The sequence below is a fragment of the Mustela lutreola genome, chromosome 5 (assembly GCF_030435805.1).
Source record: "Mustela lutreola isolate mMusLut2 chromosome 5, mMusLut2.pri, whole genome shotgun sequence".
Lineage (NCBI taxonomy): Eukaryota > Metazoa > Chordata > Mammalia > Carnivora > Mustelidae > Mustela > Mustela lutreola.
In genome coordinates, this window is record NC_081294.1 from 48241342 (window position 1) to 48490000 (window position 248659).

General features: G+C 45.8%; 5 protein-coding genes and 1 non-coding gene across 8 annotated transcripts in view; 4 read left to right on the forward strand and 2 right to left on the reverse strand.

Moving 5' to 3' along the window:
• Positions 1 to 681: 681 nt before the first annotated feature.
• Positions 682 to 71774, forward strand: ITK (IL2 inducible T cell kinase). Its single transcript, XM_059174149.1, has 17 exons — positions 682 to 998; positions 22363 to 22467; positions 24497 to 24578; positions 26491 to 26619; positions 29842 to 29882; positions 32655 to 32806; positions 37276 to 37341; positions 41923 to 41977; positions 51770 to 51852; positions 53589 to 53722; positions 54115 to 54189; positions 56307 to 56478; positions 56805 to 57021; positions 58175 to 58239; positions 58332 to 58450; positions 62175 to 62332; positions 65973 to 71774. Exons 1-17 carry the CDS (start codon positions 861 to 863, stop codon positions 66042 to 66044), a joined length of 1863 nt encoding a protein of 620 aa, XP_059030132.1. The 5' UTR covers positions 682 to 860; the 3' UTR covers positions 66045 to 71774.
• A 4868-nt stretch (positions 71775 to 76642) lies between these two features.
• On the forward strand, positions 76643 to 202122 carry CYFIP2 (cytoplasmic FMR1 interacting protein 2). 3 transcript variants are annotated; one of them, XM_059174150.1, is made up of 32 exons: positions 76643 to 76755; positions 97174 to 97373; positions 98854 to 98943; positions 103781 to 103858; positions 105383 to 105484; positions 108916 to 109097; positions 110811 to 110907; positions 112218 to 112346; positions 114865 to 114969; positions 116982 to 117073; positions 118856 to 118973; positions 121315 to 121434; positions 121963 to 122088; positions 125498 to 125664; positions 126376 to 126523; positions 128663 to 128737; positions 129629 to 129782; positions 130678 to 130834; positions 131380 to 131476; positions 135194 to 135270; positions 137783 to 137891; positions 139994 to 140113; positions 145682 to 145881; positions 147386 to 147473; positions 162477 to 162620; positions 164004 to 164094; positions 165200 to 165330; positions 189329 to 189401; positions 189869 to 189963; positions 195308 to 195546; positions 196450 to 196597; positions 199205 to 202122. In XM_059174150.1, the coding sequence occupies exons 2-32, from the start codon at positions 97257 to 97259 to the stop codon at positions 199370 to 199372; spliced, it is 3837 nt and encodes a 1278-aa protein (XP_059030133.1). In that variant the 5' UTR covers positions 76643 to 76755; positions 97174 to 97256; the 3' UTR covers positions 199373 to 202122. The 3 variants fall into 3 exon arrangements, with proteins under 3 accessions (XP_059030133.1, XP_059030135.1, XP_059030134.1); XM_059174151.1 differs by lacking the exon at positions 76643 to 76755 and adding an exon at positions 77027 to 77198; XM_059174152.1 differs by lacking the exon at positions 128663 to 128737.
• LOC131832889 (U6 spliceosomal RNA) lies at positions 123055 to 123158 on the forward strand. The gene has a single exon (XR_009354238.1). It is a non-coding gene; the product is annotated as a U6 spliceosomal RNA (small nuclear RNA).
• Positions 147574 to 152391, reverse strand: FNDC9 (fibronectin type III domain containing 9). Its single transcript, XM_059174154.1, has 2 exons — positions 152125 to 152391; positions 147574 to 150163 (listed from the first exon to the last, which is right to left on the reverse strand). The coding sequence occupies exons 1-2, from the start codon at positions 152292 to 152294 to the stop codon at positions 149437 to 149439; spliced, it is 897 nt and encodes a 298-aa protein (XP_059030137.1). The 5' UTR covers positions 152295 to 152391; the 3' UTR covers positions 147574 to 149436.
• Positions 202123 to 222707: 20585 nt separating the features above from the next.
• NIPAL4 (NIPA like domain containing 4) lies at positions 222708 to 235594 on the forward strand. Its single transcript, XM_059174158.1, has 6 exons — positions 222708 to 222863; positions 226283 to 226522; positions 229193 to 229249; positions 230394 to 230484; positions 232706 to 232866; positions 233692 to 235594. Exons 1-6 carry the CDS (start codon positions 222827 to 222829, stop codon positions 234318 to 234320), a joined length of 1215 nt encoding a protein of 404 aa, XP_059030141.1. The 5' UTR covers positions 222708 to 222826; the 3' UTR covers positions 234321 to 235594.
• Positions 235595 to 238177: 2583 nt separating this feature from the next.
• Positions 238178 to 248659, reverse strand: part of ADAM19 (ADAM metallopeptidase domain 19) — a 79303-nt gene continuing 68821 nt past the window's right edge. Inside the window, exons 19-23 of the mRNA XM_059174155.1 lie at positions 248313 to 248457; positions 247359 to 247443; positions 246815 to 247039; positions 242067 to 242219; positions 238178 to 241361 (exon numbers count right to left, since the gene is read on the reverse strand). Of these exons, the coding sequence (XP_059030138.1) occupies positions 241308 to 241361; positions 242067 to 242219; positions 246815 to 247039; positions 247359 to 247443; positions 248313 to 248457 (662 nt within the window). The 3' untranslated portion in view covers positions 238178 to 241307. The remainder of the gene's footprint in view (positions 241362 to 242066; positions 242220 to 246814; positions 247040 to 247358; positions 247444 to 248312; positions 248458 to 248659) is intronic.

The window sequence follows — 248659 nt, forward strand, 5'->3', positions numbered from 1 at the left end:
ACCTGTGAATGTGTTAGGTTACATGGCAAAGAGGAATTAAGGTAGAAGATGGAATTAAGGTTGCAGCAAACTGACCTTAAAATAGGGTGATTATTTTAGATCATCTTGGCAGACCCAGGGGTAAGCACCAGGATCCTTACATTTGGAAGAGGGAGACAGAATTGCTTAGGGTGGTATAAGGTGAGAGAACTTGACCAGTCATTGTTGGCTTTGGAGATGGAGGAAGAGATCCACGAGCCAAGGAATACGGGTGGTCCTAGAAGCGGAAGGGGCAAGGAAACAAATTCTACCCTAAAGATCCTCCAGAAAGGATCGCAGGCCTGCTGAAACCTGGATTTTAGCCTGATGAGACTCATTTTGGACTTCTGAACTACAGAACTGTAAGATAATACATTGTGAACCACTGAATTTGTGATCATTTGTTACAGCAGCAGAAGGAAGCTACCACACAGCCTATCCCCATTGGCTTCACAGCCCACCCCGCCTGCAAGAATGCCTTAACCGTCAGCCGGGCTAAACCAAGGACTGTAAAGCTTAAACTCAAATGCTTCCTACCACTTTGAGTCTAAGATTCTTCAAATATCATTTCCAAACCGTACAGCAAAGGGTGTGTATAGTTTTTACATATGCCTTTTAGTTTTGTGAATTTTGAAAGGATGTGGTTATAGCCTTTGACATCAGAGGAGAAGCTCCACAGTGTTGACTGAACACTGATGAAAAGATAACACTGGAGGCAAGGGGCCTTTCACAGCTCTCGGAAAATCAACCGCCTCCCCAGCGCGTTCCTCGTGCCGGAGCCGTTTCCACTGGAGGTGCCACGGGGTGATGCCCATGGTGCCTCCCTTCCAAAGACTTGGATCATGAACAACTTTATCCTCCTGGAAGAACAGCTCATCAAGAAATCACAACAAAAGAGAAGAACTTCTCCCTCAAACTTTAAAGTCCGTTTCTTTGTTTTAACCAAAACCAGCCTGGCATACTTTGAGAATCGTCAAGGGGTATGTGAGCACTTGTCTTGTCTTTTTTTAAATAGTTATTTTTTTTTTTTAAATTTAGAGTGGGCTGAATTATGAAGATATACGTGGAATAAAATCAAGCCAAAGGGGCCACAGACATGCTTGCTAAATAACAGCCTAAAAAGTACAGTAAGAGTCATCAGAAGAGAAGGTGGAAAAATGTCCAGAGGTGGGGGGGGGGGGGGTTATATTAAGGTGACTTTAGTTCTAACATCTGCAAAAGAATAAGTTTAATATTCATTGGTGGTTTTTTCCTGCAGGTTTAATTATAAGATTATAATATTTTATGTGACAAATGTTATGATTGGATATAATTTGAATTTCACCTGAAGTATACTAGATTTTATGGGACATAGATTAGTAAAATATTAGCATTTAATGGGACCTAAGGGATGATCTCGCTCAGCTTCCTTAATTTAAAGTTGAGGAAACTGATACTTGCAATGGTTAAGTGATAAGTTTAGTGTAATGTTTTTATTAATTTAATTCTATTTGTTCCAATGGTCATTACTCACTTACTATATTGGAATAATATTCCCCAGGCATTTAATTATCTAACATTTACAAGGTCCAATGGTAAATTTTTTTATCCCTTGGAAAACTTCACAGGAGACAGGGGCTGTCACGATATTGTGCAGTATAGACCATTGGTTCTTAGTCAGAAGATTATAGCTACTTAGCATCTTTATATGCCTAGAGATATTCTTATATTCCACATTAGTGATATTGTTATGATTGCTCGTGTTGCTTTGTTATCACTGATGATAATACTGTTATTAGACCAAACTCTACTCTCTAGGTGACTGAGCCTGAGCAAATAAATGCCTGCATCTTTTTGCACCAGATTCTTTCTTTCCAACATGAAAGATCTGAAAATACTACCTATAAGTTCTTTGTTCTTTAAACATTCTAGCACCTGTTAAGTCCTTCTCAGCCAGTTTTCAAAGCATGTGTGTGACTTTTAACTCTATCATTGTATTATTTTTTCCCCATCATTAGGGAGGGAAGGCAGCATTTTCACTGATATTTTCCTGCAGGGGAAATAACATTAGGGGCTTGGTGGAGACTTAGAGACAAAGGCATCCCCATTCCTTGCTGGGATCTGATTTCATAGGTATAGACATGAATTTGGAATCTTTTGAGAGCCAGGCTTGGACGTGTGCAGTGAAATGGAGCCTCGAAGGACGCCAGACTGGGTAAGGAACCTATGGATGCCACAGCTGAAATCAGACTGCTGCTTCTATAGAGGCTCAGGCACGCTCATCTTCAGCATTGGTAACGGTCAATAATCAATCGGAAGGCATGTGGGATTACTTACGGACAGGGCCCCCTTGCTAGATACTCAGTACATATTTATTGACTAAGTTAACATTGGGCTAACAGTCAACTCGAAGGATTCATTATACACAACTGAAAAACCACATGGCATCGGTCAGTTTTCTCTCTTACTGTGACATTAGAACTTCTTGTTTCATACTGAAAGAGCAGTCATTTCTTTTAATTATTTTTCCAGAGCCCATTTTTCAGCTTTCTCCAATTTGTTTTCCTGACATTTGTTTTCCAGGCATCGTCAGCTTTGGTTAGTGCTGATTATTTTTGAGCAGCGTTGCTGTTTGTGGGCTGTTTGGTGGTGAATTCAGTACAATATTATTTGCAAATAATCACACAACCAAATGGTCTTGATTCTGAATTTTGTTGGTTATAATTTGCATATAGGCAATGGTGTAAAATCACTGCCTTATTCATTTATATTTTTAAGATTTTATTTATTAGAGAGAGAGAGAGAGAAAGAAAGTGCACAAGCAGGGGGAGGGGCAGAGGGAGACTCCCCACTGAGCAGGGAGCCCTATATGGGCTCAATCCCAGGACACTGGGATCATGACCTGAGTCAAAGGCAGACACTTAACTAGACTGAGCCACCCAGGTGCCCTTCACTTATTCTTTAGTTATTATAAAAAAAATTCCAGAGCACTTAATTCTGGGGAACCATAAGCTATAGTTCCTAACATTTCCATATGGGATATAACAGATATATCATGTACAAACATCAATTTTTTTTGTTTTCTAATGCCTATGGTTTATATTCATATACAACATTGATAAAAGCATTTCTTCAAATATTATAAAAATCCATTAGAAATTTTTCCAAGGTCATTGAGAAAGTCAGGTATGTGAGCTATTACTATTCATGCTCTATGTATGTTCCGTTGTTTAGGGCCATTGATTTGCACACAAGTGTGCACCCATACAAAACAATAGCATAGCACTTGTGGGAAGAAACTATTTTAAAAAGATTAAAGCCATAGTCCTAGCATCTGTAAAGTAGGTGTGATAATAGTATTCACTTCGTGAGAATATGGTAAAGATTACCAGATAGAATGCATTTAGACTGAACTACTTGAAATGACTACTCAGTAGATCAAAAAAGGAGAGAGATTAGCAGTTTCATAGAGTTCAACTTAATAGATGAAGTACTTAGCATAAGCCCAGCTACTTAGTAAAAATTAGCCATTATTTGTATCATCATCGTGTCTCCGAAGGAGCAAGCAGCATGGCATAACACATTCACTTTCAAATGAAGGAAAACATCAAAGTAGTCTTCAAAGTCAGGCTAACATCGGGGGCCTGGATTCTTTCTACTCCGTGACTAAACGCAAGTCTGCGGGGAGAGATATGTATGCACGATGAAATGCAGGATGCCGAGCCAACTATCGGCCCTCTCGAGGTCACCGCTTCTTTTTCACTCTTCTTATCTGTAAAATGCTGTTCCTTGCAGTTTAAAAATAATCCCACCTTTTCAGAAAAAAGAAGTCTGTCATTCTGCAAATGCAGTAAGTCTTTTTCCAACTCTAAATACCATTTTCTAACCTGAAATATCCATGTTCATACTGATGGAGCCTCTTACTTTAACACAGATTTGGGTCCGGGTAGTAAAATGTGCGGGTGTCCTCAGTGGAGCCAGGAAGGGCCTTTGCCCTGATGCAGGGGGCCAGAAGGAAGCCTGGAGTTGGCAGGTCATGGCTCACTGGCCCGTGTGCTTGCAGACAGCTCCCCGTGCCTGCCAATTTCCCTGCAGAGTGGCCTGTGATACCTGGCATTCTTTAGCAGAGGACAGTGAGATCGGGGCCCCGTGGTGTGTGGGTAGAGGTTTAAAACTGCTGTGCTGGCCATGGCAGTGGGGAGCCTCAGGGAGCCCCCATCCATAGTGTTGGCGGATTTCTCGTCAATACTCACGTCATGGCCCATTTCAAACTGCCGTTGTGATGTCTCCTGGCTCCCAGAATTCCTCAAAATTTAACCATCAGCCCCCACGGGCCACAGCAAGCCAACTCCAACACACCACTGGGCCGCTTTACAAACAATGTCAGAGAGGGGGTCGCTAGCTGGGCAACGTGCCTGGCTGCACATGAGTGAGAACAGACCCTTTCCAGGCGTCAGAGAGAAATGGAGGGCCTTGGGTCCTTCCAGTAAGTGCAGAATGGAGGGGGCAGCATAGATGGAGACAAGCAGCAACTGGTGAGGCCAGTAGAGCCAGCTAGCACTGGGTTCAAATTCTGGCTCTATCAGCTTCTGGATGTGGCTCTCGGGCAAGGTATTTAGCCTCTTTAAGCCTCTGTTCACTCTTTGTGAAGTGAGGACCCCAATTCTACCTACCTCAGGTGATGCTGAGTATTTCATGAGAAAGGCACGTGAGAAGCTGGGCCCTATGGGTAGCACCTCCATCTTCGGAAGGACTCTCAGGAGAACTGCAAAGGTTTCCCTGTTTTAATGTCTCTGCACCTTCAAGATTAAGCCTGTGCTGCTCACAAGCATGTGGGAACCATTCCATGTATGTGGGGCAGGATACACAGTCAAGGCCACCGTGCTAGTGAGTGTCTGGTCATGGGTCTCCACTCCGCACAGGCTCTTCCCGTGAGCCTGCAGTCCGATCTAGCAGTAGAAACATCTCCAGGAACATGCATCTTTCTTAAAGATCGTCCCCTTCCCTTGCTTTTTCCTTGCTTTCCTTGCATGTCAAAAACATATTTTCTGGTGTCACGTAATACTGGGTCAAAGACTTCCCCACTTATAAGCCACAGTTTTGAGTAAGTTGCTTAAGGCTGCATGACTCTGCGTAAAGCTATTTACATTTTTTGTAATGATTAAACATTTCGTCTTCATCTTGTTTCTTTTAGTGAGAAGGAGGTTACCATTATTTCAATAATCATAGTAGCTAATATTTACTGAACACTTACTAGGTGTCAGTCACTGTGCGAAATGTGGATTATTTCATCTAACCCTTACCACCATCCTCTAAATTTGGAAGTAGTAGTATCTTAATTTACAGAGCAGATAACCGAGGCAAAGAAAATTTCAATAACTTGTGCTGAAAGAATTTAAATAACTGCCACATGTCTCTAAGGTCTACACAGCCCCCCGCCCTCTGTAAATGGTACTTATTACTATTAGTAGTAGTGACCCAGGGCAGTTGGGACCTCCTCCGGGTCACTGCAGCACGCACAATGCCTTCTTGCTCTGAAGTCCTCAGTGGAGAGGGCAGTCCAGAAGATCAGCAAGCCAGGGCAAGGGATTTCTGCAGTAAAGCATGTCGTCAGCTCTATCATTTCCACCCATACTTCAAGACAAATCTTTGTCTTCATTGCTTCAGGGAGCCCCACTATGTGTTCAAAAAGAAATGAGAGCCATGGCCAGCTTTGTCTCCTAAAGTTCCTCTAGAATCTTCTCTCCATTTTCTATGGTCACTTTCCCCATGAAAGCTGCTAGCTGCTCTCACCTGGGACTGCTACCACCTCCCAATGGTCTCCCTGTGCCCACTCTGCCCCAGGCCCCCACAACCCTATGCCCCACACAGCAGCCAGCATGGCACATGGTGACTGTGATCATGGCCTGATGATTCTTACTAGAAGTGGACATGTCCCTGTAGCGCTTCTCCCCTTAGACCTAGAGCAGACACCAGAATCTATCACAGGCCGTCCTCCGTAACATCTCATGTCTCCTTTTCTTCCATCTATCTGGGGTCCAACTACATTAGATTTCCTCCAATGTTAAGGCCCGCATTTTGAATGTCATTTGCTTGGGAAGCCTTCCCTGATTTCTCTGGACTAGGTCATCTGCTCCTGTTATCCTATGCTTAGCCATACCTATCCTCTCTTCAGAACATGTCCAGAATTGCAATTACCCATTTATTAAAGTGATAATTGTGCTAATGTCATTCCCCCACCCTCCTGTAGATTATAAGCATTACGAGGGCCAGCACCCAGTTTGGTAAAGAGGGCTTCACCAGGGTCTATAACAGTGCCTAGCAAATATTACTCATCATTCATTATTCGTGGAAGGAAGAAAAGGAGAGAAAGGGCAAGGACAGGAGGGGTAGATACCATGGGAGAGGTTAGAGTTACACAAATGAACCCCTAGAAGAATAAGGTTCAATTCCAAAAAGCAGAGAACAAAGTAAGTTATCTAGGACTTCAAAGGGAAGAGTTCTGGCGTAGGAGTAAGTAAACAAGGCTCCCTGGAGGTAGAAGTTCATGGCCCAGCTTTGAAAGAGGAAGAAGAGGCTTCAGGAGGTTGGAATATTAAGAGTTGGGTCAGAGAGGCACCTGTAGGAACCAGCAGGTGGGCCAGCCCTCCTCCCCTACCTCTTTTTAGGAGAACAAAGCATTCTGTTCTCTTTGGTCCTCCTCACTCTCTTACCCTTCCTTCCCCTCTACAGCTAAACCCTTTGCTGATAATATTCTTAAAGCTACCTGAGCATTTTTGTTTGCAGCTTTCATCAGCCACAGTCTCTCCCGCTCATTCCTATGTGACTGAGTTGCCTTCTGGCTGGGACTTTGCTGACACTTGAGGCTCCGTACAATTTATTATCCATGCAATATCTACAATGAACTTTTAAAGTGACAAATCAGGACTTACTCCAGATTTTAAAGCCTCCCATGGCTGCTTAGAGTATTTAAGTAAATCTTCAGCTATAGCCTACAAGACTCTTCATCCAGGGGTCCCTACATGCCTTTCCAATTTCATTTCACACCACACTCTCTTGATCCACCAGGCTTCTACCACATCTGCCTTCTTTCTGAGCCTTGGACACTCCAAGTTCATGCTCCCCTTAGGGCCTTTGGACACGGCCAGAACTAGGGTAAGGCAAGTGGGGGGTACACCTGGGGAGCTCAGTCTGTGGGGTATGCAAGTGCAGGGTTTTGCATTCATTTTTCCTGTGGTCAGGAGCACCCCCAGGCTTTTGGCAGGGCTGGTGCTTGATTCTTTCTGTTTAAATATTTTCTTTTGTTTTGTTTCTTTTCTAAGTACACAGATACTTCAATACATCAGCATCTCCATATAGTAATTGTTTATTGATGTGCTTCCCTGTTTATTTTCTGTCTGTGTATCCCCTGGAGAACCTTACTCATCACAGCATCACCAACACCTAGAACAGTGCAGGGCGCACAGAAAGGGGCCAGTAAACACCCAGGGAGTGAACAAAGGTTACAAAAGTAAAATTGGATTCAGAAGAGCATCTGGGAGCTAAGAAAAAAATGGGGGCCTTGTTCATTGAGGCCAAGGGAAGTAAGGATCCAAAGCAAAGTACTTTGTAAGTCAGGCCACTCAAGGCCGAAAACGTGTGCAGTTTCAGCATCTGCCTTAATGGATCTTCTTTGTGAACTGATTTTTTTTTTTTTTTTTTTTTTTGAGGAGACAGAGATCACAAGTAGGCAGAGAGGCAGGCAGAGAGAGAGGAGGAAGCAGGCTCCCTGCGGAGCAGAGAGCCCGATGTGGGGCTCGATCCCAGGACCCTGGGATCATGACCTGAGCTGAAGGCAGAGGCTTTAACCCACTGAGCCACCCAGGCGCCCCCTTTGTGAACTGATTTTGCCTTTGTGACATGATGTTGATTTTTAAGGAGAAAGCCAGTACATAGAGAGTTTTTGTTTTGGATGCAAATACTCCCACATTAAAATTAAATTTGATTCCTACTGCTCAGGGACTGGTGTATCTGTCAACCAGTCTTTGCAGTAAAAATAGGCCATGGAGCAATACTATAAGTGTCTGGAATGTCAGTCTGGAAGAAAGGTTTAACCAGAAAGCCCAAGAGCTCAGTTTCTTGAGGTATGAGGTCCACGTAAAACAGGATGTCTTCATTTCAAACTCAGAAATGGACCCCAGAGAAAACCATTTTAAATCTCTTCTTAAGTTTTCATATATCAAAGATTAAATCTTCATCTCTCCATTTTCTTTACCAACTAGTAATAAATTCTTATACTTCATGTGGTATTAGGCCGACTGAAAAAGTAGATCTTCCAGGATCTACTTTGTCAGTATTTTAGTTAAATAAGAACCTGATCCAAAGTCTTACATCGTCAGATAATTCCTACTAATATAAAGGTATTTGTAAGCAAGCTTCTCATTATATTTTCCTTTTTTTTTCATATTTAAAAAGTCACAGAAATTATACCTCTTATTATAGAAAATTCATACAGGACTTCCTCCTCCAAACTACATCTATTTGTATCAACGTTATTATTATTATTATTAAACTTAACACTTAATCAAGGAAACATTTCTTTTTTGGTATATAAACACTCATTCATTTGTTCAGCAAACATTTCTTAGCATCTGGGCTAGGTGCTAGGAGTAGAGTGGGAAATGACAGAGGAAAGGTGTCTGCCCTCACCAGCTTGCATGCTAGTGGAGAAGGCAAACAACAAGCAAGTGTATAAATACATGGGACGTATAGAGACAGTGGTAGGTTCTATGGAAAGACTAAGGTGGCCAGGGAAAGAATTTATACCCAGGCTGAGGCCTGAAGGGTGAGAAAGATCCTCTGACATGAAGAAATGGGGGAAAGCATTTCAGGCAGAGGATACTGACTGTAAAGAATCTGAGGTAGGAAAAGGCTTTTCCTATTTGAGGAATAGAGACTTAAACATACAGAGTTCAAGACAGGACTTCTTGATGACCTCTTATAGCATCCCTCTTCTGGGGATACTTTGTCTGGAGTCATCCTACTCCATGTTTTGGTGGAAAGGTGCTTGATGTACCAACACGGAGGACCTCAGGACCTGCACTGAGCTCAAGCTGCCATTAGCAGCAAAGACTGAGGACAGGTTAGAATCAGGTTCGGTCCACGTTGATTAATCACAAGAGGCACAGCAGCAAATGTTCAGATCCCCACACTATTTTTAAAAATTAATAAAATTACACTCAAGAGTTTTATGTGATTCTTTTGTCTAAAGACATCAATTTACAGTCTCTGTGGAAATGAGCATTGCTCTTGTGAGGACATCAATTTTAAGTTATAATCATAATGCATGACAATTTTGTATTGTACTTTCTTCATTTGTTCTTTTATAGAGACATTTCTACATATCTATGTAGTCTCCAAAGTAATCATTTCCTCACATGTATGATTTTTGTCGTGATCAAATTAGTTCACTTTGGAGATATATTTATCTATTCCATACACCTGAATAAATTGATGAACTTATCCTCTATTCTTTGACATTCAGGTTGTTTCGAGGTATGGTGAGAATACTAAAAAATAGTATTGAATCTAAAATAAAACTTTCTCCTTTTTAAAATAAGCTCCTCATTATCTAGTACTGTGTCTGGGATAACTGTGTCATAGGGTAAGATATTTTATGGCCTCTATTGTTTGCTGCTATATCATCTTACAGAAATTAAAGCAATGCATGGGGCCACAAGAAGTTACCAGAACTGTTAGAGAAGACTATGCTTCTAAGAAGGAACCCACGAAAATGAAAGAATCCCATTGTTGTGGTGATTTTCAAGTGCACTATTTTTATAGGCTTTGAATGTGATGGTGAGAGAGAGGGAAGATACATAATTTTTTTTAAAGATTTTATTTATTTATTTGACAGACAGAGATCACAAGTAGGCAGAGAGAGAGAGAGAGGAGGAAGCAGGCTCCCTGCCAAGCAGAGAGCCCAATGTGGGACTCGATCCCAGGACCCTGAGATCATGACCTGAGCTGAAGGCAGAGGCTTAACCCACTGAGCCACCCTGTTGCCCCCATAATATTTTATACATGGATAAGATGATTTGATTTAAAGTTCATCTTACATATATGTAGATAAACCCACCCACCTGTGGAGCAGAATTTAAGGAGTGTCAAAAAGCTTCCTCCTCTGCCAAAGATCCCCATTTTGTTGATGAGAAAGGAGAGGCTTAGAGAGGCTATGTTTTCTTAGGCCACACAACTGGGACAAATATTGAAAGCTGTATTAAATGTTCATCAGTGGGTATTTTCAAATCTAAGCTTGTCTGGACTTAGACATCGTGTAATAGAAACCATGGCGTCTGAGAAGAGAGAGCTGGGGCAAAGATTTCACTGGTGAGTTTCCACCTCTGTGTAATGGAGGTTCTGAGCGGGGACCCCCGGGCTTACCTGAAGGACAGCACAGCATTATCACCACCAACAGTAACCTGCATCACCGCAAGCAGAGGACTGAACAAATTCCTACGACTTTCCTCTAGTAATCCTCACAATTCCCTGAAGAAGATGAAAGTAATATTCTGTCTTAGAGAGAAAGCAACTGAGACACAGAGAAGTTAAGAAATTCACCCAAGGTCACAGTTGTGGTAATAAGTGTAAAAGCAGCCTCTCGCCTTGGGCTAGCGTAATTCCCTCTGCTCTGCCCCCACTAACATGTGCTCTTCTTCTTCTTCTTTTTTTTTTTTTTTTTTTAAGATTTTATTTATTTATTTGACAGAAAGAGATCACAAGTAAGCAGAGAAGCAGGCAGAGAGAGAGAGAGGAGGAAGCAGGCTCCCTGCTGAGCAGAGAGCCCGTTGCAGGGCTCGATCCCAGGACCCTGAGATCATGACCTGAGCCGAAGGCAGAGGCTTAACCCACTGAGCCACCCAGGCACCCCAACACATGCTCTTATGATACCACTTTGGTCACCCAAGTGGAATCTCCTTCTGTGAGAATTCTCTGCAAAACTGATGCAAGCATCTTGGCCATTCTATTTCTCACCGTGAGTCTGTGAAGTCGCCAGTCTTCTGTGAATTTGCAGAGTGTGCTTCGGTGGTCCTGGCCTCTGCGGGCTGACCGGAACACACTCACGAACTTGTAAACCGGATGCTCTGCTCCCGGGGTGACCTCTGCCAGGGAAAGGTGCCATATCAGCCTCAGCACTATTGAGTTTACCAGACTAGCTAATCACCATAATGGCTACCACTTATTGGGCACTTTCTTTGGATAACATTCTGGGACTGCATACCCAGAGTGGTAATAGAAAAAGGACCAACAAATAGGGGTACAAGCCAGCGGCCCAAAAAGCCAGACTGAAGGCCCTCACACCAAATGCAACCCCTCTTCACAGCTTGTACTATGGCCAAGTGCATGTACAGCGATCCAATTACATGTTTCCCAAAGTGGGGTACCATGAGGTGCACATTAGATGGTACATGAACAAACCTGATTTTGACTTCGTTTTTTTTTTTTTTTTAAGATTTTATTTATTTATTTGACAGAGAGATTGCAAGTAGGCAGAGAGGCAGGCAGAGAGTTGGGGGGGCGGGGAGCAGGCTGTCCGCTGAGCAGAAAGCCCAATGTGCGGCTCGATCCCAGGACCCTGAGACCATGACCCAAGCTGAAGGCAGAGGCTTTAACCCACTGAGCCATCCAGGCGCCCCGACATAGTTTTAATAGTTATATATTTATTACAATTTACTTTAGAAAAGAGTATTTTTGTATGTATGGTGGTGCTTTAAAAATTCCTTTTAGAATAAATTTGTTGAGGTGAAAAATCAGTCCATTTAAATAACAGCACTAAGTATATGGGACCATTTGGTGGAACCACATAATGGTGGAGATTTCGTGGGTACGTTGTAAACTGAAGACTGGACACTGAATCCGTGGAGTAGCAACATGAATCATCTTTCAAGATTCTTTGCTTTTAAGTAACAGACACTTAGTCTGCTCAGAGAGGGAAGTGTGACATCCCCCTGGACATGGAAAGACACAGATGTGCATCCCTAGAGGCCAGGGCACTTGGAAAGCTGAGCATGGAAAAGATCTTCTCAGTCCCCCCCCGCCCCCCCCTGCTTTACCTAGAAAGCCGTGAGTTGGGGGCAAGGGAGCCTGCTGCCACAAATGTCTGACCCCCAAATTTCTCTGAATTCAAGAGAAAGCTGGTAGAATTCTTGAGAGAAGTCCATTATAAATCTCAGTGAGATTAGGTCACTGCTATTCATGTTGCTTTCCTCTGTGTTGCAAATTGAAATTAGTTCACAAAACAGAACGGTCAGTGGGATGAACTCTTGCCCCCTTGCCTCTATGCCTATTGGATTTCAGGTCTCTGTATGAATAGCCCTTTTATTAGACCGTCTTCTGCAAAATATAGACTAATTTTTTTTTTATAAATTCTTGAATAGATAATACATTCACATAAATTTTGTTTTGTTTTGTTTTTTATTTCTTTTTAGCGCTCCAGAATTCATTGTTTATGCACCACACCCAATGCTCCATGCAATACATGCCCTCCTTAATAGCCACCACCAGGCTCACATAAATGTTTTAAAACCAGTTACAAAATGTTAGGCAAGGGCTCACTCCCAACCTTGTCCTAAGCTGTAGCACTTCATGGCCTAAAAGCAACCAGTATAATCAATTTCTTATCAATTCTTTCAATGATGCTTTATGCACCTATATGTAAATACAGATAAATATTCTCCTTTTCCTCCTTTTTATACAATGATGGCATACTCTACACACACTTCTTAGCCTTTCTTTTGGTTTGTTAGCAATACCTCTTAAAGATCAAGCCATACCTATATACAAAGAGCTTCTTCATTCTTTTTTGTGGTGGCATAATATTTCGTTGAATGGTTAAAAAGTTATCTTAATGATGGACATAGTCTGTTTTCCAATTTTTTGGTCAATGTGAATAACAAGGAACGAATGACTTTATCTGTATGTCACTTTCTATATCAATATGTCCGTAATGGGTGATTTTGCCCATCATTGGCAATGTCTGGAAAACTTTTTTAGTTGTCTTGACTGGGAAGGAGAGTGCTACTGACGTTTCTGGGCAGAGCCCAAGGTGCTGGTAAGCGTCCTACAAGGCACAGGACAAACTCACAACAAAGAATTATCCAGCTGAATGTTAATAGGGCCATCGAGAAGCCTTGGTTTATAGAAAACGTTTTCTTGAAGTGAATTGTTGTAAAAGGATATTTGCATCTATTGTTTTATTGAACATGACCAAATTATTCTCCAAGAAGTTGTGCCAGTGAACATTCCCCAGGTCCACATGTGAGATGCATGCTTTGTTAAAACCTCACCATTACCATATGTTTTGATCTTTGCAAGTCTGACAGGTTTAAAAAACAATATCTCAGTATAATTTATTTGCATTTCTGCTTTTGTAGTAAGTTTGAGCATTTTTTTTCATCTATTTTAGAGCAATTTCTATTCCTTTTGCCTGTTTTTCTATAATCCTAGTATTTTCCTTAGTAATTTGTAGAACTCTTTCTTGGCTCAATCTTTTGTGCAGACTAGTTTCAAACTACATTTTCATTGTTGAGGTATTGGTATCCACCTGCCAGTCATTCTGGAAATCTTTTCAAATCATTTCTTTTTTTTTTTTTTAAGATTTTATTTATTTATTTGACAGAGATCACAAGTAGGCAGAGAGGCAGAGAGAGAGGAAGGGAAGCAGGCTCCCCGCTGAGCAGAGAGCCCTATGCGGGGCTTGATTCCACGACCCCAGGATCTTGACCGGAGCCAAAAGACAGAGGCTTTAACTCACTGACCCACCCAGGTGCCCCTCAAATCATTTCTATTAAAACTTTATCATATGGTTCATATTCATCACTTCCTGCTGCACACTCAGCCTTACCTGCTGTTCCTTCAATCAACCAATTAACAAATATTGATGGAGCATCACCTCTATGCTAGGGTTATTTTCTGAAATGCAGTGAAGTTATTAATTGATATGCTTTGACTACTAACTCTCCAGTGTTTGAAAGATATATGAAAAATATACTCTTTCAAACTCCTTAAAAATCCACATAGCCTATTCTGGAAAGAAGGAAGGTTTTGAAAGAGCAATCACAGAGCAGAGACAAAATGTGCAGGACGACTGAAGAATCTGCTTCCCCCGGCACGTAGCACTCGCTTCTTGTACTAGGTTTCTACATATCTTCTTTTCTCTCTGCTCCCTTTTGAAATCAAACCTAAGCAAACAGGCTTTTTTTTTTCTTTTCTTTTCTTTTCTTTTTTAAGGCAATGATCACTAATACCTTTAACTAACATGAATGAGGCCAGGAAATTATCCTGAATTATTGCTTCACCTCTAAGATAAATATACCCACATAAAAGTACAGAGTTGCCTTTTTAGAATCTATGGAGAAAATGGCTATCATTCAAGAAGAAGGCAAGAGGACCCACCCGCCATGAACTTGAATCTCCATGGATATAGAAGAGCAGGTGACAGGTGCTTCCTCACTGCCACTTAGGACTAATGGGGTCAGGAAGCCACAAGGGCAAAAAGCTAGATCATTTTGCACACCCAGCATTTGACGTGTACCCCTCACCCCTCTCCCATACTCATCTGCTAAGATTGTTGTAGAGTGTTTTGTTTTTAAATCTATGACTGCTTTAGAATATTAATTTCATTTTTCTGTTGAGTACATTTACATGAGCACTGCAAAAGCTTCAAATATTGCAGAAATATATAATGTACACAGGCAGGTCTACCATAATGCCACCCACAAGAGAGAGCCAGAGTTAGCAGAGTTCCTTTTGCATTATTTCTTTGAGTTTTGTACATACTATTATATATTTTATTTCTTTTCCTCCAATGAGGTGATGCTCCATCTATGGCTCTAAACTTTTTTCAGTTAATGTATACATTTTTGTTCCTCTATATAAATTAATTTCTCTTTTGGCTACAAAGTAGTCACACGACAGTTGAACCATAAGTAATTTAACCGTTTGTCTATTGGTGAATATTTACATTTCTATAGATTTTTAGTGAAATAAATAATGCTGTTATGAAACCCTTTCCCCTACATCTTTATATATTTTAAACAAATGTTTCTATCAGATAAATCTGATAAGGGAAATCTTTTGTTCCTTCCCCTTTCTTTCTTTCTTTCTTTTAACTGTTTTTAAATACAATAAAAAATATATATGTTCACGATAAAATAGTGAAACAGTATAGAAGGATATAAGATTAAGAGCAAAGCTCTCTACTTCCTCCTCCCAAATGCAAGAACCATTTCCACAAGTGTCTGCACTTAATAGCGTCTTGTGAGAAAATACATTCATAATTTTAAGAAAGGATCCCATGGAGTGCCTGGGTGGCTCAGTCATTAAGCATCTGCCTGCAGTTCGGGTCATGATTCCAGTGTCCTGGGATCAAGCCCGCATTGGGCTCCCTGCTTGGTGGGAAGCCTGCTTCTCTCTCTCCCACTCTCTCTACTTGTATTCCCTCTCTCACTCTCTTTCTTTGTGTGTGTGTGTGTGTGTGTGTGTGCCAAGTAAATAAATAAATGAATAAATCCTGGGGAAAAAAATGATCCCCAGCTTCCCACTGAAAACTATATGAGAATATAGTCCATTATCTTTTCTTTTTCTTCTTTTTCTTTCTTTCTCTTCTTTTTTTGAGTAAAATCCTCACTTTTTCCTCTTGGGTAGTTAGGGTGTTACTACTGACAAGATGGCTGACTTTAAGGGAGTGTTTTCCCCATAACACCACTAGCCTCATCAAAAACCACACTGTGAAAAGCTAAGGTGAGGAAAGCCAGTTGATTGTGGTTTAGCTATGACTAAAAGAAAAGAGGAAAGAAAAGAAGGCAGGTGTGGGATGGATCATAGTTTCCTGACTTTAAGTCAGCCAAGGAGCCTCAAAATCTGTCCCCTTAGCTCCAGATTCTCCCAGAACAGCAAAGTTTTGTGGACAAAGGACCAGGTGAAGATGGATTGGGGGAAGAGAGGAGCCAGCAATAGCTAATCTCACATCGCCCCAGTGTTTTAGAAGACGCTACATTTTCCATTGAGGTAGTAATGATCACATCTTTATTATTATTATTATTATTTTATGTTAGTCACCATACAGCACCCCATTAGTTTCTGATGTAGTGATTGCATCTTTATTGATTATCAGGCAACCTACTGGGTGCCTTTCCGTAGCTCAGGTCACAGTGACTCTGCACGGCAGCTGTCAGCAATCCTATTACTCTTCACAAACTAAAAGAATGAAGAAGAGTGAAGAGAACTAAACACAAAGAACTGAGATGACTAGCCCTGTGCTACTTGTCACCACAGAGATTCAAATCATGTTTTTTGCGAGTTCTGAATCTCTGCTTCCCCCACCCTCCGGCACCATGAGGTCCCCTCAGTCATCAAAGTCTTCTGTTGAGTTGGGAGACTGGGAGCGAATCTGTGGGCTACATTGAGCATGTTTTGCAGAGAGGATGAAATTAAAATCCAGGAAGAGCCCTAAGACCCATCTTAGAACTGGCATTCTGCTTTGTGTATTGGGGGGATGACCCCCCAAATCAGTCACTTAAGTTTCATTTTGCAAGATATCTGTTTTAATTTCAATTGTGTCATTGTGTGATTTCAGATTTGTACAATGTACTAAAGGCCAGAAGAGGCATTGAGCAAAATATTTGAAATGCTCTTGTTTAAAAGTATCACCAGAAAGATTTTCCAGTCACAAAGAAACTCTGATAAAGGCAGTTTGTGGCTGCTTTTATGGTGTGATCTGGGAAAATCTGAAATGTATCACTCAGCTTTGAAAAATACTCTCTCAGCTAATGCCTGAAATTCCATTATCGAAGCTCCTTCTTGACTACAGTCTCTAATATCTGTCCTAATCCAAACTGCTCTGAAACAAGCCAAGCTTGACTCTATCAGTAAGTTAAACCCTTGGTGAATAACTATTTGGGGAAGGTTTTGACAGGCAAGTGGGAGGAAAAGCAGAAAGCAAAAGCCCTCTGAGAGCAAATGTAATACAGTTGGGAAGACCAAGAAATAGGCCCCTTCTGGGGTTTTGGTCAGATTTTACAAATAATTTGGAAATTAAACAAATGACTCTGAAATGTCAAAATCACCAGTATCGCCAGTTAAAAATTAACATTGTGCCTCCCAAATGGTGGTTCCTGGTTACATATTTGCCCACAAGAAAATCACCCCCCAAAATGTGGACACATAAAGGCAAGAGAACAAGGTCTTATTTTATGTACAGCATTTGGAGAAGGAAAGGAAGTAATGCTCGAGTGATTGGTTTATCGTTTGAATGAGTTTATTTTGTGAGTAGGCTTATGTGATTTTTTAAAGTCCTCTAAATTAGCTCAATGATTCAAGGACTATGATCATTCTCACTTAAATAAAAAGGCAAGGCAACTGAGAAGTTGAGACACTTGCCTCAGATTGCACAACTGGTTGGGCAAATGCAGGTCCACCTGACCTGAAAGCCCCAATCCTCTCCCACTCTGCCTTTCCAAAGCAGAGAGCTGAAATTTGGCTGTTTTTCAGAGGGGTGGAGATACCCTCTTTCATAGGTATCAGATACCTAACTTCTCACTGGCACATCTGTTGGACTAGCCAAAGAGCCAAGGAGCCAATGTTAACACCATTCTGAGGAAGCAGAGAACTTGCTCGCCCTTTCAAATCCAGCATAAGCATTGCATGACCAAATAGAGCACAGACACATGTCTGCCAGACCACAGCTTATGGTATAGAGTATGCAACTGATTGTTCAGTGTGGAGTCTGAAGAAAGAAAATCTCCTGTGGAAAGTCGGGGCAAATGCAAGAGCCATGAAACATAGTTGTTAAGCACTCAGCCTCTAGAGTCATAGACTTGAGCTTGTACCCTGCCATTCCACTTATTAAGAGACTTGGTCTCTCTGAACTTCAAGGTCCTCACTTGCAAGATGGGACAATAATACTTTGCAGGATCATACAACAAATGGGCACTGAAGAGTGCCTGAAGCATAAGACATGCTAAAAAATACAAATCATCCTTTATCTTGGTTTTGTTCCCTGCCTTTCTCTTTGAAACTAACAGTCCAAAATTCTATTTTATATAATATATTAACATAAAAAAAGAAGGGATACTTAAGCTGTGTGCACAAGCGTAGACACCAACATCTTTTTGGGTTGTGTTTGACACATGCCAGGTTACCACGGGAAAGCTACACTGAAGACAGTGTAGCTTTAAACATGGCTGAGAGAAAAGACAAAGACCAAGTGAGGTTTTGTGACTTGTACCCAAGTGATGCAGATGGAATGACAAGTAAGAATGAGAGCAGGTTTTACTGGTGTCTCTCTTTTCTTGGTGGCTCTTGTGTGGTTTCCTTGGAAGGTTTACCCTGGCATTTTTCAAAAATAGCACAGTTGTTTGGGATGATTACAGGCAATCACCATTTCTCAGACATGGAACTGTGTATAGCTCACTGACCGGCTACTCCCCAGTCCCCAGCTGGGGGGGAGATGCACAGCTGGTCTCTTGTTGACCACGTATTAGATCTTATGAAATTCAAAGACAACCCAGTTTAGGGAACTCATTTAAGGAAAAGAGTGGGTTTTGATGGTAGAACATGGAATCCATTCCAACAGAAACACAAACCTCATAGCCAGCTCACCCGACAGGCTGTTAACACAGTGTCTCTTAAAATCCATGTTTGAAATCAATGACTATTAAGAGATTAACAGAGATAATCTGAGGTTAGAGGAGAAGCCCTCCTTGGATATCTTGAAGCTGCACCATCCAATAATGGGGCCACAGCTATGTGTGATCTCTGAGTGCTTGAAATATGGCAGGTTCAAATGGAGATATGTTCTACAATACATGATTTCAAGGACTTAGTAAGAACAAATCATATATCTCATTAATTTTTTATGTTGATTACACATTGAAATAGTACTTTAGATATAATAGGGTAAACAAATACATTCTTTTTTTTTTTTTTAAGATTTTATTTATTTATTTATTTTACAGAGAGAAATCACAAGTAGACAGAGAGGCAGGCAGAGAGAGAGAGAGGGAAGCAGGCTCCCAGCTGAGCAGAGAGCCCGACGCTGGCCTCCATCCCAGGACCCTGAGATCATGACCTGAGCTGAAGGCAGCGGCCCAACCCACTGAGCCACCCAGTCGCCCAACAAATACATTCTTAAAATTAATTTTATTGTTTCTTTTTCATTCCTTCTGGTGTGGCTACAAGAAATCTTTAAGTCACATATATGATTCCCATTCTGCTATTCTTGGACAGCACAGCTTTAGAATATCACACAGAATCTTTATCCACAACTCTGGTTAATACTTACCTCCATTTTATATCCTGATTATGATGCTCCTCGGCTATTAACAACCAATATGTATTCAGAACTTTACTACCCTAAGGCTTTGCTCTTGCTGTGAACTCTATGCAAGATGTTTACCCACCCCCACACTCCCAGACTTCATGTCTGGCACCTTTTTCAACTCCTTGATCTTTTCTCAAAGGCCCTTTCCCTAGACAGGCCTGTGCTGTCCTCAGGGTGGTCACATCAACCTCTTCTATTCTCTTTATGGCACTCGTTTCTACTGTCTGCCTTCTCAACAAGACTAACATCTCCATGAAAAGATCTACCGTGTTCATCTCTCTATTTTCTGCTCTCAGAACAGCACTTAGCTTATAGCTGGTCCCCAGTAAATAGTTCCTGAAGAGCTAACTGCATTAACCTTAAATCTGAGTGAGATTCTTTAAACTGTATTTCAACATGGTGCCCTTCGTTCATCTCATTCTGACTGAGCACCTGCTGTCAGCCTGTCACTATGCCTTAGGGGTATGGTGATAGAAGTCCTAGTCTCATTCTCAAGGAGAGTAGGACTTAGTGGGTTCCAAGCATAAACATGTCTTACAAACACAGTTGTCCTATTACTGTCATGAGCCTTTTGTTGCATGCTACTAGGTATACTACTAAGGAAATAATGCAACAGAGGTCAAAAAAACAGGATAACCTCAAAGCTCAGACTCCATGTTTACCCACAGTGGGGTAAGGTTGTTGAAAAGGCGGCTCCCTTGTGCTCTTCTGTTTTCAAAAACCAGATTAACCATCTTAAAGAACTATGATTATGGGAAGAAACCAGGCATGTATTTCTAGCTGTGGAAGACTCTAAATGAGAAGATATTTTGAGCTCAAAGGATAAATGTTTTCAGAGGTTTTTAAGGGAAAACTGACCTTTTAATACATCCTCAGATTACAAAAGCAAGCTGTAGACCATTGTGTGGAGCAGATGCTTGTTTGTGTGTGTGTGTGTGTGTGTGTGTGTGTATCTCCTATAAATGTGTGTGGCAAAGACAAATGCATTCCAAATGGTTAACCTTGGCTACCTCATGGTTGTGGAGGAGGGTAGAATGATATGACACTATAAATATCTTCTTAACATACTTCCATATTATTTTATTTGTTACAATGAACATGGATAAATTCTGTACTTTCAAAAATGAATAAAACATTTTTAAAAGAGACACTATAAAGCATCGCTGTATTTGATAGGGATACGTTTCACATCTTGAATTGTTTTCATCTCAGTTCTGGCCTCAACAAAGGCCAACAGCCAGGTTGGATTTCAAAAAAATAGAAAGTACAGACTGAGCTCACTTCTGAAGAATTTTATGATGTCATGGCTCTCTTACCATAGTTAGGACTGCATTAACCTTTTAATTGGGATGGTACTCTTTATTGAGAGCACCTGTTATAAGCCCATTAATTTGTTTACATATGCTCATTTTATTCTCTAAATAACCTTTCAAAGGTAGGCATTAAATATATCCTCACTTAGTGGATATAAAAATTAAAGTTCAGGGAAGTGAGATGACTTGCCCAAGGTCACAGAGGTTAGTTAGAGGTTGAGCCAACTTTGCAGAGGAGAACTACAAAAACAACTAGAAAACAAGTAACAAGATGGCAATCAATAAATACACACCTATCAGTAATTGCTTAAACGTAAATAGTCTAAACGCTCCAATCAAAAGACATAGGGGGACAGAATGGATGAAAAAAAACCACACATGAACACAAGACTCATCTACATGCTGTCTGCAAGAGACTCACTGCAGACGCAAAGGTACAGATTGAAAGTGAAGGGATAAAAAAAGATATTCTATGCAAATGTACACACACACACAAATCCAGAGTAGCAATACTTATATCTGTCAAAATGAGACTTTAAAACAAAAATGGTCACAAAAGACAAAGAAGGACACTACATAATGATAAAGGGACCAATACAACAAGAGGTTATAACAATTGTAAATATCTATGCAACCAACATTGGAGGACCTAAATACATAAAGCAGAAATTAACAGACATAAAGGGAGAGATTGATAGTAAATAATAATAGTAGATGACTTGAACACCTCACTTGTATCAGTGGACAGATCAGACAGACAGAAAATCAATAAGGAAACAGAACCCAACTTTGAACCTTGCCCTTTTCAACCTTTTGTCCAATTCACCACCATTTGCTCCTCTTTCTAAAAGATAAGGTGCAATACAGTATTTTGCATCTGGTTCCACAGCTGAACTCAATTCTGTTCTCAGTGGAAGCCTAATTGTAGGGACTTCTGAAAGGCTTCTGTTCCACAAAATCTTTTCACTAACTAGCCTCGGAGACTGATAGTTAATAGTAGAATCTATCCCATTAGGTGACATCCCCTAGGATCCACTTTCCAATTACAAGTACCCTTAGAATTGAGTAACATGTAAAATCATTATAAATCATAACTGTCAATGACCATAATGTAAAATAATTACCAAGGAAATAAATCTAACAGATCTCCAAGGAAATGAGACATGAAGCCTGTAGGATGATGGGAGTGTGAAGAAGAGATAGTTACAGAGCAGAATTAGCAACGTCCTACAAGGGTGTCATTGTGGGATTGTTGATAAATATAAGGGACCTAGAGGAACCAGATTTCAAAAAGAAAGGTGCCAATAAAGGTATGTACCACCATCCAGGTCACACAATGGATTGGCACAAAACAGAGAGAACGGGCACATGAGTTGGTTTCCATACTGTTCTCCGCACCCCAACTACAATGCTGCTGTTTGTTAAAAGGTCACTGAGATACAAGATGCCATGAGTAAATGATGTAAAAATCAATCATCCCATCAAGAGACAATTCACAGGGTATGTTCTTCCAGGAAACCGCTCAGAGTGTCTCTCTGAGGTACAGAAGGACAAGAAGTAGCTTCTGGATACACAAGGGGGTTAGTTTACAAAACTAATGGATCCTACCTAGTACTGGATTTCTATAAGCAGCCTGGACAGAAATGCTGTCTGCTCTATTCTTAAATAGAATATGCTTTTTTCCCTCCACAGAAAAAGCGCACATTGAAGGGCTCCATTGAACTCTCCCGAATCAAATGTGTTGAGATTGTGAAAAGTGACATTAGTATCCCATGCCACTATAAATATCCATTTCAGGTAAGTCCACTACGCCTGCGGGAACTAGTCTCTCATTCCTTGGACAATGGTTGAAATCCTGTCATTGTAATAGAAGGTGGGACACCAATGACTCTGACCTATACTTAGATCTTCTACTAAGTCCAAAAGAAAGCTGCTGTGTTCTTTCTTTCTTTCTTTCATTTATTCATTCTATTCAACAAAGCATAAAACCTTGAAAACATTTTCGTTCCTCTTTTCTTCTTCTCTCATATCTTCCCTACCTCAACAAAAATCCGAACTCTCTGCTCCTAGGCGAGGGAATATAAACTATCAATGGCCCAAACCTAATATTCTTTAAGTACAATTTACTCATGTTTTGAGGCAACTGTTGATTATAAATTGTTTGGAGGTTCTGGGACAAAAAGTCTCGAATTTTATAATGTCAGAACTATCTAGAGTTGTGTTGTGCAATACAGTAGCCACTAGCCACATGTGATGTTTAATATTTAAATTAAACAATATTAAAAATTCCTGAGTCACACTAAGCCATACTGAGTGAATAAACATTTCACATGTTCAGTAGTTATGTGTTGGACAGAACAGATTATAAAACATTTCCACCATTACAGAAAGTCCTACTGGACAGAGCTGGTGGAGGTTATCATTAGTCTTTAGGTTATGATATCATCTAAAACATGTCATCACTCTCTGCATCTATGACTCCAAAGCAGCAGATATCTCCTTGCACATTCTAGAATACTGTTCCTCTTTGCCAATTTGAGAGGTAAATATTGCAATTTTAATGTGACATAGAAAAGGATTCTTTTCTACCAGAAAGTTGACCTCCATGAGTTGAAATTTTTAGTAATAAAAGTAAAATGAATAGCATATATTTTCCTATCATTAAAATCCTAATTAATGGGATGCCTGGGTAGCTCAGTCGGTTAAGCCACTGCCTTCAGCTCAGGTCATGATCCCCGGGTCCTGGGATCGAGTCCCGCATCAGGCTCCTTGTCCAGCAGGGAGACTGCTTTCTCTCTCTGCCTCTGCCTGCGACTCTACCTGCTTGTGCTCTCTCTCTGACAATAAATAAATAACAATTCTTTTTTAAAAAATCTTAATTAATAATGAATGTGAGAGGGGCCCCTGGGTGACTCAGTCAGTTAAATGTCTGCTTTCAGCTCAGGTCATGATCCCAGGGTCCTAGGATGAAGCCCCACATTGGGCTCCCCTTGCTCAATGAGGAGTCTGCTTGTCCCTCTCCCTCTGCACCCCCCACTCATTCTTGCTCTCTAATTCTCTCTGTCTCTATCAAATAAATAAATAAAATCTTTTTAAAAATGAGTACATTAAAGGGGAACCTGGATGGCTCAGTTGGTTAAGTGTTCCACTCTTGATCTCAGCTCAGGTTATAAGTTCAAGCCCTGCGCTGGGTTCAACACTGGGCATGAAGCCTACTTAAAGAAAAAAAAAAAAAAAGTACATAAAAAAAAAAAAAACTGGTAAAATTCAAAGATCTGTTCTTTAGTCAGTAGTGTTAGACCAATGTTTCCTCGTTTTGAAACTGTACTATGGTTATGTAATAAGATATTATCATTTAGGAGAGGTAGGTGAAAAGAACACAGGAAATCTGTACTATTTATGGAACCACTGGGGTGTCTTACATTATTCCAAAATAAGAAATTTTTAAAATCTCGATTATGCATTTTTCATCTACTTTTTTACTCTTTCATATGCCAGAAAGTTTTTTTAATCACTTAAAAGTTAATATGAGAAATAAATGTTCTGTCACATGGAGACATTTTTGTCCTGCTGTTTTAATTTAGCAATGGCTTACTAGTAACATGTCATCTCAGACAAGTAGTCTGAGATGTGGAAATTCACCCTGTGTCTGCACAGCATTCAGATATCTGGATAAAAAGGACACCAGTCTCCTAATCACCTGGTAGTTTGCCTTTAAGTGACAGACACCTGAGGCCCAATCTTGGCCCCGTATGCTAGGTGGGCCTACTGTCAATCATTCATCTTTGGGTGCACCACTCACCTTGGACTTTGCCTATATCCTCAGGTTGTGCATGACAACTACCTTCTGTATGTGTTTGCTCCAGACCGTGAGAGCCGGCAGCGCTGGGTTCTGGCCCTTAAAGAAGGTAATTACTGGGGTGCCTGGGTGGCTCAGTTGGTTGGGCGACTGCCTTCAGCTCAGGTCATGATCCTGGAGTTCAGGGATCAAGTCCCGCATCAGGCTCCCAGCTCCATGGGGAGTCTGCTTCTCCCTCTGACCTCTTCCCCTCTCATGCTCTCTCTCACTCTCTCTCAAATAAATAAATAAAATATTTAAAAAAAAAAAAAAAAAAGAAGGTAATTACTCTCCTACACCAATGGCTCCAAGATCCCTTGATGCTCTAGCAGGCTTGGGTTCTGCAGTTAGACAAAGGGCAGCGGATGGTCAAATATTTCTCACTTTTGGTGTTGGTGTTGCGTTCCAACTTTTCACCCTGGGCCCAAGAGGCAACGATCAGTACAGTGTAGGGTCAGTCAGATCCAGCCTACCACCTGTTTTTGTAAGGCTCTGAGCTAAGGATGGTTTTCGTATTTTTAAATGGCCCCATTTTAAAGGAATAGAGGAGTACCTCCATCTCATATTGATTTTGCCTGCTGGTGAACAAAACCTAAAATATTTACTACCTGGCCATTGCAGAGTTTGCCGACTCCTGGTCTAGTATGAAGAATAAGAGGACAGAGCCTTGAGTTAGATGACCTGAATTCGAATCCCGACTCTGCTACTTACTAGCCACGTGTGGGTGGGCAACATCCTCATCAGCTCTGTCTTCAGTCTCCCCATCTATAAAAAAGGAAAGAAGGAGGGAGTGATAATAATAGTTCCTGCCCCTGGAACTGCTACGGGTAAAGTCTCTGGAACTATCCTGGCCCAGAGTCAACACCCAATAAATGTTAGCTGGCTTTCAAAGTTTTCAGATCAGCACAAAGGGTATTTCTTAAGGTTCGCCTTCCTCATGGCATCATTAGAACCCGCACAGAGCTTGGGTACACTTGAGAGGTGCGGCCAGACCGCTAAGGTAAAAATCCCCAGTCTGTCAGTTATTAGTATGTGACAATTCCTCGACCTTCCAGCGTCTCCATTTTCTCAGCTATAAATTCTGACTAGTAACAATTGGTCACACGTTTATTGTGAGAATTAAATGTGTTAAGACGTGTCAAACACTTAGATCAATACCCAAAGAAAGCACTCAATCAGTAGCACTGTTTTTTCGCCTGGATCCCTGGGTTTACAGGGGAACTGGGTTCAGGTATTTGTCTGTCTCTAAGTACCAATAAGGACAAAAAGTAAGCAAGCCATTGGAATCTTGGAAGCCATAATACCTCTATCCGAAAAATGAGACTAAAAATACAGTTATCCTTTTCCAAGTTCATTGTCTCAAATGGGGTATGAAAGAGCAGGACTGGGTAAGCGGAAAATGCTTTCAAGTCATAGGGCTCAGTAGAAACATTTAAATGGTAAGTTATCAGAAGGGCCCTAACTATGTCTATTGGCTGTTCTCCCACTGTGTAGGGCTTTACTCACAGGATGTTAGAGCTGGAAAGAACATTTGAGATGGCCTGTCTACATCTCCATTTCTCATGCTTTTCTTCAGCAGGAGTACCTCTTTTTTTTCCCCCCCCCTACCAAAATCTCACTTTAAAGCTGCAAATATAGAATGGATAAAACAAAACTCCTGTGGTTGAAGGTGGGAGAGATGAAGGGGTGGGAATCCCTCCCACTCAGACTTCCCAGTGGCCCTTGGACACCTTTGTTGGGCCCACTGGTCCAGGCTAACACTCTCATTGCATAGAGGGGACGCTGAGCTGAATGAGGGTGTTGTCCAACCTGGGACATACAATTAACACAAGGCCAGACAAGACCCAGACTCAATAATGCCTAAATCCAACATGTACTGTTCACTCCAACTTATAGCAGGGTCCAATCTCGGGGAGTCTCGTTGGTAGCCCTTGATAGACAGACCTATAAATAACTCTTCTACTGGTGCCAATCTCTTTCAGAAACAAGGAATAATAACAGTTTGGTACCCATGTATCATCCGAATTTCTGGATGGATGGGAGGTGGAGGTGCTGTGCTCAGCAGGAGAAGCTCGCAGTGGGCTGTGCCCAGTACGACCCAACCAAGAATGGTAAGAGACTAGGAATTCCCTTTTCTTCTTTGCAAAATGACTGACCTCTCTAGTCTTAGGAGGTAAAAGCTCTCAGCTTCCCATCATCAGGGGTGTCAGGGGTTGAATACAAAATTTTGCATTTTCAGAACTTTCAGAGGGAAATTATCTGCCTCTACCACTAGTCTGTTGATGTCTCTCATCTCAAACCTTATGTCTTTGTGGTTCCTTGCTACTAAAGTGTCATCCTTGGATCTGCCGTGTCAACATCACCTGTGAGCCAGTTAGAAATGTAAATTCTCTGGCCCCATTCCAGGTCTGCTGCTAGATCAAAATTTGTATTTTAACAAATTTCCTGGAGATTTGTGAGCATGGTAAACTTTGGAAAACATGACCATAACCCTCAAGTTAGAAAATGTGATCGGCATGGTCGACTTAAATCTTAAGTTGTAGAGACAGACTTAGAGGCCCATAACATCATTTATTTATTACAGTGGTGTCACATCACACATGCGTTTAAATTCCACCAGTTCAACTTTATAGTCTTGGAGGGAAAGAAAGCAAAACCAAGAACTACTAATTGTACGCTGTGGCTTCTCTCTGCCTCCCCTTCAAACTCACTGTTGATCTCTATAATCTCGGAGAAAAGGAGACCACAGTCCAAATGTAAAATGAAAACAAAAGACATTGTTTCTGGTCTGTGGAGGTCAAAAGCCCTGGAATGTGGGAGTGGGGTGCTATCCGATCTACCCTTCTGTGATGGCTCTGGGACCAGAACCTTCAATGAAGTGCAACTTCACTTGCATGCACTTTGACACATGGTATGCTCCCATTCCCCACAGTCATCTGGAGGAGATGATGTGAGGTCACAGAAGCTGTAGACCTTGAGCAGTTGGGTATGTTCAAGGTCACACAGTGAGGAAGTGCTCTGCAAAGCCATTGTTGAATAGGAATGATGGATAGTGTGAATTGTTTTGCTTCCATTCCCCTCTCCTCTCAACCTCTCTTACCCTACCACCTTGTCTCATCTGTCAGTTTCTCTTTTGCGCGAAAACTAAATACCTCACATTGACAACCCAAGACGGATGTGCAAAATCTAACACATGGCTGGGTTTTCCGTGGCTTCCTGAGTCACAGCCCATTTTAGTACCACGTTAACAACCACCAATTCTGAACCTCAACCTTGGGAAAGAAAGTTTAAGGTTACCAGTCCCCTAGCCCAGAAGAACAATATATACCTGGTTTTAGATGCGAATGATCTTCTACATTACCCATGGACCATATTCAACAAAGGCTAGTGTTTCATACAAAAGAAACAGAATGTTTTATATGGGTGAAATCCACCCATATAAAACAAGACAGCAGGGGATTTCCCCAATGTGAGAAATCCCTTTTCAAAGCCAGAGGTCTAGTCTCCAAATTCTTGCCAACACCTTTGCCTGTGGGCCCTTGGACTTAGGGCCCTGATCTCTCCAGTGTTAGGGGAACTTTTAGGTGTCCTACGATGAAACAATCTCCCAAGCCCCTTTCCAGTTCTGGAATCCCTTGAGTCTGTGTTTCCATTTTGCAGTTTTCACTATGCATGTTGCAGCTGATAGGGGCACATAGTACTTCCCTGTGCTGAGTGCTAGACACACGACTGAGGGTGATGACCGTCTGAATGACTCACTGTCATGACACTTGGAGACAGCTGCTCATGCTGAACTCCTCACCCCATAAACCCAGGGCTTAACTACAGTCACTCTCTGAGAGGTCCTACATTCATGTTTGCAAAAATGAGCTCGTGGAAAGCTTTTAGCACAACCGCTAGCACTTACTGAGCTCTCAACAAATGGTATTTGTGCGTGCTAGTCTTTCTTATTTGTGGACAGAAGAATCTGAAGCTGAGATACAGCAGTGTGTGTGTGTATGTCTGGAAAGCAGCAGAAATGGCTGGGTAAAAATGGACCTGCTCTACCAAACCAACAGCAACACTCATTTCTGCAAGCAGAACTGGCTCTGATGTCATACAATCTAGTATCATCCAGTGGGAGAAGAAAGGAGGGAAGAGTAAGGCTGGAGGAAGAGCTATGCATCGCAGAATATTCAGGGTTAGGAGGGGCCCAAGGCCACACATCTCATTCCCAGCAGAGCTGGGGTGAGAACCCCAGTCTCCTGGTGCTCTGAGTTGTGTGCCGAATAGGAACCGTGCTTCCAGTTATGTTTTTTTGCTGCTTCTCTGCTAATCACAAACCCAAGTCAACACCCCATTCTGCCCTTTCTTAAAGAGTTAGTACATGGGCTGGGTTCCCATGTCACTGTGTGGGTCTCCTTTTACCTCATTCCTGAGAAGTGCTGTCCCAGTCAGGCAGGGATCAACCTCATGGGTTGGTCAACCTCATGCAGAGATGAGGAGCTCACCACCTCCTCATGGAGCCTATCCCCATACTATCTCTCATTATTATATCATGGTCTGAACTGAGCAGAAGCTTATGTCCACACTGACTCCCAGACATTCAACTTTGGTCTACTGACTCCGGGCCTGACCTTCCCAGGGCCTCAGCAGAGAAATACCAGGAGACAGAGAGGAAGAGATGAAAGGAGGGAGAAAAAAGAAGAGAGGAGGGAAGAAGGCCTAAAGTAGAGGTGAAGAGAGGGAGCTGTGGAGACACAAACAGATAAACAGAGAGAGAGGTGCTGAGGGTGTTGTTTGGAGGAGGGAGCAGGAATACATGCTCAGGAACAGAAGCATTAAGGTAACTAAAAGTAATTTCCAGCCCTCGCCCCGAAAAACACCATAACCCTTCACGTCCCCACCTCCTCTCCAAGCCCACGGCTACCTCAGGAAGCCAATGAGTCACTGTTACCCTGAATCACCAGTTCCCACTCCGGGGTATGGCAGGTGGTAGGTGTGTTGGTAGGTGTGTTTGTGGAGGTCTCCCAGCCCACAGGGAAGGACATAATCCTAATGTCGCTGAAGGAACTTTTGGATTAGGCTTTAACTGGGAGTACAGAATATTGACTTCTAGAAGTTTCTGGTGTCTTCTAGAAAATAAAATGGGGAACCAACATGCTAAAAGATATAAAACATGGGTGCTACAAGGGCAATTTTTGTTTCTCTGTGTCTCATCATCTTCTTCTGGCCCTTTTCTTCTGTTGTTTACCTAAGGGCCCCTTTTCTCTGAAAAGCCCCCTGGCAGCTCACCTCCGGTTGGGTACATTCGGTTTCATGTTCATTTTCTTTTTCTGTTTTTCTCATTTCAGCTTCAAAGAAGCCTCTTCCTCCTACTCCTGAAGACAATAGGGTAAGTAAGGGCTCCAACTCTGGGCACAGTGGGCGCCCATCACTGCAGCTGCCTGACTGGCATGTCCCCTTTGCACTTTCCCCATCTGCCCAGATTTCTCAAATCCTGGGTAAATGCAGCAGCTTGTAGTAATTTCAGATGAAATGAACCCACTGGATTTCTTGGACCCGAACTGTCTCATGGGTCTGTTTACATAAAATGATTGCTCAGCTGCTAAATCCTCAGTTTACTTTATTCACTAAACAAAAACTTACTGATATCAAACTGCGTATCCAGCCACCTGACCACTTTGAGGTGGTCAAATGACAGCTATTTATATAAAATGGTGTACTGGGGCACCTGGGTGGCTTAGATGATTAAGCATCTCTTCAGCTCAGGTTATGAACTCTGAGTCCTGGGACAAGCCCCAAGTTGGGTTCCCTGCTCAGTGGGGTGTCTGTTTGTTCCTCTCCTTCTGTCCACTCATGCTCTCTCTCTCTCTATCAAATAAATAAATAAAATCTTTTAAAAAATAAAATTGTGTATTTAGTCCACACCTTACTTTTGATAATACTTTATATTTTTCAAAGTATTACCATGCTTCTACTATTTTCCATGCTTTATATATATATATATCTTTATATAAAAAGTATATACATATATATGTATATACATATATGTACATATATGTATATATAGGTATATGAGCCTCCTTTCCTCACTGTCTATTCCAGTCACTTCAGAGGGTTATAGTTTTATTCACATTTTAAAGCTTGGGAAATCAAGTCCCAAGAGAGGTTTTGAGATTTTTTCCCAAGGCCATTCAACAATTTAATAGTCAAGCTAGTAGACAGCTGAACTCCTGAGAGTTGATCTTTAACTCAAGGGGTGGTTCTGAAAGTGTGATCCCTAGACCAGCAGTATCAGCATCACCTGGGATCTTTTTAGAAATGCAATATAAATTCTCAGGCCCCAACCCAGACCTACTGTATTCATGATTCTGGAAGAGGGTCCCAGCAATCTGCATTTTCATAGACCTCCAGATGATTCTGGAGCACAATGAAGTAGGGAAAAACACTCATCTAATATACTGACTTAAAAGATTTAGGTGATACCAAGCCAACTCTGGGGAAGCCAACTCTGGCTTCCAAATGGTTTCCCCCATAGTCCCACCTATATAGGGTAGAGGTAGGATCTAGACTTAGAGTATTACTATACATTATTATTATTATAAGCAGGTTTCTCACCACATGAATGTCTAACAGGACATTCAAAAGTTGTACAGAATGTGGGATACTCCAGATATTTTTGCATTCTTTGCCATTTCCCATTAAATGCTAGCAGCACACTTAAATCTTCGTGACATTCAAAACATCCCCATAATTGTGGAAGATGCTACCTATAGAGAGGTACCACCATGGTTAGAGAACCTTGCTCTTAGCTTTCTTTTCATAGGGATTGATCAATTAGTTGGGCCTATAATGGGATGAATACCATGATGTCATAACCCTCCTTAATCTTCAGGGACCCTTGTATACAACTCCTTCCTCCATTAGCTCTTGGGGTGAAAGCCTCAGTCCCATTGGCTCTTATCTGCAGTACTCCAATACACTACCTCATGAGCTCCATCAATATCTAGACTTCAGGGGCGCCTGGGTGGCTCAGTGGGTTAAGCCGCTGCCTTCGGCTCAGGTCATGATCTCAGGGTCCTGGGATCGAGTCCCGCATCGGGCTCTCTGCTCAGCAGGGAGCCTGCTTCCTTCTCTCTCTCTCTCTCTCTGCCTGCCTCTCAGTGTACTTGTGATTTCTCTCTGTCAAATAAATAAATAAAATCTTAAAAAAAAAAAAAAAAAAAAAAAATATCTAGACTTCAAATCCTAATCTGGGTCAGCTGGGACGACATACTACATCAGTAGGACAAGCTTTTTCTTTCTAGATCTCCAGGATTTTTATACCACCAACTGCTTCGATGTGCTCATAGAAATTTTGGCTTCTCAACACCAAACCTCATCCCCACTAGTAATCTTAATCTCTTCCATATTTCCTGTCTCAAAAATCTGCCAACCTGTATCAAGTGTGCCCTTCCTGAACTCCCACAATTGTTTGCTTTATCATCTCTTCTTCATGTCTTTAACATGTCATCCTTAAAAAGGTACTGAGAAGTAGAGACTTAGGCAAGAGAGCCCCTAAGAGGAAGAAGGAATTTCATGTGCTATCATAGAGAGAACATTAAGACTAATTCCAGGGCTAAGCTTAGCTATACCCATTTTCCCATCTGGGCCTCTGTTTCCCCACTCTAAACAAAAGGATGGATTGAATGACCTCTCAGAGGCATTCTAGCTCCAATAGTCTATGATCCTATGGATCTGGACAGACCCACAAGTCAAAGCAGAAAAGCATGTACTGAGTAACTTAGCACTGATGACATCACTTAAATTAAGAATATGATGCTTCCAGCAGAGAGGTTGCAACATGTGACCAATAGACTTTTATGAAAAGCATGTGACTGCTTGGAATTCACTGTGGTCAAAATTCAGCACACAGAATTAGAGGGGCAAGGAATTCCAGGTACTGGTTGTCTTTATGTCATATTCAGCGCTACAATCCTAAGTCAAAAGAAAGCCAACTAGAGAAGGCAGATGGTTTCAGTGACTACCCAATGGATTGCAGGAACTGGTGTGTTGACCTTGCATAGAATCAGGAACAAGTTATAATTTAGGGACTTGTTGACCTTGTTCTGCAGTTTACCTCCTTTCTATGTCATCACTTGTTTTTGTTTTCTACCTCCCCCAGCGATCACTTCAGGAACCTGAAGAAACCATTGTCATTGCTTTGTATGACTACCAAACAAATGATCCACAGGAACTCATGCTACAGCGCAATGAGGAGTACTACCTACTGGACAGTTCTGAGATTCACTGGTGGAGAGTGCAGGACAGGAATGGGTAAGGATCTTTTTGCTGTCCCAGGACTTGAGGGGAGGTGGCAATGGAGAAAACACTGGAATGATTTGTTCTGCCTCCATCAGCATGACCCTGAGTTAGGAGAGGAGGGCAAAGGTAGAAGAAAGAGGAAGGCAGAAGTGGTTGAGGAGACCTTTCCACTTTTCAGAAGTGGTGGAGGCAGTCACTTGCTACGCTCTCCCCCCATTAAGTATTCCCAGCTCCCACACCCATCTAAAAATTCCCCAGGGTTTTTTCACTAACATCGACAAAGTAGGAGATTGGCAGCTTGTTCTACAAGGAAGAACTATTGTTCTTGAATGTTTAGATGAGACCGAAGGCACATCCCATTGTGAAATGTCTAATTGCAGTGAAAAGAAAAAGCATGTAGAAATGGTAATGATTAGTGGTTATATTAAGAAGCATCAAGAAGGAAAAAAAAAAAAAAAAGAAGAAGCATCAGGAAGAAAATACTGATGACTTAGCTATACTACCAGTCTTAGAACTAGCCATCTACATGATTCAGGGAGAAAGTTGTGCTAATACCAATTGCCCACTATGGGAGTTCTGAATGAAAAAAAATATATATATATATATATTATGAGCCTTTCTCTGATCTGAAATACAATAAAATTACTTTTGTTAATCTTCAGAGTGCTCTGGGATATATATGACTTAGATACCAGTACTTAGTTTTAAGGCATCGGATTCATGCTGCTTTATAAGGCTTTAGTTTTTCCTTTTAAAATATATCAGAGGTATTTAACCAAGCTTTGGAATATTCTCCAGAATATTACTTCAATGATAGCAATAACTCCAACACAGAAGTGTACCATAATTTAGCAATTCACTTGCTGGGCGCTCAGGTTATTTCCAGTATCTTGCAGATATTAATAGCACTGCAATGAACATCCTTATATATTAATATTACATATTATTATATATTACATATATTAATATTAATATAGTTTTAAAGCATGAGGTTATTAGTTATTTTAAAATATACAAAAGAAAAACACTCCATCACTGCAATGTTTTGATGGCCTTCATCCATGTTTTATTTAAAAAAAAAAAAGATCCATTTGTCACCATATCAGTTCCAAAAGTAATCACAACTAGCACTTTCTTGTGTATCCCAAACAAAAAAGTTACACATACACAAATGCATCCTTTCTTTGTGTATTTGGGTTTTTTTCATTCACACAAAGGTGATTTATTCTGCTTTTCACCTTGCTTTTGACCTTTAGTAATATATCTTGGAGATCTTTCCATATCTGCAGATACAAATATTTTAAAAATAATTGCATATTTTTGGAAGGTGTGCTTGTATTATAAATATTTGAATGATTTTAAATGATAGGATGTTTAGTTTCCAAGTTACTTGTTTTCTTTGTTATTTTAAACAAGGGCACGATGAAGATCTTGTATTGCTCATGCTCATGTTTCTGGGCAATTTTTTGAAAAAAAATTTGCAACATATATATTTTTGAAAATATATTTTTCTTTTGAAAAAATGTTTATCTCACATTTCTAACTATGGAACTGTTGAATCAGAACCTGTCTCAATTTTGGTAGATGATTCCCTCAAAAAGACTGCCAAATTTACATCCCCACTACCCACCAACAGTGCGTGGGAGTGTCAACACTGGGTATCACTAACCTTTAGGGGGGAAAAAAAAAGCTAATCTGATGAACAAAAAAAGAGGCACACAAATATCTTTAGGGTTAAGACTTTACTTTTCACATACACCAAAACTTGCTTTTTCAAAGCACTTTCTCTTTAAGTAACCTTATTCACGCCACTACAGGGGGAGTGGGGGAAGGGTGTAAAATATGGTTCTTTAAAGAACTGTGATCCAGGAAACAGGGTTGCTGGCTAGCTGGGAATAGACCCCAAAGCACTTCATGTGGAATCTCCCTCCCTCTCTAGCTGACTTGTGAAGGCAAGTGAGGCCTGTCACATGCCCCTCTCTTTGCCTATTATAAGGTGTCCCATATCAGAAACAGGTTTAAGACTGCCCGGTTCTACAAACACCAGAACTTACTCAGAAATTCACACCTCCACTCAACTGACATTTATCTTTTATTTTTTTAATTTGACACAGAGAGAGAGATCACAAGTAGGCAGAGAGGCAGGCAGAGAGAGAGGGGAAAGCAGACTCCCTGCTGAGCAGAGAGCCTGATGCGGAGCTCCATCCCAGGACCCTGAGATCACGACCTGAGCCGAAGTCAGAGGCTTAACCCACTGAGCCACCCAGGTGCCCCTCAACTGACATTTATTTAGCATACCTAATGTGCCAGGAAATGTCTTCTCCTAGAGTGAAACCTAGGAGTTCACCGTTTGTTCAGTGGCCTGTGGAAATGATCAGCTCTGCACTTCAAAGGCCATCAAAGAGGACACCCGAGAATCTAATTGGTGTTTTGGGAATTTCCCCAGTGTGCTTTGTAATAATGCAATATAGTGGAAAATACAGAAGATGAGGAGATAGAAGACTTTCATTTTAATATCCACTGCTCTTGCTGTAGGTCTTTGGAAAAGTCACTTAAACTTTGGGCATCCATTTTCCTTATCTATGAAATGCAGATGATAATATCAGCTCTGTCTATGTCACAAGGTTGAGGAAATTAATGAAATGCTAAAAGTGAAACGAGCTTTGTAAATTCTACATCCACATACAAATAAAGAGAATCACAATTTGTGATAATCATATTATCACATAATGTTATGTGGTTGGCATATTAGAACACAGTTATCTATTTGAAAGTAAAAATAGTATTTGATCTATTATTAGAATTGTAAACATATGGTGTGGCAAAACCAGACATAATCAAGTGGATTCCAAAAGACAGATAAAAAAGAAATAGCAAATTTTAGAACAACTTGACTTCTATCATTTGGAGCAGACTGCCTTGAACACCATAATAGGGATGATTCTGAAGCCGAGTGTTCAGTTCTCCAAGGGAAGCATGTCACTATCGACTCAGCCACGGGCCCAGGATATGAGACAGTCGTCCCATATTTGGCATCCCCATTCCTGATATCCCTACTCCTCAAAACAATGACGAATGGATAAGGAAGATGTGGTCCATATACACTATGGAGTATTATGCCTCCATCAGAAAGGACGAATACCCAATTTTTGTAGCAACATGGATGGGACTGGAAGAGATTATCCTGAGTGAAATAAGTCAAGCAGAGAGAGTCAATTATCATATGGTTTCACTTATTTGTGGAGCATAACAAATAACATGAAGGACAAGGGTTGTTAGAGAGGAGAAGGGAGTTGGGGTAAATTGGAAGGGGAGGTGAATCATGAGAGACTATGGACTCTGAAAAACAATCTGAGGGTTTTGAAGGGGTGGGGGTGGGAGGTTGGGGTACCAGGTGGTGGGTATTATAGAGGACACGGATTGCATGGAGCACTGGGTGTGGTGCAAAAATAATGAATACTGTTATGCTGAAAATAAATTAATTAATTAAAAAAAAACTTAAAAAAAATTCTGTGAGACAGATTATGCATTCCTCCCTAAACATCGTCACCAGATTTAAAAAATGGCTTTATTATATAAAAATTGAAATATGTTTTATAAAGTAAAGAGCAAGAAACTCTCTGGCATCTTTTTATAGACTGGCAGAGCTGGGAGGAATTCTATGCGGAATCTCGTGTAGATTTTACAGAGAAGGAGCCAGAGGCCCAGAGAGTAGAAGGGACATTGTTTTCACCTTGTAATATTAATTGCAGTAATGAATGTGAACTTGCTTTGAAAAATACAAGACCATACATAAATGTAAAGTATTTTGATGCGTCGATTAGTCTCTTCCATATGTCTTTGTTTATGCCCAGTTATGTATTCCTGCTCAGAAGAAACTCCCATCTCCAAATCCCGAGTGACTCTATTCTTTTTCTCCTGTTTTACCATTTACATCTGAAGGAGTTCAATTAACAACAACAACAAAATATTAGGGAGGCCCTGCATTAAAAGTTTATAATGCTGACTGGCAGTATCTTTTGGAACCTGTGGGTGGAAAGTGATTTTTTATATTATTTTGGTTTCCTGGCTATGAAATGGTAGCATGAAGTGGAAAAAATATTGATTTTCACACCCCAAAGAAAATGTTTCCTTATATAAAATAGAGACCGAACATTAATCTTTTTTCCACGAGAGGAAATTTCACGATGAGGAGAGCAACAAACAAAGCTTTTTAAGTGAAGTAGCCGCTTCTTATTTATTATGGTTCATATTTTAGTGGTGAAATCTACCTCTTTTAACAGATGGCAGATTTTCATTCTTTTTAGCTTTTATCCTATTTTAACTTTTATTCTGAAACTTTAAAATGTCTTATCATGAATGCCAAATAATGTGAGACTCCCCCATTTTCAAATGACTTTTTAGCAGATTGAACCACTTCTAAAACGGAGATGTGAAAATTTATCCTGTAATAGTCTAAACATGAATTTCCCTTTTAACAGGCACGAAGGATATGTACCAAGCAGTTATTTGGTGGAAAAATCTCCAAACAGCCTGGAAACCTATGAGTAAGAAATTTTCCTTGTTTTCTAAAAATATGGCATTACGGTCCTCCTTAGATTAGGAATAAATTATTGGTTGGGCATCTTTTTTCTTCTTGTACATTGATCCCTAAGTGAAGAGTAGAGGAACACTTTAAATAGGAGAAGGGGGCCGATGTATGTACCCACCTCGCCTTTTATCAAAGAGATGACTCTAAGATACCCACGTAGATTGGGTAAAAGGAAAAAGTTTCTTCTGGGAATCTTGTCTCACTTGAGAAGGAAAAAAGCAGTTGGAACACTGGATCAAATGCAAACTCACTTAAAACATGCTTTAAGGCAATACTTCTAATACCAAAATAGCAGACAAATAGGAATTAAATATCTGCTTAGCTTGTATGGTCTATTTCAAGTTGTCATGTATAGAAGAGTTCATATGGATATAATTTTAATGGAACTACTTAGTATTTAATAAAATCCAATTGTAATGGACAATGTACTCACCATGTATATATGCTCCCTAGCTCCGCGGCTGGAGGTCTTGATGCAATAGCATCAAGAGAACACAGAGAAGCCTCTGTGTTCACAGATCTTCCTTTCTAAATAGCACTTCCCACTGAAATAGAGTTCTTGAAGAAATGGCTTGGGGATTCAGAGTCAAGGCAGGGAAAGTACAGAATGAACTTGGAACACCTTGCACCAGAAAGTAAAGAACTACTGCCCATCTCCCAAAATATTTTAATGATGTGGACTTGTGGAATGGGCAACGAATTCAGCTTAAAATTGTTCCTTCTGGCCAAATATACAACAGTTTGAGTGTTAAAATAAGTAACAAGGGTAATGGACTACAATCCATACAATAAAATAAGAATCGATAACAAACAGATAATTTGACAGGTAAGTAAGCAAATACAAGAATAAACAAGAAAGTTCTTTCTTACCATAGACTGCCAGCTAATGAATGTAGAAGGAATGATCATGGTTAAAAGTCACCATTTGGAGGGGCGCCTGGGTGGCTCAGTGGGTTAAAGCCTCTGCCTTTGGCTCAGGTCATGATTCCAGAATCCTGGGATCGAGCTCCGCGTCAGGCTCCCTCCTCCACAGGAAGCCTGCTTCCTCCCCTCTCTCTCTCTGCCTGCCTCTCTGCCTACTTGTGATTCCACTCTCTCCGTCAAATAAATAAAATCTTTTTAAAAAGTTTCTTTAAAAAGTCACCATTTGGGGACACCTGGGTGGCTCAGTCGGTTAAGCATCCGCCTTTGGCTCAGGTCATCATCCTAGGGTCCTGGGATCCAGCCCTGCATCGGGGTCTCTGCTCAGTGGAGAGCCTGCTTCTCCTTCTCCCTCTGCTGCTCCCCCTGCTTGTGTGTGGTGTCTCTCTCTCTCTCACTGTCTCTGTCAAATAAATAAATAGATAAAATTTATTTAAACATAAATAAATAAATAAAAATCATCATTTGTAACTCAAAGCATCAACTAATTCAGGCAAGACACTTCAATGAAAATTTCACAACAAGGGAGGTGAAAGTTTGATATTTACCTAGTTTCAAAGTATCTTCTCAGAAATCACTTACTAGTAATAGAGTGGAAATATCTGGTAGACCTCCATTTTAACCAAGTTATCCAAGCTCACAACAATAACAGGACAAGACCATCCAGGCCTCCAGATATGACACACTGAGAAGGACACAACATTATTTCTGTGCTATTCCTGCCCAAACACACATAATCTGAGCTTCATTGTGAGGAAATAATAGGGAAATCCATATTCTACAAAATAACTGGTCTGTGCTCTTCAAAAATGTTAATATCATAAAAGACTCAAAAGGCTGAAAAATTGGTCTACATTGAAGGAGCCTAAGGATATGAATGTTGATTAAAGAGACTTGTAATCCTGAATTGGATCTTAAGCCATTAAAAAAAAAAAACAAAGTAGGGGCACCTGGGTGGCTCAGTCGGTTAAGTGCCCAGCTCTTGATTTCAGCTCAGGTCATGATCTCAGAGTTGTGAGATCAAGCCACATGTTGGGCTCCATGCTAGGCATAGAGCCTGCTTAAAATTCTCTCTCTCCCCCTCTCCTTCTGCCTCTTCCCCCCACCTTGCTCTCTCTCTTCCTCCCTTCCCCCCACCCCCCAAAAATTGTCAAAACACATTATTGGGATAATGGATATATTTGAATAAAGTCTGAAATCAGATTACAGTATTGCACCAATGTTAAATTTCCTGATTTTGGTAATGATACTGTATTTATATAAGTATATATTATATTTCTTAGAAATACATTCTGAAGTACTTAGGAGTAAAAGTCTATTCTCAAATGGTTTGGAAAACATATATATGCATTTGTCTATTCAGAGGGAATGGTAAAGCAAACACGTAAAATGTCAGAAATTAGTTCATCTGGGTCAAGTGTATATAGGTGTTCTTTTATAGTATTTTATAACATTTCTATACATTTGAAAATTTTTAAGATGAAAAATGTTCAAGTCCTCACCAAATGTAAGATGCCAGGGTTGAAGAATATTACCTGATGAAGACTTCCATTAACTTATTTGAGCTCTTCTTAGTTCAAAGGTGGTCAAGTTATTCTTTGCTGAAATTCTAACAGACTCTGTAATGAAGAGCCATCATTTTCTGGAGAGTCTCTCAATCAGAAAGTAGCTTTGATCAAGTATGTGTGAGTAGCCCCTCCCTCTGCTAACGGCAGAGTCATTGGTTCCAAGAATACTTGAGCACCAATGAAACGTGTAGGAAATAGAATAAAATTCTTTCCTTTTTTTTTTTTTTATAGTCAATGCATTTAGAAAAAAAATAGGCATTTATTTAAAATGATCACTAAGTTGGGAAGTTTTGTTTGCTTTTGCTTTTAATCAGACTCTCATCATTTATAATGGAGGGGGCAAACTCATAATTCTAGCAGAGTATAAATTACTAGAGAGGGGTGGAGCCTGGGGCAAATAAAAAAAGATATTCCTTCTCCCAAAGGTATTTTAGGTCATAAACAAAAGAAAACAAAACACTGGACCATAGAAGCAAAACTGTCTGTGAGCCCTATTTATTCTATACACTGTTGGTTTGCATTTTTCAGATTATGGGATCACCACTAGAGAATAATATGACTCACAAGCAAACATCGAGACATTTAGAACTCTGTGTGTGTGTGTGTGTGTGTGTGTGTGTATGATACCCAATATGATGATTTTTTTTTTAATCCGTGAACTTAATATTGTCTAGTTTCAAGTGACATCTGCATAAGAACTCAAAAAGGTACCATCTGGGAGCATAATCATGCTTTGGTATATCCATTGATTGGCTTCAGGTCTCCTGCCCTGATTTGGGGGCATAACCTCGGGCAAGTTTCCTCACGAGGCTGGATCTTAGATCTCTTTCCTTTAAAATGAAGGGTCAGGGACGCCTGGGTGGCTCAGTTGGTTAAGCGGCTGCCTTCGGCTCAGGTCATGATCCCAGCGTCCTGGGATCGAGTCCCGCATCGGGCTCCTTGCTTGGCGGGGAGCCTGCTTCTCCCTCTGCCTCTGCCTGCCACTCTGTCTGCCTGTGCTTGCTCTCACTTCTCTCTCTATGACAAATAAATAAAATTAAAAAAAAATTCTTTAAAATGAAGGGTCAGACAAGATGAAGGAGGCACCTAACTGGCATTCCCTCCCCCTCCTGAGCTCAGGGTAGACATCACTCTTAGTGACACACGTACCCACTGAGCTCAGGTGTGCAGCTTTAGACAGCTATGACTAATTGTTCAGAGCATGCACATGAGATGAAGCGTATTTGCCATCCCTCAGCTGGATAAGTTACAAGAGCCCCCCGAGGTATAAAGTACCATTCAGTTGCGTGATGTTCTAAAGCTCAGGCACATCCACTAATTCCCTAATTTGTAGCTGCTTTCTAGTAGCCACACAAGTTTGATAAGTAATGTTCCTTCCCCACCCAGAACTTCTCTCCTCTGGGGTTTATACTTTCCTGAAACTGATTGTTAACTGATGATCTTTCTATCCCCTCTTATCTAATCAGTAGCTAAGGAAGCCAGGTGGTGGCTCAAGCATTATCAGCAACATTCAAAAACTTCACCTCTAAAAATCCCTCATAGTCTTCTTACCATTTTGTAGTTTTTTTTTTTATCAGACCTCAAAATTGTAAAAATAATATAATTACTTTGCAGAAGATCTTGAAAACCAGTCTAAAAGAGGAAAATCCCACAATTGCCTTACAAGACTAAACTTTCAAATTTGTGCTCAGTTTTTATAGCTGTCCTAGCATCATCCTACTTATAACCACCCACTGACTTACAGAATGGAAAAGGTGAAGGTTTTCTAAAGTTTTATTACGGAAAATTTCCAAATGCACAAAAGTAAGGAGAATACATAATGAACCTCCATATACCCAAAACCCAAATTCAAAAATTATTGATACTTTACCAATTCTGATTCATTTGTTCCCCTCCAATTAGACATTTTATTACCTGCCTTTGTTTTTGAGTTGGAAAGCACTGGCACAGAGAGAAAAGAACCATGTCATTTTCTAGCATTATCTTTTACAAGTAAATAATAAAAAAAATTCAACTGTCATTGACATATGACTTTTTCCTGCTTTTAGGTGGTACAATAAGAGTATCAGCCGAGACAAAGCTGAAAAACTTCTTTTGGACACAGTAAGTCTCCTTAACCTATCTTTTGACTTAAGATAAAATGAACTGTGCTCTTTTTTCCAGCCACGCTGTCGTTTATGCCAGTGCGGTAAGCTGACATACTGGGTTACAGTGGTTTTCGTGTCCAGAGGAAATATTCTGGGGATTTTTAGAAACTAGCATATAATAGGATAAGAAACTTGGGGAGCATCCAAGGTCTTGGCATTGACATGCAACTGTGACAACAGGTAGGGTGGCCTTTCCAGCCACGATGCCTGACCCCAGGGAGTCCTGGGGCTAGCTTGCCTTGCCTGCTTCCCTGGTGAGGTCAGGGGTGAGTGTGACTTAGATACTACTTGGTTGGGTTGTGTGTCCAGAAGAAATACATCCCTTGTTTCAACTTTTTTTTAATGCACCAGTTCTTAAGAACCATGCAGTATAAGTAGTAGGACTGGTCTTGCCCAGCGATGTCAGAATAAAAGGAGAGAGGGACGAGAAAAGAGAAAGCAGGATGCGGTGGGGAAAGTACAGGTCCCAGTACTCTCTCACCAACACAGTGGGTGATCTGGGGGATGTTTCTTCTTCCTGGACCTTAGTTTCTCAATGAGTACAGGACAAGTGTTGGATTAAGTCAGTGATGACAGTTACCCAGTACTCATGCTGTTACCCTTTGCTCCTGATCTTATATGACACCATTGCTCATGGTGTATGGCTTTGGAATCCTTCACAACATGGGGTTCCAGGCAGCTGCCATCATGTGACCGGCACCCAAGGCAAGCCTTCTCTGCCTGGACCAGAAGGCCATTTGTTATTCCAGGACAGCGCCTCTCCAATATCTGTGTTGATGGCTCGCTTTTTTGTGGTCGGTTTTCAATTTCTAATTTGTCACGCACTTATATTTTATAAAAGAAATGAAAATGAACTACTAGAAAAAATAAAGAAGCAAAGACACAAAAAATGCAAGTTCAGTTTTAGATTAGTCTTAGATTCATTAGACATAAAATTACTCTGATTACTATGAAAAAAATTTCTAAATGCCTACTCTCAATTTCTCTTTTTGTGTGGTGGCAGACCAGCAACAGTGTGCCAACTGGCACCCATCCGCAGACCGCACTTTGAGCAGCACTGAAAATTGCATATTTATGCCTCTTTCAGAGAAACCAAATGCATGGAGTTATTGAGAAAAGGTCTTCCACAGAGCAGTCAATGAATTTACCAGCATATGTGACTAGAGCAGTTGTTCTCAGGATTGTTTGCACATTAGAATCCCCTGGGAAACATGTTTTTAAAATACCAATGCCCAAGCCCCACCCCAGATTAATTAAATCAGAATATCTAGTTGGTAGGATCTAGGCATTAGCAATTCAGAGAAAAATCTCTCCAGATGAGTCTGATATTCAGACGATGCTAATGACTTGTGCCCACCACTAGCCTCACTGGTGACACCAGTACAGTATGTACGAGTTAATGAAAGCATTAGTCTCTCTGTGCCAAAATGTCAACCCTATTCCTGCCATTTCACCATATAACATTTTCCAGTTTGGATCTTAAGGTTTTCCTATCTTTAGGGATTATATTTTATTTTTATTTTTATTAGAGCTTTTATTTATTTATTTAAATAAATTTATTTACTTACTTAAATAAATAAATAAAATCTCTAATAAAGAGGGAGAGTGAGCAGGAGAGAGAGAGAGAGAACGAGCAGGGGGAGCAGCAGGCAGAGGGAGAGAGAGAAGCAAGTTCCTCACTGAGCAAGGGGACCAATACAGGGCTCCATCCCAGAACCCTGGAACCATGACCTGAGCTGAAGAAAGACGCTTAACGGACTGAGCCACCCAGACACCCTATCTTTTTTTTTTTTTTTAAAAACATTTTATTTATTTATTTGACACACAGAGATCACAAGTAGGCAGAGAGGCAGGCAGAGAGAGAAGAGGAAGCAGGCTCCCTACAGAGCAGAGAGCCCGACATGGGACTCGATCCCAGGACGCTGGGATCATGACCTGAGCTGAAGACAGAGGCTTTTAACCACTGAGCCACCCAGGCGCCCACCCTATCTTAAAGAATTTTAAATTAAATTGCTGATCTTTCCTGCACAGAATACAGGTTGGGTGACCAACTCATCTTGGTCAGCCTGGGTCCCAGCTGAGAGTCCTGTGTCCAGGAATCCCTTACCCTGCTCAGTCCTGCGCAAACTAGGACAGCTGGTCACCCAACCCAATAGCCACTATTTGCACAGTGGTTAAGGATGAGCCACAAAGAAGGGGACCCAGGACCATGCCAGGGAGGGAATGAAAGGCTGTGATGGGAAGGTGGAGGGGTGATGAATGTTATCAAAGAATAATTTAAAGGCACACAGTTAATTATTATCATGCTATGTACTTTTGTAGAAAGGGAAACTGGTAACAGATTGATTCATCCTATCAAAGGCAAAAATAGAATTTCTAAAAGAGGAAAGGTGGTGAGGAGAAGGAAAACCCACAATCATACCGGTAGCAATGAACCCCATCTTCTTTGATTAAGTTGTCGATTAGCAAGCAGCGAGCCTAGAGGACAAGGTGAGATGTTCTGCCCTTCGGCAACTTGTTCTCATAAAGACAGGAAGCTCAGTTGTTTATGGACTTCCCAAAGGACTCTGTGCTTACCAGGGAGTGAGGCACAAGAGGCCGCCCGTGTTCTGGCCGCCGCTGTCTGTGTCTCTGTTAGCGGCCACCTCACCTACGCTGTGTGCACACCATTTCCTTCATTACGATCGCTGGCTATAAACTCGAATACTTTACCATTTTGCTGAGCGCAAGATGAAGCCCTTAGGGGTACTTGAGACAGGATCTTTGGGTCTCAGTAAGCTTTAAACTCTGCTGGGAAACAAGACAAACTAGAGAGTTAGAGGACAATCCAAGGTAAACTATGAGTGTGAGGCAGGCTTTCAGTGACCTTGGAGCTCAGACGAGATTCCAAGGAGTCACATCTCATGGGAGGGGAGAATAATTGAGCTGAGTCATGGATGGATTCTGGTTTCTCCTTGGTTCCACATCAGCTCAGCACTTAAGATTACATCCTGTGATCCCCAGGAGGTCATGCATTAGAATCAACCGGAAACTCTTTAAAATCCAGAATCCGAGTGGGCCCTGCCCCAGAGCTAGAATCAGAATCTCCAGAGTTAGTCCCTGGGCATCTGTATTTTTTTCCAAGTCAAACTTGTGATGCCTGGGCAGCCGGCTCAGCTCTGAGCTCCCCAGCCTGTGTTATCGGATAACACAGTAAAGCCTGACCAATGAGAACTAACTGAGAGGATTGCAGAATTAATTAAAACCTTGAATTATAATGTTTGAGCGAGTGCAGTTGTGTTATTTTCAATCACACGTTGGTTCATGAAGTGTTACCCCTGAAGCACTTGAAACAACCCACATGAATGACAAGTGGAAGAGGTTTTCTGTTTTATAGCAGTACTTTGGAGACACTTAAACACATTTTGCTTGCTGGAGCACTTGAAACATTCCTCCCTGCTCCTATTCCGAATACTTCACCTCCTTGGGTAATATAAGGGCAAACTTCAGTGAGTCCCTGTATTGTCTACTGCTTGAAACAAAAGCAGAATTGTTTCCTGAGTGTGCTTAGTATCTGTATGACAAGCATAGGACCCTGAAGAGGTGGACTCATATATTTTTATTAACTAGACCTCCTGACATACGGCCCCATCCATAGTGCTCCACTAGGATGTAAAGGCTTTATCTTCCTGCTGCACCTGGAAAACCAAACTGGATTTATGACAAAGCAGTTGCTCAATAAATAGTTATTGAATGAAAGAATACATCAAATGCTTCACAAGGGTTTTTCCATTAACAACATACTTAGGGGTGCCTGGGTAGCTGGGTTAAGCCTCTGTCTTCAGCTCAGGTCATGATCTCAGGGTCCTGGGATCAAGCCCCACATCAGGCTCTCTGCTCAGCAGGGAGCCTGCTTCCTCCTCTCTCTCTACCTGCCTCTATCTCTACTTGTGATCTCTGTCTGTCAAATAAATAAAATCATTAAACAGAACAAAACAAAACAAAAACAACCATGCTTAAAGAGAATCTGGCTGATTGGGAGCATCACTGGGGGATCTTTTTAAAAATACAAATTCCAAACTCCAGCCCTCACCAGGAAGAAGCTCTGGACGTGGCCCCCAGGCAGTTCTCCTGGGACTTACCCCAGTTGGGAACCACAGAAAGGCATCTCTTATACCATCCAATCAACTTCTCAGATAATACCACCTCTAAGAAGCCTCTCATGCTTTCCCTCTCCCTGGCCATGGAATGTGGTGGCCTGGCCTTGGAACCCTTATGGTGCAATGTCATTATTTCTCCAGTGGTACTGTTCTCACTCTGCCTTGGGTCTCAGGAATTTCTCTTCTGTCTTAACCCATTTAGGTAGAGGGTAAATTCCTTGGGAGCAGGTATTCCATACCTTACAGCCTCACACACAATGGGTGACCTGAATTACAGGCAGTAGCCTAATTCCAAGGCATTGGTTTATCTTATTTCAAAGATGTCATTAAAGATGCGATATTGATTTAATAATGGATTTATTTCAGGAGAAGAAAACAACCAGCTCCGGAATGTGTCAGTGACATTCTCCTAAGTGTAATGCCACACGACAGGCTATGAATTATCAGTCTGGCTTGTGCAGTAACCTACCCTGTGTGTTGAGATTACCTTCTGTAAACTCACCTCTAAATCATATGGGCAGAACGAAGGCAACAGACTCCTAATAAGTCAACATATCTCAGATAAAGGCAAACAGTAGAATTAATACTTCCAACAGATGGTGTAACATAGCATGTGACAATAATAACAATAGCCCTAACAGTCCTTATTCTGGCAGATTCCAGGAAATCTTCTATGTGCTTTAATTCTCCCAACAACTGTACATTTTATAGATGAGGAAACCAAAGCTCATATATTTAATCAGGAAATACCTGGAATTCACAGAATTACAGGCTGGTAAAGTAAGAATTCCATTTAAAGAACATTTGTGTTACCGAAGAGTGAACTGAGGCCAAGTTCGGAGTGTGAGTCGGTGGCATGGTTCTGGACTAGAGGGTGGGTACGTGCACACACAAACCCACAGATGGGCGTGCACGCATGCGCGCACGCGCACGCGCGCGCGCACACACACACGCGGTAGTAAGGAAATATATGAGTTAACTTGTATTCTCCCATCCCCATAATTCCCATCAAATATATTTCACCACCTCCATGACATTTTTCCCTATTGTTGCCTCTTTATTTTTCTAGGTAAATTAGTATAAGGTAAACTGAGAACTTGAAAGTGTCCCAAGGGAATGAGGGCCCCCCTTCGGCTGTATTGTACAAGTCAGTGCCCCTTTGCATGGTGGCAATGTGAGCAAATACCCTTTAAGCTCCAGTGTTCTTGGTGGTTGTGACTTCCTCTGAGCGAGCCCCTTACAGGAAGTAGGTGGTAAAGCACATTCTAGATGCCTCGCTTTCCTCAGAACTCTAGACTGCCTCAGCCACAGACCAGAGTTTCCTGTCACCTCACTGAATGTTACTTAGAGCAGCGACGACGGGGGAAGGGCTCTGAGCCTCCCATGCTCAGCTGAGCTGACTGCAAACCTCACCTCCCCTTTTTCTCACATCTGTGGATTACTCTTGTTAACAGTTGGACCCCACTCTGATCACAGTTTTATAAAATAGTAATAATGGCTTCTTTGGAGGAATTAGAACAACAATAAAACATTCCTAATTAAATAGATGTTTGCACTCCCCTCTTTATAGACACTTGATAAACATCTGCATTTGTTTTATTGTTGTTGTGAGGCTTGTTTTTTTGTTGGTTTGTTTATTTCTTCCCATTTTAGAATAACTTAGATTTGTAGACAGAATCTTCCTCTGCTAAAGTTTGGTTTCTTCCTGCCTTAAGATGAACCCATCACATTCCACTTAGGCAAGAGAAAAAGCTGCAGTATTCGGCAAAGGGGGAAATCTCTGAAGACAAACTCTGCTACATGTAGCGCAGGGATGACTATCACAAACGTGATATCAAGCAAAAGAAGCCAGATGTGGATTCACTTTTCACAGTAGCCGCAAGGTGGGAACAGCCCAATGTCTGTCCCTTGATGAACGGATAAACAAAATGTGGTATGGTCATATGATGGAAGGTTATTCAGCCATAAAAAGGAACAAAGTACTGATACACACTACAACTTGGATAAATCTTGTAAACAACATGTCAAGTGAAAGGAGCCCAGTGCAAAAGACCACCTATTATATTATTTCATTTACATGAAATGTCTAGAATAGGCAAATCTATAGAGATAGATAGAAAGCATATTAGTGTGGCAGGGGTGCCAAAAAACAGAGGTATATTTGGGGAGTAATGGAAATGTTCTAAAATTAGATTAAATGGCACAACTCTATCAGTTTACTAAAAATTATTGGATTGTATGTTTGAACTGGGAGCATTTCATAGTATGTAAATTATGCTTCAAAAGCTATTTTATTTTTTTAAGGATTTTATTTATTTATCTGACATAGAGAGAGAGAAGAGATCACAAGTAGACAATGAGGCAGGCAGAGAGAGAGAGGGGAGGCAGGCTCCCTGCTGAGCAGAGAGCCCGATGTGGGGCTCGATGCCAGGACCCTGGGACTGTGACCACAGCCGAAGGCAAGGGCTTAACATACTGAGCCATCCAGGGGCCCCTCAAAAGCTATTTTAAAATCAAATGAGCTAATCTGGGATTTTTGATGTCATATAGATCGCCTTTATTTTAGAAATCAAATAAGCTACCAACCCTAAAGGGGAAAAAATTCAAATGCTTGGAAAATCAAGTTTTGGGTTTTTTTTTGTTTTAGAAAAAAAAAAAACTTTTTTAAAGATTTTATTTATTTACTTGAGAGAGAATGAGTGAGAGAGAGCATGAGAGAGGAGAAGGTCAGAGGGAGAAGCAGACTCCCCAAGGAGCTGGGATCCTGATGTGGGACTCGATCCTGGAAGTCTGGGATCCTGACCTGAGCCGAAGGCAGTCGCTCAACCAACTGAGCCACCCAGGTACCTGAAAAATCAAGTTTTTAAAGGAGGATTTGTAAGCAAATGTTAAAAGGGTCTTTAAAATTTCACTGGATAAATGGTTTACATTTATATCTGAGAAACGGAAAATAAGAATCTGTTTAGCACTCATCTGCTCTCACCATGTCCAAGATTCTGCACAGAACACATTGTGGGTAATGTAGGATGCTAACTACAGGCTCAAGATCTTATATTCCTCCAGGAAGATTATAATGGATTTTCTTAGATTTAAAAAAGAAATCATGAAATAAAAATGATTAAAATAAATTCTATGTGAACAAAGAATATTAGGACTGTTTTAGGATGTCTTAGAAAAAAGAAATCCAGTAGCTTTCTGCATTTTCCTCAATTCTTGCCCTGTTTTCAGGCAGCAGTCAGAGGAACCCAAATTTACAACCTTAGGATAGGGAGACCACAGCTAAGCAAGAAGGACCTGAAGATTCAGGTCTCAGCTTCAAATTTCTTTTTTCTCCCACAGTTTTAATAGAGATATGACTGATAAATATGTATGTATATATTTATACATATATACATATATGTATATTTATACATATGTATATATACATATATGTATATATACACATCCACATCTTTATATGTATATATACACATATATGTGTATATATACTTATGTATATACATATATACATACATGCATATGTATATATACATATATGTATATTTATCTGTATATATGTATATAAATATATAGATATATGTATATTTATCAGTATATATATACATATGTGTGTAATGAGTTTAAGGTGTACAATGTAATAATTTGATATCTATATATAGCAAAATGATTAATATAATAAGTTTCATTAATATCCATGACTACACATAGTTACAGATTGTTTTCTCCTGTGATGAGAATGTTTAAGATCTGTTCTCCTAGCAACTTTCAAATAGAAAGTACAATACTGTTAGCTATTGTCATCAGTCTGGACCTCGCTTTCCAGGTCTTATTTACCTTATAACTGGAGGTTTATACCTTTTGGCCCCCTTCATCCAATTCCCCCACCTTCCATCCCCCCTCTGATTTTCAAAATAGATTCTTGAAATCCCAGAAGAGATAAGAAGAGTTTTGGGAGTTTCACATTTATGTGGTAAATTATAGGTTTGACAAGAATGCACAATGATATAAGGGCCAGTTGTCTCCAGCCCCCTCCCCCACCAACTCCCCTGCTCCCAACACACACACCCCTGTAGGTTTAGGGCCAAGTTAGAGGTAGCAGGTTATATTTCTGGATGAGCTTTCTAACTTTTAATGCTATTTTGAGAGTGAGAGACTACTCGTCGGGTCTATTGTAAGTAAGAGCTACATGTCCAGTTGAGTCAATGGCAACCAAAGCTGGATGTCTATAAGAATCACATGTTGAGCTTCTAGAAAGTTCAGGAACCAGGGTGCCAGTCCTAGAGATTCTAAGTGTGTAGGTAAGGGGTGAAACATGGTTCACTGTCTGTTGTTGTTTTGGTGTTTGTCTTGTTCTATGTCTCAGTTTCTTCAGATGACAGTGATAATCAACAAAGTGTGGGACACAGGGGTATAGAGAATTAAGCCAGAGCCATAGTCCTCAACTGGGATGATTTTGTCCCCCAAGGAACACTTGGCAGGGTCTGACATCCAGTTGCTAGAGGCCAGGGATGTTGTTAGACATCTTAAAATGCTGGGATTCTAGGAGTCAAACAATTAGCATGGCCATCTGTGTATCTTGCTTTTATTGTGTGTAGACAATCCACTTTGGAGCTTGGGGAAACAACTCACATTGTTCTAAATTGCATGTGCTTTGCTCTGTGTGCTACCAGTATGTGTGGCACACACATGAGCCTCATGTGTTTCGCTGGCCTTCACCTGAGGCCCTCACCATGTTGAAGCTGAGTAGATCATAATAACAGTTTTTGCAAAAATTACCAGCACAGATTTACAGTTGGATAGGAACAGAGCATTAGACATGAAGTACTCCAGACAGAGTTCATATTTAAAGTTCCCACCAGGAATGAACACATTGGCATATGCATTTGCTTGTACTTTTTCCATCAGCACTGGCAAAACTGTTGGGGGTGGCGGGGGTGAAGAGTATATTCTTGGAGCCTTCCCTTCTCTCTGCTTCCCTCATTAGACGAGGAACTTCACGGTGCCACAGCAAAATCAGCACTCGAGAAAGGAGCTAATACACACTTTCCCATTAAGGAACTGATGAAGCTTCAAGATCAGAAAGCTTTGTGCCCTTGGAGAGAAATGGAGAAGTGGCTTCTAACATGTGTTGAGGGGCGGTATTATGGAACCGTGTAAGGAACATGAGCTTTGCTCACTGGCCACATTCAAGGTTCGAAGCCCAGGTCTGCCAACTGCTAGCTATGGACTATGAGAAAGCCACCTCAGCCCTGTGGCACTCAGTGTCCTCATCAGTAAACTGAGGATATAAAATCTAGATTGCATGTTGTAGTGAGGGGTGGGTAACATCTGTACAAGCCTGGTATGTGGGGAGCCCCAAAAGAACAGAGCTCCATTTATCTGTCTTCATTCCCTGCTTACGTCATCACTAGAAGTCTCTGATCCACGATAGGACCCTCAGGAAATACCTGTTCAATGAAAAATGAAATGGTAGCCAGTATTGCTGAAAGTGTGCTCTGTGTGAAGCTGACATATTGTCTTTTGTCCTTTCACAGACAAGCCAGTGGAGCTGGAAGCATGCGGCTGGTTTCCTGGGATCACTAACCCTCTGTATTTTCTAACCATTCTAGGGCAAAGAAGGAGCCTTCATGGTACGAGATTCCAGGACCCCGGGAACATACACCGTGTCTGTTTTCACCAAAGCCATTGTAAGGTATGGTGCCAAGTCAGCTCACTAGAAATGGTGTGCTTTCCCTGATCCCTCTGAGAAAGCCGAGGTCAGGGAGGCGAAGGACAGAGCTGAAGTCGTTTCGCTAGAAAGTAACAGAACTGGGTCCAGACCCCAGGTTCTCTTCTCAGTTAGCACTCCTGAGTGCAGAGCTCTAAAGAAATAAAGTATTTGAGCTGCAGATGATGAGTTTATAATATAACCCACAGCTAACAGAGAAGATACTTTCAGACAGAAGTGAGAAGATCGGGTATTAGTTCTGGCGTGGCTAATAAAGCTCCCTACCATTTACTGAGTCCTTACCATGTGCCAGAATGTTATTGTTTCTGATCCTAACAAGTTCCGAAGGCAGGCATTACTATGATCCTTCCATAATAGGAAAGAACAAGGCTCAAAGAGCAGATGGCAACTCACGTGGCCAGGCCAGCGTCATGCTCCAGCCGGCTGACTCAAGACCCTACTTGTCTCCCCTCTCTGTACCTCAGTTTCCTGCTTGGTAAAACAAATGTCCAAGAGCCTCTCCAGGTCTCAAATTCTCTTCTAATTAAAAAATAAGTAAGAAAAAAGAAGTTTGTCAATGCGTAAGGTCCAGTAAGAATTAAGGGAAAAGAGAAAAAATAAGGCATCCCTTCTTGGAGAAGAAGGGCATAAGCAAGAAACTTGGAGCAAGAGCAGGGCCCGGTGGAAAAGAAGGTTGCTGCCCAGGGATGGAAAAGCAGACAATGCACGTCACAGAGGGGCTGTGCCTCTGCCATGGCTGTGGACAATGGGGACAGTCACCTGCAGCTCCATGAGATAGGATGGAGAAGGAATGAGAAAGAAAGTCTATGCTGAGGGTGTCCAAGACCATGTCCAGGTTCAGTGATCCACTGCAAAGACTCATGGGACTCAGTATATAGTCAGTCATACTCAAGGCTAAGATTTATTATAGCAGAAGAAGACAAAACAAAAGCAGCAAAGGGAGAAGACACATGGGGCAAAATCCAGAAGGAGGCAAACATGAGCTTCCAAGAGTCCTCTCCCTGCGGAGTCACACAGGACATGCTTTATGCCTCCTGCAACAAGCTTTGACAAGGGTAAAATGGGGTCTACCAGGGAAGTTCATGAGAGACTCAGAGCTCAAGGTTTTCAATGGGGACTGGTCACCTAGGCACCTTCTGCCTAGCACATAGCAAAATTCCATTATCTCAGAAGCAAAGCAGGCATGGAACATAAACCACAGCAATTTAGGAACAGCCATCCTTATCAGTTAGACAGTGGTAAGAGCCCTTCCTAAATCCCAGTTCTCAAGTGCCAGCCACGGGGCAACCTTGCAAGCAGGCCTTTCTAAAGAGAGCATTCAGAGCTGTTCAGTTAACTCTTTGCTCTGTAAAGTCACATAAGTGCTAAGGGTCCAGAATGTTCCCTTCTCGTCTGCTCCACACAGCAGAGGAGGCAAGCATGTAGCGCACACGAGAACGTTCCCCACTTCATGGCTATAGAGGAAGCATCACCAGCCCATCATGGCACTGACTCTAATTGGGACTAGATGCAGCCTCCGAGTCCTTCTTACCCCAGCACCCAGGGCCATCCTGTCAAAACGAACACACAAGTTAAAATACACCTGCCATCCTTCTGAGAGGGTAAAAAATAAATTTAATAGGGGTCTGATACTGGTAGACATGTTTGTGCCTAAATATTGCTTATTAATAACCACTGCATTTATGTTTCTTCTGTTTCAGTGAGAACAACCCCTGTATAAAGCACTATCACATCAAAGAAACAAATGACAACCCCAAGCGTTACTATGTGGCTGAGAAGTATGTGTTTGACTCCATCCCTCTCCTCATCAATTATCACCAGCATAATGGAGGAGGTGAGTGCTAAAGGATGAGGCTGGGGGGATCCCTCGTAGGGAAACTTGGAGAAAAAAATGACAAACACCCCACCAGGTTTCTTCATCTCAGACAAGCTGACCATAAATAAAAACCAAATCTCCAAATAAAAAAGGATGCCAAATATTTGATCATACTATGTATTTTCCATTATCAAATTCTGTTGTTAGACTCATGGGATTTTGCCACCTGCCCAGCTGTATTTATCCCTCTTGTCGGACAGGATGTAGTGTCAGTGACTAGGCTTTGGGATTTGTTTTCCAGAATAAAAATAGCTTTTGCATTAGATTATATTTTTGCTGGTGATTTAACTTGAACAGTTGCTACAGCCAAGCTCTAACTACTACTGCCCTTCACATTTTACTCAACCCAGGTCTGGTCACCAGACTCCGGTACCCAGTTTGTTCCTGGAGACAGAAAGCACCGGTCACAGCAGGACTTAGATACGGTGAGCCATGCATTCCGTGATGTTAAGTATTTGCACTAACTCACATCCCTAAAGATCAAATTCTGAATGGACTTTCCACCTACATAATTCTTCCCCAGACTTAAAATAACCATTACAATAGGTACACTGTATATCCGGAGATGGTCTGCACAAAGGAATATTTATAAAGTGTGTAAGAGAGATGTCTATATGAGCACACTTACCGAGGTCAAATCAATGTCCATTGGTTCTTACTGAAGAGTTCATCAATGAAGTGTTTACTGAGCACCTACTTCGTACAGAGCACTCTATCTACTAAATGCTATTAGGAAAAAATATTAGATAACGATGCTTTAGGACCGTTATTACCACCACCCATCTTCTAGAACTTCTGTATCATCTAGTTTGCTCGGCATGGTCCATTGCAAGGGCTGAAAGTTAGAAGCGTTCAGAAGTGTTTGTCTGCATAACATGGTGTTAATTTTTTTTCCAATGCCTTTAGGCAAAGCTTGCATCTCCAGTGCCATAAGCCTTCTTATTCCCTCTTATCCTTTGGAACTGCTTCTCCCATTTTTTTTATTATCTACTTGGCGCCTAAAGGCATTTAAGTTTGCATCCTCTGGTCTTAACTGTTGTGGTCGAGGAGAAGGCTCGAGTAATTTTCATTTTGGGTCTCCTAGATGGGTGGTTCTCAGACTCCAGTGTACATCTAAGTCATCTGGGATGCTTATTAGTAATGCTGGCTCCTGGGGCGCCTGGGTGGACCAGTGGGTTAAAGCCTCTGCCTTCGGCTCAGGACATGATCCCAGCATCCTGGGATTGAGCCCCACATCGGTCTCTCTGCTCAGCGGGGAGCCTGCTTCCCCCTCCCTCTCTGCCTGCCTCTCTGCTTACTTGTGCTCTCTGTTTGTCAAATAAATAAATAAAATCTTAAAAAAATAATAATAATGTTGGCTCCTAGGGGCACCTAGGTGGTGCCCTCAGTTAAGCATCCGACTCTTGGTTTTGTTTCAGGTTGTGATTTCAGGATCGTGAGATCAAACCCCACATCAGGCTCTGTGCTCAGCGCAGAGTCTGCCTAAGTTTCTCCCTTACCCCTTTCCCTTCTAAAAATAAATAAGTAAATCTCAAAAAAAAAAAAAAAAAAGAAGAATGTTGGCTCCTGGACAGTACCTAACACTTATCAAAACACAATCCCTGATCATGAAATCCTTAAGTCTGCATTTTAAACAAATGCTCTAGTTGATTTTGACACAGGTGATTAGAGATTCAGACTTTGAGAAACACTGCTATGGGCTCTCCATCACTAACTAGCACCATATCTGGTACACAGCGGGAACTCAGCACTATTTTCTGTTGAATCTGCCTCAAAGAGGTAGAAATTGAGCTGTTTATAGTATTAGGCCAAGTGCCAGGAAAGGGTAATGTCTCTGTAGCCTCGTTATGAAAATACGGTAATTCTAATAACTGTAGATTCTTAATGTATCCATGTTGGATGGAATCTCAGAGATTATTTTATGAACCCACTCATTTTGTCAATGTAAAAATTGAGAATTGGATTCCTTTTATTCATTTACCGAACATTTTTTGAGAGCCTACCATGTGCCAGATTGTGCTAAGTGGTACCTCTGTATGAGACCCCTTGGGATGCTTATTCCCAACCCCTGCTATGGCAGAACAGAGTGCTGTGGATGCACTTGGTGGATAAATGAATGAATGAATAAGTGAATGAATGAATGAATGAATGATCAGCTCAAATGAAATCGCTCTATGTGAAAAATGGCAATAAACATTTTTAATCAGGTATAGAAAATAGTTGAGATATTATAAGAACTCTTTCATTTATTCTCTTTGATACCTTGATTAATGTCACTTTCCTTCCTCCTTTCATGTAATCTCCCCCCACAGACATTTTTCATGGTTTTAAGTGCATATCCTACGTTATGATTTGGGCGACAAAGATAATAATTTTACCTATCTATGATAGTTCTATGTGTAAAGCTTACACTATTTGCCATCTTTGGGTGATATTAACAATAAGGTAACATGCTACGTAGGGCTACAGATAGTCTCTTTGTAGCCCTATACCTCATATCTACTGCTTGCCATTCCTGGAAAAACCTCTCTCTCTTTTCCAGGGAAATGGGTGATCCATCCCTCCGAGCTCACTTTTGTGCAGGAGATTGGCAGTGGGCAGTTTGGGTTGGTGCATCTTGGCTACTGGCTCAACAAGGACAAGGTGGCCATCAAAACCATTCAAGAGGGGGCTATGTCTGAAGAGGACTTCATAGAGGAGGCTGAAGTCATGATGTGAGTGGCCAAAACGAGCGTATGCAAAGATGTCTTGGGGAGGATATTTGACGCCATGTCATGCCACCTTGCGGCTCAAATCTCCCAATGGTTTCCAGTGGCATGGAAAATAAAATCAAAATCCTCACCGTGGCCTAGAAGGCCCGTCATGGTCTTGCCCTTCCCCCCACTTACCAGTCTCGTCCCCCAGGCACACTGGCCTCCATTCACCGTCACCCATGCCATCTGACTCTTCACCATCCCTCAGGTTGTTTTTGTTTGGGGGAGGGAATGCATTTTGGGGAGACTGAGTTTAGACCATCTCACCCCTGACCTTTTTCCTTCAGGAAACTCTCTCACCCCAAACTGGTCCAGCTGTATGGGGTGTGCCTAGAGCAGGCCCCCATCTGCCTGGTGTTTGAGTTCATGGAGCATGGCTGCCTGTCAGATTACCTGCGCAGCCAGCGGGGTCTCTTTGCTGCAGAAACCCTGCTGGGCATGTGCCTGGACGTGTGCGAGGGCATGGCGTACCTGGAGGAGGCATGTGTTATCCACAGAGACCTGGTAAGGGGATGCAGGGCCAACATCTGTAGGTCTGGGATGGAGGGCTATGTCCCACAGAAATGTGCGCTCCCCAGACTGGGAATACACTGATAAATAACAGGTCACAGACCACCTCCCCTCCACTCTCCACTTCTTCCTTCTTCCACCCACTAGGCGATGTCCCAGTAGGACTCAGATCTGGGTTCCAATCCCAGCCTTTTTTCTGACTTGTACCCTCTGAGTCTGAGTTTACATTTTTCCAAAATGAGGCTTATAGCTTCTCCTTAACCTCCCTGGGCCTCGGCTTCCTCTTAATAAAGTGACGGAAATGGACAAGTACAGTTTTTTCTCAAACTGTTACCCAAGAACCTACCACAATCACATTGGGGTGATGCTCAAACCATCCTCAGAATCTCCAGAGGTCAGGGCTCAGGATATCCATTTTAACATACCCCCTTGGGATTTGTAGATACATTGCAACTGTGAGAAAAAAGTGGGGTCTTTTCTCACTTAGGGTTCTTCCAGTGCAGTTCTGTGATACTAAGTCGGGACTAGTACTCTTCCTATTGAGGAACAGTTTTAAGAGAATTAGTAACCTCAAAACATTCTTATTTTAGTCAAATGGGTGACAGTTTCTTCGTATCATCCCTAATGTTAACACTGCCTATTTCATCAGGTTGTGTTAGAGCACATCGTTGGTTAGACAGCACCAGATTTCTCTTCTAATTAGGATCTCAAGAATGAAGCTACAAGACCAAACTTACTCATCTTAATAAAGGATCTTACAGGGGCGCCTGGGTGGCTCAGTGGGTTAAGCCTCTGCCTTCGGCTCAGGTCATGATCCCAGGGTCCAGGGATCGAGCCCCGCATCGGGCTCTCTGCTCAGCGGGGAACCTGCTTCCTCCTCTCTCTCTCTCTCTGCCTGCCTCTCTGCCTACTTGTGATCTCTGTCAAGTAAGTAAATAAAATCTATTTAAAATAAAATAAAATAAAGTATCTTACCCATTTAACTTTTTAGCTCACTTCTGGGCACTAGTGAAGCTTAATTAACATCTGTAAAACCCTTGTACGGCAGCACATAGAAAAACAAAAGCCTGAGATTATAGGAGATTCCTTGCATTGATTATCCACCAACAGTTTTCCTTTTCCTTTTGTTTGCCTGTCCCTACTCCAGGCTGCCAGAAATTGCCTCGTGGGAGAAAACCAAGTCATCAAGGTGTCTGACTTTGGGATGACAAGGTAATATGGACGTGTGGCGCCAGGAATGTCTCAGGAATGGAACACGGGCCCCCAGAACATTCAGACACATTCTTTCTCCACTCTCTACCCAGGTTCGTCCTTGATGATCAATACACCAGTTCCACAGGCACCAAGTTCCCAGTGAAGTGGGCATCCCCGGAAGTCTTCTCCTTCAGTCGCTATAGTAGCAAGTCGGATGTGTGGTCATTTGGTGAGTGTCATCCTGGCCCCACACCTGCATGATAGAGGACTGCCAGCCACCTGTCTTATTTCCACCTGTCTTATTTGTCAAACCTAGGCAGTTCTCCCTGCCCAGGACTGGGTGGTGAGGGCATCCCACTGATAGTCTGTGTGTGGTAACTGCTCTGAAAAGTTTGAAGAGGCCCTCATTATTGCATTTGTTCTTGGAGATCTTTCAAGTGGGGGTTAAAATGAGGATGGAGACAGATTCAGGTGACAGCTTCTGTAAGATCAAAAGCTGGAGGAGTCAGGAGATTAGAATATGAGTTCCTCAAGGACCAGGAGCATATTTTGTTCAACACTTAACCCTCAATAAATATTTTACTCATTTATTCAGCAGCAATTTATTGAGCACCTACTATAAGCCAGGGCTAATCTAGGTGCTTACAATGCAGTGATGCGTAGGATAAGAAAGATTCCTATTCTCTTGGAGGCAAATTTTAGGGGAAGACAGACAACAATCATATAAACAAACTAATAGGTAGGTACATGAGACAAAGTCACATAGTGGTAAGTAAGTGCTATGAATAAAATAAAACAGTAATGGGATAGAAAATGACTGGGATGGAAGGTCTGTTTTAAATAGCATAGTCTGGTCTCTCCAAGGAGGTGATCATTGAGCATAGATCTGAATGATGAGAGAGTCATCCTCACTTGAAGATTCAGGGAATGGTGTCCCTGACCAAAAAACCCAGCAAGTATAAAAATTTGGTGTGTCCAAAGAAAAGAAGGATACTACTGTCTTAGTGAGAGACAATGAAGTTGGCAGCCCATGATAAGGAATTAGACTTTCTGATAAGCACAAATGGGCATGAATGAAAGGCAGAGTAATTGATGCTGGTGTGGCAGAAAGAAAGCTGGATTTGTCCTATCCTCCTAAGCCACAGTTTGTTTGTCCAACATACTGGACAAACTCTTTGATTTGGATTATAAGAAGGGTTATACTTTGGAAAGGAATGAGTTGGAGTTTGATTTTTGCCAAGTGTATTGACTTAAGAGTAGAAGCCAGGGAAAGCTAATTGAATCTCTTCAGAGAACTAGTTATGAAGTTTTCCCCCAGTATTTTAGAGTAGCCAACTTCCGACAACAAAGTGGTTGGGAGAAGAAGAGGAGAAGTGAGTTGGGGGGCAGTCAGAGGGGGAGACAAACCATGAGAGACTATGGACTCTGAGAAACAAACTGAGGGTTTTGGAGGGTAGTGGAGTGGGGGGGCTGGGTGAGCCAGGTGGTGGGTATTAAGGAAGGCACATATTACATGCAGCATTGGGTGTGGTGCATAAACAATGAATACTGGAACACTGAAAAGAAATAAAATGAAGAAAAATCTCTAGTTCTTCTGAACCCTATTTGACAGACCCAGCTAAGATTTTGTTATTCAAATTTAAGTTAAAGAATGGACTTGGAAGAAATAAAACTGCACCAGAGCAATCTCAGAAGGTTACAAGTACGGGTCGTAATGGCTAAAATCAACAAATCAGGAAACAACAGGTGTTGGAGAAGATGCAGAGAAAAGGGAACACTCCTACACTGTTGATTGGAGTGCAAGCTGGTGCAGCCACTCTGGAAAACAGTATGGAGGTTCCTCAAAAAGTTGAAAATAGAGCTACCCTATGACCCAGCAACTGCACTCCTGGGTATTGACCCTGAAGATACAAATGTAGTGATCCAAAGGGGCACGTGCACCCGAATGTTTATAATGGCAATGTCCACCAACAGCCAAACTATGTAAAGAGCCTAGATGTCCATCAACAGAAGAATAGATAAAAAAGATGTGACATATATACATATATACACATATATATGTATATATATATATACATATATATGCAATGGAATATTGGGCAGCCATCAAAAAAATGAAATCTTGCCATTTGCAAAGATATGGATAGAACTAGAGGCTATTATTCTAAAGAAAATAAGTCAATCAGAGAAAGACAATCATTATATGATCTCACTGATAATGTGGAATTTAAGAAACAAGACAGAGGATCATATGGAGAAAGGAGGGAAAAATGAAACAAGATGAAACCAGAGAGGGAGACAAACCATAAGAGACTCCTAATCTCAGGAAACAAACTGAGGTTTGCTGGAGGGGGGGCGGTGAGAGGGTTGGGGTGGCTGGTTGATGGACCTTGGGGAGGGTATGTGCTATGGTGAGGCTGTGAATTGTGTAGGACTGAGGAATCACAGACCTGTACCCCTGAAACAAATAATACATTACATGTTAAGAAAAAAAGATTTTAAAAAAGAGAGACCAAAGTGGGAGTGGGGTGGGGGGAGAAAGGTATGGCCGATGGGTGGCCATCTCTATGGGTGATGTAGCTGGTCACAGTGCACCAAGCCCACTGTCCCATGGCCACTGTCACATTCACCTGCTTACTCTGCATGAAGCTTACTCTGCCACAGGTTTTCAGCCTGGGAATTTTTGTGTTGCATCATAAAATTAGAGGGTTGAGCTGTAGTCCATCACTGCCTAGGATGTGCCCCCTGAAGTGTCCGAAAATGAGACTGACCAATGGAAGCAGGGTAGAGAGGGCGAGATAACAGCAGGGGCAAGCCTGAGAAACAGAAACCCTGATGATGAGAGCTTGATGCCTGCTTCTAAGACGTTGAGCTTTGTCATGCATTTTAAGGTTTTTGCCCTAATCAACTGTGCTATTTCAAGCAAGGCAAGTAAGCTTTCTGCGCCTCACTCAGTTTCCAATCAATGCATTACAAGCTTTGCATGAAAGCAATTGTTTTCAAAAGAGCTTTGAACAGCAGGCTTCAATTTTCCAAAGAAATCTCACTAGAAATTCTGGCAACTTGGGGAGCTAAACAGTCTTATTTACAGATAGATTCCAAATTCCCAAAACTTCAGAGGCACCTCTGAGAATCCCTTAGAAATCCTAGTCTGAGGGGTAGGCCAAGGCCCGGGAGCTGCCATTTGAACAAACTTCTGAGGTGATTTTTGTTCAGTTGCTTTGGGAATTATACTTTGGAAATATCCAAAATATGCTTTGAAAACCACTGAAATAGGTGATCGGCAAGCTCTCTTCCCACACTGACATCCTATACATACATTAGTACATAATAAAATTGGGTGTGACATTTCTGCTAAAGATAGAAGAGGAAAGGGGATTAAATCACAGGTCAAAAATAGACAACACAGAGACATGTTTTGCTCTGTCTACACAGTATTTTTAAAAATCAAATTGAATTTCTATTTCTAAACTCTCAATTTTTGAGTTCTTTAAAAAAAAAAAATCAGAAAATGTGGCAATCCCAAACCCTCATCCCCATATGCCCTATGGTGGCTGGAGCTAAATCACAGCTGTTCTCTGAAAACAGAACTAGACTCCCGGTTCTCCGCAGTCCTCCCTAATCTCCATTACGGCACATCTCATCCATTCCATCCATTTACATGATGTGTAGACATTTGAGTTCATATCCCCTGCAACTTTTAGTAGTAGCATTTGAGTTAGATATATAAAAGGGCTGAACTTGAAATTTCCCCACCCGTAGGAAGCCTGGGAAATCTCTGTTCTTAAGAAATAGTCCAGGCTTAAGAAGCCTCAGATAGTTTTATATCCTCTTTCCTGAAGGTAAGGACTTGAATCTGAATGGCAAGGAATCTGCCTTTTTTGATGTAGGCTTATTTGTCTGCTAGTTGTGAACTTCATCATTCACTGTGCTGGACTCACCATTTCTTGTAGGTGTGCTGATGTGGGAAGTCTTCAGTGAAGGCAAAATCCCGTATGAAAACCGAAGCAACTCAGAAGTGGTAGAAGACATCACTACTGGATTTCGCTTGTACAAGCCCCGGCTGGCCTCTGCGAATATCTACCAGATTATGAATCATTGCTGGAAAGAGGTCAGTAAAGGAAGTGGTTTCCCCCTGCACTGTAATCTACAACTTTAGGGTCTGCCCCCTTCCCTAGAGAAAGAAACCCTCTTAGAGAATGAGGAAGTAGATATACTGAAGTAGATTAGCAAGAAAGTGCCTTTGAGTGCCTGCTAAGGAAAGAGGTTGCCCATCCCTAAAAGAGCTGGCAGCAACCTTAAATATTATTTGATCTGTAATAGAATGTCACAAGCCATCAACACACTGTTAGAGAGGAAGAGAGGGTAAGATACCAGTATAATATCATACAGAAGTTTCACTGCCCTAAAATCCACTGTGTTTCACCTATTTACAATTCCATCATTGTCCCCAAAATCCTGACTGGAACATCACAAAACCATTAAGTGTACGTGAAGGTAGTGCTAGAAGTTGATGAGCAGAAGTTCACTTGTGCTGTTGAAAATATTAAAAAGACTTAATTCAAATTCATTTTATTTGTTCAACAATTCAGAATGAGAAGCCAATTATTCTGCACCCTCCCCAGTGTTCCAGTTATCCCATGCTTGGGGGGCAGGCTGTAGCTTCAGCCACATCAGCAGAAGTGTTGATGTCCTTTGGTGAATTAGAAAATTTTGAAGTTCAACCACAACTGAAAGTTGCTGAATAGGGCGCCTGGGTGGCTCAGTTGGTTAAGCAACTGCCTTCAGCTTGGTCATGATCCTGGAGTCCCAGGATCCAGTCCCACATCGGGCTCCCAGCTCCACAGGGAGTCTGCTTCTCTCTCTCTGACCTTCTCCTGGCTTATGCTCTCTCTCACAGTCTCTCTTTCAAATAAATTTTTAAAAAATCTTTTTAAAAAAAGAAAAAGAAAGTTGCTGAATAGAGAATAAACACAAATTCAGATTTTTAAAGGGGAACAAGGTGGAATGGAAAAAGTATAGGGTACTTAGGCTTTGTCTCTGCTTTAGCATTTCTTAAGCATTAATTTCGGACAATTCTCTGAACCTCCTTTTTCTTACTGATAAGAGAATGAAATAATGATTGCTCTATAAGTTCATAGAGCCCACGTACTCAGACACAAACAAATGAAGCTATAAAGAAGGGCACAAAAAAATCCAGTCCACTTCACAAGCCCACATACTATGATAATTAGGAAAGCTGAATTTACTTAGCCCTTTTTCCTTTTTTAAACTTTTTTTATTTTTAAGTTAATAGGCTTTATTGTTTAGAACTCTTAGATATACAGAAAAATGACCAAATAGTGCAGAGAGTTCCCATATACCCTCTTTCCCTATTAATAATATTTTACATTAGTGTGGTACTTTATTACAATTAATCAACCACTATGATATATTATTTTTAACGAAAGACTATGGTTTACATTAAGGTTCACTCTTTGTACTGTACAGTTCTGTGAGTTTTGACAAATACATAATATTGTGTATATACCATTATAGTATCATACAGAATAGTTTTGTTGCCCCACTATTCACTGAGCCTCACCTATTTACGTTTCCCTCCTTCTCCTAAAACCCTGACAACTATTGATCTTCTTTTTTTTTCTTAAGATTTTATTTACTTATTTGACAGAGAAAGGGAGAGATCACAAGTAGGCAGAGCAGCAAGCAGAGAGAGGGGAGAAGCAGGCTCCCTGCTGAGCAGAGAGCCTGATGCGTGGCTCAATTCCAGAACCCTGAGATCATGACCCAAGCTGAAGGCAGAGGCTTAACCCACTGAGCCACCCAGGTGCCCCGCAACTATTGATCTTCTTAGTGTTCAAGTTTTCCCTTTCTTAGAGTGTCATATCGTTAGAATCTTATGGTATGTAGCGTTTTCAGATTGGCTTCTTTCATTTAGCACTATGCATTTAATTATGCATTTAAGATTCTTCCATGTCCTTTCATGGCTCCATAGCTCATTTCTTTTTATCACTGAATAATATTCCATTGTATGGCTGTACCACAGTTTGGCTATCCCTTCACCTACTGAAGGACATCTTGATCACTTCCAGTTTATGGCAATTGTAAATAAAACTCCTATAAATATCTGTGTGGAGGTTTTTGTATGAACATAAATTCTCAGCTCGACTAGGAGTGTGATTGCTGGATCATATGATAGCACTACATTAGCTTTGTAAGAAACCGCCAGACTCTTCTGAAGAGGGCTGTACCATTTTGCATTCCCACCAGCAATGAGAATTCCTGTTGCTCCATATCCTCACGAGCATTTGATGTTATCAAGTGTTTTGTATTTTAACCATTCTAATAGGTATATAGTGTAGCTTATTGTTTTCATTTGAAGTTCCCTAATGACATATGATATGGAGCATCTTCTCATATGTTTATTTGCCATTTGTGTATCTTCTTTAATGAGGTGTCTGTTGAGATCTTTTGCCCATTTTTTAATTGGACTATTTGTTTTCTTGCTTTTGAGTTTGAAGACGTCTTTGTATATTTTGGATACAAGTCCTTTATCAGATATGTGTTTTGAAAATATTTTCTCCCAGCCTGTGGTTTGTCTTTTCTTTCTCTTAGTGTCTTGTATAGAAGAGACATTTTTGATTTTACAAAGCTCAACATCAATTTTTTCTTTTATGAATCATGCTTTTGGTGTTGTATCAAAAAACCTATTACTGAACCCATGGTCACCCAGATTTCCTGCTATGTTATCTTCTAGAGTTTTCTAAGTTTTGCATTTTACATGAAGGTTTCTGATCCATTTTGAATTAGTTTTTGTGAGGGTTACTACAGTCTGTGTCTGGAGTCATTATACTGCACGTGAATGTCCAATGGTTCCAGCACTGTTGGTGAAAAGACTACCCTTTCTCCATTGAATGGAGCCTTTGCTGTGTTTTCAAAGATCAGTTGACTGTGAGTCTATTTCCAGGCTCTCAACTCGGTCCTAGAGATCTGTTTGTTAATTCTTTCACCAATACCACATTTTCCTCATTATTGTAGCTTGATAGTGAGTCTTGAAATTGGGTTCTCCAATTCTCCAAATTTGTTCTTCTTCCTCAGTACTGTGTTGGCTATTCTGAGTCTTTTCCCTTTCCATGGAAACTTCAGCCTCAGTTTGTCAATATCTAAAAAATAACTTTCTGGGAATCTGATTGTGATTATGTTGAATCTATAGATCGAGTTGAGAAGAAATGACATTTTAAGAATATAGAGTCTTCCCATATTTGAATATGAAATGTCTCCATTTATTTAGATCTTTGGTTTCTTTCTTTAAAATTTTATATTTTTCCTCATATAGGTCCTATACATATTTTGTGAGATTTATACCTAAGGATTTTCTTTTTTGATGTTATTTAGCACTTATTTTATGATGAATTTTTAATACATGATTTTATTTAATTCTCACAACCATCTTATGAGAGCGATACTACTATTATCCCCATTTTACAGACAACAAAACTGAGGTTCAAACAAGTTAAGTCACCTGCTCAAAGTCACACCGCTAAGGAAAGGAAAAGCTTAGTTAGATTCAAAATCAGTTCATCTGATTCCAGAATCCTTGCAGTTAACAACTGAGACACTATGGCCTTCAGCAGTACATATGGAAGCATATTTAACCATCAGCAGAGGGCTATTGAATTCCGGGTTGCTTTGGAATTAACTATGACACACAAGTACAAGGAACTCACAGAGTCCTTCTCTTCCCTCTCCAGAAACCAGAAGACCGGCCACCTTTCTGCAGACTCTTGAGTCAACTGGCTGAAATTGCAGAATCGGGACTTTAGCAGAGACTCAGCACCAGGCCTGGGGCTGCAGATCCTCACGGGGGAGAGCCAGTTCTCCCTTCACAGAGCATTAAAATCTGCCACCAGCCCAGCATTCCCCAGAGGCAACTGGCCTGTGGCGCCAGTCCCTGAGCCTCATGGCGCAGGCAGCACCCTGACGGAGGCGGGAGGCTCAGGGCCCTGAACTGGGAGGGAGGCCCGAGCAGCAGCGAGGTCTCTCCCTTCCTTCCAGCCTCTTATCTCGTCTGGTCCTCAATCCTCAACCTGACAGCTTTCAGGCACCATTTCTTGCACTTCTTAGAGAAGAGGAGGGATATGGTAGGGCTGTGGATTATTATTTTTATTATTATTTCAGTCATGGATCTGAAGGGTATGGTCAAGGGTTTTTTACTTGACCTGGCAACACAGAATCCCAGGATGGTGGGGCAAGAGAAATGAGGAGTGTGACTCTTTTTCAAGGAGACCTGGTGAGTTAGTTAAGGTCAGGAAGTGCCAGCTCAGCTGCTGTGATCCTGTCAGCTGCAGCTTCCTGCTGTCCTCAGGAACACCTGCTCCCATCTGAGGCCAGGTAGGCTGAGAAGCAGTTTTAGGAGGTTTAATTCATCGAACATACTGCCACCTCCCTCCTTGAAGGGACATGATGGACTGGGGTGAACAGTTCCAACCGCGTGGTTGGAGATGGCATCAGGACAGAAGGAGCACTTCAGATGGTGGGGAACTGGCTGGAACAGAGAGGGACCTTAGGTTGTTACCACTCCAATGCCTACCTTTAGTACCAAGCCAGGCAGGGGACTGTGCCTCGCCTCTGCACAGAATGCTTCCACGGGCATCCTGGGAGAAGATGCTTGCTTCGCCTTGCTGGCTCTGACTGAGGACTCCGCCATCAGTTTGGCTTCTGGGGTTAGTCCCCTCTCTGCGCTCTTCCAACCCTCATCAGCAGAGGGCAGCAGGGTGTCGGGCGGTGGCCTCGCAGAGACCTGGAAGCTTATTTAGGCCCTAGAGGTTTCCATCTTGAAGGCTGAGGCTTCAAGTCTCCTGAAAAACTAGGAGAGGAACGAGAGGTCTGTTCTCACTCAAACCATCTGGATGGAAAGTGAGTCAAGCTCTGAGTGGGGTGCTTCCAAGAGGCACAAGACAGCCTACTGTTGATGGAGCACTGAAATATGCCAAGTGAATATGTACTGAGCTACAGGCCTTATCTGCACAATTTCACTTCGTCCTGCGTTCCCACCAACCCCATGAGAATGTATTCTTATTCCCATTTTACAGATGATGGAACTGAGGCTTTAAAAAGCCAAGAGAGCTTGCCAGAATGACAGAGCCAGGAGATTTAGAGCCCACATCTCTCTGCTGCCAATGCCCTTTCTTTATTTCTGTTCAACGCTGCCTTCTACTGAGGATGAACGGGATTGCAGAGGAGTTAAATAAGCTGGGGGACAAGACAGAGAAAGCCAATAAAGAAGTCAACCACCAAGGGCTCTTTCTCCCACAGAGGCCACTATGGTTGGCCGTGTAGCCCTCCAACTTGGAATAGGATCTTCTTGTTCTCATCTGTCTTCTCACCTTTGTTAGAGTTAATGACTTTGGAGTCACTCAGTTAATTAACCCTTTGACTCACCCACCCCTCCAGAGTCATGTTGCATGAAGCCATTTATGGGTGAGCTTCAAAGCAGTTTTGAAAGGTCCGCCTGCAGGTATATAAATGCTTCCTTTAATCATCATTTCGACTTCGAGACAGCTGCAGTGCTCTTCCACACTTAGTGGGGAAGGGTATTCCCTGATGTAAGAGAGATTTCATTTTCCTGCAGCATTCCGATAAAACTTTCAGAGAGATTATTAGATGGTGTTGCAATTAGCTCTTTCTAAACCGTGTGATATTTTGACCAGCTGGAGATTCAGATGCATAACTTGTAACTATAATTATTGTGAAACTGGTTGCCTCCAGATAAAACTCTATCATTCAGAAGATGATCTTACTCAACATATCCAAAATCATCCCTGTTTACTTTCTGGCATTTTGTACATTCTCTTGTGGAACCCTTAATTAGAGATAATTTCCGGAACATCCAGCCTGAAGGAAAACATCAAAATTGACTGATTTCTCTGGTCTGGTTTCAGAAATTGCCCCTTGTATGGTGTTATCGTGTTCAAGCTCAGATTCACTGGGGCCTTAACTGAATATGTTAACTCCCCAGTGTCCTATCTTGCAAAATGGGCTTCCTGCCTGATTTTTTGCTCCCCCTCTCACATTTTGATAATGGTATCATGCATTCACAGGGAATTCCTTTATCCAAGGTTTTGGCTCTAGGTGCATTTTTTAGATTTTGAATTTTGTACCTCTTGAGGCTATTTATATTTGGATGTTTTGAAAATTTATTAGTGTACAGTGATTGCTAGGATTCACAATGAAAGTGTTATAAATATCTCTAACCATTTATAAATCACACATAGTTAAAGGTTTGTTCTAGCAAATAAAACTGTATGTCTTAATAAATCAATATATATGGCCTGGGTTCAGTATTTGCCTAAATGTCAAACAACCAAAAATTTTCCTTAAATAAAAATAATTACGTGGCTTCATGTTCCACAAAAAAAAAAAAAAAAAATGGACTACATATCATTCAACATTTGTTCAACAAGTAAACACCAAATTCTTCCTGTGTTCCTATGATATACTCTGCTGAGAGCTATGGAAACAAAGATGAAAAAAGCAGTCTTTACTTTTTAGAAACCCCAGGTAACTCATTTTTTTAAAAAGGCAGTAAAATTATAATCCATCATTTAGGGAAAGAACAGAAATTGGTCAAGGGGGAGAAGAGCTCAGAAAAAGTGATGGAATCCCTCAGGGGAAGGGGGACATCAGGAAAAACTTTCTAGAACCTTGCTACTCCAAGTGTGGTCCCTGGACCATCAATAGCAATATGACCAGCTTATGAGAAATCTGAATTCTCTGACTCTACCCTGAGATTCACTGAATGAGAATCTGCGTTTTCACAAGATCCACAGGTGACCATAAGCTCGTTAAAGTTTGAGAAGTACCATCATAGAGGATATAATGTCCAACTCAGTTCTGAAGATGAATTATGGTTTTTTTTTAGGAAGTAAGTGGGCAGAAATAAGAGAAATGCTTTCCAGGTAGGGTTAGAGGAAACTGAATGTGTGCGGAAGCTATTATCAGTTTATCTCGCTGGAGCGTAAGTTATGGGGGTGGGCGCGAGGTGTTGACAAAGGTAAGGATGATGGAAGGAGTTATGCAAATTGAAACAGAAGCTATAAATCTAGATAAAGACCATATTTTGAAAGACAAGAAATGTGGGAACTCTACCAATAGATAGGAAAGATGTCACGGAGCAAGGAGAGAAGGTCAAATCTGTGTTTAAAAGTGCATTTGGGCAGCAGCATAGTCAGTGGATTTGAGAGAGCAACGCTGATGGAAAAGAAGCCAATGGGAAGATGATTTTTTGCCTTGTTCCGAGCACCAGAGTATGGTTCATACTCATTCACTGTCATCTGCTGTCTGAGTGACACATGGAAATTGTAATTCGGAGTTCTTCAGTCACAGCTGGGCAGCAAAAAGTACCTGTACCTGCCTCTTAAAATCCCAGTGAAATAAAAGCTGGCTTGTATTTTCAATCCACTGAGCTCTCCCTGTACCTTCTAGTTTGCCAAATGCCCACGACTATGGCAGGAGCCTGTTCATGCACCAGAGGACCATTCGGCACGAGGGAAAATGTCTGTGGTTTCTACACAGTCCTTTGGGCTTGCCTTCCACTGGGAAACGACCCGGATATGAAACTCCTGAAGCAGTTGGATGAGCATATCTGCTTCTCAGAGCATTTATCTGGCAGACCCAACTTTCTCTGGAATCTCCCAAGACACACATCCACCACTCTGAGGCAGAGACGGAACATAATCCATTCAGCAAGATGGGCCCTGTGTATTTGTGTATTTCGTTTGTGTGTGTGTGTGTGTCTTCAATGACTTTGAGACTCTCTGCAAGTCATGATGTGTAGTTGGCTTGTGGGATCACAGAGTCACAAAGTAACTGTCAGAAGGAGTTTTAGAGATCATTACTTCATAAATAATAGTTACCGATTCACCTGACATTGCCTGGTACTGTCAGGTGTATAAGGTGAATAGGATATCTTATCAGTTACACACCAAACACTTCACACTCAAATTAAGATACATCAAGGAGGACTTATTTATGAAAGGGAAATGATTATTTAAAAGAGTGTGGGTCAGGTTTAGGAGAACCACAGAAAGTAGTACAGAGGAAAGTAAGCCAAGGAGCAGTTGCTACCTGGAGGCCTGAAGAGACAGGAGGAAGAAGTGCTCATTTGAATGTGAAAGCAGACAGTCCCCTGGAGGAGGTTGCCTTGAGAAGAAAAGACCTTTAGTTAGCAAGGCAATGTCCATCACAAAGAGGAGCCCAGGGGAATAAATACACGGACCCTTTCATCAACTGATCTATACATAATCTTACACACTCTCCTCTCTTACCGCATCAACTGCTGGGACTTCCTGTTGGCTACCTAGTACAGACACCAGCCTTCACATAAGAAGTCCTCATGCTACTTAAAAGAAAGTCCAACACATAAACAAATACAGTTGACGCTCGTTATTTACAGCTTCTATACGTGCAGATTGTCTGCCCGCTGGCATTTATATGTAACTCCCAAATCAGTCCTCTCATAGTCATCCATGGCATGCCCAGGCCAGCGCCATGAAAACCGTGAGCTGCACGCACATCCCCAGCTGAGGTGAGGCAAGGAGGTGCTCAGCCTTCTCGTCTCAGCTCTCGTTCTGTAAACAAGTATCCTTTTCGAGGTCTATTTAGTGCCATGTTTTGCACTTGGGTACTTTTTGTTGGTCATTTTGCTGTTTTAAATGGTCCTTAAGCACAGAGCTGAAGTGCCGTGTAGTGTTCCTAAGAGCAAGAAGGCTGTGACATTTCTTTCAAAGAAAGTGTGTGTCAGATAAGTTTCATTCAGGCATGAGTTATAATGCTGTTAACTGTGAGTTTAATGTTAATGAACCCACAGGTATATTAAATAAAGTGTTTTTTTTAATACAAATATGGGTAAAACAGGATCATGTATAGATCCGTTGATGAAAATGTAACCAGAGGCTCACAGGAACCTATCCCTATACTTCCGCTAGGAGCAATGGTTCAGTATTCACCCCTTCAGTGTCCATGGCAACTTTATAAAACATACGTACCAAATAATGAGAATCACCTGTGATTGCAAAGGGCTGTTGTAGGTTATGGGATGAAGCAGTGATCACAATATGAGAGCACAGAGGGTGAAAGCACCTAAGGGATCAAGGAGGGCTTCCCAGAGGAAGTAATGTTTGAGCTGTGCTGAAGGCTAAATAGAAGCTCGCAAGGAAGAAAGAGTCTGGAAGGACATTTCAGGGAGAGGAACTGGAATAAAACAAAACAAACAAACAAATAATACATCTTATTCCACCTTCTTCCTTTGCATTATTTTTTAGTTAGGACTGGGAACCTTGAGGACAAAGGCAATAGGTGCTAGCTAACATGGTCACAGGACAATCAGTCGAAGGAGCTGAGTGCACTGTGACTCCTCACCATCCAGGTCTACCTCTACCCACACCCATCGACACCCATCTACAGCGGTGAAGGAGTTTCTGGTCCCTTTCCAGCTTCTCAGAATGACTTGGAGTACAAGTGCCTATATGGTGAAATAAACGATACAAACATTTCATTTGCTTTTCTCTTTTGTATATCTCAAAGCACTTTCCCATCTAAGATGATGTTTGATCTCTCGGCACCTTTGGGATGAAAGTGGGAGTGCATGGGTCTCACCTTACAGAAAAGGAAGTGATAGAGAACATGCCAGAGGTTGTAGAGCTATTTAAAAAGGTGACATTAGAACTCAGATCTCGGGGCACCTGGGTGGCTCAGGGGATTAAGCCTCTGCCTTTGGCTCAGGTCATGATCTCAGGGTCCTGGGATCAAGCCCCATGTCGGGCTCTCTGCTCTGCAGGAGCCTGCTTCCCTCTCTCTGCCTCTCTGTCTACTTGTGATCTCTGTCTGTCAAATAAATAAATAAACTCTTAAAAAAAAAAAAAAAAAAGAACTCAGATCTCCTTCCAAGTCCTGCATTCTTCCTAGAGGTCACACCAAAACTCCAACCATGTTAATAACAATAATAACAATAAAAGCTTCTGTTTTTGAGCACTTATGATGACTCTGCTTAGCATGTTACATTTATTATTTCATTTAATCTTCTAAGAGCCCAAGGGGTAGGTAGGTACAATTACAATTGTTTGAATTTTACAGATGAGAATGGGTCTCTGTACATTAGAGAAACACTTCATGGTCCCACAATTAATGAGTGACAGAATGGGGGCTTGAAGCCAGACCTGTCTGTCCCCAAATGCCATGCTCCCATCCCTTCTGTGGGGCTGACTGGGGGGTTACCTTTGCTAGCCTCTGACAGTACAGCAGCACGTGGCCATGTGCCTGTTATATTGCTGCATTCCAAATTCTGTTCAGAATATGCTCTACCCTCCTTAACAGTTCTTATCTACAATTACTATGTATACAATTTGCTTAAATGAAGATAAAAGGTTCTTTGCTGTGAATTTATGTGCAAACAATCTGACCTTCAAGGGAGACCAGGTCCATAGAAGTTGTGAGAAATGAGCAAAGTGAGAGAAAGGCAGCATGAAGGGAGGACATGCATTTCCAAATGGCCCAGTTTGGAGCTGCAGTCTTTCAGCAGCACACCAGCTGTCAATAATTCATTTATAAAATAATGGGGCTAGTTCTTAGGATTTCATGAGGATGAAATGAGCCAATTCATATATAGTACTTAGCACAGAGGCTGGCCCCCAAAAGACATTTAATAAATATCAGTTAAAACATACATGTTTTAGGGGCACCTGGGTAGTTCAGTGGGTTAAAGCCTCTGCCTTCAGCTCAGGTCATGATCCCAGGGTCCGGGGAATGAGCCCTGCATTGGGCTTTTTGCTCAGCAGGGACTCTGCTTCCCCTCCTTTCTCTCTGCCTGCCTCTCTGCTTGCTTGTGATCTCTGTCAAATAAATAAATAAATTCTTTAAAAAGCATATGCTTTAACAAATTATTCAGATTCAAAGAAGGAAATAGGCAACCCAGTTTCCTATGGAAAGACCTGTGTCTGGGTCCAGCCACTGTTGGGCAACCCTTCCTCTTTCTGGGCCCCAGTTCTTTCATCTGTAAAATGAAGCAATTTTGAGCAAGTGCTCAGGTTTTATCTAATGGACAAGGTAAATTGCATAACTGACCATCAAGTTTCTCTTTTCCTGCTAACAACATGCACCAAGTGTGTGAACCTACTGTATGGAGCAAACCCATTGCACTTAGAAACTTGTTTTGTATTATTCACAGTTTCTCACCATCTCACACCCTTTTCCTTCTTTCTTTTAAAAATTTATCATTGAGTGGCACTTGGGTGGCTCAGTTGATTGAGCTTCCGACTCTTGATTTCGATTCAGGTTGATTTCAGGGTTGTGAGATCAAGCCTTGAGTTTAGCTTCGAGCTCAGCCTGCTTGGGATTCTCTTTGTCCTTCTGCCCCTCCCCCCACTTGCACTCATGTGCTCATTCTCATTCTCTGCCTCAAATAAATAAATAAATAAATAAAATCTTTTTAAAAATGTATTTGTGATTCTAGGGGCACCTGGGAGGCTCAGTCAGTTAGGTGCCCAACTCTTGATTTCAGCTCAGGTCTTGATCTCAGGGCCGTGAGTTCAAGCCCCGCATGGGGCCCCATACTGGGCATGGAGCCTACTTTAAAAAAAAAAAAATATATATATATATATATATGGATTCTAAAACATTTTAGCCATTATTGTTAATATTAGTATTTATGTTTTCTCTCTCCAGAACCAATTCTTATACTTGTTTCAGATTCTCCGCTATTGGTTTCTATGAAGCTGGATCTGTGAATTTTAAACAGAGACTTAGATGTCCTAAGTGACCCGAGACTCTTCTAAAAACAAGGCAATGTTGCCACACATGGAACCACAGTGCGTGGGCCACAGCTTAGCAAGTGGCAAAGCAATTTTTGCCTGATAGCTTCGATTCTCTCATTGCTGATGGTGCAGCCGGGGGTTGGACATGAAACATATCTGGAGGCAGTAGACAGATGGCTACACATTTCACTGGCAACATGTAAGCTAAGACTTTACTTTTGATTATTCATTCAACTCATATTTACTGAACTCCTATTAGGTACTAGTCTCCGAGGAAATGTTGAGAAGCAAGAAAGACACATCCCTTCTCTCTTTGATTTTATGCTCTAATGATGGTGTGTAGGAAATTATGTCAGCAATCACCACACAGAACACCAAGGGGGGATGACAGAGGAAGTCGAGGGGGCTCTGGGTGCATGAATGACTAACCCTAGCCTAATGCAGACAAGAAGGGAGCTTGAAGGAACAGACAGGTAAATGGATCCCAGAAGAATGAATAGAAGTTAGGCAGCAAACTGGGGGCAAGTGCACAAGTGGGAGGGAAAGGAGGATAGACCATTCTAAGCAAAAGCCCAGCTTACACAAAGGCCTAACACAGCAGATTTGGGAACCTAAAAGATTGCTTTTAGCTAAAAGCAAAGAGCTTGCTCACAACAGAAAAGACTGGAGAGAGGTAGATGCTAGATCATGAAGAAAGACTCCTGTGGGCCATTGGTTAAGGAGTTTGGGCTCCACACTGAGAACAATGGGGAGCTAGTGAAGTCCTTTAAGCAGGGCAGGAGCACGTCTTTTATTTTAACTTATGTGATTTTCTACATGCAGAAGGATTTTGGAATATATCCGTCTTACTTCACCGTATAGAGGAGGAAACAGGTGAAGTGACTTGCCTACAGTCACTTAGTTGCAAAACTGGGACCAAAAGGCAAGCCTCTGGATTTCCAACATAGTGGTTTGCTTCCCCTTATAAGCAAATGGAAATCAGGGGTCAGGGAATTATTTTTGCCTAAGATCTCAACAAGTATATATGTAATGGTCTCTTTGTTTCTTTTAAGCAACTTGTTCTTGAAAGGTGAAAAGACAGGAAAGGAACAACAGGGAGAAATATGTCTTCCAGAAATCTACAATATCCAAAATAGTTGTCCCTTTAGAATGAAAATCCAATCTCTCTTGTTATACAATTGTAATCACTGACACTCAAAATCCTAAGGATCACAGTAGAAAATGGAAAATTAAAAAAGAAAGGGAGAAATGAAAAGGAAGGGAGGAAGGAGGGGAGGAGAAAGAAAGGAAGGAAGGAAAAGAAAGAAACCAGTTCAGTTTTTAAAGCCATCCTCCACAAACACCTCCACAGCTTTCTCACAGGGACAGAAATGTGTGTGTGTGCATATATAGATAAGTCATCCTTTCTGAAATAGCAATTTAAATTAGAATGAGTGATGTAACATCAAACCATAAAGGATCATGAATTCTGAGTGTCTGGGAAATGGTATGAGATCAGTGAGGGCAAAGACTTCGCAAGTCCTTTGCTAGAGACTCGGGTAATACGGCTCCTCTATAAATAGCCCCTAACAGGAACAGCTAAGTGATTAAGTATAAATTTGTGGGCCATACACAAACATTTCAGAAAGCTTCCCTTATAACAGGACTTTATCTTTTATATCTACACACACATTCAAATGTCTCAAATGCTTTCCAGTGTGTCTACCTGTGAGGTAAGAAGGGCAATTATTATTCCTCACTTTCTAGTTACGGAGGCTTCTCAGGAACAAGACTGTTGAAGTGACTTGAGCAAGGGGTCTGGAGGTTGGATCCGCAGGTCCACCAGGCTGCAGCTCAGGGAGAACCGTTTCTTTGGCCAGCCCTGAATGGCAGATAAGCCTTGAAGAGAAAGGTGCCTGCCTGTCCTTTCAGGTTCCTCCTGCCACCGTGTGTGTTCCTTTTTGTCCATTAGGCAATTCTTGAATGAAGTTGAGGCAGGTCCCTGCTTAAGAGACGGCAGCTTCAGGGATTTGACTCCAAGGAACTGAGAAGGTATTCCTGAGCAGAGGCGCAGCACTGGGGACCAGACTCAGTTGGTGGGAGTCCCCTCTCCCCAAACCTCAGCTCTATTTTCCATCATTTCACCCTATTTCTTTCCTTCGCAGAACTTCTTCCAGCTGTAACTGCACAGTACTAGGTTAATTTACGCCCTGCCTCTCCTGGTAGATGACAGGCTCCAAAAGGGCAGTACACCAGTGCATACTCAGCTTCTGGCACGGGGCTCGGAACAAAATAGCTGCTCAATAAATATTAGGTAGATAAATGAACACTTGGAAATAACGTGAGATCGATGAGACCCGGACCGAGCCCAGAGCTTCCGCCCTCCCACTGCCGCAGGTGTGGCTCCCAGGCATGCGAGACCTGGCGGCAGGTCCTCTCTCCCTTCCCCATCCCGAGGGCCGCGCGGCTGGCTGTCCTGGGGCAGCAGCCGGGGTGCAGGTCGGGGATGCGCCGGCGGTGCGCCCCTCGCCGCAGCCATTTCCTGCTCTTTGTGTGACAGCCGCGGCGGCAGAGGGGCCGGCACGGCGCGCTGGGAGGAGCCGCGGCGGGCAGGGGGGCGGGGCCGAGGGCGGGGCCGAGCGCCGCGGCCGGCCGAGCCGAGCCCAGCCGGGCAGAGCATCCTGCGCCCCGGCGCGGGGCCCCGCCGTAGCCTTGGGCTGCTCCCCTGGACCTGCCGCAGACCCAGGTAAGCGGCGCTCTCAGGCCTCGGGGCCGGCATGGGGACCGGGATGCTGCGGGGGACGTCGATGCGGCCGTGAGGATGCGCAAGGGGCCGGCGCCCCTTCTCCCAGCCCGAGGGGGGCGCTCGGCGCGGCGCTCAGGCTAGCGCGGCCTCCCTCCCCCACCAAGCCCCTGGAGGCTGGACTCCAGGCCCTGCGCGGCCCCCTTAGCCCTCCAGCCCACCCTGGGCCCCGGGGCGCGGACCCCCTGCGAGGAGGCGCGGACACTCAACGCAGCTCGGGCGGAGCTCGGGCGCGGCGGCGGCAGTGGCAGCGGCAGCGGCAGCAGCAGCAGCAGGTGCGCGGCCTGGGCGGGAGCCGCGGGCCGGAGAGGAAGCGGCGCTAATCCCGAGCACGGGAGACACCTGCCTCAGCCGCGAGCCCGGCGGCTTGACATCCCCGAGCCCAGGTATTGCAGAGCGCCGGCCGCCGCCTCTGCCGCCGAGGCCACCATCACCTGCTCCAGGGCCAGCGAGAGCCGCGTGGGCCTGCTTGGCAGACGCCTGGGGCACACAGCGCCCTGCGGTGAACGAGAGATGGGTGGGGCGAAGGTCGGAGCGCCAGTGTTCGGGGGTGGGGGATTTAATGAGGGAGAAGGCAAGTCTGACCCGCTTTGAAGCCTCCTGGCCTACACTGGCATCACTCCCCCAGCCGGTTGGCTGTGGGCGGGGGAGGACAGGGGGAAGGGGATGAGTGGGCTGACTCCTGGGGAAAAGGTTGGATTTTCTTGAGCTCTGGAGAACCGGAAAGATTGCCTACCTGTCTGTTGTAGCTTCTGCTTTTCAGGACAGCTCTCCCCCTCGATGGGTGGGTGAAAAGGAAGAAAAGGGGGTGCTCTCTGTTTAGGGGTGGGGGTGGGGGCAGGAAGCATGGTCCGACAGGAGTATGGTTCTCTGTGCTGAGGAGAACATGGCAGGAAAGAACACTGGCACTGCTCTGGCCCTTCCCAGCCCAGGGAATCTGACTTTGACCTCTGCTTCCCTAGTGTCTCCAGCTCAGCAGAAACACTCACCTAGGGCTGATGGGCCATCTGCTCCCCTTCCAGCCAGGACAAAAAGGTGGCAAGGATCTTTTCCTGTTAGCTCCCAAGTGCTTGTGCCTTCCTGGCGTGGATGAGGAGACTGGGGCTGTCCTGCAGACATGAGGAACGAATTAGGGGAGTGCTCGTTCTCATACTCCACTTTTCTACCTTTTACCTATGTCTCCCTTAGGGCATTGTGTCTTACCTTACTTACTTTTGGGCACAGGCCCTGTTGGGAGCCATGCTGCTAACCCCGGAGATTACAGATGTTAGAGTGCAAATTTCTAGGTCCATATCCCTGAGCAAGATTGCAAAAGCCATGAAGTCTGTTTCAGCATCATAAGACCTTCTCTGTGATGCTCCCTGAGGTCTCCCACCTCCACCTCCGTGTTCTGTGCTTCCCCCATTCTCCTGTGTCAAAAATTATTTTCAAGAAAGGAGCCAGTGAACATGTTTATCTTTTAAGAGCTAAATACAAAAGAATTTGCCATTCGATGCAGAGCAGGTCCTTTAGAAGTCATTTAACTGGAAAGGAAACAGAGGCCAGGAGGCATTTGAATGGAAAACAAAGCTTTAAGTCAACATATTTGATATCTCTAGCGGTGGAATTTCAGGCAGTGGGCTGCGAGTAGGAACGGGGAACTGGGTAGCAATTTGGGGAACAGCTCACTGAAATGGCAGTAATTAGTGGTGGTCAGCTCTGTTTGCTGATGGGGCAGAAGTACTATAGGAGCATGTGTATGTGTCACTGGCCAGGGGTTACTGTCACTGGAAGGTATGTGTGGAGCACCCAGTATCCACTTGGGGGGGGGGAGGGTAAAACTTCCTTATAGAGAGTTACTCACTGGCACTGGCTGCCATCTGCCCGGGCAGTTACGAGGCCACAAGAAGAGTGTGTTGTTGCTTACAAAGCTAGTACTTCTGCCTAGTTCTGAACACTGAGCCTCTGGCTGTGGGCATTAGCTCTCTGCTCACTAAGGTTCTTTATTATATTTCCTGGCCAGTTCTCACCAGTTCTGGAGGCACCCAAGACTGCCTTGTTCTGTCCCTGCTGAAAGTGGAAAAGGAAATACTTGTTTTAGGGCATTAGGCCAAGAATGGGGTATATGATCCAGTAGGGTTGGAGAGTTTTTCTCAAATCAAATCGGAGGCTGGCCCAGAAAAGGTAGACATGAATTTAAAATCTGGAAAAGCGCCCCAGGAGAAAACTCCACGTCCCCTCTGATAAATTGTGCCCTCTTGGGAGTTCCGTGGGCCTCCACTGCTGTCATTGACCAGCAAGCTGAATGAGGTGATGAATAAGCAACAAGCTAATTAGCATTGGAAACAGCACTCCTGGAAAACAGCACAGGCTCTCTGGTCCCTACATTTGAGGATTGGCCTATACTCTCAATTCAGAGAGGTTTCTTTTGGCTGCTTTTGGCCTCAGGGATCCACCAAGAACTTCACAAAATGGTCTTTTGTAGCCTCCGTGTGGCCACCATAACAATGAGTCTATTTCTTTACTAGCAAGTATTAATTATTCACTTGTACTTGATGAAACCAGACATCGGTCACTTCATTGGAGCCTTTGTAACAGGCCTTCGGTCTTGTCGTTCCGAGGAGCACACCCGTGCCTAGGTTCTAGAGGATAGATCTGTTTTGGTAGTGAAGCATGCTGGGCAGTGACTGGGAAGCCAGCAGAGGTGGGGAAGGAGCTGGTCCTTCACTGGGTGCTCTTTTTAAGTGAGGGACACACGAACATGTTGAGTAGAGTGTCTAGCACATAGTGAAGTGCTATTCCATTTATGTATTTATTGGTTATTTTGAAGATTTTATTTTATTTGAGATATGGAGAGTGAGAGAGAGAAAGACAGATAGAGCACTAGCAGGGTGTAGAGGCAGAGGGGGAGGGACAGGAAGACTCCCCATGAGCAGGGAGCCCGATGTGGGACTTAATCCCAGGAGCCTGGGATCATGACCTGAGCCGAAGGCAGACACTTAACCAACTGAGCCACCCAGGTGCCCATGTATTTATTATTTTAATGTACTAATTACATAATCCTTAAGAATATGGTTCATGTGTGTAGTCAATCCATAGCTCTTCCCACTCCTCTACCTCCAGGGCCTTCCTGGATTTTGCTTTTCCAACGGGGAGTTGGCTAGCCCCAGCAGGGTTACCTGCAAAAGGTAGCCATGAGAGTGATAGGATGCGCTATCAGTAAGGCCTTCAGGTAGGAAGTGCTCTTGAGCAGCTCACTGACGGTGCATATAACTTGAGTAGGCAGAAAGAAGGGGAGGGAGTACACTGAGCCCAAGCCCAGAGGTAGTTCTCACATTTCAACACACAAAGAGAGGTCAGGAAGGAAATTTCCTTCTGTGTGCATTTAGCATTTTGCAATCAGCCAAAAATGTTAAGGGCATGCTTCACTTCCCAGGCAGACAGAGCAGTGCCGTGGCCGTCGGACACAGGAGTTATCCTCGACTTGCTGTGTGCCTTTAAATCCTGCACTGCCTCTCTCTGACTTTCCGAATTGGCCACGGGAAAGCAGCGTGCCCAGCCTGTTACCTACCTGTTGCCACAGGAGCCTGCAGATGAGATAATGTCTATAAATCCCAGTCCTAGAAGAAAAGGCCATGGAAACAGAAGAGAAAGAGGTTTCTGAATGTGTGGCTCTTTGGGAGGACTGCCCTTTATTCCTAGAGGAACAAGTTATTAATTATATATTGTGTGTCAACTTAAGAAGACAAATCTGTGGCCTCTCTGTAACAGCAAGCCAAGGGGACACTGAAAGGCACTGTGTGATTCACAGATTCTGTCACGGCCCCTGGACGGCCTTGTCTGTACAAAGACATTTCAGATTTCAGTCAGTGGGGGTGGGGCGCCTCCCAGGATGCAGAGTTTGGATACTGGCTTCCTATCCTTGGCCGTTATGCCAAGGGCTCTGTGTGGTGTGCCTCAAAGGAAGACCATTCAAGCTGTACTTCTTGGGCCCTGGCAGTAGAGGAGGAAACCAGTTCAGTGCAAGATCCTTGAAAGAGATTGCTCTGAGAAGGTAGAGCTGAAGTTCAGGCAGAATTTCTTGCAGGTACCCTTCTGGCTGAGTGGCATATGGCTAGACTTACAGCAACTCAGAAGTAGTGCAAGGAGAGAGGGAAGTAAATGTGACCTTCTGGAGAGATACCAGAGAAGGACCCAGTGATGACTTCATCAATAGGCCTTTTGATTGTGTGTTCGCATCATCATTAGGTCATCTTAGAGCTGTGGTTCTCAGATTTTAATCTCTTCATGGGATAGAAGGATGTTTAGTATGTCCATGTTGTATGGTCTCTGTCTTCTAAATAAGGGAGGAGATGATGTCCTCTGCAGAAAGTAAAGGTGGCAGACTGGTTAGGAAAGTTCAGGAGACTTCCGGAGGTTTGGAACAGCTGCCTCTGTGGGTGGAATAAGAAATCAGCTGGGGATAATGAGAGGATTGTCTTACTTTCTGAGACCAGAGAATCTGCAGAGCTGACCCTCACAGAAGATACTCAGTAACCCAGTATTAAGTGAAGGGATACCTGAGAAAGATAGCCAATTTGTGTTTTTAAATCGTGACGTCTTAAGACTGATTTGGCAAGTTATGAAGGGTGAGAAAAGAATTCAGGACTAGGGGTTGTCCGTCATCCTTCAAGTATGTTATACTGTCACATGGGAAAGAAAAATAAGGACCTGTGTCTTACGGGTTAAGGTGAGATCGGTATGCTCTAAAGAAGTCCCCTCAGAGTCTTCTAGCAATAAGGCTGACTTAGATGTGATATCATAGAGGACTATAATGTTACCGGAAGACACAAATTTGGGCCACTTGCCAATGTAGTCAACAAGTTGTTCCTGTAGTGCTTATTAAGTAAATAATGTGTAGAATGTGCCCTGATCTGTACTAGGGCTATGGGTGGAACTAAAAAAAAAAACAAAAAAAAGACTATTCCTGGTTTTGGTGATCCAAAGAATAGTGAACACATAAAGCAATTTATAATGCAGTAGGAAGTTGTGAACGCTGAGACTGAGCACTTTAAGAATCCAGAGAAATGGAAGTTTAGTGGAGTTTGGCTGTTCAGAACTTCATGGAGGCCTATCTTGAATTGGGCCTTGACAGTGGTCAAGGGTAGGATTCCAGAAGGGGAGAGAACAGTCTATTGGAGAGTGGAGAGAGTTGGAGCAAAGGCAAGAATGCTCATGGGCAGGTTCATGACCTCTCATACATCTTGGCCAGAGTGGGTGTCCATGTTAGAGAACCGTGGTCTTGAAGGAAGCCCTTGGCATGGAGGGTCCGTCGGCTGCCAATGTCACTTTTGTTTTTCGAGTTGGACGTGGACAATATTGACATGCTCAGCCCACCACAGCCACAGCCAGCCCCTCCCCAATGCACCCCCACTCAGGGAAAGAGATATACCTGCCAGCAGGGGTAACATGGGAGCCCTTGGAGCTCTCCCAAGCATGTAATAAAAAGTACCTTGTTTGCAAACCTCATACTTAAACTGTCACTAGGTAAAAGTTGCCCATAAGAATCTTGACAAGGGACTTTTTTGGCATCACAGTAGAGAACCACCGCCCGACCAACCTTCCTGTCTCACCGGCAAGGAAATGACCTTTGTAGAGGGAGTGAAGATGCAATTCCAGGGCCTAAGTCGGTCTTCAGTTGGAGCCATAGTCGAGCTGCAGCCTCGTGAAACAGGCCTGCACCGTCTGCTCTTGTGGCTGAACTTGCCGTTTCGCTCTTTGTTTCCAGGGCAGACTCAGGGTGACTGGCTTCTCTTCCTGAGTTTGAGCAGGTGCTGCTGAGACGCAGCTCCTCTCCCCAGACAGAGGTCACGTTGGCACCCCTCACGTGGTGGATTGTCCCAGGAGGCCCCACTGGGAGCAGATCAGCAAGCTGGCAAGCTGCTCTCAGAGACATGACTGCCCACCCCACCCCACCCCCGCCTCCCGCCCCGCCAGAGGATGGGATCTGCCCTGCCCTGTTGGGTTATCAACGGAAAGGCCCCCTCAACCCTCAACACTGACAACACAGGAAGCAGCTGGGTAAAACGGCCGGCAGGAGGTGGGGTGGCAATGTCTCTAACCCAGCCAGAGTCTTTCTCTTCGCTGTAAGCAACCAGGAGGGTAGGCCTTCTCCAGAGGCCCAAGGCGTGGACTTCTCTGCTCTGTCCTCCTGTCCCTTGTGTGGAGAGAAGCTGCTGGGGATGGGGGTCTCTGTCCCAGAAAACCTGCAGTGAGGGAGTCCAGGAGGGAAGGCTGCCTGAAGACAGTGCTAGCGACTGGCCAGATGGTATCAGAGATGCTAGGAAGGAGGCCTTGGGTTGTTGTCTTTAAATTTAAAAATTTTGATCAAAGCAATACATGCTTTCAAAATAGTGGGGTGCTTGGGTGGCTCAGTTGTTAAGCAGCTGCCTCCAGCTCAGGTCATGATCCCAGGATCCTGGGATGGAGCCCCACATCGGGCTCCCTGCTTGGCAGGAAGCCTGCTTCTCCCTCTCTCACTGTTTCTATCTCTGTCAAATCAATAAATGAAATCTTTAAAAAGCAAAAACAAAAGATCAAATAGTGTGCAAAGACGCATAATGAAAATAGCCATCCAGTGCCCACCTCCCCGGAGAGGCTGTCACTTCTAACTCACTGTTTCTCCCAGCTCGTGCTTCCAGATCTCTTAGGAATATGCTTACGCTGCCATTTTTTGATTTATCTGCTCTATGCATTGTCTGTTTACTTCCTGCGTGATAGATGAAGACTTCGCTTTCTTATACCATTCACCTCCCTCCCCTGTCCCCATCTCCCAATATAGTGAGAGCTCTGGCTTTTTTTTTTTTTTTTTAAGATTTTATTTATTTATTTGATAGAGATCACAAGTAGGCAGAGAGGCAGATGGGGGGTGGGGCTTGCGGGGAGACAGGCTCCCTGCTGAGCAGAGAGCCTGATGTGGGGCTGGATCCCAGGACTGTGAGATCATGACCTTTGCTGAAGGCAGAGGCTTAACCCACTGAGCCACCCAGGTGCCACTGCGAGAGCTCTGTTTCAACCTAAATCATGTCTGAAGCATCTATATTATTAAGACATGTAAATGATGATCACTAAAAAGATAGGTAATGTCCTTTGATTTATCTCTTTTCCTACATAGCTTTTTTGTTTTATTGCAGAGTTAGAATTTTCTCCCTTCCCCTTCCTTCCTTCCTATTTAATACCACTTTTTTTTTTTTTTTTTTTTTTTTTTTTTTTTTTTTTTTTTTAACAGCTCTGTCCTATCTGTTAGTGTATCAGATCCTCCTATCTTCCGGGGAAGTTACTGTGTTAACCCCAGCTCCGCCCCTAACTAGCTAAGTGACCTTGCACTGGTCTGTCTAATCTCTCAGCCTCAGTGCCCACCCCCCCCCCACACACACACACTCCCAGCAGAAAGAAGGAAGGAGGAGGACTACAAACTGGTCTTTTTCTCATTCTAAACCTCAAAGCCCATTCCCCCATCTCAGAGGCTGTTGCTGTCTGAGCAGTCTCTTCCCCAGGGTGGGGCAGCCCCCCACCCCCTCAACAGATGGCAGTGCAACCAACCTGAGGGGTTTGGGGTGCTGGTTTGGGCCCTGCCCCACGGTGGTCCAGCTTGTCCTTCGGTCTAGGGGCTGCCCCATGGGGTCCTTTGGATGGGTGTGTCTGTTGCTCTCTGGTTCTGTCCCACTTCCTCTGGTGATTTTTATTCAGTGGAATCTGTGCTTGTCGGAAGGCAGCATCGTGGTTCCCAAACTTGCCAAGCTCCTACTCCAGCTCCCTCTCTTTGTACCACTCCTGCATATGTAATACCCAAACTGTCCCCAAGTACTCACGCACATAAGAACATTTTTTGGTACTGACGCTTCAGTTCACCACTTAAAGCATATGGTTCAGTAATTTTCAGTATATTCACAGAGTTGTGCAACAGTCATCGTGATTGATTTTATAACATTTTCATCACCCCAGAAAGAAGAACCTTCATGCCCATTAGCAGCAGCATCTATTTCCTCCAGTTTCCACCCCAAGCCTATGGACCCACAAATTACTTAATGTTTCTTTTGATTTGCTCACCCTGGGCATTTCCTTTAAAAAGCACACTATGTTTCTTTCCCTTATCAGATTTTTGAAGTGCATGTTGTGGCGTGTGTCTCTACCTCATTCTTTTTTATGGCTGAATAATATTCCGTAACAGGGATATACCATATTTTATTTACCCATTCCTCAGCTGATGGACATTTGAGTCATTTCCAGGTTTTGGCCATCACAAACGGTGGTGCTGTGAACATTTATGTACCGGTTTTTATGTGGACATATATTTTCAGTTCTTTTGGGATTAGACACAGGAGTTGCAACGTTGTATTTGGTAACATTGTGTTTGAAACTTGGAGGGACTGCCAAACTGTTTCCCAAAGTTGCTGCACCATTTTACCTTCCTTTTAGCAGGGTATGGGGGTTCCAGTTTCACATCCTCACCAACATTTGTTGTTACTTGTCTTTTTGAGAATAGCTGTTCTAATGGATATGAAATGATAACTCACTGTGATTTTGATTTGCATTGCCCCAATGGCTAAAAATATTAATAATTTTTATGTGCTTATTGCCCATTTGTATATCTTCTTCAGAGCAAGGTCTGTTCCTATCGTTTGCCCATTTTAAAGATTGGGTTGCCTTTCTGTTACTGAATTTTAAGAATTCTTTGTATAGTCTATGTAAATAGCAGACGACGTCCGGGTGGTCTCTTCCATCCTGTGGATTGTTTTTTCACTTTCTTGTTGATGTTTTCTGAGGTACCAAAGTTTTAAGTTTAATTTTGATGCTATTAATAGACAGCTAATAAAATCAAAGATACCTAACCTACTTTTTATTGCACTGCTTGTACTTTTGATGTCATTACATATTCCCAAGTCACAAAGATGTACTCTGGTGTTTTCTTCTAAGAGTTTTACTGTTTTGGCTGTTATAGGTCTTTGATCCATTCTGAGTTGATTTGTTGTGTGGTGTCGGGTAGAAGTCTGGCTTCATTCTTTCACATGTGGATATCCAGGTGTCCCAACACCATTTGTTGAAAAGAATATCCTTTTCCCACTGAATTGTCTTGGTACCCTTGTCAAAAATCAATTGACCATAAATATGAGGGTTTATTTTTAGAATTTCAGTTCTGTTTTATATCTTTATACCAATACCACACTTTCTTTTTCCACACTGTTTTGATTACTTTAGGTTTGGACTAAGTTTTGAAATTGGGAAGTGGGTGTCCTCCAGTTTTGTTCTTTTGGGAGATCGTTTTGAATTTCTGTGTGAATTTTAGGATTAGCTTGTCAATTTCCTTACAGACGCCATCTGGGATTTTGATGGGGATCACCCTGGATCTGTATCAGTTTGTGGAATACTGCCATCTTAACAATATTAAGTCTTCCAATCTATGAAAATGGGATATCTTCCATTTATTTATATCTTCTTCAATTTTTTGACAATGTTTTATAGTTTTCAGAGTGTACATTTTATGCTCTTTTTTTGGGCAAACTTATTCCTAAGTATTGTATTATTTGTGATGCTGTTATAAATAGAATATTTTCGTGATTTCATTTTTTGACCATACATTGTTAGTATAGAGAGATACAATTGACATCTGTGTGTTGACCTTGTATCCTGTAACCTTACTGAACATGGTTGTTCATTTTAATAGTTTTTAGTGGATTTCATAAGGATTTTCTATGTATAAGATTAAGTGTCTGCAGATAGAGATAATTTTACTCCTTCCTTTCTAATGTGGATACCGTTTATTTTTTTTCTTTCCTAAATACACTGGCTAGAACCTCCAATATAATGTGGAATAGAAATGGAGAGAGCAGACATCCTTGTCTTCTTCCTAATTTTGGGAAAGCATTCAGTCTTTTACCATTAAGTCTGAAGTTGGCTGTAGATTTTGTTTTGTTTTAGCTGCCCATTATCAGGTTGAGGAAGTTCCCTTCTGTTCCTAGTTTGCTGAGTGTTTTTGTCATGAAGGAGTATGACTTCATCCATTTTTCTTTCTGCATATACTGAGATGACCCTGTGGGATTTGTCCTTTATTCTATGATATGGCTTATTACATTAATTGATTTTTGGATGTTAATGTTAAACCCATCATACATTTCTGGGATAGATCTCACTTTGTCATGATGTATAATCCCTTTTATACAATGCTGGATTTGGTTTTGTTGGGCAGATTTTATTGAGCACTCTCTACCAAGCAAGCTGTTTACATGAATTAACTCATTCAGTTTTCAAAGCCTACAAGGTTGGAACTGTTATTTTTCCTCCTATCAGAGACAAGGAAGCTGGGGCTCAGAAGCATAATGCCATCTTCCCAAGGTCACAGAGCCAGCAGTGGCAGTCAGGATTCGAGCTAGTTCTTCATCTCACTCTCACCAGATAAACCACCTCTCATGAACATATCAAGAGTGATGTGAGGTGATTTTCAGATGATACCCATTGTTTTCATTGTTTTTATATTTTATAGTTTCCCTTTGTTTATGGCCAAGTGATACTAGTTCTCTGTTAGTGATTGTAATCTGAGCTTCCTTTTAAAATGTATTTATAAAACCAAACATAAAAATTCTTTATAGACAAAAATATTAAGTAAGTAATTGTATAGACAGTTTATGGGTATGATTGCATATTTCATATTGATTTAAGTTATCTGTGCTGTCAGTAGTGAAGGAGAAGGAATGGAAAAACTAGAAATGAAGACATGGCCTATTCAGGTCATCTCATTTCTCCTGTGTCGTCAGGGGATTCAGATGTGTTCATGCATTCATCTGCTACTTCCTCAGTGCCTAATCTGTTTTCAGAGCTCTGTTAAGGTCACTGAGGTTTTCAGTGACGGCTAAGAAATGGCCTGTCACCTCATGGAGCCTACACACGCATACCTCATTCTACACATCTGTGTTTTCTTTCACGGGCAAACGCAGATCGATGTCCGGTGGCCACCTGGACCTCTGTATTTCACGAGGAGGGTTCTGAGGCTGCCTGGGGACTCACTGAGAAATAAAGCCATTATCAATTAGTAACGGTGGCCCGGACTTGGAAAGAGGAAGTATCAGTACTCGCCACCCTTCCCAGGCAGCACGTGTCAGCAGAGAGGTACTGCTGGTGGACCTAGGAGTGCCATTGCTGTGTCACAAGGTCACTCTCTGTTCTAAAATTTGAGGAACTGCTACAGTTTCCCACTGTTTTACTTTTCCTACTGGCCATGTCTGAGGCTTCCTATTTCACAGCCTCACCAACACTGGAAGGGAGCAATTACATCCTAGCATGAGTGACCTTGAAGGATGAGTGAAATCAGGTCATACCGTGAGAGAAAGGAGAGAGTTTATTTCAGACATAACTGTATACAAAACATTGAAGCTTTTCGCTTTAAGTGTTCGCATGTTAACTATTTGAACCATTTTGAAGGAGTTCTTTCTAAAATATAAACAGGTTTTTTGCTATTTATATTCCTTTTCCTCCATTCCCACTTTTAAAATCCTGGTATCTTGGACATAGTGATGGCTTTCTTGATGTCTTGGGTTCCCTGGCCATTACTCATGAAAAAAGATTTTTACTTGGGAGAGAGAGAGGGAAAACATGAGCAGGAAAAGGGGCAGAGGGAGAAGTAGGCTCCCTGCCCGCTCCCTGCTGAGCATGGAGCCTGACCCCAGAATCCTGAGATCATGACCTGAGCCAAAGGCAGATGCTTAACCAGCTAAGCCACCCAGGTGCACCTACTCATTGACTAAATCTTTATGTAGCTACAAATGTGTGCTTGAAACTGTGCTGAGAGCTGGGTGTTAGACAGCTCCTGCCCTCAAGAAATTTGTCATTTAGGGCAGGAGAGAAGATGTGGTAATAGGTGTAATAAAGCATTATGGATGCCACAGAAGTAGGGGCACACTGGGTTTTAAGGAGAGCCAAAGGGGAAAGTGAATTTGTGTAGTGGGTAAGAGAGTCAGAAAGGCTCCTTAAGGAGTTAACCATTCCCTTCAGTCTCCCCGAGCCCTAGGGTCATCCTGGCAGTGTATGAAGTGTTTGGTGGTTGTGTGCTATGATATTGCTGATACTTCTTAAGCTATTGGAATACGTAGAGTTCTGCTTCTGCACTTTGTGGCCCCAACTCTCATGCTTGTAGTTTCCTCTCCATCCTGCATGGCTCAGCCTCTCCTCTCCAGGCACCACGGTGAGGCTTGCTGCTGTCAGCGTTGGGGCAGCGCCTAACTTACGGCTTTATTTTATGGACCAGGTGATGCATTAAAAGAAGTGCCAAGTGGGCTGCAGTGAGGTTTGGAGCCACAAGGTTTGATCATGGGGTCAGTGGAATGTTCTTGTAAAATTCTTCACCCCCAGACTGTTCAGGAAAAGCCACATGCTCCATTCTGGTGGGGTCTTTGGAAGTCCTGTAAGATGCACACGGGTGACTCTGAGCCTGCCTGGGTCCCGCACCTGTGAAAGAGCTGCCTCCGACATGTGGAAGGGTCTTGGTTGCAGAGGAAATACTGACCCGGGGCCCCACGTCCTGTCACTGCAAACCTGGGTCCCTGCACAGTCCCCAACATGCCAAGTGTGTATGCATAATACACTCCAGTTTCCTTCTTTGGATTTTTCCTGCTCAGTCAAATGCTGTGCAAGAATACATTTTTTTAGGGGGACAATGTAAGCCTCCTTTTATTTCCTATGTATTTATTTATTTACGTATTTAATTATACAATATTTCTATACATAAATACTCACATATTTATCACTTTTAACTATGTATTTAATTGCTTTCTAGCTGGAGAGATTTACAGGCAGGGAAAATATTTCCTGACTTCTTGATGTTTGTAGGACCCAAAGGTGACAGTTACCTAATCTTTCTAGGTTGGCAGAGTCTTGTCCTTCTTGAGGAGGGAAAAAAGCAGCCAACCTGGAGGGGAAAAAAAGAAGTAAAGTGCTTGGTACCTTTTATAAAGGTACAAAAGTAGGTGTGGTCTAGAAGAAAGGGCATTGAACTGGGAGTCAAGATATCCGCTTTCTGCCCTTAGCTCAGCCACCAGCTGGCCACGTGACTTTGAAAGAACGTTTTTCACTTCTCAGTAACCCTGTGCCCTCCTTACAAAAACAGCAAAAATAACACCTGTCCTCTCGAAACTGCAGGGTGATTGCGACTAAGGAAATCAATATGAAAGACCTATAGAGTTGAGATGTTAGAGCTGAGATAATAGTAGTCCCCTCCTTTTTTTTTTTTAAATAGAATTGTGGCAATGTTTGATTCATCCATTCACCACGTTAAAAAGAGGCCACCCGCCTGCTAACATTTCCCAAGGGCTTACTTTGTGCCTGCTATTGGGCAGCATTCCACATTCTGTAATGTTATATAATCCCCAGAATAAATCATCAAGGGCAGGGACCGTTATTAATTATTGCCCTTTTAAAGGTAAGGAAACCGAGACTCGAGAGGTTAAGTAATACACTTACGGTTATGTAGCTAGTAGGTGGCAGATGACAGATTTGAACCCAGGCTATACTTAGCCCGGTATTCCACTTCAGTAAAAAGATCTTGTTATTTTTCCTTTTCCTTCCAGAAAGTCAAGTAGGAAATGACAATGCAGATCTTTTTTGCTTCTAGATCTTTTGCTGGGTTTAGGGTATGGTTAGTCAGCACCTGTGTTCCCCAAGCCAGGTTCTCCTGGCACCCACCTGGCATTTTGGGGGCCTACCCCCACTTGCTCGGGCTCCATCAGCCATGTCAGCCAGGGTGCCCCTAAAGCCCTTCTCCAAAGCAGATTGCTTTGGAGCCCAGTGCTGTTAGTCCTCGGTGAAACCAGGCCACTGCGTTCGAGCTCCTTAGAGAGATGCTGAATTTAAATCGGCTATGAATGCCCCACCCTGAGAGGCCGCAGCTGTGCCTGGTAAAGTGACACTCCCAGAACACTGTTCGTTTTTAAATATTTATATGAATTTCTCCTCCAAAGTGGCAAAGTGGCCACGTGTTCATTGATTGGATATAAAGACTTACTCTCCTTTGGCAGATTGCATAATAGGCAGGACACTTGAGCCAGAAAGCAAGTCCTTATTTTCACGTGTATTGCTTAAAATTTCCAGAATGTCTTTTTTTTCTTCCTGATTGATTTGGAGTTGGCAATGACTTATAGCCCTTGAGTTAAAAATGTCTGATTTCCTTCTCCCTGAGACAGTGAATGATCTACAAACAAACACAGGAATCCATTAGAGAAGCTGCATTTACAAGGAGAAAAGAAAGGTTGCATTAACAGAAATAAAGACTCCTAATTTACCGGCTGGTAGGCTGTTCACTTACTGATTCTCTTCGAGGGAAGTGCAGGGGTGTTATTGTGTTAAAGGGAAAACCTTAGGGTTATTCAGGTCGATGAGTTATTTTGAAGTGTGTGAAGCCAGAAGAAACCCAGGGTGTAGGAGGAAGGTGAAGGGGAAGATCATATGGCAAGTGAGAGTCAGGGAAGGTGAAGGAAGGGGAGATGGGTTCGAGCTGGTGGTGTATACACCAAGCCTGAGGATTTCGAGAACATTTTGAAACATGTGGCATTGAATAGAAAGATACAATAAATCCCTGTGTAAGCATCACACAGCATTAACAGTTACTAGTTCACGGTTGTTTCCTCTGTTACTCACTTTCTCCCTCTCTACTATTATTTGGAAGCAAACCCCTGTATCATTTTATGCATATTTTAGTAGATATTTCTAAAAGATGCAAACTCTTTTAAAATATAACCTTGATATTATTTTCACATCCGAAAAATAATAGCACGTTTCTTTAATACAATCAATAACCCAGTTACTCTTAAATGTTCCAGTTTCCTTATATACGATTTTCTTCTGATGGCTTGTTTCAAAGAGGATCCAAACAAGGGGACACACTGTGGCAGTCTGTTAGTCCCCTATCGGCAATGGCTTCCCCTGGATCTCTTGTTTTCACCCCCATGGAATTTATGTGACACTGAGTCATTCGTCATGCATAGTTTCCCATAGATTATATTTTACTGATTACATCACTGTGGCATATTCTAACGTGTTCTTCTGTCCTGGTCATTTACTATCAGTGGGTGTCAAGGGCTTGATTGGGTTGCAGTGTTTTGCTTTGGGTCCAGCATTCTTTGTAAGGCGATGGTGTGCTCTTCCATCAGGAGGCACATGATGTCTGATTGTCTTTCACTTAGGGATGTTAGCAGTGGATGATCATCTGTGCCTATATCCATTTGAGGAGTTAGAAATATAGGGATTTTTTTTTTAAAGATTTTATTTATTTGACAGAGAACGAGAGAGAGAGAGAGAACACACAAACAGGCGGAGCAGCAGAGGGAGAGGGAGAAACAGGCCCTCTGCTGAGCAGGGAGCCCAGTGTGGGGCTCAATCCTAGGACCTGGGGATCATGACCTGAGCTGAGGGCAGATGCTTAACCGACTGAGCCACCCAGGGATATTTTATTTGTCAGTATTTCTGGGGAAAAAAAAAAAGAACTTCTCTATCTCTAGAGATGAACATTCTTCTTGTTTACCCAGTGGTCATTGTGTATAGGAAAGGCATGTTAAATGTTTGCTTCTTTGCTTTTTTGTGCCTACTTTCAACATAAAGGTGGTTCACTGGCATCCTCCAGCAGTAACAAAGTAATTTTAAAAAAACGTTTTAGTAAGTGTCCTTATGATTTCATGGATTTACACATATTTTATATTGCTTCCGTTGTACTGAGTTATACTAACTGGTGCTCTCACAGTGCCCCTTCGTTGGCCAGTGGATGCTGCCTCCAGTTGGCTCCTGGGTCCCTTGGACACACCGCGGGAGTCCTAGATAGAGAGCTGCTGCTTTGCTTTCTGCTCTGACAACTTGTTCTAAGCCTTTCGTATACATTTTCTGTCCCAGACCTGGACTGAGCTATTTCTCCAATATATTGGTTCTTTTAGCAGGAAATAGTATTTGCAGACCAAAGCCAGGCAGTAAAAGTGCTCATTGCTCATGGGTTGGTCATTGTGTCCTTGTCTTTTCAGTGCACAGAGCTAGGAGATAAACACACATACCCATACATACAAACATGCGTGTATATGGTATATTTAAAGTCAAAACATGTAATGACTTCCTACTGATACCCCAAATTCATATTCAGGGCTATATAGTTGACTTGGTTTTGTATGTCCTTTCTCTCATCAAAAATACCAATTCTTAGCACCACCAGGAATGATAGAGCATTCCACAATCACTAATTTGTCTTACCTTACAGCGCATTCAAACGTTCTCACTGCCACAGTTAACCAATTTTTTATGAAAAAAAATCTTGAGATATTTTATTGCAACTCTTCATCATTCTTAAGCTATCTTCTGCCAGAAATTTCTGAGTTTTAAAATCACTTGGAGGGGCACCTGGGTGGCTCAGTGGGTTAAAGCCTCTGCCTTTGGCTCAGGTCATGAACCCAGGGTCCTGGGATCGAGCCCCGCATCCGGCTTTCTGCTCAGTGGGGAGCCTGCTTCCTTTCCTCTCTCTGCCTGCCTCTCTGCCTGTTTGTGATCTCTCTCAAATAAATAAATAAAATCTTAAAAAAAAAAAATCACTTGGAATAGGTTCTTTCTGTGTAGTTATGCCAAAAACTAATACACATATGCCTTAATTTGTTTTATCTTGCTTTTGCCGGGTAGTGGTTGTTTTTTAGTTTGTTTGTTTTTGAGATTTTATGTATTTATTTAACCAAAAGATAGCACAAGTAGGAACAACAGGCAGAGGGAGGGGGAGAAGTAGACTCTCCACCAAGCAGGGCACTGGATGTGGGGCTGATTCCAGGACCCCGCCATCATGACCTGAGGCAAAGGCAGCCACTTAACTGACAGAGCCACCCGGAGTGGTTGCTTTTTAAATTTAAAAATATTTTATAATTATATAAAATATATGGTTTCAAAGTCAAATCTACATAACGGGTTATTTTCAAAGAAATCGTGCCTCTATCACTACCCATTTAACCATATTCCTGCTTATCCTTCTTCCCCAGGGATGGCCAGATTTTAAAATTAGGTGGTTTATCCTTCCATTGTTTGTTTTTTAATGTGTGTGTGCATGTATACATCACTCCTTTCTTAGATAAATGACAGTGTATTGTACACAGCATATCCTGGAGATCACCCCAGACTTGGCGTGTACAGATGGATTCCTCATTCCTATTTACTGCTGCCTAGTATCTCGCTGTGTGGCGGCACATGGTCTATTCAGACAATCTTCTGTTGAGGCGTGTTTGCATTTTGCACACTTTTGCTACTGCGGGTAGTGCCCCGGTGAATAGCCTGGTGCCAATGTCTTTTGCATTTTTATCAACGTGTCTTTAGGATAGTTCCCTAGAAGTGATTACTGGTCAAACAGTGAAATGCTTATATGAGTTTGTTAGATATTGCCAGATTTCCTTCCTTGGGCTGTTTCACATCCTTACTAAGGTCCTAGGGATGGAGCCCAAGCCTTTTATTATTAAAAAGCCATGCCTGTGCTGGATGTCTGGGTGACTCAGCAGGTTAAGCATCTGGCTCTTGATTTTGGCTTAGGTCATGATGTTGGGGTCATAAGATTGAGCCCCACATCAGGCTCTGTGCTGTGTGTGGAGTCTGCTTGATATTCTCTCTCTACCTATCACTCTATCCCTCCCACCATCAATAAATGAATAAATAAATCTTAAAAAAAAAATTGCTGTGCCTGTAGTACTTTGGCATAAGCACCTACAATTGAAAAGACTTAGCTCAGGGCCCCTGGGTGGCTCAGTCGGTTAAGTGTATGCCTTCGGTTCAGGTCATGATCTTGCTGTCCTGAGTTCTAGTCAGGACCCCAGGATCGGGCTTCCCTGTCAGCGGAAAGCCTACTTCTCCCTTTTCCCTCTGCCTGCCTCTTCCCCCTGCTTCTGCTCTCTGTCTCTGTCAAATAAAAAAGTAAAAAAATATTTTTTTCAAGAGAAGACCTAGCATGGAGATGGACCTTGTGTCAGTACATACAGACTTGCAATGTGAATCTCAGCACTTGGAAGGAAACCCCAGATCTGGAGCTGGAGACATCTAGATTCCAGTCCCAGCCCCACACTTTTCAGCACTTGACCTTGTGAAATTACTTCAGTTCTGAGCTTCTGTTGGCTCTTCTGTAAAATGGGAATAATCATAGCACCTACCTTTGTAGGGTCCATGCAAAGTTAAAATAGGGGAATGCTTGGCAGAGCATAAAGGGTAAAGATATGTTGGCTTTATTACTACTACTACTACTACTGCTGCTACTACTATTATTATTTTAATTAATGAAGAAGGTTCTTAGGGCTTTGGTGCTTGTAGATCATTATGCTCTATAAAATTATTAGTCCTTCCTATAAAATGAACATAATACTAATGTAAGAAGGGAGACAATTTTTTGTGTGTTGGTTGGCAAATGGTTTTGCTGTAGAACTGGATACCACACTTCAAATTCAGGGGAGAGAACAGGAAGAAGCGTAGGTATGGAGAGGACCTAAAACCACCCCCATGAGGCTGAGTGCCTGCAGAGAACAGAGGGGAAGTCACTTCTGGGCTCCTCAAGCCCTCCTTGGCTATGGCCTTTGCTGTTGTCCCAGGCATGATGGGGAGGTGTTGCTAGAAGACTCAGTGATGGGTGCAGCAACACTAGCTGCTCAGCCCTGACCTGCCCTCCCAGCCATGGGCCGGAAGGAGACACTGGTTTGGGGCAACATGACCTAGGGTACACTCTGCAGCCCCTATACCCAGCAGTCATGTCCGTGACCCTTCTCTGCCCTCATGTTGGATACCACATTTCCTGACAAGCAATCAAGACACATTTTCTGACACTTCAGAACTCTAGCCTGCAAGCTGTCTCACACTTGCCTGAGATTGGGGAAGGGAGGGGTGCTCAGACCGTCAGCACAGTGGGCTTTCTGTTGGTTTCCTTATCCAAGTGTGCTAAAGGGGCAGCTCGCTGTTACTATTAATCGTATGAAACTCAGTTTTTAGACTTTCGTTCACCTAGTCTGCTCTTTGTTTTGTTCTTTGCTTCATTTATTTCAGCTTTTGTAATGATCAGTGCCTTCACTCTCATTTCTTTGGGTTGATTTCTTATTTTAGATTTTTTTTTTAAGATTTTATTTATTTATTTGATAGACAGATATCACAAGTAGGCAGAGAGGCAGGCAGAGAGAGGAGGAAGCAGGCTCCCTGTGGAGCAGAGAGCCCAGTGTGGATCCCAGAAGCCTGGGATCATGACCTGAGCCGAAGGCAGAGGCTTTAACCCACTGAGCCACCCAGGTGCCCCTTTTTTTTAGATTTTTGAGTGAAAATTAGGTTCATTTAGTTTTACTTTCTTATTTTCTGCTAAATGCATTTAAGATGTTTATTTATGTTCTCTTTCAGTCCTAAATGGTTTATAATTTCTATTTGAATTCCTCTTTAATGACGAATGGCCTTGAGGTATTTTTTACAGATCTTCATAGGTAGGGGTGCTTTTTAGGCTGCGATCTGTATTTTTGATTTCTAACCATACTCATGGTAATCAGTGAATGTGACTTCTAGGATGTCATGTTTGGGGGAACTCCTGAGAACCTGTTCTACGGCCTAAATCATGATCTTTTTTTATCAGCGTCTCACAGAGGCTTTGAAAAAAATGAGTATTCTGTTTGCTGGGGGCTGAGTTCTTAAAATAGTAGTTAGCTCGGCCTGGGGTAAGTAAGCACGTCTTCAGATCCCCTTTAGCCTCACTGCCCGATGCAGCTCTCGTCAAAGCCACCACACTCCGTCAGGGTCCAAGACACAAAAATACCCATTTTTAGGACTGATTTGTTTGGTGTGCCTCACAAAAACCCCTCCAGGCCAACGAAGATCATGGCACTTCCATTTTTGCAAATAAGGTTAAGCATGCTAGGGTCTGAATTCTTTTAGTTCTGGCTTACTTGGCCTGTAAAACGTAGCCCCTGGTTTCAAGTGGAGAATCGTGGCTTCTCCCGCACAGGTGTTGGTGCTGTGCAGTGATTCAGGTGCGGACCGGCTGCGTATCCTCAGAAGTAGCCAAAGCTGGGGACTGGTCACGGCCTGTGTCCAGTGGCAGGCCCATCTGAGGCCGCTGGGCCTTCGTCACGGTGCTTGTCTGGGCGTCCCATGACTGTGCCGAGCCTTCCCTCCTCATCCGTTCTGTGGCCAAAATACCACCCGCTGTGTTGATCACAGGGGGGTGCGGGGTGGCCCCGTCCAGACATAGATGTTCCAAAAGAAAAAAAAACAGCCCAGGATTTTGTAAACTGCAAAGAGATCGTCAACTATCAGGCATCAGTTGCAAACACTTTGTGAAGAAGGAGCGAGTGCAAGTGGTCTCAGTGAGTGTAAACCCTCTTTCTTCTCTGGAAGGAGCCCCCCCAGGGGGAGGCTGAGAGACCCTTGGAGGCCCCTGACGTCCCTCTCCTTCGGCGCAGGACGGGGCAACCGCAGCCATGACCACCCACGTGACCCTGGAGGACGCCCTGTCCAACGTGGACCTGCTGGAGGAGCTGCCCCTCCCCGACCAGCAGCCATGCATCGAGCCGCCGCCGTCCTCCATCATGTACCAGGTCTGCTTGCCCGGAGCCCTGGGTGTCCCCCGAGGGCTTGCCCTGAAGGCCCAGGGAGGGGGTCTGGCTGCCTCTGAAAGGTGAAAGGTCCCGAGCTGATGGAGTCCCTCGCGCCCTGCCGCAGCTGAGGATGAGGAATAGATTAGCTCGTAAACGTACACCAGGGCTGTTCTCCTCCCTGGGGGAAGGCTTGTTGATCGCTCTGACCCCAAATACCTTCCCGGCGGTTCCTGCTGCGGCACCAACCAAGGATTTGGCAGCTCTCATCTCATGAATTAAATATTACAATTTAGAAACCCCTGGAGCCTGCCTGGGTAATTACTTTTCCGTCATGTATGTGAGAAGAGCTTTCAGCTCCCCATAGCAGCTAATGGCTCAGGGAAGCCAGTCACCATTGTTTGCCTTTGCCTGAGCTTGTGACAAACCATGATCAGATTGCTCAAAACCATGACCGATCCCCCTCTCACCTGAGGGCAAGCTGGGAAGGGCATCGGTGTAGCTAGAGTCAGCTTCGCAAACAGCCCCTCGTCTGGGCATGCTAGTTGAGTATGCCACGTGAGGAAAGAATAAGTTATACAGATTTTTAGCTGTATTTGATCTTTTGTAGGTTCTGGGGCTGCAAACTGAGACTAAATATGAATGCATAATATATCTGTAATTTCGTTCAGTAGATTTTATTAAGCACAAACTTCGCTGAAGGGTCAAGTCACAAACTTGGCTTATTCACGTTTTCTAACCCAGATTGAATTTTTGATTACATAAGTATGTTTTTTATTATAAGCAATACAGAAAAGTATAACACATCAAAATCACCCTGTAACTGTGACTACACAAACCACACACACACACACACACACGCCCCTTTTTACTATAAATATAAATATATATCATACATAGATATAGATATTTTTAAACAAAAAAGAAACCATACTACATATATTGGTCTATGATTTGGCTTTTTTAACTTAAAATTTATTATGGGTATTTTTCCATGACAATACTGCAATGCCACCATTTTATTTTTAACCACGACTTTTAAGTCCATCGTGTGGATATACTATGACTCATTTAGCCTTTTGCTGTTAATGGACGTTTGGATGGTTTCCAGTTTTTTCTGTCACCAAAAATGCCACAGTTATCGTCCTTGTATGTAAGCATCTGCAGCCTCAGGTGAGTGTTTCTGCAACTGCCGATGAAAGCGATGCCCATCTTGACTTTCAGCAGCTAGTTAGGTTTCTGAAGTTTACCCATTTACTTCCAAGTCTCAGGCAACCTGGGGAAGCAGGTGCGGGCCCCGTCTCGCCAGCGCCTGCCCAGTGTGAGTGAGTCAGACTGGGATTTTCTTGGGGGGAGATCAGAGGAAGATAGGTTTCCACAGAGACCTGTGGCATTGGTTCGCAGCGGTTTGGACTCATTTTTGGACACCTAGCCACCTTGGACTTGTTTTCCAACAAATGTTTCTGTCCTCTAATTCCTACAGGCTAACTTTGACACAAACTTCGAGGACAGGAATGCATTTGTCACAGGCATTGCAAGGTACATTGAGCAGGCTACGGTCCATTCCAGCATGGTAAGTTGCCGCGATCCTGCCAGCACTGGAGGGAGGGGCAGGTGCTCGGCTCTCCCGGGAGCTGCCTGCCTCAGTCAGACCCGTCTCCATAAGCCCGTTCTCATGCCCTGCCCCACCCTCTCCCAGGGCCCGGGGCACGCTGTTCCCGTCTTCCAGCTTTGCAAGCCCTACTCACCTGTAGGGCCCCACCTGACCCTACTCTTCCCGTTGCTGAACTTCTGGAGCAGTGTAGGCTAACATATGATCAGATCCTGCCTTGTCTTATACTCTACAGCTTACTTTCTGGCTGGGTGGACATTTCTCTCTTGACCAAAGCAGAAGATTTCTCAGAATGAAGAGATGATGGTTGTAGAATAATATGTTATTGACCCAAGGAAGTTGGTGGTCCGAGTTATTCACGGGGGGGGGGGGGGGGGTGAGGGGGATGATCGGATAGATCTGTACCTGACCCATCTGTGAGGAAGCCCCCTCTTTCCTCTTGGGCTTTCATTGATGTTATTCTCCTGCAGCCCTGGAATTTGAAGCATTCCAGAATCCTCCTTCTGAGGCTTCGTCTGCAGCTCACTGCACCTCACTGTACCAGTTATATGCTAAAGCCTGGACTTACCGTCCCTGACCCCATCCGTTGAATAAATACTGTGTACCTGGTTCCTGCAGAGACTGTGCTAGATGTTGGAAGGGGATGTCCAAGGACAAGTAGGGGCCAGTCTTGATTCTCAGTGAGGCAAGTGGGAAATAGACAAGTTTTCCCTTTATTGAACACTTTCTGTGCAGAGAGTTTATTTATTTTAAATTTTTTTTTAAATTCCGGTGTAGTTAGCATACATGGTTATATTCGTGTCAGGTGTACAATACTGTGATTCAGCACTTCTGTACGTGACTCCGGGGTCATCCTCTCCGTCCCATTCCACCCAGCCCCCACCCACCTCCTCTCTGGTAACCATCAGTTTGTTCTCTGTAGTTAAGAGTCTGGTTTTTGGTTTGTCTCTCTCTTTTTTTTTTTCCCTCTTTGTTTGCTTATTTTATTTCTTAAATTCCACATATGACTGAAATGATATGGTACTTGTCTTTCTCGGACTGACTTACTTTGCTTAGCATTTTAGTCTCTAGATCTCTCTAGGTCCATCCACATTGTTGCAAATGGCCAGATTTCATTCTTTTTTGGTGGCTGAATATTCCGTTGTATATCTCTACCACATCTTCTTTATCCATTCATCTATCAGTGGGCACCTAGGTGGCATCCATCTTTTGGCCATTATAAATAATGCTGCAATAAACAGGTGCATATATCCTTTCAAATTAATGTTCTTGTACTATTTTTAATTGGGGGGAAACTTCCAAATGGACTTCCACCGTGGCTGCACCGGTTTGCAATCCCACCAACAGAGTGCAACAGGACTCCTTTCTCTACATCCTCGTCAACACTTGGTGTTTCTTTTGCTTTTGATTTTAGCCATTTTGACAGATGTGAGGTGATATCTTATCATGGTTTTGATTTGCACTTCCCTGATGTTTAGTCTTTTTGAACACATTTTCATGTGTCTGTTGACCTGTCTGTATGTCTTCTTTGGAGAGATGTCTGTTTGTAAGTTCTGTTTTGGATATTATAACTGCACTGTTTGAGTCAGTTCTCACCTCTACCCTGTGAGACAGGCTTTATCACAATACGCATTTCACAGACAGGGAAAACCAGAGTCCAGAAAATTTAAGTAAATTACTCAAGGTCCCACCACTGACAAGTGATGTTGCCAAATGCAGGTCTGTCTGACTACAAAACCCATGTTCTGGATTACTCTGCAGGCAAATAGAAAATGCACAAAGTCAAAGGTAAATGACATGGTAAAAGTTTAAAGGTCTGTGTTTTTGAAGGGTCTTTGAGAGGGTCAGAGAAAGCTTGATAAAAGAAGGGACTTTTGAATAGGGCCTGATATACTCTATGTATAGACACACACACACATTTTAACCATATGTAAGATGACTTAAAATGTATAAGATATTCTCATACATGATATCATTGGAGCCTTATAACAGCCCTGTGACTTGCAAAGGGATCATTACGTCCATTGTAGAGCCCTGAGAAAACTGAGACCTGGAGAAGTGAACAAGCAAGTTGCTCATGATCCCACAACTAGTAAATCACAGGGTGGAACCTGGGATCCAGGCTTTTGATTCCGAGTCCTGATCTCTTTCCATGCATCTCTGCTGTCCCACATAGTTGGAACTTATCTGTCAGAGATGTGGTGGGGAAAACATCGTCGGTGGTGGAAACAGCAGGAGGAAGGACACAGACAGAGGTTCTCAGAGACTCCTGGGGTTCGGGTGTCTCTGCGCATGCACATATACGATGTCCCTTTCTGTGCCCAAATTCCCTTTCCTGAGCCACACACTGGAATTGCCTTGAGAGCATTAAAAACTACTGGAGCCTTGGCTCCTCCCCCAGGAATCAGGGTTTGGCTCTGGTGGGGCATGGCCTGGGCATCAGGAGTGAACTGGTGTGATTGGGGCCAAGTCGACCTGAGAAAACTGGTGATACTTTCAAGGTAAAAGGTGAGCCCAGGCAGAGCCAGGACCAGGACTTAAGTCTTCCTGAGGCCCCACTTAGGGCTCTTTCTGCCACACCGTCCTGACCCCTGTCCTCCAGGCATACAGTAGATCTGGTGGATGGGCACTGAAATACCCACAGGGCAGAGTCTACACCGTTCTCATTTGCCACCCTGTTCACGGCATGCAGTACGGAGCCTGGGACCCCGACCACTTAGTAAAGCGTTCACGGAGTGAAAGTCAGACTCTTCCCCCTGCTAGTGGGCTGTGTGATGCTATCACTTCCCATTTTGACCTCTGTTCTGAAGGAGGAGCAGCAGGAGACCCACAGGCTTGATCTTGGTGCTCTCTGGTCCCAAGGACAACATGTTACTGATTTTAAAGGGGGTCTAAATTAAGAATTGAAAGTATGGCTCCTCATCGACATTTGCTATGGAAAACAAAATTACAAGAAGTAATAAATTCCAAATTCGATCTTGTGCTAAGGAGATATTATGAAGTAGATGTGATACATGGAATAAAAATATTAGGCTCATTTAAAAAACATTTTTTTAAAGATTTTATTTATTCATTTGATAGAGATCACAAGTAGGCAGAGAGGCAGGCAGAGAGAGAGGAGGAGGAAGCAGGCTCCCTACTGAGCAGAGAGCCCGACTTGGAGCTCGATCCCAAGACCTGAGCCGAAGGCAGAGGCTTAACCCTCTGAGCCACCCAGGTGGCCTCCCCAAAATTTTTTTAATAAAAAAAATTAGGTTCATTTTTCTATCAGCACAGACATTTACAAGAGAGATGGTCTCGTGATGCCATTTTTATTGTTGTTTTTTTTTTTGTCAACTTCATACAGCATCAAATTCACCATTTAAAGGGTATAATTCAGTGTTTTTAGTGTATTTACAATATCATACAAACATCACTGCCATTTTATTTCTGTCACCACAAAAAGAAACCCCAAGCCCATTAGCAGTCACTCCTAAGTCCTGTCTCTCCCCATCCCCCAATCTGCTTTCTGTTTCTGTGGATCTGTCTGTGCTGAGCAGCTCCTCTGCCAGGTGGCCTTTGGGGCCTGGCAGAAGGTTCTCCGTGTTGATCCACGCCACGGCCCGTCTCAGCACTTCCCTACCACCTAGAGACCAGCACTGCTGCTTTCTGTGGCTGTGCCACCCCATGTTTATCCACGAAGCAGTCAGTGGCCGTTTGGCTAGTTCCCACCTCTTGGTGTGAGGAGAGCGCTTCTGTGAACAAGGGTGCACATCTCTGTGTGGACGTGTGTTTTCATTTGTCTTGGACGTATGTACCTAGCAGTGGAATGGCTGGGTCACGTGGTGACTCCGTGTTACACTCTTTGAGAAAGTGCCGGACTCCTCTTTTTTTCCTAGTAATACTCTTACTTCCCTTCATGGACCACCTGACGTGGGTGTGTGTGTATGTGTGTGTGTGTGTGTGTGTGTGTGATTTAATTTTCATGAAATCCTTGGAGGTTGTCCTTGTCATTATCATTAAGCAGATACTAAATGGAGAATTCTAGGTTAACTGACTTCTTGACGATCAAAGGACTAAGAAGTGATGCAACTGGGATTTGAGCCCAGCTATGTAGAACCTGGGTTTAGGGCTCTTAGCACTTGGCGAGGTGAGGTGAGTCGTCACTCTTTTTTTCGGATTCATTTTCCATGCTCTTACCGGTTTTGCCATCTGCTGGGAATTATTTTAAAAAATGGAGCTTAATCATTTTCCTGATTCTGGAATAGTAGCATGGGCTCTTATAAAAGGGCAGCCTCGTACTCTGTCATATGAAGAGTGAAAGCCCCTGTGTGTCCAGCCCCACAGAGAGCTCACTCGTTAGCTTCATGCCTGTTGTACCAAAGTATTTCTCAGTACACAGCAGTACACTTTCATAATTATTACTCTGTTTTTTTCACCTACCGGCTGTACATACTGTTTTGCTACTTGCTTATTTTCTTGCTAACAGTATACCCGATACAACTTTTGATCTGCCGCCTTTTTTCTAAGGTGTTTGTCCATCTTTGAAAAATGTGGCCAGTTGGTAGCTCCCTGGGGTGTCTGAGAAAGCTCCCTGAAGCCGGGGTTTCTTAAACCTAAGGGTGTACCTTGGAATACAGATTTTGATTCCACGGCCCAGGGTGGGGCCGAGAGTCTGCATGTCTCCTCCGCTTCCTAGGTCTCCACGATGCTGCTAGTCCCCCGGCCACTGTGAGGCACTGAGGCTCTGGGGGGCCCTGAAGGAGCCTTCTGTCACCAGCATAATTTCTCCCTGCTGAGGGCATGTTTTGCTTTTCAGAATGAAATGCTGGAGGAAGGGCACGAGTATGCGGTCATGCTTTACACCTGGCGCAGCTGTTCCCGGGCCATCCCGCAGGTGAGCCTGTCCTTGCTCAGTGGCTCTCCGGGGCCCTCCGCTTCGGCCCCAGCCAGAGAGCTGAGCTTTCCCAGATGACGGGGAGTGAGGCAGGGCCTGGTAGTCAAAGGAGCTTGCTCAAGACATGTGGAGAGCTTCCCATACCACTGATGACAACTTAAAAAATATTTGTTCAATTTATTTCAAGATCAGTATGGACTACCTGTGCGACATCCAAACCATGGCCCAAAGGTATAAAGTAAAAAGCAAGACATCCGCATCTCTTTAATCCCACCACCCAAACCCACCTCCCACCAAAGCATAATCACTATGGATACGTTGCTGCATATTCCTCTTGATCTTTTTCCTTGAAATCACGACTGTTCCTACAAATGTTATTGTAAATGATCATTGACTTATATTTATAAATGTATGTTGTTTATACTTATATTATCCTGCCATTTGCTTTTTTCCTCTTAATTCCTTTTTAGTAACCTTTTTGTGTTGACCCATGTAGCTATTCTATTTACCGTAATTATCAACATCATATCGTTCATGGGTCCCATTATAACAAAATGAGCAAACCACAGGTGTGCAAAGTAAACAGAAGCTATTCCTCTCTCTTCCTCCTAACCTTCATCCCCAGAGGTAACTTCTTATTAACAGTTTGCTTTGAACTCTTTCAGATTTTCTATGCCTCTATTATATATGGACACACAAACACACATACAGTTTTGTTTGGTGTTTTGTTTAACAAACATGCAGTTCAATTACCCTTCACGTCCTGCCGGTTTTTTCACCTGTCAGTTTATGGTAGCAATCTCTCCACGTCACTTCTAGCTTCCCCATGTTCCTTCTAGCAGCTTTATGATTATATCATATGAGTATATCATACTTTATCCATTTAATCATTGACTGGTGGGTATTTACCTTCGTGCTACCATTTTAAGAATTCCTAAGCAACGGTGTGGAGAATATCCTCATTCTTAACCTTCGCTCACTGTTCAGTTTCACCTGACCAGTTAGCAGTCTTGGATGTGCAGGCTATGAAACAGCTTCCATGAGATTCCGATGTGTTGAAAACCAATGGACAGAAAAAATGGGTTTCTGGCTAGGGCCAGGCATGGCTAGGGGGCCTCACGCCGTGTGCACGCAGAGCCGTGGCTGGCACATTGTTCTCTGCTTAGATGCTGGTGGGCTGCAGTGAGTTAGGAGTGGGGGAAAGGCTGAAGGAGGAAGACCTTGCAGACCAGGGTAGGTGTCAGCTCAAGGTCAGGGCACTGAACAGATTGAAGAGGAGGGGGGTTTGATCTCAGAACCAGCTGGTTTCTTTCCCACAGCCAGGGTCTTGGAAGCAGTTCTGCTCTTGGTCAGACCCATCAGACAGGGCTCCCCCGGCCCCCTGCTCACTAGGGTGATCACTGCATTTATCATCCTAAATGAGGTGCCTTCAAGAGTGCAGAAGGGCTCTGTTAATAAGACGACAGATGTGAACCAGAACTGCCTTGGCAAAGGAGGGTGTGTGATTCCCCCCTCTCCCCGCAGGTGAAATGCAATGAGCAGCCCAACCGGGTCGAGATCTATGAGAAGACAGTGGAGGTGCTGGAGCCGGAGGTCACCAAGCTCATGAAGTTCATGTACTTTCAGGTGAGGGTAAGGGTGGGTCTGAATCAGAAGACTCAGAGAGGCGCGGCTCTGCCGGCTGCTGGGGCGTGGATTTTTGACTCAGCTTATTTACCTTACCCACTGAGCAGATACCCCTTGTGTGCTCCTGACACACCCCTCGGTGAGCAAGATAGACAAGCCTCCCTCTGTCCCCGTGATTTACGTCTTAGGGAGCCCATGAGTGTGTTTCGGGAGGAGGAGAGACTGCCAGTAAAAAACACACAATCCTTTTCAGGGTGTAGTCAGTGCTGTGAGTAAAACCAAATTAAAAAATCCCAAGTCTGGGGTGGAGGGTGTCTGTGACCTGGGGTAGCTGTGGGGATGGCCTTTGCACTGAACTCTGTAGGTGACAATCATCTGGCGTGTGGTGACCAGAGAAAGAAGGTTTCAGCCGGAAGGAACTGCAAAGGCAAAGGTCCTGGGGCCTGAAAGGGCATAGCGTGTTTGAGAAATAACGGGCAACCAGGGCGCCGCAGCGAGTAGGGCGGCTGCTGGAAGGTGACCCGGGGAGGTAGAAAGGACCCGGTCTCTAGGACACTCTAGGCCGTGAGATCAGACATGAAAAGATTACGTGCATTTCACTCAGGCCTCATAGAAGCCCCTGGGTCCTCGTGACACACATTCTGGTTTGAGGTTTTGCAGCACCGTTCTGGCTGCTGTGTGGGAAATGGATCGGAGGTGGGGAGACGGCTACAGATGCAGAAGTGGGAGGGGAGAGAAGAGTGACAGCAGGGATGCCAGCTGGGAAGCCAGGGAGAGGAAATCATTTCAGGAGGAAAAGAGAAAAGAGCGCCGTGGGGCCTCCATGAATGGAAGGCAAGAGGGCAGGCTGCTTCAACAGGAATGGCCAAGGGAGAATAAAGCAGAGTGGTTGGTTCCGACACTCATGTCCGAACCTGTGCGGGAATGCAGGTTGAAGACTTCGAGGCTGGTCTGCACCCTGGGGCGGGAGTCGTGGCACACACTCTGTGCCCTCCACATGTTCCACGGAAGAGCTGGGCGTCATCAGGAGCCTCGCAGGCCCTGGCCAGGTGTCCAGCCCATGCCCAGCTCTGCCCAGGTCTCTGGGGGCAGGAGATGGGAATGGTTGGGGAGGGCGCACATGCGTGCAGCCCAGGGCGGGAGAGCTGCTTCCGAGGCAGAGAAACTCAAGGTTCTGCACACTGTCCCTGTGAGCCTGTGTGTTCTGTAACATCTAACCCCTTCAGCTCTCTCACCTTGGAAATCATGCCTCATCTCCGGTGTGTGGGGGGATAAAGGAGTTCTCTTTGTGGAGAGCCAGATGGAGTCCTGGTTGCAGAGTAGGTGTGACAAACGGCCACTGCTGTGACTAGCATCATGGCCCTGCCCTCAGGGGCTGGTCTCTTCAGGAAGGCAGGCCCAAGAGAGAACTATCCAGATGCCGACTGAGTACTAAATGGGGGGGGGGGGGGTCTTCCGACAAAGAATTTAGAGAAGGGAGGATCTGGAGTAATCTGGAACTATATTGTTGAACACAGTAGCCGTTAGCCATATGGGACGATCTACGTGAAAACGAAATAAAGTTCAGGTCCCCCAGCACACTAGCCATGAGGTGAGAAGGGCTCAGTAGCCACATGTGATGAGTAGCTTCCATATTGGACAGTGCAGTTATGAAACATTTCCATCATTGTGGAAAGTTCCACTGGACCTGGACTTGAAGAAGAGAGGATGGCTTGTCTGGGCTTTGGAGGAGGGGAATAACTGACTGGGACAGGGTATCCCATGTCCATGGAGTGAAGTTCACATACCAGGAGGGATTTCTTCCCCCTCCCCCTCTTCTTCCTCTACTTCCTCCTCTCTCTGTGTCTCTCTCTGAATTGCTGCTTTAGCCTATTTTTGTTATTGGTCAGCTGCTTTTTTTGGTAACAGATTTTTTGAGATGTAATTCACATACCATACAATTTATCCTTTAAATTGGGCAATTCAACCATTTTTTATTCGTATATTCACAGGGTTGTGCATCCATCACCTCGATCAGTCATAGAACATTCTCACCACCCCCAAAAAAATCTCATCCCTTTTAGCTACCACCCCATTATAACCTCCCCTCCCCCTCTCCAGCTCTAGGTAACCACGAATCTGTCTCACGTCTCTATGGAGTTGCCTCTTCTGGACATTGCATATAAATGAAATCACAGAATAATGTGATTTTTGGTGACAGACTTGTTTGACTTAGCATATTGTTTTCAAGATCCATCCGTGTTGTAACATGTACCAAAATATATGACAAAATACTAAGCTACTGTATGGATCTACCACATTTTATTTACCTATTTATTAGTTAATAGACATCAAGGTTATATCCACTTTGGGATTATTTATGAACAGGGCGACTGAATATTCATGTATATATTTTGGGATAGACCTATTTTCATTTCTTTTAACTATTCTCCTTGCTTCTATCTTTGCCCCCTACTGTGGATTCTCACCACAGCAGCTATTGTGACCCTCTTACAGTACAATTCAGACCATGTTATCCTTGACTCACTCAGTGTAGAGACTTGAGCCCTCACAAAGTCCTGTGAGAGCCAGTGGCCCTGGTCCCTCTGTGCCTCCAGTTTCTTCCTTCTGCTCACTTCACTTCAACCACTGGCTTCTTGCACATTCTTCAAACATGTCAGGGATACTTCTACCTCAGGGCCTTTGCACTGGCCACTCAGGCTGTCCAGAATGCACTTCTTTCAGTTAACCCTGTCTTTCTCCTCTTCTTTCAAACTCCTTTTCTGTAAGTCGCCTCTGCATGATTTCTTCTCTAATCTTCCTACTAAAGTGTACAGCTCTCCCTGCCCTCCCTATCCCACTTTCCTGCTTTATTTTTTTCCACGGTGCATATCACATTCTGACATAGAGTATTTGTTTTGTTTTCTGCCTTCACTCACATATAAGCACCTTAGGGCAGGGTTTGTTGTTGTGTTTTTGTTTTTGTTTTTGTTTTTCTGTTTTAGTCTCTACTTTCCTGGAGTACCTAGAATGGTTCCTGGCACGTAGCAGATGCACAATAAATACAATTTACTGGCTACATGAGCCTCTCTGAGTGTGTCTCTCACTCTTGGTCCCTACCCTACCCTGTCTGGTGCCTGACACTGTCCTAGGTGCTGGGATACAAAAAATGGATAAGACATAATGTTGCTCAGCAAAGGCATAGTGAATGAATTCCTTGGTTTGACTCACTTGGCTGCAGGTTCCAGGCTCCCCTCTCCAAAGGAGCTCTGGATTTAGGGGCACCGCTAAGAAAGATCTCCTGGCAGATCTGACTCTCTCTAAATGTCCACACTCTGACCAGAGCCCCAGAGAAGGGAGTCTTGATCCTCCTCCCCACCCAGAGTATCTCGAGCGCCTTCCGGAGCGCCCTCCAGGCCGCCTGTCCTTACCCACTGCCCCTCCCCCCACAGCGCAAGGCCATCGAGCGGTTCTGCAGTGAGGTGAAGCGGCTGTGCCATGCCGAGCGCAGGAAGGACTTCGTCTCCGAGGCCTACCTCCTGACCCTGGGCAAGTTCATCAACATGTTTGCCGTCTTGGATGAACTAAAGAATATGAAGTGCAGCGTCAAGAACGACCACTCTGCCTATAAGAGGTCAGGGCACCCTCCCTGCCCCTCCTCCTGCAGAGCCTGCCTGGGGGAGGCGGGGCCTGGAGCCCTTCTGCCGGGTTCCTCCTCCAGAACCCAACCAGCCATTCTCCGCCACGGCCGGGGGCGGGCTCTCTATTTTCGTGTTCTGTCTCAAGACCAGGTCAGAGTCTCATTTTCCCCGACCTATAGTGGTTTCCCATGCACCTTGGGACCAGAAAAATAATCGTAAGATGGTCACATCGGTCATTTCCTGCAAGATTCAGAAAGCCAATTCACACTGTTTCTGTAAAAGAAGGAACTGGATTGGCCCCCGGAATGGAACGGTTTCACTCTATCTGGATCCAGATCCTCAGGTGATGCTGGTCCTCGGCTCAGCCTTCCCTGAGAGCAGCTTCATTCACAGGCAGGCCTGTGCCCTGGGGTGGTGGCTGGCGGCTGGCGGCTTCCCTCTGACCAGCGTGGCAGCCCCAGCTCCGAAGGAAAGAAGGGGCGCTTCTTTCAAGTACTTTTGCCAAAGTCCCATGGAGGATTGTCCTGGCTCTGGTCTGGGTGGTGTGTGGAGCCCTCCCTCGGTTACTGCCGGGAGTGGGGGCTCCAAGGGTCAGGTGCTGGCCAGCGTCAGCTGAAAGAAGGACTGAGTGGGTCAGGGACTGTCACTTTCCAGAAATTAGGATACAGCCACGCAGAAGGTGGCAGTGGGCAATCGAAAGCAATGGATACTTTCCTGCATGTTGCTGAGGCTCACGTGAGCCCTGCAATGTCTGGAGACGTGTCTTAGGAAGGCTTTTCTGTGTCACTGATGAAGAGGGCCCCTCCTCCTTGAATCACATCCTTCTGGGCCTCCAAGGTAACTGGAGAAACCTGGCAACAGACCGATTCCCACCATTTTCTCCTCCCGAGGGACCTGTGCAACCCCGGGGTGCATGTCCGCAGGCAGAGCCCCATCTCCAGCCTGGTTCAGAAACAGCCGCTTTCACAAAGATTTCACAGACAGCACATGGCATACATAGTATCTCCCATGTCCCTCCCCACCGCCCTTCCATTTCTCCCCAGTTTGGGCTACTCTTTGCATTGTGGTCCCAAGTGACATACTCACAAACCACCTGAGCAAGGCGTGTCTATGCTCTCACAGTTGGCCACGACTCAGGACGCACCACCACCAGGCTAGGCTGGAACAGTGCAGGGTGCCGTGTGGTTCCCCCTTTGAGCCCTGTGTATGTTCCCCAGGCCCACAATCCCTTCACCTCCAATCCTGTTAGGTGGAATAGACTTCTGTTTCCATGCAGTGCTTTGCTTTAGAAACTTGGAGGTTTTCTGTAAATAACATAATCCACGCAAAACCAACATACCCTGCCTGGGATTCCTCTTCATGACCGCTTGCGGTTTCAGGACAGGTTACAGCCCAGCACAAGGGTACTCATTTCACTCTGTCTTGCCACCTCTGGCTGGTTGATGGGATGCTAGTTGCCCATAAACTTGCTGGGTTGGACCTATTCTTGCCTCTTAATTGTAGGTGACCTTAATATAGGATGCACATAGCTCCAGACAAAATGACTCCAGAATACACTCTCCTTTGATGTCAGAGTCACCTGTGATATTCAGAGCTCCCTAACCCCAGGGGGCGGTGGAACTCTGGCTTAGGTGGAAGTGGGAGCCCCTGAGGCTTGGCTTGGGCGGGTTATGTCTGAGCATTCCTCTCCATGACACCATGTACAGGGCAGCTCAGTTCCTGAGGAAGATGGCGGACCCTCAGTCTATCCAGGAGTCACAGAACCTTTCCATGTTCCTGGCCAACCACAACAGGATCACCCAGGTGATGGCACGTCCCTTGTTCATCTGGGCCTGGGGTCTCAGGACACAGGCAGAGGCCTGACAATTGAGGGACCACGAGTAGGGAAGCCCAGTCCAGATGAACATCCCCACTTTCCTACTTGTGAGTTAGCAGATGTAAGTCTCCTCTCCCAACCAGGGATGACCCCGTTACCCTCTGCGGGGTTTTGTTCCCTGAAAGTCTTCTCAGCCCACATGCCGCCCTCATGTCAGTGAGGACTGAGAGCCTGGGTTCTGGAGTGTGACGGCCTCCTTTTCTAATCCTGGACCCTCCACTGACCCCTTGTGAGAACGTGAGCCCGGTCTAAGCCACCATTTCCTCATCTGTGAAGTAGAGCTGTTATTTTGAGACTATGAGATTCCATCTCCTAGGACTGTTGTGAGGAATGAGAGACCATTTCCAAAGGCCGTGGTGAGCAGAGCCTGACGAATGGTAAGAGCATAAGCTGCCGTAGCTATGGTTACTGCCGCTACTTTGCCGGGCACCCCTGCAGCTGTGGCTCTCCTGCTCTGACATTATGTTACCCGTCTTGCTCACCCATTAGGCCAGCCTAAACGGGCACCAGCGAGAATATGGGCAGAGTGCTGGCTGAGAGGGGCCCTCCATCTTGGAAATGTTTTCAGGCCCACACCTCTCTTGGGGATGCTGCTGGCTTCACTGGGCCCTTCCTCCTGTTGGCTGACTGCACAAGGCTGTCAGTGTTGACATGTTTTTTTCCTGAGACTCAGCCGCAGGTTCTGTGGAAAGCAGTAGCAGTACCTCCCATGGCCTCCCCCACAGCGCCCCAGGTTGTCCCTTTGGAGAGAAAGGGCCTGAGGTGGAGACCACAGACTCTTTTTAGATGGGAAGTGCTTCTGTACCACTGTGCCCTGCAGGAGGGACACGCCTGCTGGTCTTGCTCTCCTCCCCTGGACTGGGTCTTTCTGTTATCATCTGAGATGTCATGGCTAAGTCTACACCCTCAAAACCAAGCCTAGATTACCACAGGCCTCTTGCTGGAAAGCTGTACTGCTTTTCAGTTCAGCCCAAGAAAGGAATTTCTGTCGGAATTGCCAGGAAATAAAATGGAGGCTCCAAGCGGGGTGGCTTCCCTGCTGTGGGAGAGTTGCAGGAGCTCTGACCAACCACTCTGGGGACTTTGAGGAGGAGACTCAGGCTCTGTCCACCTGGGATGGTCAGGGGGGTTATGCCCTGTCACTGCCAACCAACTGTGGGCCTTCCAGGGTGGGTGAGGTTGGGTGGAGGGCAAGGGAGCAGGAAAGGGGCTAACCAGCGGGGGCGCTGCTGTTCAGTGTCTCCATCAGCAACTGGAAGTGATCCCAGGCTATGAGGAGCTGCTGGCAGACATTGTCAACATCTGCGTGGACTACTATGAGAACAAGATGTACCTGACCCCCAGTGAGAAGCACATGCTCCTCAAGGTACGACAGCAGCCACACAGCCTGGGACCTGGGCTTGGCACCCCCCACCCCTTACTGGAAATCTTAAAAAAAAAAAAAAAAAAGACATTTATTTTTTCTTAATTAAACACTGATACAGATCTTACTGGACATCATTTTTTATAACCTGGCCTTTTTTTTTTTTTTTTTTTTGCCTTTAATATATCATATATACCTTTACAGATGTTGTTAAGGGTATTTTCTGCGATGTCGTTTTTTTGTTTGTTTGTTTGTTTTTTAGAGATTTTTGTCTATTTATTTGACAGAACAAGAGATCACAAGTGGCAGAGAGGCAGGCGGGAGTGGGAAGTGGGGGATGGGGGGAAAGCAGGCTCCCCGCTGAGCAGAGAGCCTGATGCAAGACTCCATCCCAGGACCCTGGGACCATGACCTGAGCCAAAGGCAGAGGCTTAACCCATTGAGTCACCCAGGTACCCCTGTGATGTCGTTTTTAATGGCTGCTGAGTATCCCAATGCCCGTGGACATTGTCATTAGACAAATCCTGTCATTGGCCATTTGTTTGCTAAACTGCAGTGAACATTCTTACAGCACAACCCCTGTGTCCACACTCTTGCCAAGTCAGATGTCCCAGAGGAGAAATTGCTGACTCAGAGGGAAAGCAGCATCTTCCAACTTTTGCTGTATTTTGTCAAAGTGGTCACATTGGTTTCAGCAGTTTACAAGTTTCATTTTTAAATTATCAAATAATAGTTATTGTAGAAAATCGGAAATATATGGAAAAGCACAGAAAATTTTTCTCCCTCATAGTCTTTCCATCCAGAGGTAACATTTTTAGCATTCTGATGTATTTTCCTGTACTTTTTCTGTGCTTAGAGACGTTTTCAGCATATGCCATATGCATAAATTATGTGTGTGTGTCATTTTTATTGCATTTGATTAGACGTAGCGGGAGTGTTATGCTGCCGCTCAGTGATGCAGTCTGGATACCCTGCATTTCTTACCCATTCCTCCGCCTCTGGCTGCTTGGGTTGTTCCTGATTTCTCTCAGCAGCGGTAGCACAGAGACGAGTGGCCTTCTGCATGTTCTTCTGACACGCCGCCCAGCCCCTTTTGAGTCTTTCTTCTCCAAAGCCTCCCCTTTTGATGTTCTCCTGGTATTTTATTTTTCCTCCTCTCCTTCGTGCCACCCCCTCTACCCTAGAAACCCCAGCCCTGTTGGGTTCCCTTCTTTCTATTCCCATCACGCCTCGATCGTGTTCACAGGACAGGGTGGCTCAGTGACTTGTTCTCTCCGGCTTCCTCTGCACCGTCAGAAACCCAGAGTGCCCCAGAGCCCAGTGGTCTCTCTCAGCTTCTTGCTGTGCCTCCTGGAATGGCTGCTGCCACACACCGGCTCACTAAATTCCAGCCCACCAAGCACTCTGAGATACTGCCAGCAGATTTTCTCTCACCAGCTTTTACGGTCTCGAAACCTCTGCTTCCCAGCCCTGAGCTCTCCACCTCTCCCAGCCCAGGCTCCGGGTCTCAACGCTGGCTGTTCCTCCATTTTGCAGTTAGTGTTCATGAACTCAGATGCCACCAGGGCACCTCTCATCTAAGGTGGGAGAGTCTGGCACACGCCCTGCAGAGCACGGGACCGAATGGGACGAAGAAGAGGGTGTGACCTTCATGGTTCTCTGGTCCAGGCCCTTATATGTCAAGGGTGACTTCCCCACAGTCACAGCAGCTGCGAGCCAGGAGAAGCTGCTTCCAGCCTAGCTGTTCAGGCCCTGGTCGGCCTTGCTGCACATTTGAAAAAAGGAGCAAAACATGTCAGCTTTCAAGAAGCTATTAAATGGACCAGCATATCAAGAGTCAGCCTGGTGACCTGCTTATAGAGCGTTGTCAGGCAACAACAAAATGTGTTCTGAATGAAGTCACCAGCAGCTCCTTAGGAATCCGTGCATTGTTTTAGCTTCCTTGGGGAAAGAAGTGAATAGTTTACACATTCATACAACAGCGAGCAGGTATTCCCAAGTCCCTCTGATGGGCTAGCCCCCAAGGAGGCAGCAACAGGCAGCGCTCAGCCCTGTCTTGCAGGAAGCCTCTACTTAAATAGAAGTTGTGGTCAGATCTGCCTTCAGACCCTGTCTCTGCAACCTATTAGCTGTGTGACCTTAGCAGGCTGGCCAACCTCTCTGTGGCTCTAATTCCTCGTCTGTAGAATAAGGTCACTGTGTAAACTTGACTCCTAAGATGGTTGTGAGAATTGAGGAAAATATCCAGGGAAGCCCTACGCACAGACTCCGGCCCCAGTAAGGACTCAGCAAGCGACCACCATGATAACCTACTACGGGGTGGTCTGGACCTCTACACAGAAGTCCAAGTTTAGTTCAAGTGAGATTTATGTCTCCTTTCTTCAATTGAAGACACGTGGGTTTTGAAAGAGGCGGCATCCCTACAGGATGTGCATGTGTGCGTGCATGGTCCTCCTTTTTTTTTTTAAAGCTTTTCCAATGGTTGTAATGGGCTTCTGTGCTCTGCCCCTTCTCACTCTAGGTAATGGGTTTTGGTCTCTACCTGATGGATGGAAACGTCAGTAACATTTACAAACTGGATGCCAAGAAGAGAATCAACCTCAGCAAAATTGATAAGTTCTTTAAGGTCAGCACCTGAGGGTGGGCCCGGGCCGGGCCGCCGGGTGGTCTCTCTGGGGAAAGGGAAGAAATCGGCTCCGAGCAGTGGGGCTTGTTGGTGGAGCTGGTAAAGGCCCCCAGGAGGAGGAGGAGGATAGAATGAGAGGGCTTCCCGCTGCCGTCCGTAGAAGCTGCTACACTATCTAAGTCTGCTCAGGGCTTGGCTGAGAGGCCTTACAGTTTTTCTGCATATTGCCTTTGCTCTTTCCTGAAATCCCTTGCCAGCTAAAGAAAGAGGTGCATCCCAGAAGACAGCGCCTGCCTTAATTTTCCACATAAATCAGAGCTCACAGAAGCAGGAGGATTAAAGACTGGATTTTAAATTGATTCGCATTTGCAAAGTCACAGCCTCTCCTGGTCCACGGGGGTTGGGGGGGGGGGGGCCTCTCTTGGCTTGCCCCTGCCTCTGTGCACTAGGCCTCATTATCGTCCCTTATACACTCAGACCTTTGCAGTGCCTCAGATGTGTGATCTTATGGCCCCAAATTTCTAAAAATAAAACCTTGGGATTAAATGAAGCCTTTGAGGCTTTCATGAAGGGATTTCCTGCTTTGGATTTGAATTCCATGGTGTCAGTTGTACTGGCATTGGGCACGCCAAGGTGAAGTAGAGCCTCAGAGGTCAGATATGGAAAAACCAGGCTTAACATTCAGAGTGGAACCCCTCAAAAGTGTGGCATGGGGGACGCTGGGCTGGGCCTGGGTCTCACTGACTCTTTCAGGTTAAGGAGGAAATAAATCACCAAAAGGTATCCTGTGGCTTTGCATGTTTTCAAGGCGGGAAATTTCACTTTTCTCTCGAGCTGCCCCAAATGAAAACAGGGCTCATCTCAGGAAACTTTGCAAAATCCACCCTGCCCTCAGTCAGCATGAATGATATCAGGGTGCAGTTGAAGAATACAGCTTTGCCACAGTCGGACCTGGGTTTTAGTCTGGCTCTGCCATTCGATAGCTGGATAACTCTGGGGAGATCACTAAACCTTTCTGAAATGGAGTTCCCCAGTCTGGAAAATGTGAACACTGAGGGTATCTACTTTCTAGGGTTCCCTTGAGGATTCAGGAGGAAGGACATAGGTGGGTCAGAGCCCTGGATTATAGTCCTGGGTCCTTTGTGTAAAAATTACTTGAGTTACCTAAACCTCAGTTTTTTCATCTGGGAATTGGGGATGATAATAGTACTGACCTCACAGAGTGTTTGTAGGGATTGAGATGCTGTTTTTTGTTTAATAGAATATTTTTTAGAGCGGTTTAGGTTCACAGCAAAATTGAGCAGAAAGGGCAGAGTTTTCCCATTTCCCCAGAGTCCCCCGCCATGAGCAGCCTTCCCCACTATCAAAATCCCCCACCGAAGTGTTGCATCCTCTACAATCTGCAGACCTCCACTGACATGTCATTATCACCCAGAGATCATAGCTTACATTAAGGATCGCTCTTGGCGTTTTACATTCTATGTAACATTGACGAACACAGAATGATTGTATCCACCACTGTCCTAAGGATCTTGGGGGGTTTGAAGAACTTGACATGGGTGCCTACCACCTAGAAGCCAGCAGTCTGCACTGGCCTCCTCTCCATTTGGACTGGTCTTCACTTAGGACCTGTCTGCCTCACCCAGCTAGCGGCATCCAGGTACCCACTCCTAGTCCAGCATTCACAGCGGCAAGGACCCACGAATCCCAGGAAAGTTAGAGCAGAGAGAACCCTGCCTTGGGAGGCAGGCCATCTGGTCTCTTCCTTCATCCACTCTGGCTGCTGTGTCACCTTGGACAAATCGCTCTGCCCCTGTGAGCTCAGTTGCTGGAACATGGATTGGCTGGAGGCAGGGGAGGCCCTGTATACTGTCTGGTGACCCAGGAGCATGATCAGAAGCAGAGCCTAGGGTCGCCCAGAGGTCCATGGAGGAGGCCTGCTTTCCCTAGTGGAAGGCAGCCAGCCAGCCCCTCCGTCAGCATCTCATGCCTTGTGTTTGCTTCCTTTGCAGCAGCTGCAAGTGGTGCCCCTTTTCGGCGACATGCAGATAGAGCTGGCCAGATACATTAAGACCAGTGCTCACTATGAAGAGAACAAGTCCAAGTGAGTGCCTGCCGTAATGTCTCTCGGCTCCCGTGAGGATGCCCGGCCCGGGCAGGGGGCCGAGGGGCCACTTCAGCCCCTCCCCCCTCCCCAGAGCCCTGGGCAGGTGGATTCCATCGCCACACTGGCACCCAGCCGGCCGGAAGGGAACAGCGGAGGGTGCTCTGAGCCCTTTTGTATCTGCCCTTTGCCGCCAGGGTTCAAAAGCTCTCAGAGCACAGCCACGCCCCTTCTGTGTCCCGGCGTTGACCCATGCTGCCCGCAGTGGGACAGCAGGAGCCCTCCTTCCCTGGAGAAGGGGGAGGACTGGCTGGCCCTCAGTGGAGCAAGATGGCATTCATCAGCACGTTCATTCTCTCCTCCGATTTGTATCCGTGCAGTAAGTATGGCATTGAGGATATGGTTTAGACGGCTCCTCCTGTGAACTGAGTCGATAGCTTCGCCTTGGATTGTTTTATAAGCCACTGTTCTAGGTCATCTGTGCTAGAACCCGGGGTGTCAGGGACTCACGGCAGGTGGGTGACACCCAGCTGCGGTCTGGGCCTCTCCATTGATCTAGGGGCTTGTTAGTAAGGTTTCTTCTGTCTACATCTTGCCCAAAGCTGAATGAAGATGACCGTTCCCTACAGAGAGGGGCTGACTGTCCTTTAGTCAAAAGTGAGGGTTTGTGCCTGAAAAATAGGTAAACGGAGTGTCCTTGAACCCTAACAGCCTTGAGCCCCTGAGAGGGAGTCTCCCCAAGGAAGCTGGGTTAGTCTCTTCATAACCTGCTTGCTGCTAGCATGGGTGGAGGTTTTCTAGGAAGAGCATGGAACCGAGAAGGCTGAACTCCTTTCTTCACGTTTCCTGCCACCTGAAGTTGGGTGGGAGTTGATGTGGCCACAGAGGGGTGTCAGAGGTGTAAGTGGTCGTGTCCCCATTCCTGTACAAGTAAGCCAAGATAAAAGTCAGGGCAAAGTATAAGCATGAGGAAGTCTATCCCCAGTCCAGGCACTCTTGTGAAAACCACTTCCGCTTCAAGGAGATCCTTTTGAGAGACTAAATTTTTTCCAGAATGTTCATCTGTCTTGTTTGGTGCCCATGCTTAGTCTGTCTCCTGGGTCACCCAGCACCAGATGACCGAAGGCGGTGAAGGGGCCTGTCTTTTTGTGGGGGGAGGAGGGGAGGAAGTAAAGTCTTTCACTCATTGATTTCCTCCCCATTTTAGGATGGTTTTCCCAATGATATCTTTCCAAAGGAGAAAGGGGAGGGGCAAGGGGAGCAAGAAGGTGGTGGGGGGAGAGAGAGAGGGAAGGAGGGAGACCATGCCAGCAGTACCTCTCAGAACACATGGTATCCATCACGTGGAGTCCTTTCATGTTGCCCGATCACTGTGAGCCTCCCCAGTCCCATCCTAACGGCCCCAACAAAGCTAGCTTCAGTCTCAGGATGTCCATGCTGACAGTCGGTAGGCAGGCCCGGGGAGGTTGCCCACCTGGCCTTTTCTTTGCTCAGTTTCCAGCTCTCTGTAGCCCTAGAGAGGCTCCTCATTCGTATAACTGGTAAGTACTATGGATACAAGTTACCTGGGAAAGCCCCTGATTAGGTTTTAGAGGAGAAAGAAGACTATTCTGCTCAGCCTGTGGCAGGCTGTCTTTTGGTGACTGGGACACGTGCTGGGTCCACCCAGGGCAGCCAGCCACATTTGGCTGAGCACCAAGAACAACTAGCAAGTGCAAGGAGCCTATCCCACTGTGGCACGTCGGGCCAGGACCTTCTCCAACCATGTGATTTTCTGCCCAGGTGGACGTGTACCCAGAGCAGCATCAGTCCCCAGTACAACATCTGCGAGCAGATGGTTCAGATCCGGGATGACCACATCCGCTTCATCTCCGAACTTGCTCGCTACAGCAACAGTGAGGTAAGCTCGCCCTGCCTGCTGAGAGGGAGCCCAGTGGGGGCTCAGGGTGTGAAGGGGCAATGACTGGCCAGAAAGGAAATGATCCCAAGGATGAAAGAGAGCAGGAGTGAGGCCATACATATCGGAGGCAAGAAGGCAAAGGGGCCAAGGGCATGGGTTTTAGAGCTAGACAGAACTGGTTCTGCCACTGACCTTCACAAGTTATTCACAATCTCTGAACCTCAGTTTCCTTATCTGTAAAATGGGATAATAGTGTCTGGAAAGGTTCACTGAGAGGCTAAAACAGTAGGATGCATGGAAAATGCATCCTGCACAGCAGATAACAGTGGCCCAGTAATGTGGTTCATCTGCACATGATCCCAGCCATTTTCACCCTGGATGGCAAGAGAAACAGTTCTGAACACTTGCTCAAAGCATGGAGTGTTTTAAAACTCCACAATAATTATACTTGTAACACATCAGAAAATACAATTAGGGACAGAAGAAGCGTGGAAAATCTCTTGTAATCCCACCAATTACATTTTTACTGGTGTTATGTTTTTCTTTCTTTTTTTTTTTTTAATATGGAAATATAGTCAATGCACAAACCTCAGAAAAACTACAGATATGCAAAGGAGGGAAATCAACCATGTAAAATTTGACCAGCCAGAACCAACTGTGATTAATATTTGGGTTTATCTATCCTCCTGGACTCTGCCCATATATACCTTTCTATTAAATGTGTATGTTGGTTTGATAAACATGGTCCCTGATTTGAACCTGGATGACTGTTTGCTCACTGCTTCCACCGTGTGGCTGGCAGCCATAGTGCGCATGCTTTCCGAACCCAAACTCTGAAAAGGTCTTTGATCGAAGGGCAGCATAGTTGAAATGAGGACAGTCAGACACGTGCACACAGTGTGGTCGTTAGACAGGTGGCCCATATTCTTATGAGGGCTCCTGGAAGACATGGACCGAGGTCCAGCCCCACCCTTCGGCTTTCTTGACCACATGCCACAATCATCTGAACTAAACCAATGGGAATAATTTCAAAGCCAGGCCTCCTTCATCCTTGTCAAGTCTTGGTGTGATGTAAGAGCGAAGTTGACGTCAAGGTTTTTTTAAGTTGTACATTTTATGCATGTGTATCCACAAACAAGTCCCGTTATTTGCAGTAATTGTATTCTGAAAAGTGGGCATGAACCCTGGATCAGCAAATACGGAACAATTCCTCCCAAAGGAAGTACAGAGTTAAGTTCCTCTGGTCATGACATTTTCATAGGCTGATGAATATATAACCTTGTTTTCTGTGCATTTCCATTTAAAGATGCCATTTGTAATATATATTGTTGATTTACGGACATTAACTCACATGCAACAATACTATAATTTAACATGCAAACAAAGCTTATCTGAAAGAGGTGCTTTTCCCCTAAGGCATGTCATAGCCTTATTTGCAGTTAAGATTACTACACTGAACTTTAGTATACTCTTGGGGCCATTTTAAATAGTGAAATCACCAGTAAAAAGTACAATGTGGAAAACATGGCATTAAATGAACCATATATATACAGTAGTGTCACTGAAACGAGAAAGCACAGAGTCGCCGTGTTCAGCCTCCACTGGACATGACTCAGAATTGTCACCACTCTGCACGTACCTGCAAATGACCAGTAAAGGGACTGCAAGTACTGACTTGGAGATTACAAATACATTTCAGGGAGTAGGCAAATTCACAACTACAGAACTCAGCAATAACGAGGACTGACTCGATACGTGTGTACGGATGTGCAAGTACTTACACATACACACCTGCATACATCTGTATTGCCTTACAGAAGAGTGCACAGCCAGATAGATGTTAGTCTTCAGCACTTTTCAGCTGGTGGGTCGTATCTAATTAAAGAGTTGTGCAGTTAATTCAGTGACTTATGATGGGCATTTTGTATGACATGGACTAGCCCATCAGAGGAATTCTCATGTGTTAAGAATAAAGTAGCTATATGAACAGAGTTGGTATATATTTACATTTATATTTATATTTAGGATCTCTAGGCAGGTATGTGTTCCTGAGTCACTATGTGGTGTGCACTTCCTACTGTATTTGCAGTTGAAAGAATTTGAAAGCCGCAGCCCTGCAGGGTAGTTCTGAGTGGGGCTATGGGTCACACCATCTGAGTTTAAGTCCTCAACCATGGACAAGCCATGTGGCCTTCAACAAAGAACTTGTCTGAACCTCAGTTTGTCTCTCCAGGGGGTATAACAGTAGCACCTCCCTTATATCATTCTTGGGGGAATCAGAGAAATAACGTCTAAAAGGGCCAGGCGTGTCCATGGTGAGGGTGACGGCACATGTTCGCAGGTGGTGACAGGCTCCGGACTGGACAGCCAGAAGTCAGACGAGGAATACCGAGAGCTTTTCGACCTGGCCCTGCGGGGCCTGCAGCTTTTATCCAAGTGGAGCGCCCATGTCATGGAGGTGGTAGGTGTCCTGCAGGCAGAGGGCCTGCCCTCCCCGAACCCTCCAGACTGACCTTTGTTCACAAGGACCCTTGTCTGCCCCTGCCTTGTCCCAGCACTCTTCTTTTAACAGCCTTATTGAGATACAATTTGCACACCATACCATTCAGGCATTGAAAATGTAGATTCATTGGTTTTTAGTACATTTCCAGAATTGTGCAACCATAGTCAAATTTAGAATCTTTTTATCAGTTCCAAAAGAAACCCTGTGTAATCAGCCCCCATTTCCGATCCCCACAGCCCTGAGCAATCTGTCTCTGTCTCTAAAGATTTCCCTCTTTTGGATGTTTCCCACAAGTAGGATCATATACTATATGGCTATTTGCGTCTGGCTTCTTTCACTTCATGCCTTCAACCAGGATCTGTGTTAGAGCATGAATCAGAACTTCATTCCCTTTTATGACCAAGTCATACTCCCCTGCATGGACACAGCACGTTTGGTTTTTCCCTTCATCCGCTGATGGAGTTTGGGTTTTCCCTCTCTCCCCAGTACTCCTGGAAGCTGGTTCACCCCACGGACAAGTTCTGCAACAAGGATTGCCCTGGCACGGCGGAGGAGTATGAGAGAGCCACACGCTACAACTATACCAGCGAGGAGAAGTTCGCCTTCGTCGAGGTGGGTGCTGACCCCTTGCCTCCCTGCTCCCACCCTGAGGCTGCTGCTTGGTGTCGAACCTGGTGGCTCCAGGAGTGCTTCTGAGCAGGGTGGCAACCATGGTCCTCCCGGGTGCCTATGCTCCCCTGTCCTCCCCCTCCCACCTGAATTCATCTCTTCAAAAGTGACCCTTCACGGGTACCTGAGTGTTGCAGTGGCTTAAGCAACCCGTTCTTGGTGTCGGCACAGGTCATGACCTCTGGGTGGTAGGATGGAGCCCTGCGTTGGGCTCCATGCTCAGGGCAGAGTCTGCTTGAGGTTCTCTCTCCCTCTTGCTCTCCTGCTCCTGCTTGTGCTCTCTTTCTCTTTTAAATAAATCAATCTTTAAAAAAAACAAAAACCAAAAAAACAACAACTTCCCATTCAAAAATGATTAGAAACTCATTCTGTTCCTAAGAATCCAAGGGAAAGCACTCACTCCACTAGAAAAATGGGCAAAGGGAAACCAACAGCAGAAAACACGGACAAACCAATGGCTAAAAGAGATAAGAAAAATGTCCAGATTGATGAATGATCAAAGAACTACAGGTGGAAACCAAGACCAGATGAGCCGTCACATGTTGGACCCCCAGGATTTAGTGTCTCATTTTCTTATCTTTTCTGTCTTTTGTCCATCGCTTAGTTCTGTTCTGCTTTGTGGGATGTTTCCTGAAGTTCCACTCTCTACTCTATTAGTATTTTTCATTGTGCCTATTATATTTTTAATGTCCAGAAGCTCTGTCTTGTCCTCTGAATGTTCCTTTTAGAAGACCTCATTCTTGTGCCATGTGTGCAAAATCTTCATGAGAATAGTACGCTATTTTTATTATCTTTATTGAGGTATAATTTATAGTCAATAAATGTATCCACTTAAAGCATATAATGCCAAGAGTTTTGACTATTGTATACACACCTGTGAAACCACAAATATTAGATGCAGAACCTTCTGTGCTTGCTTTGACGGCATGGGTATTAAAATGGGAACAGCACAGAGAAGGCTAACGTGGCCCCTCTGCAAGGATGACACACAAATTCACAGAGCATTCCCTTTAAAAAAAAAAAAGATGCAGAACATTTCCATCTCCCCTTAAAGACTTTGTGTTGCTCACTTTCTTTTATTACCATATCTCTTATCCTTTTGTTTGGTTGGTATTTTTTTTTGTGCTTGGCTTCTTTTACTCACCACCATAATTTTGAGTTTTATCCTCGTTGTTCTGTGTATCAGTCGTTTGTTTATTTTTCTTGTTGAGTAGTATTCTGTTGTATGGATACATACTGTGATTTGCTTACCCATTCAGCTGTTGATAAACATCGGGCATTTCCACCTTTCGGCCAGTATGACTGAAGTCGCTTTAAGGATTTGAGCCAGTCTTCCTGTCGATACAGGTTTTTCTTTCTCTCAGAGTGGTTGTATGGTCGGTGAATGCTTAACTTTTTAAGGAACTGCCCAGCGGTTTTCCAAAACGCATGTGCCGTTTCATGTTTCTGCCGACTGTATCTGAGAGTGCTTTTGCTCCACACCCTCCCACTCCTTGACATGGTTAATTTTATTAACTTTAGTCATTTGAGTGGCTGTTGAGTTGAGGTTTGAACTTGCCTTTCCCTGAAGACCGATGACATTGGGCATCTTTGCATGTGCTTATTGGCCACTCATCGATCTTCCCTGAGAAATCCTGTCTTCTGAAATCTTTTGCCCATTTTTAAAATCGGGTTTCTGTCTTCTTTGTATTGAATTATGAGAATCTTTGTTGCAAATACAAGTCTCTAGTCATATATATGTTGTAACTATTTTTTTGAATTAGTGGCTTTGTCTTTTCATTTTCTTGGGGGGGGTACATTTTGAAGAACAGCTGTTGTTAATTTTGATAAAGTCCGACTTATCAGCTATTTTATGGTTTGTGCTTTTTGTGTTCTAGCTAGGAAATCTCTGCATTGCCCAGAGTTGCAAAGATTTTCCCTTAGGTGTAACAGATCTGTACACTCTGCTGTGTTTGGAAATATTCTGAAACATCTCCATTATCTCTTCCTTTGTCTCATTATTTCCTAGTTACCGTCTCTAGCCAGAAACCCAGATACTTTTGTGATGTAATTTTCCCTTAAGATTCTGTCCCATTATCTCTCTGCACTAAAGCTTCCCTCTAGCAAAACCACTATATTTATTGTTCTAATGAAAATCCTCACCGCCTGAACTTTGTTCTCACCCTTTCCTCTGACTCAGATATATGTTCTATTATTCCTTTAAGGTTTAGAGGAAGAAAACGTCTTAGCATGTAAACTCATTTATTGCCTTATTCATTCCTTTTCAACAAAAATATTCTGATGGCTCACTATAGGCCCAAGCAGGGGGCATAGGGCATGCAGGGCGTCTCTGGGCCTTACCCCTGTGCACTGAGAGTCCAGAGCAGAGCCTGGGAGTCTGAGACATCATCATGAGGACCTGCTGTCACGTCATCAGACCTGACCCATCATGTCGGGGGCTGACATGGTTTGCGCTACACCCTCTGATTCTGAATCACCCTAGATATTAACACTTGTGGCTGATAGGGGCCAAAGGCTCAGGCTTGTTGCTGGGGAAGCTAGACTAGGGATGTGGCTTGTACCCAAGGCCACCCAAGACTTCTTATTCCTCCTCCACCCCATTAAACTTACCTACTGGGAAACCGACAAAGCAATGGCAGAAACACATGCCTCTCTTCCTCGGGACAGGGAGGGAGGAGTAATTGCTCAGAGAAGAGAGGAACTCAGGAGAGAAGATATATGCGCACACCAAGGCGGGCCAGGATACACTCATCCCAAATACGTGTCTCCCCATGTCTGCAGCCCAGGGAGCAGGTGAAGGGACTAGGGAAGCGGCAAACAGAAGGGCAGAGGCTTCCCCTCACTTGAGACTTCTGTAGAGATTTTATGTCACAGGAGGAAGCTCTCTGGACTCAAGCAGCAAATGGCCAAGTTATTTCAAAGGCAAAGATTGTAAAAATTCTATAGAAAATATTATGGTCAAACAAAGGTCTATTTGACACAGTCTGTGGGTGCATGGTAGGTAGAGAGGTCTCTGGAAATCAGAGAACCATGAACTGGCTGCTGTTGGTCAGCCATTAGCAGTAAGATGGGGAACTGGTGTCAGAGTGGACGTCCACCGCATCGTGAAGGTCACGGTCCCATTTAGCTGACATCTCTGCTTGTGGCAGGACTTGTCTGATGCAGGAAGCAGAGTGCTCCTCTCCATTCTGGCACACGTCTCTCACCTCGCTGTGAACTGGCATTTTGAATGGCGCTGGCCTCTCGCTTCTGGACATCTCACTTAGCACCCTTCCTGTACTGTGGTGCAGGGTGCTAGACAGATAGGTAAGCTGAGGCCCAGTGAGACTGACCTTGATCTGTGCCCGGCCAGGTGATCGCCATGATCAAAGGCCTCCAGGTCCTCATGGGCAGGATGGAGAGTGTCTTCAACCAGGCCATCAGGAACACCATCTACGCGGCCCTGCAGGACTTCGCCCAGGTGACTCTGCGTGAGCCCCTGAGACAGGCAGTGCGGAAGAAGAAGAACGTTCTTATCAGGTGGGTCTTCAGACGGCCCTTTCCAGGGGTCACATCAAAAATCAGAGGTACTAGGTCCAGACCACAGGGGAAGTTCTTGGCTCTGTTAGCTTGAGCACCACCTCTGTACACACACATACCTCTCTAGCAAGTTCCAGCAAGTTCTAGGAGGCCTCCTTAGGAGATCAGACATTTGAAATGAATCAAGCCTCAGGCTCTGGGGTTGAAGTCTGTACCATCACTAGCTGTGTGCACTTAATCAAGTGACATAGTTTCTCTGAACCTCAGTTTTCCTCATTTGTGAAATGTGGAATATAATGGTACTTAACTTCATTGGCTGTTGGTATGATAAATTGAGGTAATCATCGTGTTGACCTAAGCACACGGCAGCACAGAGTAAGTATGCAACAAATGTAAGCTATTATTAAAACTTCAATCATACGGAAATGTAATTGGACTAATGAAATTCCCCTGTAATGAGAAGGAAAAATAGCCAGTGGGCATCAGAGTCGCCTGTGGTGCTTATTGAAGAGCAGACTTGTGGACCGTGGCTCAAGCCTGGGAAACCAGAACCTCTTGGCAGGGGGGCGGGGGGCAGGAATGAGCGTACTTCCACAGTGCCCAGGAATTCTAAGACAGGGTGTCCTGGGCCATCACAGACTCCAGCAACAGGGTTGCAGGGCCTCCTTCCAATGCTAAAGCCAGGTCTGAGTATCGGTTCTTCCTTCCCAGTGTCCTGCAGGCAATTCGAAAAACCATCTGTGACTGGGAAGGGGGCCGAGAGCCCCCCAATGACCCGTGTTTGAGAGGGGAGAAGGATCCCAAGGGGGGATTTGACATCAAGGTGCCCCGGCGTGCTGTGGGGCCCTCCAGCACACAGGTAAGTGGCTCTGAGGCCAGCCATGGTAGTTCAGGGGCAGGGGATTTCAGGCAGGAGGGCAGGGTCCCCAGCCGTGCTAGTCTTACTCTGCCATCTTGTTTTAATTCAGGAGGGAGGACTACCAGCTTAAGATTCAGGAGACCTGGATTCTAGTCCTAGAAACCCATGTGACCTCAGGCACGCTGTACAGTCTCTTTGTGCCTCAGTTGTCTAATCTGGCAAATGGGGGTCATACCAGGACTGGCTCTCTCCTAGCCCTGTGAAGTATAGGCTTCAAAGCATAGGAGGAGTTTCCAGTAGACTCTGTATGCACCTACCTATGCTGTCCCTCTTCATGGAACCCGGGCCCCCTCACCCTGCATTGACATTCTAGCTTGGGAACTCAGGAGCTCAGCCTCTGACGTGCTGTGTGATCTTGGGCAAGTGCCGTGATCTCTCTGTACTCTGATTATCATCTCCATTTGGTGAAAAATTTGAAGGAGATCATGTTCCCGACCAAACATTATTACTATTATCCCCTCAAATGCACAAATATCAGAAGCCTGACCCCTTAGAGAAAGCCTAGTAATCGGAGATATTCAGAGTGGCTAAGCGAAGCTTCTGAACAAGAGGTCGCCTGTGATTTACCCAGAGTAGTCATTAAATTACACACACACACACACACACACACGCACACAAGTCAAAAAGAATCTGGGCATCTTGGTTGAATCCTTGTCACTTCCTTAAGGATAAGCAACTCCTGGTAGGCTTTTTGAGGTATTAGAAAAAAAGCGTAAGGGTCCATCAAATGTTCAGGGGTGTTACAGGAGCTCCCCCTTGACTTGACCTTTCAGCCAGTCTCAGCTCTGCAGCCATGAATCTGAACCATCTGAGATAAGCTGTCTGAGCTCACCACCCCCCTTCTATGTGTGTGTGTGTATGTGTGTGTGTGTGTGTGTGTCTGTGTCTGTGTCTGGGGAGGAGGGATTGGGCAGGACTGCTTCTCAGCACCGTAACTTCCCTTGGCTTCAGAGCCTGTGGGCCAGTGTGCACTGAACTTGTTGGCCTTGGAAATCCCAAGGAAGCTTCTATAAACACTTCTGTGTAATGTTCAGGACCAGAGGCCTCTCCAGCCTAGAATATCCTGGAGGGGCTAAGCAGGGCTTTTGGGTGTGTCTGTAAGTCCCAAGACATGAGTGAGGGAGACACAGACAAGGCAGAAGGGAAACAGGAAAGGAGGATGAGACGAAGGGCCAAACAGGCAGAGACGGAGGGAGAGGAGCAGAGGAGTGGAAGGATGTCTACACAGGTGGTCTGAGAGGGGAGTGTGACCAGGAGTTAACCCCCCCCCCCCACCGCCGAATCCTGTGAGGTGGCACGGGTGCATCGGGTAGACCCCAACAGTCAGAGTTGGAAGAGCCCTTAGAGACAAGTGAGTCCCAGTATCCTCCCTGTTTTACAGATGGGGAAACTGAGGTCCAGAGAGGGGAAGTGACTTGTCTAAGTCACAAGGCGAGTCACAGGTGGAGGTGGGACAAGAACCCAGGTCTCCTGACTCCCACCCCGGGGCTCCTTGAGGGCCTTCCGAGAACAGTAGACAGGGGCACCTAGCCCAGCTGGGATGTTGGCTGACGCCCTGTTCAGTAGAAGTAGGTGGCGAGAGGATGGATTTTCAAATAGAATTCGATACAAATCCATCAATCCCACATGGACTGTACTTGAGGAATCCTTTTCTGGATAACTCCCAAGGCCATCATAAGAACGGTGCTTCTCAGTGCAGAGGGATGATCAGGCCCGCCCCTCCATGGGGCTGGCGAGGGTGGACCGGCCACCGTGCTAGCTCGCGGACCGTCACGGGAAGTGCTGCGGTAGGGGCATTGTGCCCCTTCCCTCTGTGGCTGCGCCCCCCCAGCCCGGGGCCTGGCTCATGGTGGGGACAGTCCTGGAGGAGATCTGGAGGCAGCCAGGGCAGATGTGGTGGCAGAGGGAGGTTGGAGCTTCTGAGAGGTGGTCGGCAAGTGGCCCCTGGCACTCGCGGCGGCTTTCCCACCGTATACAATACCTCTTGCTTTTCTCTCTCTCTCTCTCTCTTTTCTCTCTCCCTCTTCCCTGTCTCTCCTGCCCTCCCATCCCCCCTCCTTTCTCCTATCTATGTCTTAGGCCTGCCAGTGGTCCCCGCGGGCTTTGTTTCACCCCACTGGTGGCACACAGGGCCGAAGAGGCTGCCGATCCCTGGTATAACACCGCCTGGCTGGGTTGGTTGGGGTACACTTCTCCAGGAGGCAGCAGGAATGGACTAGCCTGGCTCCTCAAGGCCCCTTCCAGCCCTAAGATTCAAAGGCATATGATGTGGAAAGATCTAGATTAGCACTTGCACCCTTTGCACTTAAGGCCCTCTGTAAGTGGGAGTTGGTTGTCTAGTAGACCTCCTGTGTAAGTACCTGTCTTCACCACCCGCTTTCCACCCAGGATTTTGGTTGGCTGTGCGATGCAGCTGGCGCCACCAGAGGGCGCCATCCTCAGCAATGGATTCAGAGTGCTAAGGATCAAGAGCTTGAGGTGGTGGGGTGGGGGGCTTGCTCTGATCAAATGGCATTTCGCAGTTCCTCAAAATATTAGAGCTGGAAGGGCCTGGTTTGAGAAAGCATCTGGTGCAACCCGTCATGTTAGCAGATAAGAAAACTGAGGCCCAAATTGGGACTTTGTTGCCCAAGATCACACAGCAAGACAGTAGCAGTGCCTGGCCCTCGACCCAAGTCCAGGGCTCAACCCATGGTGCCACCCAGCCAACCAGTAAAGCAGAGACTGACTCCAGAGTGATGTGAACTGGGGTTCTCCTCTGATGCCCACGCCCTTGGCCAAGCAGAATGGGCAAAAACCTAGGCCTTGAATGACCTAGTATCAGGCCCTGGGCAGACTTTCCTTCCTGGGCTGGCCAGTCTCCCTCCTGAGGGTTTACATGTTCCAGATTCACTTCTCCAACCCTAAACTGGTGCTTCCTTAAGACAGTGCTTTTTAAGAGCAGACATCTGCAGGAAAACAGAAAAACATAAATACAGCTCAGAGACCTTTACCCCAGGGTGGAGGGCCAGCCCCTGATCTTCTCGTCTTACTTTCTTTTTCAAGCTGTACATGGTGCGGACCATGCTCGAATCACTCATCGCAGACAAAAGTGGCTCCAAGAAGACGCTGAGAAGCAGCCTTGATGGACCCATCGTCCTCGCCATAGAGGACTTCCACAAGCAGTCCTTCTTCTTCACGCACCTGCTCAATATCAGTGGTGAGTCACCGTGTCCAGGCAGTGGGGAGAGGATGAGGGTCTCAGGTCCCAGACCCACTAAGGCTTTGGACCAAAAGTTGTAAAAGAACACAAACAAACAAGCAACAACAAACCCAAAAAACGTAGTCATTGATCAAAAGAGGCACATTTTGCTACCGAGATTAAAAAAAAAAATGCACCCTTTCTGGTGGTCTTGGAAAGGCCAGACTCTGTTAAATTTGTCTGGTCTTAGTCCCCTCTACTAAGGACTTTATTAAAATCAGCAGCACACCCGGAATGACCAGGCATTTGGTCAGTCTTTTGTTTCTGAGCAGTAGCTTTGAGCTGATTAGTCTTGCTGCTTGTAGCAAAAGAGGCTTCTAGGCTACACCCAGCCCTGTGTCCCGTTTCCTGTGTCCCTGTTAGCAGGACGACTGGGCAAGGGGGGCGGGGGGCGTGCGGAGAGCAGTATCCAGGGCCGTGGAAGGGATAATGCGTCTGTCGTTACTGAGAACTTCTCCATCAGAATGCAGACCAGGGCCCTCCAAGGCTCCTAAGCGGATAGAAGCCAGAATTACCATGTACAAGGAGGCCTCACTGTGGGTTTTTAGGATGACCTTGTACGGGGATTGTGGAGATTGCGGGCGCCTCTACATTTCTAAAACATCACTGCTCTCCTCCTGCCTGGGGCTGCTACCATGAGCTTAATAAATGCTGTTTTCTAAATAGGTATTAGACTGACCTCCAGGTACAAGCAAGTGGGACCTACTGATCAAGTCGTACTTAATGAGCACCTGCTGTGTAGTAGTGTAGGGGTAAGAACAAAAAAGCAGTAAGAACAAGTTAATAACAATAAGAGCAAAGATCTTTTGGTGCTTCTGTGTATAAGCCACGACTCTCTCCTTTATGCTTTCAGAAGCCCTGCAGCAGTGTTGTGACCTCTCTCAGCTCTGGTTCCGAGAATTCTTCCTGGAGTTAACCATGGGCCGGCGAATCCAGTTCCCAATTGAAATGTCCATGCCCTGGATTCTAACAGACCATATCCTGGAAACCAAAGAACCTTCCATGATGGAGTAAGAGGCAGGCTTGGGTCCGCAAGGAGGTTCCCAGGGTGCAGATGGAGAGTAATTTGCCTCACAGCTCTGTTCTTTCCAGAACTTTCCAGATTAGGCAGTGTGCCCTTCTAGGGAGAACGCTCATCCCAAGGATCAGGTCACACTAGATTTGACTCAGCCTTGCAGATAGGCTCAGGATTGTACCGGCCCAGCTGCCCTTCCTGGGTTCTATCCATCTCAAAGCAGCTGTGCTTGGAGGATAGTCATCTCTGGGGACCAGGAAGCTAATGTCCTTAACTGCCACCTCAATTCTTTTGGTCCCAGACTCATTTTTTCAGGCCTTGGATTTATTAACATCATGAATGTTCAAATTCTACAGGCAGACTGTAAAGTAAGGCATTCCTGAGGCAGCCTGGAAACATCCCAAGTGCTGGGAGGCTCTCTCTTCCCAACCCCAAGCTTGTTCCCATGTTCACCCAACCCTCTGTGTTTCCCAAGCTGCATCAGTTGGCTTGCCTTTGGAGAGATTCGTAAGCTGCTGGCCTCTGCTTTTCTCTCTTCAGGTACGTCCTCTACCCCTTGGACCTGTACAATGACAGCGCCTACTATGCTCTGACCAAGTTTAAAAAGCAGTTCCTGTACGATGAGATTGAAGCCGAGGCAAGTGATATGCTTCTTGTGTTCCTGTAATCTTATTCCGAGAGTCCGGACTTTTTAAATCTGTAGCTATCAGCACAAAGTGGGTTGTCTTAGTCCACTCGAAGGCTGCTGTACCAAATTACCCCAGACCGAGTGGTTTATAAACAGCAGAAATGTGTTTCTCACTGTTGTAGAGGGTAGAAGTCTAGATCAGGGAGCCAGCACTGTTGGGTGAGGGCAACTTTCTGGGTCACAGACTTCTTCTCATAGTCCTTGCATAGTGGAAGGGGTGTGGGAGCTCTTGGCAGTCTCGCTCTCATTTTTTTTTTTTTAAGATTTTTATTTATTTATTTGACAGACAGAGATCACAAGTAGGCAAAGAGGCAGGCAGAGAGAGAGGAAGGAAAGCAGGCTCCCTGCTGAGCAGAGAGCCCAATGCAGGGCTCGATCCCAGGACCCTGGGATCATGACCTGAGCTGAAGGCAGAGGCTTTAACCCACTGAGCCATCCAGGTGCCCTCACTCTCATTCTTTTTTCTTTTTTTTTTTTAATTTTTTTTCCATTCTTTTTTTAAAGATTTTATTTGTTTATTTATTTTAGAGAGAGAGAAAGAGCGCATGCACACAACTGGAGGGAGGGGTCGAGGGAGAACATCTCGAGCAGACTCCACGCCGAGCGTAGAGCACAGTGTGGGGCTTGTTCTCACCACACCCAATCTCTTGGACACTTAACCGACAGAGCCACGCAGGTGCCCCGGGTCTCTCTCTTATAAAGCACTAATCCCATTCAGGAAGGCTCTACCCTCATGACCTAATCACCTCCCAAAGGCTTCATCATCTAATACCCTCACTTTGGGGGATTAGAATCTCAACATATGAATTTTGGGGGAACACACACATTCAGACTGCAGCAGTGCGGGATCAGTGACTGGTTCTGGAGAGTGATCTCTTTTTATGACTTTTTCTTTAAGATTACAATACGGTTGACACAAATGCTACATTAGTCTCAGGTGTACAACACAGTGATTCTACAACTCTGTGTATCCTGCTGTGCTCACCACAGATGAGCTGCCACCTGTCCCCATGCAGAGCTATTATAATATCATTCACTACACGGAGGGTGGTCTTTGCAAATAATGATCATCAAAAAGGACCCAGACCAAGAGGATGGTCTTTCTTTTTTCAAATGTATTAAGGGACAGCAGATGATGGAACTACATGAGTAAAATTAATTTTCTAATAGGTCTTTTATGGTTGAATTATTTGGCTAATAATAATAACAACAGCAATATCATGTATCAGTTTTTATACATTTACAACTTGCCAGGTGCAAGGATAACCATGGTAGAGAGAGACTTTTTCAATAACCTTTACAGCCATTTAAAGAGGAGTATGCTATTATCTGTTTTACAGGTAATAAGTCTTAGACTTGAAGTGGTCAGTTATTGTTATGCCAAGGTCACACAGCTTAGGGTGTCACTGGCTAGTCCTACTAGGACTGAAGAAACCATCCTTCCAACTATAAGCTGTTTATTAGAGAGTCACTCAGTAGCTTTATTTCTCTGATGGTCAGGATAAGCTAGGTTATGCTGCAGTAACAAATAATCACAAGTTCTTAGTACCTTGAAATCAAAGGCTTATTTCTCCATTATGGGTTGGTTGGGGACTCTGGTCCATATAGTCTTCAAGTCAGGACCCACATGGAACATTCACTAATTGCCGTGGCAGGGGGAGGTGTTCTTGGTACTTAAAGCTTCCACCTAGAAATGACACATGTCATTGGTCAAAGCAAGTCTCATGACCACACCTCCTTTTCAGAGAGGAGCAAGGAAGTACAACCCTGCCACGTGCAAGGACCAGAAGCACGAGGCCAATAGTAGTGATGGCTACCAAACTTTCTCAGTCTTGCCTTCTGGGAACTGGGTTGGTAGTCTTGGTTCGGCTTAACTGCATGGGACTATATAAACACAGACTGAGGCCCATTAGGTGAAAATGTCATAGAAATTCATGACATTCTTTCTTTCTTTTTTTTTTTTTTAATAAAAAATATTTACTTATTCGAGAGAGATCACAAGTACACAGAGAGACAGGCAGAGAGAGAGGAAGGGAAGCAGGCTCCCTACTGAGCAGAGAGCCTGATGCAGGGCTTGATCCCAGGACCCTGAGATCATGACCTGAGCTGAAGGCAGAGGCTTAACCCACTGAGCCACCCAGACGCCCCACATTCTTGTTTATAAAGTAAAGACATGAACGTTTCGCCACCAATTTAGTCTGACAGCTTATGTATCTCAAAGGAGATCTAGTAGAGATGCTGCTTGCTTTCTCTAGCCTCCGATTTCTATGGGAGTTAAAGATCTTCATGGGCCCCGATACAGATCTCTTCTCCCAAGCACAGAGTTGGGAAGAGAGATTCCAGGAGACCAGTGAATGGGTTTCATCTCAGCTCTGACAACTTCATGTTCTGACATGATCTTATATACTTGTGTTCTCCAGCAGGTGAAAAACAAAACAGATCTAGAGTGTCATGTGGCCAAGTAAGATTTTTAAAATAAATGGAAAGAAAGCACACAATCAGGCAGGCCCTGGGTAATATTTCGAGGGCATGTGGCCAAAGTACACATTGAGATCCCCAACTTGTGGCCTGCCCCCTTTCTCTTTCTATCCCCCAACTCTATCCTGCGTGACAAAGGGCTTCGTGTGCATGGGTGTGGATAGCCAAGCTGTGGCTGCCACCGCTGCCCACAAACCGTGGCCCCTGAGCTAACTCCTGACACCTGCCATGGGGTCCACCCTCAGGGGTGATCCCAGGTAGAATAGCAGACAGGCCTGGAAGGGGCTTGGGCTTCTGGGGCAAGGACTCTCAAGGCTTAGGGTATGAGTGGGCACCCCCACCTTGACTCGGTAGGTTCTTCAATTGGAGGATGGCCCAGTGGGGACCCTTGAAGCACAAAGTCCAGAGCAGAGGCCTTGGTTCCCTGCAGATGAGGGCAGAGCTGCACATAGCTCTGGGTTGCATGTTCAGAATAACATCTGGGGTGTAAAATCAGAGATACAGGAGCCCCTCAGATAAAGAATTAACTTTCTGGAGCTGAGAATTTGGAAGATCAGTCACCTAAATGGGCTCCGTTGGGCAGTCCCACGGCGCCCCGCACCCACGCAGCCCCGGCTCATCGAAGCCCCAGCCTTGGCTGCTTCTTGCCCTCTGTGGACGGTTTCGTTTTGATCCTATGTCCGACATGAACGTCTCACCCAAGCCTCATGGTCTGCCACCGATGTGACAAGTCGCTGAAATGGCACAAGCATCCTGTATTCATTAAGAACCAAACGTTTTTAATGAAACTTTAAGTTTGGAAAAAAGAGATTTTTCCGTTTCCAAGGACATCCGATTCTTCCTTGGTCAAGCAAGGGCAAATAGAGTGAAAGGGAAAGGCGAGGAAGTCCAGCAGGAGAGAGGATGGGTGGAAGGATGTGAGCGAATACAGGGTATGAAGAGCCATCTTGCTTCCCCGAGGAGGGCTATTCCCCAACAGCTCTTTGGACTTTGCCTTCTCTTTGCCTAAGGGCCTTGAAAGTGAGGGACCAAACCTCTTAACTTACTTAACTCCGGAATCTTTTTTTTTTTTTTCTATTCAAAGTGTCTTGCCCCACAGCACACAATACCACCCAGCAATCCCCTTGCGTCTCACGTATAATGTAAGCTAGACACGCACAGCTGACGTTCCTGCTTCCCTGTCCCCAGGTGAACCTGTGCTTTGATCAGTTTGTCTACAAGCTGGCGGACCAGATCTTCGCCTACTACAAAGCCATGGCTGGCAGGTACGAGGGTCCCGGGGCTGTGAGCAGCAAGCGTTCTCAGCCGGCCCCCCGTGAGACATGGTTTCCTGTCATAAATCCTCTCTCCTTCTTTAGCCACTGAGCGATCCTGTGGGCGATTCTGTGGGCCTGGACTGGGTGATAAAATACAGAAGAGAGGAAAATAGGCAGGTTTGGTGCTGCCTCTCATGGAGCTTACAGTTTAGGAGGGATATCAGACATTAATACAAACCCATCAGAGCACAACGAAAGTGAGGTTGCGTGCTTCCCACGAAGGAAACATTCATGGTAATCTGTGAATCTATGACAGTTAAACCAGAATTAGACGTTGGGGTGACGAACTAGAAAGGCTGTCCTGAGCAAGAATGGGTATATAAAGGCCAGATAGGAGACTGGTGAAGAAGTCGGGGTAAGATACTCTTCATGGGTTGGGAGGCTCATTGGTAGTGCCAGTATGTGTGGATTGAGTGAATTCCTGGGTTTCAAGAACCCATAACAGTACCGGTCAAGAACAACCTCAAAGTAGGTATCTCCCTTCTTACCTGAAACCCAATGTACAAACCAGTTGTGTCAAGAATAGTTACTCAACTGTCATAAATTATATTTCTTCCCACATGGGGCATTTGCTTCCTTTTGCTTTGACAGCTAGAGTTGGTGTGACATACTTCAGATAGGAGTTGATGTCAGAACACACCAGTTTCTGTTAACACAGATGCACATTGAGTGAAGTGAACAGCTCTTGATGATGGAAAGTACACAAAGCATGTACTTCCAGGGAAGACACAGGTTACACAGCCCTCCATGAAGTAGTCACTTAGCACGTATCTGGGTTGTATAGGATGCAGTTACAACAGGGCGCTGGGCTTCCAGTGTCTCTAAGATGATTCTCCTTTCAAATATGCTGTATACACAAACTCAGACTTGCCAAACCCTGGGTCTTTGCATACTGAGTTTACAGAATATTCTAATCTGAAAAAATGCCCCTGAATCTGTACTACTCCCTATAAGATCAGTGGTTTCCAAAATTATGGGGGGCTGGGCGAGATTGAGAGAGCTGAGGAGAGTCCCAGAAAGCACGTCAGGGAAAGAATGATCCAGGTCAGTGCTGTCCATTAGAAATGCAGTGGAACCACAAATGTGAGCCGCAAGTGTCATTTTACATTTTTTATAGTAGTCATATTTTAAAAAGGAAAGAATAATAGGTGAAATTAATTTGAGTAATATATGTTATATAATCTAGTATATCTAAAATATGGGTTCAACATGAAATCAATATACAAATTATTAAAGAGCTAGTTTTCTTGTTTTTTTCTAAGTCTTCAAAATCTAGTGTGTGTTTTATACTGCTAGCACATCTCCACCCAGACCCACCACATTGCAGGTGCCCGGTAAGATCCCGTAGCTGGTGGCCACTGTCTTTGCCTGATGGTGTAGGCTCAGATGACGTCACTTTCCTACCTAAAGCCCTTCAATGGCTGCCAGTGACATCTAGAAAAATCTAACTTCTTTACTGTGGTTGACGTCCCATGTGATCCGGCCCCCAGGTTAACTTTTTTTTTTTTTTAAGATTTTATTTATTTATTTAAAAGAGTGAGGGCGTGAGAAAGCACAAGCCAGGTAAGGGAAAGAGGGAGAGGAGGAGCAGACTCCCCACTGAGCAGGGAGCCCAAAAAAGGGTTTGATCCCAGGACCCCAGGATCACGAAGGAAGACACTTAACGATCAGAACGATCAGAGCCACCTAGACACCCCCCCCCCCGCAGGTTAATTTTATCAATTCATTTTTGCATCATGGTCTCCAGCATGCCTGGTCCTTTATGCATACTGACCAGCTTTTCTTTTCTTTTATCTGCCAGAAACACTCTTCCCCTCCAGATCTTAATATTTTCAGCATTTGGGAGTCCATCCAGCCAGACTGCTTTAGAGAGGCTTTTCCTGACCTCCAAACACTGAATGATCTTATTTTATTAGTTTCAGAGCACTATTACTCTGCAGTCTGTATCTCGGTATGAAAAGTGATAATAGTACATCTACAGAAGATTGCCATGAGATTAAAAATGACTGTGTACACGCAGGTGTGCGCCTGATAAGTCGTAAATGCTGTGCAGTTATTTCCTCTTCCTTGAAACTATTTTATTCCTTTATTTATCCAGTTACTAGTTTCTCTTCACTAGACATAAGCTCCATGAGGACGGGAACTTTGTGTCCCCGGTACCAGAGTATTCCCTGGGATATAACAAGCATGCACTCGATTGCTTTTTTGGTAAACGAATAAAAGAGGGAAGTGGTTCCACTTCTGTGTTGCTTGTCTTCAACTTAGAAATAATGCTTCATGTTGAGCTTTGTGGTTAAAAAGAAATCTGCATTTTGCTCTAATGCAAAAAACAGTTGTAATTGAAATACATAAGCTAGCGCTTCCTAGAGTAGACCCTCTGGTCGGAAATAGATGTGGCTGGGTGTCTGAAAACCATCCACGGTCATGTTTACTGGCCTTACGTAACTTTTCTCCCTTGCAGCGTCCTGTTGGATAAACGTTTTAGGGCTGAATGTAAGAATTATGGAGTCATCATTCCATACCCACCGTCCAACCGCTATGAAACACTGCTGAAACAGAGACATGTACAGGTACGGTTAAGGAAGCCAGAGGGCAAATGGGACAGGCTAGAGAGTAGCCGTGAAGTGAGCGGGGAGATTGGAGATCAGGACCGCATACTCTCCACCCCACATGCCACCCGTGTGGACTTCTGAGCTTAGGTGTGGCACAGCCTCAGTCTTATAAGCGATAAAGAGGCGTTGATATCCTGTGGTTCATGTTCTGGCTTCTCAGTCCACCTGCAGCTCACCTCTGGCTAGTCATGGCCACTAAAGCCTTTGTCTTGTCATAAGCCGTGGTTCACTTCCTTCCATGGGGGCTGCCGCTCAGAAACAAGTAAATCTCTTCCTGAGCAGGGCCCGCACGCTGGTCAGAAACAGGTAAATCTCTTCCTGAGCAGGGCCCACACGCTGGTCCAAGCGAAGGCAGGCTGCTTCGGGCTTTAAAATGAAGCGTGTCCGCCAAGCCCATGCTAGAAATCAGTTTGTTTTTGTGGAGTTGCTTTCTGTTCACATTTGACCCCAGATGTAGAGGCAATAAATGCTGCCAGGAGCTCAGACACATATTCCTGCTTTAAAATGTTCACGTGAGGCAGGCAGGCAAAATACGAGATATTCCCGCTGTCAGCCACGAGGAGCTGGTACGGCCTTGATGCCGTGACCGCCATGCTCAGGATGTGGGGCACGGGGTTTGTGGGGCAGACCCAGGTGAAGGGCCACAGCCGAGAAGTGCCCTAGGTGCAGAGGAAGGGGTTACCCTGGAAACCCTGGGCGTTTTCATTGCCGTGAGAAATCAAAGGGAAGTGGAGAATAATGAGAGGGAAGAACGTATCTTCACCTCTGTCAGCAGGAGGAGCTCAGTGCTTTCCCTCTGGCCTCTCAGGAAATCCAGCCATCAGTTCCTGTTGCAGCCAGAATTAGCCATAGAACATTAAATACTAAGAGCTTCAGGTGTGTACAAGGTGCCTGCTGGGGGGTCTTAGTCAGTTGGTAGACAATCTCCCAAAAGAGAAATAGAAAGAAAAAAAAAATTAAGACCCCTTTTGGGCACCTAGTAAAGCGCAGTGCCCACAGCGGGTACCGAGTAGATGTTTACTGCTATTTGCACAGCATCTGTGATGATGCCTACATGGGTGTGCCCTGGTGGGAATTAGCAGAAGTTCCATTTTCCATCCAGCCCTGCATTCTCATGCTTGTGTACTCATCCCCATAAAGGCCGGCAGTAGGCCCTTGCTGCTGGAGCTGCTACTCTCCGGTGATGGAGGTGGGGCACAGGATCGTTGTGGGAAGGACCTCATGGCTAAATTTAGGATGTCAACGTTGCATGGCGTGCCGGAGCTTGTCCTGAACCTTTCCAACAGTCTGGAGGCACCCTGTTTTTTCTCAGCTTCTTATATTTCAAACTTACAGGAGTTGAAGGAAAAACACAATGAATATATATATATACATATATATATATATATATATATGTATATATATATATATATACTCTACAGGCAGATTTGTGATCATTAATATTTTACCCAATTGGTTTACTTTCTCTTATATACATATTTTTTTCTTTCTCATGAATACAGTACAAAAAATAAAATAGTTAGGAATAATCCTCGGACACTTAGCCAAGAGCCATATATGAATATGCATGTGTATGTGTGTGTATGTGTCTAAAATATAGGTAAATAGTATATAAATATATAAATAGTATATAATATATATTATAAACATAACATATAATGAAATAGCATATAAATAGTAAATAAATACATAAGTAGTAAATAAATATAGCATATATAAATAATTTAAAAGAATACATATATATGTAACATTAAATTATATTTATGTTTTAAATATATGAACTCTTTTTCTTAACCATTTGAGAGTAAGTTGCAGATGTCATGACACTTTACCCATAAATACCTCAGGATATACGTCCTAAGAATGAGGGTATTATCTCATAATCAAGATAGAATGATCATACTCAGGATATTTAACAATACTGTTTTCTGCATAGAGTCCCCATTTGGCCCAGTAATGTTCTTTATGCTTTTAATCCAATTTCTTATGTTGCATTGCATTTAGTTGTCATGTGCCTATGAGAACCTTAAATAACTTCTCTCCCCGTCACTTCCATGCAGCTTTTGGGTAGATCAATCGACTTGAACAGACTCATTACCCAGCGCATCTCTGCTGCCATGTATAAATCCTTGGACCAGGCCATCAGCCGCTTCGAGAGTGAGGACCTGACTTCCATCGTGGTACGAGACTGGGGGCCCGTGGGAGTTCTGCCCTGGAATTCCTTAGACTTGAAGCCTAGTTGGAGGCGTTGCTAGCCTAGTACAGAGCTAGTTGAAGAGAAGCAGTTAGTCTCTTTCCCAGCTGAATGGAACGGGGTTGGGGAGGAGGGGACTTAAAAAGAATGAGAGTGATCTTAGTCTCCTGAGTGCCTTGAGATCTCTGACATGCCTAGCCCTGGGGCACAGCTGCTTGTACTTTGGGTTCCAAAGTCCTTTGGATTTCAGAGCTGAGCCGGTGCAGGGGAGGTCCTGAGAAGCTAGGGAAGGTTGCACACAGGGTGGGCATCATGGGTGTGCAGTATAGGGTCAGAAGGGCTCTGTGCTGGGTTGACTGCTCTGCTATTGTCATCTTGAAATCCTTAGTTTTTTAACAAGGGCTCCCACGTTTCCAGTTTGCTCTGGGATCTGGAAACCCTGTCATTGATCCTGATGCACGAGCAAGGAGCAGGCTCCCTTCATTGAGATGCTCTCTGCTCATTCTTCCTCTCCAAGGATTAGAATAAACTTGATCAACCAGTCCGCATCAACAGAAGATTTTAATGTCTCAAAAGCAGATGAGTGGGAGGAATGAGAGAAACAGAAAATCACCATGAGAATGCCACAGTGACAATTGTGGGCAAAATCCAGCAATGGATGCTAAAATTAGTAGGTGGGACTTTAAAAAGCACATTTTATGGTTCCTCTTGTTACAAGGTCCTTAGAGTAGTCATATGCATAGAGACAGAAAGTGCGATGGTGATTATGGGGACAAGGGTGTTAGTGTAAGGAGTTTTGGTTGAGGGAAATTAAGTTCTGGAGCTCAGTGGTGGTATGGTGGCACAGTCATGTGAGTGAACTGAATGCCACAGAGCTATACACTCAAAAATGGTGTCAGTGGTAAGTCTTCTGTTACTTACATTGTAAATATAAAAATATAAATATTTTTTAAAATGTAAAATATAAATGGAATTTTTTATAAAAATAAAAAATAAAAACATAAATGTAAAACTGACCACAATTTTAAAAATTACTCAAAAATTAAAAAAAAAACAAAGAAACAAACAAAAAAAGAAGAAGCTGGATTCTTGCATAGTCTCAAACTATCTCCTTCAAGATATTTATGAACTCCAAGAGGAAGATTAGTAATTTTACCGTGGGAACACCATCTTAACCAAGCATCAAAAGTCAACAACACTGGCAATAATCTATATTCATGTAACCCCTGCTGTGTATTCTTCTGTGGTATTCTTGCTGAAAGGCATCTTCTCAATCTAATCATGAGAAAATATCAGGTAAACCCCAATTAAATGGCATTTAAAAAATGAACAGCAATCCTCAAAAGCATCCAGATCATAAAAAGACGAAGACTGAAAAATGTCAGTGATTGAAAAAAGTCTAAGAAGACATGACAACCAGAAGCAGTGTGGGATTCCAAATTGAATCATAGAACAGAGAAAGGGACCCTCGTGGAGAATCTGGCGAAATCTGAGTAAGTTGTGTCATTTAGTTAATAGAAGGGGACCAATGTCAATTTCTGACTTTAAATAATTATGCCAAGGTTGTGTAAGCTGTTAACATTGGGGAAATTGGGTCAAGGATATGCAGGAACTCTGCTATTTCATTCACAGAAAAGTGAGTCTAAAATTATTTCAAAATTTAAAAAATTTTGTTTTTTAAATGGACAAAGTGGTTTTGTTTGTTTGTTTTTAAAGTGACTACAGACTAGGGCTCTAGAGTCAAAAAGACCTGGGGTCCCAGTCCTGGACCTGCTACTTACTAGCCGGCAATTGTGGCCAATTACTTAATTTCTACAGGCTCATTTCCCTATCTACATGATGGAGGAATATTAGAATCCATCATACAGTGTTTTTATAAGGATGACTCTCTCCCTTGCACTTAATAAATAACAGCTTCTGGAAAAAAAAAAAAAATGAGAAAAAGAAAGGGAAAAAAAAGATAGGAGCATAGAAATTTGGGGCTACAATGAGATATTCTCAGGGTGAATTTTCAGCAGCGTTTCCTACAAGGACTTGCCCCCATCTACCCACCTAAGTCCTGGGTCAGTTACTTTAGGAGACTTCCATATAGCGCATGATCTTCTGGGAGATTTATTTTAAGAAGTAGATTTTTCTTGAAAGGAAGGAAGGAACAGGTTTTTCTTTGTTGATGCCAGAATGTAAGCAGTGATCATCTCCCAGGGATGGGATTTTCTGTTTTCATCTTTGTTGTTTATCAGTAGCTTCAAGCTGTCCAGTAATGAATGGGTATATCTCATGGTTTGGGGTGTGTGTGGGTGTCCACAGCCTCTTCCCATCCCTTGAAAGGCACTGAATGTTCTTTTAGCTGAGAGCAAAATCAAAACAAATCAGGTGAGAACATCAGCCCCTGGGGAGGAGCCACTCCCTTCAAAGACCAGGAAGAGGAGACCCCAGGGATGCTCTCTCCTGGGAGGTCCGGAGGCCCCTACTGGCCTTGGCTGAGAAGCTTCTGCCTCTTCTGAGAAACGCCTGCAGAATCTGCTCCCTCAGCCCTTCCCTCCACCTTGGAAACTCCATCCTGAGCTGGGAAGGCAGCTTGATGAGGCCAAGCTGGGAGGGTGACAGAGATTTCTTCAGTCAGCCATCCTCATCCTACGCAGTCAAGCAAATAGATTCCCGGAGAGATCCGACACTGAATCTGAGGGCTGGCAGCTTGCAGGCTGTGTTTTGTTTCTGCTGCAGAGCACATGTGAAATTTTGAGCCAACATTTAACATTTGGAAGAATCTGAATAAAAGTGCAGAAGCTTTGGCAACCTCACACCAGCCTTTCCAGATGGCAGCGATCATCTAGAAATGACTAGACGATCTCGTCAGCCACGCTGTGCTCTCTTCAGCTTGCGGCCAGCCCCGCTGGCACACCTTTTTCCTGTGTAGGACCTTCCATGCCCCGCGGCACCTGACTTCGAGACCCCTGTTCTTCTCGCCCGCCTGGGGCTGCAGAGCTGGTCAGCAGTCCGGTGTGGCTGACACAGCTTTTCTGGCTCCTGTCCAAGAGCTCTCTCCACTCTTCACAGAAGTCGCCCCACCAAGTGTTTCATGTCCCCAGTTCTGCTTCTCTGTGTTCCCCCCAGTAAACCAGCTCTACTGCAGAAAACTGAGACCCTCTCAGAAGGCGGCTGAACCTCTCATGAGAGGCCTTTTCTACCTGCGCCAAGCTTGATGCCCTGAGCTCCACATCCTAGAGGCAAGTGCCCTCTTGTAATTTAAAGGCCGGAAGAACACCGGTGAGGCCAACACAAGGCTTGGATTACCTATCAGAAACCTCGATAGGATCACCTAACAGAAACTGTTGCATGGCGGGAGAAGTGGACCCATGTTTCCAACAGCCCCACATCAGCAGCATTGAGAATTCCCTCCTGCGGTCTCCCGCGTAAATGCTGACTCTCATTTGTGAGACTTAAAATCACAGAACATTAGAACAGAAACTGTTGCCTGGTTCTTCGCTGGCAGTTAATCTTCCTGGTAACACGGCTCCTCAGTGTGCACAGGACTCCGTAAAGTCATTGATGTTTACTCCATTTATTTTATATATTTCATTTTTTTACCCATCCGAAGTGAATGGGCACAGAGGGTCCGGCTTGGTAGGCCCCAAGAGACCGAAGCTGAGAGGTGATTCTGTGTCTCTGTCCTTCATCGACTTCACGGTGCACAGGGGCTGGAGACTTGCTCTTCCAGCTGCCATTCCAGAACTGAAATCTAGATTTTGACCTTCTTTTGAAAGACCGTGAGCGCTGGCCTCACTGAGCCCATTCTGAGGAGGCAACAGCTCTGTGGAGTTAAGTAGCAGCTCCACACTTGTCTGGCCAGACATTGTGCCACAGCCAGCAGCCCAGACCCCAGGAATCCCACCTGCCCCTGCCCGTCCCCCTTCCCTGAGCTGGCTGGCTTCCACAGCCGTCGAAGTTTGCCAGCTTCCATCCACTTCTACACCCCCAGTCTAGAGCCATAGCATCTGACTTTCAGAAGAACAAAGCTCCAAGGTTGGAAGTGTGTTCTGGGGCCTCCACCTGGCCACACTTGGGACCCCAGCCAGCATGGGGGTGCCTTGGGGTCGATGAGAACAAAACTGATTCCCTGGTGTGGGGCTGTGTCCTGTAACCGACTGTAGAGACCTGAGCTCCTTATCCCAGCCACTGAAGCTGGCCTTGTGGCTGTCCCACCTCCTGGCCGCCCTCTGGTCCACTGCCCTTGCCAGTGTTCGTGGAGTTTTTTTTTAATTGTCAGACCATCTTTACTGTAATCATCATTACTTTTCCAAGGGCTTTCTTAGCAAATTGCTTCTTTATTCCAGGCAGCTCTGTCCTAGAGGCCCAGACACATGTGATTTGAAGGCAGAAAACCCAGGATCACTCACTAAACTGTGGTCTGTGTTCTCTGTGTTAATTTGAACAAGTTACTTCACCCTCTGAGCCTCCTGTGTCCCCTCTATGAAACAGGAGACATCCTACCTGTCTCAAAAGAGGGCTTGACCACAACAATGTGGGAGTGTCCTGAGCCTCACAAAGGGGGACGGGTTCTCTCTCTGCACAAGACTGTGCTTTGATTCTTTTTCATAGCAGCACGACAGGGGACTAAAGCCAGCCCAGAGGGTTTCACCCTCCTTATACTTGCCAACGAATGCAGTGACCTGTTGTGTCTGCATATTGTCTGCTTTGCTCCCATTCTCTGCCTGAAGGCAGGGTTCCAAGCAGTCAGCCCACAGCTCACGTGAGACCTTGGCCCACGGCTTTCAGCTGCAACCTTTGCCAACTTGTAACCAACCCTGTGACCGGCAGACCCAGGAGGAATCCAAAGGAGGGGGCATTCTGCCTCCAGCTAGTTTTAAGAGTCCTGTAGTATACAGTGATTAAGGATATGGACTTCGGAGCCCAGCTTCCTGGATTTGGAGTCAAGTGATTCAACTTCTCCAAGCCTTAGTTTCTCTAATGCATTAAGGGGTTTCTTAAGCATTAAATGAGTTAAGACACATTAAGTGCCAAGGATACTGTTTGGTGTATATTAAATTGAACCACACAAAACTACTCCTATTCGATGGTATTTAACAAAAAAAAAAAAAAAAAAAAACAGTAATTTCATGTGGTCTGACCAAGTAGTAAGAACGTAACAGGTGGTAACTCTTATGATAGCTTTCTGCACAGCAGACATATAGCCCCTGGTGACGGCCAGGCCCACCTTCCTTTTGTTTACTTGCAACGCTGAGAAGCAAGCTTTTTCCTCACCAGTGTGGAAACTGGAAGACAAGTAGGCATGTCTCCACCCAAGGGGGTATAGACGGGTATCGTATGCGGTCTGTGGCCCTCTTCCCAGGCCAGGCGTGCAGCTTTCCTGCACCCAGTCTGGGGATCCCTCCTCTGAAGAGGGACATGTGGTTGCATGGTCTTCCGTCAGGCGTGGGGAGCTTGCCTGAGGGCTCTCCCCCGCGGGAAAGGAAGCTGTGAGATGAAGCAGGCCTCATGGGAGCATATAGGGTGTGTGCGTCCACCCTCAGCAGCCGTGGGCTCTCTCTGGCAGGAGCTGGAGTGGCTGCTGGAGATCAACCGGCTCACGCACCGGCTGCTCTGTAAGCACATGACCCTGGACAGCTTCGACGCCATGTTCCGGGAGGCCAACCACAACGTGTCTGCCCCCTACGGCCGCATCACCCTCCATGTCTTCTGGGAGCTGAACTTCGACTTCCTCCCCAACTATTGCTACAACGGGTCCACCAACCGGTAAGGGAGTCCCTGTGCGCAGGGGGCCGGGGTGGGCTGGGGGGGCGGGGAAGTGGTCCCTTCCTGGAACAGGCGTCTCGGGGAGTCCCTGTGTCCGCACAGTCTCTGTGCTGGGGGTGGGGAGGCCACAGGGAACAAGCCTGCCTCTGAGGGCCTTCAGGCAAGGAGGACGCAGGGAAAAAATGGGAAGAGTGAATTATGAGATGGAGGAAAGCCCCAGGCATGAGAGAGAAAACACCGCTACCCGATCTGGCCTGGGAAGTGATGGGAACCCCAAGAGAGGCTTCCTCCTCTGACAAGTAGTGCTTGAGGAGAGATGTGAAGGGTAAGTAGGAGTAAATAAGGTGAAAAGACAGGAGAAGACTATCCCAGGCAAAGTCTTCAAGGAGCCCAGGGTGCGTGGTGGGAATGGCGCCCGCGGAATGAGGCGGTGCTGCGGAGGTTAGTACAGCCCAGCCTAGGGGCAGGCATGGCGCCTTCTGAGCGGATGGTACTTCGATGACGTTATCCACATACCTGAATACGTTCGTGCAGAGTAGGCACACACAGCCCAGTGTCAGGCACCGAGGGGAGGACATGACCTAATCCCTTATCCTCACAGAAGTTCAAATCCTACTGGAAGTGGAGAGACATGTCATCCGCAGAACAAGTCCATGAGGTCCCACAAACGTGTGTGTGTTTATAGATCCTCTCGGTACCCTCAAGGGCCTGGTTCACGGCCAGGATTCAATAAGTCTGTTCTGAGTGAAATGAAGGCGCTGGGAGGGAACCCACAGAGGAGCCTGAGCCCACACACTTAGCAAGCCAGACTTGTGGTTCTGTAACGATTTGGGACTTTGAATCCTCTCAAGCAGAGGTCTGCAAGCGATCGCCCACAAGCCACATCTTGCTGCCAACTGTTTCTGTACAACCCGGGAGCAAAGAATGCTATCGACGTTTTTGAACAGTTGGGAAAAAGAATCCAAAGAATTATAGTTTGATGACAAGTGAAAAATCATTTGAAATTCATAAAGTTTGACTGGAACCCTGCCGTGCTCATTCATCTATAGTCTTTTCTGGGCGCTTCACGCTACGAGCCACACTTGAGTAATGGTGACAGAGACCATCTGGCTTGCAAAGCTGAGAACACTTCCTATCCGGGCCTTTCCAGAGTTTGTGGAACCCTGCTCTGAAGAAGCCAGCCGGGGGTGAGGGGAGGGATCAGAGCCCCAGAGAAGGCCATTTCCAGGCCCAGCCAGTGGTCCCTTTCTTGCCCGCTGTCCCTATGAGCAGCCATAGCCCAGAGGCTAGCCTGGGAGTCTGTACCACGGTTTCCCCACCTATGGGAAGGAGACAGCAGATGAATGAATGGGAGTGTGTCATAAGAGTTTAGTCATTTTTATAGACAGCCACCTGTAAACGCTGTGGTTGCACCTGGTCAGGAAGGGCTCTGGCTGGGTTGTGTCCCATGAAGAGTGCTCTCAGGACCCAGTTAACTCCCACCCCCTCTCTTTTCCTCTACTAGTTTTGTTCGAACTGCCATTCCTTTTACCCAAGAACCGCAAAGAGATAAACCCGCCAACGTCCAGCCTTATTACCTCTATGGATCCAAGGTGAGTCCTCCTAAGAAGACTAGTGAGCTTAAGCAAATACAGAAGTGTTCCCCAAATCAGAAAAAGTAAAAAGGTACAGAGCTAGAGAGGCAGAACCAACTGTAAGTATACTCGTCTTTATTTGTGCACAGCTAGCAAGGCTGGGGGTAAAGCAGACTTGGCAGGGGGGTTGCTGGGTGAGAATTATTTGGGAGGATTTCACTGAGGCGAGCAGGGAAGTAAGTGTGTGGGGCTTCTCATCTTCATCCTGTGTCCTCCTGTTACTCAGCTGATTCACTGCAGAGTGGTCGTGAGATTCTGGGATTTTGTGCTCCGGAAAGGCAAGGGTTTTGCTGAGAGGTAGCCTTGGGGAAGGTATAGTTTTGAAGGAAATCCCAGAAGGCTGGAGCTAGAGCTGGGAGACGGGTCTTCTGTCGTCTCTCTGCTGCTTCGTTCATAGTATGCATCCTGACATTAACCAGGCCTCCCAAATGGTGCCCCGTTCTAGACCTTCAGTCCTTTGCCATTCATGAAGCAAACATTTATTAAGCGCCCACAATAAGCCAGACATTGGACTAGATTCTGCATGCTGGGGATGTATCAGAGATTAAAACAAACACCATCTCTACCCTCCTCGAATTTCTATACCCGTGGTGAGGACAGAGGGCAGTGTTCACAGAGTCTCACCAACACTGTGATAGATGTAGGAGATCTGTTTCTTACCCTGTGGGTTTGCAGGGGAAGAATGCCACTGTGAGAGGGAAACATGTCCACGAAAACAAAGCCAATGTTTTCCTTTGTGATGGAATAGAAATGGCCACCTTTGACCCCATTTTCAAAAAGTAAGCCCAGATGGACCCAGAAGAACTGAATACATATAAGAAAAGGTATTCCTCTAGGTCAGGGAGCCCTCAACTGGGAAGTGTGGTGAACCCGTGTGCTTCCACCACTTAGGCCTACGGCAGGCTTAGACGTCTTGGGATGATGCTGGGACAGTGCATATGTCCTCTCGAGGACAGCCAGTCTTTCTGGCAGCTTTCTCTAAACAAGGGACACTTGGAACCAGCATTTTGGATAGTTCACAGAAATGTCATTGAATGACCCTGACTCACAAAGTAAGAACAACACACCCCTTTCCAAATGTCTTTCAAACCTTGTGATTATAACAAGGAGAAAGACACATTTATGTTGATGCTTATATGTCTTTAATACTTTCTGCTCTCCAATTTCCTTTTTTGTCGAAGCTAAGAGAGCAGACCTTAAGCTCAGAGTCATTAGTAGGCCATAGAATCTAAGTCAGGCTTAATGTTATTTTGTTTCCAGGGTACTGGTTTTTCATTTATGGAGTCATATAAGTCTATCTTTTAAAATCCAGTTTAGGTTTTAAAAATGAGTTGATTTAAAGAAAAATGTTGTTAATAATAGTAAAGATCGCCTGTGGTTTAAACAAAATGGAGATGGGGTACAAGGTGGTATATGATAGCCTGAAAGCCGGACAACACTGTAGAGCAAGGCTTCCCAGTCTTTCCAAAATCATCCCCCCAACAGCAGAGGGGACAGGATGTCCGCCTCTGCTGACTGACAACATACCCCCAAAGAGCCCATCTTTAACTCAAAAGTTTCCTCAAAGTACTGTGTTTTATTAAGTCATGCAAATTTTGCTTTCTGTGCCATAATATATTCATGTTTGTTTAAGCGTTAAAATGCTGTTTTCCATTCCTAACGGGGGTCCCCTAAACAGACACTCCTGAGAGACGCCGTGTTCTCCTTTGGCATACTCTGGGGGTATAAGCTTTGCAGCTTGAGAAGCTTTGTCATAGGGCATTCGTCCAACCCGCGTGACCCACAGAAGCACTGACCCTGGACAGCTTCGACAAGAACGTTGAGGGGAGGTGTAAGGGTGGTCTAGGAACACATGTTTACGAAAGATCTACTGTAGGGAGGGCTTTAAGCTACGGGATGCAGGCCGCCTCCTCCCTAACCCTCACTCCTTAAAATGAGGCAGCATGGCAGCATGATCGCCCCCCCCACCCTGCAGTAAGGCCCCCACGTCGGGGACATCCTGATTAGCGGCATCCTCATCAGCCCCGTCATCTTCCTGGTTGGCTTCCCCTTCGGCATCTGGTTCTGCTTCTGCTCCGGAGTTCTTGCGCGGCATTTCCACCAGGGGGAGGCCCTGCAGGTCTTCCTCTCTCTGCCCAAGGGCGGGGGCCTCCTCTGGCCATCTCACCAACCCATTGGCTTCCTCCATGTGGCCAGCTCTGTAAGACCATCGAGGCTCATGGCAACGGATGCACCAGAACTGGAGACAGATGAAAGCTAAGACGGCTGTGAAGCAGGCCAGCAGAATGGCCATCAACACCCACAGGGAGATCTGGGGGTCCACCAGCGAGCTCCCAGCTGCCAGCGGACTCTTATCCAGGGTATGGAACATGGTGCAGTAGTGCCTATAGGGGAAGGCAGCCTTCTTGCAGCTAATGCAGAGGAAGTAGAGAGTGGAAGGGGCGAGGTGTTCCAGCACCACGGAGCTGATGGTTCGAGGCACCTTCTCCTCGTGGTGGAAGCTGTAGCGAAGATAGCCGGAAAAGATGCTATTCCAGTTGGGCCTATACATAATATGGTAATAGTCCTCCAGGCAGGGCTCCGAGGATGACCAGGAAATGATGGCTCCTGTGTGAGAAACGTTCCCAACCTCGATGTTCATCCTGATTCTAGAACCAGAATCAAAGCGAAAAATGACATCCCCTTATTGAAGCACTTAGGTACGATATTCATAACCACCATATGTTGAGCATTCACGATGGGAACTAAGATTGCCCCTGTTTCACAAAGAAATGGGGATCGGGAGGTTACTTTAGTCAGCGAAGGTGTAGCTAAGAAATAAGAGATTGGAAGTTCACACTGGGGCTGTCTCATGTCAAAGCCCTGGCCTGCAGGACTGAAAAAGAGACACCCACATGCCCCAGCCTCATCCTCCCCTGGCTCAGGTCCTTTAGATACAACATAGTTTCCAACCCTTTAAAAAACGAAGAAAGGCAATAAAAGAAATCGGACAACCCGATTAACGTGCCCTTGTTAGTCACCAAGTCAGACCATTCTATCACCTACAGTATCCCTTCTGGACCTTCTGCTTCTGCCTCCAGTGCTGTGAACTCAATCATCTAGAACATTCTGCCCACTGCTATTTTAGCCTCTCAATTCTGTTGCCCGTGAGAGAGGAGATTTGCGTCATCACTCCTTGCCAGCTGATTGCTCCCCAAAGCCTCTGCTCATGTTTTGTTCCTTTGTTTGTTTGTTCAAGGCTGGAGGTACCCAGGAAATCTGTTGTGTAGTTCAAGGCAGTCAGCTCCTAAGACTAGCATAAATGCTGCTGTTTCTTACCTCAGGTCCTGTGCGTGTTAACAATGATAGTCATCACCAACGGTTAGGGAGTGACTGCTGGGTCACATCTAGTATGCGTCATGCTTGATGCTCACATACTGTAATAAATTTCCCTTAATCTTCGTCACACCCTCTGAGCATTTCCAGAGGCAAGGCTGCTGGGTTTAGTTACAGATCGTCATTGCAAATTGAGGTGCTGGTACGAACACCCAGTTGCTGTTTTTCCACAAACTAAATGAGCCCTCTTCAGATTATCAGCCCTCCTGCTTTAGTAAGAGAGTACTATCTTCAAGCTTTTTAGTTTCTCTTAAATACTGTCTCTTTGAGAGAGAGAGAATGTCCCCTCCACTGAATTTCCCCTGGTAAAATTCAGGGGCAGCCATATTCCTTCAGCCTGTGTGTGCTCACATACGGTCTCCCCCACCCTGTTCTCTCCCCTTCCTGTCTCACGTGGAAGTGAAATGCAGAAGCCTGTGGTTTAGATCTTAATGACCTAGTCAAAACCCATCAACCAGATTTTAACCTGAATTGGATGTGAAGCCAAACTGATTCCATGACAAGCTGCGCTCTCCCCTCCCTGCCTCCCTCCCACCTTTGATTTCCATGCCCGTTTACCTAGAGGAGGTGGGTTGCAGAAAAGCACAGCACTGAGTGATTTTTCAATCCTCGTTTTTCTTCTCTAAGGAGGACAGTGAGCTGAAATGCTCAGGAAAGGAAAGAGTTCCCTTCTCTTTGGTTGGGAATTTCTTCCCGGAAACATGGGTAATGAGAAGGACAAGACAGGTGTGCTCAGATCCCTCCCGGGAAGGTCATTGCGAAGGAGACTGTTTGCACTCTCTTCAGCAGTCTCCCTTCTTGTGACCTCCCCCATCCTCTCCGCCCCACACACCCCTGTAAACACACTTCTGACCACAATGAAAAGAGCTTAATTCATTGCTTATAATACAGAGGCAATGGCCTTTGTAAACCCCTTCCATCAGGGGTGATCAGGAATCCCGTGCTTCGTCATGAATCTTTTCTCCTGTTGGCTTCGCATCTGCTGCTGGCTGTCTTTGCAGACTGAGTTCTCGACAGCAGACATTTTTAAGAGCTTTCTGGCAAGACACTGTAGCAGCATCTTCAGCTTTGGGGACCAGATGAGTCTCCCTTATTTGCTTTTCCTTTTCTGCTTCTGTTTCTAAATTCCCCCTATTTTTAGCTGTTCGTATTGCCATCGCCTGGCCCTCCGCCAGGCAGAGTGTGAAAGGAAAAACCATTTCCATTTCCAAGAAGAGCCATTTATGTCCCTTACCTGATGCTCGCGGTGGATCTGGTTAGAACGCAGCCTGCAGAGGCAGGGACAGAGTGGACCAAAGCTGAAGGGACGGAGCCTTCTCCCCTCCGCTGCTCTGGGCTCTCCTTGATGCCTCTCGCCACTGTCTGAGTAATCCCACTGTCGCCCCCAACGCTCACATTATTCATTTCTTCAGATCAGCATCATTCACCATGGCAACCAGCAGGCATCTGTACGCACGATGCTTTCAGGGACCAGTCTGGAAAGGCTTTTGCCCACTGAGCGGAGCTCTCATTCCTTTGGCCAAAAAAAAAAAAAAAAAAAAAAAGGCAAACAGTCTCCTGCAAACTGATCCTCAGAATGGTACTAATTCTTCCAGGACTGCCAAATGTTCTCTTTGATTGGTTGGTGATCGTTTCGGGCCCCATCTAGACCCTCTTTGGACAATGGCTCAATGTAAAGATGCCCGTCTCAGTTATCCAACAATTAAAACAGTAATTTTATCCCAAGCCCTCCCATCCTTACCCTCCCTCTCTATCACCTTCTTTCTTCATTCGTATCTCCTGTGGCATTCTCCAATTATATGTATGACCCTGGTCAAGAGTCTTTTATTCTCTGGGCCTTGGTTCCATCCTCTGTAAAGCTCTGGGTTTGGGCTCGAGGGGGATGGCAGAGGGAAAGCAGGAGCTTACCCCTGCCCAGTCCAGAACCCTTGTCGGACTTGCTGAACCATCCCGGCACTGGCACTGGGTTGATCCGAGTGTCCCATCCAAAATTCTGGTCTACCCAGAACCCCAGAGTGTGACCTTATTTGGAAATAGGGTCTTTATCAATTGAATAAGGTAAAGATCTTGAAATGATATCATCCTAGATTTAAGGGGAGCCCTAAATCCAGTGACTGGTGTCTTTATAAGAGAAAGGAGAAGGAGTTTCCACGCAGAGGGACACAAAGGGAAGGAGCCATGTAGACACAGAAGCAGAGGTTGGGATAATGCTTTTGTAACTGAGGGGCGCCAGCAGCACCTGGAGCTGGAAAATGAAAAGAAGGGGTCTGCCCCCGGGCCTTCAGAGGGGGCGTGGCCCACCAGCACCTGGAGCTGAGGCTTCGGCCTCCAGAGCTGTGAGATGCTACGGTGTTAAGACACCATGTTTGTAGTGATGTGTTACAATGGCTCAGGGAAACTACTACAGCCCTCCTTCCAGCTGGGCTCAGGAACAAGCATCCCAAGAAACTGCCTACCAGCCAGTCACCTGGGATAGATCCCGGAAATGGAAACTGCTTACTATTATTCCCAGATTGGATGGTCCTCCAAGTTCCTCTTTGAAGAATCCTGACTCTGCTTCCATTTCCCATAAAGGTGTACCTGCCTCTGAGATTCCATCCCTTCCTGGTTGCCATCACTATTGGGACAATCACAGAGCATGTCAGAAATACAGAGAGAATAAAGTTCTGTTATCTTCAGCCGCCAAGTTTGTGGAAATTTGTCATAGCAGCTCCAGCCAGATTTAGACCTGAATTATTTTACACAAATTATGTGCTTTTAAAAGTCAGGGGTTTTTTTTGTTTTTTGTTTTTTTCCTCTTCTTGGTTCTTGGCCAGAGTATCCAAGTGAACCCATGAAAGTCTCCTTGTGATTCACAGGAGTGATAATCAAAAAGTTAAGAAGAGTTTCCTGGGGAGCTGCAGACCCTCCCCTGGCCAAGGGTCTCTGTGAGGCCTGGCGTCTTGGGATGTGCCTTGATTAGACACTTGCTCTGTGGCTTCCCCGTGGCATTAGGTCCTCCCGGGGGCCTGTCTAAACTCTGCTGTAATGTGTGCTAATGGCAGCTCCCTGCAGAACATCAAAGTGTCCTCGCCCCAGAAAGGCCAGTGTGGAAGTTTGCAGGTGCCTTTTGAAAAGGTTATTTTGAGGGAAATAAAAATACCAGACTTAGGAGGCCTGTAGAGTGACGAGATAGAGCTCAAACCTTTGCCACAGAAAATGGAGATTTATTTTTAATGCTCCTGGATGCCATTTTTAACACTTAGCTCTTCATTTGAGAAGTTGAGACACGGAGAATGGGAGTGAGGCCTAGAAACCTTCCTGTTTCCCAGATCCCGAGAGAAGGGTGGCATTCCTCAGGCCGTATGACTGACTAGTGGCAAAGTCAGGGGTGGAAACCAGGTCCCCGACTCGCAGGCCTGGGTCCGTCGTGCTCCTTTGGACCATCACTGTCCACCAGCAGCAGAGGAGCCAGGGCAGCCCTCAGGGTGTGAGATAAATCTTCCGGGGCACTGGCCTCAGGAGATCACATCCCAGCCAGACTCCCTCTCTCTCCCCCTTCACGGAGGACCCTCCCATAGTGTGTCCAAGTTTGTAGCCTCGTGGGCAGGCAGCCTGGGAGGGCCCTGAATGACTCACACCTCTAGTAAATTACTGCCAGAGATCAGCCCTACAGGTGTCCCCGTGCACTTCCTGGAGCTGGCAGCAAAGGGATGATGAGAGGGCATTCCTGGGCCAATCCCAAAGCTGAACGGCACCCAGGAGAAGGTAGTGGTTCAGAGTACAGGCCCTAAAACCCCAAGGCTGGTTGCAAATCCTGCCTATGTAGACTTGGCAGATCCCCTCACTTTTCTATACCTTGGTTAACTCTTCTGTCAGACGGGAATATCAAGAATCCCTGTGTTAAGTGTCGGGCCATGAGACAAGCCTCTCCCCATAAGTGCTGGGCCTAGGAACAGCCGTTACTCTTCAGGAGACCAGCTTGTGGGCCAGAGCCATTTCCTGAGTTGACTGTAGCTTCACCCAGGAGTTGTCAAGGGCAACTTCGTGACGCTTCCTTCCTTCCTTTTTTTTTTTTTTGCTTTCATAAAACAGTTTTATTATTTAGGAAAAAAAAATGCTCATTGTATATAAATTAAAGAATACAGAAAGCCCAAAGACAGGAATCAAACCTGTATAACTCAGAAATAATCAGTGAGAACATTCTGGTACATCTTACCTGGGCTTTGTCACTTTACCCAGGAAACAACTCTTTGAGGTAGGCTTCTTTTTTTTTAAAAAAAAAGATTTTATTTATTTATTTGACAGAGAGAGAGACAGTGAGAGAGGGAAGACAAGCAGTGGGAGTGGGAGAGGGAGAAGCAGGCTTCCTGCAGAGCAGGGAACCTGATGCAGGGCTTCAATCCCAGGACTCCAGGACCATGACCTGAGCCGAAGGCTTCTTATCACCGTTATGCAAAGGGAGAAACTGAGGCTCCCAGCGGTTCATTACCTCGACCATCATCACAAAGTGGGATTTGGCAGAACCATGCCATCTTCTGGTCTGTAGTCCCTAGAGCCGGAGCTCCTGGCCAGCCTCCCTGAAATGCTGCTCCTCTCCACTGTCATTCTTCTGTCAACTGCTGTCAACAGGAGCACTCACCCTCACTCAGCTTCTCTGGAGAAGTAGAGACAGGACTTCACAGTTTAGTGGATTCCAGAATGATGGGAGCAGACAAGGAACTAAAATACCTCAGAGAGAATATTCAACCACCTGAATGAAGCCAGCAGAAGCAGGGACACCATCGAATACACCTGGAAAAAAGCATTCAGTGACTGTTTCTGCTTCCTGCTCTGGAGCCTGGAGTCCCCGTACCCCTGACCAAGAGCTCTGGCACTTAGGGTGAGGGGTGATCCTCAATGTCAAAAAACCTTTCACAACTGATCCAGGAATGGAAACTAGTATATGAGCCTAAGTTTTAAACATATACTTCTCTAAGTAAAGTGAATTATATAGAGTCTATCAAAATACCACCTTCCAGGTGACATAGAGTGTCACACAAGGCAGCCCCTAAATGATAACCAATAATTTCCCAACACTTTTTCAGTCTTTAGAAATTGTTGGTGGGACCTTGTGTTTGGCGTGATCGTCACCCGCTAAATGATCCCTCCCCACCCCCAACCCTGTCTAAGCCATGATTTGACCTCAGGGAAATTCATCCCACTCTTGGAGTGCTTTCTCCATGTCATGGTCCTAGGATCTAGGGCCCAGTGCTTTGCTGCAGACAACTGAGTACGTCCCTTCTGGGTCCATGCCTTGCCACCGGCATTTCCCACCATTGCCTACCCCAGGGAGTCTGCATCAGCCCCACTGACAAGACCACCAGCCGCACCACTGGCTCTGCTGTGCACCCCCCCCGCCCCCCCCATATCTGCATGGCACCACTCCCCAGCTACACAGCATCTTCAATCCACCAGTCCAGAAGGCTTTTATTTTGGCACTTGGCATGCATGGCAAAACAGCATTTTGTGTTTTTCTTCCCTTAGATTCTGCCTCTGCTAAATGGGGGTGATTGTACCTTGCCTTACCTGGTGTAGGAGGCTGGTAATGCCCCAAAGATATCAGGTCCTAATCCTGTAACCTGGAAATATTACTTTATTCGAAATAGGGGCTTTGTCGATGTGAGTGAAGGACCGGGAAATGGGAAGATTAACATAATTATCAGGATGGATCCTTCATGCTATCAGAGGCAGAGGGAGGTCACCCATGTACTGAGGAGGAGCCCACCTCTCAGGGGATTGGAGAGAGGTGGCCACAAGTCAGGCACCAGGAGCTGGAAGAGGCAAGGGATGGGTTCTCCCCTTCCAGCCTCTGGAGGGGGTGTGGCCCTGCTGACACCTTGATCTTAGTTCAGTCATACTGATTTTGGCCTATGGCTTCCAGAACTATAAGAGAATGTATTTATGCTGTTTTACCAGATTTGTGGTCATTTGTTAATAGCTGCCACAGAAAACGATACACCTGGGTAGTGATGAAGGAATTATTCATGAGCTGAGATGCACTTTACACTTGTGTATGGGTACAGGTTACTTAAAAAGCGATGACATCAGTTTCTTCCAAAACTTTTAGAATCTCTAAGTATCATACCACTGGTAGGACACTGCCGAACAGATCTCCAGCTCCTGTTCTCCGTCTTTGTTCATGAGACAAGAAAGGGAGGAGCATCAACCCTTGAGGTCTCTAGAGCAGTTCCCTTGGATTTTTTAACCTCTGAGCTGAGAAGCCCGAGAAGGAACCCATACGTTGGAGACCCAGCCTGTGGCTCACTACATATCAAGAAGAGACAGAGAGAAACACCAGCAAGCAGTCCTGATGCACTTGGACCTGTAACTCAGGGTGTATCAGTCCTTCAACCCATCTTAGCCGGTGGGTCCCCAAACAAGGATGGCGGCGTGCATCTCTCATCTTCTTGCCCTGTGGGTTTCAGAGAGCTGAGCTGCAGCCTGAATTCAGCCTGGATTCGGGGGCCGTGTTTGTGTCCCTGGGCTGCTGGGATTCGGACTACTCAAGGAACATTAGAGAAATTGTGACGAATGTAGGAAATTAGAAACAGTTTTAACTCCTCTTGGGATCTCGGAAAACAGGGATTGTGATTCCGGAAAGGAGAGATGCAAGCTGCTTGCAGATTCCGTTTGCCAAATACATAGTCCTCGCTGTCTGGAGGGACTGTGTTTACTGTCAATGAGAGGTAGAGGCCTTAGGACTTAAAAGCCCCTATACAGCACTTACAAAACTGGTAACTTTCATGTGATATATACATTACCACAGGTGTGTTTTTTTTGAAATCCATATCATAATATATCACAGGGCCCAGGATCTGCCAGATCAAACTCACCTCATTGTCTTTCCTTAAAAGACTATCCTGCCTTTTAAAAAAATAACAAAATAAAAATGCACATTGATGTCACGTTTTAAAAATAATGGTTCTAGTTTCTGAATCAGGAACAAGATTTTTTGTTATTTATTTATTTATTGAGATCTCACAAAGGTAGGTCTTTTGTGCGGTATGGATTCCAACAAGCTTGATTTGAAGTGAGACATCCTAACTAGGGGACATGATGAGTTCGCAAGGCAGGCTGGTGGGTTGTTACCTGAGTCAGCGAAATTGGTTCTGTGTTAAGAGATGTGTGGCAAGTTTCCAATGTCTCAAGTCCTGTTGCCTTCCTGTTTTTCTCTGCCAAACCTCAGAAAATGGCCAGGCTCCCATATTCCCACATTTTCTCAATAGGGCCCAGCCTCCTACTGAGCCAGCAGGTCAGACGGGTGCCCTGCGGGTGTGTGTGTGTGTGTGTGTGTGTATGTGTGTGTGTGTGCATGCACTTTGCAGCATGTGTGTGTGCTTTCTCTTGCATGGCTTGGGGGTTTTGGGGGCTGGGGGGGTCCGGTGAGCGTATTCACTTGGGGGGACTTGGATTCCGCTCATTTCGTGCTGATCCTTCCTGAGCGTGGGACATCGTCGGAGGCCTAAATATTTCTGGTCTCAACCAGAATCCAAGCCTGATGTCAGCTTCTCTACAAGAGGCCTCTTCTGTGCTCTGAGCGGGTCTGTAAGAGGAATTCTTTACACCCCTGTGTGTCCTAAAACAATCCCAAAATGGTTCTCCTTCTCAGCCCAGAACTGCGGAAGCTGCCGAACAGTTTCCATCTACCAGAATATGTTTTTATTTGCACTTGCCACACGTGTTAAGGGAGACTTGGTCCTGGAAGCTCCTTGAGTGGGAGTGAAGTTTAGGACTGCTAAGGATGGGCACCGGGGAAGCCAGACTCATAGCCGGGAACTCTGACGGGGGAGCAACACGTCTATCCAGCCCTGAGTGCAGGCCGGCGTCCCTTCTAGCAACAGCTTCTCAGCCTCCCTGAGACCCTGGCAGCCATGAGAGCCTCTGCCCAATAGTCTGTGCTTGGACAGCTCCCACTTTTAGAGTGCTGTCAGTATGGAGCTAATCTACATCTCTGATGTCGCATCATCTAGTCCTAGCCCTATGACCTCTGCCCCATCCCCACGGGGGATATACCGTGTGTTGTGTAAAATGGTACCCCAGGTATGCACTCCCCTCTCCACGCTCAGGGGATTGTGACTATAGCTAACACTGCCGGGGGCCATGTAACCAGGAATCTGTATGTTCTTCAGCTTCACTTACCAGATTATCAGATGAAGGAATATTAACGGCAGCACTTGCCATGAGTGGGCCCAGTGTGTCAGGCACCACGTGTAGGGTGACGTTTCTATACTTCACCCTAAACTTCGTCACTAAACTTCCAACACCCAGAGGCACTTGGGTGACTCAGCTAGTTACACAACCAACCCTTGAGCTCTGCTCAGGTCTTGATCTCAGGGTCATGAATTCAGGCCCCTCCTGGAGCTCCACGCCAGACATGGAGCCTACTTAAAAAATAATAATAAATAAAAATAAACTTTCAACAACCCCACTGGAAAAATTAGTATCTTTACTTAGGGAAATTAGTATCTTTACTTGGGGAAAACCATAGCTTAGACCGTTTAAATAATTTGCTCAGAATCATCTAACTAGTAAATTTGTGGACTTGGGACTCAAACTCAGGTATACCCGCCCTTGAGTCAATCCATTAGAATCAGACAAAGCAAGACAAAAAAGAGAATCCGAAAAAAAAAAAAAAAAGTAGTTGATTATTTTTGTGCCCTTCAGGGGTATCCGTTGGAACCTCCCTGCTGCTCAGAAATCCCTTTCGTAGGATACTTGAGAAGGGATGAAGGAGAAATGCTCTGAGCAGGGGTCCAGAGGGCCTGGTGCATGTGGGAAGATGAGAAGATGGTTCTGGAAGTCACTGAGCTCTGGCACATGCCCTTAGCACAGCCGAATTGTCATTCCCTTGTTCCTGGGTTAGGCTTGAGTTGCAGCCCCTTTTCAGGAGGAAATTCAAATCATGGTTTTGGGGTTTTTTTTAAGCTTTGAAAACAAATGTTGGGAAGTAAATTAGGCTATGGTATGGTCCAGTGGGTTTTATTCAGTTTATTTCTACAATGAGTTAGAATCATATACAGGAAGTTGTACAGTCTTAATGATTTGAGGCAGCCCTAATAAGACTCTCATAGACTGGGTAACTTCCACAACATTAATTTATTGCCTAGAGGCTGGGAAGTCTGAGACCACGCATTAGCAGATCGGGTGTCTGGCATAGACCCACTTGACGGTGTGCACATGCCTTCTCACTGGATCCCGCGTGATGGAGAGCAGAAGGAGAACAAGTCCTTGCTTGTCTTCTTACAGGGCACTCATGCCATTCACTTGGCCTCCATCCTCAGGGCTAATTACCTCCCAAAGGTCCCCCTCTTAATCCCATCACAGCAGGGGTTAGGATTTCAACACATGAATTTTGAGGGAATCCAGCCTTTCAGTCTGTACCATACACAGTCATAAGTGTACATACAGTTTCATGAGTTTTGACAAGGGTGTACATCTATCTGTGTAGACAGCAACCCCCGCACCAGGTGGGGCATTTCCATCCCCTAGACAATTCTCTCCTGCCCCTTTCTCCTCAGTCTCCTTCCCCAACCAGAAGTTGGCCGCGGTGTTTGCTGTATACTTCTCACCCCTAGTGCTGGAAGCAGGAGAAGACAGAACAGGGCTTTGATAATAGGGACAGAGCTAGGATGCACTCAGGAGAGTGAGCATCTCACCACACGGTGTCCCAGCCCTGTTTGCTGCATGGCCTCTTACAGAGACACTGAAATGGTTTATTTTCATACACAGAAAGTGCCCAGCTTGGTTCCATGATTGGCTGAATCAAACTCAACAACTCATTCATACATTTCCAGGGTTTGTTGAACATGGACTTTGGTGAACTTCATGCATTTCAATCTGTTATATTTCCCTCCCTACATAAACCTTCCCTGCCTCACAACATTTAGAAATCTCCAGTAACTACGTAGAAGATATTCTCCCCCAGGTTCAAGTAGAGTTCACTGTGATGGTACATCAGTGTTGAGTGCAGAATTCTGCCCCTTCTCATGTCCAAGCCTTACCAGATGTAGGCATTCCCTTACCAAACGAGCTATTATTCAACCTGCTGGATGCAGGGGTGTTCTGATTCCTCATGAGTTCTTATTATTAGTGGGTCCTCGAATTGTATTCTTCATGCATCCTTGTTATTAGAGAGTACTATGAATGTGATGCTTACGTTGTAAAGTTTAGAATTCATCTATAGTAGAACAGACTTACTACAAAGCCTAGACTGAACATGATTACATTTTCCTTCAATAGCTCCAAAGGGAATTGAGACTCTTATGTCCTCCAAAAGCATCATTACAGTTTGTATTTAATTTATATAGAATTTCTAATAGCCAACTAATAGAAAATTTCCCACTAATAAAACATCAGATGTCGTCTTTACATATTTGCATGCTCCATATATAAGATTTTTACAATTCCAGGTAGGAAACTATACTCGGAACTAAGCTTTAAAGTGAGGCTTTATCTAAAAAACGGGATGTGGTCTCTAATAGAATTCAGCCTCCAAAGTCCACTATTATATATAGAGGTGAAGAATGTGGGCTTTGGAATCAGACCTCTCTGGATTCAAGTCAGGGCTCCATTACCTAAGGACCGTGACCTTGAACAAGCTCTTTACCACCCTGAACCTCAGTCCCTTCATCTGTGAAATGGGGCTAAGAGGTGTCTGTGTGCATGTGTGTGTTGTGAGGATTGAACGAGAACGCACATGGAGGGCTTCACGAAGCCTGACATGAGGTGGTTCATAAGTAGCAGCATTTCAAAAATGTAAGTCACCCACCGGGCGAGACCAGCTTGGGGCCCTATATTTTAGTCACATATTCCCAGACAGAAAAATCCGAAACAAATTCCATGAATTCGGTGAAGGTGTGTCATGGAGTCTAGAGGACAATGGAGGTGGCCGGTCAGTGGCCAGGGCCCTGGGCCCCCAATGCCACTCTGCTTTGGTCTCTTTCACACCCCAGCTACATGATACATTTCATTGGACTACTTGAAAAGTCATGAAACCCCTGATTTAATCCACCACCCTCATCTCATAGAAGGCTCGGAAGAGCATTGGTGATTCGCAGGCACTCGGCACAGGTCTCCTGCCTCCCAGTCCCATAAGGTCCCGGGACCCCACCTGTTACGAATGGAGACAAGGAAAAGTAGAAGGAGGCAGTGCCGAGTCAGCTACCGAGTTTCCACACGGTTCTTCTAGTCAGTTTCTGGTCCCAAAGATGTCTCTAGAAAGATAGAATCATCGGTTTTACCTCCACCCTGTGCCTCAACTTGTCAGAGTTCTGGTGTGTGGGGGGCAGGGGTGCTTGTAAAAAAGATACTTGCCTGGAGACCCGTCCTCCTCTTCTGCTGGGGACCACTCTTCACGGAGTGGCCTTCACGCTACTCTGTGGTCACGGACCACACCTCTCTCCGTGACCATCTTCTTGCAAACATAATCATGGGGGTCCCCAGTGAGAGCTCGCAGATGATGTCAGGTTTTCGTCCCTTTGAGCAGCCAAAAATCTCCCTCTGGGACTCATGTCAGCATCCACTTACTTCCCAGCCTCTCACTTTGCCGCAACCTCTGTCTTCCAGCCTCTCAACATTGCCTACAGCCACATCTACAGCTCGTACAGGAACTTTGTGGGCCCCCCTCACTTCAAGACCATCTGCAGACTCCTGGGTTACCAGGGCATTGCGGTGGTCATGGAGGAACTCCTGAAGATCGTCAAGAGCCTGGTAAGGAAAAGCCCTCTCCATGAGGCCCGGGACATGCCTTCAGCTCTGCCCATGGGAATCAGCCTGGGAATCCTGTGTCCTTATCCCCGGGTTCCTCTCACCTAGCGCTCTGTGACACTTGTGCGTACCTTCAGACCTTGTGGCTTTGCCTCTCCTTTTCTGACCCAGAGCTCACTCATTGTGCTTGATAACTGAACTCAGCAATCTGATTTGGACCTTTAGGGCCTACTAATTGCTGCTTGTACTGTCCTCCTATGTAGTGTTTTCTAATTTGAGCATGAGAAATCATGACACGCATGCCACCATTTCCCCCAACCCGTGCTCACGGCAGACATCTCTAATCAATCACCATGCCTCGCTCTCTCTTGGGAATCTCTTGCTAAACACTGGCCTCAAGAGAGTTCTGTGTCCGCCCCAAATATGATCATCAGAGCCTTCATGTAGTTCCCTATGACACTCCGGATTTTCCCGAAATTTGGAGATGACGAAACAGAAGTAAACAAAGTAGTGAATAACCATGCCGGAGGTGGGAAGGAGTATTCACCTGCTGACCCCAGCCCTCTGGGGACAGCTGTGTAGAGCCATGAGTTGTTAGAGATTGTGGAGCTAAAGCCAGAAAATGTAACGGATTAAAGGCGTCTGCCTTGGACAAACCTATGGATTGTCTGTGTTTAAATCACCTGACGTGCCTCAGGCTCCACAGTTCCCCGGCCCATGACATTTTAGATCTTAGTCTGGATCCTATATAAGTGCCTCGATGCGCAGGAAAGACCCTGTGCCTAGAAATTGCCCTCCTGGAAGTCTCTATGCCTAAGGGACTGAGACAGCTATCTCTTCTGTCTCATAAGGGCCCATTTTTCTGTATAAAGGAGGATGGCGCTGTGCCCCAGCTTGAGGAGGGACTCTTCCCCTCTCCCAAGGAGTAGTGTCTTCCTGTCATATGCAGCTCAGGCTGCTAGAACAGAATACCACAGATTTGGTGGCTTCACCAACAACTACTGATTTTTCACAGTGCCGGAGGCTGGCTCTCTATGATCAAGGTGTCGGCATCCGGGTAGGTCACTAGTGTAGACCCTCCTGGTGTACAGATCCCTGCCTTCTCACCGTGTCCTCCCCTCTCTCTAATCTCTTCTCACAAGGGCGCAAATTCCATCATGAGGCTCCATTCCCGTGTCTTAATTACCTCCCAAAGGCTTGGTCTCCACATGCCACCCCATTGGGGGTTGGAATTTCAGTATATGAATTTGGGGGGGGGGGACACAAACATTACGTCCTTAGCACTGGCCCACAGGCTGCAGCAGAACCCCGTACACCCCAGTAGCCCTGCGTTCAGTCCAGAGATGTGCCTGTACACTCACCTATGCGGCCCTCTTCTCTTGTCAGCTCCAAGGAACCATTCTCCAGTACGTGAAAACACTGATCGAGGTGATGCCCAAGATTTGCCGCTTGCCCCGGCACGAGTATGGCTCCCCAGGTGGGTGAGGGGGCTCCAGGGGCAGAAGGTAGTGACAGGGAAATCCTGCAGGCCCATCCCACGTTGAGGGGAGGGCAGGGGGCCTTGCCCTCTCCCTGGGAATGTTCACCTCTCTAACATGCAGACAAGTTAGGTCCTCCCTGGGTTTGTGTCCTGCCCCTGCCACTAGCTACATAGCCTTGACCCACTTCTAACCGCTCTGGGCAGTCCTAACCACCTTCCCGGATGAATGTAAATGATGTGTCTGGACCTGCCTCACTGCTGCCGGCCTGGAGAGGACAGCAGGAGTGGGAGCGTTTACAGTCTGCTTGTTAAGGTCTTTCCTAGCTCAGCCCCTCTAGGGTCCCTTTTCCGTTTGCCCTCTTGTGGGAGGCAGGTGTTGCCGGTGGTGGCACAAGTGACATTTCCAGGGTGAGTCAGGAAACAGGAGTTTTTGCCACTCTGCCTCTGGGCAGAGGACTCATTCTTTCCTTCCTTAAGAATGAATGGCACAGGGACTGAATCTGGGGCCTGGGGGATGGGGAGAGATTGAGGCTGTGAGTTTGGCACCTGGTGTTTTTTCCTAAAAACCAAGCTGTCTGGTGCTGAGTGGGTGTGATTCAGAAGAGAAAAGGGCTTGCACTCGAAAGCTCTGGTTTTTCAATCCCAGCTGCCCCACTTATTAGCTGTGTGACTGTGGGCATGCCGCCTGCCCTCTCTGAGCCTCATCTGAAAATGAATAAAAGTGCCCAGTTCATGGTATTCTTGTGAGTATTAAATGAGAGGTTGTAGAAAAGTGCTTTGCGCAATACCTAACATTTATAAATAAACGTTCATTCATGCCATTATCAGGATCATTATCAGTGTTTGGAGGGACTGGGAGAGATCTAGGGATGCTTTATTTGTATACGTCTCTTTTGCCCCAAAAAAGATTTGAGCTAGCCTCCTGAGCTTTCTTTAGTCCTGAGCCCTGAAAGAAATCTCACCCCTGGCCCAGATACAGAGAGGCATAGGTTTGGTTTTCCGCTGTCCCACTCAGGCCTGGGACTGCTGCTCAGTCAGCACTTCCCATAATCCTGGCCGAGCAGGGACAGTTTCCCGCTAACCAGCTGCCTTCGTCCCCCAGGGATCCTGGAGTTCTTCCACCACCAGCTGAAGGACATCATCGAGTACGCAGAGCTCAAGACAGACGTGTTCCAGAGCCTGAGGGAGGTGGGCAATGCCATCCTCTTCTGCCTGCTCATAGAGCAAGCTCTGGTGAGTCCTGAGCCCAAAGACACTGGGGACCCCCACCCCTCAGCCAGATACTTGAGGCCCCTCTAGCACACCCTGCTCAGGAGGCCTGCAGCATAGACTCATGCTCCTCCCGTGCGGGGCACACCCGACATCTGGGTTCCGCCTTTACACAGCTCCGACCACTTGAACCCTGGGAGGAGGGCAGGCCCGGATGCTAGGCAGACCTGGGTTCCTGTCCCGGCCCTACCTTGTCCAGCTGCGGGATCTTGGCCACCCAGCCGGGTTGAGTTTTCCATCCTCTCATTAAATAATAACCACTTGGACGCCACAGGCCAGGCACTGCCCCGGGGGATATAGTGGTGGCCAGTCCCTGCCCCGTGTCCTGGACAGTAGCAGGGAGACTCACGCTGAGCAAGTATTTACGCAGAGATGCTGTACACGTATATGTTCTCACAAGTGCTCGGAGGGAGGAGTGCAGGGTTTCATGGGAATATAAGCTAGAACCTGGTGTGGTCCTGGGGGAGAAGGACTTCCCTGAGGAGGTGACCAGGAGAATGACCAGGAATTGGCCTGGTGAGGAAGCAGGGGTGAGGGTCCAAGCTGAGGAAAGAGCTCGGAGGGGTTTCTTCATTGGTTGTGACGGGAGGTGGCCATTCTCACCTGCAGGGTAGCTCAGAGGCCAAAGGAGAGAAAGCATGCAAAGTGCATACAGTAAGAACTAAATAACTGCTCGTAGTTATCACACCACACAGAGGCTTGCCTCCCCATTCCCCGACCTCACAGGCCCACACGGACCCAGCACACCCTTCCCCGCCTGACGGCTCATCTGCCCCCACCAGCCCCCATGGCTCGGGCACCGAGGCTGCCTTCTTCTCATTCTCCCTAGTGCTCTAGAGGCGCTGCTTGCTTCCCTCCGTGTTGTGGGGTCCCCAGCCCTCCAGCCCTGGGGGCACAGGTGCAGTGGAGCGGAGCATTGGAAGGAAAGGGAGAGGCCTCATCCCCAGGAGGCAGTGGGAGCCTCTTTCAGAGCAAGGGGACCAAGAGCCCCCTCAGTGCTAGTGCAGTGCTAGCTTGTGGGTGAACGGCCTCGGGTGAGGGAGACAAATTACAGCGTTCTTAAGCTCCCGAGAGGAGCTCGACTGGAGAAGTCAACAACCGAGAACTGGGAAGGCAGAGGGTGCGCCGTGCTGTTAAAGAATGAAAAGCAAAACAGGATAGTGAGTGCTGGGTGTCCTGTCGCTCTGCTTTTGCAGAGGGTGGAGCCTGATGTCTTCAAGAAAGAGAAAGAACCCTGGAACGGCTGGAGGGGGGAGGCAAGGGGGATGAGACAGTGGCTGAGGAGGGAGAGGCAGGTAGCCGCGGGCCTGGGCGGGAAACCACTGGAGTTTCCTGAGATGGGGAATGAAGAGGTCGGTGTCTGTTGGCGAAAGGCCCTTTCAGCCTCCAGAGAAGCACTGACCGTAAGCAGACCGAGGCTGTTTGCAGCCGCCCAGGCCAGTATTCTGGAAGCAGGAGGTGCGTGGAGAGGACAGGAGGGAAGGAAGGAGCTGGGGAGGAGGCAGAACCCAGGTAGAGCCAGAGAAGGAAGCTCAGAGTGAGAACCGAAGATTCCTGCTTTTCATTGTCCTCATCGCCCGTGCGAGTGAGCCGGTTCACTCCGTCCTGGGGTCCCCACCTCTACAGGGGACACGTCCCATCTGCTCTCGCAGACCCTTCCCTGCAGAAAGGCTCAGAGATGCACACGGTTTTGCTCCCCCTGCATAAGGGGCAATTGCCTTTCTGTTCCCCTTTAAATAGACTCTTGAGACAGCCAAGTGTTCCTTTTTACGGGAATATGTTTTGAACAGGGTTCAGTGGCCCGAGTTGCCATGGAAACTTAGCCTTCAGAAGTCACAGGGACAAGATGAGGAGGAAACATTGCTCTGTTCAAGGCTTCAGGAAGATGGGGAGAGGCTCCCGGGGCACCAGGAGAAAGGTTGCTGGGGGCAGGCTGGCCCCTGGAAACCCAGGGCCTATGTGTCTCCTGTTAGCACCTTCTCTCATGAGGAGCTGTGACCTGGGGAGCAGCAATTAAGTTTCCCCTATACAAGCCCCCAGAGGCAGACTATTTTATTTAATTATTTATTGGGGATATAAGGAAAGGAAATTTTTTTCTCAGGCATCCCTGTCGGGGTGGTCACTTGCATATATCACTGAAGACAAGAGGACACTCAGGATAAAAGACCTGTAGAGCCGAGAGAGGCCCCAGCCTGTTGTCTCATCCCCTCCATTCATACGTGAGGCAGTGGGAACCAGAGAGGGGAGCGCTCTCCTGGGGTCCCAGGTGCGTCAGCGACAGGGGTGGAGGAAGGAAAGCCCCGGTTTCCAGGACTGATTCCAGGCCTGACGGAGGCCCACATAGCAAGGGCTAGGGCTCCCCAGAGCTGTGCCCGTGCTTTCTACCTGACAACTGGGGGACTCCACAAACCAGACAGTGCTTCCTGAGATGAGAATGAGGCATGACATATGCATTGTTGTAATTAAAGAGGGGTACTACCAGCACTAAAAGAAGGGGAGAGAGGGGCCTTAATGACCATCCACAGAGGAAGGACTATTTAATCTGTGGAACGTCTACTGGTATGGAGGACTTGGAAGCAGTTACAAAGAGTAAGGTGCTCAAGTACCTTTGTGTATGCCCACATAGAAAATGCTGAAAGACATGGTACTGAGTGAAAGAAAAAAAATCACAGGACAAAACACACATTATGATGCCATACATATAAGATAAACAAGAAATAAAACCCACAAAATACCACTGCCTTGCAAACAAAAATCTAGGAGGAAAAATATACCAAATAGTTCAGTCTTTTTCTCTAGGTATCAGGGAGAAAACTGGGATTAGGTGTCAACAGGGACTTTAATTTTTTCTGGAATGTCTAATATTTCACAAGGAAAGTATTTTCATGTATTATTAAACTAAAAATTAATTCAAAAAATAATAGTACCTAAATAAATTAATAATAACAGAAAAACTGGAAGAATACTGAAAAGCACAAAGCAGGAAGGCTTTTTTTCTTTTTTTTTAAGATTTTATTTATTTTATTTATTTGAGATAGAGAGAGAGCACAAGCAGGTGGGGGGGGGCAGAGGGAGAGGGAGAGGCAGACCCCCCACTGAGCAGGGAACCAGATGTGGGACTTGATCCCAGGACTCTGATATTGTGACTTGAGCTGAAGGCAGTAGCTTAACAACTGAGCCACCCAGGCACCCCAAAATATGAAGTTTTTTGCCCATTCATCTCACATTGTCTTTTTCTAATAGATTTGTAGAATTTCTGATTGGGGATTCCATATCAGAATTTTTGCTGCAAATACCTTCTCTCATTCTGTGGCTTGCCTTTTTGTTTTTAACCAAGATGTTACTGTATCATTAATTTGTAGGTAGGTAAAATATAAATTGAAAAGATTAATTACTTCTACAATGGTATATTTTTTTCTCTTTAAGTTGGGTGCTTGTGAATATTTCTCAAAATCCAGGGGGTAGTATTAGTATGGAATCCTCTATACCTGTGAACAGGTTGTTTGCTTGGCGTGTTTAATTATGGTCTATAACATACATCAATGTATGGAATATGCAGTATTCTCACTGCATAGAGTAATCAAATCATCCATGTTACTGTGAGTGGGCGTTTGGGTTGTCTGCAGAGTGAATAGTGAGGCTATTATGAACGAAGATGCCTTGAATGTTCTTGTCTGTTTCTTTTGGTAGATCTACGCTCTCATTTTTATTAGGTGAATTTACCGTGTCACAGAATGGCTAGGTTAGTGCGTGAGTAGACACTGCCAAACAGTTTTACAAAGTGTTTGTGCCAATGTATTCGCTCATTCAGCGATGTGGGAGAGTTTTCATTTCTTCACATTCTCATGAACACCAGCTCTGTCTGTCTTTTCCGTCATCGCCATTCTGGTGGGTGTGTTGTGATATCTCATCACGGCTTTGATTTCCCTGATCACCATGGATACCGGGCCTCTTTTCATCAGGCACTGCTGTTGGTACAGCCTCTTTTGTGAAAGAAAGCCTGTTCAATATTTTTACCTTTTTTTTTTTTTTCTTAAAGATTTTATTATTCATTTGACAGAAATCACAAGTAGGCAAAGAGGCAGGCAGAGAGAGGAGGAAGCAGGCTCCCTGCTGAGCAGAGAGCCCATTGCTGGGCTAGATCCCTGGACCCCAGGACTATGACCCAAGCCGAAGGCAGAGGCTTAACCCACTGATCCACCCCGGTGCCCCTTTTTGCCTGTTTTTAAATCAGGTCATCTTTTCCTTGTTGATTTATATGTATTCCTGATATATTGTGGGTACCTGAATTGTAAATATATTTCTGTGGCGTGTCTTTTGATAAACAGAAGTTCTTAACATTTGATATATTTATCATTTTTTCCCTATGTGGTTGGTGCTTTCGTGACTTGTTTTTAAAAAAAAAAAATCTTTCCTACTCTAATGTCATGAAGATGTATTATCTTCTGAAAGTTTTAGCGTTTAACCTTTTGAGGCTTAACAGACCTTTAAGTCTGTTATCCACTTGGAATTGATGTGTGTGTTACATGGGAGGTAGAAATGCATTTTCCTTCCTTCCCCAGTTGTCCCAGCACAGGCGACTGGAAAGACCTGCTTCTCCCTCGGCCTGTACGTCAATGATCAGGGGCCCACAAAGGGGCCTCTTAAATATTTGTTGGGTCTAGCCTGAAATAAATCAGCATTTGTTAGGTATCTATTTATAAGTCCTGCTATGTTTTTGAAGGAAACTCCGTTATTAACAACTTGTATTTCCTTTAGTATCCCCCACCCTGAGAGATCATAAGATGGTCTTCAGGGAAATACTGCACAGTCACGGAATCTTTGCTCAAATTTTGTGTGCTTTTTGAGCCACTGGCTCATTGTTCATTGTGAGGACGCAGGCGAAAAGAGGGCCCTGTTTGTCCACGTGAGCAAGGGAGGGCCCGGCCCTTGAAGGAAGACAGCCTGTCTGAGGGCCTGTCTGCCTTTGATGGCAGGACATCCCCTGCAGGACTCCAGTGTTCCCTGCCTTGAGCCCTGTTGTTCATTCCTTCTCTCCTGCCGAGTGGGCCACAGCCAGAGTCTGGGCAGTCATGAACTCACGGCTTCTCTTTAGGAGGCTCCAGGACAGGCCGGAAGCCAGGTTTCTCAACGCTGGCACCACTCACAGTGTGGGCCAGATAACCCGTTGTGATAGGGATCTGTCCTGTGCCTCATAGGATGTCGAGCAGCATCTCTGGGCTCTACGCTCTCTCTAGGTGCTGGTAGCACCCTCCCCCATTGTGACAACCAGAAAAAGTCTCCAGATACTGCCTGTTATTCCTCTAGAGGGCAAAACAAACCTCCCCCTGTTGAGGACTACTGATCTAGTGCAATCCCACATTTTGTAGCTAGGAAGCCAAGGCCCCACGAGGGAGATGACTTTCCCAGGGTTACAGCTCATTGGGGTGAGAAGCAAAGACGCTTACAGTCCGCGCACGCAGGCACAGCGGTCTGCTCGGCAGTGCCTTGCCCATGGCATTGTTGGTTTCTGTTTTGGTTTTGGTTCCAGCTCCACATCTGACCCCTCTCTCTCCTGTTTCCACTTTATAGTCCTTTTCCTTTAATTTTGTTTTTCTTATTGCATAACTGAAATGAATTCATGGCTAGAAAGCCCAAAGAAGCAGAAAAAAGAAAACAGAAACCACCTTGCCACACAAAGATAGCCACTGTTCACATTCCGAAGGGTATCCTTGCATATTAATATTATTATTATTGATTTTATTAATAATTAATAAAATTAATATTGATTTTATTAATATTAATTTTTCATTTTTTAAACTTTGTTTAGTTAAAATTAATGTTCACTGAGCTAGGAAGGGTAGTTACCTACATGGGGTGTGATGGGAGCAAGAGGTAGGGGTCTCCCACTTTTCACTTTACACTCTTAATTATTATTTGAATTTTGTGCAATAAATATTTTTGCTTTCTTTTCCCTTAAGAGGAAGTACTCACACAGTTAACAAATGTACACAATCCTGAGGCATGGGGAGTAAAACAGCAAAGCTCACCCTTCACTGTCTATCTCAGACCCTCACTCCATATTCCCACCTGCTCTTGACCCAAGGTTGTTTTTCCCATCGCCCTGACCAAAGACCCCTCCAGCCACTGAGGAAATATTCTGTCCCCACAACCAGGCACCACTAAGCAGCACCCCTCAGCCCACCTGCAAGCAGCATGTCTTCTGCCCAGACTCAGAGCCCAGTGATGTTCTAGATTGAACATGAGCCAGACTTTGTGAAAAGGAGGCACCTTGACTCCCAGTAATACCTTTCTCGTACACCGCTTTATAGTTTTTTTGTTTGTTTGTTTGTCTTTAAAGATTTATTTATTTATGTGAGAGAGGGAGAGAATAAGTGAGAGTGCCAGGGGGATAGGCAGAAGGAGAAAGAGAGAATTTCAAGCAGACTCCACACTGAGCCCAGAACCTGACTCGGGACTTGATCTCATGATCCATGAGATTAGGACCTGTGCCGAAACCAAGTGTCAGACACTCAACTGACTGCATCACTCAGATACCCCATGGCTTTACAGTTTTTAAGTATTTTGACCTCCTTTCAGCTACGTCCCAATCTAGAAAACAAATCCACTAGCTTCATCAGACTTGGTCTGACTGGTGAGAGTCACAGATTCTGCAGACATGACTGAGAGTCCCCCCTCCCCCGCCATGGGCCAGTCAGTCTGTGGGACTTCAGGTCTCAGAGGTCATTGGACAGGATTCCTTCCCTGACGGCGCCGTTCCCAGTCAACACCTTCAGTCTACAGCATAGAAGCTTAGCTGTCCAGGGATGGGGCAAGATGATCTCAGCGTTTTTAACCTGTTACTCAAAAAATAAGAAAGAAATTAAACCTTCCTATTTTTTAACACACTGTTCAAAAATGACAGCTATCCAGAGTTGGTCAAATAAATACATGTCAGTTGAGGTGTTTGCTCAGAATTTAACTGATGTAAGCTTGTGATCAAAAAAGTTTGGGAAGGGGCACCTGGGTGGCTCAGTGGGTTAAAGCCACTGCCTTTGGCTCAGGTCATGATCCCAGGGTCCTGGGATCAAGCCCCGCATCGGACTCTCTGCTCAGCAGGGAGCCTGCTTCCTCCTCTCTCTCTCTCTGCCTGCCTCTCTGCCTACTTGTGATCTCTGCCTGTCAAATAAATAAATAAAGTCTTTAAAAAAAAAAAAAAGTTTGGGAACGCCTGGGCGGCTCAGTGGGTTAAGCCTCTGCCTTTGGCTCAGATCACGATCTCAGGGTCCTGGGATCGAATAGGGCTCTCTACTCAGCGGCGAGCCTGCTTCCTCCTCTCTGCCTGCCCCTCTGCCTGCTTGTGATCTCTCCCTCTCTGTCAAATAAGTAAATAAAATCTTAAAAAAAAAAAAAAACAAAACTGGGGGACCACCAGCCATGGTCCACAACAAAAGAGTGATAAGGGTATAAAATGGTGGAAACAGGGAGGAGGAAATGATGGGACAGATTTCCTGTTTGAAGGTCATTTTCATATCCTCCATGCCTAACACAGGGTTCTTATGGCCTAAACCAGGGGCATTTTAGCTCCGTTCTAGCTGACAGGTAAAAACATCCCTGTTTATCCTCCAGTCTGTTCCAAGGTAACAGTATTCTGTTTGAGACAGAGACGGCCAGTCACCTTAATCCAAAGCCATATCCGGTCCTTGAGACATGTCCTGTTTGTTTCATTACTTGCCAATGATTGCCAAGAAATTAGAGCCTCGGTTATTTAGTTCTGGACCGACGACTTTTCTGTGGGGAGCCCCCAAGGATAGAAATGCCGACAAGCCGAGGACTCGGGAAGTCAGAATGCAGTTTGTTCTCCGGCAAGTTACTGGGGAGCAAATGTCTCCAGGCTTCCAGGAAGTGGTGTCGTGGTCCCAGCTGCGGCTACTCAGCATAGTTGCTCACAGAGCTCCTTCAGCATCCCCTGTACTGCATCCTGCCCCGAGGAGGCCCTGGCTGAGACCCCAGGCCCAAATCTCCACGCCTGAGTCCAATGTGCAGCCAGGATGGGGAACCCCTGGTTTAGGAGGAATCTTCTTAGCCACGGTTTCCAGAGGTTAGCCATTGATCTGTTGTCACAATTCTTGCCATATCTACAGACTCCTAGTCCCCTTGTTTGCAAAATATTTTTATTTAAATTTACTTTTTATTTTATTTTATTTATTTATTTGACAGAGAAGGAGAGATCACAAGCAGGCGGGGGGGAGCAGCTCCCCGCTGAGCAGAGAGCCCAATGCAAGGCTCTATCTCAGGACCCTGAGATCATGACCTAAGCCAAAGGCAGAGGCTTAACGTACTGAGCCACCGAGGTGCCCCTTAAGTTAACTTTGTAACTTAAGTTTATTTTAAAAGGATGCTTTATATCACTTTCATTAACAAAAAAAACATTATCTCTTGCCATCATTAGAAAGCAACCAGAGCAATAAATTCAATCAAAATGAATTACAGAGTAATGTAATTCCAGCTGCTACCTGCCCAGGCCTTTGAGCCTGAGGCCTGCTCTCTGTTAAAAATGGAGTGAGCACATGTTAGGGAGGGGGTTAGAGGTGCTGGGGCCAAATGGAGACTTTCTCATTGCAGCTGTCAGAAACTGAGAAGGAAAGAACTTTCTCACCATGACTCAGTGTTGTTAAATATCATTTCCCTGCATCTCCAATACCCACCTTTTAGGAAATGCCAGCCTTGGAAGACACTGACATGCACCGGGGGTGGGGAGTGGTGGTGGGGAGCGACGTCTTAAGCCAGTTTCTTGACTGTAGATCTTTCCCAGCTGACCAGACGTGACTCTGATCCGGAATCATAATTCCTTTTCCCTTTGACCCTTCAGGAAGCAGGGAGAAAGAGCAGAGGTGAGACATGGTAACATACAGCATTATTCAAGTGAGGGGCAGATTGGTGGGGACAGACCCGCCCACACACAAACACACCCACAGATGCACAGAATTAGATAAGATCACAGATTTATTTGGCCAGGTTTACAAAGAACTCCTGGAAGTGAGGGCCCCACAGAGCAGGAGCAGATGGACTGTATCACTGTCGAGCTTTCTACTGCCTCTGGAATTCCAGGCCAGGAGGGGCTAGAAGCTGGGGCTCATGCTTTCTTTGCAAAGCTAGGTGTGGGAAGCCTAATTTGTTGCTTGCTTCTTGGGGCCCTGTACCTTTGGGGTTTAACATCAGCATACAAGGAACACTTCACTAACCATCCATGTGTGTCCATATAAGGAAATGTTTAGAATGCTGGGCTCTCTGGTTAGGCCCTGTACACCCCCTCCCCTGCCCCACACACACTCCTCCCACCAGAATACCAGAGTGGGTTTCCTAGGGGGCGGAGGGGTCCTCAGCCTCCAGTTCCCAGTTCATTTCTCCACACTCGCTTGACAAAGACAAAAACATAAAATATTAGTGTTAGTGTAACTGTCTTTTTGTTGCCTCAAAAGTTAGAATATTAGGAAAATAGTGTTCTGAGACTGGTTTGATGATTCCCTTTAGGAGATGGGCTAAAACTGATACATAGTTTTTTCCACCCAGAACTGGAGCCTAAAGGTAGCATCTGAAGCTGTTGTATGTAAATCCAACATGTGTAGGATCACATTGACACTTTTTTTTTTTTTTAATATGTATCCTGAATTTGTAGGGTGTCCTTTACACAAGAGAAATCAAGTCTCCAGTTAGCCTCAGGCTGAGTGAGTTGGGGAACATGAGGTTTTGTGGTATTTGGTAGAAATCCCTTACAGTTGGGGCGTCTGACTGGCTCAGTCAGTGGAGCATCTGACCCTTGATCTTGAGGTCGTGAGTTCAAGCCTCATGTTGGGCAAAGAGTTTACTTAAAAAATAAAAAATAAAAATAAAAAAAACCCAAAACTTAAATCAGTATTTAAAAATATTTCACCCCCAAAAAATGAAACAAAGGAAAGAAATCCCTCATGGTCCATGAGTTTTAATAGCAAAGAAAAAATTTTAAAACTGAAGCCAATACAGAAAATAAAGTATTCATCCATTGAAGAATTTGTATGAGGGTCCCTTACAATAAAATATGTTTGCAACCCAATTCCAAAACATCTTCACTTGTACTCGCTCTGTTGACAGAGTGCAATTTCACAGTAGCTTTTGGTCCTTATTAATCATCTCATGATCACTGCCCTCATAGCCGTATGGTGTTAGGAGTTGTCCTAAACAGCAGGAATAATACGCATGAGCATGGCACTCGCTAAGTCCAAAAGCGGCCTGACGGCAATGGTCACTCACTAGCTCCTTCCAGAAAGAGCCCCATGCAGAGAGCCCCATGTGGAAGCAGGAGCATACAGCAGTTCCCCAGCAAGGAATTCCTTGAATTCCTTTTGTGTAGAGCAGTCACACTTCTTCACACTTTAGAAAACCCATTATGGTTGGATCCTGATTCCAAAAAAAGAAAGGGGGGGCTATAAAAGGAACATTTTAGAGACAACTAAGGACATTGTAGTATCAGCTGCATCTTATATGAAATCAAGAATATCTTTGAATGCCTGCACTTACAGTACTGAGGATCCTCTCAGTTTTACTGCTGAAGTAGCAAAGACCGAGGAAAACAATGACTTCTACTTACTGTCGGTGATTTAGTAAAATGCACCGAGTCAAAGCAGAAACGGGAAAAGAACGGGTCACTCTGACTATGACAAGACTATAAGGATGTGCATTATTCTTTTGGATATTTTATAGGTTCGGTGTTTTTCATAACAGGGTTGAGTGGGGAGAAACTTCATTACGGAATCTGGGAAGTTAAGAAGAAAAAGGGTCACTTAAGCAGACAAGGTCAGAGTGTATAAGGAGGAAGAAAAGTTATGAGGGTTTTTGTTTTTTTCCAGCTACTTCTGCTAGTGGGTGAGATTTATTTTTGGTAACATATGCTTAGGAGCTACTTCTGACCTTATTTTTTTTTTTAATTTATAGAGGCATCTGCCAGTACTAAACTCAGCCAGGGCTCTCCTGCTGCCCATCCATTTGATTTATAAGCAGGAAAGATCCGTGTAGAATCGTGGAAAGGCAGATGAAGCCAGGAAAGCTGTCTGGTCCAAATTAGGAAGAGATTGTGAGCGGCCCTGAGTGAATAGCCAGTGGGCCACGTCAGCTGCCCTCTTCCCAAGGGCCACGGCGGGGAGGCTTTCCCACTACATCAAGGTCTTTTAGGGAAAAGAAAACAATAATACCTTCTCCCTAGGTGCCATTTAAGAGCAATGTCTCAAGCCCAGCTTTTTTGAGGGTTGCTGCCTTTCCATTCTTGTTAAGGGTGGAATTTACTAGTAGGTGAAGCATTCAGGAAGAAAATGGCAGAGCTGATTTTTCCAGGTAGCAGCAAAAGCACCTTCATACAATTATAAATCAGATCTTGTTACTCTCTGGCTTAAAACTGACAGGTGGCTTCTCCTCGTACTTAAAATTCTAGCTCCCAGCCATGACCCACGAGACCCAGAAGATTCAGCCATGCCTATCCCCTACCCTCATTCATCTCTTACGACTCTCTGTCCCTGGGTGCGCAGTGCAGCCTCACAGCAGACTTGGAAGGTCAGGGTACAGATAAGAAAACCAAGGTGCACTGAAGGTCTAGGTCAAGGTATGGTGAGATCCTACCATCCTTGGCTTCTACCCTTGTGCTCATTGACATTGACTTCCTTGGTGTTATAATTCAAGGGGCACCAAGAGGACCCCCCCCAACCCCAAACAAAAGCATCCTTTCCCCTTTCCATCAGTGTCTGAAATTCTCCTATTAGAGGCTTTTGATTTGAAATGTTACCTGATCTTTAAAAGTGCCACTAAAAACACAAAGTCTGCTGAGATGGGTTTGGAGAAAGATAGCCAGTACTTTAGTGGGTAATCATTGATCAAATAATTTTGAGAAGTGGGTGTCACTCAGGCAAGGGTGTGGGGAAGCATAAGACTCCTCCAGGCCAAAACAAAAACAAAGACAAAGCAAACATTAAAGGAGAAGTTCTGTAAGATGTTGATAATATATGCTAAGGGATGAAAAGAGATTACAGCAGAGTAGATGTTTTATGCTCCATTATTTTATTTTTTAAAAGATCTTTATCTGAGAGAGAGAGAGAAACATGAATGGAGAGGAGGGGCAGGGGGAGGGGAAGAAGCAGACTCCCCTAATGAGCATGGAGCTCGATGCAGGGCTTGATCTCAGGACCCTGAGCCGAAGGCAGATCCTCAACCAACTGAGCCATATCTCATTATTTTAAAATACATACTTAAATGTTAACATGTGTAGAAGAACCTGACAGGATAAAGCCCAAAATTTATCAGTGATGACCCCTAGGTGGTGGGGTTATAAATTTCTTCCATTAAAAAAAAAATGCATGAGCATTTTCTTTTCCTTCTTTCTTCTTCTTCCTCCTCCTCTTCTTCTCCTCCTCCTTCTTCTTCTTCTTCTTCTTCTTCTTCTCCTTCTCCTTCTCCTTCTCCTTCTCCTTCTCCTTCTCCTTCTCCTTCTCCTTCTCCTTCTCCTTCTCCTTCTCCTTCTCCTTCTCCTTCTCCTTCTCCTTCTCCTTCTCCTTCTCCTTCTCCTTCTCCTTCTCCTTCTCCTTCTCCTTCTCCTTCTCCTTCTCCTTCTCCTTCTCCTTCTCCTTCTCCTTCTCCTTCTCCTTCTCCTTCTCCTTCTCCTTCTCCTTCTCCTTCTCCTTCTCCTTCTCCTTCTCCTTCTCCTTCTCCTTCTCCTTCTCCTTCTCCTTCTCCTTCTCCTTCTCCTTCTCCTTCTCCTTCTCCTTCTCCTTCTCCTTCTCCTTCTCCTTCTCCTTCTCCTTCTCCTTCTCCTTCTCCTTCTCCTTCTCCTTCTCCTTCTCCTTCTCCTTCTCCTTCTCCTTCTCCTTCTCCTTCTCCTTCTCCTTCTCCTTCTCCTTCTCCTTCTCCTTCTCCTTCTCCTTCTCCTTCTCCTTCTCCTTCTCCTTCTCCTTCTCCTTCTCCTTCTCCTTCTCCTTCTCCTTCTCCTTCTCCTTCTCCTTCTCCTTCTCCTTCTCCTTCTCCTTCTCCTTCTCCTTCTCCTTCTCCTTCTCCTTCTCCTTCTCCTTCTCCTTCTCCTTCTCCTTCTCCTTCTCCTTCTCCTTCTCCTTCTCCTTCTCCTTCTCCTTCTCCTTCTCCTTCTCCTTCTCCTTCTCCTTCTCCTTCTCCTTCTCCTTCTCCTTCTCCTTCTCCTTCTCCTTCTCCTTCTCCTTCTCCTTCTCCTTCTCCTTCTCCTTCTCCTTCTCCTTCTCCTTCTCCTTCTCCTTCTCCTTCTCCTTCTCCTTCTCCTTCTCCTTCTCCTTCTCCTTCTCCTTCTTCTTCTTCTTCTTCTTCTTCTCCTTCTTCTTTTTCCAAAACTGAGCATAAATACTTGAGCAGCAAAAAGAAAGAAGCTTAGAGTAGCAACTCTAAAAACATATCTGCTGTGATGTCCTATACAGCATGGTACCCAGAGTTAGCAATACTGTGTCGTATACTTGAAAGAGAGTAGATCTTATAGGACCTCCCCAGCACCACCACCACATACAAAAGGGTAATTGTATGAGGTGAAAGATGTGTTCTGGTAACAATTTCCCAATTATCCAATCATCACAGGGACACCTGGGTGGCTCAGTCAGTTAAATGTCTGCCGTGGGCTCCAGTCAAGATCTTAGGGTCCTGGAATAGAGCCTCTCGTGGGGCTCCCTGCTCAGCGGGGAGCCTGCTTCTTCCTCTTCCCTTCCCCCTTCTCACGCTCTCTCTTGCTTTCAAATAACTAAATAAAATCTTCAAAAAGAAAAATCACATTGTGCCCCTTAAAGTGACACAGTTTTGTATGTCCGTTATATCTTAGTAAAGCCTGGGGGAAAATCTACCAAATTAAGTTTTTCAGGGGACAGCCCTTGCCTGAATTAAATATTGGGTGAATTTTCAGAAAAAAATGACAAATGTCAGCTCAATGAACACATATAAAGTAACGAGCATGTTGGTGGGGGTGGGGGGTTTTAGAGATCAAGGATAACAGATTCGTAACTTCAGTGCCCTCGCTCCTCTGCTAGCCCAAGGCAGGCAGTCATAATCGATCCCGCTGAGCCTGAACGTGTAGTCAAAATCCTCTCCAAAGGGAGCCACTGCCTCAGTCAGGGGTGGGACAGGAGATGACCCCAGGGCCTCTGCTTGCCTCCTGCTGCCTGCCGCAAATCATGAGAAGGTCTCCTTCCTTGATATGTTTCCCTTCATTCTTTTGAAATATTACCATAATATATTGATTTTTAAAGAACCAAATACATCTACCAGAAAACGATCATTATAAATAGTCAGTCTCTGGTGTCTGTGGCGTGCGTGGCGCCCGCTAGACTGGGTGGACAGGATACTGTCTTCCTAAACCACTCCTAGCAATCCTGGGCCGTGCTTTTTGTCACCTCGGCTGGAAATCATTAGCCCCTTCCCCCAAAATAAACAAACCCTGACAAGATGACGTTATCCCCCAAAGAAAGCAAAGTAGCCAAAGATCCCTGGAACCTGCTTAGGCTTCCTACCCTCTCGGCGCCGGAATGCATCCTGCTTTGGTACCTAGGAGGCAACCAAGATGCCCACGTCTTCTTGGTCAGATGCAAACTCCAATATAGACAGCAAGGCAATATGGCAAAGCGTAGAACACGAGCTGGATATTATTAACCAGTCAGCCGGTTCTGTTTCAAGGCAGCATGATTCAAGGAAGACTTAATTCCATTTTTTCCCAGTCCATGAATCTGCTGATTTCTCATTCCAGTGATTTGCAATGAATATCATTTCCTGGGGCCTTTGCTGTTGCATTGGCCACATTGTTAGGCCAGGCCCTCCCTCGTAACACCCAGCTTGTAGGGTGTGCAGCTCAGTGGTTGGGAAGGAGATGTCTTGTGGGGGTTGTGCCCACTGGACCTAATGAGGAGTAAGGGAAACTCAGATGGTAAGAACATTTGCCACCCAGTAGGTTCCAAATGGCCACTTGCAATTTAAAAAAAAAAAAAAAAGCGTTCCCATTTGGAGACTTGCTACAGGCACTCGTTCTTCCTGCCTTTGACCTCAGGAGAAGGATCTGTGTCTTCCTCAAGGCTGTAGAGCTTGACAGTAGAGCCGAATGAAAGAACAGGATAAGGCTGGTTTAGGAAGGTGGCCCAGTGGCCAGGCCCAGGTCAGCAAGAGAATTCTGAGAGATCTCAGCTCTTTTCCTCTGCCCACATCCAGAAGAATACACAGTGCCTTACAATTAAAGGAGTGTCACTAAGTCTGGAGACCGTTACACAGAATAAGACCAGAAATGCATCAAGAAGAGCCCCAGGAAAAGGCAAGGCTGAGTTATATGGGTTTGTCCCAGCCTGATGTCAGCCTGACTCCCAGGTGCATCTTTGGATTTAGAAATCCTGGGTTCAAGTTTTGCCTCCGTACCTAATAGCTACGAGAGTCCAAGGAAGAGATGAAATCCTCTCAGCCTTATTTTCCACACCCCCAAAATGCTGGGGCCAAGGGCAAGGATCCCCTATCTTTGAAAGTTCACATTCTGCCACTTTGCTTTTACAATGGACTCTTACAGTGGTGTCTGTTTTCTCTAACCAGAAGAAATCCAAAGACGATATTGCTTTCAGGGAAATAAAGGCAAAAAGCAAGAGGGGCATTCAGCTGTTTTGCAGCAAGTCTCTCTAGAGGCAGCACGAGTGCCCCCCGCCACCCCGCACAGAACTGTGCCCCAGAAACTACCCTCAGAACCTAGCATCAGCCTACCAGCGCTCTGCACTGTGCTCTGTCTGGGCTTCATCTTAATTTATTTTGCACATTCTCTAGAAAGATGTGTCCTGAGGTAGCAGAGAAGCCTAAGAGAGGTTGTTTTTAAGGTCTAGGAATGTTCAAATTTTTTACATATAAATTAGGGATCATTGCTTTGCTTTCTGCCACTGGGGTTAGGAAAGGTTTCATTCGAACGCTCTATTTCTGGATAGCAGGGAAATACCTATTCTGATTTTATGATCTTTGTTTCAAGTGAGGTGATGAAGGTGAAGTCACCAGGGCTTCATAAGCAGGCCCACAGCTCCCGTGAGTTTCTTCTCTCCTGTTCCCAGAGCAAAGAGGCTTTGACCCAGGCTTTTCTGCAAGTCCGCAAAACCGAGAGCCTAACTTCTGACTGCCTGCAGCCCTGTCAGCCCACCCCTCTCTTTGGAGCCTCAGCAGATGGTTTCCTGCTCTCTTCACACTGATCTGGATCTTGTCCCCCTCGGCCTCTGCCTGCGAGTGCACAATTGCACCTTGCCTGTGTTTCGGGACCTGGCCTATTCTCTCGAACCGTCCCAGGGCCCTCACCAGCTCTGTTCAGCACACACCTTACCAAAGGCCTATTCTCTGCCAGGCACCTGGTGTCATTGTCCCACCTCCCAGTCTTCAGAGCCCTTTGTTTCCCAGTCACAGGTGTCCTGAGCTCTTCCCCCACTACATTGGAAACATCATTCAAATGTGGTTTTTCTGGTCTTCCCTGCCCTCGGAGTTTCCTGCAGCATCCAGGCCCCTCTGCACCCAGTGAAGGACCCCATCCTCATCTCTGTGCTCTTAGGCTGTGTGTCGGATCACAGAGCAAGCGCTCAGAGGATGTTTGGTGAAGGGAGGAAGGGGCAGCACCAGGTGCATAGGAGTAGCCTTCTTCCCTACACCTGGTTTGGCAGGTGGCCTGTCATCTCTCTTCAGGTGGACACCAAAGTTCCCAGAATTTATCAGTCCCACTTTGATTTCTTTGCACCCTCTCTTTCTTTGGTCTCATAGTGTCCAAAGAGCTGAAGTATGTGTAAGGGTCTGGTCACCTTGAGAAATGCCCACCCACACCTGCCTTTTCACTGATTTATTTCCCTCCCCTGGAGTCAGTTTTCATCCTCATGAAGGTGATTCCCAAGTTCAGATCCATTCCCCAGGTTCTAGGGCCCCACACGTTACCTCTAGGTCCCCTTTAGACATCTTCTCTTGGACGTGCACAGATATCAGACATTCATCCTGCCCAGATCTGATCTCAGCTCCCTGCCACCTGCAAACTCACTGTGTCCTCAGACCCTGTCAACAGGTGGGCGTGGGTGTCCTTTCCTTTTCTGCTCCTGTTTCCCATCTGACAGCAGGTCTCTGACATCTGCTCCCTCCTCTCTGTCTCCTCTGCCACCACTCCCTACTCTTTCTTGCTTGGACTATCTCAATACATCTTTCCTCTCTCCCCCACCCCCCACCACAATCCTTTCTCTCTCTTGCAGCCAGAAGGTGAAACTGCCAATTTCCCTGATGGAAACCAGCAAGGTGGCATTCAGATGCCCGAGTGGGGCTTGTGAGATCCTTCCTGATCTGCCTCCTGCTTCCCCCTCCTTCCTCATCTCATACTACCTTCCCCAGCACCAGAGGCTTCAGTCTTTTCAGCTGTCAGCCCCTTACCCTATTGTTCCCTCTCGCTCCTGGGCCTTTGCAGGAAGTGTTCTCCCTCACCTGTCCAACACTTACCCCTGGCTTGGGTCTCAGTTTACTGTCCCCTTCTCCTGAAAGCCTACCTTATCATCCTCCCCAAAAGCCTGAGTTGGTTGCCCCTCTTATGTATTGCTCTAGCCCCATGCATGCCCCAACTGTAGCAATTCCCACGATTTTCCATCTGCTTGTTTTCCTCATCATCTTGATAAGCAGCATGCGTCAGGTCTGCCCCGTTCACCATTGTGTCTCCAGCATCTTGCCAAGAGACTTGTGTATAATACATGCTTACCATTTGTTGAAATGAATGATTTCTTTTCTGCTCAGACTATATCCTAGTCCAAAAGAAAGTGTTCGATTTAGACCTTGCTTGATCTCTAGTTGATATACCCATATTCTCTATAGCTGGTCCTTCCAAGAAGACTCTCAGTCAGTGTTTTCATGGGATGAATCACAGACTTTAGGGCCCTGGACTGGGGCTAGATTAGACCGTTCAGCCCACAGACAGCTTGGTGGGGCCCTGAATTAATAAAGACTCGGGTAAGTTTTTAAAAAGAAAACCACTGTAGACTGGAGGGGCTTGGAAGACTCCTAGGAGGTAAAGTTTGAATGGGGCTCTCAGGGAAGGATTAAGGTTGAGTAGAGGTTGGGAGGCTGGAGAAAGAATCAATTTATAGGCGCAAATTGGCCACGTGAGCGGTCCTCTTGTTTGCCTAAGTATCAAACCAGCAGATCTCTGAAAATTAGTGGCCTGCAAAGAAATTACTTACACAGATTCAGGATGGGGGTTACCTCTGGATATCGGAAAAGAGAGTTTTCAGTAATTCCCTGTTTCTTGGGCTAGAATCTGGCTCAAGACTCTTCATTCTTCAAACTGCCTGTATATAAGTCACAACTTTTTAAGTTTAAGGAACATTAGTAGCTACGACTAAAAGCCCAGTGAATACAGCAACAAATGATATGATCCTATCAGATATGAGTGAGGCTAAGAAGTTTCTCAGGTGATGAGGCTTTAAGTAATCTTCTCCTGTTTCTATTTTTGATAATTTTACTTCTTTTTTCCAACGTGCATATGTATCTTGAGGGGGGAAATAATCCACACTTCCTCAGGCTTTGCCCACACGGGCTGCCAAGGAGAAGCCATGGGTATCAAAGTGAAGCGGCCTTTGCCCTTAATCCTGTCAGCCCTACTGCTTCTTTAATGCCACATGGGCCTGGGTAGGAAACGTCACCTCCCCGAGAGTCTCAGTGCCTTTGGCCTGAAGGATGGAAACCGTAAGTCTACCTCCTAGACTATTCTGGAGTGCAAAGCAGATGACAGGTACAAAGCACCTGGCACAGAGTTAGCGTTCAGTAAGTGCTCATTGCCTCTCCTTCCCTGAAGAATGAAGCAATTATGTTGGTATAGGTTCTCGCTTCTAGGGAAAGACTCTCAGAGACCATTTAATCCGACCTCTTCATTTTGTTCCATTTAAGTTGTTCTTAATTGCACATGATAAATCAAATAATACAGATGAGCTTATGATGAGAATCATCATTCTAAGCCCCGTGGCACCTCTTCCCACCTGTATCCCAGCCCCCAAGGCAACTTGTGTTCATCATTTCTATTTCTAGATCTTGTCGTTCTCTCCATGATGCTTAATAATAGGAGGATGGCTTCTGTTTCTTATTGGCAGCTCTAGACAGGACTTACTGACTCCCCCGTTGGAAAGATGAGATTTCAGCTCATTTACATCTCTCCCCTCACTTCCTTTTAATATTTGATTGTTACTTATTACCTCTGTTGCTTCTGTTGTAATCAGAGATAATATACGTACACCACTGTGGCTTCTTATTGTAACAGTATTTACTATCTTGACTCCTGTCTGTACAAGATGAGGAAACTAACATCCCCAACTTCACTTCTAACACTTCCACAAACTCATACCCTGTGTCAGCTATACTTTTACTTCTCTGTGCTCAAAGCTGTATTTTTGTAACATTTGTATTTTCTTCTGCATCTGTAACTTACCCTTCAGTGTAGCTTAAAGAAAACAAAACAAAGCAAAAGCATACACGATATGTGTTGTTTGCGTTATTAAATTTATGCAGATATTTATTCCTTGCTAGACCATGTGGCATGCTAGGAATTCATTTCCTTCTCTCTAATGCCAGCTCAAAACCCCCATAGCTCCATATTTTAAAGTTAAAAAGTAGTTACTTTCAGAGTTTTTTCAAATCAATTTTTTAAAAGTAATATATGTTCAATGTAGAAAATTCAGTATATACATAAAAAGTAGGGGGGAAGGAAACAGGGAGAAAGAGAGGAATAGAAAATCAAGAACACCTGCAAATCCCACCACTTGTAGCATTTCTTTAAAATGCTTCATATAATTTACACAGGGTAATCAATAAAACTGAAAAGAAAATACTTTGATTAGTAGTAAAGGGAAACATGCAGGCCCACATAAGATGGGCCCACATTCTAGAAATTCTAGAACAAGAGAGATGCTGTCCTAAGTCTCAATTCCCTTATATGCTGCAGACATTAAGTTTTCATTGTGCATGTTTACTGGGCATTTGCCATCTAACTGGGTTCACTGTTGGGACTAAAATATAGTCAAAAATAGACATCGTCCCTACCGGCGTGAAGGTTACATTCCAGTAGGGGGAGGTAGATGTTAATCAAATAGTCATGGGTAGGCAAGGATAAAGTATAAAAAAAATTTAGTTCAAACGTTGAAAGGAAAAGAACTTGATTCTTTGAGGACACCTAAGGAACCCACCCAGGCTCAGAACCACCCCCTTTCTTGAGGGGGTCAAGAAAGTCTCCTTGAAGGAATGGTAGCTGACTTGAGATCTGAAAGAAGAGTGGGAATTTATTAAGCAAAGGGAGTGCGGGCAAGAGGTAGGTTTGGGAGCCTTCCAGAGAGAAGGTAAAAATTCTATGATGGGAGCACAGATGGTACACTCAGATAACAAAAGCTGTTAGTTACGGCTGCAGCAGAAGGAGCCAGGGGCATGTGGGGAAGAAACCCACTCTCCAGGCACTTCACATGCCAAGGGCTGGATGGGTTCCTGAGCACAGTGGAAGGCCAAATGTGGGTCCTTAGAGATTAATTAGGTAAGGAGGAGGTTGACCCATTAGTGTAGATGCCCACGACAGAGGCTTGTTGGGTTCCCTGACCCAAGCCTTTGTGTGCTCTAAACTGGACATTTTTATCAGCTGCAATGGCCTCATCTAAGGAATGCCAAACAGATACCTTCCCTGAAAGGTGTTGCAGGGTTTATAGCCACCTCATTATGCAAATGGCCACATAGCTCATCCTCTAGGACCTTTCAGGCAGATGCTTTCCCACCTCTATTAGGAAAGCACATTCTTCTGTCTTTTCTCACCTTCAACAAATTGCTTTAGGAGGTAGAGAACACACAGGAAGTACATGCCAGAAGGAAGTTCCCCTTGCCCCTACAGTTGTTAATTGGAGGACAGGGGTATATGTAGAGAGGGATAAATGGAACACTCTTGCCCCTCCCAAAGAAATCTGAAAGGGAAGCTCATCTTGTAAAATGAGTAAAGCAACAACTTTGCTCTTGTTGTAGAGGACCCAGAAGCTTCTTCCTTCCTCCATCCCCTAAGGGGGCACCCAACGTCAATTTTATTTACATTAATAAAATAGAAAGCTGATAGTTCATGTGACAGGCAACTTTTCTAGTAAGTTCATGCAATGGGCAGCTTCTCTAGTAAGAAATTTCTAGGGATTGGAAGAAAAGAGGAAACATTGGAAGACTTGTCAGCAGAACTATCATAACCAGTCCTCTGTTTAAAATACCTCCATGGTTCCTCACTGCACTTAGGAGAAAATCCAGACTTCATACCATGCCTATGGCCCCACAAGAAGTGGTCCCTCCCTATCATTAGAGCCTCAGTCTAGACCATGATTCCCAGCATGGCATACTATGCTCTGGCTTACTTTCTGCCCCAGGGCCTTTGTACTGGAATGCTCTGACCTCATATCTGCATGGCTGGTTCCCTCGCTTCATTCTATCTTTCAAAAGTCTCTCCCTCCAAAGTTTTCTCCTAATCACCCTTCCTCAAACAGTCCCTCCTCCATTCCCAGTCCTCTCTAGCCTATTACCCTGTTTTCTTTCATCACTATCTGAACTTTTCTGATTTGTTTGCTTGCTTTTATCTGTCTCTATCAACTAGAACATAAATTCCATGAGGGCAAAGATCCAGTCTAACGTGTTCAACATCATATCTGCAAAGCCTAGAACAGTGCCAGACACTCAACCAGTATTTGTTGGATGAATGGATGTAATGGTATTCTCATACTTGGAGGCTAAATATGTGGCTAAATAAATTTATTCATCTAAGAAAAATATGAGCTAACAAATATGCATTCATTAATCAATAATTATTGAGAAACTGTTACATCCTAGGGGATGTTAGAGGCAAAATTAGAAACAGCATCCCCACACATAAAGGAGCTCAGAGTGTTGTAGTAGCCAGTGGGAAGGAATGTGGAAAGAAGCCAGAGACATGAAGATTTAATGGTTATGGGAAGTGAAGAAGAGAGAGGAAGTGAGCCCCAGGTTTTAGGCTTGGGCAGGTAAGGAGATGGTCATGTGTTTCTGTGAGCAGAGGAACCCTAGGGAGGAAGTGGGGAAAGGGTCAACTTTGGAAATGAGGTGCGGAATATCCAGGTGGTGATATCCAGCAAGGAACTGGATAGCCAAGTCTGGAGTTTGGGATTGGTGAAAGGAGCCATGTCCTTGATACATATAAACCCCCAAAACTCACTTGAGAAAAAAATTGGTATCCTGAATCATCTATTAAAGAAATCTTATTTCTAATTTAAAAACAAAACAAAGCAAAAAACAAAAAAACTTCCAACAAAGAAAACTACACATGCAGATGGTTTCACTTGTGAATTCTCCTGAACATTTCAGGAAGAAATAATAACAATTCACAGTTGTTTCCAAAATACAGTATAGAGGGGAACTCATCCCAATTTATCTTACAAGATCAGCATTATCCTATTATCAAGATCAAAGACACTTGAAAAGAAAACAGCAAATCAGTGCCTCTCATGAATATAGAGTAGATATCCTCAACAAAATATTAGCAAATCAATTCCAACAATATATTAAAAGCATCATGTATCACAACCATGTGAGATTTCTGCCCAGAATGCAAGGCTGGTTCATCATTGAAAATCAACCAGTGTAATTAGTGAATTAAAGAATATCATGACCAGTAAGCCAAGTTATAGATTATATGATGAATCCAAGGGCCCATGTTTAGAAATAGCAATCAATACCAGATTATTTGATTTAGTGGTTACGAGAGACATAGCTTAAAAAGGAGGGAAAATTTCCCCTCTGGCTAAGATATTAAGCATGACACTCAGGCAGGGCCCTTTGAAGGGTTCACTCGTTTTTGCTCTGCTAGCCTCACTTTAAGGAGTGACCCAGAGTGAAAAAGGAGTTTGGAGATTCCCCACCATGAGCGGCCAGCCTTCCAGATTTCTAGGGCAGCGCATTCCACCCACGTCTGGAGAAGGCAAGCCAGGAGCACTCACAATCCTGATTTTCTCAGATCCAAGAGTGCCAGAGCTGAATGAAGTCTGGATCTTACCTAGTCCAAATCCCCACAGTTTAAGGAAGAGAAACCAAGAGTCATGGAGAGTGGCTTCTCTAAGTCCCCTTACCCCATCCCCTGTTCTTAAGTCCAGTGATCACAAACTGGCCCTGGGACAGTCAGCCCATTAGACTCTATCCCCCAGGCCTGTCCTTCCCAGATGTTTCCTTCTTTTCAAGTGGTTGTAAAGCTCACTTTATTTGCATAACAAGTCACCATCAAAACCCATCTGTCCTGGGTTTTGGTTTCTCTTTTCTCAGTAGTTGGTTGTCTATAGGGTGGGTTGGCAGATGGGCCCAGCCGCCTACTTGGAGCCTACAGGCTTCACAGCCCAGTCTGGGCTCACCAGCTCTGTTCCATTCCTCTGTCACTCATGTGAAATCCTCCACAGATTCTTCATAAGATTATAATGGAAGTGCATTGCACACTCATTATGTGTCAGAGGTTATGCTAAAAGGTTATGCATTCTCTCACTCAATCTTTACAAAATCTCATTAAATAAGTACTCTTCTGGTCCTCATTTTGCAGACAAATAGGCTCAGAGAGGTTAAGCAACTTGTCCAAGGTGCCACAGCTAGTAAGAGGAGAAGCCAGAATTCGAATCCTGGCTGACTGTGGTGCTCAAAGTTCTAGGAATGAAAATCCTTCATGGTTAAAAATTAGAATTGTTGGGGCACCTGGGTGGCCCAGTGGGTTAAATAAAGCCCCTGCTTTCTACTCGGGCCATGATTGCAGGGTCCTGGGATCGAGCCCCACTTCGGGCTCTCTGCTTCCTCCTTTCTCTGCCTCTACCTGCCTCTCTGCCCACTTGTGATCTCTGTCTGCCAAATAAATAAATAAAATATTTAAATAAGATAAAATAAGAATTGTTTTTCCTTTCTTTCCTTCCATCTCTGTTTGCAGTCTCAGGAGGAAGTCTGTGATTTGCTCCATGCTGCACCCTTCCAAAACATCTTGCCTAGAGTCTACATCAAAGGTAAGAAACCACTAACAACAGCTAAATAGCCAACTTGCATTTGAACTTGACACTCACTTAATCCCAATAAACTCAGATCTGCCGTCAGAAAAGGAAAAGTTAAATAAAGCTTTGGGCAGCTATTCAATATTCATAGAATTTCAGAGTTGGAAGTGACATTTCAGGCCTTGTTCCTTGGTCTTTCTAGATCATTCCTAGTGCATTCCTGTCTAGCCTTGGTTTAACTCTTCCAAATGATGGGGAACTCACCACCCCACAAGGCTGATAATTCTGTCATTGGACAGACACCAGAACGTTTTTCCTTGTAGTAAGTTCGAATCACACTTTAGAACGAAGGAGAGCAGTTCTGCACAGTCCGTCCAAGTTTGGGAGCACAGATCAGTCAGTGGTCCCCTGAGAGTTTTCCCTTCCTCCGTTTCCCCCGGGTACCCTGAGTCTCATTTTCTGCTCTGCTGCTTCTTTTGCAGAAGGGGAGCGTCTGGAGGTCCGCATGAAACGCCTGGAAGCCAAGTATGCCCCACTTCACCTCGTCCCTCTGATAGAGCGGCTGGGGACCCCCCAGGTAGGACCCTTCTGCCCCAGACTCTGAGAACCAACAGGAACTTGAGAGGGAGAGCAGTTGGTCCAACCCCATCATTTTACAGACTAGGAAACTGAGGCCCAGGAGAGGGTAAGGAAGCATGTCTACCAAGCCTGCTAGTGGCAGGGTCGGGTCTGGAAGGAGATTTGCTATTTCCCAGGCCTGAGTTCTTTCTTCTACGCCATATATCAGCTATTGTGTCAAGAAAGAAGGAAGTCAGGCAATCATCTGTTATGCTCCTGTTTGATATCAAGAATTCGGCTAAGTCAACTCTCAGAATTAAAAATCCACATGCCCTGAGAACCAGAAGCAGTTCATTTCTGGGTATCTTTGCTAGAAAAACACCTGCAAGAACACAGATGTTTACTTTAGCATTGTTCATTAAAGCAAAAACTAGAGACAACCAGTAGAGAGTTGACTAAATAAAATGTGGAAAAGTTATCTAAACGTTGACTACTTGGTACATAATAATGGAAAGGAAAGATGAGGTCTGCGTGCATCAGTGTGGACAGAGCGTAAACGTGTGGTTAGGAGAAAAAAGCATACAAAAACCCTACCAGTGAAAGTATTCCTAAAACATGATAATACTTATGGTTCCTCATGGCGGGACCCTCTGAAGAGAGATAAGAGAGACAGCGATGGGGTGATGATCTCCTGGGTCAGGAGACTTCAGCTTTCTCTGTAGTGTTCAAATACTTTCCAAAGTGAATAAGCTCATAGGCTAAATCTGTAATTAAAATTAAGTTTTACAGAGGTGCCTGGCTGGCTGAGTCTGTAAAGCACATGACTCTTGATCTCGGGGCTGTGAGTTTGAGCCCCACGTTGGGTATAGAGATTACTTAAAATAAAATCTTGGAAAATAAACTTAAGTTTTACAAACCAGTATTGTTCTGAACATGGAGACAAGTGGGGAAGGACCCCTGCCTCAGAGAACTCACAGACTGTGGCAGGAGTCAGGAAGGAAGAGAAAAGAGGAGGGAGGTGGCTGAAAGCATGTGCTGCGTCTCCGTTCACAGTGACTTGAGTAATCTGCCCAGGGAAGTGGGCAGGGGAGAAATTCCTGAGAAAGAGAAATGGGGCACCGTGATGAGACAAGCTGGGGTGGTCCGTTTCCTGCCTTTGCCAACTGTGCAGAAGGGTTAGGATTCAAATCTGTACTTGAACTTCCATTCTGGGGCTCCTCTCTGCTCTCATCACAAAAGCAGAGGAGCCTGAAGGGCTCAGATCCTCAGCAGGGGGCAGAAGGCAGCCTGTTCACTCAGAAATCAGGGCAGGTATCTGGAACACATTGAGGACGAGATCCGCTCAGGTGTCCCCCGATCAGCAACCCTGGCCAGACCACCTGCGTGCCACCCATTTCCTCCTGCAAACAGTGACTACATGTTCAGTGGTATTTGGGTTCTTGAGTCAACACAAAGAGATTTCAGACCCTGCGGAGTGCACACATTTTCTTTTTTGGCCTTCAGAGGCTGAACAGAGGAGTCCTCGAAAGATTTCCTTTTAGGGAGAAATCCCCCAAGCCAGCGACATAGAAATGTGTGTGCTCCGCTGTTGGTGTCATCCTACAAGAATCTGGCCTCTCGCACCCAGGGTTTGGCATGTGTTTCCACTTAGGAGACTATGAATTCCTTCCCTGTTCTGGTGAACACAATTTCCTTGGGACAAATAGAAATCTCAATTTGTCAAATGCCGAGTCTTTGTCAAACAAAAGCCTAGACGCTCTGCTGCAAAGGAAGTACCAGTTTTCTACTCACTGGCCCTCAAGGAAACTTAGTCGTCCCAAAGACCAAAGAAAAGTTAACAAAATGTTACCTTCCAAGCTTACTGGAGTGTAGGGGACTTACATAATATCTCAGTCCAAGACGGGGAGATTCCGCCCCATAGTTTAAAGTCAAGAGGTTTTAATGGTATTGCCCTATTTCCATTTATTTTGGGGACACACTAAGGTAGTCTCATGGAAAGCGCACTCTGGCAGGAGGTAGAAGACAGGGGTTCTTGTCCCAGCTTCACACTTGAACTGATGCCCAATCTGGGGCTAGCCACTTACTATCTTGGTCTATGTCTCCCCACCTGTGAAATGGGTTAAGAGCTGCTTTGCTGCCCTTGTTGCCTTTCAGGAATGTCATGATGAACAAAAATGAGTAAAAAAAATTTTTTTCAAAAAACACAAGGCATTATAGAAAGGACTGTTGAGCTATCATTTTCCTCCAGCGTGTACTAAATGTAATCAAAGTATTCCATGCAGAAGTGTATTTCCACGTTTATTTTCACAGATGCTTTTTTTGTTCTCTTGTTAATCCAGAAAAGCATGGCAGAAAGAGAGAAAAATCCTGCACTGAGTAGAACAGAAAAGAAATGGATGAAATTTATGTGAAACATACACAATATATATGTATATAACACCAAGTCACAAAGTGGGGGCCTTTGCTGCAAACAGTTCAATGCACTTTTTCAAAGCAAGAAGGGAAGGATAGACCTACCCAAAGGAAAAAGGACATGGAAGAAAACTCACACCCTAAAAAACAGCAAAAGTGTTCAGCCTTACCAGCAATCACTGAAATGGAAATTAGAAGAAGGGGTATAATTTTTCATCCCTCAAGTTGGCAGAGAACTTTCCTTACTGATAAGAGAGAGCTAGGGAAGGTATAAGAAGGGGATGGTACAGAGTGGCTCAGCTTTCCTTCAGACTCGTTTGCTACGATGTTGCAAAAGCCTTTTAAAATATGTACCCACTTCAACTGCAGAATTCTATTTCTAGGATTTAATCCTAAGCAAATAATCAGAGACAAGCTTAAAAAGGGTCGCGTGTGAGGACGGTTGCTTAAGAATTATCTGTAATAATGAAAAATTGTAAACACTTAAAAATAACCATTAAGCATAGAAGGCTCGATAAATGGTGGCTCTGTCAGTGGCCACTTTCTGTAGCCATTAAAAAATTATGTTACTGAAAATATTGAAGGAAATGGCTTTGTAGATTGCTGCTATTTGAAGAGAAAAAAAAAAAAGCAAGATAATCTGATCCAAATTGTTAGCTGTAGATGTGTAGGCACACTCACATACATTAACACAAATCATAGATCAGTATCCTAAGAAACCTCATTTCTAGGTAGTGGGGTTTGTGGGAGATTTTTATTTTCTTAATGACTTTTTGGAAGTGTTTTTCCATATTGACCCAAGCTACTATATTACTTTTCCAGTTCCCAGGAGAAACTGAAGGGTGAACGCTTTTCTGAGGAATGGCAAAGCCCCTGGACGTGTTCTTTCGGGGGCGCTTTTTGGTTGGCTGTCGTGGGAGGTCACAAGAGTTCCAAGTCTATCTGCAGATTTGTAAACCCCATGGCTAGTTTTTAGTTCCCCACCACGATAGTCAGGCCTTGGGGGTTGATTTCCACTAACTAGATGCACACGAGATTAATTTGTAAACCAGAAGTCAGTGTGTTAATTTACAAAGAAGAATATTCATGAGTTGAGAACAAATATGGGTCCTTTATGTTTTTACTGACCATCTTCCTTGCGCCTGGCACGCTCTGAGTGGAGAGGCCTTTCAGGGTCCAAATACCAGCACAGAGTGTTGCCTGGTAAGAACAGAATCAAGCACTAGGCTCAGGATTTTTTTTTTTTTTAAGATTTTTTATTTATTTATTTGACAGAGATCACAAGTAGGCAGAGAGGCAGGCAGAGAGAGAGAGGAGGAAGCAGGCTTCCTGCTGAGCAGAGAGCCTGATGCAGGGCTCAATCCCAGTACCCTGGAATCATGACCTAAGCTGAAGGCAGAGGCTTTAACCCACTGAGCCACCCAGGCTCCCCATGGCTCAGGATTTTTTTAAAAGACCTATTTCTAGCCACCTGTGGCAACCTGAATGATCTCTTTTCTGCTCAGGAGCTTTCTCTGCCTAGGGAAGCAAGATGCATCACCATGAATCAGAGTTCCCTCTGCTTCATGCTTGAAACACATTGTCAAACTCATCTTCCCCAATTCACAGTTTTGTCCTGGACTTCTCTCAGTTTATAGTTGTCATGACAACTGAGCTCCTGGCCCATTTTCCTAACAGGCTCCTGCATTGTGTTTCCTGATTTATTTCCCTCTGTGGATTAATTTAAAGGTTGCCCTCCTTCTGGGGGCTCCAGGGTGGGAACTCACAGGGGAAAGTTAGGTGCCCCCCTCCCAGGCACTCTGTAACATGAGCTCTCTGGGGAGACTTCCCTCTGGGGAGCTGACCCTGCCAGCGTTCCGTGGACCTCTCCATCTCTGAGGCTGGCCTTCTCTAGCTTCGTCCCTAGATTTGGAGACCTTCCTTTGACCTCAGATTTTAATATCTATCTACTATTTGCAGGTGGTTTTGAGACCTCTACCCCTAGGCATTTTTACTCATAATGCAGACAATAATGTGTTTCAATGTGCTGGTCTAGCCATCTGATTATTAGAGATGCAATAACCAGGACCCAGATGTGAAACTAGTTTAAATTATTAATAGAGATAGTTTATGATGGTCAGAGGACTTCTAATGGGAGGAAATGATGCTGTAAAATCAGTGGCAAATTTTAAGAGTACCATATGCTTACTGAAGAACATTCAACTGTGCTAAAGTATTTAAAGTAAAAAGTGAAAATCCTGCCTGTTTATCCAAGCCCATCTGCTCCCACAGTTGATGTTTCCTTCTAAATGAGTTTAGACACACAGAAACACACACCTCACATATGGCTTTGTTTGTTTGTCTGTGTGATTGCATGTTGTTGGTGTTTCTGGTTTTTTTATTTTATTTTTTTATGTTGTTGATGTTTTTAATAGGACTGTAGTATACAAGCTTTCCTGAAATTTGCTCTATATTCACTTAAGAATTTAACCCATACTTGTAGACTATCAGGATTCAAAGGCCAGCTTTTACCACTCAGTGGCTCCCTTTCTGAACCTCAGTCTCTTTATCTGTCAAATGGGGATAACAGTGGCACCGATTTCATGGTGTCAATGTGAGGAATTTGGGCCTGATGTATTGTGCACACACTCAACGAGTGTGAACTAGTAGTAGTAGCATCTGTCTTTGCAGTAGGTGTATGGCATTTCATTATGTGGTAGACGGAATTTTTTTTTAGTTTGACTCTTACTCCTTGATGCCACCTAGATTTCACTTGCCCCAAGTAAGTCTTACCACAAGATCCCTCTATTGCACGAGGACTTACAAAGTTAGTGCCCAGCTCTGGGCAAGATATCCTCACTGGTGAGTGAATGCCCGAAACAGCCAGCTCCGGGGTATGGGAATCTCTGGTGAGAGGTAGAAAGTGAGGTCTGGGGTGAGGATAAATGGTTGATGCACTTTTCTGTTCCCAGCAAATCGCCATCGCTCGGGAGGGCGACCTGCTGACCAAGGAGCGGCTGTGCTGTGGCCTGTCCATGTTTGAGGTCATCCTGACACGCATTCGGAGCTACCTGCAAGACCCCATCTGGCGGGGCCCCCCACCCACCAACGGCGTCATGCATGTCGACGAGTGCGTGGAGTTCCACCGGCTCTGGAGTGCCATGCAGTTCGTCTACTGCATCCCCGTGGGGACCAACGAGTTCACAGCTGAGTGAGTACCCCCAGGGAAGGCTGGCTCACTGCCCAGCTTGCACGTCTCCTCTCACCAAGAGTCTCTAGGCTACCAGGGCTCAACTAGAATGGGGAGCAAGGGCGGGTTGCCCACCAGCTGTTTATGGGAGACCTATGATGTGCGAGGTGCTGGGCAGACACCAATCCTGCCATCCAGGAGCCAAGAGCTCTTGAGAACAAGCCAGTGAGGCCTAGAGAAGGTTTCCCTGAGGAAGTGGTTTTGGAGCTGGGCTGGGCTGGGCCAGCTGTTTTCAGAGCAGCTGCTGGGCCTGTACTTCTAGCCAGAGTGATGGGGATGCAAGGAAACTTGCCCGCTGGGCTACAGCTGCTGCTTGAGGATAGAAAAACAGCAGAGAGATGACCCCACAGCCTCTGGACTTGCCCAGGATGCCGGTGAGAGCTGGCAGAGAGTCGGCCGAGCTCCTCCAGACCGAGAGCACTTCCAGACCCCATACCCCAGCACCCCACACCCTGTCCCCACCCTCTCAGCCTACATGGGCCACCTGGGCTTCTGGTTTCAGATGGTCCTTCCTTCCCAAGCATTTGCTGGCTCCTTCACAGAGGCGGGACAGAGTCTCATCCGAATTCTAATCAGCCACAGAGATCTCAAGGACTAGTTGAATCTTTTCCCTGCAAAATTGTCTTGTTTTTCTTACATCAGTGGCTAACAGGCTGACACCTCTTTGTGGCTAGAGGGACTCATAACCATGATCCCTGGAACAAATGAACATACACTCGCATCTTCCCTTGTACCCACTTTACAGATTAAGAGGATTGGCCCCGGGACTGGTTCGCTCCCTCCCTGTACTCCTGGCCCAAGATGCGGGCCCTCCCCCACCCTCCCGGGCCCCTCACTCCAGCTGCTTCCTCTCCCCGCTCCCAGGCAATGTTTTGGTGACGGTTTGAACTGGGCCGGCTGCTCCATCATCGTCCTGCTGGGCCAGCAACGTCGCTTCGACCTGTTTGACTTCTGTTACCACCTGCTGAAAGTCCAGAGGCAGGACGGGAAGGATGAGGTCATTAAGAATGTGGTAAGCAGCCAAGGGCTGGGGCCTGGGATGTGGGGCCAGGCCTGACAAGCAGGCTTTCATCTGAAAAAGAGGGCGAGCTGCTTACAGAGGCCAAGTCCCCACACCACGGGTAGGTACAAAGATGCTCGGCAGCCAGGGACCTTCTCATCAGAAGCCTTGAGTCACTTGCTCGTAACCTGCTGGGATGAGTCAGGTCACCCTGCAGGGCTGGGCCGGGCTCCAGACCTGAGTTACCCCTTCCCTGTGCCGGTCAGACCGCCGACGCTGGCGCCCCGTGCACACAGATGCTCACTGAACACGGAAGTCGTGCAGGCACGGGGTTGGGAGGAGCGTGGCCATGGGGTAAGCGGGGCTGCTGTGGGGGCACAGAGAAGGGCGAGCTAAACTGGGCCGAGAGGACAGGTGGGGAGGGTGGCCAGAGAGGAGCTTCCTGTGGAGGCAATGCTTAGGCTGAGTCCAGAATGACCACTAGCCAATACCCAGCCAAAAATGGGGTGCAGGCTAGAGGTGCTCTTCCAGAGGGAATAGCTAGCTACTGCAAAGGCACAGAGACGTGAGAGGGAACGGCTGCAACAAAACGTGGGTCTCCAGGACCAGCTGAGAGGAGAAGGAAGCAGCAGCTACCTCTGAAAGGGGTGTGTTGTGTTTTGTTGTGTTGTGTTGCTGTTGTGGCAGGACATACATAAACGGAAACATTGCCATTGTAGCCATCATCACATGGACAGTGCAGTGTACGTGTCCATCCCACCACTCCCCTCCAGAACATTCTCAGCTTCCCCAACGGAAACGCTGCGCCCGTCAAGCACTAACTCCACTCCCCCAGGCCTCCGGTAGGCAGCCTTCCGCTGTGTGTCTCTAGGATTTGACTACTCTAGGAACCTCAGATTAGAGGTGTCCTGCAGTCTTTATCCTTCCATGGCTGGCTTGTTTCCCTAAACGTGACGTGCCTGAGGCCACCATGTGGTAGTTTGCATCAGAATCTCTTCCTTTGGAAGGCTGAGTAATGTTCCATTATATGTCTACACCACGTTCCATTTACCCACTCCTCCTTCAGGGAACTTGAGCTGCTTCCACTCTTTGGCTCTTGTGAGTACACTGCTGGGATCGCGGGCGTACAGATGCTTGTTCCGGCCCCTGTGTTCATTGCTTCTGGGTATCTGCCTACACGTGGACTTGCCGGATCACGTGCTAATTCCATTTTTCGTGTTTGAGGGACTGCCGTACTGTTTCCGCTTTACATTCCCGCCAGTAGTGCACGCAGGTTCCAGTTTCTCCGTAGCCTTCCGAGCACTTGCTCTCTGGGGTTTGGGGTCCTCGCCATCGTAATGGATGTGAAGTGCTCTCGCGTTCTGGTTTTGATTCCCATTTCCCTAGCGACTGGTGATGTTGAGTGACCTTTCACCTGCTTATTGGCTATTTGTGTGTCTTCTTTGGAGACACGTCTATTCAAGTCCTTTGTTCGCTTTGTAACTGGGTTGTTGTCGAGGTGTAGAAGTTTTGTATATATTCTGGATATGAATCCCTTATCCAACATTTGAGCTACAGACGTTTCCTCCCATCCCGTGCGTTGCCCTTTCACTCTGTCGATAGTATCCTTTTTGCAGATAAGTCTTTAATTTTGATGTGGTCCAATTTATGTTTTCTTTTATTACTTGGGCTTTGGGTATCATAGCTAAGAAATCATTGCCAAATTCAATGTCATGAAGATTTTCCTCTGTGTTTTCTTCTAAGAGTTTTACGGTTTAGATCCTATGTTTAGGTCTTTAAACCATTTTGAAGTTTGTTGTTGTTGTTGTAGGGGATTTTTTTGTATATTATATAAGGTAAGGATCAAGCTTCATTCTTTTGCATGTGGATATCCAGTTTTCCCAATGTTAGGGTTAATGTAGAGCATGTCATCATCCAGAATACCGGGCTTGCTGAAATGTAACACAAGGCCACTGTGCTACATGTAATGGACGCCACTGGGGGTGATGGAAGCTTTTGGAGAAGGGTGTAGACCTGTGGAATGCAGAGACCTGCGTGACCAAGCAGTGGTAGGAATGCCCATGGGGAGTTGCCTTCCCAAGCTTTCTTAGCCCAAATAGCCACCCTGTGATCTAAGAGATGTATGCATTGTGCCCTATGCTATGTTTAGCAGAGCTCATAGAACATGCAGATTAGCATACTGTATCTCTCCTGTAAACAGATCCTCCTAGAGCTTGCTGGCCATTCCTTCACCCTGGCACAAATTATTGAGAATACCACCCCTTCTCCATTGAATGTTTGGGGCCCCCTTGTGAAAATTCATGTGACCATAAATGGAAGAGTTTATTTCTGGGCTGTCTATTCCATTGATCAATGGGCCCATCTTCATGCCACTGCCATACTGTTTTGATTATTGTAGCCTGGTAATAAGTCTTGAAACTCACAAAGGGTTTTATGGCTAAGTCAACATTTGACTGCTAAGCTCTGGAAACCCACAGAAGGCCTGTAAGCAAGAGCGTGACATGATCATCAAAGCTTCAGGACCGAGGACCCCAACCTCACTGCATTTTCTTGCTCTTGCTTTTTATTTCTCTTTCCCCTCCTCCTGCCCCAAACCTGCACATCCCTGTCCTTCTGCAGCCCCTGAAGAAGATGGCAGACAGAATTAGGAAGTACCAGATCTTGAACAATGAGGTTTTTGCCATCCTGAACAAGTACATGAAGTCCGTGGAGACAGACAGTTCCACCGTAGAGCACGTGCGTTGCTTCCAGCCACCCATCCACCAGTCCCTGGCCACCACCTGCTAGGTGGCAGGGCCTGCAGACCCTTGACCTGGAGAAGGAGAAGAAGCAGGAGAGAGAAAGCCATGGCCAGCCTGCAGCAGGGTCCGGCTGGACAGCGTATGGGATCAGCCTGGAAGCAAATAAGAACCTCCCCAAACACATCTACGCCTCCCAAGGGCTGGGCCTGTGCATGCTGTCCCATGACATCTCCATGGTGGTTTTTCCATAGCGTCAATGAAAAAAAAAAAAAAAAATGAAAAGAAACAGGGCAGTATGTGCTTTTCTTTTCTTTTTTCCCTCAGCCGCGTTAAGAGCCCTAGTTTCACCCCTTCTCCATCTCACAGCCCCACCCCATATCCATGGTTGCTTCTCAAGACCTCCTCCCGGATGGTGACCTCTTTCCCAGGGCCCACGTGCGACCTCAGAGTGAAGTCTCAGAGATGGAGAAGAGAGCGTGGCCGTACCCCAAGATATCAGATATCAGCCCGACCTGACAGGCGTGTCTCCACTTCCTGGCTTCTTCATTTCCTGTGCCTCTTATCCCAGCCCCCATTTTCCCAGGCAGCCTCTCCTCCTACTCTGGATGCTGAGGATTCAACCACCAACAATGCTTGTGGACCAGACGCTGAGAGCCACAGGAAGCAGAAGACGAGCTTCCTGGTACTGGCACCATGATAGATGGCGTTGGCTCTGGCCTTCCTTGGACTCCCCCAAAACACACTCCCCTCTCAGGGCGCTCCTAGAGAGGACTCAGAAACACATTCACAGCCGTGTCTCACTGACTGGAATTCGGGTAGAAAGGTGGTCCGGCCTGCTGTGCGGAAGCAATGTTTATTGACATAGCCAGAAATTCCGCAGGCCCAGACAGAAAGCTGTGGGACCATCTCAGCTTGATGATGAGGTGGTTCCTTTATTCATGAAGCAAATCCTGTGAGCAGCAAGGTGCCCAGGGCCGCGGATGGTGGGAGCACAGCCCTGGACAAGGGCAGGCACGTGCTGCCCGCAGCAGCAGCCGGCAACCACATTCGGGATGTCTTCTCTGCACAGACTCTCTCATCAAGGAAAGCTCCCACGAGAAAGAAAATATTAAGGGGTTATTTCAACAGCAGCCCAAAATGTATTGGGTCAGGGAGGTGAGGAATATAAATAGTCCTTGTCAATGAGTTTTTAATACCAGGATACGCTCCAGAAAAGGAGTCCTGTTTTAGTGAATCGGGATTTAGTGAATCTTCTGCTCTCAACATCCCCAGTGTTCCTTAACCTAGATTTCAAGGCATACGCCTCTCACAGGGGCCTGTCTCCTTCCATTTCTCCAACAGAACCCAAAGTCTTTGCAGAATCTCCCACTGCGCATGGGGAGACTGTTGAGAAGGATGGACGCCTTTGGGAATGACTGTCTTATTACAGAGCTCCTCTTCTTCAAAGGGAGCCTGTGACCCTGAGCTTGTGAGAAAATATAAAGTGAGACATTTGATATCTCTCCCCGAATCCAGGGACAAAAAGGAAAAAGAGAAAATAGAACAACAATGATCCCCTCCCTCAGGGCGGATGAATGGAAATGGTTACCATCGTTCAGATGGCCCATTTTAACTCGTGGAAAGGGCAGAAACAGTCTATAGCAGGTTTGTGCGAGACACTGTGCTCCCCAGGGAGGAGAGAGATGGGACTCACCACGTGTGGCCCGAAGGCCTCCAGCAGGATATCCTGAGGTTCATGCATTTGGTGCAGATTTCCGGGCTCTCCCCCAAACCAGTTAAGTCTGCATCCCTGGGAATCAGGTAGGGAAATCTGCACCTTCCACAAGCTTTCTGAGCTGTTCTGTTGCCCATGGAAATCTGAGGATGGCTGCTGTGGAGGGTTTCTCCATCGAGAGCCTGGGCCCTGAGCTCCCTCTGAGCCAGGAAAGAAAATATTGGTAGGGTAGGAGAACAACTCAGTGTGGGAACTGGCAGATCCCCCTCTCTAGAGATGTCGCTTCCTATTCTGATTTGTTGCTGCTGTTGTTTATTCCTCTTGATGACCATGGATATGCCCCAAAGGCAGAAGGGAGAGGCTACACCATATGATAGAACCCACATTCCAAAACCAGGTAAAATCTTTAAGCTCCAGAGTCTTCTGAATCTTTAGTCCTGTGTATGGACAGTGGGTCTTTCAGATAGATGACCCGCTATTAAGACCTAGAGTTTCTTCCAAATCCTTGCCCACTGCTTTGGTGGAGATTTGGATCATCCATTGGATGGGATTGCTATTTTAACAACTTGCCCCTCCATCCTGCGTCTGTAACCCTGAATCTGACCCCTGGATAGAATCCTGTTATCTTAAAGAGACTTGACCCTGGTAAATGGAGGTCTTCACCTTAAGGAGAGACATTTCACTTCCCTAGCTCACTGGCGCATTTATTTATGAATACCAAACAGGTTTAATATTCTTTCCTCCCTGGTATTCCTGCCTCCCTTTGATTTGATTTTTTTGTGTGTGTGTCTAAGAACCAGGAAAAAAAAAAATCTTAGGTTTTAAAAAGTTTAAAAAAAAAAATTCTGTTTCAGAAACTGTCAAATGTACCATATTTGTATTAAGAGTTGTTGGGGATTTTTGTACAATGAATTTACATTTATTTATGGTGACTTATATTTACGCTTGTGATCAAAAAATGATGTTAAATTCTTAAATCATATTTGCTATGCAGCTGAAGATGATATTTTGCTTTGTATTTTGGGGTACCTGTGTTGAGTTGATAAACATTTCCATCTCCATTAAAACTGCTTCCAAACCAGCGTCTTGCCCCTCATTCATGGTCCTACTCTAAGGTTCCTTGATCTGTGGAAGGTCATGTGAACACTGGCTGGTAAGGAAACATCCTGAAGAGAAGGGAAGGAGATGGGGTACAGCGGGTCGGTGCTTTCTCGCTGGGGGTATTACCTTTACTGGTTGATTGACACTGGCCAAGATTCAAGCAGTAGTTCCTGTGCTTCAGAATTTCATAGTCTCACCGAGGGATCCCTAGTTTCAGAGGAAGGAATGGAACCAAAGTTTAACGAGGTCTGATGTATGCAGGCCCCAGGCTAAATCCCATTTTTCCTGCCTGTTGAATTAGCTGCAATCAATTTATCTGTTATTTCCCACCTTCTAGAGTGAGGCTTTGCGGCGTATCTATTTTCACACAGTGAGTAAGTGATGATTCTGATTTGAACCCAGTTTGAAAGCCTGAGTGTTTGCTCGTACACTATAATGAACCGATCAGCCAGGCCAGACCCCTAACCTAGACTTAGGGCCACTGGACTTTTCAGGGCTTTCGGTGAGTAAGATGGAGCAGAGCCTGGGATCAGGAGAAGGCCCAGCATGGCAGCGGGGGAGATCGTCTCCAGGCTGAAGGTAACGCTCACCTTCATCAGAGAAGATGACACCAGAAGAGCTCTAGAAGGTTGTGTTTAAGACCAACACTGGTTCATGGAGTCTCAGGTTTTACGCAGCGGCAAGTTTCCCGAAGACCATCCACAAGGATGAGTCCTAGGGCATTAGTGACTCCCCCTTGGCTATGGCCTTGGACAGCCAACCCTATTGGGTCTCCAGGCCTTGGTTCCCTCTTCTTCATGTTGGACAAAATAATCTGAGGTCCCTTCCAGCTCTACTTCCCTGATTTTTGGGAATGTCCCAGTGGGGTACTTCGAGGGGCCCGACTACTTCACAAACTTGAAATCTTTTTCAGCCGCATGTCTCCCCCTCCAAGGAGTCTCATCATTATGGGCTGCATATTTGAGCTGCTGTAGTTGGGGAGCAGTTGGTATTCATCCCGAGAGATGCTCAGTGAAAAGAGGGTTCTGTGGTCACATGGATTTGAGGAATGTCTCCTGCTCTGTCCCTTCTTGAAGATCTGTAGGGCTCTGAGTCCTGCAGCGCTAACCAGCCCAGAATGGCACCCTAGAACCTAGTGCTCATGACTTCGGTAACCCCTTTCTCAGCAGCACTAATGAGCTTCTCATGGAACATGCTTTGAAAAATACGGGGTCAAGAACATAGAAATCCATGTTCAATGTATACAAACAAACAACAACAACAACAAGAAAACTCCCACCGGAGAAGGACCCCTGCCTCACAGGCAGTCGTAACACCTGGACACAATCGGGGAAGAGGGACCTGGCAATGTATTGAAGGGTTTCAGATGGAAGGGGAAGCATTTTCACGATGGGAGAAAATAGGGTGGTGGAGCGTGTCCATTTTGCCAGGGGCTGCCATTACAAAATACCATGGACTGCATGGTCTAAACAGCGGGAGTTTATTTTCTCACTGTTCTGGAAGCTAGAAATCCACGACCAAGGTGACCAAGGTGTCTCTTTTTGGCTTTTCGACAGTGTTTTCTCCCAGTGTCTTCACGCGGACTTCCCTCTGCTGTGTCTGGGTCCTCATTTCCTCCTGTAGCGGGACCCTGGGGATATTGCATTCAGATGCATTCGTATGACCTCATTTTACCTAATGTACCTTGTTAAAGCTCTGTTTCCAAATACAGCCCCATTCTGAAGTACCGGACGTTAGGATTTTAACATGAGTTCTGGGGGCAGGGGGTGGAGGATGACACAATTTGGTTCCGAACGCTGGAGAAAAGAAAGGCTAGAGCTAAAAAAGCCTCTGTCTCTGGGGTCCCTGAACTTGTTTGAAGGCTGGAAGACCATTGCTTTGAGAAACACATCTGGAATACTCAATATTTGCAAGACTCTCTATAAGATTAAAAATTGATCATAGCCACAGACCTAAAGGAACTCCTAGAGTTGAAGGAGGGATTTTTTTTAAATGCATATAGTGGATGAGAATCAAGGAGAGAATATGGTGATTCTAATGATCACTAGCAATTATCGGGCCTCCTCAGGCCAGGCATCAGAAAAAGGGCTGAAAATTCTTCACTTAAATGTCACAACTTCTAGGAAGTGGGTGCTGTTAGTTAACCCCATTTTACAGATACAGATACTGAGGCCCAGAGTGCAAAGATGGGAAGGAAAGGAGCTAGAACTCAAAGTCCAGTAAGTCTGGATCCAGGCCCAAGCTCTTAACCACCAAGCATACGTTAGCAGCACCTCTATCCTAAGGGATCCCTAGCGACAGACTAAGTGTTTTTCAAGATCAGAGGAAGGACAGTGTTTTTCCAGCTGGGGTAGGATAGAGTAAGGGCAATATCAAGGAAGCCTTCATGGAAGAGGTTCCATTTCAGCCTAAACTTGAAAAATGAGCATTTAAACATAAGGAAATGCAGGTAGCAAGAGACTGAAGAGAAAGAATCTTCCAGCATCAAATATTGGCCAAGAAAAGGCCCTGACTGGCTTAGATCAGATGCAACATGCTCCTGCTCCTAGCCCTACACTCTACCAGGCCCTGAACATCACATTCCTACATAGAAGTGCATTTATTAAGTAGCATTATGCAATTACGTCACTCCATACTCAGTGCAGGGCCCACCACAGCCTATAATCTTACATAACCTCCCACCCCCCACCCCGTGACCAATGCTGTTCAGGCCCGCCGAGAACTTTCTCCCTTACTTCTTGCCCCCGTCCTTGAACGCAGTGACTTCCAAGTGTAACGAGGGTTCAGGCATCGTGCTGCCAGATACCAGGGGTGCGTCCTGCTTGGAAAGTGTGGAAGCTGGAGCTGCAGAGGCACATAGGTGAGGAAAGGGGTCAAAACTATGAGAATGGCTACTTTAGCCAAAAATGCGGGAGCATCTTTGTGCCCCAGAAGGCACACAGCTTGAATTTGTTACTAGAAAACATGAGTGACAACTCTGCCTATAATGATGTCACCGTTTTTGAAACAAAAAAAAAGATTAGATATGACAGTGTATGGAGCTGTTTGTCCAAAGGTAGAATGTTTGATGAACTACATATCTGATTTCACACCATAACTACTTTCAGACACTCAATGGAAACTGCTGGAAAATGCTGTTCAAGTAATTAGATTTAATTTAGATAAGATGAAAGATGCACTAAAAATTTAAATAAAGGCACAGAAGATCCCCAAAAAAGTGAGAAGCAGTATTAAGAGATAATAAAATTCATTTTCAATTTACACAATAGTCATTTGGTCTGCACTATTGCTTACTGTTATTGATATTACCCCCAAAATCAATGGCATCTAGGTCTGTCTAATTTGCTCCAAGGGACTCAAACATTTTTACAAATTTTAGAGAAATAGACCTTCCTAAACGAACATGCATGTGAAGTATGCAACAAAAACACTGTTGCAATGAAATAGAAATTGAAAGTGAAACAAAAAATATTTTGCATGACCAAAAAGATTCATATGCAAATCATGTCAAACTAACTTATTTACAAACTATTTTTTGGCCATGATTAGTCAAAGTATAGTCTTGAGGGAGACCAGAACAAACTGAGCAACAGGCCACTTTTAGGGGGGTTTCCTTATAATATCTCAAAAATTGAAAAATTTGAAAGAACACAAAATACTGTATGTTCCAGATGCTGCTTTAAGAGACAGTGAAAATTCTATCATCAGGGATATTCATATAATAAAATGAAAATGTTTCATAATATTTTGTTATAATAATTATATGTGACCCCATCAGGAGTTGAATGTGCTATATAAACTATCTTGCTTATTTTTTATTCTAAGTATTGCTTAAAAGGTCCTATCAACAATTTCAGGTGCCATCTTCTTATCAGAGCAGAATTTCTTCAAACTAAAATTAGTGAAAACCAGAGAGGAACAGTGACTCAAGAAAGGTTGTCTGATCTGGCGTAACTAACAATAGAGCACAAAGGATAGAAAACTCCTGATGATACCGAGATTTTGAGTGTTCTCACCACACCAAAAATGGAAAGGTAATCTGTGAGGTGATGGATGAGTTAATTAACTTGGTTGTGATGATCATTTCGCTGTGAACACGCATATGCACCATCACTTCATGCTCCTTAAATAGATACAATTGTTATTTCAATTATATCTCAATAAAGCCAGGGAATGGGAGGTCTTGATTATACCATCCAATGGGCCTGAAATGAAGGCAAGAGAGGTAAAACGTCTAGTGTAAATGCCTATGGATTTACAAATTTGATTTGTGTCTCTGTTTTATCCATCCACACACCACCAGCCCAACAACAGAACAGCCGGAAATATGCAATGGTAGTGAATTCAGCCCTCTTTGATATTTCTGCCAGCTTCCTGCCCTATAAAACCCACAACGTGACATGCACCTTCTTTTGTGTTGTAAAGGTGTATTTCATTGTCAGAAAGAGCATATTTTCTAACCATTCAATAGTGTGATTGAGAACTTTTATTTAGAGACATCTGGTATTTGGTACCTTTGACCCAGACCCTGCAGATGGTTGAAGGGCCCTGCTTCTGCCTCCAGTTCCCCTAATGTGAATAAAGCCAGAAGGGGAAAGAGACAAAGACCCATTTGCATCTAGGCAAGGAGGAGAGTAACCAGCCCCCAAGCCAGCCCCCACGTCCCCATCTGGTTTGATTTACTCTGATCGCCTCAGTCCACTCCCTTCTCAGCCCACTCCCGCGTTCCCAGATGCCGCACCGTCTCGCTAGCCCAGAGCTTCCGGCGGAATGGGGAGAGAGGAGGGTTTCCCTGGGAAAATATGCTGTGAGATGCTATCAGAGCTAAAAATACGCAGCCCCTGAGCTCCACCTTCATTCGTCAGAATAAAACCCAGGGATTTCTGCCTTCTGGACTTTCAGACCAACAGGAAGAGGGGAAATCAGAGAGCCTCCTGGTTGGGGCTTTTCTAAAAACCTTTCTGGCGAGGAACCAGGCCTTGAACTGGAGAGAGCTCATTGGCCTCATGGGCGGCTGCCACAGACAGGACAGCCTTGAGTCAGCCCAGCCCTGGCTACTACCGAGTCTCATTTAACCAGCATCCCCATGTTCCACTCGAGGATCCCGACTCAGAAAACAGTAGAAGTTAAGCCACCATACCACTGGCCTTTTTCAGTTCATCCTGGAACCACACTCTCCCCTGTCCTCTCATATGCTCATATTGCTCCCCACCCCCGGCAGCCAGGAACGCTTGTCTCCCCGCGCCCCCAACCCATCTTCACGGATTAAGGTTTTCTGTCATCATCCTTCAAGTCTCACTTCAAATGCCCTTCTTCCTGGAAACCTCAGTCCCGGTCGCCCTGTTCAATACCCCGTGCATTCTGTACTTGTCCTTCGTCGCAACTGTGGTTCAAGGTGAACTGTGACCACTGAGTGATACAGTCCGTGAGGACGGGGGCTGCATCTGTCTTGCTCACCATCCCCGGGGCTGTGCTTTTCACAGCAGGTGACAGACCCATAAGTGCTCCGTCTGTGTCTACTGACGAACTCAATGTGTCATTACATGACATGTGTCATGGTGTCATACTGCCCCCTGTGTCATTCCACACACCATGTAATTGGTGTCAACAAGCTAGCCTGCCTCAAAACGACAGCCATCACACAAGAGAGAAAAGGACCAGTCGTCTGGTGTGGCCGGTCAGCCTTCGAGGCGTACTCTCCAGGTCTGTGGGGAGCCCTGTGGAGGTGCGCAAGAAGCAGGAGGTTCAGGGACAAATATAGGAAAGAGAGAGAGTAGTGGAGGAGTGTTAGGCCTGGGGGAATCACATGCAGGCAGAACCTGCTGGGAGCCGTTGGTGATGGTGATGGTGATTCCCTCCCTTTTGGGACCCTCCTCCTCCAAGAATGGAGACAACAGAGTTAACTAGCTGAAAGCTCAGTTTCTGAAAACTCAGTTCTGCCAGAAACTAGCAAGTTCTTTAATCTCTCTGAATGTCAGGTTCCTTAGGGATAAGAGTAGTAACAGTGATAATTCCGACTTCTGGGGTTGTGGCAAGGATAGAATGATATTACAGTATCCCCCCCCCTTACCGCCATTTCATTTTCCACGTTTTCATTTACCCAGGGTCAGCTGTGCTCCGGAAGCAGATAGTCATCTTTCTGACGTCTTGTCAGAAGGTCAGCAGTAGCCTAACACTACATCACGCTGCCTATGTCATTGACCTCACTTCATCTCATTACGTAGACATTTTAATGTCTCACATCATCACGAGAAGAAGGCTGAGGACAGCACAAGAAGACATTTTGAGAGAGAGACCACATTACATTTATTATAGTGTTTTCCTTCCATTGCTCTATTTTATTGTGGTTAATCTCTTACAGTTTAATTTATAAATTAAGCATGATCATAGGTATGTATGTAGGAAGAAACATAATATATATAAAGGGTTTAGTACTATCCAGAGTTCCAGGCATCCACTGGGGGCCTTGAAACATATCCCTTGTGGTTAAGGGGGGACTGCTGTCCGCACAATTATCTTACCTTTTGCCTTGCCCATTGTCAGTGCCCAATGACAGGAAGTGATTCAGAAAAGGGGGTTCAGCCAGCCAGGGTCATTCATTTTTTTCCCTCTGCAGCTGGGCGCCCTATTTCCTTCTCTTCTACTGAAGTTTCCTCTCAGGACACCCCAGGGAAGGTCAAAACATATCTTGGACGATCTTATCACCACTTCTCCCCCACTGCTTCTCAGTCCAAAGCTGTTTTCCAACAGACTCAACCAAAGAGCTTAGAGGAGGGAGAAGAACCTGGTTGGAGGGTACTGTCCCCAAAATCAGGAAGCCAGGAAATCATATTGGGTTGTTCCTAAAAACCAATGGGGAAAAGGCAGGGTCTATTTCCATCACACCCCTTTTTTTGAGAGGCCCTTGACTTCAACAGAAACCCATAATGAATTCAGAGGACCTGGAGCCTGAGGCCAGAGGTCCCTGAACAGGCCTTCTATGGAAGCATTCCCTACCCCAACAGAGCCGAAGGGCAACCTAGGGAGGCCTTTATGGTCTGCAGTTGATCTGTTAAGAAAACTGTCCTCACCTGTAACCTGAAGTGTTTCCAACCCCCAGCTGAGCCCAGAAATACTTCCCTACTTCCCCCTCCCTGGCAGACAAAAGGTATACAGACCAAAGAGTATCCAGGACCAAGAATCATGAGATTTAGGTCTGGTCCTAGTTTTTCTACCTTGGGCCTCATTTTCCTCCGTTTCTAAAGTGAGTGTGGTACACATGGCCTCCAAGGGGTCCTCCTGTACCAACAAGCGGCTAGTTCCCAACCAGAGACCACAGATGCGAATCTCAGCCTGCCTTCGGGGAGCTGGTGAGGGAAGAGGAAGCTGAGGCCCTACAAGGACAGCTCTAACCTTAGGAGGTCCAGGGACAAGCTTCGGGGGGTCCGTGTTTTCTTGGAAATAGTAGACACATAAAGAGGTGCATTTTTTTCTTCCTCATAGAGAGGGCCTCGGAGATCGCCTCATACTCCAAAAGGAATCTAAACAGGTTAACAACTTCTGGTCAGAAGAGGATGCAGCCCTGTCATGGTCTCCAATTTATTGCTGCTTTAACAAGTTACTGTGGATTTCATGGCTTAAAGCAATACAAATTTGTTATCTTAAAATTACAGACATCCGAAGACCAAAGTCTTCCAATTTAGACACTAGGCTAAAAAAAAATCTAAAAAAATTTTTTTTTTTTTTTTTAGATTTTATTTATTTATTTGACAGACAGAAATCACAAGCAGGCAGCGAGGCAGGAGTGGGGGGAAGGAAGCAGGCTCCCTGCTAGGCAGAGAGCCTGATGCAGGTCTCCAAGCCAGGACCCTGAGACCATGACTTGAGCCAAAGGCAGAGGCTTAACCCACTGAGCCACTCAGGCGCCCCTTTTGTTCTATTTTAACAACAACAACAACAACAAAAAAAAAAATTATTATTATTTTTTTTTTAGATTTTATTTATTTGGACACTAGGCTAAAAATCTAGATGTCAGCAGACCTGGTTCCTCCGGCGTCTGCAGAGAACGACCTGTGCCTTGCCTCTTGTGGTTTCTAGAGGCTGCAGCTCAGAGCCACGTCCCTTCAGTCTCTGCTTCCATCTTCTCAGGGCCCTCTCCTCTGACTCTACCCTCCCGCACCCTCCTGAAAGGACTCTAGTAATTACGTTGGGTCCACCAGGACCACCCAGGATAATCTGCCCACCTCAAGACTCTACAATTCATCACATCTACAAAATCCCTGCTGGGACGTGAGGTATCAGATTCACAGATTCCAGACATGTGGATGTGAACGGGGGCGGGGCAGGGAGCTGACTAATATTCAGCCTACCACAGCCCTTTAGGAGGAAACATTTTGTTTGTTTGTTTGTTTGTTTTTAAGATTTTTATTTATTTATTTGACAGAGATCACAAGTAGGCAGAGAGGCAGGCAGAGAGAGAGAGGAGGAAGCAGGCTCCCTGCTGAAAAGAGAGCCTGATGTAGGGCTTCATCCCAGGACCCCAGGACCCCGGGACCACGGCCCGAGCCAAAGGCAGAGGCTTTAACCCACTAAGCCACCCAGGCACCCCAGGAGGAAACATTTTAAATAAGCAAACCCTTTACCCCAGCAATTTCACTTCCAGAGTTTCTCTTACAGGTGTAACTGCTGCATGTGTGAAGATAGATATTCAAGAATGTCCATTATAGCAGAGTTTATAATCCTAAAACCGGAAGACAACCTGCCTTACTGATAATCAGTAGAAATGTAGTTAAGTTATGAAATAGTCCCACATTGGAATATCCTAAAAAAGCAAAAGCAGCATTCTACATGTAATGAAGTGTATTCATATATACTAATATGAGAAAGTCTGTAAGATACCTCAAGGTGAAAAAAACAACTTGAAATACAATCTGTGTAATGTGATCCCATTTTTTAAAAGAACGCACATTTTTGTGGGTATGTGCACATCATTTCTAGATGGATAGCAGAGAATCTGTTACTGGTGGCAACTGTCTCTTGATCACAGATTAGCCGGTGGGCTTTTATCCTTTATTTGATACCCTCCTGAACTATAATTTTTTTTAATTAAAAAGTATTATGAAAAAAAAGTATTATGAGTTTTATAATTTAAAAACCATACATTAAGGGGTAGGGATGACTGGCTGGCTCAGTGGGTAGAGCATGCCGCTCTTGATCTTGGGGTTGTAAGTTCAAGCCGCATGTTGGGTGCAGAGATTACTTTAAAAAAAAAAATCTTTCAAACCCTATCTTTCAATTTCAAACCCCCATATTTCAAACCCCGTATTTCAATTTCAGTTGAAATCAACTGAAATTCAGCACTTTGACCAAAAAAAGTGGTGGGAGTGGCGTCCCAACTCGGAGGTTATCCTTAAGAAGCTGTGAGCAGGAGGCATGAGGGAGAACAAGCATCTCCTCTTCCAGGCGCCTGGGTGGCTCAGCTAAGCCTCTGCCTTCTGCTCAGGTCATGATCCCAAGGTCCTGGGATGGAGGCCCGAATTGGGCTCCCTGCTCAGTGGGGAGTCTGATTCTCCCTCTTCCTCTGCCTGCCTCTCTGCCTCATTGGGCTCCTTCTCTGTCAAATAAATAAACTCTTCCTGGAAGTTCAGCTCCCGTCCTCCTCCTTCCCCACTCCCCACCTCCCTCCTGCTACTGGAGCCAAGAAAAGAGGACAGTTAGCCTAGAGTGGTGGCCCCGTGATGTCACAGAGGCCCGGGGTTGCATTCCATTGTGACTGCTGCCCAGCTTTGTGGTCTTGCTCTTAACCTCAGTAAACCTCTGTGTGAAATGGTGGTAACACCGCTTGCCTTTGATGTGAGAGTTTAAGTTAGGCATGTCATGGGCAGCCCAGTGACTTTGAGTTGCGATTACTAGTACTCCATGGTTTGTGGGATTAGCGCTCAATGACTTGTAGTTGTGATTATTAGTTAAGAGTGACTTAACCAGAAAAGGCACCTTCAAGGCTTACCATGCCAAGTGTGAAGATCAGTGGATTTGTACGCATGTGTAAAGCCTCGAACTACTATATGTCATCCAGATTCCATATAGAACACTCCCGACCTTCACTATTCTTTATGAAATGTACATTCAAAAAGCTAGTATTTCTCCCCCTTTGGCAAAAAACCAAGGGTTATGAACCTGAGTCCCCCTGAAGAGTATGTACGGATAGGTCGGTGTGTCTTCCGGGGGCAAGAGTTCACAATTTTTGTCAGAGTCTTAAAGGGATGTGGGGACCTCTAAAAAAGTAAAAACCACCAGTCAGGCCCTTCCCTAAAATGAGGATCACTTACTCTTGGTTCTGCTTGGGTGGGACTAAATGTCAGACCCATCTGTACAGACCAGGCTTTCTGGGAAGGCAGAGTGCAAGAGAGAAAGGCACAAACATATTTATTGGACTGGTCGCAAAACAAACATCTACATTTTTCTTCGCAGAGCTAAATGCAGATAATTATCACCAGTTCATCTTAAACTCAACTGGGGAAAAAAAAAAAAAAAAAAAAAAGGAGGGGGCGTAGCTTTTTATTGGCCCAGAACCTTGGTCTGCGGCCAATCCTTAGGCTCGTGGCTCTGCCCACGCCCCCTCCCCCACATCCCCATCCCAGTCCCCTCTAGGCAGAAGTCCTCTGGTAGAGGGGCGGGGCTGAGTGTCCTCTCCCACTTGACAAGCCGTGGAGAAACCTTAACCCACGCTCTGGATTCCTTTGGGCCTCCTTATCCAGTCCCGGCTCACAAACCAGAATTTCCAGTGTGACTGTGTTGGAATTCAGTTAATGAGCAACAGAGGAGGAGGCTTGGGCGCCCTCTGCACCCTCTGCAGTGGATCCGGTCTTTCTCTCCCAATAGAGACCGATGGAGAGGTGCAGCTCAGAGAGTGGAGGCCGGCCTTGAGCATGAAAGCCCTGAGGTGCACGAGCTGGAAACCCTTAAATATATTCATCACTTGCCTGTATTGAGTGCATGTTGGATGTACACCAGGCCTTGGGCTCTACACAAGTCTTACATCAAAAAAAGGGCTTGAATGAGACGGCTGAGGTATGAATGCCACAGCTTGACCACTTTGCAGCTGTGCGGCCCTGGGCCAGCTGTGTACTCTGTGTGTGTGTGTCTGTTAGGACCCTTTTCTCTAGTAATGGACATAATAGTAGTATCCACCCTAAACTCTTAAGCAGAACCTCTAACCTGGCCCCTCCCTAGAATTCTGATTTTTTTGAAACTTGAGATACAATCCACTTACCATAAAGTTCATCCTTTATGAGTATACAATTTAGCAGTTTCTCATATATTCATAATGTTGTGCAACAATCACCATCATCTAATTCTAGAACATTTTAGTCACCCCAAAAGAAACCCCATATCCATTAACGATCCCTCCACATTCTGCTCCCCATCTCTCCTCCGACCTGCACTCCAGCTCCTGAATACCATTAATCTACTTTTTGTTTCTAGAGATTTACCTATTCTCTACCTTTCATATGGCACGTGACCTCTGTGTCTGATCTCTTCCACTGAGCATAATGTTTTCAAAGTTCACACATGTTATAGCATGTATCGGGCTCTTCGTCCTCCTCAGGGCCTAGTAATAGTCCATTGAATGAATGTGCCAGACTTTGCCCATTCATCAGATGAACATTTGTGGTGCTTCCACTTTTTGGACATTGTGATTAACGCTGATACGAACATTTGTGTACAAGTTTTCGTAGGACAAGTTTTGGTGTTTTTATTTCTCTTGGGTCTCTACGAGGAGGGGATGATTTTAGTCTTAGACCACTTTCCTCCCCCTTCGTCAAAAGGGTTTTTCTTCTGCCCCTCAAACCAAGTTTGCTTGCCCCTCAGGACCTTTGTGCTAGCTGTTCCCTCTGTCCGGAAGCTTCTTTCCCTACATCTTCTTAATGGTTCACTCCTTGTCAGTCGGGTCTCAGTTTAAATATCACCACCTCAGTGAGGCCTTCCCTGACCATTTTATCCATCATTCTCTGCCCCTTATTCTATTTTATTTTCTCTGCATTAGCTACTCTACTCTAATTTACTTTTTATTTGTTTGTTTGCTTGTTTGTATCATGTCTGCCCCTTCTAGAACGTGAGCTCCATGAGAGCAGAATCCTGTCTATGATGATATTAGCCATCCCGGGCTGCTAGAACTGACATACAACATGCACCTATTAGACATTACTTTCTATTACTTGGTACCTCACAGCAAAGTTAGGACGTGGGTACCATTAGTATCTCCATATTACAAACAAAGAAACCGAGACTGAGAGAAGTCAAGAGATCTGGCTAAAACCACAAAAGTAGAAAGTGCCAGAGCCTGGCTCAGAAAGACCATCTGGCTCGAAAGTCAGCGTTTCGTGAACGAAGCTTCCTGCTTATCCCAGCTTTCCTTCCTGGACCCATCTCAGCTTTGCAAAGTGACAATTCCAGCAAGGATTCCTCTGAGATTGGACAAGAGACAGGGAGAGAAGGCAGCCATGTGGGCTGTTGGGTCTGGTACCACGAAGAGGCCTGGCCCCGGGGGAAGGTGGGGAGGAGCATCCCTCCACACACGCCTTCTGGAAACTTTGGCTGAAGAAGGGGCTCCCGAGAGCTGCTGGCAATCCGTGGCATCCCTCCAGCAAGGCCCTGGTGGGTCCTGGCTGCCAGCAGCTGACTCTCTAAAATAGCAGTAAACTCCTCTCCAGGGCAACAGACACTCGGGTAAACTTCACTTTATGCAAACTCTAGTAGGAACAGTAATCATTCACTACGTTATGCCAGTTGCTGATCTGACCACCTTTCTTGTATTAACTCATTGAGTCCCCCGGTTTGCCTGAGGAGATAGATACCATCTTGTCCCCATGGAACTGATGAGGAACTTGACGCTCAGGGAGATGAAGTAACCTGCTCGGGGACACTCGGCTGGGGAATGGTAGAGGAGGATGGAAACCCAGTCTGTCCAACTCCACATTCTGCTTTTAACCACTATTCTGCCCTGCATGGGCCTCAGTAGTGGGTTTGAGTTTAGAGCTCCTACCCGTATAGCTGTATGACTTGGGATAATCCAAGTAAGCTCTCTGGCCTCTAGTCACCTTATCTGCAGGAATGGGAAAGGATCCGCTTCCTTCCCAGGAGTGTTCTTTAGAACAGGATGTTAATAGGTCTTACAGGAATACGATATTTGTGGGGTGAGGCATGGGACTCTCATGATTGGGGGGTTTGGAACACTCTGGACTTCTCTGTGCCTTTAACATGCTAATATGTGATAAGCGTCTCTGAGAGGAGAGTTGAGAATGTAGCATTTCCCAAACTTCACTGAACATGGGATGATGTGGAACGGTGTTGCATGGATCACGGGTTGGGGAACAGTCGCTAAAGAAGCACTTTTTGCAGGAGAAAGGTAATTTTTCTTGAGATCAGGTAAAATTCTCTTCCCTTCCCCTACTTTCACTCACTGGGAAGAGACTTGTCGATGGACATCCGCCTTCAGGCTTGCAGGGGACGTTTGGGGCATCTGGCAGAAGATGAGGAACCAGAACCCATTTACTGAACACCTACTACATGCCGGCTCTGTGATTATGATGTAGGTTGTCTTTTGTGATTCTCAAAAGAGCCTTTGGAGGCAGGTTTAGTTTAAGAAGGTAGTATAATGTCACAGGTGAAAATGTTGACTTCAGAGTGAGAAAAACAAGAGTTTTCCTGCTTCGTGCTAGCTGGAGCTGTGTGCCTTGGGCAAACCATCTAACTTCTCTGTGCCTCACTAACTTCTACATCTATAAATGGATCCTGTAACCACCGGCCTCATAAGGTTAACGTGAGAATTTGCTGGGTTGTAACAGATGAGATGCACTTACACAGAATCTAGAGAGCAAGTCTTCAGTGAGAGGTAAGTAACTTTATTACCATTGTTAATCATCGTCATTATCCTTGTTTTACAGATGGGACAGGAAAGGTAAGTAACTTGCCTAGGGCCACACAGCCATTGTATGTGATGGAGGTGAGACCCACACGCACCCCAAACCTGCTCTTCCTCCCCAGAAGCCCTGAAGGAGGCTGAGCTATTTATTCATAGGCTGGCAAGTAAAACACATCTCCCAGCCCACTCCACCCAATGCTGAATGCATCCAGAGTGTGTGGGAATTTCCTCCTGGGACTCAGACTGTACCACCCATGCAGGGGGATTCAGACCCACTTGGCAACTCTGTGACTGTGTCTCAGGGCCTGGAGAACAAATGGGCCTAGAGAGCTAAGGTCCTGAGCCTACAGACAACCCTTCAAGAGCCCCCTGTGCAGGAAAGTCTCTGGCCATTCTTCCGAACCCCAAACCAGCTCTAGGGAAGCATCCCATAAGATGCAAACATTGTGTGCTCAGGAGGCCACACAGGCACCCCACAATCAACATAGGATCTTCCAAGCCCTAGCATGGGTGGGGGGTGTCAGCAGCAGGGGAGGGGCAGCCGGGAGACAACATGGAAGCCAAGGAGACAAGGTTCTAGGCTCTTCCCCCAAAACAATGAAAGTAGTGCCTCTTGAAGGACATTTGTATGTTGTCCTTCCATTTAACGTTCTCCTTGGAAAAAAAAAGTTTGGTATCTACCCCCATCTCATTTAAAAAAAAAAAAAAAAAAAAAAAAAGCTTTAAAAACCACTATCTAGTCCTTCTTTTTCATTACCCATATTAGGGAGACTGAGATTCGGATGAGAAGGACCTGCCCCTGGTCCCAGTATATTAGTGGCAGAACGGGGACTAGAATTCACATCCCCTAACCCTTTAATACGAGCCTCTTAGATATCAAAGTCTAAGATGGGTTCATTTATTAAAACTCAAAATTAAAACTCAAAATTAAAAGCCCAAGTTTGTCCTTCCTTTTCAAGGTGACTCTTCCCAGCTTAAAAACAGGCCTCCCTCTGGTCACAGAGCACCCTGTGCCCTTACCCTCTCTGTTCCCACAAACAAACAGGTGTGGGAGAGGAGCATCACTACAGTCCCCCAGATCCCCCACTTTCAGTCGCCAGCCTGAGCGGTGACTCCCAAGAACGAAAGACAGGGAACAAGGAAGAGACTGAAGCAGAGCTTTGAGGACCTGCTAAATCTGGGCTTAGCCACTTCTTATCTGCGTGACCTTGAGCAAGTCACCAGCCCTCCTAGGCTCTTTCTGTCATCAGCTAACTATAAAACTAGGATAACTCCATTGCCCCATGGGACTGCCACGAGGATCAGAGAACCTGCAACATAGACGATGCACTGCCGTAGTTCATTTCAATAGGAAGGGGACCATAGCTAGTTTTTTATAAGATCTGAAGCTCTTTTCCATGAATTAAGTGCATTAGGCTCTCTGCACATCATGCCAAGGCCAAGCAATGCAGCACTTCCACATACATTCCTCCCAGTGAGCTCTGCTCTCCATAGGAATTTGAAACGTCTCCCACCTGTGGTCAGATCCTCTGATAGGGGATCCCCTAAAATGCAGTGAGATCAGCCTGAGGAATGTGGTCAAGAATGGCTCTAGAATCTGCTGGTTTTCCTCTTGGCTGCAGTATTTAATTGCAGACAAGTTCCTTAGCCGTTCCTAGTCTTAGTTTTTTTTATCTCTAAAATGGGAATCATAGCAGCATCTGACTTAGAGGCTTATTGTGAGGAGTAAATGGGAGCATGTGGGTGAAATCCTTAGTGCACTGGCTCATGCTCAAAAAGTGGCCAAAAATAATAACTCTCATTATTTGCCCTAAGGTCAATCTTTTCTGCTCATAAAAAAAAGCATCATGGGATATAAAAGTGCTAGATCAGGGTTGGAGTGATTATCAATAAGTTTCTGATTCTGCCATGAGTTAGCAGCGATGTTGGGTGTGACTTCTCCTCTCTGGGCCTCAGTTTCCCCATCTGTAGACTACGAGGGTTGATTAGTTCAGCTCTAACTCTGAAAATTGTGTGGCTCTCCGTGTGGCTTCTGGATGGCCCTGGTCTTCCCAGCTACCCATAAACAGCAGGACCAGGAAGAGGTCTGTAAAGAAGCCTCTGATCTCCCAAAACCAGGGCCTTGGTTAGGAGAGCTGTTCTAGGGACACACAAGCCCAGCTGGAAATTTTGTCTTTACCATTGCATGTGACCTTGGTACAGTCACTTCATTTCTCTGAGCCTTTATTCTTCCATCTGTAAAATGGGACCTAAAATGGTATCCAGAGTAAGGGATTGCAATGACCATTTGAGGCAATGCCTGCAAAGTGCTTAACACACAGAGGAAGAAGTCAGTAACAGTGTGTTGTTTTAATCATCATTATTGATGCCAGCTGCATTTGGACTCATCCCTAGGCATAGTGCTCTACTTAGAGTCAGTCTGAGTGCACCTGTGACCATCCCAAGTATTATTTCTAGTGACAATAAAGCTTTTTATGAGAACAGCAGCCGTCCCGGGGACCCACCTAAAAAAGAGGAGTTGGCCGGCTTCTGCATGCCAACGGGCAAGATTCCCATGATTCCAGGTCAGTCTGAAGGAGGTGATAGCCATCTGTCCCTCCCCGCCCTGCCCAGAAGACCAGCTCTGCAGGGTGGGAAAGGACCACAAGCGGCATCTTATCCAGCCCTTGTACCTGGGGTAAGATGCCAGGAGGGGATGTGACCTACCCAAGCCTCGTGGCATGTTATTAGACCCAGGAAACTTAGTATGTGAAGATCTGAAAAGTATGTGTGTGTTTGATTTTTGGCTTCTCTCCTTATAGGCTCAGTGGCCTCCCTGGGCTTCATTCCTCATCTGGAAAATGGGGATAATAATAAAATCTGCTTCCTAGGATTGCTGCAAAGATGAAATGAGCATGTGTATACATATATACACGTAACTTACATGCATACAACATATAACAAGCCCTCTAAAATAGCAATGTCCAATAGAAATATAATGTGAGCCTCTATGTAATTTTAAATTGTTCTGTAGCCACTTTACAAAAGTAAAAAGAAGTAGAGAAAATTAATTTGAATAATACATTTCATTTAACTCATTGTATCCAAGATATTATCATTTCAACATGTGATCAATACTAAAAAGTTATAAATAGCTTACATTGTTTTTCTTCTTAAGTCCTTGCAATCTGCATGGGTTGCAACCTGGGGAGATTTTGGCAATTGTCTGGAATGCTTTTGGCTGTCATAATGTGGGGAGCCTGGGAATGGGCAGCCGTGTATGCTCTGGGGTGAGAGCAGGGACACTGCCAAAAATCCTACAGTGCATAGGACAGCATCCCACAGCAAACAACTATGTGGCTCAAAATATTAACAGTGTCTGTTTTATGCACTTAGCATCGTTCACATTAGCTACTTTCCACATCCTGAATAGTCACACGGAACTGGTGGCTACCATATTAACAGTTCAGTTCTAGACCATAAAACTTTCGGACATGCACTTAGAAGGGCCACATTTTTGGGAGTTTGGGTTTCGGCAAATTAGTTCTCCTATTCATCAGAGATAACTGGCCACAGGAGATGTGACTGGTTCACCAGAGTCTGGCCGGCTAAGGACAGAGCCCATCTGTCTCTGGCTGGTCAGACCCTTCCAAAGCCACCGCCCTCCCCTGGTCAACGAGCCTGGGACAGACAGTGAACCCTGTTGTTCTTTTCTGGGGAGACAATGCTACAGGCCCTGCTACCTGCCTGACAGTGCTATTGTGGCTCAGGGAGAAAAGGGCTTTGTCAGGACAGCAGGCGAGGAGACTGTGGTTCAATGGGGTTCATTATTTCTGTGCTCCCGGGATGCTGATGCCAGCCCTGGGGAAGCCCCGCCTCCTTCTAGAACAAATGGGGAGCCTGAGGCCCAGAGAGGGTGTGGAAGGCCCTTCAGCAGATCCCAGCTCCTTCCACCTCAGCCCACTGCCCTAAAACATGGAACTCACCGACCTCTGAAAAGCCTTGTCTTGAAGCACAGGGTGAAAGCCCTTAATTCGGGATGAGGGAGCCCTTGCCCGGGACCCTAAAATATAGCAGCCTCACAAATCACAAACCCATCCACAAACATATATATTAAAGCACACAGGTGTGTTTCTGTCCCTCAAGATCTGGGCTCAGCTCTGGCATAACGTGACCACAATCTAAGCATCCTCTCTCATGATTAAAAAAGCCCAGGTCAGAAAGAAAGACTACAGATCTCTTGTTCTGTGTCCTTGGAACAAACGCAGTCGAGTGTGCAGGCAGAGAGTGTTTGAGCGTGGTCCTCCCGCAGGGCTGAGATGGATGCTGTTTTGTAGTACGTGTTAGATCTGAGCTTCAGAAATGCTTAGGTAAGAAAAAAGGCCAATTAAATTCTCACATCCGATCCTCCTTCTTAGACAGCTTGGAGGCTTCCGTAATGAGCTATCATTTCTGATCACCCAGTTTCCGGCTGCGCTGTGGTCCAGCTCATACTGGACTTGGAGGTCTCACTTCCATGTGAACTCTGGTGCCACATCCCTCCAAAGTGAGGGGAAGGACTGGGAGCATTAAGGCCCCTTGAACTTTGAGGTGTAATGTTAGAAATAGCTGTGATTTTCCTTTTCCTTCTAAGCCCTACCTTACCACCATGGTCACATGCACACATGCACACACACACACACACACACACAGAGAAAGGAGCTCTCTTACTTGACAGATGAAGAAACTGTTTCTCCTGGACAGTACATGACTTGTTTAAAGTCACCCAGAAAGTTAGGGGAAGCCACATGCTGGGAGAACCCATCTCCTGGGTCCCAGCTAGACGGCCACAAGTTGAACGGTGGAAAGTGAGGGCAGGGAGGACGGGCTGGGGGCAGGGGGTGGGGGGGGTTGGGGGGTGGGGGGGTCGGCGAGGGGAGGGCAAAGCCTGTTTACTCCTGGTGCCCTCACTAGCTGTGGGACCTCTGGGGCAAGTTTCTCAGAGTATTTCCTAATATATTTTGTATATTATATTCCTATACAAAGTGTCAACATTAAGGGATCCTGGTAACAGATATATGGGAACTTTGGGTACGACCTCTGTGACTCTCCTATAGATCTAAAGTTATTTTATAACCAATAGTTGGGTTTTTTTTTTTTAAGTACAGTTTTCTCTCACTTGTACCATGGAGATGGTAATGGTACGTACCAAATGAGAGGTCATGTCTGTATAGGGTTTAAAAATTTTTATTTATTTATTTATTTATTTATTTATTTATTTATTTATTTGAAAGGAGAGAAGCATGTGCAGGGGGAGGAGCCAGGGGGGAGGGAGAGACAGAAAGAGAATCAAGTGGACTCTGCTCTGAGCAGGAAGCCTGAAGTGGGGCTCAGTCTCACAACCCTGAGATCATGACCTCAACCAAAACCAGAAGCTGGACACTCAACCCACTCAGCCACCCAGGTGTTCCGTGTATAGGGTCTGTCCCATAGTGAAGACTCCATAAGTAACTATTTTTAAAAGCTGCCTCCTCCAGGAAGTCAGTGACCATGATTGCCAAAACCGGCCACTGCTTTCTTGGGGGTCCCATGTCTTCACTACTCAGGAGCACAAGTGTATTTCGGGCTAAAATGCCAGGCATATTGCGTGGCCACGGGGAGCATGCTCTTCATCTTCACTCTCCGTTTCCTAGCTGGGAAACCTGGTAAGTTACCTGATCGCTCTGTGCCTCAGTTTCCCGAGTATATACTATGTATGGTTGTCATGAGGATTAAACGAACAGGGATTTTTCAGCACTAATAACAGTGCCTGGCCTATAGCAAGCATTGCACAAGTGTTTTTATGGTCCAGAATAGTGTTTCTCTAATTTATTTTTACTGTTACCCATAGGAGCAAATACAGTTCCCATAATCACAGTTGGGGTGTGTTTTTTTTTTTTTTTCCTAGTGATTTGGAAGACACCAGTTTCTCGATAATAGATCTCATTTTGTTTCTCTCATTAATATATAAAGTTCTCCAGGGACAGAGAATATGGCTAACTCATTTTGGTCTCCAGTCCCTCGGAAGAAGAAATATACTTCTCTCAAGCGTCGATCGTCCATTCATTCCGCGAAGACGTAGTCACCATTTTGGGGGCACGCACTTACTGTGTGCCTGTGGTGTGCTAGTGCCCAGCACAGTTCAGTCCTATGCTGAATGAATGAACAAGGCAGGGAGGCCGGGAAGTAGGAAGCCGGGAAGGCAGGCAGGCAGGAAAAAAACCCAGGGTCTCGGACACCACCCCAGTCTGAGAGGGCTCCAACGGGCTGCAGTGCCTTTTCCAACTCCCACGTTTCCACTTCCACCTTGGCCAGGAAGTCTCCCCCTCTCCCACCTCTGAGGACCCATCAACTCTGTCCCGGCCGAGGCAACTGTGCAGTCCCGGCGTCGCGGAGGGGCGGCGTCAGGGGACCCGCCCCCTTGCCTCCTGCCCGGGTGGGGGTGAGGGGATTCCACCACGCCCCCCCCCCCCCCCCCAGCAACCGGGCGACTCCCTCCCGGGATGCCTGGCAGCCTCCGCACCCCGGGAGGGCGCGTGCCCTTGTGCTGGCAGCCCAGGCGCTGGGCCCCCGACCCAGGGAGTTGCTCGAGACGTCGGGGTGACTCCTCCCCAGGGACCGTCCTCCTCCGGGCCGCGTCATTCTCTCCACCCCTGGGCCCGACCCCAGCAGCTTCTCGCACGCCGGCCAAGCCGGGACGAGTCTCGGCCACCTGCTCCGGAGCCGGGGAGCCCGGGGCGCCAGCCGCCCGCGCGTCCGTCGGTCGGTCCGTGCGCCCGGGGCCCATGGAGCTGCCGGCCAGCAACGCCAGCTGCCAGAACGGTGCGTGCGGTCCCCAGGGGACCCGGGAGCGCCGCGCGCTTCGCGCCTTCCCTTCCCCGCTGCTCCTTTCCCTCGCGTGCTCTCCTGCGGCGGCCCAAACCGGGGAGGGCTGGGTCAGCATGACCTATGGTCGGGCCGGTCTTGGGCGGGGGAGAGGAGCAGGGTTCTGGCTGACTTCCCCACCTTCGGAGCTGGGGGGCTGAGAGGGGGAATGGGAGGAAAAGGGACTCGTGGGGCGGGAGGAGGCGGAGGCAGGCATAATTGATTGGAGCTGCTCAGCCAGAGGTGGGGGGTTTCACGGTGGTTTCTTATGTATAGTTGCTTCAGATTCTCTTACCTGCCAGGGTCTGGTTGTCTCCCTGGGGCCCACCAAAGACCAGGGAGAGGGGCGCAGACACTCACCACCGCCAAACCCAAATGCACCTTGTAGGAAACTGAGGGAAAGAAAACCAGGAAGGGCTAAGGAAAGACCCTGAGCTGTGCCTTGAGCTCTTACCAGGAATGCGGTGGTGCACTAGGCCCTTTACCCACATTATCTTATTTAGTCCTTCACTCTAGAGGGCAAGTACTTATTATTACCTTGCTGTCTTCTTTCTGGAGAGAAAGAAACAGAGGCCCTGAAAAGGCTGATAATTTGCCCAAGGGTCCTGCAGTTGGGGGAGTGGAATGTAAAACTAGAGCTCTTGGATTCTCAAACCTGCACTCATGTTGCTATACTCCTTTCTTGATGTGTCTCCGTGTTCCTACCTCCCCTTGCTCTGGCAGCCTGTCAGAGAGTGCTGTTTCTCTAACTTCTCTTGCCCAGCAAAGTGTTCAAAGCCATTTCTGTGGGTGTTGGCTGGCTTTGGTTTCCTGACCAACAATGCAGTCCACTTTCGGCCTCACCTTCCCCTGGGGAAGAATATGTTCCCAAGTCCTAGCATATTCTGGAAGAGGAATAGGAATCACCAGGCCCAACAGCCATTTGGCTAATGAGCATCTTCCCCAGAGCTGGATTTCCTTTGGCCATCAGACCTTTCTTTTTCTTTCTGCCCTTATGGGAAAACTTAATTCAGTGGAGGCTGCCGAGGCCTTGGGTGCTTCAGGCTTCCCCAAAACAGGCAAGTTCACCGTTTGGCTCCACCTCCTGGAGATGCACCTTCAGGAAGGCAGGTGAAGGGCGTGGGAATGGGATTGGCCTTCTTCTAGGGAGTCACCTTCCTTGGCCCATATCCTGGCTCTGGCTCATTTCCTGCATTCAGGGAACTCCCCAGACTCGACCGTCTGAGCTGAAGAACAGGAGTGAGAGGTCAAACCAAATCTGAGTAGGGATGGAGATGGCTTCTAGTCATACCTTCTCTTGATTGTGACACAGGTGTTAGGAAGAGAGATCACTCATTGCAAAAGACACATGGATGTCCCCATTGGCTTCCAGGCCCAGCTCTGCCACTAGGTTTTTGTGAGACTCAAGCAAGTCCTTCCCTTCCTCTGGGCCTCAGTTTTCCTGGCTGCAAGTAAGAGGGTTAGCCAGCCTGTCTCCTGGGCTGTCCAGCACCATTGTTCTCTGCTTCTGTGCCATGGGAGAAAGGTCAACATTGCTCTTTCTTTATTCCACCAAGATGCCACTCTATGATCCAGATACCGCCAATGCCAGGGCTGCATGACCTTGGACTTTGAGGCCCATTCAGTGCCGGCCTGTAGTTCTCATTGCTCTGAGGAGAAGTGCCTGGCCCAGGCTTCCGTCCTTGGAGCAGGAGCCTGAATTTTGGTGCCCCACAGTTTGAAAAAGACCTTCTACTGCTGGAAGTCACAAATTCAGATGCCTACAGGGGCTGAGCACATAACCCAAATGATTGAAGGGCAGCAGATACGGACCCCGGGGAATTGCATAGAACATGTCCTAAGGGGGCAGCCACTCTCAGCGGCAGTCAGTGGTGGGCTCTGGGAAGGTGCGCTCCATAAGGTAAACAGAGGCAGATCAAAAGCTGGACTTTCATGGGAAATCTGATTTTTTTTTCTTAAAGATTTTATTTATTTGACAGACCACAAGTAGGCAGAGAGGCAGGCAGAGAGAGGAAGGGAAGCAGGCTCCCTGCCGAGCAGAGAGCCTGATGTGGGGCTCGATCTCAGGACCCTAGGACCATGACCTGAGCCGAAGGCAGAGGCTTTAACCCACTGAGCCAGCAAGGCGCCCCGGGAAATCTGATTTAAAATGTAGGTAATGAATTCATAGTTTAAAACAACCCTCAAGAGACGAAGCGAAGACCAGCCTGCCCTTGCTGCCTGCCCTGTGGGGCACCGGTAGCAGTTAAGAGCATGGCTTTGACATCACACGGAGAACGGTTTGGCTTCACTATGTGCTGCCAGTGTCGTCTTACTCAGCTTACCAAACTTATCAGGGCCCCAGTTTCTTTGGCTAAAACCCTGGACATGATCCCTGTGCCATTTCCACGATAGGAATGCTCACGGAACACCCCAGAGCAGAGGAGCATGTGGTCGTGGCGCTGGGGAATTACTGGCTGTGATTTAGGTGGTTTTTCTGAACTTGGGCAACTTAGCTCCCCTGACAGAGGGTGTGCCCCTCAGGCCCAAGGTTGTCCTATTGTCCTTAGTGTTTCTGCCAGAAGGCAAGCAAGGGTTGGTGGGTTCTGGGACATGAGGGCTGATTCAGGCTTTCAGGATCTCTAGGACTTGGAAGGTGAACTAAAGGGATGCTTCATGGGGCGACAGGGACAGTAATCCGTTTGAGGCTGGAAGGAGGCCCCCGCCACTGGCCACGAGCCCCAGAGGTCTTAGAATAAGGCCCAGGAATGGTCTGTTGTAGCCAACAGGCTGCTTATATTTAGTTATCTGCAGGCCCTGAAGGGGCTGTGGGAGTTCTAGCCTCAATCCCTCATGTTAACTATCAGGAGTCCCGGTTGTAGCTGGAGGTACGGATATGGCAGTGAAGAGGCCGCTTGGAGGGGACACTCCCTGTGTGATCCTGAGCTGTCCGAGGTCCAGAGGCTGGGAGGGATGCCTCGGGAGGGTGGGGGTTTGGAGTCAGTGAAGTCTGAGGGCTTGGAGGACCCTGCTTGGTGTGTGGGGCATCAGAACACCTTCGTGGTCACATGCTAGAGTTCTGGAGTCAGGCAGTCTGTGTTCTTAGGCAAGGTGCCTGACATCTCACGGCCTCTATTTTCCCATCTATGAAATGGGAACTCAAGGCAGCACTGATCTGACAGATGGTCATAAAAATTGGATGAGTTCCGCAAATAAAACCCCTAGCCGGGAGTGGGCACTCAGAGGATGCTATCTATTGTTGTTGGATCGAAGCCCCTTGTGTGGATGGAGGCCCACTGCGGCTGAACTATGGGCTATGAAACAGTGGCCAGTTCCAGGATTTTGAAAGCACACCGATGTCCCCGGTGTGACTCTCTTATCGTGCTCTTCCCATCCAGGTTCCCTGATCAGCCTGTACTGCTCCTCCCACCAAGTCCTGTGCCAGATCGTCGGTGACCTCAGCCCCCAGGTGCCCAGCAATGTCACCTCTCACAGTTGGAAGGAGAGGTTCAGGCAGAACTATGGCTTCTACGTTGGTCTGGGCCTGGCCTTCTTGTCCAGCTTCCTCATCGGCAGCAGTGTCATCCTCAAGAAGAAAGGCCTTCAGCGACTGGTGGCCTCCGGGGCCACACGGGCCGGTAGGGTCCCGGCAGGGAGGACGGGCGTGGGGTGCTAGGTAGTGGAGCCCCCAGCCAGCCCTGTGAACCTCCCTTCACGGGGGTCCCCTGCGGCAGTTGGCGAGCTTAGCCACCATGGTCACAAAGGGTTTATTGTTAACCCTGCTGGGAATGCAGTCCACCCTCAGGAGACCTCCCTTTAAAAATCCAACATTTCTGGAGAACTTCAAGATATGTTAACTGGGGTACAGATAAGGAAAAGTTTCAGGGCCAGGAATCCGAAACCCCAGATCGAGTCCAGTTTTATTTCTTACCAGCTCTGTCATCCTGGGCAACCACGATTTTCCTGCCAAATGGGAATACAGATACCTCTGCCCAGAGCAGTGGTATCTCCAGTGGTATCACCGGTATCTCCATTTACCCCGTGGCCTCTCAGATGGAGCCCCTCACAGGCCACAAAAGAATGACTGAGGCTCTGTCCACAAGGGAGTTGTTTGCTTGCAAATAAGGTGTATATCTATGAACCCATTCTGGAGAAAAGGAATCACGTGTAAAATAATTTGTTGATTTAGTTATCATTCACTGCATACCTGCTGTGCCAGGTCCCACGCTGGACATGGGGACCCGGGACCCATGGGGCATTGAGCCGAGTGGGGGACCCAGGCAACTGTTCCCCAGTGTGTGACATGCTCTTTATCATGGGGAAAATCCAGGACACTTAGGGGGGTATTTTGGAGGGGCATGAAAAGCCCAGGCCGGGAGGGCTAGGGGAGGTTTTCTCTAAGGTGATCTGGAAGCTGGGACCTGAATGACGAGATGGCTAAGGGCGGGGGAAAAGAGGAGGTCGTGGTAGAAAGAATAGGATGTGCAAAGGCTCCAAGGTGAGAGAACATGAATGACATTAGAAGCTGAAAGTAGCTCAGGAGGGCTGAGGGGGTGGTGGGATGGGGGGTAAGAGATGGGGGAAGGGCCAGATGGCAAAGAGTCTTATAAACGGGGTCCCAGAGTTTGGGCGCACTTGTAAGTGACAAAGGTTTTAGGCAGGGGACAGACATAGTTCCATTTACTTTTTGAGGGAATTCCTGGTTGCTGCGTGGATAATGGATTAGGGCACAAGCACAGCACCCAGGAGACCAGGTAGGGGAGAGAGAGAGCACAGCTCGGACTGGGGGAATTGCGGTGGGAACAGAGACCATGGTGGAGTCCAGGGATAGCTTTGAAAGGTAGAACTTACTGGGTTTGGTGTTGACTGGCTCCAAGGGGAGGGTAAAACAGAGTCGAGACTGACTCAGCTTTCTGACTTGAGCGACTGGGGAGACCAGGGCGCTGTTTTCTGAGATGGAGAGTGCAGGATGAGCAGGTTTATGGCATCAGGATGGTTCAGGTTTGGACATGTTCAGTTTCATGTTCTGTGAGACACTGTGTTTTGGAAGCAGACTCCTGAGGTTCCAATTCTAGCTCCAGTTCTAGCCCCAAACACAATTTTGGGTGTCATAGTGTCTCCATTTGAGTGGGGAAAAATGCCAGAAAATAAATACATTAACTCAATTTATAGTAACATGAAGGACCAGAGCTGGTGTGATAAAGAGAATCCCGAGGGAGACATCCCAGAGATAAGGGGTCACGGAGGGCATCTTAGGGGAAGCAACGTTCAAGCAAAGCCCTGAAGAGTGAGGGTAGCTAGAAGCCAATGTCATTAAGAAGACTATTCCTGACACAGAAAAGCAAAGGTCTTAAGGCCAAAAAGAGTTCCTCATTTTAGAGGAACTAGAAGAAAGCCCGAGTGGCTAGATAGTAGTAAGAAGAGTGGAGGGAGGTACCTTTGGAGATGTGAACAGGTTCAAAACTATGAACTGGCTTGTTTAGGATTTTGTCTTGTATTTGGAAGCCATTGGCCTGTTAAAAGCTGAGGAGTGACAGTATGATTTACATCCTTAAAAGACCATCGGCTGCTCTGAGTGAATGGGTTATAAAGGGATGATGGCAGTGACACCAGAGGAACCTCGGGAGGCTGTGGCCTCACCCCAGGCCAGAGCGGGTAGCGCCTTGGAGTCAGGTGGTGGCAGTGGAGTGGACACATGTGAGATGCTCTTTGGAGAGGGAAACAGCAGGTTGGATGGAACCCAGAAGGTGGAGGAGGGGGAGAGTCGAGGGCGATTCCCTGGTTTCTGGCTTAAGCAGCTAGGTACATGGAGGTACCACTTACTGAGTTTCCTGTGGTGGGTGGGTGTGCGGGGTGCCCTTAAAATCAAGAGTTCTGTTTAGGACAGAGTTTGGGATGCCTGTGGGAGATCCAAGAGACGTCAAGTAAGCAACTGGACATTCATCTAGGCTCAGGAGAAAGGCTCAGTACCCATAAATGAAATAAAGCCAGCATAAAGATGGTATGTGCAACTTTGGGAATAGATAAAATCACTCGGGGGGGGGGCCCAGAGGCATGCCCAGAGAACTAAGCAAGGGAAACATAGACTCAAGACTGGAGAGTTAAGGTAGAAATGAGAAAGAGCCAGCATAAAGATGGTATGTGCAACTTTGGGAATAGATAAAATCACTCGTGGGGGGGCCCAGAGGCATGCCCAGAGAACTAAGCAAGGGAAACATAGACTCAAGACTGGAGAGTTAAGGTAGAAATGAGAAAGGACCCGAGAAAGCACGGCCAAGTTCTGACTTTGTGTCCATTCCTTTCTACAGTGGACGGAGGGTATGGCTACCTGAAGGACGCCATGTGGTGGGCTGGCTTTCTCACCAGTAAGTGGGCTCTTTCCTAACAACACTGATGCACTGATGGCAGAGGCGGACACGAAAGGGGGGGTGGTGGGGATATTTCTGTCTTTGTGCGAAGTGTGAATCTCAAAGAGAAAACCTTGGCAGTCGTTGCAGGTAGAACATCTTCCCCTTATTTCAGATCACATTCTTCATCCCAAGTCAGTCCTGCATCCAAGAAACTTGTATCTCCAGAGAGGCTTGTAGAGAGCTGCTAATGAGAGAGGTGTCGTTACTCAACTAGCCTTGAAATGGAGAGACTCCAGCTACCGGTCGGAGTGTCTTGGCACCCCTCAGCCAGGTTTTCCATTCCACTGGCAGTGTGTTGGCTGATGTAGTGGATGGCTGGTCTGCCACTTAAAGTTTGCCCAGATTTACACATTCGCACATTACCCCCGCTTTCCACCCACCCTCGCTGGCTTTCCAATCCTAATTCTTTCGAATGGAAAAATTAGCCAGCTTTCCATTTATAAGTCAGGTTTTGATCCCAGTCTTAGTCACGGCCACCGCATTCATCCTCTCCTTTCAAAGGGCAGACCCAGGTCATTCTCTACCAGCAGACACAGAAAATGCACTTGTAGTTGTCTGCAAACTAGAAACTCAAATGTGGAGGATACATTCTATGCATCTCGTCCAGGCTGTGGGAGAGTGTCAGAATTTCTAACCACCTGCCCACAGTTCCTCTGGGACAGATGGCTCCATGACCAAATGGTACCTGGAGAATCAATAACTAAATGTTTCTTTGGTATTAACACTTCCTAGAATGCACCGTGTAGATACAGGCCAAACATCGGGTGTCCCCGAAGCACACTTCACGGTGGCCTGGACTAGAAGCCAAGATGCCTCGGGGATAGGAAGGCGTCATTCCACCCACATGCCATGTGACCTTGGACTCTGGGCCTAGCTTGCCCCATCTTTAAAATGGAAGGATTTGATCAGGAGAGTCTGGGCCAGACATTCCGATCAGATTCGCCAGGGGCAAAGCATAAGAACCAAGATTCTAGGGAATGCGGGCCCGGGATTCTGGGAATGGTTGATCACTGAATGAAACTGTCTCCACTCAGGTTAGTTTGGGCTGGAGATGGGGCCTCGAAGCCACACTACCCTGTTTTCTCCCTTCATTTCCTAGTGGCTGCTGGAGAAGTTGCCAACTTCGGGGCCTACGCATTTGCCCCTGCGACTGTCGTCACACCTCTGGGAGCGCTGAGTGTCCTCATAAGGTTATCATCTCCTCTCTCGCTGTCTCTCTCTCCTTCCTATTTTCAGTTTGTTGAGGTCTGGAGCTGTAATGGGGGTCACCTGCCGCTTGCAGTCAGGGACCTGGGTTGGTCCCAGCTCCCAGAAAGAGGTACTGTGCTGGTCCAAGCTCCAAGCCTTGGACTGTTGGCTGCTTCTTCTCTAGCATCCCCTCAGAAGCATGGCCAATAGAGGGGGCGGCCAAGCCCAGACCAGCTGGAAGGGCTTCCAGTGCCACCAAGCCGGACATCTCACGTCAATGTCTTGGTGGGTCAGTAGGCACAGCATTCAAGTTGGAAGGCAGGAGCTCGAGATCGGCTCTCCCTGAGCTCTGACCTTAAGCTCAGCCACTCAGTAATTACATTACCATGGGCCAGCCCCTAAACTCCCCTAAGCCTCTGTTTCTGCTCTGCTCAGTGCGGATGCTAATAATCCCTAGGGCGTTGCTTCAAGGACTAACTCTGTGGGCTTCCCATTGCCACCTTCTTCTCTAACTATAAGCATAGTTCCTGGGGACGGAAGGGGGTCTTGGAGCCCCCTTTGAAGCTGGCTGTGATGATTGGCTTTAACCTGGGTGCCTTGGTAAATCCCATGAAACCACACCCAGTACACACAGTTTCTTTTGTTGTTTTTTTTTTTACCATCTTGATTACAATTTTGTAACATTGACACAATCAAGAATAAACAGAGGCATGACTCACATCACACAGCTGGCTGATGTAGCCATGATTACACTGTCGCCTATCTGATTACTGTACGAATCTCCACTCTCAGGAAGTTGGGAGAGGTAAGGAATTCTCCACTGTGTGACCTGCCTATGCAAATGCCCCCAGCCTCTCTCAAATGCCAATGTTTTTGGTAGTTTTAGAGGAGAGACGGAAGACATTCAGAGGAGCTTGGACATCAATGCCCTCTCTCTTGGTACCTTAAACAGAACTTTGGGGAGTAATTCAGTCCTAGATCAGCCAACTGCCTTTTACCCTATGCTCATGTTACCTTCCTAAAGAAACAGAAAGCTGTCCTGCGATCATACCTGCCTTGTCCAGTTTCCCTCCCTTCTTCCCTCACCTCTGCCAGCTCATCTGAGGATGTGAGGGAATGAAAATCATATCACCAAGGAATAGCGAGAAACTGGAGGGGTTTTGCCCAGGCAAGAGAAAACACAGGGAAGTCACAGGAATTCTCTTCAATGAGGTGTAGAGGAAAAATCATAGGATTTATAATTAGACAGAAACTCAGCTAAAATCCTGGCCCTGCTAATTACTAGTTGTATGACCTTGCCAAGTTATTTTAACTTTTAGGAGACTCAGTCTTCCCATCTATAAAATGGGGATAGTATATTTTACTTCTCAAAGAGTTATAAGATGTTAATGGAATATAATAAGTAGAAAATTCTGGGCACCTGGGTGGCTCAGTGGGTTAAGCCTCTGCCTTCGGCTCAGTCATGATCTCAGGGTCCTGGGATCGAGCCCCACATCGGGCTCTCTGCTCAGTGGGGAGCCTGCTTCCCCCCACCCCCGCCTGCCTCTCTGCCTACTTGTGATCTTGTCTATCAAATAAATAAATAAAATCTTTAAAAAAATAAGTAGAAGGTTCCTAGCATAATACCTAGTACATAATATATGTAATGCATTATGTACCAAGTACATAATGATTATGTACTAGGTATTATGTTAGGATATAGCGCCTATAATTGTCATTGTGGTGGTTTATATTGACATATACAAATGGAAGAAGGAACAGATCTGTTCTATATGAACCCAAGGAACTCAAGGAGCAGAAATAGGACATTGAATAGAAATTATCATATTTTTGGTAATTAGAATGAACCTACGATAGAATCATTTGCCTTGTGAAGGGGTGAGTTGCTTGCCATCAGAGGTATATAAGCCAAGCCTGAAAGCATCTGTTCGTAATGTTAAGGGGAGATGTGCTTACTGGGTGGGAAGTTAGACAATGCCATGAGGGCTTTTGTGACTTCTCTGTTGGGGGATCCTTTTAGTGAAAGAAATCCACATATATGTCCATTCCTCCAGCACACACCAGAACCCTCCTATAAATAAGTATCTATTTCAAACATCTTGTGGGGGAGAGTAGTGAGTCCTGATCTGTTCTTCTCCATGAATGCTTGCTCAGCCACCATTTTCCTTCAGGACGCTGGGACAGGCCCGGCTGCTAATCCCTCTCTCCCATGTCCACCTGCAGTGCCATCCTGTCCTCATACTTCCTGGGAGAGAGCCTGAATCTGCTGGGGAAGCTGGGCTGTGTGATCTGTGTGGCTGGCAGCACAGTGATGGTGATACACGCCCCGGAGGAAGAGAAGGTTGCCACCGTCGTGGAGATGGCTGCTAAGATGAAAGACACAGGTAGGACCCCGCCCCATCCCGCCCTCGGAAGCTGGAAAGCACAGGGGATGGACCCCAGGGAAGGTCTCACTGGGTGCTGACCCGTGCCAGGTGCTGCCCCCTGGAGGAGAAGGAAGCTAAAGAAGGAAAGTCGGGGGTGGGGGGGTGAGGGCTCCTCTTAGGGTTGGCTCACACATCCCAGCCTGATGTGTATTGATGTCATTTATTCTGTGTTCATTATGTACTAGGCATGGTTCTAAATACATTCTATGCATTGTCCTGGTATGTTCAGGCCACTTAACAGGATACCACAGACTGGGGTCTTATAAACAACAGAAGTGTATTTCTTATACTTCTGGGAAGTCCGAGATCAAGGCCCTGGTTTGGGCCATAATTTGGTCATAAATGGCCAACTTCTCTCTGTGTCCTCACATGGTGGAAGGAGTGAGGGAGCTAGCTCTCTGGGGTCTCATGAGGGTGCCATCTTCAAAGGGTGCCACCTTCCAAAGGCCTGATGTCCAAATACCATCACATTGGGCATTAATGGGGGTGGGGGGAATGACACAGTCTTATAGTTTGCATTATCTCATTTAATACCACAAAAAAAGATCTATGAGAAAGGTCCTATTATTCGTTCTATTTTACAAGTAAGGAAATGGAGGTTTTGCACTTTAATTAATAACCTGCCCAAATTAGTTAAAAGTTGTGACATGGGGCTGGACCCTATGTCTGTCTAACTTTAGGGCTCAAGTTTTTAGTGCTATCTCCCATGACCAGGGGTAGAAGGTTCTAGAAACTAAGCCCCCCCTCTGCAGCTTGGTTATCTGTCTCCCACCCTTCCTGAAGGGTACATCGTGTTTGCTGTGCTTCTCCTGGTGTTCTGCCTCATCCTCATCTTCGTCGTCGCTCCACGCTACGGACAAAGGAATATCCTTGTCTACATCATCATCTGCTCTGTGATCGGAGCCTTCTCTGTGTCTGCTGTCAAGGGCCTGGGCATCACCATCAAGAACTTCTTCCAAGGGATGCCAGTAGTGCGGCACCCCCTCCCCTACATCCTGTCCCTCATCCTGGCGCTCTCTCTCAGCACTCAGGTCAACTTCCTCAACAGGGCGCTGGACATTTTTAATACCTCGCTGGTGTTCCCCATCTACTATGTGTTTTTCACCACGGTGGTGGTTACCTCCTCCGTCATCCTCTTCAAGGAATGGCACAGCATGTCTGCAGTGGACATTGTGGGCACCCTTTCTGGCTTTGTCACCATCATTCTGGGTGTGTTCATGCTTCACGCTTTCAAAGACCTGGACATCAGCCAGACCAGCTTGCCCCACATGCACAAAAACCCAACCCCCTCTCCCACCCCTGAGCCCACCGTCATCAGACTGGAAGACAAGAATGTCCTTGTGGACAATATAGAACTCTCCAGCACCCCATCACCAGAAGAGAAGCCCAGAGTATTTATAATCCATTCTTAAAACTTAGAATCGGTGAGTGAGAAGATGAGCTCTACGGTATAGCCTGACCTCTCCATTTCAGAGGCACCTGGTTATTTTCGCCTGCACTGTTACCAGCGGGCTCTCTTTTCTCAAGATGTTCGTTTATACCTCATCACTGTTTCCAGAAGAAGGTTCCCTACCCAGTGAGTGGTGGCGGCGGAACTTCTTGGAAACAGCCTCAGCGACCAAATACATCGGTGCCAGCAGGTCCTTTGGACCTCCCTTCCCACTTGTGTCCTCGGTGCCATCCCTGCGTTGTGGGGAAGAAGGGGGAATCTGACCCGTTGAATGTAGCGCAGGCCAAGACCTTCCCTGAGATGCTGGTTGTCGGGAAATCCTTAGTGCTCGCTCTCCTGGGACTGAATCCCATTCCTCCGCCCAAGGAGGAAGCGCGTTGCCAGAGGCCCAGACAGCAGCTCCTCACGCCTCCCCATCTAGGACTGATGTGAGACATCCTGCTGCTTTTGCCACTCGGGCTCTGGGGAGAAAAGCATGACCTCAGCTGACTTTACGGTGAAAACCACCTGATGTCTCAGGGACCATTTGCAGCAGCCCCGTTCCCGGAGCACTCCAGCCTGGAGGTCAGCGTCTTAGTTTCCGTCCGTCCCCAGACCCACCCCTTCTGTCTCTCTCTCTGTCCTAAGGAGTTGTCACGGAGACATTCGGGCAATTACCTTAGGACTCAAAACAACATGACGAGAACAACGACAACAGAAGGTCCTCCACAGCCAGTGTTTCATTTCGCCTCACTCTGGAAAGAGAACCGTGTTTGCGCTGGTCTTAAAAGTAGTCCGCTGTCGTCATAGAATTTGGCAGAATGTACTTTCCTTTTCCTCAAGGAGTCAACCAAAATATGATTTGGGGAGATGGGGAGAAGGAAGAGCAGCGTCAGAAATTGGCAGAAAGCAGCCAGAAGCCCTCTAGAAACCCAGAGCTAACTTTTGTGTTTACTCTGGTGCCCAACCAAGAACCCGGGTGGGAGGGGCTCTGGGTAATTTCTGGGCTGTAACCTCAGGTGCCTGAGCCGTGGGATCCGCTTTGAACTTTAGTGACCTGTGGGGTTGTAAGCTTGCCATGGGGTGCATTCTGGCCGTTGATCTGATTGCAACCAAGTCCCCAGGGCCACTGATGAGTTCCCCGCCCTGAGAAATAGCAGGTCATGACTGCTCCAACACCACCTGCTTTGGGGACCGCCTTTAGTCCCCTCACATTTGACCAGAAGCAGTCAATACACAAGAGCAATTGGAGAGAGAGAGTTTGCTTCCTGTCTTCTTTCTAGCTCCAGGCGTTGGTGGAAGGACCATTGAAGGGGAAGTAAGAGAGCCAGTACGTCTATAAAGAGGGAAGGCTTGATCCTTGTCCCCTGGGGTGAGGACGCAGAGCTTCCCTGTATAACCTCGTACCTGTGTCCTGGGTTGACGCCCCCTCCCCTGAGCATAGCCAAGCCCGGGCCAGACTCTTGTTGGCCTTGAACCTCCACAGGTCCGTCTCACCGGCAGACTGGCATCCTGCACCTCCAGCCTCAAATCCCCGGTTTTTAATGAATGTCGATTTCTGTCTGTGGCTAAAATCAATGCAACATGTTGGATCTTGAGAATGGCAGTCATCGAAGGGCCCTGAGAGTGTGGTCTGCGGGGTCAAGAATAAAGACCCTGAGTATGTTTACTCAATACTTGTGTCTCGGCCTTCTTTGGACGCAGAACAATGAAACTGGTTTGTCTGGGGCTGGGGGGGCTGGTACCCAATCTCTGGAGGGTTGTGGCTTCCAAGTAAGTCCCTACAGTAGCTTTTGCAGCCACCCCCTCCCTGCAGTGGGAAAGACCGTTTTGGGAATAGTCCATTGAAAATATTCATCCCTTGTTAATGCCTGAGCCCGTTCTGGGAACCGGGCACAGTACTAAGAGCTTCATGTTAATTCTTTTAGGTCCTCACAAATCCCCAAGGTAGATACATTTTTTAAATCCCCATTTTATATACAAGGAAAGGGTTACAGGGACGTTAAGCAATCCCCCAAGGTCATGCAGTCAGGAAGATTCAAAGTTGATATCCGGCTCCAAGCCTAGAGTCTTAACCACCAGGCAGTACATCTCCCGGAAGGACTAAAGAAGGCTGGCACTACTTTATTCTTTTCTGTGATCTGTGCTGTTTCCCCTGTGTAGACAGAAGCCCCATGGGAGTTGGTCTTTATTTGCTGCTTATTCTCACTGCTCAACACTTAGTTGGCACTCCTAAAAACATTTATTGAATGTAGGGACAATTCTGTTCCAATAGTCCTTCTTTGCCCAAACGTTCAGGGGCCAGCTCTCCGTCTAGATCAGAATTAAATGAACCCCCCGGCCTGTCCGGAAGAGCAACTCTAAAACCGCCATAGCAGTTTCTGAGCACTTGGCTTGTGCCAGGAACAGGTGGGTGCTATCACGGGGTGATGATCACAGCACTTTTGAGGGAGGTATTATACCCATGGTTATCTCTCACAGTGTAGCAGAAAGAGGCTTCAGGTTCTGGAACTCATCCACAATCTCGCATCTAGTAAGCCCCAGAGCTGGGACGTGGACCTCGGTCTGTCTGTCCAGGTTTTGTGCATTCTGTGGCTGGCCAATCTAGGACTGGTGGCTATTTTAGATGATGGTGTTAAGCAGGCAGCAGTGTTTTGGTAAGGGGCTAATTTCATGAGCAGGCATTGCAGTAGTCAAAGCATTTGTGTTTGATGCCTTTGAAATCCTTAGGCAATCTCAAAGCCCTGAGAAGTTCGAAAAATAGAATCAGATACCAAAGACTTCTCAGGGCTTTTGTGAGGATTAAATGAGATCATTCACATAAAGAAAGTAGGATACAATGCCAGCTCAAAACTCAGTGGATGTTAACCTGCTCTCGTGGTTATTATGTTCTCTCTTGGAAAACCTTAGAACTGAGGTGGGGATCAAATGAGAGAAAAAGGGTGAGGTCCTTTTGCAGACTCGGAGGCACTACTGGATGTGAGCTGTTGTCACACAGGGATCTGGAGTCCAAAAGCCTACTCAACCCCAGGCTTCGCTCTGTACCTGCCCACCCAGCCCAGCAGACCTTGAGCAAGTCTCCCCCGACTTTGATGTGCATCTGACCTATAGCAATAAGATGAGGAGGTGAGCACAGGATCTTGGTTGTCTCCTAACACAGTAGTGTGGCAAGACAAGAAACACAGCAGAGAATCCCAGATCATTCATGCCTTTATGACCCAAGACCCAACTAAACGAGACCAGCCTATGTTCAGGGACAGAGACAAACAGCCCCCTCAACTGGTCATGGGAAAACCCAGGGCTTTTCTGTGGCTTCAGATCTGACAGGTGGACTGATGATCTTTGTGGGAACTCTTCTGCTGCGTCCTCATGGGATGGATCCTACCCAGGCTGAGCAGGGGGAGATTAAAGCAAACAAAAAAGAACTGCCAAAGCAGAGAGCATTTCAAATGACAATTTATTTTAATTAAATACAAACAAGGAAAAAAGGCACCATGGCCCATTCAAGTATTTTGCATAGATGTACAAATATTGTAAACAATTAATAGGCGGACAAGAGAGAAAAGGATCTGTTTTTCGTGAACGATCTCCAAATAAAAAGAAAATTCACATTGCCCTAGATCCCAGACACATACGTACACACAGTGGATGGTGTGAGAGAGCTACACAGAAGGGTGACTTTGGGGACACTGGCTTGGATTCTACAGAACCCCTCTTAGCAAGCTTCCCTAGGGATGGGGCACCTTTCCAGTTGGCATTCCCTTGGGTGTCCAGCAGAGCTGTTATACACATATTTAACACAATCATGACTTTAGAACTGGTCCCCAGTTCTTATTTGCCAAATAAGAACAAATTTGGACATAGGCGAGGGGAGGTTTTATTCAAAAGGACTATTGCAAGAGACAGCAAGGGGCTACTGCAGTGTGGAGAAGGGGCTCCCCCAATCCTGTAAGATCTGCAAGCATCTCAGAGCTGGGGCAGAAAAGGGCCTTTTAGGGAAAAGTCAACGAGGCTTAAAAGAATGAATGGCAAGTAGGTAGTTACAACTTGGAGTCAGGCACCTGGGATAAAATCCCCCAGAGACAGGGAGACAGGAGTGCTAGCCCCTTGAGGTTTACATTTCAGAGATGGCTCCCCAGTTCTTAAGGAAAACATTTCCATTGTAAAACTGGAAGGCTAAGTTAGTGTTTAAAAAGATTTCATCCAGCTCCATCTGAACAAAGGGCAGGTTGACTCCACCAGATTTTAGTTGGGCTCCTCTTCCCACATGAACTTGGACCCACACTCAGGTCTGAGCCAGCACCAAATACACAGCAGCCCCTTCCCGGGGAGGCTGAGCACAAGGACGGCCCCATTGCGGTTCTCTCTGGCCAAGTCTACTCCAGCGATCAGAGAAAAGGCCCCTTCATTCTGAGCTTTGAGATGCTCGTGGGATCTTGCAGGAGCTCCCCTGAGCAGTCTCCCTACTGCTAGAGCCCATGCCCGGATCACAAGTTCCCTTTCCCCTCCTTGCAGTAAGCCTTTCCAATAAAGCCCCTCTTAAGGCTGTATTTGTTTTTATTTGTCACCTCAAAGCAGCACTTGGGCACAGGAGGGCAAAGGGACCTCGCAAGGGCTGCTCTTGCTCCCGGGCAGCCTCCCCAGCCTCCGCCAAAATGGCGACTCCTAGTCCCTGAACATAGCCAGAATTGAAACTGTAAATAGAGCCCGCTGCCAAAAGTCTTCATCAAATTTTAAAAATTCAACCTCCTTCCAGTTCACAGTACAGTTTTACGGGTGGAGGTGGTATTAAAATAACGGAAGACAAAAACAGAAAAACAATAACATATAACCCAGGGCTCTTTCCGGTACGGATGCAGGGAGGGTGGATTTCAGGTTCGAAAGGCTCATGCAGCCACAGTGGCTGTGGCATTTTCACTTCAGAGCCTTCGACCTCCTCGTGTCTGGGAGAAAAGCTGGACATACCACAGGAACGTCTGGGAGGCATGCGGGTGGGTAGAAGTCTGTTTTTTTTTTTTTTTTTTTTGCCAAGGTGTTTTCACCTTTACTTTTGAGGGACCCAACCCTGAGGCCTGGGGCGTTTGAAGTTACACAATTACACAGAAGGCTGTCCCCTGACCTAATCAGGCAGCAAGGAAGGTGGAAACTGGCTCTGGGGATCAACCAGGGCCCAAGTCTGGGAGACGGAGGCATGAGTAACAATCTACCTGAGGGGAAAGAACCTCATTTTCCTGAGATCTTTCTAAATCTACCCCATGTGTGTACCCAGGTGCGTATGGCAAATCTCCCACTAGTCTAAAACCCGAGAACATCTATTGAGCACCTGTTGTATGCAGAGAACTGTAAGGGGGCCCTGGGTTGGTGGTTGGGAGTGAAAGCTCAAGCTTCTTCCTTGCATTGAGGTTTTCAAGAGTGAACAATGGCTCACTGCAGGAGGTGGGGACAGCACAGCACCCTTCTGGGGGTGGGAGACCGTCACCAGAGAACATCTCCAGTGACGAGTCGTCCACTTTAGCAGAGCACCACATAGCCTTCCTTCCCTGCGCCGGGGCTGGGCGGGGGGGGGAGGGGTTGGTGGGAGGCAGGTAGTACCCATTGGCGTGTCATTTCCACAGCTGCTCCAAGTTCTTTCTGTAAAGGTCAGATTAGGGCAGTGACCAGAGGAAAGAACACAAGGAAGTGGATGATAAAAATCCTGGTGTTCCAGCTCCGATTCTGTTCCATCAAGACAGTTGGCTGCTTCTCTACAGATCTCTAGAGACAGGTCAGTTCTCTGCTCAGAGGGCAATGATCATGCCTCAAATAAATGACCAGGCCTAGGGACAGGCTGGGCCACGGCCCCTTTGCTGCCATCCATCCCTGAGGACCTACCGTAGATTTCCATCAGGGAGTAGAGGGTAAGACCTTCACCCTGCCGAGGCCACAAAACACAATGGCAAATAAAGCTTCGATGCTCTTGAGACACTCTTAGAACCACATGGCAAATCCAGTGGCCAACCCTTGAAGCAGGCTCCTCGCTTGTAGGTCGCGAGCACCAGGTCTCCAAGAGGCTGAAGTGCTGAAGGCCACTCACCACACATCAGGTAGGTCAGAGCGGGGAAGAAATCTCTGAAGGAGAAATCAAAAGTGCCGAGCACTTGGAAAGAGAAGAAAAGAAAAGGCAACGAAGAATGATTCCGAGTTGAGAGCCACAACCTTTGGCGTTGGCTCAGAGGAGGCCCAAGCCCGGTGCTCCCTCTGCTGTCTACACTGCCCACAATAGTACCTGTCAGAGTCAGGGGGACCCGTGTAAGTAAGGGGAGGTGGGGCTTTCGGGGAGAGGGGGAGGGGAGGGGAGGGGACTTCTCTTGGTCACATGTGGCACCGACCCAGGAGTGGTGACCTCAACCAAGCCCTGGGCAGGGCCGCGGTGGAAGCTGGTTTGACCCCTCTCAATCTCAGAGCTAAAAGGGATGAGTAAGCATCCGGCCTCTGACTAGCTTGGGACTTTGAAGGAAGACAGAAGCTGTGGAAAGCTCTGAGGCATAGGACGTGGATGGATGGCTTCTCCAACCCAAGCCCTGGGCCGAAGGGCTGAACAGGACCTTTCCCAGCTGGGCTTACCAGCTCCGACAGCCCAGACCATCCCCACTGGCACCTCTGAGGTGACGGGCCAGCAGGAGGGAGGTTGGAGAAGAAGCCGCCATTCATCCTCTTCCGTGCTCTCTCCTCCCTTCCCCAGGGCAGTATATTGCACAAACAACGCTTTGATGCCATCGGATAGTAGTCTCTCTGGGCCTCCCAGGAAGCCAAGGAGGCACCGAGTCAAGAAGGAGATTTCCGGAGATGCAGTGGTTCTGGGAGGAGGGAAGGAGAGGAGGAAGGACTTGGAGGCGGCCAGACATGCTTGTTCCAGACTCCATGGCCAGGATCCTCTGGGGGGGGGGGGTTCAGAGTCCTCAAGGAAAGGCAGAAGCTCCTTCAGAGGGGTCTAGGTCTTTGGGCCGATCAGCCCCCCAGCCCTCTGTGATCTGTATTCAGGAAACTGTGGAAAGACAGAGAAGAAAGAGAGAGAGGGATCAGTACGCGCTGGCCGGTGCAGTCAGTGGGAGCTGTGCTCGGGCTTTCGGCTGGTCAGAAGGATAAACCGACCTTCGGGTAAGAATGGATTCCCACAGAAGTCTGTCACCATGTCTGTGCGCCCACTGTCAAGCCTCCAGCGAGAAGCCAGGTGGGGGCCCCAGCTGCAGGTCAGCCTGCAGACTTCCCAGGCGGGAGCCCAGGGCAGTCAGCCAGTTTTCTCGCCTCCTCCCCTCCGCCCCGACTCCCGGACTGGCAGCCTGAAAACGTCAGCTCCAGGGAAGTTAGAAGAGGGGCCCTTTGCAAATCGCCTCCCATAAGCTGGCAGAAACGAATTGCCTTGACCTTTACAGCAGCCTGACGGGGTTCAAGAGCAAGTGGCTCAGAGTCATTCAGCAGGAGAGTTGTAGACCGTCCGGAAGCCACCACAGTTCAGCCTCCTAAGCCTCACCTCTCATAGGAAACCAAAAAACTCTAGCGCTAACTTAAAGGATAGTCATACAGGTACCAAGTAACACTAAGCTTTTGTCCTTGGCTTTTGCTCCGGAAATTCACACCCCTGTTAAAAGAGGCAGGAATTGGTCTGTTTTCTCAACCACATTCTTGCCTCCTAGAGCCCCGTGGCCCCAACTTATGCCTTGAGGGCTTCCAAAGACTTCTAAAGACTCACCTTCGGGACAGGTGCTCTCAGAGGCCGGGGCTGAAGAGGGGTAGTGGCAGTGGGCTGCAGGATGGAGGCACCGCCTGGCCGAGGGAGGCTCTTGCGGCCGGGCACTGGGTTTGCTGGGAGGGCCTTCTGCGGTGGCCGCGGCCTGGAGAAATCCTGCAGAGAAAGCCACAAGCCTCACTCGAAGGCCAGAAGGGCCTGTTTGAAAGAATATGCTCCCCAAATATTACTGATTCAAATCAGAGGAGCAAAGAGATATACTGCATGGCCCTATTTAAGAACAAATTGTGGGGGCTCCTGGGTGGCTCAGTGGGTTAAAGCCTCTGCCTTCGGCTCAGGGCATGATCCCAGGGTCCTGAGATCGAGCCCCGCATCAGGCTCACTGCCCAGTAGGGAGCCTGCCTCCCCTCCTTCTCTCTGCCCGCCTCTCTGCCTACTTGTGATCTTGGTCAAATAAAAAATAAAATCTAAAAAAAAAAAATAATAAAAAGAAAGGAAAAGAAAAAGAAATCGCGTGCATGTGTCTACAGTTTTAGGAAAAAGCCTTTCTGGACAGCAAGTTGGCATTATCTGTTAAAATGAGAAATGGTCATTCTCCAATCTGATCATTCCACTTCCTGCTATTTGCATAGGCGCCCAAGAACGAAACTGCAAGGATGTCGCTTGCAACACGGTTTGTGACAGCAAAGGCAATCACAAAGAGCGCAAATGACAAGTTAGTAAAGTTATACAGTGACAGATGAAGTGGTGTTTGAAAAGAGTAAAGCAGTAAAGCAGCTGAGACGGAATGATGGTAGAGAGCCGTTACAACTGACATACAAGTCGGAGAGGACGGCTTATGTAGAATAAGTCACCACCTTGCCCCTCCATCACCCCCAGCCCAATGTCAATGTAAATGTACAGAAGAAAGTCAGAAAGAGTACAGACCAAACTGATAACAGAGGTTAGGGATGGGTGTGAGTGGGGAGGGGGTCATCCAGGGGAACATTCGATTATTTTTAACATGATCATATATGTGTATTACTTGAGTAAATTAAAAAAAAATTTTTTAAAGAAGAAAACATATTTTCTGTACTGGTTTTCTGTGGGTGGTACAATTAATGGGATCTTCACTTTGTGCTTTTGTATTTGTTTTGTTACCTTCTCAATAAGGTCTTCCCTGACCACCTTACTTAAAATTATAACACCCCTCACCATAGCTTTCAGGATTCCCAGACCCTTTTATCCCAATCCCCTTTTTTTGGAGGGGGCATATGTATCACTTATTCCTCCTCCAAAATACCATACAACTTACTTATTTCTTCTTTTCTGCCTTTTCCAGCTGCCATAAGACCAGAAGCAGGGGCAGAGGTCCTTGTCTGTTTGGTTCACTGATCAGTGCCTAGTACACAGTAAGCACTCAACACATATTTGTTGAATAAATAAATTTCTGAGGGGCGCCTGGGTGGCTCAATTGGTTAAGCCCCTGCCTTCAGCTCAGGTCATGATCCCAGGGGTCCTGGGATCAAGTCCCACATCAGACTCCCTCTGCCTCTGCACCTCCCCCTTGCTCGTGCTCTCTCTCTCTAATTAGTAAACAAAAAATATTTTAAAAAATAAATTTCTGAGTTAGTCAAAATTCTTCAAATATGTATTTCTTCTGCAATCAATTTTTTTTTTTTCCTTAAACAGGGTGAAGAATGGACCATACCACCACGCACAGATCCCTAAGACAGTGAGGTGTGAGACAGAAGACAATTTCAGGCACTAGGAGTTCCGGGGCCCAAAGCCCTTGATTGTTCCCCTTCCTGAGGTCCCGAGCAGGCCTAACAATGGCCAAAAGGCAAGCAAAGGGAGCGGGTAGGAGCAAATCAGAGAAGTGGGATTTTGGGAAAGAAGCTTCTCATCTATCAGAAAACAGAGCAGACACTAAAGCTCAAAGAACAGAAGACTAGCAGAGTCTTGTAACCCAAAAGCCACGCTGTCCAACTCCGTCCCTTCCCCCAAGGACAATGCAATCCCCCACCCTTCCAGCCCAGACAGCTGCCAAATGGTGGGGGCTGCTGGAGGCCGGGACAGAGACCTTCTGAGGGAAGGCAACAGCTGCGAGCAGATGTCAGGCTGCTGTGGGAAATACTGTGTTCCTGAGCTGCTTGCCGTGCCAAATGAGCAATCGCGGGGCAGAGCGGGTATCTGGGCGGGAGCCGTGCGGGCAAGGCAACACCAGGCCTCCCGCAGCAGCATCCTGCCACAGGCCACACTGCAGACCCAGCTGGGCTCGACCAGGGACCTCAGCCAGCACTGCCAGAGGCAGGAACAGTCATGAGACGCTCTGGGCCACTGCTCACTTGGTTTCTAGCCTCAGCCAAGCTGCGTGAACCAGACACGGGGGGAATCAGCAATTGTTCCCCAAGTCCCATCCGTTTTCTCTCCTACGCATCTCCCGTCAGCTTCGATCCAGCACTCCTGCCACTCCCTGCTCCGGGCTACCGTCCTCTCTCCTCTGGGAGGCATTTAAGCCTTCCAACTAGCGTGTCCACACACCCAGTCACAGCCCCTCGTATCAGCGATTTATACTGCAGCTGGAGGGAACCTTCCATTTTTTAAAACCTGTGTTTTAGAGTTGAACTGTCATATGCATATAAAAATGTGAATAATAAATGTACAACTAGATGAATAATCATGAAGTGAACACACCTATGTAATCCCTACCCAGGGCACAACAGAAGATTAACAGCCCCAGGAGCAGCTGGGGGTTCCTCCCAGCCACTGCACCCTGCTCCTGCCTAAAAGGTAGCCTAAAGAGCAATCCTTATAAATGGAAAAGTGGGTCATGTCACCATGCCCCACCACGGCCCCCTTCCCAAGGAATGTAGAGCAAAGCCCTGACTGGAGTCTGTGGCACAATCTGGCCCTTCCTGATTCTCCAGCCTCATCTCATAGCTCCTTGGGCCCAAAGGAGCTCCCTATTGGCAGGTCTCTGGACCAGGAAAAAGCTCTCCCCTAGAGGTCACCTCCTCAGGGAAGACTTCCTAGATTTCCCAGAATAGGTCAAGTCCCCCTAAAACTCTCTTTCTGAGGACCCCGACCCTCTCCTTCTCAGTACTGATCCCCAGTGTAACTACGCATATTGGGATCTCTTGCCCAGTGGAATGTGAGCCCTGTGATGCTGAGCTGGTGTCTGCTTTGCTCACGGCTGCCCACTGGGGAATAGAAGAGCTAGCAAGCAGTGGAGCTGAGATCTAGACCATGAGTGCCCCCAAGGCAGGGTGGTATCTCATTCAGCTGGGGGAACCCCAGGGCCCAAATGCGAAGCTGGCACACAGGGTGGTAGAGTTTGGAGTCAGACCTGGATTAAATCCCAGGTCTTCCAGCTCCTAGGTTGCAGCCCTAAGTCCCCAGACTTTGGAATGAGACTGTATTTGGAAACAGGGACTTTAATGAGGCAATTACATTTAATGAAGCCATGAGAGTGGGCCCTCATCCAGCCCGACGGCTATCATGAGAAGAGGGAATCTGGGCACAGAGATATCAGGCACAAAGAAAAGACTGACCGAAGACACAGGAGAAAGTGACCACCTGACCTGCGAGCCAGAAGAAACCAACCCTGCCGACAGCCCGGTCTTGGTTTCTAGCCTCCAGAACTGGGGGAAGATAACTTTCTGCTCTTTGAGCCCCTGGTCAGGGGGTCGGTGGGACTCAGTTAGGGCCCCCGAGCCAACTAATGTACTCTGCCTCCTCTCCTCATTTCTGCGCTCTTGCTCTTTTCCCTTCTCCCCTCTCCTCTCTCCCTGCCAGGCCTTCCCCTCCCTTTCTGCATGACCATTTTCCATCCCATTCCTGTCTCAGAGGAGAAAAATGGGGGGCCAGCAGCTTCACGTCACAGAAGCAAACCTGACGTGCTCGGCTCTGCTAAACTGTGGCGCGGCCCTGTGTCCAGGGGACCCTCCCAGAGCTGGGGCCAACCTTGCAGGGTCAGCCAGGCCCCAGTGGAGCCCCTAACCATGCCCAACAAAAGCTGTCCCAGGAGGAAAATAAATAAGTTGCCCATCTCACTTGAGCGGTCACCCCCAGAACACATAGGATGGCTCTGGAAGGCACTAGGCTCAACACCATCCACGGAAATGTATGTGTCTCTGGTGCGGGAAATTCTGCAAGAAGATGCAGTGGGAGCCATTCGAGCACAGACAGACCAGATAAGAGGCTGCTGGCAGGTGACTCACACCTTCCAGGGGCCCCTGATCCTTGACCTGCCCTTGAATTAGCATCCCCCGTCAGACTTCCCAATTAGGAGAAGGTACAATTTGGTGGGACCAGCGCTATGATGAGAGAAGTACAAGGGCACCAGACTCAGGCTTGAGGGGTCAGAGAGGGCTTCTTGGGGGAAGTGGCCTCTAGGAGGACATCTGAGGATGAACGGGAGCTGGCCGTGCAGAAGTGGGGGGAGAGGCTACCAGGCAGAAGATGAAGCATTTGCCAAGACCGAGAAGAGCACAGGGAACTGAGGGAGGTTCATTGTGGGAAGAAGGGAGGCAGTGGCCTGGTGTAAAAAGGCCAACCCAAAAGGAAATCCTCTGTAGTGGGGGGGTGCCTGGGGAGTCCATTTCTCCACGGTCACCAGTCTCCCACTGTGAGTGCTCCCTGCGTTTCTCAGAATGCAGGGAAGGCAGTCCACTCCTGTCTCAGAGTCCCATCCGCGCAGCCTGCCATTCCCTATTGCTGGTGGCCCTGAAAGCACGGCCCCAGTCCAAGGCTGCTGGGAATCCGCTTACCTGGGAGAGAATGCAGTTTGGGGCCGGGGGAACAGGCCGGCTTGGAGGAGGCCCCCTGGATGACTCCTTCCGCTCTACTTGAGACCCAGCCCCCGGAGAGCTCCTGGCGGTCCTGCTGAGCGGTGTCAGCAATGGCGCAGGTGGGGAGCCACCGTGCAGGTAGTCGGGAGGGGGCCGAGGAGGAGGCTGGGAGCGCTTCCGCGGGGTCTCGGGGGTGTTGGTCACCTGTATGCATGAGACAAGGGATTCCTGAGAAACAGGAACCCTCAATATACTGCAAAACTCGGAGAGCCCTTGCACGTCTCACCGGGATAGCCGAGGGCCAAAGGGAGGACGTGCTGACGTACCAAACCCCCAGGGGCCCAGGGGTCAGGTGCAAACGTTAAAGTCCTGAGGGGATGTGAGAACCAGCAGAATCTCTCTCAAGCCAAGAAAATGGCGTTTGTTACCAATCCCACAGGCCCACAGAAAGCTCTTAGGAACATCCAGCAGGGTCCTGGGGATAAAGGAAAAGCAGCCAAGTTCAGTGGTGCAAAGCCCTTACCTTTCGCTTGCCCTGGGGCGTCTGCAGCTTAAACGTTGGGTTGGCGTGGCCAGTTCCACTGTTCTGAGACATCCTGAAGGGACAACTAGGAACAAGGATGGGGGAGAAGGAAGAAGGGGAATGTTCATCGAGGGTTAGCGTCTGAATTCCCTCTGGCCCAGCACGGCCAGTAAGAAGCTAAATCCCCCCATGTCTGCTCTGGGCAACGTGGGATTAGTCCCCCTGAACCCCTGCTTCTTACGTGCGGAGACACTGTATGGCCAGTAGAGAACTCTCAAGGAGAGAGAGCCGACCTTCACAAAACAGAATTTTCCTTCACACCTTCTCTTTTCCCTTTTGTGAACTTTCTTGTTCAAGGAGACACAAGGATGTCACCAGCTAGCCACCAATTCCCTCAGGCGTCCATCCAGGTAGGCTTGGGATTGAAAATCCTCTCCAGAACAAGTATAATTTAACAGGGGACTTAGAAACCACATACCCCCAGGACCCAAAGGAGTGAACTGCTGGGGTGGGGGCGGGGAAGGCCTTTGTCTTGAGTGGATGTCCAGCCACCCCTGTGACTGACTTAGGCTGGCTAGTCCATCTGGGTTGCCTCAGTTTCCTGCTCTTTGAAATGGAAATCCAGACAATTACAAAGAGGATGGCAAATAGATTTCATTTTGTATTCCAACTGGAACTGGTTAGAGACATTCTGCTGAGGATTCTGACGTGAACACTAGTAGAGAGAACTTAGAGTAAGATCAACTAGTAACGTTTGCCATGGTGGTAAAGCAGGGCAGAAAAGAAGATGGCGGCATGGATGTCTCACTTGCCTTCTCGGAATTAGACCCACTACCACAGGGTGTTTTTTGTTTTGGGTTTTTTTTTGTTTTGTTTTGCTTTTACCACATGTTACTTACAAAAAACTTTATGACCCACAAGTGGACCCAAGTCCTTTCTGGCACCCCAGCATACCTGAACTGTTGCCTCAGTTTCGACGGGAGGGCTAAGGGCTTGAGTTGGCCCAGCTTGTGGTTCTGTTTACAGCAGTAGTAGATCAGCAAAAGGACCGCCAGCATGAACAAGGCCGTGAACACTCCAGCTATCACAGGACCAACACCTTCCAGAAACAGAACCCCAGTGAGAAATTCAGAAGCTGTTCAGGCTGCAGCAATGGCCTGATTCTTCTTCAGATATTTGATTTACATTTAATTTGTGTTATTTATTTTAAGTAAAGAAGTATAATGAAACACACACATTAGGTACCACTGGGAAACCACGAATATTGGCTTAAATAGTCAGGTCAACTGGCTTTGTGCAGA

Bases quoted from the DNA above. Each gene is read 5' to 3' on its own strand.
- ITK (XM_059174149.1), top strand. From the start codon at position 861: ATGAACAACTTTATCCTCCTGGAAGAACAGCTCATCAAGAAATCACAA. The intron at 37,342-41,922 runs GTAAGAAATTTT...TCCTGCTTTTAG, and splicing joins AACAGCCTGGAAACCTATGA to GTGGTACAATAAGAGTATCA. The intron at 62,333-65,972 runs GTCAGTAAAGGA...TTCCCTCTCCAG, and splicing joins TGAATCATTGCTGGAAAGAG to AAACCAGAAGACCGGCCACC.
- CYFIP2 (XM_059174150.1), top strand. From the start codon at position 97,257: ATGACCACCCACGTGACCCTGGAGGACGCCCTGTCCAACGTGGACCTG. The intron at 121,435-121,962 runs GTAGGTGTCCTG...CTCTCTCCCCAG, and splicing joins GCGCCCATGTCATGGAGGTG to TACTCCTGGAAGCTGGTTCA. The intron at 145,882-147,385 runs GTAAGGGAGTCC...TTCCTCTACTAG, and splicing joins TACAACGGGTCCACCAACCG to TTTTGTTCGAACTGCCATTC.
- FNDC9 (XM_059174154.1), bottom strand. From the start codon at position 152,294: ATGAATAATGTGAGCGTTGGGGGCGACAGTGGGATTACTCAGACAGTG. The intron at 150,164-152,124 runs GTAAGGGACATA...TTCTGGTTCTAG, and splicing joins AGATCCACCGCGAGCATCAG to AATCAGGATGAACATCGAGG.
- NIPAL4 (XM_059174158.1), top strand. From the start codon at position 222,827: ATGGAGCTGCCGGCCAGCAACGCCAGCTGCCAGAACG. The intron at 222,864-226,282 runs GTGCGTGCGGTC...CTTCCCATCCAG, and splicing joins CAACGCCAGCTGCCAGAACG to GTTCCCTGATCAGCCTGTAC. The intron at 230,485-232,705 runs GTTATCATCTCC...GTCCACCTGCAG, and splicing joins GCGCTGAGTGTCCTCATAAG to TGCCATCCTGTCCTCATACT.